At 37.1% G+C, this 288,358-nt stretch overlaps 1 protein-coding gene and 1 long non-coding RNA gene across 4 annotated transcripts; one reads left to right on the forward strand and one right to left on the reverse strand.

The window, feature by feature from the left end:
- Positions 1–57,632: 57,632 nt before the first annotated feature.
- Positions 57,633–181,146, reverse strand: GABRG2 (gamma-aminobutyric acid type A receptor subunit gamma2). 2 transcript variants are annotated; one of them, XM_067732927.1, is made up of 10 exons: positions 180,610–181,146; positions 152,274–152,425; positions 150,514–150,581; positions 147,980–148,200; positions 145,633–145,715; positions 142,827–142,964; positions 69,144–69,296; positions 63,583–63,788; positions 61,516–61,539; positions 57,633–60,083 (listed from the first exon to the last, which is right to left on the reverse strand). In XM_067732927.1, the coding sequence occupies exons 1-10, from the start codon at positions 180,714–180,716 to the stop codon at positions 59,808–59,810; spliced, it is 1,428 nt and encodes a 475-aa protein (XP_067589028.1). In that variant the 5' UTR covers positions 180,717–181,146; the 3' UTR covers positions 57,633–59,807. The 2 variants fall into 2 exon arrangements, with proteins under 2 accessions (XP_067589028.1, XP_067589029.1); XM_067732928.1 differs by lacking the exon at positions 61,516–61,539.
- LOC137222146 (uncharacterized) lies at positions 59,890–81,981 on the forward strand. 2 transcript variants are annotated; one of them, XR_010942348.1, is made up of 4 exons: positions 59,890–60,023; positions 62,056–62,222; positions 63,646–64,078; positions 75,797–81,981. It is a non-coding gene; the product is annotated as an uncharacterized lncRNA (long non-coding RNA). The 2 variants fall into 2 exon arrangements; XR_010942347.1 differs by lacking the exon at positions 75,797–81,981 and having other exon boundaries at positions 63,646–66,710.
- Positions 181,147–288,358: the final 107,212 nt, after the last annotated feature.

Consider the following 288,358-nt stretch of genomic DNA (forward strand, 5'->3'; position numbering starts at 1 on the left):
TGTCCTTAACTTTTTAATGGAGGACAGAAGATGCATCATATTGTATCAGACACAATGCTGTTGGCAAGCTTCCCTTCTGGAGGCTTCTTTCTACTAAGGCGGTGTGATTTTTTTTTTTTTTTTTTTTTTTTTGCTACAATAATGTGCATGTGATTAGGAAGCCTCTGGCAAGAGGCAAGTATTTCAGATGAATCCGTGGCTCAAGGAATACCAGGGATTTAGGAAGGCAGTGGAATTTGCCTTTTTGGGGTAGCAAACAGTCTGGAAATAGCCTCTATAGAACTTTTTGGGAATTACTGCAACTGGGGATCCTTTGAAATATTAAAGACTAAATCTAAAACATCTTTCTGCTTTATTATCATCTGCTCTGACAGGCTGAAAATAATATCAAATGAACTTATTTTGCCCATGCTAATTCTGTTTCTGCTTGGAAGTGCTTTATTTACAACCTGTACTCAATAAATACATGTCTAACACATGAATCTAAGTTTAGCTGCATCTTTTCTAGTAAACTCACATAGGAGATGCCTGATTCATTAACCTTTTCTTGCTAAGAAATTGAAACGTTTCTGGAGAAGACAAACATATATATATATATATACACACACATATATGTATATATGAATAGATATTTTAAATTATTTTCTGCAATGCTCAATGCCTTTTACAGATAACATCTTTAATATAGCTTACATATCCTCATTTACATATTCACACTTAAATAAATTGTTTTTAAAATTTCACATATACATCAGGACATTTCCATAAAACTCTAAACTTCACTTAAAATAAGATTCTATTATAGGGAAAAATTACAAAAGACTGGAAATGGGCCAAAAGATTATTGAGTGTCATGTGTATCATTCCTCTCCAGGTTATCTCTGCTTTTCATTTTTTTTTTTTTGAGCTGTTTTACAGGTTTATAAGTTGTAGAAAACTGATAATTATGCATAGATTCTTATCTATAACAATGTAAATTGTGTCCAGTGGAGATTCAGTTGATTATTGATTATTGCCGTGTGCAGATTGACCAGTTGTGCCTGTTCTGCATCTGTTAAGCACATTCATTTCAGCATTCGTGATAGGCCAATACAGTCGCCTTCCTATCAGATTTTCTTTTCTTTTGAAAATCTAAAGTAACATCCTACTCATTCTCTCCTTAATTAACAAGTGTAAGCTTTGACATGTTCATTTTATATCTATGTGTCTAGACCCTCTTTTGAAAACAGATCTTTGAGCACTAGTACTATAAAAAAAACAAAAATGAAATAAAAATTCCTGGGGAGGAGTTTAGATAAATACAAGGGCGTATCCCATAGTACTCATGCTTAGGTAATGGCTACTTTGATAGAGGTGTGACCTCTCCTTAGGCTCAACTCAGGAGTATTTTCTAGTACTAGATAATGAAGCTTTTTCATTCTTCCAAGGGAAGTCTGTTCCCTCAATAGTTTCTTTTTCTAAATGACTTTCTGGAGCTGAGCCCCTACAGCTTCCTTCCAAGGTGGCAGCAGTTTCTTTGATGCCCCTTGAGTTACTTCCTCCCAACCCTCTGAACAATTTCCAAAATTGCCTTGCATTTAAGAGGATGCAGTCTAGAAAAAGAATACCCTGCCTTGCATTGTCTTGTGCACAACACCCTGATACTTCAGCAGGTAAAGCAAAAATTATGAAATCAGTTCCTCCAGCATATTAGCTTTAGAGACGGAACATCATGGCTTTTGTTTTTCTTTTTTATGTCGTCTTTTAAACTGCTGTTGTATTCCACACAGTTGTGCTGTGAGTGCCTATGACGATCATTAATGCCTTATGAAGTGGTGCACTATTTGTTCAATGAAATTCAAAATGTGTTCCGAACAACTTCAAATGAGAGGTGACTGACTGCCTGGATCCCTGACAAATATCTCTGTCTCTGGCTGGTTAAATGGGCAGTGAACTAGACAGCTATCCCTGGGCAGAATAAACTACATTTCTGTAAAAGAAGATGTACTTTTACCTTAAATAGATTTAAATAATTGAAGGAAATTTAAAACTGAATAGGTTAAGAGGGAGTTGTAACAGTGACTGCTGAAATTATGTCCCAAATAATGCAACATATTTATTATATTCTGGAGGGGAAATAGTGGACTTTGTTTGGCATTGGATAATCTTAGATTTAGTTTATAAGCACTCCACTGACTATCTGTGATAGATGGACATGTTTCTAACTACTTTAAGCATCAGATTATTCATCTGTAAAATTAAAATAACAACATTCCTGAAATTCTATGAGGGTGAATTTATATAAGGCATGAAAATGCTTGCTTAACATAGTGTTGACATATACTAAATGTACAATGAACACTAGCTATTTTATTAATTAAAACTTTAGAGCTTGAATTGAAGTCTCTGATTAGGTGCCTCCATTGATTTCCAATGCCCAGTGTGATGCCTTGAATGTAGTAGACACTTAATATCAATAGTACTTTGCTGAATGAATGACTTATTCCATTCCTGAATATAAGAATGAATTCTATTCCTGAGTATTAAAGGGTTAAGCAATGATGGTGAATGACATTGAAAGAAGAAAGGAGGAAAATGAGACAAAGCACAAGTGTGAAAAGCAAACCAATAGGTTCCTATTGGGTCTGGGGGCCGATTTTCCCCAGTTATCCTTTCAGGGTAATTGCATGTGTCAGAAGGAGTCCTTTTAGAGAGAAGATATAAATGGAAGTAAGAAGTGGGTGAAAGAGAAAGGAAGGAGTGAGATACAAAGCAATTTTATTTTCTGGGTGAAATACTAAAACAAACAAAATGACTAAATTATTACAGGCTGTAATTGGAGCAACCTTTGTGACTTACAAGTTCATTGGGTAAAAGTTCTACACATTAGAGCTGACAGAGTTAACTACCTGCAAATTCTTCTTCTGTCTATTGGGTTTGTTCAGTGATAGTCTCATATTCCAATCCTAATGAGAATACAGGTAGGACTTTAAAAAGAGTGTTATCAAATTAAAAGGCAAAAAAAGCAAATGACTTAAATGTACAGGAATCAGAACCTTGTGTCATGAGTAAAAGTTGACAAAGTAACAGATATTTATTTAGCTTGAAGAAGAAAAGACCCAGGATGGTATAACTCTCTCTAACTACTTGAGGTTCTTAAGGAGTAAAACTTGACTGTACTTATTCAGTGAGACTCCTGGGAGGTAATTGAGAACCATGGATGCAATTTATGAACAGAGGAATTTCTAAGAATGAACGCCACCTAGTATCGTAATAAACCTCCTCGGAGCTTAGTAGATTTCTTCTCATCAGAGATTCAAGCAGAAGCTGGACCATCATATCTTAGGGATATTACAGGGTTGGAGTGGATAAACTTTGAAGGCCCTTCCAACTCCAAGATTTTGTGTTCTGTGATTGCTTAGTTCCAGCGGATGTCAAAATTCCAGACCCCAGGCTGGTTGTGCGTGCATCAGAAAACTCTGAGACATTCAGAGCCCAGAATTTCTTCTGTTTCCATGAAACAACAGAATATGTGGTCCAAACTTACATTCCTCTCACTTCATTCTTCATGACTTAAATGGGGAGAAAGTATCTATTACACTGTCTGGATTCCTCACTGAGAAACTCTCATCTCACTGGGATACTTTCTGAATAGGAAACATTGACTTTTCCTTTCTCAGAATCACCCAGAGATTCACTTAGCATGTTCCCATGCTGGCTTTCCCTTTTCCCCATGTATGACATCAGTCGATTTTTACATTTAGACACATTCCAGGCTACACGATAGGAGTTTCTGAGTTCCGGTAACAATAGGAGGTTACAAGGCATTAACTACTGGTGAGTAATGAGACAAATTGGGGGCACATGGTAAAATGCAGAGTGATAGACGCGAGAGAGAGAGCCCTGACTCTAGATATTGAAGGAAACAGCATCAGACACTTCAATTTTCTAAACTTTAGCTTCTTTTTCTGTACCATGGGATTAATTGCCTTTGCCTTGCTTTTCTTTCTTTCCTTTTTAAATTTTTATTGAGTTATAATTTACATACCATACAATTCACTTGCTTTACTCGTACAATTCAATGATTTTTGGTATATTTACAGAGTTATGTAATTATCACCACAGACATAGAGGTTTTTTTTTTTTTTTTTGGGCCCTACAGTATGTGGGATCTCAGCTCCCCAACCAAGGATTGAACCTGCACCCGCCGCACTAGAAGTGCGGAGTCCTAACCGCTGGACCGCCAAGGAAGTTCCTGCCTTGCTTTTCTTAATGAATAGTTTTGATGCTTAAACAAGCCAGTCTATTTGAAAACTTCCTATAAATTATTGCTAAAATATGAAAATTGTCGAATATAATGATGTTTGGAAAATCAAATCAATGCATTCTGTTGAGCACACATATACTGTACCTTAAAGTCATATATGTTTAATATCCTTGTTATTTTTTTTTGAGTTGGGCTTGTTAAGAGGTTTGCGTCAGAACTTCACTCAAATCTAGGCCTGCTTTTCTATGCTGTTAGGAAAATCCCTTAAACTTTCTGAGCCATAGTCTTTTTAAAATAAATTTATTTATTTATTTGTTTATTTCTTTTTGGCTATGTTGAATTGTTGCTGCACGCAGCCTTTCTTTAGTTGAGGAGAGCCAGGGCTACTCTTCGTTGCAGTGCGCAGGCTTCTCATTGCAGTGGCTTCTCCTTGGGGTGGCTTCTCTTGCTGTGGAGCATGGGCTCTAGGCGCGTGGACTTCAGTAGTTGCAGCACACGGGCTCAGTAGTTGTGGTGCACAGGCTTAGTTGCTCTGCGGCATGTGGGATCTTCCTGGACCAGGGATCAAACCTGTGACCCCTGCACTGGCAGGTGGATTCTTAACCACTGCACCACCAGGGAAATCCCTGAGTCATAGTCTTCTTACCTGTAATAAGGAGAGATTTGCTGTTGCTTTATAACACATTCTTAACAGTTAAGAAAGTCAGTAATGTGAAAGCAGTTAGCACAGTGCCTGGCATATTATAAGCCTTCAGACAATAATTGTTAAACTTGAATCTGAGGTTTTAGCAGCAGTACATGTCATTTGTAGCAGTACTTGGCTTAACTCCTTTAAAAAGGCAGTTTTTTCACATCCTTAGAGGCGAGATAAAGCACATTATTACTTTATTCTTCCTAGTGATCACTAAGGTCCTAAGTTTTCAGCTGCTGGCTTTTGTTTAGCAGGTAAATGGTAAGAAGACTTCCTAGAAGCACAATTAATGCACAAGGTAGCTTGTTGTGTTAGCAGTTTTCAGAAGACAGAGAAACTGTCTCTTCTACCTGGCCCCTTGTAGACACAGTGCCATAATTAGTAAAGTAAATAGGTTTCCTCTGTCCCCTTCCCACTTGTGTCTCTTAATATGCATTGTTTTCAGGGAAGACCCTGGCAAACATCAGGCTTTAGAAAGCAATGATAAAAGGTGACCACAGCAATGAAAATAATGGCAGGAAGTAAAACTGTACTCCATTCTGTTGGTAGAGAGGATGGCTGACCTCTTGTTCCCTCCACTTTGCCTTTTTAAAGAATATTACAGTCTGGCAGGGAGAGAACTTTCACTACTAACAGTAATGGCATTATTGTTACCTTGAGATGTTTTGGTCCTTTGGAATTCTTCTCTTTCTTTCATGGGGCAGGTAGCCAAATAAAGCAGCCTGCTTGGTTCTCCATTATATGTTCATTGCCCATGACCTGGCCCTAGTAAAAATGCAATTTCTATGGAATGAATGAATGAATGAAATGGAAATGATTTATCTCAAAACACATGCTGCAAGAAGCAGAAAACTTGTTCCAGATGGTCTCCAATAGCTACTGTTCACGATAAGTTCAGTGTTACTGAGTGGAACTTCCTGTCAGATTCTACTACAAAAGAAAAATATGGAACCTATGCAAAGTATATATTACAGCCCACACAAAGAAATACCCTGAAGAATCAGAGAAAAAATTTTGTATCTGAGAAAGATTTTGTGTAAAAACAAGAGGGGATTATAAAAGCTGTCTAATCTATGAAATTAAAGCAAGCAGATGTGAAGTGGGGAAAATCTAAAATTAGAAAAATACATTTGATGAACAACACAATTACTAAATTAAAAATAAAGATAGAGAAAAATCAAACAAGTATAGAGGACAAAAATGAGATATTCACTGAGATCCACAGTATAAAAATAAAGTGATATAATAGTTGAAAGACATTAATATATACAGCACTTGCAGTTTCTATGTATGAGGATGACTCAATTTTGGGGGTAGAGTGGGTGGTGTTGGAAAGAATGCACAGAGAAGAAATATTCAATGCAATGTACAGCATACTCAAAATTTTCTTGAGAGGAAGATTTGAACAAACAGATCAATAAAGTTCACAAAGTGTAAAAAATTCGTACCTAGATATGTTATTTTAATTTTATTTAAAATTTAAGAATAAAGAAAATGTAACCTTTAGATATCAAGGGGAAAATGTTGCCTACATGTGAAAGAAAACGGCTGTCTTAGAATTTTCCTCTATAGCATGAAAGACTCAAAGGCAATGCAATGATGTTGAGGGTTTTGACGAAAAAGAATTTTGGCTTAAAAAGTCTATATTGATTTAAGTTGTCATCTGTATGCAAACAGAGAGATAGATGATAGATAGATGATAGAGAACACATATGTGTGTATGTATTTTCAGAAATCTTGGGGATAAATTAAAAATCTATGTCTGTCATAAATCCTTTATAATGGAAATACACACACATGCATACACAGCCTGAAAATTACATTTAAAAATTTAAGATTAGGTAAGCGACGGTGTAAGATAACTAATAATGTTCAATAAAGCAAGTTATTCAAAGTGTAATGTTATAAAACTGAATCTTCTCTGGATACAGTTGTTTTCCATTCAAGAGGGGAATGGAGAAGGAAGCCTCATTTTGACTTCAAGCTTAAGCCACCTTCTCCAATATTCAGAAGCCCTTCGTTTAGTGAGTTAGAGAGTATTGCTCCAGATTAATAAAGTAAAATTCTGTTTCCGATTTGGATATTCATCCTTGATTATATGCTCCCCTAATTTTACAGCCGCAGGGAGCAGAAAGATTGAGTTGTGGCCCCTTTAACCGCTAATACGCAATTGTTATGGGACTGTTCTCTTGAAATCGTTAAGTACAGTGTCATTACTGAGTTAAACCCCGCTTCATTTCACTTCCAGTGTTAAGAATAAATCACCACCATTTTTTTAAAAAGAGTATTTAATTATGCATTTTGAAAAGACAGCCTTCTCAGCCTTGCTGAGACTCTAGGGGTCTTGTCACAGGAGAGTCTCCTTTGAAAGGTAAGAGACATTGAAAATTCTATATTGACCCAGCTCTGGGAGCTTTATGGAAAGATCATTAGTGACAAGAGTGACAAGAGTAAAAGGGCTTTAAGCATTTATTTAAAAGATTGCTGGGAATTCCCTGAAGGTCCACTGGTTACGACTCCGTGCTTCCACTGCTGGGGGCCTGAGTTCCATCCCTGGTCAGGGAACTAAGATCCCACAAACCGAGTGGTGTGGCCTTAAAAGAATAAAAAAGAAAAGGAAAAGATTACTATGAGAAAGAATTTTTCCACTACTGTATATACTCTTTAACTGGGCTATTTTTAAGAGGTTACAAAACAGCCAGGCAACTTTTCCACTTTTTGCATTCATAGCAATACTATGAATGGCTACAGAGTGCGAGGTTTCAATCTTCCTTGGTTGTGTAAAGAAATTTCTAGTTATATTCAAAGAGCTAAATAAATAGGGAGAGATATACAAATTGCAGACTCCTGAGAAAGCAGTTACTTCTGGGCTTTGAAGAGAATTGCTTTTCGGTGAGGAAGAGAGAAAAGGGGAGGGGAGAGGGAAGAGAAAGGTGGTGGGAAAATAATTGCAAGTCCTATTACTAAAGCTATATGACATACCTTTAATTTACTACCAGTCTATCCTTGGCCAAAATCCAAAATAAATGTTTTAAAGCAGGGTTTTATTTAACACTATGACAACCAAAATTTACCAGACAGAATACACTGGAAAAAAAAAATGTGAATGGAGAATAATTATACTTCATTTTATGTAATTTATCCTGTTTTAAAGGGGATCCTGAGACTCTTGTACGTAAGTTTTCTCATAAACTTGAAGATTACAGCTTCCAGTAATTTAATTTAGCGTCTGCTAGATTTAATTACGGTTGAGCAGTGCTGAACTCCCTGGCAAATGATGATAACACCTTTCAGATGCTGAAATCACTGGCAGAATTGCTCAACTCCTTTAATCAGATGCGTGTCCTCGTTGTTCATCCAGCACCTTGTCATCATCACGCTCTTTGGAGTAACCCCATTCTTCCCTTAATGAGATCAAACTATAGCCATTGTTTAAGGTTCATATCAAGTACTTTTCCTCCATGAAACTGTCTCCTACATCTCCATCCCACATGGACTTTCACATTCTCTTATTTCTTTGTTGTAGATATAATTAAATTGACGTGATTAAACCATTAACTGACTCCTATTAACGCAGGAGGGTTATCCTTGTATCCTGACCTTGAACTTAACCAATGCTACTCGAGAACTACTTTATCTTAGTGATCAATTATTTCCTTTTGTATTCTTTATTACCTGTGTTTTTCTTTGAAATATATATATAATATAAATTAAAAATATGTATACATTTATATTTATATATTGAATTTAGCCCACTACTGGCACAGAAGTTTATAGTTCCCATCTCCTTTTTCCATTCTCCTTTTCCTTTCTTTTGCCCTTAATGAACAAAGATGCTAATTCATATATTTCAGTTCTGGGTAAATTGGGTTCTTGACAGGCACTTAAAGTATATTTACAGATTAAAAGCTGAATGAAAAAGAGTAATGGTATTCTCTCTAGAACAGTGGATCTTTTTAAAAAAATTCCCTGGGAAAGAATAATTGTTCTATTTTCACGATAGACTTTATTTAAAGAGAAAAACAGAAGAACAAATGGTCAGCCCGAATTAGTATTATAGCTTGTGTCAAGAAGGTAGAGTCTAGAAGGCTATGGCTTTCTTTCTCACTCTGTCAAGCTAAACCATGTAATAAATGCATTTCTATAGGCTAATTTACATCTGTGGTCAAGGGAAATCAATATAGCTAAGAATACACTTTGGAATGTTAAAGAATTAAAATACTTCTGGAGGTTTTTAGTATTACTTTTCCCTTTAATAAATTGTTATGTTTAGATAAAATCTGGAATAGAGACTGTCCTTAGTAACAGGATTCCCTTGTCTCCCCATTGAGCAACCTGCTTTTATGGAACAAATAATTTGTTAAGCTGCTTGTAGTGAGAACAGAGGCCCTGAGTTTGTTCAAGTAATAATGATGGTGGTCACAAAAGTGCCTTTTTTAAAGGGTAAATGGTTACAGGGCTTTGACTTAGTGGGTAAGTCATCAGGGGCTGGAGCAGAGTTGCTTGAAGAGGGGGTTATTGGTTGCAGAGAAAAGAGCTGGCAAGGAGGAAGGGAGACTGTTGTGGCTGAAAGCAAAAGACAGAATTACAAAGTGAACAAACATATCTACTCTGTATTTTTAGTAAGTGGTCAAAAATATAACATATGCATCTTTTAGATAACCTCCTTAACAAACCTTTTCCCGGCTCTGCCTATAATCAGTCTTGGAGGGATTTGAAACTTACATCCAAAGAAGTCTCTGATACAGGAAAACCATGACTCCTGCAGTCTTCTTTATGTCTGTTTTTCTTTTTTTTTAATTTTTAAATATTTATTTATCAAACAATCCATACATTGTTAGTATAGACATCGTGCAAGGTTAAAACATATTCAAACATCAAGATCCACATTCAGGGCTTCCCTGGTGGTGCAGTGGTTGATAGTCCGTCTGCCGATGCAGGGAACGCGGGTTCGTGCCCCGGTCCAGGAGGGTCCCACGTGCCGCGGAGCGGCTGGGCCCGTGAGCCATGGCCGCTGGGCCTGTGTGTCCGGAGCCTGTGCTCCGCAGCAGGAGAGCCCACGGCAGTGAGAGGCCCGCGTAAGTTCTAGGGGCTGGAAGTCTGGCGTCAAGGTGCCAGCGTGGTTGGGCTCTGGTGAGAGCTCTCTTCTTGGCTTGCAGCTGGTTGCTTTCTTGTTGTGTCCTCACATAGCAGAGAAAGAGAAAGAGAAAGAGGAAGAGGAGTGTGAGGGAGAGGGGGCGGGGGAGGGGGAGGATGTCTGGTTTTCAAGGATGTAAAAAAATGCTACCACTTCAAGGTCAGTGCAGGCAAAAGCAGAAGCTGACAGTGGGAGCACACCCAATGCTAACAATAGTTTGTCAAGGTTCAAGGCAAAAAGTACAACACAGATGAAAATTTTTATAGGGTATCTTCTCATGAGTACCCCCCGCCCCAGGACTTTTACCTACTCTCCTGCCTTCGTTTCCCTTGTGGAAGATAGATATTTTCTTCATGTTATTATACCACAACGTGGGGTGCTGTCGATGATTATTATAATTACTATTATGGTACTATTACTATGTACTGGGTAGTTTTATAAACATTTTCCATGTATTCAAATAGATCCCTACTATTATTTATATCATCTGGAGTATCCATCCATGGGGTTTGGTCTTACAGCAGGACCTATTCCTCACCCCTCCCCTGTCCACCAGAAAATCTGTGGAACACACACATACACATCAGCAGCAACAGCCACCATCCAGAAATACATTTCCCAAAGACAGAGTCAGGTTATTCATTCCAAAATAATACCATGGCAGGATTCACATAGATACTTAAGTGAGCTTTGGCACCTTAGGTCCTGCAGACAGACGTAGCTATTGAGACAGGCAGCAGACTTTCATTAGTACTACCCAGGAAATTCACAACCTGGAAGTTAATACTGCAGATAGAAATATTACACAAGAGGAAATAAGCTATAAAAATGAATCTTTGTTTTATATCTTAACAGCTGCAATATAACTATATTCCTGTGAAGAGCTAAAATGTAAAATGATTAAAAAGTGATAGCAAACATCTCCCTGTTTCAAAATTTTGTCCATAATTTTCCTTCCTTGAGTGCTTTCAGTTATTCATTCATTGAATATTTTCTAAATCTTTGCAATAAACACAAATAAATAAAATAAAACAAAATAATTGAATGTCTTCTAATGGGAGTTCATAGTTAAATGAGGCCTGATCTTATTTAAATCTCCTGAATGATATAGTGGCTTTTCAATAAAGAGAACATCTCTGCCCTAGGATAAGCTTTGCTTACTTTATCATGATAGAAAGGAGATAAGACATGGTAAAGATGTAAGACTACAAGATGAAAAGGATATGAACCTGTTATAACAGTAGATGACATAGAACAAATACAAAGTAAATGTTAATACACTAGGGACAATACATTGAAATCAGCTTATGATCTGGACAGGAACTAAATCCTCAGTGTGGAAAATGGAAAATATTGGCCACCTTCTCTTACAGTAGCTAGAATATCCCTTCAAAGTCAATTCATCTGGTTAATATTTCCTAGAACCAAAGGGGGAGCATCTGACCTGTTCGTTGAAATCTATCATTGACTGTTTAATGTGGGACTGGCAATATGTACCTTGAAACTGGACTAGGAACCAGTGGATGAAAATCAAACTTAGGATCTCAGAGTTATCCAACAGAAAATTACTCCTGGCTCTAGTCCTAGTATTTTCCTTGGCTTCTATTATTCTTCAACCATTGAATATCTCCATTTAAAACTACCTGGCTGTAGTCCTCAAACATAGGTTGTGAATATATAATATCTAGCAATAATATTAGCTGTGCTAGATCAGGTTTATAGGGCTATCAAACATTTCCTGATGGTTAATTTTATTGTTTGGTGAAGTCTATGGTATTGTTGCTCTAACATAATTCTACAGAAGAGGGATTAAAATAGACTCGCCTCATCCAATGATACCTCTGGTGGTGATGAATAGGTCAGCTAAGATGCCTGCAGTGTAGTGTAGAGAATTATAAAGGCATAATAGAACCCGCTTCAACACACACACACACACACACACACACACACACACACACACAGAGAATTCTTTAATTATTGAAATTCCTTCATAAAATTTTTGGTAAAGAATTTTATAAGCAATTCAGTTTGAAAGGTTGGAAAATAATTAAGTGGATGCATGTTAATTTTTTCCCTTTTTGATTCATGAATTACATGATGCTGGATAGCCTTCTATGTCCTCCAGATCATCTTCCCTATTATATAGCCTGCTTCTCTGCCTCCCAAAGGCTAACCTTTATTTATTCCTTGTTCTCTTCCATTGGATTGCAAATGGAAATATAGATAGAGGGCATTCAGGGTATTTATTCACCCAACTCTGTGGTTTCTCCTTGGCCTAGCTGCATCCTTTAACTAAAGGTCAAATCTCCTCTCCAGGTGGCCATCTCCACATGACACTCTTTAAGAATTTCTATAATTACTCTGTCCACTCACACCTTCAGGGGTGCAAACAGCCCTGGTATTGACACGGCCGCACCTTTGGAAATAGCCCTTTATTAAACTCCCTTGAGTAATCCAATTTGAATATGCCATCTGTTTCCTGCTGGCACCCTGACTGATATACACATGACCAGATCTCAAAACTTAGTAACACTAGGTAGCTTCTGATGATTGAATAGCTTTATTTTAATAATTCAGAAACTAATTCCAAGAGGTTCTTTCTATTTCACAAGTCACAACCAATAGAGCAAGATCTGCTAAACTTCATGGATTGCTCTTCCCATCAGATACTATCATCATGTTCCTCTTATTTTGTTTTTACAGGATTTTCCAAAAGTATCTCCCTGTAAAAGAAAAAAGAATTGAATAGCCCACTTCAAGCCTTTTGTAACATCCACAGGCCTCAAATACCAACCTTCACAATTGAATTTCTTTCCCTTCCTTCTTTAGAATTGGTTTCAATGTCTTCACCTTTGAGAAGCCATGCCAGATTGTACAGTGTTGAGATCTGTGCCACTTTTCTGTGTTCCTTTAATATTTTATAGTTACTAGGATATAACATATATTAAAAATGTTGAAATTGCTTATATAATTGGTATCTATATCCATATATATAATATGAGATCCTTGAAGACAGGAACCCTGTCTTGTTCATTTGTGCATCCATTACATCTACCCCAGTACCAGCACATAGTAGGCACTCGATACAGCAGTCCTTTCTTGTCTGTGGGGGATATGTTCCAAGATTCCCTGTGGACTCCTGATACCAGGGATAGTATCAAACTCTATATATACACTATTTTTTTTCCTATACATATTATAAAGTTTGATTTATAAATTAGGCACAGTAAGAGAACATCCAAATTGCCAGAATCAATACTCTTGTGCTTTGTGGCCATTATTAAGTAAAATAAGGGTTACTTGAACACAAGCCTTATGATACTGTGATAGTAGATCTGATAACCAAGAAGGCTACTAAGTGACTAATAAGTAGAATACTCTAGAGAAAGAAAAGGATGATTCTCATCCCAGGCAGGATGGAGTGGGAGGACTTGAAATATCATCATGTTACTCAAAATGGTGTGCAATTTAAAACTGATAAATTGTTTATTTCTGGAATTTTCCATTAATATTTTTGGACCATGGTTGACTGCAGGTAACTGAAACCACAGCAACTGAAACTACAGATAAGTAGGAACTACAGTACTGTGGGATAGAGCTACGACCATAGTAAAGTTGGATTCGGTTCACCTAGCATTATGCCTACAACCCAAACAACTCCCCTAGATTTGAAAAGACACAATGGGGATTATAGAACAGCCCAATTCTCTGTAATCTTTAACTCCCCATGACTTATATAATGATCACATATTAGACAGTGTGATGCCTATGTGTTGAGCGCTCAGCGTTAACATTATGAATACGGTTCATTAAGGTGTTGTTGAAGTAACAAGGAAAATACAAAGATTAATATTTTTTAATACGATGATAATTTTATTGTTACTGTTCCAGAAAGTATATCAATACACCTCGATCTTTTCTACACCAGTATTTCATTAGGGACATATTTTATTTTCAAATCTTCACACAATGTATTAGATGCATTTAATCCTTAATGGGATTTCTTCCTTCAGTAGCTCAACAGTTCATTTTGGCATGCACTTGTAAAATCCGTCTCTATTATTCAATTCACTTTACGAGAAAGCTAAAGAGCATGTGCTCTAAAAAATAATATTTTGCATTTATATAATTTATTTTAAGAAATAGTTTATAGTAATTTGGACCTTGAAATTTTTCATGACATAAGTCCTTATGTACCCAAGGAATGGTTAAAAAATACATAAATATATGTATTTTTTTGCAATGAATAAAATGTAAGTGGAATAAATAAATGAATGAATGAATGAGATTTATAGGTGAAAATTTGAAACAGCCGAATCATAGCAAGTTTACGTCATATAATTTGCCAGGTTATACAGGAACAGAGAGAGACACTGAAATATTCTTCCATGAATGTTTAGACACCTCTTGAGTCTGCTACAGTATAAGCTGTGATAATTCCATACCGTGTAAGTATTTCCAGCTATAAAAATACACTAGAAAAAGCTTAGCATTTTATAGTGTTCTCCAAGACAGTAGATACTATAGTAATGGTATATTCACATTTACAAACATTTAGTAAAGAAAAAATACTGTAGCAGGTACTGTGTGGTACAAAGATAAAATGACACAGTCCTACTGTTAAAGTAGAATAATCATGCCTAACAAATAACAGTGTTTTAATAAATACTTTTTTGAATAAATGAATAAAAATGCAAAGAAATATCATTAATAACTAAAATATATGTCACATCTATGGGCCTAGCATTATACATATATTTGTTTTAATTTTCTTCTTAGAAATTTCTAAAGTAGGTATTATTATTTCAGTTTCACCAATTAGGAGGCTAAAATTGAAGAGGCTATTAATTCTATTCAAGGCATAAAAATTGGAAGCCATAGTACCGTGGTCTGAACTCATGTTAATCTGAGCTCAAAGTCTGTGCTTTTTCCATGAAACAAACCACCTGTCGAGTGCTAGAAAGAAACCATATACAATGAGAGAGGTCCTAATACCTACCAAATAATAGATGCAAGTAATTGTTATCCAAAGGACATGTTACGTGCTATTCAACAGTTTGATGGAATAAGAGCTCAGGACTCTGAGGTATAAAAACAAGAATAATGAAAAACAGCAAATTGCCTCTCACTGTCTTACTATCTCCTGGATGTTAGGCTTTCTGATGCCAATTCAGCTTGATCACAGGTATTAAAAATAGAAATAATGATTGTTTAACCCCTGCTGTTAGCCATATTGCGTATTCTGTTTATCTCTTTATTTGCATTACCTCATTTTATTTTTAGACATCACATAAGTTAGCTTCTACTGTATCTAAACATGTGATAAGACCATCCATATTTAGGAAAATTAAGTACTAGTACATGGTAATAGCACTCATAAATGGCAGATTAGACTGAAAACCAGGTCCATCGAAGTCCACCGACATACATACACTACCAAATGTAAAATAGTTAGCTAGTGGGAAGCAGCAGCATAGCACAGGGAGATCAGCTTCGTGCTTTGCGAAGACCTAGAGGGGTGGGATGGGTGGGTGGGAGGGAGGTGCAAGAGGGAGGGGATATGGGGATATATGTATGCATATGGCTGATTCACTTTGTTGTACAACAGAAACTAACACAGTTATTGTGAAGCAATTATACTCTGATAAAGATCTCTTAAAAATAATAAAAAATAAAATAAATAAAAAGCCAAAAAGAAAAGTCCATCATCATATTTTTATGCTATAATGTTTACTCTCTAGGTTTCTCTGAACAACTCTCTCCTTCACACCATGATAGGCTTGGCTTTGGTTTCTTTCAAACGTCATTTGTTTGTGTACAACTTTCATAATTTTTGTATGTATCATCAATACTGCAACTAGTCAGCACTAACACTTACATAGTGCCTACAATATTCTGGTCACTCTTCTGCACATTTATTTGTATTAACAATTTTAATCCTCCAGTAATCCTATAGGTAAATATTATCATCTGTTTTATACTTAAACAAGTTCATTTCTAAAGAAGTTAAGTGACAGAATTTATATTGTAGTCTGACCTGAGTTTAAGTTCTTAAATGTTATACAATATTACTTCTCAATATTATCAAATTACTAAATAGTTTTCTTAAATAGATTCACTATGCATACGTTTATTTTAAAAAATCTTTATTCATTGTCACTATAAATACTAGTTAAATGTTTTCCTAATACTTTTTTTTAAAATTGAAGTACAGTTGATTTACAATATCATGCTAGTTTCAGGTATTCAGCATAGCAATTCAGTCATATATATATTTATATTTATATTTATTCTTCTTCAGATTCTCTTCCCTTATAGGTTCTTGCAAAATATTGAGTAGAGTTCCCTGTGCTATACAGTAAGTCCTTGCTGGTTATCTGTTTTATATATAGTAGTGTGTTTGTGTTAATCCCAAACTCCTAATTTATCCCTCCCCCACACTCCCCTTTCTCCTTTGGTAACCATAAATTTGTTTTCTTTGTCTGTTAGTCTCTTTCTGTTTTAGAAATAAGTTCATTTATATCATTTATTTTTCGTTCCACATGTAAGTGATATTGTATGATATTTATCTTCCTCTGACTGGCTTACTTCAGTTAGTATGATAATCTCCAGGTCCATCCATGTTGCTGCAAATGGCATTATTTCATTTTTTTATGGATAAGTAATATTCCATTGTATATATGTTACCACATCTTCTTTTACACTCATCTGTTGATAGACATTTAGGTTGCTTCCATGTCTTGGCTATTGTAAATAGTGCTGCAGTGAACACTGGGGTGCATGTATCTTTTCAAATTATACTTTTCTCTGGATATATGCCCCGGAGTGGAATTTCAGGATCATATGGTAGCTCTCTTTTTAGCTCTTAAAGGAACCTCCATACTGTTCTCCGTAGTGGCTATACCAATTTAAATTCCCACCAACAGTGTAGAAGGGTTCCTTTTTCTCCACATCCTTTCCAGCATTTATTATTTGTAGGCTTTTTGATGATAAGCATTCCAACCTGTGTGAAGTGATACCTCATTGTAGTTTTGATTTGCGTTTCTCTAATCATTAGTGACGTTGAACATCTTTTCATGTGCCTCCTGGCCATGCTGTATATCTTCTTTGGATAAATATCTATTTAGGTCTTCTGCCCATATTTTGATTGGGTTGTCTTTTTGTTATTGAGCTGTATGAGCTGTTTGTATATTTTGGGTATTACATCCTTGTCAGTCACATCGTTTGCAAATATTTTCTCACATTTTGTAGGTTGTCTTTTCATTTTATGTTTTCCTTTGCTGTGCAAAAGCTTATAAGTTTAATTAGGTCCCATTTGTTTATTTTTGTTTTTATTTCCTTTATTCTAGGAGATGAATCCAGAAAGATATTGCCGCAATTTGTGTCAAAGAGTGTCCTGCCTATGTTTTCCTCTAGGAGTTTTATAGTATTTGGTCTTACATTTAGGTCTTTAATCCATTTTGAGTTTATTTTTGTATATGGTGTTAGAGAATGTTCTGATTTCATTGTTTTACATGTAGCTGTCTCGTTTTCCTAGCACCACTTATTGAAGAAACTGTCTTTTCTCCATTTTATATTCTTGCCTCCTTTGTCATGGATTAATTGACCATAGATACTTGGGTTTATCTCTGGGCTTTCTATCCTGTTACATTGATCCATGTGTCTTTTTTTGGTGCCATTCCCATACAGTTTTGATTACTGTGGTTTTGTAGTGTAGTCTAAAGTCAGGGAGCCTGATTCCTCCAGCTCTGTTTTTCTTTCTCAAGATTGCTTTGGCTGTTCAGGGTCTTTTGTGTTTCCATACAGATTTAAAAAAAATTTTTTTCTAGTTCTGTAAAAACTGCAATTGGTAATTTGATAGGGATTGCATTGAATCAGTAGATCACCTTGGGTAATATAGTCATTTTGACAATATTGTTTCTTCTAATCCAAGAACATTATATATATTGCCATCTGTTTGTGTCATCTTTGACTTATTTCATCAGCATCTTATATAGTTTTCAGAGTACAGGTCCTTGGCTTCCTTAGGTAAGTTTATTCCTAGGTATTTTATTCTTTGTTGATGCTATGGTAAATGGAATTGTTTCCTTAATTTCTCTTTCTGGTCTTTCCTTGTTAGTGTATAGAAATGCAGCAGATTTCTGGGAATTCCCTGGCAGTCCAGTGGTTGGGACCCCATGCTTTCACTGCTAAGGGCATGAGTTCAATCCCTGATCAGGGAACTAAGTTCCTGCAAGCCATGCAGTATGGCCAAAAAAAAAAAAAGCAGAAAAAATGAAACATTTCTGTGTATTAATTTTGTATCTTTTCCAGTTTTTTTTTTTGCGGTACGCGGGCCTCTCACCACCGCAGCCTCTCTTGCTGCGGAGCACAGGCTCCAGACGCACAGGCTCAGCGGCCATGGCCCGTGGGCCCAGCCGCTCTGCAGCACGTGGGACCGCTCCCGGACTGGGGCATGAACCCATGCCCCCCGCATCGGCAGGCGTACTCTCAACCACTGCGCCACCAGGGAAGCCCCTTCTTTTCCAGTTTTGATCCCTTTTATTTCTTTTCCTTCTCTGGTTTCTGTGACTAGGACTTCCTAAATTATGTTGAATAAAACTGGTGAGGGCTTCACTGGTGGCGCAGTGGTTGAGAGTCCGCCTGCCGTTGCAGGGGACACGGGTTCGTGCCCCAGTCCGGGAAGATCCCACATGACGCGGAGCGGCTCGGCCCGTGAGCCATGGCCGTGGAACCTGCGCGTCCGGAGCCTGTGCTCCGCAGCGGGAGAGGGCACAACAGTGAGAGGCCCGCGTACCGAGGAAAAAAAAAAAAAAAAACTGGTGAGAGTGAACATCCTTGTCTTGTTCCTGATCTTAGAGGAATGCTTTCAGCTTTCCACCATTGAGTATGATATTAGCTGTGGGTTTGTCATATATGGCCTTTATTATGTTGTTAGGTTCCCTCTATGCCTACTTTCTGGAGAGTTTTTATCATAAATGATATGTTGAATTTTATCAAAGCTTTTTCTGTATCTATTGAGATGATATAGGTTTTGTTCCTCAATTTGTTAATATGGTGTATCACACTGATTGATTTGGAAATACTGAAAAATCCTTGCATCTGGGATAAATCCCACTAGGTCATGGTGTATGATCATTTTAATGTAATGTTAGATTCAGTTTGCTAGTATTTTGTTGAGGATTTTTGTGTCTATTTTCATCACTAATATTGGCCTGTAATTTTCTTTTCTTCTAGTAGCTTTGTCTGGTGTTGATATCAGGTGATGGTGGCTTCATAGAATGAGTTTGAAAGTGTTCCTTTCTCTGCAATTTTTGGGGATAGTTTCAGAAGGATACGTGTTAACTCTTGTCTAAATGTTTGGTAGAATTCACCTGTGAAGCCGTGTGGTCCTGGGCTTTTGTTCATTGGGAGTTTTTTAATCATGGACTCAATTGCAGTATTTGTAATTGGTCTGTTTGTATTTTCTGTTTCTTCCTGGTTTAGTCTTGTGAAACTGTACCTTTCTAAGAATTTGTCCATTTCTTCTAGGTTGTCCAATTTATTAGCAAGTTGCTTATAGTAGTCTCTTACTGTGAGTAATTTTTATCATGAGACTCTTGCTTCAACACATATATAATGACAAATATTTAATTTATATCACCTTTAAATTGAAATTTCATAAATAGATTTTTGTTAAACAGCCATAGAAGCATGAATCCATAAAACTCATCCACCTACCCCTAAGTAGGGTGTTAGTCAACAAAACAGTTACTGGTTTTACCTCTGCTGGATCATCTCAACATGTATGCAATATTAGCTTTCGTTTTCTCTCTACCTCACATATTACTCATGACACAAATTAGATGCTAGAATTATAATTCTGATCTATAACAAGCAACATCAATCTTATGGAATATTTTGTGCCATAGATATGAAGATAGAAATATCATATACCAGTAGACATTAATCAATATAACTGCAATAATGACTATTTAGATGACAATTTTCTCCTCAGGATTTCTTTCTTAGTCTCATTTACAGCAAGGATAGCAAATGGGTTTCAACTCTTATTTCAATGCTGATTACTTTGTAGAGGGTAAGCTCATTTCCTCTTGTGCATTGCTCCTAAAACCAGTGTTTCCAACTGTGCCCAGAACATGGTGCTCAAGAAATGCTCAGGAAATGCTTATTGAATGGATGAATGGTGCTAGATAGAGAATTGTCTTGACAAAGATTTTTTTTGCCCATTCTCTAACCTCAGTGTTAAAGAGTGATACTACCTTTTTATACCGGCAGAAATAGTGAAATTTACCTCACACATCTGTCAAGCTTGTAGAGCAATGCTTCTTCAACACATATGTAGAAGCACATTACTTGGGGATCCTATTAAAATGTAGATTCTGAACCAGTAGGCATGGAGCCCCAAATCTGTTGATTTAACAAGTTACCATGGGCTCCCAATGTTGCTGGTTTTCAGGCAACACTTGAGTATCATGGAGCTAGACTGAACAGTAGTCCTTGTTAAAACCCAGATTGTCCCACCCACAGAGATTCTGACTCACTAAATCTTCAGTGGAGCCTGATAATTTGCATTTCTAAGAAGTTAGGAGCAGATGCTGATGCTCCTTTTTCCCTTACTACACTTTGAGAACCACGGATCCAGAATATGTCCATAAGAAGGGGTGCAATCTCCTCCCCCCACCATCCCCCAATAATGATACATGAACCAACAGGTTTTAAGGCATATTAAGTCTCCTAATTTTATGACCCACCTTGGGTTATTTCCAATTGCTGGTGCTTCCTTTCTCAGCATTCCAGAAAGAGCCCTGGACTACCATCCATTTAAAAGATTTCTAAAAAAGCAATAACATTTGCAAAATAACTTCTTGTATATGTGTTGAGGGATGAAGAGAGAAATTATTTTCTCTCTAGCTGACACATTTAGATATTATAGAAATTCTCTGGGGTTTTAAGCTGAACCATCTGTCCCTCTAAAGAGAAAAACAATCTGATATCTATAGATACGTGTCAGTCACAGCTCAAGACTCTTTTCCTCTGCTTAGGGAGCTTTAAATTAAACAAACAGAACAGAGTCATAAGCATGATTCTAACTGGCATTTATCCATAATGAGCTATCTATAGCAGAGTTGAGGAGGTATTGACTTACCTTTTAGAAAGTTTCATTTATCACTCTTGTATGAACTGTGAAATCGTTTTCAGAATTTGGTGCATCTAGCTCTGTGGTTTATCATTTATCATCATGATACTGGGAAAACAAAGACCACATTCTGCCATTTGAGTCCCTAGAGAAAATATTAAAGAGAAAAGAAGAATCTGATGATTTCTGGGAATGTAATTTGCATAGGCCAAGGAGAAAATACTTTAAGTTCAAAGTCCAGGAAGCAAAAGGTTCATCATTATTTACACTTTCATGGCTACATTCTGATATCTTCAAAATTTAAATATTTGTGAATTAAAATGTATTCTTCAACATATCTGTAGGAGAGGAAGGGGAAGAGCCTTTTGCACTTATAATTTGCGGTCTCACAATTAAAATAAGCTGCTGATTAGAATTGCTTGTTAGATGACTGAGAACAATGATAATTTCATGGGTTTTTATCCATGAAATACTTGTTGGTGAAACATTCTCTTGTATTTACAATGCACAGATTTTCATATACTTAATGCCTGTCTTGGGTAACCTTGCCTAGCATCAGAACCAGGGCAAGACCAATTAACAACTTTCCTTTAGAATTCAGTTTTCCTTTCTAGTGCAGAATAACAATTAATTTTTAAACAAATCACACATATTTATTGATCAATTATGTTCATTTGTACCTGCTCTATTTCTTTTACAGTAAGGATGCAGATTCAGGCAGTGTTTCTTATGCTAATGCCTGTGATACAGTCTAGGGCTTTGCTTATATTCTCGGATAGTACAGGAAAAAAAAAAAATCAATGGTGCTAGATTTTAATCCGAGGTTTGGCAAGTGGTAAGTGTGTAACACTGGGCAAGTCACTTAAAATTTCTGTCTTCACCCATAAAATGGGAGCACCAAAACTTATCTCACAATGTTGTTGCGAAGACTAAATCAGGTTGTTTATTAATGCCTATAGCATGGTACTTGACACTTATAAACCCTCACTAAATTATAATTGTTATTGTCGTTGCAACATTATTTTTTCTCATAAAGGCATATACAACTCAACAGATGAATTCTATAAGAAAAGCACTGTAAAGAAAACTTAATAGAAGCTTTTAGAAACTCAGGGTCTTCAAAACATTGCTCTGATTTGAAAAGCAACAGGCACTCTTCCCTCACAGCATGTCACAGTGTATTGTTATATTCCTATGCACAAAACTGCATATTTTTCTAAAATCCATTTTGAAGTATGATACATATAAGAAATCAAATGATCTCTTGCTTTCTCTATAGTTTTATTGTGACTCAAGACAGGTACTAGTAAGGGACATTACTTTAAAAATACAAGTTTAGATGTAGAACTAATGTCATTGTTTTTAATTATTTTTGAAATGAATGTTTTTTGTGTTCTGTGTTTTGTTTTTTAACATCTTTACTGGAGTATAATTGCTTTACAATGGTGTGTTAGTTTCTGCTTTATAACAAAGTGAATCAGTTATAAATATACATATGTCCCCATCTCTCTTCCCTCTTGCATTTCCCTACCTCCCACCCTCCCTATCCCACCCCTCTAGGTGGTCACAAAGCACCAAGCTCATCTCCCTGTGCTATGCGGCTGCTTCCCACTAGCTATCTATTATACGTTTGGTAGTGTATATTTGTCCATGACACTCTCTCACTTTGTCCCAGCTAACCCTTCCCCCTTCCCGTATCCTCAAGTCCATTCTCTAGTAGGTCTGCATCTTTATTCCCATCTTGCCCCTAGGTTCTTCTGATCATATTTTTCTTTTTTTTTATTAGATTCCATATATATGTGTTAGCATATGGTATTTGTTTTTCTCTTTCTGACTTACTTCACTCTGTATGACAGTGTCTAGGTCCATCCACCTCACTACAAATAACTCAGTTTCGTTTCTTTTTATGGCTGAGTAATATTCCATTGTATATATGTGCCACATCTTCTTCTTCTTTTTTTTTTTTGTGGTATGCGGGCCACTCACTGTTGTGGCCTCTCCCGTTGCAGAGCACAGGCTCCGGACACACAGGCCCAGAGGCCATGGCTCACGGGCCTAGCTGCTCCGCAGCATGTGGGATCCTCCTGGACCGGGGCACGAACCCGTGTCCCCTGTATCGGCAGGTGGACTTTCAACCACTGTGCCACCAGGGAAGCCCTGCCACATCTTCTTTATCCGTTCATCTGTTGATGGACACTTAAGTTGCTTCCATGTCCTGGCTATTGTAAATAGAGCTGCAATGAACATTTCGGTACATGACTCTTTTTGATGAATGTTTTTTTATTTCAAGATTTCTATGCTTTATTCCATCTTTTATGTTGGATGATTTTATATCTCCTTTTTAGCTGACATAATTAATGGAACATCCTATAATAATAAAGCATAAAGAAATGACATTTTGGGTGGAGTTTCAGAAATATATCATAAATGTTAGAAGTGAACAACTTATAGAGCACTACTTTGGTCAGTGAAGATATTTGATAACACCTTAGATTTTTTCTTTCTTGAATTCCTTGAGATTATTTTCACTGAAAAAGAGAACTTTGAGGAAAATATACCTGTGGTTTTTGAGAAGTGCTTTTCTGATTTTTTTTTCTCTTTGCTCAGAAAAATTGGGTATGGTCTATAATTAATGGTATATTTTATCGAATCTTTCCAAAAGCCTCTTGGAAATGTTGTAGCTTGGAAATCATGAGAACAGCAATTGAAAATGGTGCCCCACTACTTATATAAAATAAAACTGTCTGCCCCTAATACAGATGGATACAGTTTTGTCTATGTGAATTACTTGTAGAAATTTACAGAAGAGAAAGTTAGAAGAAAGTATGGATAGCTGAGAAATGTATTAAAATTTTAATATGAACTCTTTTAAAATGAGAACTTATATCAAGAAATACCACAATCCTCTTTAAAATCAACTAGTTTTTCTTGTAAATATGGCTCAGGAAAATAATAACTAATAATTTTAATTATTATTTGATAAAAATAATAATTAAAATATAAGCCTAATAGTAAATATTTACTTTCCATTAGGATGTCAAAACATTTTGAGAGACTATCTTCCTCATGCTAACAACCGCAGCAACAAAACTAGAGAAGCTACAAAGTCATCATTAAAAAAAGAAATCAAAGAACTGAGAATTCAAAACAGCAATAGTAAAAAGGTGTATGAACACAAGTTCAGAAAGTGATGAGGGAAGTGATGAGGGAAGAGCCTGCAGTTGCTTTGATTTCTGGTAGAGAGAGAGGAGGATAAGAAATCTTTCAGAGAGAAGCATGTGGAGAAATCTGCATTTAATAAACATTTAATGGCCATTTGTGGGCTGGTTGGATAGATGAGAATACTGAGGAGCTTCAGCCAGTGAGCTACTTGCATCCTTCAGCTAACTTTCTTTCTACAAGCCACCTCCTTAGTCAAAGGCTGAGGCAGGACAAGAGAGTTAAGGGAGGTCCGCCCACTCCCACCCCACCCCGCCAAACCCAGAGGTGCTTTTCCAAGTGTAAGGCAGTGGCTTACTGAAGCTGAGCAGGGCTGGAGAGCTGAGAACAACCCCCTGGGATGCAGTAGGCTATCATCAAATGCCAGGTAGTAGCTGCCAAAGGCTGGGAAGAGGGCAGGAAAGCTGAGATAAATCCAAGGCACTCAAATCTTACCTGAGTGTATTGCTGAAACCCCACTGAACCCCCTGCAATCTTGGTGTTTACTGAGAACGTTGCAGTGGAGCTTTAAAGGGTTACATGTAGGGCAGCCAAGGACGATAGATTCCCAAAGGCAGAAAAACTCCCAGGAATTAACCTGGACATCAAAGAGAATTCCCCTGTGGCCCAAAGAGCTGATAGCCAGACTGAAATCAGGAAGTGATTTTCCACAGTTTGCTGGCATTCAGCTCCCAAGCTTTGATAAGGAAAACATCATTCCTTACTCAGATAGCTGAAGTCACTGGTGAAACAAATAAATCAAACTGCAGCAAAGTCTGGATCGAGATGAAATAAATTTAAACTCAGCTGCATTATTAGAAACCTTACAGAAACAGGGGTGTACCCTTTTCTAGGCTGAATATTACTTTTTTAAATATACTAGGTACTTTTATATCCAATGTCTGATACACAATAAAAGTTACTAGACATGAAGAAACAAGATGTAACCCATGGTGAAGAGAGGAAATAGTAAATTTAAACAGATGCAGAGATGGTCTAGATTTTTGAATTTTCACACAGGGAGTTTTAAAAACTATAATAAATATATTAATGGATTTAATTGAAATTATGTGCAGTGTTTATGAACAAATGGAATATATCATCAAAGAGATGCAAACTATAAAAATAAACCAAATGAAGAAATTGATAGATTTAACAGCACCCCTAGAAGCAATGGGGGAAACAATCAGTGAACTGAGAGGCAAATCTATAGAAATAATCCAACTGAAATACAAGAGGAGTACCAAAAATAAATTTGTGTAATGAAAGAGCTAAAAAACTGGATATTTGATTTTAAAAATGAACCTTAACCCCTTTTCTCTATATATACAAAAAATAATTTGAGTTAGATAATAGACATAAATATAAAACCAGAATAAAATCTCTGAATGAAAATTTGAGAGAATATCTTCACAGTGTTGGAACAAGCATATATTCCTCAGACAGGGCAGAAAAGTATTAACCATACAAGTAAAAGTGATAAATTGTATTCATCAAAATAAAAAAGTCTGCCCATCAAAGGACACCAGTAGGAAAATGAGTAAACAAGCCACACACTGGGAAAAATGTTTGGAATACATACACCTGGCAAAGGACTCACAGTCATATTTTTTAAAAAACTTCAGCATATAAATAATAAAAATGCAAACAATCCAATTATAAATGGACAGAAGTCTTGGATACTTCTAAAGAAAGATAAACAGATAGCCAATAAACTTGTTCAAGGTGCTCAAAATCATTAATCATTTGGAAAACAAAATTAAGACTACAAAAAGATATTTCACAAACCCTGGAATGGCTAATATAAATACTAAAATACCAAATTTTGACTAGAATGTGGAACAAGTGAAATCCCCATTCTTAATCAGGAATCATTGAGCACAAAATAACAGTAATAATAGCATAGTAGTATGATAATACCATTCGAGTGAACAAGTGGTTTATTTGATGAGCACGCTAAGCAACTTTATTGACAGAACAAAAAAATCCAGTCATCACACACAGTGACAGGAATTTCTGCTTCTGAGTCTTGCTATGAGTCTTCCTAATTCTCCATAGTTTACTTGTAAATCAGCTTTTTCTAGCTTTCATGGCTTATCTGAGCTTCTAAAATTGCTGTTTATGCATGGGTTTGTTCTGACAAGGCACAGATTCTGGCCTATACTGTTCATTGTCTTCTAATTTAAGCCCACATCATTTAATTTCCTTGGTCCTCTAGTGTCCAGTCTGAAACAGGAGAGAGAATCTGTTGTGCTCTGCTCAGTTGTGGTCAAAGGGATAGGATTATCTCATATGGTAGATGGTAATTTCAAAGAAGGGATCATGAGCTAAACAAGAAAACTTAAATGTATTTATTGCAAATTTTGACCTTATAAGGTTGCTACATGTACTCAATAGGAAAATGTACCTAAGATGCAAAGCAGAGTACCTAACACATAGTAAGAAAACAATAGCTCTTTTTATTATCATAGTAATTATTTTAAAATGTAAGAGGGCATATAGCATGGTGTGAACTTTTTTAAGTTCACAATATTTACTTATTCTTTTTTTCCTCTTTCACTAAAATAGAAGGATAACTCTACAACGCAAAGAAAATTGAATTTGATAATCACTATGTCCTTATGTCAACTTGACCTCTATTTTTTATAGCATCATTTGAAGGGTGGAATATTTCAAAATAGAGCCATATCATTTAATTTAGATATGTCTTACTAATGTCAAATATGTTGCATATATAATACAACAATTAATCTAGAATAAAAAGAAAGTATACGACTCTCTAGAAATATAGTTCTGATCTGTGTTACCATTGTTAAAAGACAACTGAGGCACATTACAAATTTTCAAGAGTTTATTTGAACACACATCAGTCAGAATCTGCCAGTGGCAAACAGAAGATGGTTAGGAGCGTTCCATCTGACAGGAACTAGGGGAGAGGTTTGAAAGAGAAGATGCAGAAGCAAAGCAAGGAAATTATTGATTGGCTATAGCTTAAGCAGTTACCTTATTCGGGAAAGCCTAGGTAGCCATGATTTTGTGATTGGCTGTTCTTTCATTTTCTTGGATTCTGGTGCATTGACTCTGGCTTAGGTTTTGGTTTGCTTAGTAGGCTACCAAGGTATTAGAGCCACCCCAGTCTAATAGCTTCCTCCTTTAATCACTTTAACACCAGCTTCTCTTTGATTTATATGAAACTCATTCTATGTTAATAGTGCATTCATAGCGATGGAGAAGATGGTATATAGCTGGACTGCAGAAAGTATTTTGTCTCTTAGACAATAATTTTCTTGAGGGATGGCATATTTTGATCCTTACTTTATCTCAGCATTTAGTAAAATGCTGGTAGAGTGTAGGTACACATTAACTATTTGTTGTTATATAAATTGAAGACATTGCATTTTCCTTTGTCCTGCTCCACCTATTCTATATATTGGACATTTGAAGAATACCTCATGATATAGAAAGTGTGATTTTGAGAAACTTATGATGAGTTATCTCACACTTGCCCCTATTAGTTTGTGTGGATAAAAATTATTTAATGTATTTTATTCAATGTTAATGGAATAGTAAATGGGAAAAATGAGATTACAAATAGATCTTTTGACTATATACTGAATGTTCTTTTCAGAGTTATAAAGATGCATGAAAATTAATTAAAATGGTTCCTATTTTCACCAAAAGAAAAGTCTGCCCTGAAATTTTTTTTTTTAATATATTTATTTATTTGACTGTGTTGGATCTTCGTTTCTGTGCGAGGGCTTTCTCTAGTTGCAGCGAGTGGGGGCCACTCTTCATCATGGTGCGCGGGTTTCTCACTGTCGCGGCCTCTCTTGTTGCAGAGCACAGGCTCCAGACGCTCAGGCTCAGTAGTTGTGGCTCATGGGCCCAGTTGCCCCGCGGCATATGGGATCTTCCCAGATCAGGGCTCGAACCCGTGTTCCCTGCATTGGCAGGTAGATTCTCAACCATGGCGCCACCAAGGAAGCCCTGAAATTTTAACTAACTTCCCAAGAGACCCCGTAAAGTGACATTAATTCTAAGAAAACACATGGGAATAGAAATTCTTTATTTTTGTGCATTTTTTTATTGAAGAACAGTTGATTTACAATGTTGTGTTAGTTTCATGTATACAGCAAAGTGATTCAGTTATGTGTACACACACACACAGATATATATATTCTTTTTCAGATTCTTTTCCATTATAGGTTATTACAAGATATTGAATATAGTTCCCTGTGCTATACAGTAGGTCCTTGTTGGAAGTAGAAATTCTTGATTTGAAACTCTTTATTAATATAAAAATATGCTCACTAAAGGACCAACCCACTGCATGCAACATTTTAGAAGAGCTAAATTAAACATTACTGAGCTGTAGGTTTGCTTTGATAAGTACATATTTACTATTTCTGTCATATATTTTCTCTAATTAGTATAACTGTTACGTCATTCTGCAGATAGCAGGGAAAATGTTCTTTGGAACAGTTTTCACTGAATCATTCCTCTTCTCAGAAGTATTCAGTGACACACTGTCTTAAAAAAGAAAAGAAAAAAAAAACTAACAAATCAAATCATCTCGTGTATTAAGCCCAACATTCAAGGTCCTTCTTCACTTACTCTATTTCTCAACCTGTCTCTTCTCACCTCTTATGATATCCTTTATTCCCACAGAGCTTATATACTTTGACCTACATATTTTGTGAATATACTCTTCTTCCTCTACTCTGTTACATGCTCACTCTTTAACACCTGCTGAAATCTTTCCCAATTTGGCATGAATTTCTTGATTAACCTTTGCAGCAGCCTTCATTGTTTCTACAGCTTAGAATTCTACTCCCTTCTTGGAAAACCTATAATCTGATTGCCAGTGTGGAATTGGGCTCTTTCATATTCTGAATCAACTTATTTCTAGTTAATCTGGTAACACTAAATGTGGTGATTGGGAGTGATACTTAGTCTGAGACCTGAATGATTAAAAAGTATCAGTTCCACAGAGAATTGAAAAGATCATTCCATGCAGAGAAAAAGGCCAGGGCAAAGGCTTAGAGGCAGGAATGGACTTTGCATTTTTGAGCAACTGAAAGAAGACATAGTAGGTGAAGTACAGTGAATGATTGGGGAATGGTGGGAGTTGGGGTTGAAGTTTGCAGGTGAGATCCTAATAGAACCTTACATGCATGTTAAATGTTTGAATTTTATGTTATGGGGGAAGCTATTGGAAGATTTTAGGTAGAAAACGTATATGATCAGCTGTATATGAAAAAAATCAATTTGATATTGAGGGGAGAATGTGGTAAAGTGTATTATGGTGTAAGCCTACTCACAGGCCATGAGCAAGCCCTCTCCTGCAATCTTCAGCTGTCAAATGAGGATAACAGCTTCACTAAGTAAGAAATAAATATGGTCTTTTATGAGAAATGTTTAGGCAAGAATGTGATGGAAAAGCAATGATATTAGAAAAGATCTTGGAATTTATAGAAAAAAAATCTAAGGTAATGGAAAGAACCTATCTTGTCTAGTCAAGGTATCAAAAGAGTGAAGATTAACAGGAATAAGTTATTCAGAATAACAGGAATAAAGGAACAAAGGAGCAAAATATTTTCTTCTGAGCAAAATTCCTAACTCATGGGTTTCCCTTGTCCTTGTTAAACATTTATGCCAGTGCCCTGGTGACCTTGTACAACACAGGCCACCTGGGTAAGATTCAATCACAAATGACATTAGGTTTATCAGAATGCCCTGTGAGTCTTACGAAACAGGGAGAGATAAGCAGTGTTGTGAGGGGCTAATTCAAGGCAATTTCTCACTGACTTCCGTGTCTTGAGAGAAGCTTTCCCAGGGCAGTTTCTGTCTGTCTCCCTAATTCTTATAGGACGAGGGGCTTTCTGCCTTGTCCCCTCGTAGGGTATAGCTGCTGTTGATAAAACGACTTTGTTCCTTTGTGGAATTGGTTCCTCAGAAACAGCCTGGTTCCTAACTCGTTTGCGTGTCACCTGGTCCCTTTTGCTTTAATGTCATCTTGTGACATGGGGAGCTGACATCATTGCTGATCTTGTTCTCACTGTCTATGTAAGTCATAAACTATGTGAATCTATCTGGGCTTATATTTTCTTTACTAGTCACATCTGTCGGCCTTCTTGACAAATTTGGCTTCCAGTCTTGGGCTGGTAAGGGCATGATGCTCTTTTGGAAGAATGACAACTGGAGTCCTGTGGACTGGCTGGTTAAGTGTGGTAACCTGGTAGGTCGGAGTGGACATGGTTGCTGAAGTGTTCAGTAACAACAGAGACAACTAGTTTTGGATCATCATCCTTGAGATGACTGATGAATTGCCTTCATGGTTAGAATCAGGTATAAAGCAGCAGGATCATGGGAAGCTAAAGAGAGTGTACAGTGGTTGTCAGTGACCATCTGCACCACTGGCAAATGGAGGTCACTTTCCTCCAACTCGTAGTTGTGTCAAAAGATGAAATATTTGGGAATTCCCTGGCAGTCCAGTGGTTAAGACTGCGCTTCCATTGCAGGGGGCACAGGTTTGATCCCTGGTCTGGGAAGTAAGATCCCGCAAGCCATGTGGCTCGGCCAAAAATTTTTTTTAAAAAAAGATGAAATGCTTGCTGGTGATCAAGGGCAATTGGTTACTCACAGAAGGAGAGAAATTAGAGTTCTATCTGGGTAAAAGCCTAATGAGATAACAGAAATGTGACTTATCTGGTTAGCATGTTAGGGAGCTATACAAGGGTTGCTGGATAAGAAGGAATGGAATTCATTTAGGTGGTTAACAATCAACCCTGTGCTCCAAGCCACCCTGGCCACAGTTGCCTTGCTTGATGACATGGGCCCAGGGGAAAAACATGTAAAGACTGATTAGGACTTACTGCAATGGGTCTTTACATCCATATGAAACAGTGGCCTGGCCAGGATGAGTTTTTAATCTTCTGAAAAGCACCCATGGAAGACTTAGGAGAAGCTCTACCTTCTCTTAGAGTCCCTGTAACCCCAACCTGGATTAGTAACGGAGATAATGAGCACCCAGGTGCGAAATAGTCACCTGGGCCAGACAGATCAGTTTCTGCAATCAGCACCACCATGCTGTTGGGGAAAATGAACTGTCCTATCATGTCCTGGGAATAAGCTCTAGAAAACTGTTCAGCTACTAGGAAATAAGCTACTGGGAAAGCTTGGACAAATGTCAAGAAAAGTGACCTGCAGGCTATGGGAGAGAAAAGGAAATTAATTAAAAGTCCAACCGGTAGGGCCATGTGAATCTGGCTATTACATCAGTCCCTAAGAAGATGAATGATTTGCCCCCAGATGATATCACCCTTCACTTTCAGGCCATGAGAGGGACACACAACTTGAAGATCTGGGCACTAGCAGAGGAGAATCCCTATTTAGTTGTGTCATTTGCTATGGACAAATAAGAGGTGAGCTAGGAGGATCTCAACCCCCTTGCTGAGGTCTCTGCTGTTTGGACTGGTACTGACACAATAACTTTGATGCTACCTCTCTACCTAGATTTTACCCTCTTCAGGAACAAACAGGACTAGGGTAGGGACTAAGGTTACCTAAAGAGGACTGGAGCTCTGATTCACTGGTCAAGATGGATTGAGAATTTTACAGCAACCAAGGTTGCCAAAACTTTTCACCCTCTAGTTCTGGGAAGCACCCATGGGTGTGATTTTTTTTAAAAAATTACTTTAAATGGGTTTGAAAAAATTCTCAAATTTAGCAATATACTGATTAAATATCTGGGTGAATCCTTTTGGGCCAGTGTACAATTAGTAACTGCTAATACTGAGTATATTGTGGGATTTAGATGTGTTAAAGATGTTCTCATGAAAACTGTTCTTATTGGGGAAATACCATGATGAGAACAGTGTTAGTAGGAAGATTGCCTAACTGGGAGCCCATCAGTCTTCCTCTGCCTAGTCATGTCTTACTGTGAAGCAGTGTAGGATACTAGAGGGACAAGGGTAGGAGGACTTCATGGCACTGATCAAGGTGGTAGTGGAGACAGAGTTGCTTAAAGAAATATTATCAGCTTGTAAGAACCTTGTGTGGCCGGTGAAAAAATTCCGTAGTACACGCTGCCTCTCTATGGACTACTGCAAGGTCTATGTGGCAGTAGTCCCTCTTGTCTTTGCAATTCCAGACATAACAGTCTGAGTCCATTGCACTGACTGAAGGTGTTAGTATACATTGGTACACATTGCTAACGCCCTCTTAAGCACCCCAGTACTTACAGATGATCAAAACCAATTTTGTTTTTCATGGCTTGTGTCACAACATAATTTTACTGTGCTGCTTTAAGGCTATCTAAACTCCCCCATGATTTGTCTCTGGTAGTTAGGCAGAGACTTAGAAGAACTAGGATACTACTACTACTACTACTACTGGTACCATCATATCGATGACACTATTCTGATTGGAAAGACAGACTGCCTTAGATAAGATGTGTCAATATCTGAGTAACTAGGGCTGGAAGACTAACCCTGGCAATTTAGAGTCTGGTCACCCTAACAAAGTTCCTAGGAAACATATGGACTAATATTCAGAGGACAATCCCTGAACCAGTTAAAAAAGACCTGTTGACCTTAAAAATTCACAAACAAAAAGAAGGCACAGCATCTAATAGGCCTATTCGGATATTGGAGTTATTTTATACGTCACGTGAAGATGCTGCTCAGCCAGTTACATGAGAACACCGGAATGACAGCCGCTTCCGAGAGAGGCTGTGGCCAACGCCAGGCCCTAGGATCTATCCACCAAGCTGTACAGACTCTATTGAGCCTCTGAGATATAAATGTCTGTGACTGATAATTATGTGGATTGCAGCTTATGGCAAAAAGTTGTTCCCACTAAGGCAACGATGCCCCCTGGGTTTTTGGACACAGTAGTTCCTCTGTGCCTGGTGTACCTCATTGGGTGGCAGTTACTGATTTGTTATTGGGTGTTGTTGGACGCTGAGAGACTAACTAAGCAACAGCAGATTGGTACCTTGATATCCTGTCCTGGGATGGATCCACATGAAAGCACCAGCAAAAAGGGTATTGACCAGTAAGCATATTTTTTAAATGGAAATAGTATATCCAGGAAAGAGGTAAACCAAGGATTAAACAAAGCTACATTAGAAAGTGCCTAGTCACCCCCAGATGGGACCATCTCAAATGTGGGGTCTGTACTGGTCCTTTTATTCTCTGTGCATCCTCCTCCACTTCTGTGCCTCTCCTGTATCCCTCCCTGCCTAGGAATTTGGAGGTATCCTTCCGGGGCTGCCTTTGCTGGCCGCCAGTGCCCACAACCCCCATTGAAGTAAATCTCTCCTCTGTCCTATGATCTCAGGGTCCTATTCTTTGTTAACTGGTGTGTTTGCTTAATTCATGTCAATTTTCATGGTAATGGATGTTAAGAAGTCTAACGTATTACCCCATCTTTCAACTTTGTGCCTCATTAGAGCTTTTAGGACGAAAGTAGTTACTAACATGGTAAATGTTAGACCTAGTGACAAAATAGTAAAGGGAAATTTTTCCCGTCCCACAGAGGGATGGTATCTTTCTCTGTCCCATACATGTTTGCCATGATACAGCTGGGTATGTAGTGATAGAGAGGAAACTGCAGAGAAAGGCAACACCAGCAGAGCCCGGGAAATGCAAATGCATGGTGCTGGGCTCCACCCCACCGCTCCTGAGCCAGAGCACCTGGTACAGAGGCATCTCCCCCCGCCACTCTGTTTTAAAGAACACTTCAGGGGATTCTGGTGCTTTTTCAAGGTTGAGAATCACTGGAATAAATTCATAGACTGATTTGGACAAGGTGTTTCTAACTGTTGATAATTTGTTTTTATTTTGTATTGCTTTTGACTGTAGTCAAGGACTATTTTTCCAGCAAATAGAGGAGAAATTCCAGGAAGAAATGCAAGTTTTAAGGCTCAGAATTTTCCACAGTGCTGTGACTCACCACGCCTAAAAAATCTTCATAGTTTTTTCTTCTTGTTTCAAATAGGAGTGTTGTGTTCACTTTGAGAGTCAGCTGTGTGGCCTCAGAAGCCTGGTTTCTGGCATGGACTCCAGGTACCTGCCGTGGGATAGTAGTTGCTTCTCATCTCCATCTCCCATTCTCCCTCTCTCCCACATCCCCTTTCAACACTAACCTATTCTAAAATATCTTTAAGGTAGCAGTTATATGACTTGAGTTCATACCAAGTGTCTGTGTGTCCCCACTTACATATACAATGGAAGGGTCAATATTTATTTTACCTCTCGCACAGGTTTTTCAGGAAGGTGAAATAAAATCACATATGTAAGGTTATTTATAAACTGTGAAGTGCTTTGCAATCACAAGATAGGAATAGTAATAGTATGATTCTTAGCTAGACTTTTTTTAACTACCAGAAAGCACAATTCTTGCTTGGTCAATTGTGTAAATTTTGTAAGGAGACTTGATTAAAATAATAGTTTCTACTGTGAATGTTTTCATATTGAGAGAGAGAGAAAGAGCGAAGAAAGGAAGGAAAGAGGAAGAGAGCGGGGGGAATAACGTATTGCAAAAAAAAAAAAAGAAAGCATTTATTTTCTTATTTAAATAACCTATTTAGTTTCCCCTCTGACTGTGAGAATAGGAGCTAAAGCCTTCACAAGTATTTAACCTGGAAAGGTGTCTCTGATTTCCATCTCTTCCTACGTACAACATTACTTTCCTCTGGGATAGTCTAACAAACACCAGTTGGGAAAGGCAAGGATGAACAAATAAAGGACTGAAAAACAATCTCATACTTTGGGGGTTGCATGATCATTAGTGAAACCACGCAAGAAAATGGAAACTGGTCTCTGTGAACTCTTAAATTCATCTTAGTGCTCACCAGGGTAGAGCCTTCGTACAGGCATACTTGGCTGTTGGGTCAAATATTTCAACACTATTAACTGAGTCAGAATATAACTGATCCTGGCCCTGGCAAGTGGAAGGGTGAGGGACAGTTAGTTACTGCCAGAGCCAAAACTGTGATCCTGACTCCCCCTCGGCCCCCAGAATTGAGCCCATCTGTGATGATTTCAAAAATATGTCATCAAATTCTTTGATACTCCTCCCTTGAATTGGTCTTGACTTAGTGTTTACTTCTAAAAAATAGAATAAAGTGGAATTAATGGTATAAGCCTCTGAGATAAGCCATAAAAGCACTGGGACTTCAGCTCTCTCTCTTTGGATCACTTTCTCTGGGGGAAGCAAGCAGCCATGTTCTAAGCAGCCCTGTAGAAAAGCCCACATGACAGGGAACTAAAACCTATGGAAAATAGCTGGTGAGAACTGCATGCTTGCCAACAACCAGTTGAGCCATGAGATTTTAAAAATTTGTTATTTTAAACTACTAATTTTGGGAATATTTGTTACACAGCAATAGATAGCTGATACAATATATCTTGATACAACTAAATGATTGTTTAGGTCTTTTGCTTTTAATTGATCCCCAGATGACTGTGGAGGTATTTCATGTAGGGAGTAGGGATGGACACTTGATCATATTCAATTCAAGGGCTTTTTCTACAAAGTGTTTCTACTAAAACATTTGAATCTTCAAAACTAGCTTTTTATTAACCAAGACTTTAAGACGTTATTCTTTTAGAGCAGTTTTAGATTCACAGCCAAATTGAGAGGAAGGTACAGAGATTTCCCATATCCCCCTGCCCCCCACACATGCATAGCCTCCCCCATTATCAGTACCCCCACCAGACTGGTACATTTATTACAATTGATGAACCTGCATTGGCACATATCATAATCACCCAAAGTCCATAGTTTAGGGTTCACTCTTGGTGTTGTACGGTCTATGAGTTTGGACAAATGTATAAAGACATGTGTCTGTTATAACAGTATTATCCTAAGTAGTTTCACTGCCTTAAAAATCCTCTGTGCTCTGCCTTTTTATCCTTCCCACAGACCACCACCCTTTTTTACTAGCTCCACTGATATTTTCACTAACTCTGTAGTTTTGTATTTTCCAGAATATCTTATAGTTGGAATCATGCAGTATAGCACTTTCAAATTAGCTTCTTTTACTTGCTAATAATATGCATTTAAGGTTCCTCCATGTCTTTTCTTGGTTTAATAACTCATTTCTTTTTAGCACTGAATAATACTCCATTATCTGTATATACTGCATTTTATTTATTCATTCATGTACTGAAAGACATTTTGCTTGCTTCCACATTTTGGCAATTATCAATACAAATAAAGCTGCTATAAACATCCATATGCAGGTTTTCATGTGGATATAACTTTTCAATGCCTTTGACTTTTCAGTACTGTAATTTTTCAATACCAAAGAATATGATTACTAGATCATATAGTAAGAGTGTGTTTAGTTTTGTAAGAAACTACCATACTGTCTTCCAGGGTAGCTGTACCATCTTGCATTTCCACCTGTGATGAATGAGAGCTCCTGTTGCTCTACCTCCTGGTCAGCTTTTGGTATTGTCAGGATTCTGGATTTTGGCCACACTAATAAGTATGTAGTGGTATCACATTGTTGTTTTAATTTTCATTTCCCTGATGACATATGATGTGGAGTATCTTTTCATGTGCTTATTTGGCATCTGTGAATCTTCTCTGGTGAGGTGTCTGTTAAGGTTTTTGTCCCATTTTATAATTGATTGTTATTTTCTTATTGTTGAGTTTTAAGTGTTCTTTGTATACTTTGGCTAACAGACTTTTATGATGTGTCTTTTGTCAATATTTTTTCTCAGTCTGTGGTTTGTCTTTCCATTTTCTTGAAAACTAAGACTTTTTTAAAAAAAGAAAGAATCTCTTGACTCATGTGTCGTAGCCAAAACTTGATCCTGGGAGCTCATCCTTACCTTGCTACAGCAAAGATTTTTCTGAGCACTTGTTATGTAGTGGGCATGGTTGTAAGCGCTCAGGATTAGACGGAACAATACAGCTACCCTCCTCCATTCAGCATTGGTCATCAGGTCTGATTTTCCTTTACCTGATCACTGAATTCCTAGAATTTTCAAAACTATCCTGGCATAAAATTTGTATCACATCCCTTCCCAGTTTCCTTTATCCTCCCATTATAGGAAAATAGTCTGCAAGAGAGGAGAGAGGTCATATTTGTGTTAGTTAGGGAATATGGGCATCAGATAATGAGGGAAATTACAAAATTGCTTTCTTGTAAGAATGTTTATTTTTTTCTGGATACAGATGAAATAACACGTGCTTATTTTATTACAAAAGCAATACATATTCCTCTTGAAAAACACAATAAGTACAAAATCAAATATTACGTATAATCACACCAAAGGTGGTAATAATTACAAGTTTTTTTCTAACCACTGTCCCTCTGTGTATCTTTCCTTCTCAATGTGTGTGTCTGTGTCATGTATGTGTATGCATAGGTGTAGATTAAATATTCTGGTGAAACCTTGTATTGATGTAGTGCTTTATGTTTTAAACATTGTTTTAAATCATCTCTAATTGCTCAGTAAATAGTTGTTGGACTGTGAAGGCTTTGGAGGCAAAGAATGCATCTTACACATTTTCTATGTCTATCAGGGCACCTAATGTGTGTATGGATCTAATAATTGTTGCAAGTATTATTCCCATTTTATATAAAGTAAAATGATTCAAGGAGAAAGCAAAGGGCATATTCAAGTCATACTGTTAACTCTCAGTAGATTCTGGAGCAAGAGCTACTATAACTGCAGTAAAGCTTCCTCTTTTCTTTGAAGGCACATGACTGCCTCTGGGAAGGTAAACTGCCCTCTTGGGAAATGGATTAGTGGGGAGAATAACCAGACCTTGGAGACCAGAGTGCAGTTGCCCTTTGAGCCTGGCTTTCCCTTTAGTTTTGAAAACCACACTGTTTTACCCACAGTTGATCAAAGACCAGGTCCTGCCAGAAGTGAAAGATGATGGGAGAAAGACCACACCATCAGAGTCTGCTAAAAGTGTGGCTTCTGTAAAACTATACTGCTTTTCATTTCCAAAGTGCTGTCCGCAGACAGTATGGAGCAGAACAATTTTGAATTTTTAATGTTTCCTTCACACAAAGCTATTTCGGAAATCGTTTCAATGCTGCTTGCTCATTCATTCACACCAGACAGAAATTCTGTCAGAACTTGTCACTTTTATTTAAGGAAGTCCCTGACATAGAGCAGCTTTATTCTAATCATGCTCACATTCAATTTGACAGTTGCACAATATCTTGTGTGTCCACCGTACGTGCTCAGAGAGATCATTTATCACTAAACATTTCTCTTTTGGCAACTCTGATAGATTCACACCTTCTTTTAGCCCAATACCTGGGGAGTAAAAAAGCCTATATTAAAAATATCATAGTTTTCATGTTCTCTGTAGATAGTGTGAGATGACATATTATAGAAACAAACACAATTTATTTGTTGCAGCTGCGGGAGCAGCGGGGGCAGCGGGATGCCAATGGAAACTAGTAGAAAAGACGTAGTGCTCACAAAGAATTGAATCCTGAACTTTCTGATTTTCTCTTTGAATCCTATTTTCCCAAAGGAATAAATTACGTTCCAATGAAACTAGTTGGTTTCATTGGAGTTTATAAAGCATATTAAAATGCAAGTTTAAATGTTATATTAATACATAAACTGAATCTCCTAGTCATATCTAGCCTTAAAAAGACTCAAGGTCAGAGGTGGACATTACTGAATAATCTGCTTCAATTGGTGCTGCATTAAAAACACTGTCACAGTAATTATTAGTATTTCTCATTTCTTGAATGTGTAGTATGGCTCAAGCATTCTATTTGCTTTATATACATTATTTCATTTAATCTTTGCATGCACTCTATAAGGCATTATTATCTCTATCTTGCAGAAAAGGAGAATGAGCCTCAGAGCAGACAAGTGTTTCATTCAAGGTCATTCTAAAAAAAGGTCATTTCAGGGAGATGGTCATCTACGAATTTTCTATATAGACAATTAGGTAATTCCATAATTATATTTTGAGAGCTGGGACACAAATGTGTGCCTCGTTATGGGCTAGAGGAGTGATTGGGGAAAATAATCCAAATGGACTTCCACTAGCAGCCTTTCACAAAGTGTCTGTCAGCAACACACTTCAATAGATAAGGAAACTAAAATGAGTGATTCCCCATATATTGCAGCCCCTACTTTGCACATGGTGGTGCATGTGTGTTACCACTCTCGACATCCAAACCAAATTTTGGGTGGGGGTCCATCCTGTCTCTGAGGGAATAACCAGATTATCTTGTATGTTTTTTATTATAAAATGGGGATAATAACATCTCTTTTGAAAAGTTATCAAGAAAGGAAATAGGAGTCTAATGCATTGTCTGAAAGTTCTACTTCTTACTGCAAAGCGACATGGGCACATGCAAGATCCCTGGGGTGCCAGCTGATACTTTCATAAAAATAAATTATAAAGAAACTGGCAAAGGAAATTGAATACTTAAAAACATTAACATGAGAAAATTAGCAGCACATAGTAGGACTCAACAATTACAGACTATTACTATTTCTATGTTAATGCCATAGAATAGTAAAATAGTAAGAATAATAGGCAAGCTTCCAAATTATGTCTACATATAAATCATTGATAAAGCTTTAACATAAAACTTATTTTCAAACTCTAGTAGTTGATATAGACCTTTCATTAAGTGGAAATGAAATGATTCCAGTGATTAAGAATCTACATGAAGCTTTCTTGATAAGAAAACCACTAGAGTGAACTGAAGGAAGAATAACAGAACCAGAATTCCCACAGCTGGAAAACTCAATTCCTATATCTCTCTTATATCTCTTTCTTCACACTCTTGGGAAAATTGTCACAAGCATCTAAATTAAACAATGTCTTTTAATAGTTATCTCTTTGGAAGTAAGACGTATTAATGGTGCATGATAGTTGAGTGAGGAAATTCACATCAATCCATTTAAAAAGTAGGCACTGTAAATTGTGATTTTACAAGGAGTAGTTTGGTAATGTTTACAGATTTCACCCAATGGATCATCCTGTTGTATAGTTTATAATGCCAGGTGATATATTTTATGCTATATAGCTTTAAAAAGCTAGCAGATAGCCAAGAAAGCAGGTAAACTGTCTTAAGAATTTTAATAACCTTATTTTTATTTCTCTAATTCAGTTAATATGCTCTGGTTTATTTGTGACAGATATATACAAAATCATTGAATATATGGTTAATTAAAAACCAAGAACATTGATTGCACACATCAGAAAGTACCTTGCTTTCCCAAACTGTCCTTCTCTGAAATTGCTTTTCTCAATGGAATTACCTTTAATCAATCAATTTGAGGACTTGAATCTTTGGTGTGGCAGTAGTTGGACTGAATGAATGCAATTGTCTTCAAGAAAAGCTAACCCTTGGTGCCGTATTTGCAAAATTGAGGGATAGGCCTCTGAAATACGTGGTTTCTTGGAGCTGGTATGCAAAATCCCAAAGTAATCAATCTGTATCTTCTGGAAGTGTCAATTCCACTCAAATAGTTTTGGAAATATTAATAAATAAAAGAGCCACAAGGAGATAAACTCACCAGAATGACTAAAATTAAAAGAAATGACACCAATGGATGTTTCAGTGATGTGGAACAACTGAACCATTGTTGATGGACTGGTAAATATTGCAGTATATTTGGAAAATGTTCTGGTGATTTCTTTTAAAATTAAACAAATATCTACCCTATGAACTAGCAAGTTCATTAGTAGATATTTACCCAAGATAAATGAAAGCATATACCCAAAAGTTACTTGAAAAATGACGTTCATGTTAGCTTTATTTGTAAAGCCTTAAACTAGAAAAGAATATTAATTTTCCATCAGAGAAGAATGAATAAAGACATTTTACTATATTTGTAGGAGAGGATAGTACTCAGAAATATAAACAACTCTAATGTATGCAATAACATGGATGAATCTTAAAAACATTATCCACAAGAAAGAAGTCTTACTCAAAAGAATACAGATAGTATGCTTCCATTTCTTTGACATTCTAGAACAAGTGAAAGTCAACTAAGGTGGAAAGATTACAATAGTGATTGCCTCTTCGGAGATGACAGATGGAATTTCCTGGGAAGGGATATGAGGGAACTCTCTGTGGGTAATGATAATGTCATATCCCTTTGCACTACATAGGCATAGTCATTTGTCAACAGTCATATAATGGTACACTTGGATTTGTGTATTTCACTGTATAGAAATTTTACTCTTAAAAAAGAGAATGGGTTAAGAAAGTGGCAGACAGATGGATAATATATGAAAAAACAAATACATCAAAATATATACATATTTACACTCTTACATTAACACAGGAAGATAATTGGTCTTTCTAGCGTTAGTTAAAAAAAAAAAAACAAAAAACCTAGGTCGTATGTAAATGCTTATATACAGTTTGATTTTAATTTTGTAACACTGCAAATACTAGATTTTTATGTCCCTTGTATATGAGAACATACTATTCCTCAGTTGTATAAACCCATTAAATTCTGGTTCTGGCACAGTTCTAGCTACAAACCTCTTAAAATTCTGGATAGCATAAATCACATCATTTTGCAGGCAAGGTTGGACTTACACAAGGAGAGGAAAATCCATAGTGTCAGACATGAAGTGTACACAACACCCAAGTAGCAAGAGGGGAGTAAAGACTATGGTTATCCATCGTTTTCATCTAGGGATTTAGGATTTAACAATGACTCAGGAACAAGAGACAAGTCTTTGGTCTGAATGGGAACTAAGACCCCTGTTTAAAGCCATGTCACATGATGGGTTATTCTTCCTACCTGCTTGGGACCCTGTACAGAAAATGTGTGCATCCCTGAATGATCTTAGATAATCTTCCCCCCTGAGTCTCAGTTTTCTTATTTATAAAATGTGTATTGTAGTTATTAGTTGTTGGGCAGTTTTTATCAAAAGAGGAATCTACTATATTGGAGGACTGAAACACACTAGGTTTGATAGGTAGTCATGGAATAATAAATCAGTACACTCAAGAAAGCTTAGGAAGAGAAACAAAATAAGAGAAGGCTAAGTAATATTTGAACCCTTATAACCATAAGAGTGAGGTACAACAGAGTGCAAGCAAAAAGCTGGTTCTTTTGAGTGGCTGACATTTTATAAGCATCCATATAGCACCTGCCACTGTGAGTTTTTTGTTCTCAGATATTTTAGTCTCCTATTTTGTGCCTCTTGAATTTCCTATCGGTTTCTAAAATTATCTTGTTCGTTTATTTATCATTATTTGTTTTCCCCATCCTATCATGCCTGCTAAAACCTGTCAACGAAAGATGAAGGTCCAAAGTCTTTATGGCCTCAAGACCCTTCCTCATCTAACCAGTGGTTGCCTTCCTTCCTTGCTTACTCCCTCCAGCCACACTGCTCCTAAACTAGCCTCAGTCAGGAATTGTGTTCTTTGTTCCCTCTGCTTAAAATACTCTTTCCATGAATATATTGCAAGACTCCCACTCCTGCTCAATTCAGGTTTCTACTCAAATGTCACTCATCAAACAGGACATTCTGCCCACACCAGCTCATATAATATCTCCCTTACCTTTCAGTACAGTTTTCCAAATTAATACAGCCAATGCATTTGCAAGTGTTCTATTAATCTATGAGAGGAGAAAACTTACCTTTTTTTGTTTTCGCTTGATAAGACCTAATTAACTATGTAGTTCTGGCTCTGGGTATGATGATGGAAACTGATATATGCACATCTAACCATATAGATATTTCCAATTTTTCTGATAATAAAAGACAAATGCTCATTGTCTAATATTAAAACCGTACATACAGGGAGAAAGAATAAAGTGAAAATTCACCTTCTAACTGTTCCTCCTCCCTTCCACTCACCCACCTGCCCTCCCTTCTTCCCCTCTTCCTCTCTCGCACATGCCCTTCCTCTCTTTCTTCCTCATACCCTAAACATGACATGTGCCGAAATCAACAGTCTCAAGAATTTAGTGTAAACCCTTCCATGTTTTTAAAATATGTATTTATGATGCAGTGTATCTGTGTATATATGGGCATATATGTGTACACCTTTTTTACATATGGAATATAAGTGCAAAGTGCAACTTTGTGACTTTTATATGTATCTATAAATAAATAGATAGATATAATTTTACAGTGTGCTTTTCCCACTTAGCAATATATTATGGATTTTTTTATATCAATGAGCTTATATCCACATCTTTATTTTAGCTGCTGCATAGTAACACATTACATGGATGTATGATGCTTATAATAATCAATCTCTTCTTAATGGCTGCTTTCAAGTTTATATTATTAACATAAATGCAGCAATGCATACATTATTTATATATCCTTTATAAATTTGTGTGGACATTATGTTATGCTGTGGTAGACCAATAAATAGACGGATCAGACAGAGATTCTGAAAATATATATGTATTGTGTAGCAGTAATAGCACATATTTTAATGTGGGAAGTAATTGGTTAGTGAATAATTTTTGTTGGATTAAGTAGTTAAGCATATGAATTACATTAAATCCTTTAAATCATATAAAATAAATTCTAATAGGAATAAATAATTTAAAAATAATTAAAAGTACAGAGCTATTACAATAAAATATATAAATATAGTTTTTATCCACTGTTTAGGGAAGGCTTTCTGAAGAAAAAGTACACAAACCTAATTACAATGAATTAAAAACTTCTGTATGCGATAGACAGCATAAAGTTTAAAAAACAGTGGGCAGACTTGAAAGAAGATACTTAGAACATCTACTCATCTACAGCAAAGGCTAAATATGCAGACCACACACACACACAAAAAGCCTACAAATGAATAAGATCAAACAAAGAGAAAAGAAGAATGAAAGGAGAGATAGGAAGAAAAATGTATGATGGATGTGAATAGGTGATTTACAAAAGAGATTTGGATGATCCCAAGCACAAGGAAAGATTTTGAACCTCATGAATATAAGAGAAATGCAATTTAAAACAAAGCACAATTTCACACCCAATAGATTAGAAAAACTATTAAAAATTGTAAAGTAATATGTATCAGCAGGAGTATGAAAACCATTATTCTCTCTTGTTCTTTCTGGTGAAAGTCTAATGATGCAGCTACTTTGGAGAGAAGTGGTAGTAGATAGGACAGCTAGGAACAGGATGAACACAACTACCCAGCATCTCTTTCAAATTATATACACTGAAGGTTCTCCTTTGATTTGTTTGAGTTGAAAAGAAATGCACATAGGGCTTCCCTGGTGGCACAGTGGTTGAGAATCTGCCTGCCAATGCAGGGGACACGGGTTTGAGCCCTGGTCTGGGAAGATCCCACATGCCACGGAGCAACTAAGCCCATGAGCCACAACTACTGAGCCTGCGCGTCTGGAGCCTGTGCTCCGCAACAAGAGAGGCCACGACAGTGAGAGGCCCGTGCACCGCGATGAAGAATGGCCCCCACTTGCCACAACTAGAGAAAGCCCTCGCACAGAAACGAAGACCCAACAGAGCCAAAAATAAAAAATAAATTAATTAATTAAAAGAAGGCTCAACGTTAAAAAAAAATGCACATAAATTTAGAGTATTTACAGAATCCCTGAAATCTATCTATTAATATTCTAAGGTGTTCATTAACTTCTGTGCCAATGACCCCTTGTATGTAATTTCCTTGTTTGAAAACTAACAGCATCCTATAATAATTATCCAATAACTAACAAAGCCCTTATAGGAGACTGAGAACAATTTAAACATCGTGTATATATATGTATATGTATATATATGTGTGTGTGTATGTGTGTATATATATATATATATATATATATATATATATACATACACACACACATATATATATATATAAAATCTTCCAATGAAGATGTATGTGAAGCTAACCATGATGGCACAGGAAAGGCATGTGCCGCATCAGGCATATATGATATCAACCCCCATCTCCAATCCCCTTTTCCTTTCTTAGAGCATACAATGCCATGCTCTTAGGTGATTTTTCATGGACATGAATCCTTATCCAATGACATTTCAATGAATCGTTTTTAACTTGCTAAAATTGGCACATGAGGTATGTAGTGGTTTGAATGGACCCCCTTTCAATAAACTTCCAATAAATGTCCATGTTCTGGAACCTGTGAATATGATCATTTTTGGTAAAATGGTCTTTACAGATGTAAGTAAATTAGGGATCTCAAGATAAGATTATCTTGGGTTTTCCAGGAGGAACCAAAATCCAATGCAAATTGTTCTTATAAGAGACACATAGAGAAGAGAAAGCCATGTGAAGACAAGCAGAGATTGGAGTTATGAAGCCACGAAATCAAGAAAATCCTGGAGCCACCAGAAGCTGGAAGAGACAAGAAAGAATTCTACCCTAGAGCCTTTGGAGGGAGCATGGACTTGCCGACACCTTGATTTTAGACTTCTGGCCTCATGAACTGTGAGAGAACTAATTTCTGTCATTTTAAGCCAGGAATCTAATACAAGGTGAAAACTATTCAACTTCTCAGGGCTGAGTGCTCCCAGGTACTTAGGTTAAGTGATTGGACAGGAAGTCTGTCTCCTAGATGCTGGTTAACTCTGTTTCAGGCCGTAGTAACTAACCCCATCCAGTCAACTAGCCTTGACAAATTTGAGTACAATGCAAAGCATTTACAACTAGAGAAGATTCTAGAATTTCCATATAAATCAGTGAGTTATTTTGGCAAGCACATTTGGTAGTTATGTTTTAGACCATAATTTACCAATGACTAACTTTGTAACTTTTGTCAAGTTACTTAAATCTGTGGGTCTCCATTTCTTCATCTGTAAAATATAGAGGTGATATAAGGGAGAATAAATTATAGCAGAAATCAAGGAAATTAGAACTTTTATGGAGAAAAATTCACTTTTTTTCTCTGGTTCTGTTTATTCTTCTGTACCAACAAATTTGCTTGGTGAGACCAGAATTATCCTTAGTTATGAGAAACCATTCTAAGCAATTATACCTTCCTAAACTATTTAAAAATTAAATTAAAAAATAAAATCATTTGAGAGGTATGACTTTCAGTTATATCACTGTTTACTTCTACTCACTGGTGATGTTCACAGATCTTCCTGTTTCTCCCCATCATTTACTGGAGAATTAAGCATCTGACTGACAGCCTTGCTCCTCATCCTAAATCTTGAAAAAATCCTCAGTTTCTTCAACATCTGTATGGATCACTCATCCAATAACATAACCTGAGTCCTTCAAACATATAAATTCTCAAGACCTTTGACCTTCAGTCAGTGTCAATAACCTGGACTTTGCTATGATCAGCATCTCTTTCCTCTAATCTCCCTGGTGTATTGTTTCATCTCTTTCTTTGACCTATTCTTTAATGCCAAGTAGGTCACTGCTTCCCAAATGCTTCTTCATGAATTGGAAGTACTTCTATTTCATAAAAATTACTTAGGATGTTGTTAAAAGTATAATGTTAGGTCAAATAATTCAGAGATTCTGATTCTATAGATCTGGATTGGTGTCTGTGAATCTGTGTAATGTAGATTTATTTTGTGACTTTTCACCATCTCCATCAATATTTACTGCATTCGCTCTCCTTCCTGGATCTTATGATACATCAGTTGTATAGTATCTTTTTGACAAGCCACGTTCACACCTCATCACATCTGCACCAATTTTTTTGTTGTTATTCTTTCTTTAGTCATGAAATTAATGGTGTTTTCCTTCACCTATGCACCAGATCCCATTGTATTCAGTCTCTTTAAGAGTCTGGGTCATTAGTGATACAATTTATTTTCTTAATCTTCAGCCTTTTCTTTTCTATGACTCCTTCCCAACAGTATTTAAACCTGTAAAATTCTCTCCCATCTTTAAAAGATAAAGCTTTCCCTTCACCTCTTTTAGACTCCCTGGAGCTATTTTCTTCTCTCTCTTCTTCCCTCCAAAACCCAGTGTCTTAAAGAAGTTGTCTCCAATTGCTATCTCTATTTTTATAGCTTCCATTTGTGCTTCAGACAACTACAGTCTGACTTCTGCCACCTCCACTCAGCTGAAATTGTTGTAGACAAAATCACTGTTGACTTCTTTGCTACTAAATTCAATGGAAACTTCTCAATCCTAGGTTTAGCTAACTTTTGTGCAGAATCCGATCTGTTTGTGAACAGATCACATCACACTGAACTTTATAGGGATTGAGGTTCCTGTGACACCGCACCTTTCTTGCTGTGTCCTTCTGGGCCTCCTCACAAGAATTTCCTTTTATTTTCCTCACGGTTACATCTTCTTTTTTTCCCCCTTTTCATTCTAAAACTTTTCCCTCAGTTATCTTCTCCATTTCCTGATCTTCACGTACTGTTTTATATTCTAATAATTTACACTCTATTTTTGGCTCATTTCTTTCTTCTTGGCTCCAATCTAAGTACCTCAGATCCACGTATCTACTACATTATCACCACTCAGATGCTAATACTACTATTAAATGTAAAGGTCATAATAATCGAGAAATAACTACTGAACAGGCTCTCTGCTAAACCCATTTCACAAATTATCTCATTGTAAGATGTTCCCATTTTAAGATGAATAAACTGAGGCTTGGAGATATTTAATAAATTACTCAATGCATACAACTAGAATCCAAATGTGCTCGATTCCTAATTCCATACTGTTAGCCATTTTTAATACTGCTTCTAATGATAAATATGCAAAGGTTTCTCCACAAAAACTCAAACCCAACAGATCCTAAACTGAAATCTTCCATTTGGTTTACTATCGCAATGATTTTCCAATCTCCGTCCATTTACACAAGCAAGAAACAGGACTTTTTACCTTATAGACCATATCTAATAAATCACAAATTTTCTAACTTTTACTTCCTTAATACCTTAAAAATACAGCACATTCTACCTATCCCCATGGTTCAAAACACTATTAACCTTCCCCTGAATCAGCGTAGCGCTTCCTAGCTGGTGTCCCTGCTTCAGGTCATGACCCCTCCAGTCCATTTTTCACAATGCAGTCTGAGTGATTTTCTGAAGTCAAATCCAATCATGTCACTTCCTTGCGTACTTAAAGCCTGTCAATGCCATTCCACTGCCCTCAGGATAAAGTTCACTCTCCTTACTAGGGGTTGCAAGGTCATTTGTGACCTAGTGTCTGTTTAAATCTATTTCTTCTTCTCTATCCAACTACTCACTTTTTTCTAAGCTCCAACCATTGGACACCATTTGTAGATCCCTAAGCAGGCTGCCCTTTCTTTCAGTTCTAAGATTTTAAAAAGATTTTTTTCTCCTGCCTAAAAATTTTATCCTTCCTCCGTTCAGTGGGTTAATTGTAACCCATCCTTCATGCTTCAGTCTAGAGAGAGTTTTCTCTTATAAACCAGCTCTCTCCCACCAAGATCTCCCTATGTGCTTCCAGAGTGCATGGTCATTTTACTGATCACACAGTTCATTACACTGCATTGTCATTACCCATTTTCTTACCTGACTTTGTTACTACATTTTATGTCCCTTCAAGAGTAGGTATCATGGGCTTCCCTGGTGGCACAGTGGTTGAGAGTCCGCCTGCCAATGCAGGGGACACGGGTTCGTGCTCCGGTCCGCCATGGCCGCTGAGCCTGAGCGTCCGGAGCCTGTGCTCCGCAGCGGGAGAGGCCACAACAGTGAGAGGCCCGCGTACTGGAAAAAAAAAAAAAAAAAAGAGTAGGCATCATGACTTTATTTTGGCCAAGCTTTCCCCAGAAGAAGAGCCTGAGACAAGGATTATTCAAGGGCAGATAATTTTGGAGGTGATATCAGGAAACTGGAGGCAGAGTAAGGAAGTGAAACAGGGAAGGGAAGTAGTCAGTGAAGAGCCCAAGTGCATTACCGCTCTGGGTAAGTGGAGTTTAATATGTCGAGGCATTCTGGGAGCCAGTGTAAAATCTGTGCCTCAGAGTTGTTAGGACAGAGTTGGCATATTCACGTACTATCCAGGTTGTGCTGAAAGTTACACTTTTAGCCCTGGGTAGCCCCTTCATCCCAGACTAGTTAGTCACCCTATCACCAGCTCTCATCAGGTAATGGTTGAAGGCAGCTAAGGGGAGGGCAGGGGACTGGAAGAGAATATATTAACTTCCTGACACTTGTAACCTACTGTGTAGACAGCAAAATTAACTCCAATAACCCAAGGCAAAGAAATTTAGGAGCTGGCAGTTGAAGGTTGGGCAAGTATACATTGGATATGGGTCTCTGCACCACTTGCTGCAGGTTTACTGTTCTAGACCTAATGCTTCACAGTGTCTCATACACAGTAGGTACTCAGAAATATTTATTAAATAAGGGAACAATTTTTTTTCTGAAAAAGGAAGAAGCGAGTTTCTGTGACTTTATTGTTCTACCCTCAGCATGGAACATCATTTCTAGCACTTAGTAAATGCTTAACAAATATTTTGAATGAATGAATGAATAATTGAATAAAAGTCTCACTGTATGAAGGAGATGATCTTGAAGGTCCTTGTAAGGTGTGAGATTCTATAATACTAAAAAACAATCAATATGCATATTCTACCATGTCCTGTAAACATGTCACTTAATTATCTCTGTGTGGGTATTGTGGAAAGCAAAGCACACTATTTAATCATTCCTAACCAGTCCACATTAGGGAAGAGGAATGTTGCAGTATTCTTCCATCAGCCTCACAGCACAGTGGCTGTGATGAATTGGAGGAGGGCCACCATGACCCAGTTTGGGGGCCCCATCACTGTAGAAACATTTAAAATCACACTGTGGGGTGGTGGAACACAGGTTAACTATTGCCACATGGGCCCTTCTAATGATGGAAATACAAAGAGAACTCTAATCTCCAGAGCTATTACCTTGGTGCTTCCCTTGAGCACTTTCTGTATTTTTCAAAGAGAAAAGAATGAAAGTGGAGGTGCGGGTGTGGGACGGGCTGTCTTCAAATAGTTTCCTGAAATGCCGTCTGAAACAAGAAGGGCTTGGAGGAGAGGACAGGGAATGTGTTTGAGCAATAGCAGAAAGTAAATGCACTCTACTTCTGGTTTTCAGAACATATAACAGTTAAAAAAAAACTTTTTATCTTGTGTATGTGTAATTTGTTTATGTGTGTATGAATAGTGTACGTACCACGGCAGTCTGCTTTGCCAAGTAGAATTCCTTGTTCTCTAAGAAAGTTCTTTTCTAAGCTGACTACATATAATGTACTTTTAAAATCCAGATTTTTATCATAGCAATTTTTAAATTTAAAAACATCCCTTTTCTGATTGTAGGATTAATTCATGTGAACAACTGAGGATTTTAGAAAACTGAGAATGGGATTAAAAAAAAAAACTCCAATGCTCTAAACATCATTTTTTCTTAAAACTTTCTGTCTGTCATCTATCTATCTTTCTAACAAATTCATAAGTTATCTTTATGATTTTCTCATTTAAAATACACTAGGTGGCCAACTCAAAATTTACTTTGAAGGACCCAGTGTTAGGATCCCAGAGAAGTTGCAGGTCATGATTTGCTTTGAACATGCATGACTTTCATGGCTCATTCTCAGACGGGTGGCAAAAGACTCGATGACTCTCATGGGACAGCTCTCTCTGAAAGCTGACTCTCAAAGTGACTGAGGTTTAGACACAGCTAGAGGGCCATGTGACTCTGGTCAGGGGAGATAAGCCTGCAGGTACTGAGACTGTGAATAGAGAAAACTACTTCAGGTCACGTGTCACAAAGACAGTCAATTTTTATGTGCCTAATTCTTGGTTGGCAAATGTATATAGCACAAATCAGGGTGAATAGCATTAAGGATTTCCTCATTTGCTAAGGGTTCATAATCTCAAACTAAGAGATGAAGGCTACTGTATGGATATGGATATACATATAGGTATATTTTCACAATTGGATTATTTTGTTCATACATCTTATAGCATATTTTTCAACTAAAATATTATTTTAGTTTTTTCTACATGTAGTTGTATAGTTAAAATTTGTGACCAATCTAAGAAATGCATTTTGTAAAGTGAACTAGTATACATCTAAATAAACATAATAACAGGTCTACTGATACTCAAGAAGCTACATCCATTCGCTTCATTCTTTTTCGAAGGAAGTGTTAGTACTCACGATGTTTATGTGAAATTTCATACATAGCTTATATATTCAATAATATAAGATATAAAAGGTAAACCTGGAGTTCATATGGTCCAAATCCCTCATTAGAAAATTCTGAGCCTGCTATTCCGCCCTCCCACCCCAGGTCATAATGCTTGTTAGTTGTAAAAATAGAGCTGGAATAAAATTGATTTGATTTTCTATCAAGGTCCTTTATATTGTGCCCCATGGCAACTTCCCATATATATATATATAGGATCTGGGATGGGGTAAGAATTCTGTAATCAGATCTTTAGTTATACATTAATAATTCTCACCACCTACTGAATTTCAAATTTAATACTTTTTCGGCATTGTATTGTAAACTCTGTAAGGACAAGGCCCGTGCCATGATAGCTCCAAAGCATAGTGCAGTGTTTGGCATATGGTAGGTGCTCAGCATACTTACTGAATTGAATCACATGTTCATTACCTTACAAAGGGATCAAGTCGTTTTGGGGAAAAAAAAACAAAACAAAGTGAAAGAGTGAAAGGGGAGAGACAGAGTCAGTAGAGGCTTAGAACAGGAAAGGGACTAAATTGAAGTACCGAGTAGAATTGCCCTATTCTTCTGTTCAGCAGGGTTCAAATCCGGTCCTAATGAGGACTTACTTCTTCCCGTGACTTTCAAAAGAGTGGGGGCACTTCCCTGGGAGGAAATCATAGTCTTGTACTCTGTTGGACACTGGGTTCAAAGCATCTACTGAATTTATCCGTTTGCCAAATGGTTCAGGTGTAATCACTTTCAGTTAAGTTATGCCAGTTAAGTTTTAATTGTCCTAAAGTCATTTTGTTTACAGAAATAGGACTCTGGCTTTGCTATTTTTAGCGTTGAACCCAGTATAGAATTGTACCCTTGGGTTCCCACTGACTCAGAAGCCTTGTCTCCTTCTAAACTGAGCAATAGTAGATGAGAAATACTGGATCAGAAGGTCCACCCTCTGTTAAAACATCTCCAGGCTGCTTTGGACTGCAAATCACTGCCTGACTTGGCATCCTTGCCATGGGGCTCACCAGAGGGCCATGGCTATTAGCCCACATTAACTCCCAGAAAGCAGTTTTCTGAAGGTGTTTGCTTGACTCTTATAAAGCCAATTGGAAAATTATTTGTGCTGAGTAGAACACATGGTATAAAATATATGGGTCTCTAGAATTCCACTGTGATTCCTTTTAAAGATTACTTTTTTCATAGAATAGGAATCCATTGAAATGACCTAAATTTCACCTTTATCATCAGAGTGTTATGACAGCTAGGATGCAAAGAGGCTGTGCTACATGTGCTAATGTTGGGAGAGATTTGCCGGATAGTTCCCATCCATTTCTCTAGATTCATTCTCCACCATCCTCACTATGTGGTACGCCTACTACATTGACCTCTCTGGCCCGAGCTATCTGGGTGGGTTTCCTTGCCTTCTAATACTATCCATTTGGTTTGACCAATGGGATGCTTTATGAGGAGAAGAGAGAATGCTGGGTAATATCCTCACCCTCCCTCCCTACCTGACCACTATTTGGCAGTGGCTATATCATCTATCTAAATCCACAGCTCCTGTTGGGTGGCTTCTGTTGCACAGTATTGTCTAGGTTCCATTACTGCTCCTCCTTTTTGCACTTTTCAGGACTAGAGGGGTGTAATAGGCAGAATAATTGTCCCCCAAAGATGCTCATGTTCCAATCGTCGGAACCTGTGAATATACCTCACTTAGTAAAAGGGATTTTGCAGGTGTGATTACGTTAAGGATCTGGTGATGAATATCCAGGATTATGTGGGTGGGCCCAGTGTAATCCCAATGGTTCGTGTAAGTGGGAGGCCAGAGATAGAATTGGAGATACAATGAAGGAAACAGAGGTTGGACTGATGTGATTGCTGGCTTTGAAGATGGAGGAGGGTCACTAGCCAAGGAATGCAGAAAGCCTCTAGAAACTTGTAAAAGCAAAGAGCAGATTCTCCCTTAGAGCATCCAGCAGAAAGTCAGCTCAGAAGACACTTCTGTTTCAGACAGTTAGACTTCCAACGTTCAGACGTGATGATGAATTTGTGCTGTTTTAAGTCACTAAGTTCGTGGTAATTTGGTACAGTGGCAATAGGACACTAATTCAGGCAATAATGACTTTCCACTGTTGTTAGACCCATGGTACTACATCATCCTTTTATTGGTGGGTCTTAACCTTGCCCACATCTTTGCAACTAACCCCTTCATTAATTGTTCTTCACTTATCCGTCTGAGTGTACCATCTGGTTTCTGCCAGGACTCTGTTAAATGCTTATACCGTTTTATTCATTAAAGCCACTTTTAGGTATTTATTCTATAGAAATGCTGGGAGATATATACAGTAACTGAGATATATACAGATATTGATTATTTATAACCACAAAAATAAGCAGAATAGGGACTGGCTAAATAAATTATACTATAGCTGTGTGATATAATAGAATGCCAGAAAACATTTTTGTTACATATGTTCACACACATGCATAATTGTGTGAAAAATCAGGCTACAAAACATACCTATGTATTTTACCTGTGCCTATATCTGTATCTACACCTTTATCTATGTATCATTTATCTATATATCATCTGCCTGTTTAAATATATAGAGAAAGAAAACTGAAAAAGGAGAAAAAGATAAATGATGCTTTTAGTGGTTAACTGTTGCTAGTGGATAAAGGATAATATTTCTTCTTTGTGCGTTTTCATATTTTTCAAATTTTCTACAAGGCTTTCATTAGTAGTCAGAAAGACAGTTTTAAAGCAGTAATGGGTCCTCCTCACATATGGTAGAATGCTTTGTATTACAGAGGAAATCTTTTCTGGGTCACCCACAGTTAGAACAATTTCTTTTACATACAACTATTTTGTGCAGCTTCATTATAGTTACTTGTATTCTTGTCTGACTCCTCTGTCATATTGTGGGTATTTTGAAGCAGATAATATCCTAAAATGCATGTCTTCCTGCACACTCACAGTGCCCTATGTGAAACTTGCAATATGTGTTTACTGAAAGCTTTATATTGAATTGAATTTATAGATGCTTAATCAAAACTTCTTTGACGGGGGTCTTATTTACAGACCCGTAAAAAATACAAGTAACAGGAAAGAAACCTAGGAGGCAAATTGGTATAGCAAATTTGTATATACAGAGGATAAAAAACCTGATTTAAGATGCAAATGGATAGTGAATTATTTATATCATATTCTTGTCACAGAATGGTTCATTTAAAATTGGTTTACTAAGAGGATTAGATGAATGTAAGTACTTAGCTGAGGTAAACATTAGGATTAGACTATTCAAAAATCAGATCAAGTACTGGAGGAGGTGAAAGAAAATAGCCTATCGTACTTTAGTCACACTGGAAAGACTTCATGGACCAGGTTGAATCCTTAATTGGTGACTCTTCAGTATGTTGAGCGACAAAGGTATTCTAGGAATATGGCACTATTTTGGAGAAGACTCGAGGAAATAGGACAGATGAGTCAAGACAGCTATGTGGAGATATGGAAGAGTTTAGGAGAGCCTGAATGTTAGATGATAATCAATAACATCATACCATAATAAACAGCAGAGGAGTGATAGAATTAAGATATGTCAGAAGGAGAAGAGACTAAACCCTTTCATTCACATGTGAGAGACTGAGTCTCCCAAGATAGGAATACTTGGAAAATCTTCAGATATGACCTAAAGTCTCTATCCCTGGTCCAGTGACATTTTTTTTCTCTTTATATGGGAAGAGTCCTCAGTAACGATTGAGTCCTCATGTTCATTTCATTAAGGATTTTTAACACTTAGCTACAAAATAATGTATTTGACTTAGTTATATTGCAAAAAAATACTATATTAAGATAGAGCTACATATTTATTGATAATGTTTCACATGTTTATTTAGCAATCATCTTATTGGGGATTTTTAAGGGAAATCATCATGTTTAATTTTCAAAAGATATCTACATGTTTATCTTCATGCATACCACGTATAGTGATTTAAATGATACACTGTTCCATTTGGGAATAGTTATTTATTGATACTTAGCTCTATAATTTTCTTTATGTACATGAACTTCCTAAGTATGGTGTGATGCCAGTAAAGATGTTTATTGTACTGCATTCCTACAGTGGAAAAATGTAGTAATTAACTTCATAAATGATAATCGTTATTCTTAAGCAAAGTAGACTATGAGCCTTGTGCCCTTTGTTTTCTGACATTCCGTATCTGTGCTGAAGAAAATGACTGACAATCCAGTAATTCCTTGGTATTGCTTCAGTCATTCCATATAATAAAACTATGGGTTATAAACCATTATTATCCCCATTTTCCAGATGAAGAAACCGAGGCAGAGAAAAGTTGGATAGTAAGTCTTGGCAGGGCCAGGATTTGAACCTGTGTAATCTGGAGTAAGAGCCTCTGCTTTTCCATTTTGTTATACAAACAATAATAAGGAAAAGCCTTTTTTAAAAAAAATCCTGAATAGAGAGAAAGTCACAACTGGATTTTGTAATTGGCCTATGGTTCCTAACCTCAGACCAAGTAATAATAGAGCGTTCCTACCACTTTTCTGATATAGTTGAAAGAACGAGCCTGTAGAGACTAGCTATAGGAAACTCTGGTTTTCTGTTGCTCCAAGCTCAGAGAGACAAAGGCCAACTCTGGGTCTACAATTTTTCAGATGATTGGAGATCCCTTCTTTGCAACAGAATTCTGAAAGCAGTGGGTAGCACTGAAAAGTGATTGCTCATTACATTAGAGAATAAAATAAATGTAAAATCTATCAACTTATCTCTGTTGCTACATATTTTAAAATTTATCTCATTGCAATTAAAGTGAAGTCAAGATCAGAGAAAGAAGGCGTCTTCAAATTTGGCAGATCCGAAAGAAAAAAGCATTAACAGGAAGATAATAATGTATTCCACAATTTTACTTCCAAATCCTAAAACACTGTGAGGGGCAGTAGAAAGAGTAATACTTGGGTGGCTTCCTGGGTTTGTCATTAACTGGCTGTGTGACCTTTGGCAACTCAATGAGCATTAAAAATATTTAGCAGAGCTATTGGTCTAGGTCATCCTCTCTTTCTTCTACATGTTTAACAAAAATCCATAGTGACAGTCATAGAGAGAACAATTTTTGACATAATCCCCAGTGACCGCATCATTTGGTTAAATTTAATTTGACCTTCATTAGAGACAAAACTTGCTGCTACTAGTCAGAATAATATTGAGACTTTAAAAAAGGATGAAGGCCATCCAATGAATATGTACTTAGCTAAACATAAGGTCAAGGAGTTAGACAGAAGACAAGACCAAAGTGAAAACTAATTTTTTTACGTGTCTGGAAGGTGAGAAATAGATGTTTAAATTGGACGCAGGAAGCCACGAGGGGCCAAGCGAATGACAGCTAGAGGAAGGTTACGGCAGCTGTGTTTGTAAAGGGTTATGCTAACTCTGTTCTTCTGAGAATTTCAAAGGACTTCAAGAAAATAAGATACTGGCTCCCTATATTTTTAATTTTGGGGGCTACAGAGAAGTGTTCTTTGGCTGTGAAAATAATCTGTGAGACTTCTTTCAATAAGAGATTTGTATTTTCAGCCTATAGTTTAAAGGAAGGTTTGCAATTCAAGTACTCTAAAAATGAAACATCATGCTACAGAGCCACATGTAAGACATGTGAAGAGTGCTGGATGCTTTTAGAGAGCTGATCTGATGGGAGTGGGAGGCAGCAGAGTGCTGGTGTTGCCACATGGGGTGGCCTTATTATACCTAATTTACAGCTGGTAAAATGGAGGCTTATAGAGGCTGAATTGACAGTTGTCAAACAACTGGTCAGTGGTAGAGTTGGGATCCCAATGATGTCTGACACCAGTGTCCATATTCTTAACCACGCCGAAGTTTTAGGCACAGAAGTCTTGAGCTTCACCCACTTCATACCTTTTCTGTCTTGCATCTCTACTCCACACCCCAAACACATCTCTTAATTTCTTTGAAGTGAGGAGCATTATCATGCAAAACATGATCACACTGCTCACAGATACAATTCACATAAAGGGAAGGAAGTGTTGGAGAATGAGACAGGGAAGAGGGGGTCACACTCTTTAAGACAAACAAGTCCAACCAGACACTGACCTGACACCATAGATTAGAATGCAGCATTTTTATTGTAAAAGTCCACATATTAAGCAATTCCCTTTGTGAAAAGGTTTTCAAATACATAGACCAGGAGCAGCTGATAATTAAGAATTAGATTATGTATAATATATATTCATGTTGCCAATACTATGCACACATTGGAAAGCTAGCTTTTTTGAGTGTCCCCATTAACGGAATACATTTCAAGTCGACAATAGTAACATGTTTCTCGTCATTGAAAATTTGCCAACAACTCTCCCAAAGAGTCAACATTTAATATGTTAACAATTCAAAACAAGAAAATAATTCTATTTACATGTGTTTGAGGTTATATACTAGAGCACTGATACAGTAAAGGTTTGTAAAATTGGCAGCTAAATGTATTTCAAGATTCATCCAGATGACTTGATCATGACTTTACATGGTTTTCTATTAACAATGCCACTTTCTCTTCTTTTCTACTCTTTTTAGATTATCTATAGCTATGATTGAATTCTGACTTAGAGCAATGATTGCCAAAAGGAAGAACTTGCAAAGGGTGCTGTTTTAGAAAAATAAGGATTCAGGATGAATACATGAACATGGAGCTCAACTCATTATGTTTGAAGTCTGGGACCACCACTTCATGTGAGTACAATATCCTTGAATGAGGACACAGTCATAGGCTCAACCTCCATGTAAGTCTTTCATTTGTTCTTTCATTTTTTTAAATGTAAACTTCAGTACATTTTGGTTTTCACAGAGCGTAGATTACTCCATTCTGAACACCAGTCAGGTATGACTCCTGCTTATGTCTGTCATGTGTCCTCAGTGAAGGGGTGGATGGGTCAGAGCTGACTCCCCTCCAAACCTGGAACAATAATACACAGGTTCTAATTATGCCCTACTAGACTCATTTCTGTACATAAATGGAGGATGTCAATATTGTTCTAAAAGGAGTATGGACTTTGCCTAAAGTAAATGTTTGATAAGGAACAAAAATAGCCAGGATTCTTTGGATCCTTCTGTTTACTTCTACAAGATCAAAGAGCACTGCCTAATGCCTATGTGAGAAGATGAATCACTGGTTCCAGACCAGCTCAGAGAGATTCACCAGAAGCATATAAAGCCAGTTCACTTCCAACCACATTTATTGAGCGCCAGCTATGTGCCAAGCACTATACAAGGTGCTGAGGACCCAAAGAGGAAATGACAAGGATTCTGCCCACAAGGCATTCACAGTCACTAGAAGCAGATCTTGAAATGGAGAGTAAGTTCTGTTATGACCTATCATCCTAAAAGGAAGAAACAAAGTAGCAGCGAGCACACACATTTACTTTATTCTCTATGAAACTGGGCATATTTCGAGGTGGCAGATGTCAATCACCCAGTCTGTATTTTACTTAAGGTGTTTCAATATGTCGTACGAGGAAAACATAAGATGTTTGAATCTTCATGCATGAGGGAGAAGGTAGAGAAAATTCCTCCCTCCAATTCCAAACCCTAAACCCTTATAATTACATTCATGATTCTTTTCTTTTACAGCCCAAAGACACAGAATAAAATACTTTATGATGTTAACTTCAATCCATTTGTTTTGGCTCTAGAGAGATGCATGCATTAAACTTGAAGCATTCTACGTTACTGAAATATTTACATCATTGTACATGTGATGTGGAGGAAATTTTCCTCATATCTTGGGCTGGAGATGAAATCGATTTCTAGTGTAGGCTCCTATATTTAAAGCAGGTTGTGATTTTTCTCAGATAAGGGAGATCTCCTATTGGGATCAAATGTACCACAACTTGACCCCAGATGAACAGAGGATACAGTTTGGGATCTTTTGCATCTAATTGTATTTTGAATTGAGTAAGGATACCACCACTGTAAATAGTCATGGCTTTCACTATTGCAATTCCTGTTGTGGAAAACAAAATCTTGTTTGGTTTCAATGTTCCTGCTCTAATTTCACTTGGCCTTGCAGGTTTGAGACACAGCGAACAGTGTAGCTCAAATTACACTTATTTACCACAGGAGAGTTGGGTGCAAACCATATGACATGAATACAATTTACCAGGTTAGAACACAGAAACAAATTCAGAGTATTATAAACCACTCAGGGGATTATATAAGTGGACTTAGAAAGGACATTCTCTCTCCATGAGATTTAGTGAGTAAGACCCACATCAGTAACACCCATACCTCTTCACAGGTAAAGGTAGGAAACCCAGTAAACCAGATTGAACAAGCAGAAGGCAGTGGGGAAGAAGATCCGCGCATAGGAGTCCATCTTGGCGATACGGATGTGTATCCTCCCATGTCTCCAAGCTCCTGTTCGGCAGTCTTCGAAACAGCAGAAAAAACTGGCACAGTCCTTGCCGTCCAGACACTCATACCCATATTCTTCATCTCTCTCTTGAAGGTGTGTGGCATTATTCATTTGAATGGTTGCTGATCGTGGGCGGATATCAATGGTAGGGGCCTGAGATAAGGGTAGGGAAGGAGAGGGATCAGAGTTAGTTATACTTGCTAAATCCTAGACCATTTCTCCACAGTGTCAACCAATGTGAATGATGAATCTGAAAATGAGTACTCAGGGAATTGCTATGACATCATGATCTACAATGGTAAAATTGAACTTAGAAGGATAGCACATTTGCAGAGTTCAAATTTTGAGCTTAAGCAGTGCAGCTGAAAATAATACCACCAAGCTAATAGCTATAGCAAGAAGATTGAACACCAAAAGAACTCAAAGTTTAAAGATTTAAATCACACAGCTACATGGAATCTTATTCTAGTAAATATTAGATGTGAGGTTGGTTACATGAAGGCATTTAATGGTGTTGCACATGAGTAGAACAGAGAAATAAAAACGCGTCAATTTTGAAATCAAATTTTCTGTCATGCTCATCTATATAGGCAAATACTATAACCCCATTACACTGAGCAAATGTATTGAATGCTTTTAATAGAAAATGTCAAGATATATATAAATGTAGAAGTTTCCTGAGTTTATACCACAATGGTATGACTTACTTATGTTTTAATGGAATATATAAGTACTTTGTCTAACGTTCACCATTTAGAAGCTTCAGAATGTCAGCAATATTAACCTACATGTGAGTGAAAAATTCTTTTAAATGTTACTAGCTATCAAACTCTGTCTGGCATGAGAAGAAACTAGTACCAATTAACTAAATGTTAATCTAATCTTTTCTGCTGCACCAATTACAAAATTGCTAGAAAACTCAAACATTTATTTAATGTTAATTTGGATGAGTTAGTTTTAGGGTAATATAAATCCAAATCGTATTGTCTGTGAATCAGCTATCAGAATCCAGCTGAGAATAGAAATCTCATTAAATATTGCATGGTAGAGCCAAAGGCCCCTGGATCACCCTGGAAGGGAGGGATGGGTGTTTTAACTTAAAGCATTTCAAAAAGACTGTATTATTTTTATAGAACTGACAGGTAGAGTTCAGGTCAGTGGAGATTATTGCATGTACTTATTGAAAAACAACCCTTTGTTGAATTAGGATTTACAGAGTCAAATTTTAGGGCATACATGGTATATATGGGACATGGTAGGTACAACCAGTGAAACTGGATTCCATTTTTATCTGAGAGGAGAGGGTAAGTCTTGGCTTTGACGTTTAAAGAGGCCCACTTTACTAATGACATCTCATAGAGCTTACAGATATTTTTAGCCTCACGTTAGGTCAAAACCTCTGAATTAATGTAGGGTTGCTGAATCAATTCTAGAAATCTATAGAACTTTCTCCATCTTAAATGTGTTACCTCTAGTGGAATGCTAAAATGTCTGCTCATAAAAAATAAATAGAACACCATGTAAGCATTAATAGTCAAATTCAGCAGTTGCATGCAGTGAATTTCCATTCCAAAAAACATTATACCTTGAAGGAAAACATCCGAAGAAGCTTTGGGTTTGTAGACAGAAAAGAGAATCACATTTTTTTAATGAAAAAAGGAAGAAAAAAAAAAAGAGAGACAAAATAAGATAAATTAAAAATACATTTTGAAAGCAGCATAGCAAGGGAAATGAACTGAAATTGTAAACAAAGAAGGACAGTTCTGAGCTTGGAATAAAGCATATGCCTAAAGTTGGACAATGAAATTTGGTGATTGATTGCTAGTGAAATCTCCAGTAAATTAATCCACAGTGATCTAACTGCAAAGGCCAGTATTGTTCATGTGTGAGGAAGCTTTCTATTGCCCGTTTTCCCTGATCAGAAATACTGATTTCATTTTCTAATTATCATCAAGGAGGCCTTACTAGGAGAGCCCTGACACAATGAACCCAAGGGCATGTTAAATGGGAAACTGAAATTTCAGCTTCTCATTCACAGCTTGGGCTCTTGATAGTTCTGATAAATCATCTAATTGGCTTAAAAGGGGGAAATGCATGAAGTTCTCAGGTAATTTCATTTTTGCAGGTTCTTCAATTCCCTTTCTCCTCTGCCTTCTTTTCTTCTGCCATCTCATGACCCTGGCTTAAGGAATCCAAGTGTTTTGTATCTCTGCAACAAAATCCACTCCACAATAGAGAGGACCAGAGGGCTTTGTCCTCAGCCAGTCCTCATATCCCTGTTTCTACTGCCAGGTAATAATGCTGAGTGTCTGTAGAACCATCTTCGGGGGGAAAATGAAATAGCAAGTGAAGGAGGGGAAGAAAACAAAAAACAACACAACAAGGAAAATAAACTAAGGATAGAGAAAATGCAAAGGTAAAGAGAGGCAATACGGACAGAGAAAGAAAGGGCTGCATAAAGTATAGTGAATATTTGGGCAATTAAAGATAACAGTTTCTTTTGCATTAATCATCAAGAATAATGATGCTTCTTCACCTGTTATATAATGTCTTACATTCAAATAAACACGTGCAATTTGTAGAATTTCACCTGGGTTTCTGGAGATGCATCCGGATGCAGTCTAGCATTAGCTAGATTCTGTGGTTATAATTCAGCTCCCCAAAGCCTGTGGGTCAGAAAGCTGGCCACTATCATGACCCTCATAGCCCTTAGAGCAGAAGACCAGGAAAGGCTATAAATTCAGGAGTTCCTTTGCCCCCAGTATTGTAAGGAAATGGACTAATTTTCATGGGGCCTCCTATGAACCAAACACTGTGTTTAAGTGGGCAAACGGGTAGCTACATGCTCTTTTCAACATCCATAATAAAAGACAGTTGCTTTAGGCATTTATATTTATGCTTCATCAACTCTATTTAAAGTTAGGTGGCAAGGTGAAGCCATCCTACCTGTTTCCAAGTCACTGAACTCAATCCAGGTTGGTAACTGCGTAAATCATCAACATCAACCACCATCATCAACTATAATTGCAAAGTACTATGTAATGTTTTTTACATCCATTACCCCATTTATTCCTCACAGCAGCCTCGTAAGATATGTCTTTTTTGTAATACTCATTTTATATATGAGAAAATAAAGGGAGGCTAAAAAAATACATTTTAACTATAAAACCAATAGAAGTCCTCTGGCAATGCACACACATACACACACACACACACACACACACATTATTTGCAGCAGTGTGGTGATCCCTGAAACTTTAAGAACCTTGTGGCTTCCTATTAGAAATCATTGGATGAAAAATTTAAGTTAAAACATCAATAATTTAAAAATATTAGTTAAGAGGCAGAAAGATGAAAATCAATGAAACCTAAAATAACAAGCTACTAGAAGATGAATGCATTGTTCAGCCATGGTTATACTTCCAATGAAATAGAGAGAGCAAGAGTCTGCCTTAGTGAATCAGGTCTCTCCCAAGTAACTGATGACCTTAATGAATCCTTATGGCCTGGCCAAACCCACACAGTCCCTTTTCATCTTGCAGCCCAAAGTGTGGATAGACTGCAGACAGGCTAAGCAAGACCAAACCAAAACAAAACCAGGTGATCTCTGTGCATACAAATGTCAAAGGTCCCAATAAGAAATGATACATACAGGGTTTTTCTTCTTTTTGTCTTTGTCCTTGCTTGGTTTCCGGTTGCTGACAAAATAATGCAGGGTGCCGTACTCCACCAAAGCAGAGAAGACAAAGATGAAGCAAACAGATACGAAGAGATCCATTGCCGTGACATAGGAGACCTTGGGGAGCGACTTCCGGGCAATGGTGCTGAGGGTAGTCATCGTCAAGACAGTGGTAATGCCTGCAGGAAGACACAACAAAACAGATCATGTGACCACACCAGCAAGGGGGATAACTGTCACTAATAAAACCAGACGTGTTTTGTGACTTCTGAGGAGCAACCTCAGTATTGGGAAAGGAGGTGTAACTCAGATTCAGTCACTCAGTTCACAGATGTGTATTGCCCGCCTGCTACATATCATCTACCGTATGTGCTGAGAAACGTGCTGAAAATGTGCTGAGAAATAAAATAGACATGGTCCCTGCCCACATGTTCCTCGTATTTCAGCGAAAGACACCACCATGGATCAAGTAAGCAAAGAAAAGTATAATTACAAATTCTGGTATGTGCCATGCAGAAGAGCAGGGATGATCAGAACTTACTTAGATGGAAGGCCTCTTTGAGGAGGTGATATTTGAGGCGAAGCTTAAAAAATTAGAAGAAACCAACCTTTTGGCTATTAGCACTAAATAAATTAAAGGGAGGTTCTGAGGAAGGGAAACCTTACCTGTTTTTGAATTTTTAAACTACCTGGCTTCTGGGGATGGGTGGGGAAATCATGGTGATGCTGGGGAAATTGAAGTTCAATCATGCAGAGCATGCACAGGAGTTTGCATTTTATTCAGAGTGCAAGGAGAAGTCATTTAAAAGTATTAAATAGAGGAGGTGCGTTGTGTACGACTGACATGTTCTGATGGATAAATTCTTTAGAGGCTATTTGTGATGAAAATAGGTATCTCAGAAGTAATATCATAACTAATATTTACTGAAAACTTCCTCATGCCAGGCACTCTGATAAGCATTTTATGTGCATTCTCCCTTTGAATCTTTACAGCAGATATTTTCATTTTGATTTTATAGTTGAGGAAAAGGAGGCTAAAGGACCAGTGCCATGCGGTAAAGTAGCAGAAGGATTTAAACACAAAAATTAAATGTCTGATTTCAAAACACTTCTTTTCCCCCTTGTGCAACAGTGCCCAAGCAAACAAGTCCTCCCCCATAACTGTTTAATAACAAAGAACAAAATTAAGACAACCTATATGTATCTACAGGGGAAGGGTCAGGGGCTTACCTTCTGTAACAGCTATGTTAATTATAATAAAGGCAACACAGATTCAGTATCTGCATAGGTTATAGCTCCAGTTATAGGAACTTAAGTCACTTCAACAGTCTAAATTTCTGCATCTGTTAGTGATCGTGGAGTCATCCATCTCCCTGTCTAGTCTATATACTTTGTGACAACAGATAAGAAATATATCTTGATGTCCATTGTAATCCCATAGTGAGTATAGTGCTAGGACTCAATAAATATCAAATGAATAAATAAAACAATTGAAGAATAGTGTATATATGAAAGACTAGAGACTCAACCTACATTTGAAAGTAGGAATCCACATTGATGACTTGGGGGAGATAGATACTGTTCTGTGCAATTAAAACTAACACTTAAGAATCTCTTCCTTTGTCCAAGTACTATGTTAAGTACTTGTATAATTAATTATCCCACAAAATCCTCACAATGACGTAAGCACTGTTATCCTTGTTTTGTTTTGTTTTGTTGCAGGTGAAAAAACCTGAGTACAGAAGGAATAAACTAGTTAAGTGATAGAGATGACATACAAGCCTAGCAAGTCTGACTTTAAACGCAATGCTCTGAACCACATTGTTGTATTTCCTCTCTATAAATAGGTCCATAATATGCAGGATGTTTTTGTTCTTAAGGCAGGTGGGTTAAAACTTTCAAGTGCACATACGAGTTATATACATGCTTACTTTCAAACACTTTCCAATTTTGTTAAGGGTTTTCATGGTCTATTTTTGTTCTGGGAGCTATTGTAAATTCCTAATTTGGGATATGATGTAGATATGTGGGTCTTCCATGTTGTCATGACGGAAACGTAAGAATGGGCAAGTTTCTCAATTACAAACTGGGGATGGTACAGACTGGAGATGGTAGTGACTGGGGGAACTCCCTAAGGCTCTTGGGAAGACTCAATTAAATAAGGCACATAGAGTGACAATTCCTAGTAAAGTCTCAATAAATAGAAGGTGTTATTATCATTTATTTTAGAGAAGAAAGATCTGCTTCTCAAACTAAAAAAAAGCTTCACTTAGGTTGTCTATACGTTAATTCATGTAGAAGTTTTTGATTATACCTAATCACAGCTGATGTTTTTGTGGGGGAATTTCAAAACTAAATTGGCACTTTGGTCTTCACATTCAGGCCTCAAACCACATATGACCTATGAGAAGTGAAAATGTCAGTATTCACAGTAGATACCATGGATAAGTTCACTTAAGACAATATGGCCTGTCTCATATTATTAAGTTCACTTAAGACAATGTGGCCTGTCTCATATTATTAGGCTACATGGAAGTTCATCACAGCCATGTAAAAGAAGAATCTTAAAAAAATGCTTCAAGATATTTTCAGGTCTGCCTGGAGCCACAGAGAAGAGAACAATGAAGAATAGACAAATGGTAGTTTTAAGTGATTTGCCAACCAACAACAAGATCGCCTGATGTGGTTTTTTCGTTTGTTTTTAATGTGTTTAAGCCTACTTTTGCTAAGCAAAGAAATTAGAGTTCTCTTACCTGAGATACATGAAAAAGATCCATAGCTTCTTTCCATTCCTCCAGCTTTGGCATGAAGTAAGCTCTTCAGGCATGTTACCTTACCTCATAACTTGGGTGAAAAATACCAATTCGTATTGTCCTTGTTTCATCCATCATCCTTACATCATGGTTAAACCTCACCAGCTACCACCTGTGTACCAAACTATACTCAAGTGTTGTAAGTTCCAAAACGAATATTCCCCATTCTGTGGTGATCTGAGTTTAGAAAGCAGTCAGTCTCTGAGCCACATGGGTATATTTATCTCACTCATCAAATAACTTGGCTCTCTAACTGTTCAATGGCAATAAACTTGAAGTTCACAGGTGTTTAATGTCATCTGGTTCAACTCTTGATTGTAAACACTGGAAAAGGCAATTGGACTCAGTGAAATCTAGGTCAGTGTTCTTAAACCTGATCACACATTAGAATCACCTGGGAAATTTTGTTTTTCTTTTAATCCTGACACCCAGCCCATGCTGTCAACAAATTAAATAAGCGTCTCTTCAGGTTGGACTATGGCAGCTGTACTCTTGAAGGCCCCCTACTGAGTTAAATGTACAGTTAAATCTAAGAAGCACTGATCTAAAGAAGTGAGACAGCAAAGCTAAAACAGAGAAACCAGCTCAGCTCAGCACCCTACCTTTTCCCACGACTGGCCTTCAACAAGGTCTCACCCAGAGCAAATCTAGGTGTCCATCAGCCAAGGTACAGATCTACTATCTACTGGCTGTGTGACCTTGTAAATGTCATTTAACCTTACAGCACCTCTGCTTCCTTAGCTCTAAAAGTGTGATAATAACCTTTATTATCATTACAACTTCTATGTGAGGCTGTTGTGAAGAGTAGAAAAAGCATGGGGACCATGTTGAAGATGCCTGACTTATAGTAAATGATCAACAAATAAGAGGAGCACCTACCTGCTATTTGCTTGGGGACCCGTCCCTTGTTCCTCAGCCCACTCACCTTGATCCCTTCTCCCACCATGGTCTTGTGCCAGTGAGCACTCATTGAATAAGTCGTGGAAATGAGCTACTAGAGTGGTCTTAAGAGGGATTTTGACTAGCAGGAACTAGACTTCAAGAGAATAGATTGATCTAAAATCCTTCCCTTAAAATATTTTTGGAATGGGTAGATTGGAATGCATCAGTGCATTTTTTCCATCCATTCATAAGTGCATGCATTCCTTGAATAATCACTGAGGTACCAGCCATGTGCCAGGCACTATACTGGGAGTGAAAAAGACATTTACATTCTGATGTAACAGACATATAAGCATGTAATGCAGTACACTACTCACAATCACAGGTAATAGTCCTTAAGTAATAGACTCAGCACATTTTGGGTTTGTCTTAGCATGTAGCATTAGACAGGACATTATAATTGTTAAGTACAGCCTGTAACATAAAGTACCTCATATAACAGAAAAACTCAAAATAACTTTATTTTGAAACAGATGGGAGACTAAATTAGGTTTGGAGGAGAACAAAAATGCAAATGATGTCTTTTTTTCCCAGTAATCATTTCTGCCCTCAGTTTTAATAACGTGGTACAGATCACTTTGTCAGAAAAGACTATAAATGCTAACATTTCTGAGGCCCTACTATGCCTTGTGAACTTTGCATGGAACACCTAATTTCACCTAATAAAACCCCACAGTTAGGTACAGGAAATGATATATGTTTCACATGTGAGTAAAATGTGATTTGTAGAGACTAAAGGGTATATCCAAGGCCATACCATATGTGTGGGTTGAAATCCAGATTCTCTGGACTTCAAAATCCAAGCTCTTCACTATTACATGATACTGCCTCTCTAGTCAAAGAGTGAGCAAGAAATATGGTTCTAGTTTTCATACAGATGATAAAAGAGGACAGTGGTTTTATAATTCATTTTTCAGTAATTTAAGTCTTTAGGAAATTTTATGTAGTATGAGAATTTTATTCATGGGCCTAGACTCCAATGTCCCTGTGAGTCTGTGGCTTTGTCGTAATCTACGTGAGTCCTCTTTCCTTGTGTGAGGAAAAAGATGTGAAACTCCAAGACAGATATCACCATATACAAGAGATCGAGCAAACTGCAAATAATATTAAAAGTGGAGAGAGGGGTCCCAGAATTTCACAGGTAATTATGTTTTCCCCCAAATAATCTTTTCAATGGTTCTTCTATAAGGAGCCAATTACTGTGTATGTATGTCTTCAAATGTCACAATAATTATGCACGTTGAAATTAATCAATAGCCAGTGGTGTGCTAGTAAATGTGTAACAATTGATTCCCTAGAGAAAAGGTGCCCCTGATTTTTAGTGTTTGCCTATTTCCATGTTGTTAATATCTTCACCATGGTTGATTTCACTACCAATGTGGCATCACTGAACACAACGTGGGGAAAAGATAAACACAATCAGCTCTCATGAGCTGGTGTGAGCAGCTCTAGTGTACTACTGCCCAGAGATCAAAACAAAAAAATCTACTGAAAAGAAAAGGTTTCTTTTTTCCCCCCCAAGTTAATTTAAATTACTTAAAAACTTACTGAAGAAAGCCTATGGAGGTAATTTAGCAAAACAAAACTAGGAAACTTTATACACTGCTTCTTTTTTTTAAAGAAGTTTTCTTTATGCTAGTTTTCTTTAAAATGAAACAAATGGCATTTCTATGTAATTGATGACTGAATTAAAAGCAAGTCAGTTTTTAAAGGGGAATAAAGATTAGTCATATTTGGTACTTACCTTGGGACAGTACAACACAAAGAACTGTGTCTCACCTAAAGAAGTTCTGGCTGGAACAGCATCCTTATTGATCCAGAAAGACACCCAGGATAGGACAACGATGAGTGTGCAGGGGATGTAGGTCTGGATGGTGAAGTATCCCATTCTTCTGCTCAGGTCAAAATAGACAGTCATGACCACGTAATCCCCTGGAACAGAACAAAGATAGACCATGAAAACCCTTAACAAAATTGTAAAGTGTTTGAAAGTAAGCATGTATATAACTCGTATGTGCACTTGAAAGTTTTAACCCACCTGCCTTAAGAACAGAAACAACAAAAAGCAAACCCCAACCTGTACTGAATTCTGATCCTTTTAGAAGCAATGTGATTACTGACGGAAGGAAACATTTTTGAGCACATTGCTCATATTTTCTTCTTTCGTGTGATTTTTGACATTGCCTTCTCTGCCTACTTAATACACACAATGTGAAATTTTTTGTTTGGTGGAGAGGGAAAGAAACAGTGTTTCTGCTCTGTGCCTTTCTCGCCTGCCTGCGGTGAATCCTAAGGTTTGTAACAATTTCCTCTTGCTCTCAGGACCTTTCTCCATACAAACCAGAGAGAAATATCCTGGTACTTGGTACTAATAAATGACTGTTTTACTCAGTTTATAACCACATTTCTGTGCTGAGTCATTTTCTCATATGTCCGTTGAATCCTGTGATTTTCCTTCATAGCAGTTAACTTCAGTTTGTAATTTCTTATTCATTCGTGTGGTTATTTTTGTAATATCTGTCCCACCTATTAGACTTTATCTTCATGAGTCCACAGACTGTGCCTCCTCTAGCCCATCATTGCCCTATCAGTACTTAGCATCCTGCTTGATTCCAAATAGGCATTCAGTAACATTTGTTGAGTAAATGATTAAATGAATGAATATATTTAAATATAGAGAAAGAAACAAAAATCAAGAACTTGTATTCTGGAACATTTGGGTTACAAAGGAGTTTATGTAAATAATACAGAGAGTAATCAAGGAATCCAAGAACGACCGTATAGCTGTGCATGAGAACAATGTAATGTGACATAATCCCAAGTCTCTGATTTGTTAAAATCATGATGCATGCATTGTTTTTAAAATTCCATGTCTTTCATTTTGTATGATTCCAAGTGAAATTTTACAAAATTTTAATTTTTGAAGTTAGAAAATATACTGTAGAGACATATCCCAGTTACTATATATTTATGCTTCTTTATAGTACTGTTTGAGAACATCAGTTTCAAAGACTATATACACTCTCCCAATGTGAGGCAAAACATGAGACCACTTTTCAAATGTTGCTTCTTTTTTCTTTACTAAATTGTGATTTGTCCTAAAATGCATGGACAATGAAATCCAAATCATGTGTTTTAGTTGAATTACTTGGCTTCATGTCTGTGTTTCTCTACTTACTTAGATGATTTAGATCTGATTCGAAAATAAGGCGCTTTAGAAGCTTCACGGGGAGAAGACTGACTTAGCTGGGTGGATTTTTACTACCTAGTCCACTTCTTCCTTCCCCCTCTCAAGCTTCACTCCACACCCTTCTAAGCTGCTGAGACAGAAAACCCTTCACTGGGTACTCTTCAAGGGAGTAAAGACTCCTCTAACCCTGCAGTGTTTCCTAAGTGGGGTTATGAATACATCCTAATACTGCCCTTCGGTGGACTGATGGCCTGTCACTTGTCTAATTCAGTATCCTGCTTAAGGCAACATTAGTGACCCAGACACTAATTAGGGAATTAGGCTCCCATGGGAATATTGGTTCCCTGTCCAAGAGCAGTGATTAGCCATTATTTAGCAATTATCCCTGAAAAGTTAAAGGTAGGAATTTTCTTATTGAGCATAACTAGATTTTGGTTAGTTCCCTGAGATGATGCTTCTCTGTGTTGATTTATTTGGACTTAAGCTATTTAAAGTCATAGCATTTCATAAATTTGTTTGGTCTTTGTTTTTGTTCTAATTTAGAGTATAACAGACGCAGGCGATGATTGAGGAATAAAGACATTTAACTTGAGATGATCCCTATTAATATCTATCTTTTTCTTTCCTGTTTCTTTGATCACAATACCAGAGGCGAATTCAAGTTTCTTATTCTACATAGGAAACACAAAGAAAGAGATGTTTTCTTTTTAAATACTAATATTCAGGGGCACTTTTTCTCCCTATTTTCCAAGCCCTTGAGAATACTCTGCGTATTTTAAACATGTTTTTAAATGAAACTTTATGAATTATAGTATTTTAGATAAATCTAGACAATTTTAGTAACTCCTTTTTTACTCCTTATCATGTAAGTGAATGAGAATCTACACTTTGGCATTAATGATCTGACTCTTTTTAAAGGTGAACTTTAATTTTGCCTCAAGTGAACAGATAATTATCTCAATTTAATTCTCCACTTCCCTTCAGGTCAGAATCTAAACTTCTACAGCCTATTTATCTATCAATTTCTATTTTAAGGTAATAGCTTCTGAGCATCTTTCATCTTTGCCAGCAAATCCAAAGCTTTTCTGTCACTAGATTATGGATTCAAACTTGGGAACAGGCCATTTAAAAGCAAGGCAGCTTCACAGTGACAGCCTGATGCCTGTCATATCTACGGCTCTATCACTTTTTGTATTTTTAAAAACTCTCTGGCTGAGAACCCTATAAAATCAAATCTCTTGAAAGTGCCACATCAGTGATTTCCCCAAGCCCAAAAGGATTAAAGTCAAAGGTGGTTATTTCAGCCACTTCAAATTTATTCTATTGATTTATTCTAACATATGATATTTAAAGTCATAGCATTTTATAAATTAGTTTGGTTCCTTGTTTTTGTCCTAATTTAGAACACACAGAGGCTATGACTGAGTAGAGAAGACATGTAAGTTGAATAACACCCATTAATGTTCAGTTTTTATTTTTTGTAAGATTCTTATGTCTAGTTTTAGGAAGACAGCAACATTAGTGAATAATGAACTTCAGTTATTATTTTTTTAGTTGTGATGTTAACCATTTGAAAGCTTTAAAATTCAGATTTGTTGGAGTGTTTAGGCTCTTATTTCATACATGAAGCTATCTCCTCTTAAAAACTTAAAGAGTCCATGATAGAGACATCTTCCCCTCCAGTGAATGCCTGAAATAATAACTATTTTCTGTTTACCAGGAAGGAGGACCTACTATGTGCAGACACTGGGCTGTATGGTTTGCAAATATTATCTTTAAACCTCCTAAACGTTTTGTCAGGATGCTGAAAAAACTAAAACTACTTTGTTCCTCTTCCAAGTTTCTTACTCTACTTAAATATAGTTGAATAGAGTATATATTCCCCACCAGGTTAAGTTGAAGGCATAATTAGTGTTAATATTCTCTTCCTTACATTCCTTTCTCTAGTTTCTTTTTTATTTGTCAACAAATATTTTAATCGTTTTTATACAAAGAGCACTATATAAGGTAATGTGGAGATACAGACCGATGGAATCTCACAGACTGATTCTAAATTAAATGGATTAAATGAGAACAAGATTATTTTGTCTCTTACTACAACTCAGAGAGACAGAGAGAGAGATGTATTGAGACAATGCAATAGATCTTCCTTTATCACTCCTCATTGAATCTGAGGCATAATTCCACAGGGCTGGTTTTGACCACAGGCAGGCAGGAGAGTTTGTTGGCTACAACTTCATTTACGAAAAGTGTTTTCTGAAATTAGATCTGTACCTCACCTAACACCCAACAATAAATTTAAGATCTACTGAAGATTCAGATTTAAGCATGAATATAAATACTACTTAAGGAAAAACTATACTAGAACATCTTCACAACCTTAATGTGGAAAAGGCTTTGTCAAGTACACCATAAAACAAACATAAAGGAGAAAAAAAATTACAGGTTTACCATGTAAAACTTAGAACTTCTGTATTATAGGTATTTTTCCTTTAAATCATTTTAGAAGGCAAAATACCACATTTGAATAAAATATTTCCCAAATAAATAAGAAATTAAAGGCTAATATCACTTATACATAAGTAATGCTCTTAATTATTGAGAAAGAGACCCACATTTTTAACTAGGCTGAAAAAAATGAATGGACAATTCATAGATACTAAATACAAGAAAAGATTCTCAACTTCAGTAGTGATCAGTGAAATGCAAAGTAAAATCATAGTATTTCATTCTTAGCCTATCATATCAGGGAAAAAAATAAACTGGTAATTTCTAGTACTGACAAAACATGGACAGAGAACAGAGCTACACACTCTTGGTAGGGGTGTACACTGACGTAAGCTGGAAGGTAACCTGGAAGCACATAATATATTTTACTTCTAGATATTTGGAATAAACACTGCAAAAAAAAGTTTATTAAATATTGCCTTTCAATTGGCACCAAGTTGTTTTCAAGATTTGCTCCGTGCCCAAAAGTATGAGCAGAATACCCAGTCCTTGGGCAGAATCCCAATCCCTGACCTTATGCACCTAGAGCATTGTGGGAGAGGAAAGGCTTTCAAATTCGATCAGCTGCTAACGTCTATGCACGTCACTACTCCCAAGTGTTTCTGCATCTGTCACTCGCCAACCATTCCCAGTCATGGCTTAGGCTCTCAGCTCTTCTGGAATTACATTCAACGTTTTTCTGGCAACTAGGTCCTTGGAGGTCAAGAGAGGGCAAAATAGCTAAACTGTAATCCTTGCCATGAGGGAGTCCTCAGGCTTAGAAAGACATATGAATATAGTGTCACTACTCCAAGGCACAAGGACTCTAATAAAACAGATGCTAATTTATCTTACATACCCTGATTAGATGAAGTTTCTGGCAAGCACATTTTTGAAAGTTCTGCTTAAATGTTAATCTTCCCAAACCTTTAGAGATCCATGCTTCTCTTCACAGAAAGTCCAAACTCCTTAGTGTGGCATGCAAGGCTGTCTGTAATTTGAGTTTAATCTAGGTTTCTCTCCCTCTCATTATTCCCTTCATGTTCTCTAAGCCCTAGACAAAGTAAATATTTTCATTTCATGCTTCTATGATTTTCCTGTCTTTATTCTTCCTGGCATCATATCTCTCCCAGATTCCCAACTTATCTCTTCAATCCTTTTCCTCATTCCAACCTTCCAGGTGCCCCCAACACCAGCACACCCTGCACACATATACCCCGTACTGTGACTAGACCTGTGCTAAGTGGTAGCCATCTTAAGTAAAATTGAAAACTAAAAAAAATTTTAAATTCTATTTCCTCAGTTGATCAAGCCACACTTCAAGTGCTTAACAGCTATTTATATATTTATATATAAAATTATAAAAGTTACTAAATTATAGAAAGCTCAATTGGACAGTGCTGGTCTAAGCTAATCCTTCTAGAATGCATTTATGCTCATGCCATTCCCTTCAAGTTTTTCAGAATAAAATCCATTCTACTCAACACGTGATTCTAGTCCATTTTGCCCTGGTCCACAATGAACCATCCCAGCTGTGTCTCACACCATTTATAATCTCTCCACTTTATGCCCACCCAACCTGATTTACCTTCTGCTCTCCCGAGGGGTCCTGTTCATTCTTTTGTCCTCATTTGCCTATGTTGCCTCCAATTTCTGAAATACTTTCCACACCTCCAATCATGTCATATACATATACCTCCAAACCCTTCCACTATTGTCCACTGATATCAGGACACATTAAAAGTCTTTAACTTGTCCTGTAAGACTTCGTGTCGTCTTTTCCCTGACTATTCTCCAGCTTCATCTTAAATAGTATTTCTTTACACTCCAGCTGGGGTTCTTGGAGTTCCTTAAATGCTCTCTGCTACCTCTCACGTTAGGGTCTTTTCACATGCTGATTCCCTCAGCTCAAAGTCTAATATCCCCATCTCTACTTAACTCCATTCTTTCTTCAGATGCCGATTAATGTATCCCATCATCAGAGAAGCCATTATTCGATCAGATGTTCTCAGTAAGATCTCATAGCACCACATGACTCTCATAGAGCTGATCTTAATTGGAAGTATATGATTGGTATGAATATTGAATTACATTTTAGACTATAATTAACCCATGGGCTCCATGACAGAAGTAGCTATAGCTATTTAGCTCACTATTTCATTCTCAGCATCTAGTACAGTGCCTGGTACACAGAAGGAATTCAACAATTATTTGTTAAATGAATAAATACTGTAGCTCAGATGGCCATGAAAAAAAATTCCGGATGAACTATACACCCAAAGCATTTAAGACCAAGGCAGAGGTCAACATGGGCTTTTAAAATATTAAACGTTACTTTAGAAATTATTGCCTCTGGAAATATTTTTTACTGGATACCTTGCTGAACTTAATCCCCAAAGATGTGGATATAAGGACACAGTGAGCTGTTAGTAGTCTTAGCTGCTTGCCAAGAAGAAAAAAAAGAAGAAAAATCAGCTGCATCAGAGTGGGTACACCATTCTGGCTTATTAAAGAATCGATTGGTGATTTGAGCATCTCAGCTAGATGCAATTAGGGAAGGAAGAGGACAAAGGGCTGAAAAAGCCATCACAGTCTTCCACATTAAGTCTAATACGTGTGCTTTCATTTCAAAACTTCACCATTATTATTTCATCTGTTGTTTGTTCAAGCTCATATGGTAATGAAAAAAGAACAAAATAGCAATTGGGGAGAATACAATGAAAAATAAAAAGTGTAATTTATAATTATTTTCCAGGCTAAATCTATCTTTTCAAGACTCCCTGTGACTGTCTGCACTGAGGAAAGGGAGCACAGATTTGTCTTGAAGAACAGGAGCTGCTTCAAGTTAGAAGCCAAGGTGGAGTCCAGAATTCCTGCAAGGGTGACTTGTTGGGGTTTAGCTGTTAGAAAATGGGGAGTGAGGGAAGCAGGCAAGGGCAGCAGAAAAAAGCTAAGCATGGATTTGCTTCAGCCTGAGGAGGAGAGCTTCCAGGAGGTTCCGGAACAAACTGCACCACAGAGTTAGTCCCACCCTGAGGCCAGAGCAGCAGTCATTTGTACTCCACAGGCTAAGGTGGGGTGGTCTTAATCTCCTAGTTCATATGGCTCTAGGCTGGTCAAAGGCAGTTCTCCAGAGAAGCGGACAGTCATGAGCTGCTAGCAGCCAACCCTTGTAGCACCCGAGCAATGGGCGCACCAGCTCAGAAAAGGTAATGGGAAGGAGGGGATATCAAAAGTGTCCACTGCAAGGACTGTGGTGTCAGGCTGGGTTCTAAAGGTCTAGTCCTGTCACTCACTGGTTGTATGATTTTAGGCAAGTGCCTTAACTCTCTTCCTTATCTGTAAAGTAGGGATGATAAGAGAATATACCTCATAGGGTTATCATGACCATAAAAAGAGTTAAGATATATAACGTGCCTGGTAAATTCCTGGCACACAGTAAAAGGCCTATTAATGTCCGTTATGATTACAAAGTAGCGTAATCTGTGGAATATAATTAACACCATTCTGGCACATACAAGCATAGAAGTGCTACTAAACATTCAAAAGAGAACGTTAGAAAGGGTCCTAGCGTTTATACAATCAAGTCTATCCTCTTCAAGTTTCAACAATTGAGACCCATTGAAAGAGACAGGTGTTTTATCCAAGGACACAGAGTGGCAGACCCAAGACTCCCGCCTCCCAAACCAGTACTCTTTTTGTAGTAAACAGCCTGCCCATTTTGAGCCAGTGGTAAGGATCATGGAGAAAAAGCAAAAAAACAGAGAGTTGAGCAATTACTGAATGGGGTTAATATAGAAAACTGGTATGGATGACTGGGGGCCCCAATCATAACAAGAAAAATTCCTCTCATTTGTTCTTAAACCTTATATAATAGACCTGTTACTTTTAGGAGGATTGAAATTCATTTGTCTAGAATGCCAGCCTAACAACCATTCTAGAATTTTCCTCTTGGAGAACAGCTCTAGATGAAAGGAAATTCAATATTGGCAAAGCCTCCAGATAGTGGTTTTCTCTAGGTTCAAACAGGACCTAGGTATTTGCTAAGATTTCATTTCTCTGCACTCTTTTCTAGAACACTTTTTTTTTTTTTTTTTTTTTTTTTTTTGCGGTACACGGGCCTCTCACTGCTGTGGCCTCTCCCACTGCAGAGCACAGGCTCCAGACGCGCATGCCCAGCGGCCACGGCTCATGGATCCAGCCGCTCCGCGGCATGTGGGATCCTCCTGGACCGGGGCACGAACCCGTGTCCCCTACATCGGCAGGAGGACTCTCAACCACTGCGCCACCAGGGAAACCCTAGAACGCTCTCTGTATTAGTGTAATAGCTTCTATTCCTTACCCTCTGAAAAAGCCACCACTGATTCTTAGCTCAACGAGGCTTTTGTAATTTTGAGCCCATCATCAAATTCCCACACTGTAGCAAATGAATCCACCTTGGGATTTATATAAATAAAACAACTCTGGCTTAGAAATCTAAAGGTGAAGATACAAATGAATGCATTTGTTACTTTGATCCATTCAAAAGAAACGCAAAGTCCCAGTGTATTTAAACTTAACTCTTACAAACATCTGACCAGATACTAAAACGTGTTTTACATAAGGGCAGAGTAGTTCACTGTAGTGGAAAATATACAGGATCCAGTCTGAGAATTCAAGTATTAGTGATGTCATTAACAAGGTGCAGGGATTTGGGTAAATTGTTCAAATTCTCCCAGTAAAATAGGGATAATCACACCTATCACTAGGGCTGTGGTGAAAAACCATATTTTCTAATGGTAGGGAACGTGTTTTGTCACCTTTCAGAGACAGTGTATAGATGAGTGGTACATGCAGCTTCCTGTTCAGTGATTTTTGTTGTTGTTGTTGTTAGCGTCTGTTAAAAGGCTACCTGCAACTGTCAGGAACAATAGTTAAGAAGTCAGCCTTGTTCTTGTTTATATGAACATATCATTTTAATATAGTTCACAAATCTATGTCACAAAAATTGCATTCTTTTCTGTTCAACTTGGACTCTGAAGTACAGACTAATCACATAGCAACATGGCTTGGTATTGAAAGGTAACAAAATATCCTTTTATGTGTGGTTACTCCTTATGTAGCATATTACAGTGATACCACCAGATCTCACAATGTTTCTCTTTGAGAAGTCTCATTTCAGGTAAAATTTTAAAATGTGAATTCATATTCCACTTAGTTCTCCTGGCTTCAAGTTGCTGACTGGAAATATTTTTAATAGCTCAGAAAAGAGATACCAATAAGAAACACACACCATACTAGAGTAATATCTGTCTGTCAACTTTGATAAGAAAATTAGACTGGCTTAATGGAGGTATCAGTGAAAATCTGAGAAATCCTGAGAAAGATAGCAGTCATTTACTTCCAGTCAACCTGAGGTACATGCTAGCTGGGGAAGGACTTTATGCTCCTTGTAATTAGAAATTTCAATTGATTTGTCACAGTGATCGTCCCAGGGCTACAGAAAAGTGACCAATATGTTATATTTTGCCATTCTGGCATAGAAATGATGAGACTGTACTCCTTAGGAGACGAGTAGAAATCCCAGGCATCATCTTTGGAAAGAAGCAAGACTTCCCAGTAGGAAAAGGCATGGTTCATAGTTCAGCCCCCGGAAAATGAAGTCTTTAGGCATAAGCGGCCACAGGTTTTCATCATCTCTCATTTTTTCCTGACATATTAAATAGGAATTTCCACCCTTTCAGAAGTACTGGATAGAAAACATTGCCCGCTGACTTCTTCCCAATTTATTCATTCTGTGTTATCTGATTGATGAAATTGGCACAGTTAGCCAACTTCCTTACTTGTGTTTCCTCATTAGATGGATCTGACAGTCACTTGTGTCTGTTCTCCATTTCGTTAGCTCTCCTGAGTCAAACCATGGACTCATTTTTAGAGGTTAATCTAGAGCTTTATCTCACTTAGTCCCTGCTACAGGGACTCAGTGGGAGCCAGCCAGTTAAGCAAATATGTTGGTCTTGCACACCCAACTCTCCTTTGAGTTGGTTAATACCAAAGATTAGATTTGGATGAGCTACAGTAAGAATCCCAACTCTGACTACAAATTTATCCTCTAAACCAATGCTACCAGCAATGAAGATGATATTTGAACTCTGTTGAATTTATGAATGCATCTCACAAATGGTTTCAAAGTCAGGAGACAAAGAGAAATATTATTAGTAATTGTACCTCAAAACCCAGAAAACTCTTCTGGAGAAATAAGCATATTAGCAAAAATACTTTATTTTCTCATTTTTTTTTTCACTCTTTCAATGGGCCTGGCATAACTTTGCCTTTGAAGGCAGACGTGCTTAGCCTAACCCAGGCACTGACATTTGCTTAAAGAAAAGACACCACAGAGGTTGAGAAACCTAATGTTACCAGAACACCAAGCTTTCTAAAGTGACTTTGAAAGCAGCTGGAAAAAGAACATCTGAATTCAGGCAACTGCAGGCAATCATTGCAAAAGGTCAGATCACAAAATGTTCCCAAAGATGTCAAATCACTCCTAGGGATACTCTGCACAATTGTAGGCTTAAAAACTTGATCTCACTTGCTCTTCGCTCTATGCCCAAGCACTCCATTTTAAAGGTTTGTTTTTTGTTTGTCTTGTTTCATTTTGTTTTCCTTCCTGCTGGAATTCTTTCACCCAGGAAGTTGTGCATTTTGTGATATTCAAGGTAGTTTTTAAGATGTCTGTCAAAAGTCATTACTACCGTAAAATATATCAACTACATCATAAAATATATCTACTACATCATAAATTGTATCTACTACATAGAGTTGGTTCTAGAAAAGCACTGCGACTCACAGTCAGTGTGTGGGTTCTAATTCCTGTCTGGCTATGATCTTGTGTGATCTTGGGTAAACCTCTTTCTCCTCTTTCGTCTTCTTTACAAAATATGACTAATTTAATTAGATAACAGACCTTGTGGAAATCCTATACCAAATGTTAAGTATTATTTTAATATTGAAAAATTATTATTAGTGATGTTATTTAAATCTGCATATTTGAAATATATGTCCAGATTTCACCAATGGGAGTTTTAAAATCTATTAAAAAAAAAAGAAGGAACGAGACATTTAACCAAAAAAAAGAAAAAAACACTAGCTATTTCTTAGTTGGACACTCATTTGCTCCATAACCTTGAGCAGATTATTTAATGTCTGTTGGCTCGGTTTTCTCACATGGAAAAATGCAGATGATAGTCACCCTTACATCACAGAGTTGTGATGAGGATTAAGTAGAATGATTCCTGTAGAGTGTTTATAACATAGACTGAGACACAGTAGGTGCTTAATATGTGTTCCTGAATGTTATGACCATTTTTTTCCTTTTTAAATGTCTTTACATAAGTCAGACATATGTATGACCTTGAGAATTTAGTTGTATATAGAGCTTTTCATATTGATTTATATTTACAATAAATATTTCTGTTTTTCTCCACCTGTCAGAAAATCAAAAGCTTAATCTCATTTTTTCCTCCTCTGGTTTTAAACCTAAAGATTCTATAGCTCTACACCTGACAGGACCTCACCTTTTGCTCTGTAACGGCCACTTGGGGTAAAAGAAAAGAGAGCAGAATAATCCATTCTCTTCCTTCCCCTGAGAAGACTCCATTACAGACAAAAGCATGAGAAGGCCACAGTGCAGCCGTGAGAGCAGAAGCCTCCCTATTTGTGGGCAGCAGGCCTTGTGCTTGAGGTGTGAGTCTTTGCAGACTCAAGAGTCCACCTCAGAGCTGGTGAGACGACATCTGTCCTGCCTCTGCTTCACTGGTAGCACAATCGCTTCCTTCTATCCACCAAAACACCCCTGTAGTGGACTTGCTTGTGTAATCAATGAAAACAATATGAAAACTTGAAAAATGTAGGCAACCACATCCACTTTCAGATTACATTTGGGATTCAGACCTCAGGGCTGTCTTGGTTTTCAATTTATATGTCCAAGAATAAATTCTAGCATCATTGTGTTTGCCACATAGAGTGTTGTGTCTCTTCCATTATGTACAGGACAGTCTAGACCAGGGGGTTGATGCCCAGCATTCTCTGTCCACAGGGAAGATGAGGATTTTGTTTCTGAGCAAAATGGGCCTCTATGAGCAGCTGTTCTGAGAGGACGATCGTGTGAGTTGTAGTGTGCAGCATTTGCTATCTGACTTCTGCTATGGCAGGAGTGATGTAGGAGATTATCAAAAGCCTTCCAAATCCATGTGTTGTTTTTTTTTTTTGAGTTGGCACTTGCTTTATTTTCGCAGATGGTATTCTGTGTCTAATCAGCGTCAAGAACAATGGTGTAATGCTCTGCTCACCAAAACTGGAAGTGTCTTTGGCCTCGTTACATAGGGAGTTTTTAATGCTTTCATTGCTGAATTAGAATTTGGATTTGATCCTACAGTGTCAGAGCTAAAAGAGAGTTTAGAGATCAGGCCAGTTTCTTCATTTTCCAAAAGAGAAAGTGGGGCTCTGGGGAGTACAGGGGCTTCCCAAAGATCAGGGTTCTCACCATGGAACTTGCACCAGGAGCCACGTCCCTCAATTTACCCTGAGAACCTTTTCGTTTTCATTAATACTGTCATTTAAATAACTGTGAGTTGTAAAACTGAACTGTAGTTTTATGCATTAAAGATTTAATTTGATTTTCTCTCTTCTTTCCCTTGCTTGAGTTTCTGAATAAACTTTAGAGTTAACCAATGCTTACTGTGGAGTAACTGCTTTTATGATTTGCAAAGAAACAGAATAAAATAATAATAATCCTTAACTTTAGACAGTTATGTTATTTGCTAAGCACTATTGTTCTCTCAGCATTAAAGAAACAACTTCTCAAGCAGCTGATCAGGAGAGATTTCCCAAGGAGGATTTGGTGTCGGCATTAATGAAATTGTAGCCCACTTGGAATCTGGTGTTTAAATAGTGAGAAAATGGAAGTCCCTTTCTTCCCCTCTACAGCCTTCTCTGTAGGGAGGAAAAATCTCACTGACTCTTTTCAAGCAGTTTCTATAGGATGTGCACTTTGTAGAATTTATTAATGTATAGCTCCTTCACCCCCCCAAAATTCTGTAACAACATACTGATTTTTGTGGCATGGAAGTAGTAATGGGAAACATTTGTAAACTGGTTTGCAAGTATAGGACGTTACAGAATTGAAAATAGCTGCTTTAAGTTAAACGTTAGTATCTTTAACCTTTGCAAAGGTAGGGAAGATACTCTTGGTGATGTTTTAAGACCAAACATTAAAAAGAGAAGATCCCTTCTCTGCAAAAAGAGAAGGTCTCTCTCTTTTCTTCTTTGCCCTGCGTCAGCTTTTTTTTTTTTTAACATCTTTATTGGCGTATAATTGCTTTACAATGTTGTGTTAGTTTCTGCTGTATAACATAGTGAATCAGCTATATGCATACGTATATCCCCATATCTCCTCCCTCTTGCATCTCCCTCCCACCCTCCCTATCCCACCCCTCTAGGTGGTCACAAAGTACCGAGCTGATCTCCCTGTGCTAGGCGGCTGCTTCCCACTAGCTATCTATTTTACATTTGGTAATGTATATATGTCAATGCTACCCTCTCACTTCATCCCAGCTTACCCTTCCCCCTCCCTGTGTCCTCAAGTCCATTCTCTACGTCTGTGTCTTTATTCCTGTCCTGCCCCTAGGTTCATAAGAACCTTTTTTTTTTTTTTTTTAGATTCTATATATGTGTTAGCCTACGGTAATTGTTTTTCTCTTTCTGACTTACTTCACTCTGTATGACAGACTCTAGGTCCATCCACCTCACTACAAATAACTCACTTTCGTTTTTTTTATGGCTAATATTCCACTTTATATATGCGCCACATCTTCTTTATCCATTCATCTGTTGATGGATACTTATGTTGCTTCCATGTCCTGGCTATTGTAAATAGAGCTGCAATGAACATTATGGTACATGATTCTTTTTGAATTATGGTTTTCTCAGGGCATATGCCCAGTAGTGGGATTGCTGGGTCGTATGTTAATTCTATTTTCAGGTTTAAGGAATCTCCATACTGTTCTCCATAGTGGCTGTGTCAATTTACATTCCCACCAACAGTGCAAGAGGGTTCTCTTTTCTCCACACCCTCTCAAGCATTTATTGTTTGTAGTTTTTTTTTGTTTTTTTAGTTTTTTTCGGTACGCGGGCCTCTCACTGTTGTGGAGCACAGGCTCCGGACGCTCAGGCTCAGCGGCCATGACTCACGGGCCCAGCCACTCCGCGGCATGTGGGATCTTCCCAGACCGGGGCACGAACCCGTGTCCCCTGCATCGGCAGACAGACTCTCAACCACTGCGCCACCAGGGAAGCCCTGTTTGTAGATTTTTTGATGATGGCCATTCTGACTGGTGTGAGGTGATACCTCATTGTAGTTTTGATTTGCATTTCTCTAATGATCACTGATGTTGAGCATTCTTTCTTGTGTTTGTTGGCAATCCGTATATCTTCTTTGGAGAAATGACTATTTAGGTCTTCTGCCCATTTTTGGATTGGGTTTTTTTTTGATATTGAGCTGCATGAGCTGCTTGTATATTTGGGGGATTAATCCTTTGTCGGTTGCTTCATTTGCAAATATTTTCTCCCACTCTGAGAGTTTTCTTTGCATCTTGTTTATGGTTTCCTTTGCTATTCAAAAAGCATTTAAGTTTCATTAGGTCCCGTTTTTTTGTTTTTGTTTTATTTCCATTTCTCTAGGAGGTGGCTCAAAAAGGATCTTGCTGTGATTTATGTCATGGAGTGTTCTGCCTATGTTTTCCTCTAAGAGTTTTATACATGTGTCAGCTTTAATGGACAATTCATAATCTATGCGAATGTCAAAGTCACCAAGCTTATGTGTAGTTCATCTTTTGTAGATACCAAAAAAATTGTGGTAACCTAAACATTCCCCATATTTCCTCATAGTTCTCTTATATTGTCTAGCCGTTGTCCTTATTAAGAAAAGACACTGGGCTTCCCTGGTGGTGCAGTGGTTATGAATCCGCCTGCCAGTGCAGGGGACACAGATTCGAGCCCTGGTCCAAGAAGATCCCACATGCCGTGGAGCAGCTAAGCCCGTGTGCCACCCATTACTGAGCCTGTGCTCTAGAGCCCGTGAGCCACAACTACTGAGGCCGTGTGTCACACTACTGAAGCCCATGCGCCTAGAGCCTGTGCTCTGAAACAAAGAGAAGCCACCTCAATGAGAAGCCCATGCACCACAACAAAGAGTAGCCCCCACTCATCACAACTAGAGAAAGCCCGCGCCCAGCAACGAAGACCCAATGCAGCCAAAAAATAAAGTAAATAAATTTATAAAAACAAAGAAAAGACACTGATAAAGAATAGAATATAAATAGACCCCCTTTGTTCCTAGTTGTAAAATCATTCCTTTAAACCACTATCACTTTAAAGTAAGTAAAAAATGTATTAAAAGGAAAAGAGATAGCATATAGCTTAGACTATTTAGAATTAGAAGGAATCTCAAGCATCATCTAGTCCAGCTGAAACTTGGAGACTTAAAATTATACCTCCAGGGACACAAAGGATCAGATCTAAAATACAAAATTTCAGTAGCTTGATTCTCAATTTGAAATTTTCTCATGGTGACTTTCCATTAAAAGCATGACGCCAATTTTGGGGTGCATGATACTGAAATGATAACACAATAAACCCATAGAAATATGCAATTTTAGACATCAACTTGTTCAGTTCTCTTATCTTAGAAATGAGGAACGTAAGAGAGGCCCCTCACTCCCCAACCTTCCTCCTAGAGAACTGGAAGCTCTCAGTTCATCCTCTGTCATAGGTTACCACACGTAATACTGCAGAAGATGGAGAGGAGAGGAGTGGAAGGAGGTTGGCTTTGGGGGAAATTGATTATCTGCCAGCTGAGAGCTGGGCTTGGAGCAAGAGTATTTTTCAAGTGCTGATGTTTCCTTCCTGTATGTTATGAGAAGGGAAGCCAGGGCAGTTTCTAGCATTGTTCCTTGAAGAGCTGTGACATGCTGTTATGTAAAACAAACCCCGAAAAGGGAAGGGATGCCAACAAACAGTCTCACCACACTTAGTCAACTGTCCTCCATGGAGACACTGACAGTGTGTCTCTGCCTGCACGAGTAAAAGCACACCACTTGCTGAACGTAGGTTGAATGACCCAGATGAAAATCTGAGCTGTAATCAATATACCTCCCCACTTAGCCAGGGAAGAAAATTAGGGATAGCTAAGCAGCAGAGATACTTGGCTTGGCAGGTAGCCGTATTTGCTAATCCCCGGGGAAGGAAAAGCATTCAGGAAGTCAGACCAGCAGTTATAAGAAAACAGTTTTCCATTTTTCTGCTTAATTCTGAGGATCTAAACAAAAGCATGATAGAGGCTGAAATTATATCTCACGTTTTCCGTTTCTCTGGCCTTTTCCTCTTGATGCTCTCTGTCCTGTGTGACTGACGATCTCCTTTCCACCCACTGCCCAACTTCACACAGGGCTTCCTGACCTGCTTTCCCTGAACAACACTGTTTCTGAATCATGTTTATGCAATGAAAATAGTGTGGGCTTTGAGATCAAATCTGGATCTGTACCCTGACACGAGTTCTTACTAGGTAGATAACTTTAGATAAGTTACTTAACTCTTTGGACATGTTTCTTCATGTCTACACTTAACTGTGTCACATTCCCTTCCTTCTGGTTGATCTAGGCGAAAGAAGACATGATAGACTAATTGTCTAATGATTGTCTTTCCTAGCAGCATTGCGTTTTACAGGGGAATTCCTGTAGACACAATGCCTTAACTCAATGGACAAGAGTTTTAATGTTGGGATTCCTGGTGTCATAGCACATATGAGTCCAGAATCATATCCAGCTCCATCAAAGCCACACGCTGAGAAGACTGTCTAATCCACCATTAAGTCCAAACCTCGATATTCCTCATGTCTGGAGATTTGTGCTTCCAGGGGTTGGATTACATGATGAATAAGAATATTCCCAACTCTATATAATCTTACAAAAAGCTTAAGTGTAGTCATAAACTCTAAAGCAAATCATATCAGTGTTTAGATAAAGAAGATAGACTAAAACATCCTAATACGAACCTAGAATACTCTCAATTTTTTTAGCATAGTTTTAATTTGGGAGAAAAATCCATTTACCCCAAATATCTAAAGTTTAGGCAATAGTGAAGAGATGAGTCTCATGCCAAAAGAAATGACATTCATATTCAAAACACATAGATTTGTCAGTGTGTGATTTGATGACTTTGCTAAAAACAATCCTTAACATGAATCCAGGAGCTCCAGGCAATTCTGGTCTCTTAATCTCCATTACTTATGTGTCTTAAGATATTTTTACTGTTATCCTTTAAGAGTGCCACTGTTGAATTCTAATGAGGTAGATTTGCAGGGATAATGATGTCTGGGAATTACATCTGGAATTTTGGAATAGTGAAAATAAAAGTTCAGGAAGCTCAATTACTACTGGGAGTTAAATAGCTTTATAGCAACTGATGTCTATTGATCACCTGCTATAAGCAACTCCCAGCTTCCCTGAGCCGGAAGCTGCCTCATGGACACAACCTTGAGAGAGTAGGTGTTGTTGAGACCATCTGGATAGTATATTAGACTGAACCTAGTTAAAGCCTCTATAGAGAAGTTTCTATAAACACTTATAAGATTCTGGCAGGCAGAAAACGGAACTACTTGTCTCGTGGCCACCCAGGACAAGCCTCGTGAGTGCTTGATGCTTCCTGTGTGGGGAGAGTTCTGCTGTCTAACCAGGTGGCTTCCCTGCCAGTCCTCTGAATTGGAGTCAGAAACATATGGATCCTCTTTTTAATACAAGGGGGAAATCAAAGCACACTGGACTTGGGGTCACAAGGCAGGGAATGAATCCCAACTTTGCAGCTAAGTAGCAGTGCTATGACCCTGGGTCTTAGTACTCCGGCCAGGTGTCAGGCATGATATTCTGAGGTGGGAGAGCCGAGCTCAGGACACTGCTCTACCAGAGACCTCCCAACAGCACGTAATATCAAACAGTGAAAGCTCTCCGAGAGATCTCCATCGCAACGCTAAGACCCAGCTCCACTCAATGACCAGCAAGCTACAGTGCTGGACACCCCATGCCAAACAACTAGCAACACAGGAACACAACACAACCTATTAGTAGAGAGGCTGCCTAAAATCATAATAAGTTCAGAGACACCCCAAAACACACCACCAGACATGGTCCTGCCCACCAGACATGGTCCCGCCCACCAGAAAGACAAGATCCAGCCTTATCCACCAGAACACAGGCACCAGTCCCCTCCACCAGGAAGCCTACACAACCCATGGAACCAACCTTAGCCACTGGGGGAAGGAACCAAAAACAACGGGAACTACAAACCTGTAGCCTGCGAAAAGGAGACCACAAACACAGTAAGTTTGGCAAAATGAGAAGACAGAGAAACACACAGCAGATGAAGGAGCAAGGTAAAAACCCACCAGACCAGACAAATGAAGAGGAAATAGGCAATCTACCTGAAAAAGAATTCAGAGTAATGATAGTAAAGATGATGCAAAATCTTGGAAATAGAATGGAGAAAATACAAGAAACATTTAAAAAGGACCTAGAAGAACGAAAGAGCAAACAATGATGAACAACACGATAAATGAAATTAAAAATTCTCTAGAAAGAATCAATAGCAGAATAACTGAGGCAGAAGAATGGATAAGTGACCTGGAAAATAAAGTAGTGGAAATAACTATCACAGAGCAGAATAAAGAAAAAAGAATGAAAAGAATTGAGGACAGTCTCAGAGACCTCTGGGACAACATTAAACACACCAACATTCGAATTATAGGGGTCCCAGAAGAAGAACAGAAAAAGAAAGGGACTGAGAAAATATTTGAAGAGATTACAGTTGAACACTTCCTTAATATAGGAAAGGGAATAGTCAAGTCCAGGAAGGGCAGAGAGCTCCATACAGGATAAATTCAAGGAGAAACACGCCAAGACACACATAACCAAACAATCAAAAATTAAATACAAGGAAAAAATATTAAAAGCAGCAAGGGAAAAGCAACAAATAACGTACAAGAGAATCCCCATAAGGTTAACAGCTGACCTTTCATCAGAAATTCTGCAAGCCAGAAGGCAGTAGAAGGGCATATTTAAAGTGATAAAAGGGAAAAACCTACAACCAACATTACTCTACCCAGCAAGGATCTCATTCAGATTTGACAGAGTAATTAAAACCTTTACAGACAAGCAAAAGCTAAGAGAATTCAGCACCACCAAACCAGCTCTACAACAAATGCTAAAGGAACTTCTCTAGGCAGGAAACACAAGAGAAGGAAAAGACCTACAATAACAAACCCAAATCAATTAAGAAAATAGTAATAGGAACATGCATATTGATAACTAACTTAAATGTAAATGGATTAAATGCTCCAACCAAAAGACATAGGCCAGCTGAATGGATACAAAACCAAGACCCATATGTATGCTGTCTACAAGAGACCCACTTCAGACCTAAGGACACATACAGACTGAAAGTGAAGGGATGGAAAAAGATACCCCATGCAAATGGAAATCACAAGAAAGCTGGAGTAGCAATTCTCATATCAGACAAAACAGACTTTAAAATAAAGACTATTTCAGGAGACAAAGAAGGACACTACATAATGATCAAGGGATCAATCCAAGAAGAAGATACAATAATTGTAAATATTTATGCATTCAAAATAGGAGCACCTCAATACATAAGGTAAATGCTAACAGCCATAAAAGGGGAAATCGACAGTAACACAGTCGTAGTACGGGACTTTAACACCCCACTTTCACCAATGGACAGATCATCCAAAATGAAAATGAATAAGGAAACAGAGTCTTTAAGTGATACATTAAATAAAATGGACTTAATTGGCATTTATAGGACATTCCATCCAAAAACAACAGAATACACTTTCTTCTCAACTGCTCATGGAACATTCTCCAGGATAGATCATATCTTGGGTCACAAATCAAGCCTTGGTAAATTTAAGAAAATTGAAATTGTATCAAGTATCTTTTCCAACAACAACATTGTGAGACTAGATATCAATTACAGGAAAAAAATCTGTGAAAAATACAGACACATGGAGTCTAAACAACACACCACTAAATGACCAAGAGATCACTGAAGAAATCAAAGAGGAAATCAAAAAATACCTAGAAACAAATGACAATGAAAACACAACAACCCAAAACCTATGGGATGCATCAAAGGCAGTTCTAAGAGGGAAGTTTATAGCAATACAATCCTACCTGAAGAAACAAGAAACATCTCAAATAAACAACCTAAACTTACACCTAAAGCCATTAGACAAAAAAGTACAAAAAGCCCCAAAGTTAGCAGAACGAAAGAGCTCATAAAGATCAGATCAGAAAAAAATGAAAAAGAAATGAAGGACAACAGTGAGAGGCCCGCGTACCACAAAAAAAAAAAAAAAAAAAAAAAAGAAATGAATGAAATGGTAGCAAAGATCAATAAAGCTAAAAGCTGGTTCTTTGAGAAGATAAAATTGATAAACCATTAGCTAGACTCGTCAAAAAAAAAAAAGGGAGAAGACTCAAATCAATAGAATTAGAAATGAAAAAGGAGAAGTAACAACTTACATTGTAGAAATACAAAGGATCATGAGAGATTACTACAAGCAACTCTATGCCAATAAAATGGACAACCTGGAAGAAATGGACAAATTCTTCGAAAAGCACAACCTTCCAACAGTGACGGAAGAAATAGAAAATATAAACAGACCAATCACAAGCTCTGAAATTGAGACTGTGATTAAAAATCTTCCAACAAAAGCCCAGGACCAGATGGCCTCACAGGAGAATTCTATCAAACATTTAAAGAAGAGCTAACACCTATCCTTCTCAAACTCTTCCAAAATAGAGCAGAGGGAGGAACACTCCCAAACTCGTTCTATGAGGCCACCATCACCCTGATACCAAAACCAAAGATGTCACAAAGAAAGAAAACTACAGGCCAATATCACTGATGAACATAGATGCAAAAATCCTCAACAAAATACTAGCAAACAGAATCCAACAGCACATTAAAAGGATCATACACCATGAGCAAGTGGGGTTTATCCCAGGAATGCAAGGATTCTTTAATATACTCAAATTAATCAGTGTGATAAAACATATTAATAAATTGAAGGAGGAAAACCATATGATCATCTCAATAGATGCAGAAAAAGCTTTTGACAAAATTCAACACACATTTATGATAAAAACCCTGCAGAAAGTGGGCATAGAGGGAACTTACCTCAACATAAGTTGAGGTAAGGCCATATATTACAAACCCACAGCCAACATCGTTCTGAATGGTGAAAAACTGAAACCATTTCCACTAAGATCAGGAACAAGAAAAGGTTGTCCACTCTCACCACTATTATTCAACATAGTTTTGGAAGTTTTAGGGACAACAGAGAAGAAAAAGGAATACAAGGAATCCAAACTGGAAAAGAAGTAAAGCTGTCACTGTTTGCAGATGACATGATACTATACATAGAGAATCCTAAAGATGCTATGAGAAAACTACTAGAGCTAATCAGTGAATTTGGTAGAATAGCAGGATACACAATTAATGAACTGAAATCTCTTGCATTTCTATACACTAATGATGAAAAATCTGAAAGAGAAATTAAGGAAACACTCCTATTTACCACTGAGACAAAAAGAATAAAGTACCTAGGAATAAGCCTACCTACGGAGACAAGAAACTGTATGCCAAAAACTATAAGACACTGATGAAAGAAACTAAAGATGATACAAACAGATGGAGAGATATAGCAAGTTCTTGGATTGGAAGAATCAACATTGTGAACATGACTATACCACCCAAAGCAATCTACATATTCAGCGCAATCGTTATGAAACTACCAATGGTGTTTGTCACAGAACTAGAACAAAAAATTGCAACATTTGTATGGAAACACAAAAGACCCCAAATAGCCAAAGCAATCTTGAGAAAGAAAAACTGAGCTGGAGGAATCAGGCTCCCTGACTTCAGACTACACTGCAAAGCTACAGTAATCAAGACAATATGGTACTGGCACAAAACCAGAAATATAGATCAATGGAACAGGATAGAAAGCCCAGAGATAAACCCACACACCTGTCTTCAACTTACCTATGACAAACGAGGCAAGGATGTACAATGGAGAAAAGACAGTCTCTTCAGTAAGTGGTGCTGGGAAAACTGAACAGCTACATGTAAAAGTATGAAATTAGAACACCCCCTAACACCATACACAAAAATAAACTCAAAATGGATTAAACACCTAAATGTAAGACCAGACAGCATGAAACTCTTAGAGGAAAACATAGGCAGAACACTCTGTGACATAAATCACAGCAAGATCCTTTTTGACCCACCTCCTAGAGAAATGGAAGTAAAAACAAAAATAAACAAATGGGACCCAATGAAACTTAAAAGCTTTTGCACAGCAAAGGAAACCATAAACAGGATACAAAAAAAACTCTCAGAATGGGAGAAAATATTTGCAAACAAAGCAACTGACAAAGGATTAATCCCCCAAATATACAAGCAGCTCATGCAGCTCAATATCAAAATAGCAAACAACCCAATCCAAAAATGGGCCTAACAGTCATTTCTCCAAAGATTTACAGATTGCCAACAAACACATGAAAGGTTGCTCAACATCACTAATCATTAGAGTAATGCAAATCAAAGCTACAATGAGATATCACCTCACACCGGTCAGAATGGCCATCATCAAAAAATCTATAAACGTTAAATGCTGGAGAGTGTGTGCAGAAAAGAGAACGCTCTTGCACTGTTGGTGGGAATGTAAATTGACACAGCCACTATGGAGAACAGTATGGAGGTTCCTTAAAAAACTACAAATAGAACTACCATATGACCCAGAAACCCACTACTGGGCATATACCCTGAGAAAACCATAATTCAAAAAGAGTCATGTAGCACAATGTTTGCTGCAGCTCTACTTACAATAGCCAGGACATGGAAGCAACGTACGTGTCCATCGACAGATGAATGGATAAAGAAGATGTAGCACATATATACAATGAAGTATTACTCAGCTATAAAAAGAAACGAAAGTGAGTTATTTGTAGTAAGGTGGATGTCTCTCTCACTAGAGTCTGTCATACAGAGTGAAATAAGTCAGAAAGAGAAAAACAATTACCATATGCTAACACATATATAGAATCTAAAAAAAAAAAGGTTCTGATGAACCTAGGGGCAGGACAGGAATAAAGACACAGATGTAGAGAATGGACTTGAGGACACAGGGAGGGGGAAGGGTAAGCTGGGATGAAGTGAGAGGGTAGCATTGACATATATACACTACCAAATGTAAAACAGATAGCTGGTGGGAAGCAGCTGCATAGCACAGGGAGATCAGCTAGGTGCTCTCTGACCACCTAGAGGGGTGGAATAGGGAGGGTGGGAGGGAGATGCAAGAGGGAGGAGATATGGGGATATATGTATACATATAGCTGATTCACTTTGTTATACAGCAGAAACTAACACACCATTTTAAAGCAATTATACTCCAATAAAGATGTTAAAAAATATATTAAAATAAAAAAAGCCACTCCCAGTGGTAAGAACTGCAGATGCAAGGGTAAACAAGAATGTCCCGGCTGAAAAAGGGCCACTCACGTACTTCAGGAAAACTGGCAATTTGTGGTGCCGTTATAAGTGCCCTGAAAGAGGAGAATAAAGGAAGAGAGTTCCAAACATTCTCAGAGGTTGCTTCATGTCAACTCAGTATGAAGGACAAATAGCAGTTGTCAAGTGAAGAATACAAGAAGAACATTCTACAGAGGAAGCAGCAAATGCAAATTCCCTAAGGCCCGTAAGGGCCTGACACGTTTAAAAAGCTATAAACAGTTGTTGTGACTGTGATGTACAGTGTTTGGACTAGGTGAAGGAGAATGTAGAGAAGGAAAGCTTGGAGAAGTAGATATTGAGTTTCATGTATGTCATACTAAGGAAGTTGGAATTAGTCCTAGGGCAATGTGAAGCATGTCCCAGGCCTTCTATCACCATTATCAAGCTGAGTAGGGAAACCCCATGCTAGGATAATATCTGCCTTCCCCAAAAGTGTCAACTTCATTTAAAGGTGTCAAGTGGAATCTCACACTTGGTATAATCCCATCCTCCCCAACATAGGTCAAGAGTGAATCAATGCACTAGTCTAAAACAATGACTCTCTAGGCCTTTCCAGTCATCAGGTGTCAACTACTGTGGTGGGCTGGACCACACACTGGGGAAACCTGTTTCTTCAGAATGTCTTTCCTCATTTATAGGGGAAGATTAAGTTGCAGATAACTCCTCCCCAGGCATATCCTCTACAACCACATCAACACTAGCTACCTTGAATCTACCAAGTCTAATCTTAATATGCCCAGATTTTCTTCCCCTAGTTACTTGAAGATTTTTAACTCCTGGCTCACTGCCACACTCTCTGACATCTCTGATATCAATTCTCAGTTTTCAGTCTACAAAACTCTGTCCCATGAGTTCCCTGAATTCCTCTGGTCTGATGCAGTGATGTTGATCTCAATACTACTTCATTCACCCACTTGTGTGGCATATTCAACACCACGTTTTAAAAAATTAATAATTGCAACTTTTCCATAATCTCTGTTTTACGAATCTTGCCATATGATTAACATCTCATTTGCTTCTAGTTAACTCCCTCAGGTAGTCTGGTCTTCAGAATCTTTTGACCTAACAGGGATCTTTAATCCATTGTTTCTATAACATTTTTACTCTCCCTCACCCCATCAATATTTTCTCTCTCTCCTTACTCTGTGTCAATTCTTTGATCATTACAGACCCTCTTTTATACTGTCTCAACTCTGCTGCCATTCATCAGATTCATCTGGCAAAATCACCACCTTGGTTCAACCCAAATTTTCTTGTGCTTGATGTCTATTCCCAGCCAAAATGACTTTTCTTGCTGTTGCTTAGACAGTGCAGGCATCCTTTTGCCCTAGTGACATTACAGTAATTACCAGTTAGTGTCTAGAAATCTGGGAATCATAACTCTCCAGAAATGTGTCCAGGACCCCAACAAACCTTATATATCAGGACTTAAAGTATAGCTTCTACATACATTTGTACTGAGGACCTGTCAGTGTCCATGTCACCCACAATGTCAGTGGGAAATGGCTTAGTCACTAAAATTTAGACACCACTGATTATTTTATAACTTCATAACAAAATTTTAAATGATTTGTAAAAATAGGCACTAACAACAGAAAGGATACATGAGGAGACAGCAAGGTAACAGCGAATATCCAGAGGATTAAAAAGGACTCCAGTATCCAATATAGTTAGCCAAAAGATTCAACACAAATAAATATAAATTCTAGGAATTAGGAAAAAAAATAGACAATAGATTCCTTTAGTTGTTCCTTTACCAGAAAGTGAAAATCTCTGTCATCTCAGGTTACAGCATATTTATCCCAAAGTCTTAATCATTTCATATTCAATTATTTGAACTACTGAACACAGATGAGGTACAGCTGAAAAGGTAGCATGACCCAAGGTGAGAAACCTTGTCTTCCAAGCACTTTTTCATATGTTTAGGTGAAACTATACACACAAGTCCCTCCATTCCAAAAGGAACAGAGGACAGTGTATCTTATTTCAAGACTGTTCTTATGTTTAGGAGATGCTCTTTTTAGGTCACTTATGAGATCCCTTGAGCCTTTTTGCAGAGGAGTAATTTCAACTCTATTTAATTGCTACAGGAAATATTTAAGAGGAGCAGGAATGAAAGAGTGGATCTCTACCACTGTGTCAGGTAGAAAATTAAGAAAAATAGCCAATTTGGGGGATTTTAGGTATAGATTTTCAATTTGGTCAAGGTGGAGGGATGCTGCATATCTACTCCTGATGTTCCCATCCCTGTGAAGGAGCTCTGCTAGAATAACTGTTAGCCTTTCCACATCCTTTTAGTCCACCCCAGGCGAGATGGAGTTACTGGGATGAGTAGTGAGCTTCAGAAGGATAAACTGGACATTCATTGCCCAACTCCTTCCTGTTCCTCCTCCTTTTTGGGAGTGAGAGCCCTACAGGGCACATGTGTTCTACTCTGCTTTTCCAGCATGGCTAATCTTAATTCTTCCGGGTGGATAATTCTAGTTCTGGGGTTTAATGTTATAAAGTCTGCTATCTCACAGGTGTTTATGAGATTTTCCAGTTATCAGCTTTGCTGGTAATAAAGAGGATACTGTGGTCACTTTCTACTTATTCATTTGTGAGATTTTCCAATTGTTTTTGAACACGAGACAAAAATGAGGTGCTCCTAACTGGACTCCTTAAACACTCAACATTCACAGTTGCTTGAATAAGCGTGGTCCTTCTATATCTGAGCCTTTATTTGTGCTATTATCCTTGCCTAAATGCTTCTCCTCTCTCTTCAGCCTATCAAAATCTCACTTCTAGATGATCTCACTTCTAGCACTCTATTTTCCAGGGGGACCTTCTTTGGTTTACCAAGCATCTCTGTTCCTATACTGGGCATTACTTTAACTCTAGTTAGTCCTAATCTTGATTTGCTGGTTACTACTATATTTTGCTCATGTGGACATAAGAGATTCACTTTTTCCCTAGATTTTTTGATGACTGTAGTTTGAAGACATGGCTTGTATAGTGGGAATTATTTCAAATATTTCACACAAATAAAAGCCTTAGCACAGTTATGAGTACATTCTTTGGAGTGTGGCCCATTTTCAAGTCTTGGCTTTGCCACATTCTAGGTGACCCCAGCCAAGGTTCTTAACCACTCTGTGTCTCAGTTTCTCATCTGTAGAATAATAATCTAATTCTTCATAGTTACTGTAATGATAAAAAGAGCAATGCCATAAGACACTTAGCTTAACTCCTAACACATGGTCAATACCCAATAAATGATAGCTACAGTTAGTCTTTATAAATATCCCTGTGTGCAGAGCACGCACATGCATATATATGTTCCTTTTCATTTTTGATATAACTCACAAGACATACTGAACTAAACCAGAATGTTTTGTATTTGTCTTGAAAATGTGTAATTATTTTTTTAGTGGTTAATGCCCATCAAATTCCATAGGAAAATACTGTTAAATATAAAGTATTCTATGAAAATCCCATAATCATACAAAATAGTTAAAGGATAAACAGAAGTTTCATCGATACATAGAAAATTCTGAAAGATTTCAACAAGTATGACTGTATTCCATCCATCAGTAATCCCAGATAAACATACCCTTGACGTTCAATATATGTTTAAAGCAAGACGGAGCAGAATTTAGAAAGGAAGTAATATTAGAAAGATGATTTTCAGACACTGAATCTGTGCCCCATCTTTTCACAAAGACAGTTGCTAAGTCTTTGTAGAATATCCAAACATTTAATTAGTCATCTTTGAACTAAAAGGACTAAGCACTTTGTTTTCAAATATAAATGATTATCATGTTCAATATGTTCTAAGGTGTTTTAATATTGGTGCTCTCTCGATTGTGCCAGAATCTACCTGCCACACAGGTACTGTGAGATAACATTGGTTTTAAAATACCTTGACTTTAGACAGATTAAAATGTAAAATAAATATGCACCTTAAAATCAATAAAGTAAGGTGATTTTTCTCAGTAATATTTATTGAGAATATATGTCAGATTCTATGCCAGGGTGTAAAACAGATGCCAAAAAAGGCAGTTTTCCTGCCCTAATGAATACCAGGAAAAATTATGTGGGAAATGTATGAAAAATACAGTTAGGGCTTAAAAGCATCAAAGATTTTTATCAAAATTTTTATTCATAGCTAATTTTCACTTAACTGCAATTAAAGAAAAAATTCAAAAATAAAATTTTAATGGATGCTAATAATGGTAAGAGTAAGAAAAATAATCATACTGACTCCTACTTCAAACTATAAAAGGAGGAGCTTATATTTCACCAAACCTCCTGATGAGATAAAACTATAAAAGCTGGATAAAGTTTTTTTTAAAGGAAATGAAAGCATATTGTTTGAAACAGGAAACAGGAAACAAAGGAGGCATCCAGAATCTCTCTCAAAATGTTAATGAGAAGAAAACTGCAGTAACTCATATTTTTTGATTCAGCAGTTTCATGATGCTATGGTAGTAAAAAACAAAGTTCCAGGACAGACCAGAGAGAGGGGTTTTGGAAAACAGTCTATGCCATCAGTTGATTTTCTAATTATTGTTTCTAGTATATAGAAATAATTTTCTATTGACATTTGATTTTGTGACCTTGTTAAATTTTTATTCCAGTAGAAAATCTTCCAATATTTTACAATGTATAATGTTTGCTATAGTTTTTTTTTTTTTTTAAACTATTTATTTATTTATTTATTTATGGCTGCGTCAGGTCTTAGTTGCAGCACGCGGGATCTTTCATTGTGGCACATCGGCTCTTTGTTGCGGCACACGGGCTTCTCTCTAGTTGTGGTGTGTGGGCTTCTCTCTAGTTGTGGCATGCAGGCTCTAGAGCATGTGGGCTCAGTAGTTGCAGCACATGGGCTCTCTAGTTGTGGCACACAGGCTCAGTAGTTGTGGTACGCAGGCTTAGTTGCCCCCTGGCATGTGGGATCTTAGTTCCCTGACCAGGGATCGAACCCACGTACCCTGCATTGGAAGGCAGATTCTTAACCACTGCACCACCAGGGAAGTCCCTATATGTTTTTATTTTGGATACCATTTATCATACTAGAGAAATTTCTTTCTATTCTCATTTTACTAATTGTTTTTTATCATTAATGGGAAGTAGGTTTTCCAAATGAATTTTCTGCATCCACAGAGATGATTGCATGCTTTTCCCTTTTTATTCTCTGACTGTGATGAGTCTGACATATATTGTTTGAGTTTATATATTAAGCCAGCCCTGCATCCCTGGAATAAAACTCTACTTGGTCATGAAATACCATCCTTTTTATATAACATTGGAGTAGATTTGTCAACGCTTGGATTACAGTTTTACTTCTGAGTTCATGAGCAAGACTGGCCTGCATTTTCTTTTTTCTTGTTCCTCTTCTCATTCCTCTTCTTCTTTTATTTGTTGTTGTTCTTGCTTTTGTTCTTCTTGCTTTTGTTCTTCTTGTTCTTCCTCCTCCTCCACCTCCCACCTCCTCCACCCCTTTTTCCTTCTCATTCCCTTCTCCTCCCCCTCCTTCTCCTTCTTCCTCTTGCCTTATTATGCCTTTGTCTATTATTATGTCTAATAAAAAATGTGCAGGACCTATACACAAATGCATGCATGCATAAACACTTGTGGGTGCAGACACAAACTAGAAAGTTTGAGATAAAACTAAAGAAGATCTAAATAAAGGGATGTATGTATATACCTTGTTCATGGAAGGCTCAATATTATAAAGATGTCAGTTATCCATAATCTAATTTGTAGATTCAGTGCAGTGTCAATCATAATTTCAGGTACTTTTAAAATTGATAAGATCTGGGTTTCCCTGGTGGCGCAGTGGTTGAGAGTCCACCTGCCAATGCAGGGGACACGGGATCGTGCCCCGGTCCGGGAAGATCCCACATGCCACGGAGAGGCTAGGCCCATGAGCCATGGCTGCTGAGCCTGCACGTCCAGAACCTGTGCTCTGCAATGGGAGAGGCCACAACAGTGAGAGGCCCACGTACTGCAAAAAAAAAAAATTAGGTCGTTTTGAAATTTATGTAAAAATCAAAAGAACCAGTGATAGCCAAGAAAAAGAATAAAGCTAAGGAACTGTAAGACTAAATATCAAGATATTTATAAACAAGAGTAACTGAAACACTGGCACAAAGAAAATCAGACTAGATTTCATCTCAGAAACATACATGCAGTAACTCAATTTATTACAGAGTTGCCACTGAAATGCATTGTGGAAAGGACTGTCTTCAAAAATTACTGATAGATCTGTTATATATACATTTGGCAAAAGTTGTTTCTTGATTGCTACATTACTCCTTACACAAAAATGATTCCAGATGGATTATGGTCATAAATATTAAAGGTCTAACTGTAAAATGTGAATTCTAGAATACACGTAGGAAAATTTCTTCATGACATTGGGGTAGGCAGATATTTCTTAAACAAGGTGCAAAAAAAAAACCTACTACTAAAATTAAAAAAAAAAAAACTATTGCTTTAAAGTAAGAAATTCTGTTCATTAAAGGATATCATAAGTGAGAATGGAAGTTAAAGAATAGGAAAAGATATGTATCTATTTGTTAAAAGACATGTATCCAGAATATATAAACAAATCCTACAAACCAATAAGAAAAAGATAAAAACGATGGACAAAGTCTTAAGGAGGCACTTCACAAGGAAGAATAGGCAAGTGACCAATAAGCATATGAAAAATTGCTCAACTTCAGTAGTCATCAAGGAAATGTAAGTTAAAACTACAATGAAATACCACCGTTCGGGGCTTCCCTGGTGGCGCAGTGGTTGGGAGTCTGCCTGCCGATGCAGGGGACACAGGTTTGTGCCCCAGTCCGGGAGGATCCCACATGCCGCGGAGCGACTAGGCCCATGAGCAATGGCTGCTGAGCCTGCGCGTCCAGAGCCTGTGGTCCACATTGGGAGAGGCCACAACAGTGAGAGGCCCACGTACCGCAAAAAAAAAAAAGAAATACCACCATTCATCCATCAGAATGGATAAAAATTTTTTTTAATTAAATTTTTAAAAAGACACTGGAAATCCCAGTATTGCCTAGTATGTAGGCATACTTCATGATTCAGAAATTTCACTCATGGGTATATGTCCATAAAAAAATCTATAAATGTGTATTTATGTCAAACCTAATCTCCTAATTCGTCCCACCCTCCCCTTCCCCCCGTGTCCACATGTCCATTCTCTATGTCTACGTCTCTATTCCTGCCTTACAAATAGGTTCATCTATACCATTTTTCTAAATTCCACAAATATACGTTAATATACAGTGTTTGTTTTTCTCTTTCTGGCTTACTTTGTATGACAAATTCTAGGTCCATCCACATCTCTGCAAATGACCCAATTTCGTTCCTTTTTATGACTGAGTAATATTCCATTGTATATATGTACCACATCTTCTTTATCCATTCATCTATCATTGGACATTTAGGTTGTTTCCATGTCCTGCCTTTTGTAAATAGTGCTGCAATGAACATTTACTCCAATAAAAAAAGTAAAAAATTTATATATGCACCAAAAGACATATGCATGAATGTTTACAGCAACATTATTTATAGTAGTAAAAACTAAAACAAGTTCATCATGAATAGAATAAATTGTGGTATATTCATGAAATTGCATATTATGTATCAGTGAAAATAAATGAACTAATGCTGCTCAAAACATAGATGGATGCACTAAATCTAAGATACCAGATGAAAAGGTATACACACTATATAATCACATTTATGTAAACTTTAAAACTCTGCTAAGAAAATAAAAATCCGAATAGTGATGGGGGTAGTGATAAGTGGGTAATAAAGATTTATTAGGGAGGCTTCTGCGGTGTTAGTAATAATATTCTATATTTTTATCTGGTTAGTGACAACATGGGTGTATTCCCTTTGTTAAAAATTCATTGAGCTGGTACAGTAATCAAAACAGCATGCTATTGGCACCAAAACAGAAATATGAATCAATGGAACAGAATAGAGAGCCCAGAAATAAACCCACACCCTACAGTCAATTAATCTTTGACAAAAGAGGCAAAAATATATAATGGAGAAAAGACAGTCTCTTCAGCAAGTGGTGCTGAGAAAGCTGGACAGCCACATGTACATCAATGAAGTTAGAACACGCCTTCACACCATATACAAAAGTAAACTCAAAATGGCTTGAAGACTTAAATATAAGACATGACACCATAAAACTCCTAGAACAGAGGCAAAACCTTCTCTGACATAAATCATAGCAATGTTGTTTTAGGTCAGTCTCCCAAGGCAAAAAAATAAAAGCAAAAATAAACAAATGGGTTTTAATCAACTTATAAGCTTTGGCACAGCAAAGAAAACCATAAACAAAACAGAAAGACAACCTATGGACTGGGAGAAAATATTTGTAAACAAGGCAACCGACAAGGGCTTAATTTCCAAAATATACAAACAGCTCATACAACTCAATAACAAAAAAACAAACAACTCAATCAAAAAATGGGCAAAAGACCTAACAGACATTTCTCCAAAGAATACATACAGATGGTCAATAAGCACATGAAAAGATGCTCAACATCACTAATTATTAGAGAAATGCAAATCAAAACTATAATGAGGGCTTCCCTGGTGGCGGAATGGTTGAGAGTCCGCCTGCCGATGCAGAGGACATGGGTTCATGCTCCAGTCCGGGAGGATCCCACATGCCGCAGAGCGGCTAGGCCCGTGAGCCATGGCCGCTGAGCCTGCGCGTCCGGAGCCTGTGCTCCACAACGGGAGAGGCCACAGCAGTGAGAGGCCCGTGTACCGCAAAAAAAAAAAAAAAAAAAAAAAAAACCAACTATAATGAGTATCACCTCACACCGGTCAGATTGGCCATCATTAAAAAGTCTACAAATAAATTCTGGAGAGAGTGTGGAGAAAAGAGAACCCTCCTACACTGTTGGTGGGAGTGTAAATTGGTGCAGCCACTACAGAGAACAGTATGGCGGTTCCTTAGAAAACTAACAATAGAGTTGCCATATGATCCAGCAGTCCCACTTCTGGGTATATATCTGGAGAAAACTCTAATTCGAAAGGATACATGCACACCAGTGTTCACAGCAGCACCATTTACAATAGCTAAGACATGGAAGTAACCTAAATGTCCATCAACAAATGAGTGGCTAAAGAACATGAGATATATGTATACATATAGTCACGTATCCAATATATATATTGGAATATTACCCACAAAAAGAATGAAATAATGCATTTGCGGCAACATGGATAGACCTAGAGAGTATCATACTAAGTGAAGTCAGAGAAAGACAAATATCATATGATATCACTTATATGTGGAATCTGAAATATGATATAAATAAACTTATTTACAAAACAGAAATAGAGTCACAGACATAGAAAACAAACTTACGGTTACCAAAGGGGAAAGTGGGGAAGGGATAAACTAGGAATTTGGGATTAGAAGAGAGATACTACTATATATATATATATATACGTAAAATAGATGAACAACAAGGTCCTACTGTATAGCACAGGGAACTACATTCAATATCTTGTAATAAACTGTAATGGAAAAGAAAAAAAAAATTTAAGTGACTTCATAAAGCTGAAAAAAACCCCACTGAGCCGAAAACATTGTTTTTGCACTTGGTTATCCTTCAATAAAAATGTTCATTAAACAAAGCAAAATATTGCTGCAGCTAGAAAAGCCATATTAAGCAAAGTTTTAGCCTGTAAGTGGTATCTAGATCTATTTAATTGTTATTTGGCTTTTCTGATTTATACTCCATTCATTTCATGGAACTTCATAGACCCCACAATAAATTGTCAGAATTTTTCCTCAGTTTCATTGGTGGAGCCTGTAATGCCACTAATGTAAATGAGACAAAGTATATGATGAATTATGGACAGAGAAGCAAAGAAGAGACTCATAAAATATTTGAAAAGTCTCTACATGTATGACGAAAGTTTCATCAATGATATGATCCCTATAGTGTGTGGAACACTGGATATCACAGCAATCAAGCCCTGTTGTTTCTAATCTTTGCTCTGCCACTATTAAACCCAGTGTTTCAGAAGTGCTGCCTGGCTTCATAAAGCCTCAACTTCCCCATTTCTACTGAACAGATTGGGCTTCCAGTCGAAGAATTCAAAATATACACTGCAACATGCTTATGGAAGAATGTTAAGACAAAGACACAAATGAGCAACTTTTAGAATTATCTTTGGAATTTCTTTTAAAAGATTCCTATTTTATACTTCTTAGCTCATACTCCTCTATATTTTGCTATACTTGTTGTTGATCTCAGTGGAGTTTACAAATACCCAGCTGGGTGAACAGTTTTATACCTCTTAGCCTATATTTATCTTTGCTTTGCCATTCATGTTGTCACTGACACCCACAGAGGTTACTCAAAACTTACTCAACACACAGTTTCATTTTCTTGGGGCTAGTAACTTCCACTTGTGCTGTGTATGAGGATGCTCACACGTGTATCTTGATTTTCCTGTCTCTCTGCAGCTATTTTGCTAAGAAAATAATTCAATTCTAGAATGACTTGAAGATACTCTTTTGTTACATAAAATACTGAATGCCCATGTGCTATATTTTGCCCCCTATATAATTCATTTATTCCAAGTAAACTCTGAGGTACATATTATTTTCTTCATTTTATAGATGAAGAAACATCCATTTAAAATAAATAATGAGTGACTCACTAAACTGGTCAATTGGGAGTTTGTGGTTTAAAGCTCAATTTTTCCAATTACTTAGCCCATGTTTTCCCCATGCTTGTTTAAAGAGCTGCGGCCAGTTGGAAGTTAATGATTCTAAGGTACAAATTAATGTCTACTTAGGTGTTTCCCTTTGAAATATGTGAAGCTCCATAGTACTGTCTGACCACAGAGACGCCTACATTACCAAACAACTCTTAATATATTTGGTCAGATGTTGTAGTAAGAAAGAAACCATGCCTTTGGTTATACTCCTGCCATTTCTAAAAGGAGAACAAGAGTTTCCTTAGTATTCCTTGCTCTCTCTGGATTAATTTTCTGAAGAAGGTTAATGCACTTTCCTTTTCCAGAAGATGTTCGGACACCTCCACTTAGAAAGCCCAGATGCCAACCACTGGCAATAAGAAAGGTACAATTAAATATGCCAGGGCATATCAAATATAATAGAAGGGACTTCAAATGGTACCCCTGGAAGTAGGAATGCAGAATGCATTATACAGTGTAACATGGGAAGAAATTTGTTGGGGTGAGACGGAATCACTTATGCAAGAGGAAATAAGAAAGCCAGCTTATGCTTAGGATCTGAGGCAGCACTTCTCAAACTTTATTACACCTAAGAATCACCTTGGGACCCTGTTTAAAATGCTGATTCCAAGGCCACACCTCTGGAGATTCTAATTCTGCAGATATGGGGGAGGCAGTCTGGAAATCTATACCTTGATGAAGTAGCTGGAGTGATGCTGGAATATCCATAATGTATTGTGAGAATTCATACTCTAAACAAATCAAAGAGGTAAAGGACTAATTAACAAACATTTGGAATAAAGCAACAGCCGAGTGATTCCAATCCTACCTCTTTTTATTTCAAAGCCCTTTCATTGCCATAAAGGGGAAAAGAGTCAATCGTCTCTCTAAGTCATTTTAATGACTGCCATGAGTGGTAACACAATCATTTGGATCAACTGCAGAGATTTAAGTAAAGACTTCATTCTTTACCCCACACCTCTTTGGGGGTAGATATGCTTTGAAGCAATTTTCTAAAAATATTTTACAAAAGTAACACAAGGCGTATGACACAGTCATGGAACAATTCAGAAGGGTCTGGGGCAGTAGCCATAATCAAACATATTTATGTTTCTGCAGGAAAAGGTATGGACGCTTATACTTTAAATGAGATTAGGTCTATGACAAGCTTCATGTCTTTTCAGGTTAGTTCTTTCTGTCAAATGAGTTGAGATCAAGTCGTTATTTTTATGATAATGGAAAAACTTTAATTTTCAAATTAGTACTGTAGCTTGAGAGCAAATACTGTGGATAAGATACTATGGACTTTAAAAGCTGTAGTTTATTGAATACTTAATATTTGTCTGGCATTGTGGGTAGTATTTTATATATGATTTTTTGTTCTTGCTGTTGTCTTCACAGTATTCCTATGAAAAGAAATGTCTTATTAGTCTTACTGTAAAGAAGAGGAAACTGAGGCCCAGAGAGTTAAAGTGATTTGCTCAAGGCCAGGCTAGTGAGTGGCAGAGCCAGGATGAGAACACAGCTGGTCTGACTTTAATGATAATATTTTTATACCATGGTATACTGCCTTACTCCAAAGTCCTCTCTTCACAGCTAAATTAAGAACTAAAATTTGCTTCAGTGATAATATAAATACAACTTTGAAATCTCTTTCCATTAATTCCTAAAATATTTCATTAAATATATGTTATGCTTTTGTATAGTTCTTTGTGCAGTTCACAAGTGTTCCCATTTTCCTTTCTGCCTGGACCATGGTAGAAAACCACTGAATCATCCCCTATGAAGATAGACACGGCCTTGTGATTGCTTTGGTAGCATCATCTCATTGGATTGTTACAGCATTCATAATCTGCTGGTTACCCAGCTTTCTTGCTTTGCATCTACATTATTGGCTTCAGTTTCCATTCCTAATCTATAAAGTGACCAAAGTAAACATCATTTAATAATGTTGTGTAATAATTTTGCTATTGACAATGCCACTGTTTCCAACTCTGGGCCATTTCTACCAACAAAACATCATTAAAGAAATATAAGAAAGGGGTACCATCAAGATGGTGGAGGAGTAAGACGCGGAGATCACCTTCCTCCCCACAGATACATCAGAAATACATCTACACGTGGAACAGCTCCTACAGAACACCTAATGAACGCTGGCAGAAGACCTCAGACCTCCCAAAAGGCAAGAAACTCCCCATGTACCTGGAAAGGGCAAAGGAAAAAAGGAAAAACAGAGACAAAAGGATAGGGACGGGACCTGCACCTCTGAGAGGGAGCTGTGAAGGAGGAAAAGTTTCCACACACTGGGAAGCCCCTTCACGGGCGGAGACTGCGGGTGGCAGAGGGGGAAAGCTTTGGAGCCACGGAGGAGAGTGCAGCAACAGGGGTGCGGCGGGCAAAGCAGAGAGATTCCCGCACAGAGGATCAGGGTCGAACGGCACTCACCAGCCCGAGAAGCTTGTCTGCTCACCCGCCGGGGCGGGCAGGGCTGGGAGCTGAGGCTCGGGCTTCAGTTGGAGTGCAGGGAGAGGACTGGGTTTGACGGCGTGAACACAGCCTGAAGGGGCTAGTGCGCCACAGCTAGCCGGAAGGGAGTCCAGGAAAAACCCTGGACCTGCCTAAGAGGCAAGAGACCACTGTTTCCGGGTGCCCAAGGAGAGGGGATTCAGAGCACTGCCTAAACGAGCTCCAGAAACGGGCACGAGCTGTGGCTATCAGCACAGACCCCAGAGATGGGCATGAGACGCTAAGGCTGCTGCTGCAGCCACCAAAAAGCCTGTGTGAAAACACAGGTCACTCTCCACACCTCCCCTCCAGGGAGCCTGTGCAGCCTGCCTCTGACAGGGTCCCGTGATCCAGGGACAACTTCCCCGGGAAAACACCCGTGCGCCTCAGGCTGTTGCAACGTCACAGTGGCCTCTGCCGCCACAGGCTCACCCTGCATTCCATAACCCTCCCTCCCCCAGGCCTGAGTGAGCCAGAGCCCCCGAATCAGCTGCTCCTTTAACCCACTCCTGTCTGGGTGGGCAACAGACATGCTCAGGCAACCTACATGCAGAGGCGGGGCCAAATCCAAAGCTGAGCCCCAGGAGCTGTGCGGACAAAGAAGAGAAAGGGAAATCTCTCCCAGCAGCCTCAGGAGCAGCAGATTACATCTCCACAATCAACTTGATGTACCCTGCATCTGTGGAATACCTGAATACACAACAAATCATCGCAAAATTGAGGCAGTGGACTTTGGGAGCAACTGTAGACTTGTGGTTTGCTTTCTGCATCTAATTTGTTTCTGGTTTTATGTTTATTTTCGTTTAGTATTTAGAGTTTATTATCATTGGTAGATTTGTTTATTGATTTGGTTGCTCTCTTCCTTTTTCAATTTATATATATATATATATATTTGTTTTCTTTTTTCTCTTTTAGTGAGTGTGCATGTGTACGCTTCTTTGGGTGATTTTGTCTGTATAGCTTTGTTTTGCCTTTTTTTTTTTTTTTTTTAGCAGTACGCAGGCCTCTCACTACTGTGGCCTCTCCCATTGTGGAGCACAGGCTCCGGACGCGCAGGCTCAGCGGCCATGGCTCACGGGCCTAGCCACTCTGCGGCATGTGGGATCTTCCCGGACTGGGGCACGAACCCGTGTCCCCTGCATCGGCAGGTGGACTCTCAACCACTGCGCCACCAGGGAAGCCCTATTTTGCCTTTTGTTTTAGGGTTCAGACTGTCCGTTTTTTGTTTTGTTTTGTTTTTTTAGTATAGTTTTTAGTGTTAGTTATCATTGGTGGATTTGTGTTTTGGTTTGGTTGCTTTCTTCTTTCTTTCTCCCTTTTTTTAAATTACTTTTAAACTTTTTTATTTTTAATACTTTTTTTCTATTTTAATAACTTTATTTTATTCATTTTTTTCTTTCTTTCTTTTCTTTTTCCTCCATTTTCTTCTGAGCCATATGGCTAACGGTGTCTTGGCACTCTGGCCAGGTGACAGGCCTGAGTCTCTGAGGTGGGACAGCTGAGTGCAGGACAGTGGTCTACCACAGACCGCCCAGCACCACATAATATCAAACGGCGAAATATATCACAGATATCTCCATCTCAATGCTAAGACCCAGCTCCACAAAATGACCAGCAAGCCACAGTGCTGGAACCCTGTGCCAAACAACTAGCAAGACAGGAACACACTCCCACCCATTAGCAGAGAGGCTGCGTAAGATCATAATAAGTTCACAGACACCACAAAACACACAACCAGACGTGGTTCTCCCACCAGAAAAACAAGATCCAGGCTCATCCACCAGAACACAGGCACCAGTCTCCTCCACCAGGAAGCCTGCAAACCCCACTGAACCTCACTTACCCACTGTGGGAAGACACCAAAAACAATGGGAACTACGAGCCTGCAGCCTGCAAAAAGGGGACCCCAAACACAGTAAGTTAAGCAAAATGAGAAGACAGAGAAATACACAGCAGATGAAGGAGCAAGGCAAAAACCCACCAGACCTAACAAATGAAGAGGAAATAGGCAGTCTACCTGAAAAAGAATTCAGAGTAATGATAGTAAAGATGATCCAAAATCTTGGAAACAGAATGGAGAAAATACAAGAAACGTTTAACAAGGACCTAGAAGAACTAAAGAGCAAACAAACAATGATGAACAACACAATAAATGAAAATAAAAATTCTCTAGATGGATTCAATGGCAGAATAACTGAGGCAGAGGAACAGATAAGTGGATTGGAATATAAAATAGTGGAAATAACTACCTCACAGCAGAATAAAGAAAAAAGAATGAAAAGAATTGAGGACAGTCTCAGAAACCTCTGGGACAACATTAAATGCACCATGATTTGAATTATAGGGGTCCGAGCAGAAGAAAGAAAAAAGGGACTGAGAAAATATTTGAAGAGATTATAGTTGAAAACTTCCCTAATATGGGTAAGCAAATAGACAATCAAGTCAAGGAAGTGCAGAGAGTCCCATATAGGATAAATTGAAGAAGAAGCATGCCAAGACACACATTAATCAAACTATCAAAAATTAAATACAAAGAAAAAAGTATTAAAACAGCAAGTGAAAAGCAACAATTAACATACTAGGGAATCCCCATAAGGTTAACAGCTGACCTTTCAGCAGGAACTCTGCAAGCCAGAAGGGAGTGGCAGGACATATTTATAATGATGAAAGGGGAAAACCTACAACCAAGATTACTCTACCCAGCAAGGATCTCATTCATATTCAACAGAGAAATTTAAACCTTTACAGATAAGCAAAAGGTAAGAGAATTCAGCACCACCAAACCAGCTCTACAACAAGTGCTATAGGAACTTCTCTAGGCAGGAAACACAAGAGAAGGAAAAAACCTACAATAACAAACCCAAAACAATTAAGAAAATGGTAATAGGAACATGCATATTGATAAATACCTTAAATGTAAATGGATTAAATGCTCCAACCAAAAGACACAGACAAGCTGAACGGATTAAAAAACAAGACCCGGGGCTTCCCTGGTGGCGCAGTGGTTGAGAGTCCGCCTGCCAACACAGGGGACACGGGTTCATGCCCCAGTCCGGGAAGATCCCACGTGCCACGGAGCGGCTGGGCCCATGAGCCATGGCTGCTGGGCCTGCACGTCCGGAGCCTGTGTTCCACAATGGGAGAGACCACAACAGTGAGAAGCACGCATACCACAAAAAAAAAAAAAAAAAAAAAAAACAAGACCCGTACATATGCTGTCTACAAGACACCTACTTCAGACCTAGGGACACACAAACACCAAAAGTGAGGGGATGGAAAAACATATGCCATGAAAATGGAAATCAAAAGAAAGCTGGAGTAGCAATTCTCTTATCAGACAAAACAGACTTTAATATAAAGACTATTTCAAGACACAAAGAACGACAATACATAATGATCAGGGGATCAATCCAAGAAGAAAATGTAACAATTGTAAATATTTATGCACCCAACATAGGAGCACCTCAATACATAAGGCAAATGTTAACAGCCATAAAAGGGGAAATGGACAGTAACACAATCACAGTAGGGGACTTTAACACCCCACTTTCACCAATGGACAGATCATCCAAAATGAAAATAAATAAGGAGACACAAACTTTAAATGACACATCAAACAAGATGGACTTAATTGATATTTATAGGACATTCCATCCCAAAACAGCAGATTACACTTTCTTCTCAAGTGCTCATGGAACATTACCCAGGATAGATTACATCTTGGGTCACAAATCAAACTTTGGCAAATCTAAGAAAATTGAAATCTATCAAGTATCTTTTCTGACCACAATGCTATGGGAATAGATATCAACTACAGGAAAAAATATCTGTGAAAAATAGAAACACATAGAGGCTAAACAATAAACTACTAAAAAACCAAGAGATCACTGAAGAAATCAAAGAGGAAATTTAAAAATACCTAGAAACAAATTACAATGAAAACCCCATGACCCAACACCTATGGGATGCAGCAAAAGCAGTTCTAAGAGTGAAGTTTATAGCAATACAATCCTAGCGCAAGAAACAAGAAACTTCTCAAATAAGTAACCTGAACTTATACCTAAAGCAATCAGAGAAAGAAGAACAGAATACCCCAAAGTTGGCAAAGGAAAGAGATCATAAATATCAGATCAGAAATAAGTGAAAATGAAATGAAGAAAACAATAGCAAAGATCAATAAAACTAAAGGCTGGTTCTTTGAGAAGATGAACAAAATTGATAAACCACTAGCCAGATGCATCAAGAAAAAAGGGAGAAGACTCAAATCAATAGAATTAGAAATGAAAAAGGAGAAGTAACAACTGACACTGCAGAAATACAAAGGATCATGAGAGATTACTACAAGCAACTCTATGCCAATAAAATGGACAACCTGGAAGAAATGGACAAATTCTTAGAAATGCACAAACTTCTGAGACTGAAACAGGAAGAAATAGAAAATATAAACAGACCAGTAACAAGCACTGAAAGTGAGACTGTGATTAAAAATCTTAAAACAAACAAAAGTCCCAGGACCAGATGACTTCACAGATGAATTCTATCAAACATTTACAGAAGAGCTAACACCTATCCTTCTCAAACTCTTCCAAAATATAGCAGAGGAAGGAACACTCCCAAACTCGTTCTATGAGGCCACCATCACCCTGATACCAAAACCAGACAAAGATGTCACAAAGAAAGAAAACTACAGGCCAATATCACTGATGAACAGAGATGCAAAAGTCCTCAACAAAACACTAGCAAACAGAATCAACAGCACATTAAAAGGATCATAAACCATGATCAAGTGGGGTTTATCCCAGGAATGCAAGGATTCTTCAATATATGCAAATCAATCAATGTGATACACCATATTAACAAATTGAAGGAGAAAAACCATATGATCATCTCAATAGACGCAGAAAAAGCTTTTGACAAAATTCAACACCCATATATGATAAAAACCCTCCAGAAAGCAGGCATAGAGGGAACATACCTCAACATAATAAAGGCCATATATCACAAAGCCAGAGCCAGCATCATTCTTAATGGTGAAAAACTGAAACCATTTCCACTAAGATCAAGAACAAGACATGGTTGCCCACTCTCACCACTCTTATTCAACATAGTTTTGGAAGTTTTAGCCACAGCAATCAGAGAAGATAAAGAAATAAAAGGGATACAAATCGGAAAAGAAGTAAAGCTGTCACTGTTTGCACATGACATGATACTATACATAGAGAATCCTAAAAATGCTACCATAAAACTACTAGAGCTAATCAATGAATTTGATAGAGTATCAGGATACACAATTGATTCACAGGAATCTCTTGCATTCCTATACACTAATGATGAAAAATCTGAAAGAGAAATTAAGGAAACACTCCCATCTACCACTGCAACAAAAAGAATAAAATACCTAGCAGTGAACCCACCTAATGAGACAAAAGACCTGTATGCAGAAAACTATAAGACACTTATGAAAGAAATTAAAGATGATACAAACAGAGAGATATGCCATGTTCTTGGATTGGAAGAATCAACATTGTGAAAATGACTCTACTACCCAAAGCAATCTACAGATTCAATGCAATCCCTATCAAACTTCCAATGGCATTTATCACAGAACTAGAACAAAAAATTGCACCATTTGTATGGAAACACAAAAGACCCCAAATAGCCAAAGCAATATTGAGAAAGAAAAATGAAGTTGGAGGAATCAGGCTCCCTGACTTCAGACAATACTACAAAGCTACAGTAATCAAGAGAGTATGGTACTGGCACAAAAACAGAAAGATAGATCAATGGAACAGGATAGAAAGCCCAGAGATAAACTCACACACCTATGGTCACCTTATCTTTGATAAAGGAGGTAAGAATATAAAATGGAGAAAATACAGCCTCTTCAATAAGTGGTGCTGGGAAAACTGGACAGCTACATGTAAAAGAATAAAATTAGAACACTCCCTAACACCATACACAAAAATAAACTCAAAATGGATTAAAGACCTAAATGTAAGACCAGACACTATAAGCCTCTTAGAGGAAAACAGGCAGAACACTCCATGACATAAATCACAGCAAGATCCTTTTGACCCACCTCCTGGTGAAATGGAAATAAAAACAAAAATAAACAAATGGACCCAATGAAACTTAAAAGCTTTTGCACAGCAAATGAAACCATAAACAAGACCAAAAGACAACCCTCAGAATGGGAGGAAATATTTGCAAATGAAGCAACTGACAAAGGATTAATCTCCAAAATATACAAGCAGCTCATGCAGCTCAATATCAAAAAAACAAACAACCCAATCCAAAAATGGGCAGAAGACCTAAACAGACATTTCTACAAAGAAGATATACAGATTACCAACAAACACATGAAAAGATGCTCAACATCACTAATTATTAGAGAAATGCAAATCAAAACTACAATGAGGTATCACCTCACACAAGTCAGAATGGCCATCATAAAAAAATCTACAAACAATAAATGTTGGAGAGGGTGTGGAGAAAAGGAAACCCTCTTGCACTGTTGGTGGGAATGTAAATTGATACAGCCACTATGGAGAACAGTATGGAGGTTCTTAAAAAAACTAAAAATAGAATTACCATACAACCCAGCAATCTCACTACTGGGCATATACCCTTAGAAAACCATAATTCGACAGGATTCATGTACCACAGTGTTCATTGCAGCTCTATTTACAGTAGCCAGGACATGGAATAAACCTAAGTGTCTATCAACAGATGAATGGGTAAAGAATATGTGGCACATATATACAATGGAATATTACTCAGCCATATAAAGAAATGAAGTTGAGTTATTTGTAGTGAGGTGGATGGACCTAGAGACTGTCATACAGAATGAAGTAAGTCAGAAAGAGAAAAAAAAATACAGTATGCTAACACTTATATATGGAATCTAAAGAAAAAAAATGGTTTTGAAGAACCTAGGGGCAAGACAGGAATAAAGACGCAGATGTAGAAAATGGTCTGAGGACACGGTGGGGGGGTAAACTGGGACAACGTGAGAAAGTGGCATGGACTTATATATACTACCAAATGTAAAATAGCTAGTGGGAAGCAGCCGCATGGCACAGGAAGATCAGCTCAGTGCTTTGTGTCCACCTAGAGGGTTGGAATAGGGAGGGTGGGAGGGAGACACACGAGGGAGGAGATATGAGCATGTATGTGTATGTATAGTTGATTGGCTTTGTTATACAGCAGAAACTAACACACCGTTGTATAGCAATTATACTCCAATAAAGATGTTAAAAAAAAAGAAATGTAAGAAAATATATTCTGCTTATAGTCTGACACCAGAGATTGCTCTTAACCTCTAGGCTTAATATTAAATGAGAAACGGTAAATTTGATGTTAATATATTTTTTAAGTGATATCTCTTTTTATTTATTTTTCTTCCTATTACTGGGATTTCATTCTAATGTTCTGTAGGCTTAAGAAAAACAGAACCAATGTTATGGATCTTTACAAGTCATTTACTCACTAGCCCCTCCCTCCCTTCTTCTTTGACCAAAACACCCTAATTTCCTTTGGAGAATTTCCTGTTCTCCTTCGTCAGTCATTGAATTTGGGTGGTACACACCCGATTCCACATCCTAGGGTGTGGATTTATTTTATTTTATTTTTTTATACAGTAGGTTCTTATTAGTCATCTTTTTTTTTTTTTTTTTTTTTTTTTTGCGGTACGCGGGCCTCTCACTGCCGTGGCCTCTCCCGTTGCGGAGTACAGGCTCAGGACGCACAGGCTCAGCGGCCACGGCTCACAGGCCCAGTCGCTCCGCGGCACGCGGGATCCTCCCGGACCGGGGCACGAACCCACACCCGCTGCATCGGCAGGCGGACCCTCAACCACTGCGCCACCAGGGAAGCCCTAGTCATCCATTTTATACACATCAGTGTATACATGTCAATCCCAACCTCCCAGTACGGTGGGGATTAATGTGAGGGTCCTGTTCTCATGCCTAGAGCAATTGGTTTAGTGATGTGAACCTCACCCAATTTAAAGCTAATAGAAGAGAAATACCAAGCACTCCAAGGAGAGAGTATCTTTGACAATGCGGTGGGATGATATAAGGTCTGGTCTCACTGCAGCCATTTTACTACAACAAAGTGAGAATTTGGACCTCCATGGTGGTTTTGTGTAGAGTCTGAGCATGAAACCAACACCATGGATAAAAGATGGGAGACATGGAGAGAAGCCAGATCTTTGATAAACACTTTTTGACTTCCTGAATCTGATATTCGTGACTTAAATAATCAGTCTGACACATATTTTGATTCTAAAAGTAAATTTTACTTAGACTACATCGAGACAAAAGCAATATAAGGATCTTTCCATAACTTGAAAAATGTTGACTGTGTTTTCTCAAGAAGACCAAGTGACCAACTAGGCTTTTGACATTTCCCCAAGAATGCCCTGAGCTTCCACCAAAAATCCACTCAAAATCATGCCACAAGAGGTGTCATTTAATACATTTGTGTTTTCAGTGTATTTACAACCCATTTGGAGAGGCAAGAAACATAGGTGCCATAATTAAAGAAACACAAAGTTCTTAGCTGCATGGTGGTGAGTTGTCAGTACAATAAAAATGGTAAAGATAGCAATATATGCAGCAACAGTTGGGGAAAAGGTCACATACAATGTCACTAGATCTTGGGTTTGAAGGTTGTGTGTGATTTAGCCATAGAGAAAAGGACTGAGTGTTTCAAGGAGGGGGAATAGAATAGTAGTGGGATGACAGTGGAGAAACAGAGACTGCTCCATCATTTACTCTGTCAGCTATGGGGCAAGGCCCGTTTCCTACAGTGTGTCCTACAGTGTGTCCCTGTGCATCTCATGATAATCCTGTAATGCAGACAATATTAACACTTGGCCAGTTAGTTTAGTCTTGGTTTGGTTCGATTTGGTTCTTACAGGTATAACATTGCAACAGGTCTAACTCTTACAGTTATTAGGACATAGGATCTATGAATTGCACTTAAATATTCAACTTCCTCCTTAATTTTAACCAATACAACTTCCTTTTGACTCTGAACAATTCAAAATTACTTCAAAGTATACAAGTACATATTTTGTTAGATTTTAAAAGAAGCATATGCATCAGTGTGTTTGTATGTGTGTTTCTTTGTGTGTCTCTCTATGTACCTTATACAGTCAGCAAAATATTTCAAGCTCTAGGCTAATGGAATAAGGAAAGATAGATATTAAACTTGTCTCATTCAATTCCACAAATTGTATTATGCTTCTTTATGTAATTTTAATAATTTCTGAATCTGATTTTCGCCTTCAATAACATGAAGACATTGCAGTGTTAGTGATGGCATTAATTTATCCCTGCATGCATGCATGTTTCTGTATGACCCTTTGACATCTAGCTCTTCCACATTATACAGGCATAGACATTCAAGTGCCAAACTAAGCTTTTTCAGTAAGAACAGGAATTAATTTTCCTGATGTCATACTCTCACTCTCTATTGAAGGCCAACAATTGTGAGAAGTAGAAGCCCAGAAGTGTGAATCATTTTTCTGAGATATGCCTACAAATCTTAATTACATCAAACCTTAATCCCTTACTCTCATGAGGACACGCTGATGTTCTTTCTGCTCTGTCCACGTCTCTAATAAAACCTAATATCTCCCTGTTTTCAAGATTCAGTTCAAATGTTTCTATCTCCATGATTCATTTTGCTAGCTATCTTCCATTCTACAACAGACATTTATTGAGCATCTGCTATGTGTCAGGTCCTGTACTAGCTGCCAAGGAGATAATAATGAAGTTGGACTTTATGGCAGTTTATCTATGTTCAGTCCTATAAAGGAGAAGCCCTCTCATCAAACAGAAAGAGCTTGTGGTAGGTTAGTTAATCAGAAGTGATCTTTTATCAGGTTTTAACAATTTATACAATGTTTTAAAAGGATTTTAACCTAAAAACCTACAAAGTGCACACTTTATCCACCATTAAAATAGGCTCAAGGCTCTTTTTCATTGAACAAGAGTCTGCCAGTTGGTTTTCAAAGTGTCACCTTTCACACATAAATAGACCCTAAATTAATGGACCACACATCTAAATTCATCCAGTTAAGATATATCAAGTGCAAAAATTGTTTTAATATTTGTCATTTTTATAATCATTCTTAACCCACACCTAAATGTATGACTTCATGTAATAGTTAATATATCATTAAAATAGTAGTTCAACATTCATGAACGGATTTGGGCAGAAACCCAACTTGTTTTGGGTAAATATTAAATATGACAGAATTATATGGACATGTAATAGAGTAAACCACGAGCCTAGAGTATTCAAATTGCCAAGGACGTCAGTCAACACTTTCTACAGAGGGAATGGAAAGGGTAGCTGTGTAGACTAGTTTAAGTGAATTAAATAAGGAGAGTAAAGAGAGCGTCTACAGTTTTATAATCATTGAATAAATAACTAAAATAAGTAGGCTTTAAGCTTCTTGAAAGTGAGATTCTTACCTCATATAACTTGAAATCTAATACCTCTTGGTACAGATTTTATTTATCATCTATGCCATGGAATACTAAATGAATAATAAAGTAACTAACTGAAGAATACCTTGGTTAATGAAAGCAACGTTGGATTTCAGTACCATGTTTCAATGGAAATTTTTCATCTAACCTGGCTGGTTTCCTTCCTGTACAATGCTGTACAAATGATCCAATAGAGTTCAATGATTATATAATGCAATTATATAATATGGTTTACCAAATAGAATATTTCAATTATTATTTTTATAGGCATGGAAACCACGACTCAGGCTAGAAACATGCCCAAGCCTATGATGCTTGCAGAGATGGCATCAGAGCTCAACTTATCTGACTCCTCATCCAAAATTCTCCCAACTCTACCGCTTAGACTAGAAGGCTGCATTATTCAAGTAAAAGCCACAGTGCTGGGGCTTCCCTGGTGGCGCAGTGGTTGAGAGTCCACCTGCCGATGCATGGGACACGGGTTCGTGCCCCGGTCCGGGAGGATCCTACATGCTGCGGAGCAGCTGGGCCCGTGAGCCATGGCCGCTGAGCCTGCGCGTCCGGAGCCTATGCTCCGCAACGGGAGGGGCCGCAACAGTGAGAGGCCCGCGTACCGCAAAAAAAAAAAAAAAAAAGAAAAAAAAAGCTACAGGCTGGAGTGCTGACTGTAACCTCCTAATATCTCCTTTGTACAGAGAAATCTAGTAGGTATAATTTCATATTTAGACATGAAATTGTACCACTAGAGCAATGGATCTCAAAGAGGTCTCAGTACTGTCCTTGACCATGATCTATTATATTCTCCTAGGCCACAGAAAAGACTCCTGAGGGACGGAGGGTAAATTCAAAGGTTGGATGCAACGTCAAATGATTATCATATCTAGAGCTACAGACACGTTATATTTGTCTAGATGCAAAGCTCATGCTGGTACTTCCATGGACCAAAAATTGAATGTAAAAGACAGGGGAAGACATGCAGAAACCATGCAGCATCTCACTCAACATGAAATTGGCACAGCTATAGAAATGCCACATTGGCTAACGTTTTAGCAAAGGTTTCCCAAGCAATCTCCAGTTCGCTGGGCTGGCAGGTGATCTATACAGACACGTCTCTCCCACCACCTCTGTCTGGGAGGCACCAGGCATTGCATGAATGGGGGTAAGCATCCTAACTGCCAGAAAGAGGGGTGGGTGGAGGTAGGCACCTCTCTAAAATAAGCCCCTGGAGTAGTCACAATTATAAACTACAATAGCCCTTAAACTGGATAATGACTGTACCAATGCTTTCAAATTATATTCCAAACACATACTAAGGTATTTTCAGAATCTGAGATATTTTAAAGGTAATGGCTTCTTTAGTCAGAAAAAGAAAAAAAAGTGAGGATGACATGCTATTGAAGCATATGTGCATTAAGGTGTTCTGGTGTAGTAAAAAGTATGGATTTTTGTGTGTGATGCTTTACCAGGCTTGTCACATAGAGAGTAACGTAAAATACTATTTAAAATTCGGTTAGATCCAGCTCATTGTCATTCCATTGGACTGAGAGCTGCTCAAAGGCAAGGACCACGTCTAATTGCTTGTCTTGAACCCTATTAATGATGCTTGGAACATAGGAGCCCTGAATAAATAACCAAGGAGCTCAGCTTAGCTGACCCTAAAGAAAGGAGCTAACCAGAGCTTGGAGCCACTCCTGGGAGAGTTTGGCAGTGTTGCATAGATGTATACAGGCAGGTTTGCAGTCTGGACTGAGTCCGAATTCTGGCTCTTCCACTCACTGGCCATGTGACCTCGAGCAAGTTATTTATCCTTTCTGAACTTCCATTTTTGTAATTTGTAAAATGGCTGTATTAATATTCTCTGCATGGACTAATCGAGAGAATAAATAACATTGCCACTAGGAATCAATAATCTCAATAGCAAAAAAAAATAGTATTCGGGGATTTTTTAAACGTTTTCCTAAAAGGTACATTTTCTTTAAAGCGATGAAAGTCTTGAGTCAGTTAAAAGAAAAAAGTGTGGCAACCATATTTCTATCCAATATGTTTTGAGTGGGTTTACCCACTAATTTGCATGAATTCCCTAATCTACGTTGAGTTTCTATTCCTAGAGTTGGTGAAATTCAGTGGTAAATAAGCCTCTAAGAAATAAGGAAGCTGACACATTCAGGTGCCCAACAGGTGACCTTTACAAAAGAACAGCGCCCTTGAACCTGCCTTTGGCATAACCTAGTACTATTTTGGCAAGTACCTCCTAGGCAAGCTGGTCTCAACTTACAGTGGTTTTTAAATACATTTTAACTACGGAATTCTTTTTCTTCTTCCTCTTCATCCCCTATCCCTCACCAAAGGCATCCTTGGAAAGAATCTTACAGAACAGAAAGTTTAAGAACCTGGGATTTGTGGCATGTTTGATCTGATTTCAACCCCTACTTATCTCATTGGCTGTGAAGACTCAGATTAATTTCCTTGAGTCACAGTTTTCTAATCTCTGAAAAGAGGGTACTCATCATATTTGCTTTGAGGTACTTATGAGGATACTTGAAAGAGATACTTCATAGAAATTTCCATAGGCCCTTTGTTGCACATAGCATGTTTTCAATAAATAAATCTAATTATTACAATACTGGATAATGGTGATGTCTTAAAATACAAAATACAGCAATTATCTTGCTAGAAATGTTCAAGGAGGCCATCAGTTCTCAAGAAATCAACATTTGTTTCTCTCAGTCCCAAACAGAACAGAGACTAGCACTAATGCAGAGTTTTGTAACTTTCCTTGCATCCCTTCCTAGAGGCAAGAGACTGCCCTGAATGCTTTGAAATGAAAGGATAATCCTCCTAAAATTTGTTTCCAAATCTCTACATGAATTCTCATTCCAAAATGTTTTCCATCCTACACTCCTCATCTAACAGTTTAACTTTTGATTCCCAGGAAAGTTAGAGGACTGAATGTAGCTTGCTCGCAAGCTCGCAAACCCCCCACGGACTTCAAAACTGTCAAAGCTACAGCTCCCTTATTGGCTTTGGGTGAAAATGCATTCATCCCAGGGGCCACCCAAATTCCATCCTTCTCTATATTTCTCTGAGTGTAACTCCCTTCATCCTTTCATTTCCACATTTAGCCTTGATCTTTTAATAGCAGTTTCCCCACCAAGAGTAGCAAGAAAGAAAAAAGAATTTCGCCTTTTATGTTGCTTTAATAATATCCTTGATTGTTATCAGCTTGTCATCCTTATTAAGTTCTGATGACAAAATCTGATCCTAGGAAGCCAGGAGTGAGAAACAGGAAATTGAGTCACATTCCCAGTCCAGCCTTGCTCCTTCTGGAGCTGGGATAAATAATTAATTTTCCTGATGTCTCAGTCGTTACTGGCACAAAGGGGTGTGTGTGTGTGTGTGTGTGTGTGTGTGTGTGTGTGTGTGTGTGTGTGTGTGTGTGTGTGTGTGTGTGTGTGTGTGTGTGTGTGTGTGTGTGTTCAGCTCTGAGGGGTCCTTATGGATAATAATTAAGGCAATGATGATGATGCTTTGCATGTGCCACACTCCCAACTTGTTGTAAAGCATTTTCACATCCATTCTCTCATTTGATTATCTCCATACATTTTTGAGAAAGGACTCCAGCTAATGTCATGTACATCTTACTGATAAGAAACTGATACACAAAGGGATTTGATCAAGGATATAATGTAGCATGTTAGAGGCAGTCCTGGAAGTAGAACCTGGGTTTTAAGACTCTCTACTCCAGCTTTCCTTTCACCACTCCATAATATTTCAACTAATACTGCATGGTATTACACCATCAAAAAAGCTAAGCCAATGTAACTTACTCCTCAGAAAGCAACGATTGCCAACATTTTCTAGCAAACACAGAAAGTAGCAGTACGTCACCTTTTAACTCAGTCATTCTTTCCCTCTTGATTTTTATTTTTCTTCTTTCTATTTTACTTCAATATCTGATGCAAGAGAGAGGAGCTGCCAAAGTAAACTTTTGAGTTATAGAACTTAACAAAGAGGCTTGGATGAGACCTGGAAACCAATTATTAGGTGCTTCATTTCCTATGAAACTAGCTGCGAGACCTTAGGTAAGCCATTTTACTTCTCTGGACTTCATTTCTTTAATCTCGGAAATAAGGTAACTTGACTGGGCAAGTCCAGGGTCTCTTTGACTTGGGTATTTTTGTCTTTGTTACATAACTATGGCATAGAGCAGGGGTCCCCAACCCCCAGGCCATGGACCACTACTGGTCCGGGGCCTGTTAGGAACTGGGTCGCACGGCAGGAGGTGAGCGGTGGACAAGCAAGCGAAGCTTCATCTGCCGCTCCCCACCGCTCTCATTACTGCCTGAACTACTAACCCCCATCTGTGGAAAAATTGTCTTCCACAAAACCGGTCCCTGGTGCCAAAAATGTTGGGGACTGCTGGTACAGAGTATTGTTAGTAATGCAAAGTGAAAAATAATGAACTCCTCTGATGCATCTAGCAAATGTGTGTGTGTGTTAGACACTCCAAATTACTCAGGGTCAGTCAACAAGTCAGCTTAATATCACTTTCCCAAATCCTCAAGCACTTTTCTTCCAAAGCCACTTTATAGGACAGCTATTAAAAGAGCACTCCCACTCACACTTCTGCTTTTTGCACACAATTCAGCTTTCTCCCTTTTCTTTGGTCTAACTGGAAGGTTACAAAGCAAACAGGAGTGGATCATTGCATCAATCACTACCTTCTACAAACTTTCAATAAATTATAAATACTTTTCTCAGAGTCATTAAATATGCCTGGAATTTTCATGCAGAAACTTTTTTTTTTAATTTCAAGAGTTAGAGAGAGGAAAATATAATTATATTATGATCATATTGTCATCTATCTCCGAAACTATTCACAATTTCCTAAGCATTTTCAGATACTTACCTCAGTTAAGTCTCATAGCAACTCTGATAGGACAATTATAACTCTTCCATTTTACAGATAAGCAAAGTAAGGTGCAAGAGGTTATATGATTTGCCCAGATGTGTATACCTATTAATAAGGTCTGCTAGGACTTAAGGCCAGACCTTCTCACTCCTAACCAAATATTTTTTTTCCCTTCAAATTTTACTAAGAGTGATGTTTTACTAATATAATATTGATTTAATTTTATCCAGAGTTTTCCCCTGAGTCGTAGATACTATTTCTAGTATCTAGAAAGTATTTTACCTAGCTTTGTTCAACACACTTCTATTACTTCCTCATTCTTATCTTTGAAAGAAGAAAACTGGACCTATCAGGTTAGAGTCAGTTATCAACACTCTGAATATTGCCATCAACTTGAAAAACAAAACATACCAGGTTGTTACAATACGCAAATCACATAAGGTACCTTGAAAACATGTGTCCTTTATTATGTGTTACACATACACACACAACACACACACATCTATTCATGTGAATAGCCTTCTTCCTTAATGAAAAAGAAATCACTACGTCCTACAAATGAGACCCAACAAAAACTCTATGACCCTCTCTCAGAGCACAGGTTCAAATCCTAGCTCTGCCACTTACCAGCTATGTGATCACAGAAGTAACAATAAGATCTACCTTCTAAAGCTGTTGCAGGTTTACATAAATCTTGAAAAGTACTTAGCATAGTGCCCGTTGCATGTGAACTGCTCAGTGAAAGCTGTCTTTAACGTACACATGATCATATCATTATCAACACTATTTATTTCTGTGTAGATTAGTAGTGGCAGATTTTTTAGAACCAAAATATCTCCTACTATTCACTAATACAGTATAGCCAATGAAATGAAAATTTCTTTTTATATTAGCTTAGTCTTAGGTAGTGGCCAGGGTATAGTAGCTTGGGGACATAGATGCCCATTGATTAGTTCTAGTTCCATTATAACCAGCCATGTGGAAATATTTTAAATTATTGGTAGCACTATATTTCATGTACTTCATCTATAAAACAGAGGAACAGAATTAATTGTAAGAATGTTTCAGAGAGGAAGTAGTTAAAATTGTAGCACACTATTAAGATTAAATAAAAGAAAGCATTTAAGTTTTACTTGAAACCGCTTTGTTTATACTCTTTTCTAACATAGGACTATTAGAAATATTAAGGATTTTTTTCCATGCAGAAAGTTACAGTAATCAAGAAAGCTTGACCTTTTCATTATTTTGTGGCCATTCATTATTAAATCATGTTCAATTATCTCCCCCTCCTGACAAAAGGATGATTCTGGTTTATTGTTTCTTAGAAGTTACCACTGCCTAATATCTGTAAAATTGAATCTAGTATGGGACCAATATTTACAGACTTGTTTTCCATTATAATTAATAAAGCTGTCCCAGCAGTACAGCAAGGGAAATCTTCCCCAGATTTATAAAACTGGACAGTTCCCATCACCTTATGATAATTTTCATGTTAATATTGTGTCTTCTTACCTGCTCCTTCTGAAGCCAATTTTACATAAATCATGGCTCTAGGTCATTGACAAAGTGAAGCAGGCTTGTCAAAAACAAGAGGAGAATTCCTTTTCAAGAGGAGTATTCTCAGAGTAAGAGACATTTTTATGCCTGGGCTCTATTTTCTTTGAGAGTAACTCATTCCTTTCCCTTGCTGGGGGTGACTTATCCTGACGTGTGATCTCAAGCTATAGGTACTTACATGGCCAGGTAGGCTGGCTAGGTATAGCATGAAGAATTATACTAATGGGAAATTTTGGTTACAGTTTTGTAGTTTTAAATATTTGCTGTCTTTTTCTACCAAATCCATCCCTATAGAGGCCTTCACTTGTGGCCCTTTGTCTAAGAGAAGCATGCATCCCACCTTATAGACTTCAGGGTTGCTCATGTGACTTGCTTTGGCAAAAACAAATGATTTATGCCTATCAAGCAACAGTAACTTTTTTTTTTTTCAGTAACTCTACCACTTTATTGACTTTAGCCAACAGCAAAATATCTAATATATTAACAAAAAAGTACTACTGGTTGTTATCAAAACTACTGGTTGTTTACTTTTATTTTGAATTTCATTTTATTTATTTTTTATACAGCAGGTTGTTATTAGTTATCTATTTTATACATATTAGTGTATACATGTCAATCTTAATCTCCCAATTCATCCCACCACCACCACCACCCCACGCCTCTTTCCCCCCTTGGTGTCCATACATTTGTTCCCTACATCTGTGTCTCTATTTCTGCCCTGCTAACCGGTTCATCTGTACCATTTCTCTAGGTTCCACATATATGGGTTAATATACGATATTTGTTTTTCTCTTTCTGACTTACTTCACTCTGTATGACAGTCTCTAGATCCATCCACGTCTCTACAAATGACCCAATTTCATTCCGTTTTATGGCTGAGTAATATTCCATTGTATATATGTGCCACATTTTATTTATCCATCCCTCTGTCAATGGGCATATAGGTTGTTTCCATGACCTGGCTATTGTAAATAGTGCTGCAATGAACATTGTGGTACATGACTCTTTTTGAATTATGGTTTTCTCAGGGTATATGCCCAGTAGTGGGATTGCTGGGTCATATGGTAGTTCTATTTGTAGTTTTTTAAGGAACCTCCATACTGTTCTCCATAGTGGCTGTATCAATTTACATTCCCATCAACAATGCAAGAGGGTTCCCCTTTCTCCACACCCTCTCCACCATTTGTTGATTGTAAATTTTTTGATAATGGCCATTCTGACTGGTGTGAGGTGATACCTCATTGTAGTTTTGATTTGCATTTCTCTAATGATTGGTGACACTGAGCATCCTTTCATGTGTTTGTTGGCAATTTGTATATCTTCTTTGGAAAAATGTCTATTCAGATCTTCTGCCAATTTTTGGACTGGGTTGTTTGTTTTTTTGATATTGAGCTGCATGAGTTGCTTGTATATTTTGGAGATTAATCCTTTGTCAGTTGCTTCATTTGCAAATATTTCCTCCCATTCTGAGGGTTGTCTTTTTGTCTGTTTATGGTTTCCTTTGCTGTGCAAAAGCTTTGAAGTTTCATTAGGTCCCATTGTTTATTTTTGTTTTTATTTCCATTTCTCTAGGAGGTGGGTCAAAAAGGATCTTGCTGTGATTTATGTCATAGAGTGTTCTAACTAAGTTTTCCTCTAAGAGGCTTATAGTATCTGGTCTTACATTTAGGTCTTTAATCCATTTTGAGTTTATTTTTGTGTACAGTGTTAGAAGTGTTCTAATTTGATTCTTTTACATGTAGCTGTCTAGTTTTCCCAGCACCACTTATTGAATAGACTGTCTTTTCTCCATTGTTCATCCTTGCCTCGTTTGTCATAGATTAGTTGACCATTGGTGCGTGGGTGTATCTCTGGGCTTTCTATCCAGTTCCATTGATTTATATTTCTATTTTTATGCCAGTACCATACTGTCTTGATTACTATGGCTTTGTACCATAGTCTGAAATCAGGGAGTCTGATTCCTCCAGCTCTGTTGTTTTCCCTCAAGATTGTTTTGGCTATTCATGGTCTTTTGTGTCTCCATACAAATTGTGAAATTTTTTGTTCTAGTTCTGTAAAAAATGCCACTGGTAATTTCATAGGGATTACATTGAATCTGTAGATTGCTTTGGGTAGTATAGTCATTTTCACAATATTTATTCGTCCAATCCAAGAACATGGTAAACCTCTCCATCTGTTTGTGTCATCTTTGATTTCTTTCATCAGTGTCTTATACTTTTCTCAGTACAGGTCTTTTACCTGCTTAGGTAGGTTTATTCCCAGGTATTTTATCTTTTTTCTTGTTGCAGTAGTGAATGGGATTGTTTCCTTAATTCCTCTTTCTGATCTTTTGTTGTTAGTGTATAGGAATGCAAGAGATTTCTGTGCATTAATTTTGTATCCTGCAATTTTACCAAACTCATTGATTAGCTCTAGTAGTTTTCTGGTGGCAGCTTTAGGATTCTCTATGTGTAGTATCATGTCATCTGCAAACAGTGACAGTTTTACTTCTTCTTTTCCAATTTGTGTTCCTTTTATTTCTTTTTCTTCTCTGATTGTAGTGGCTAGGACTTCCAAACCTATGTTGAATAGTAGTGGTGAGAGTGGACAACCTGGTCTTGTTCCTGATCTTAGAGGAAATGCTTTCAGTTTTTGACCATTGAGAATGATGTTTCCTGTGGGTTTGTCACATATGGCTATTATTATGTTGAGGTAGGTTCCCTCTGAGCCCACTTTCTGGAGAGTTTTTATCATAAATGGGAGTTGAATTTTGTCAAAAGATTTTTCTGCATCTATTGAGATGATCATATGGTTTTTCTCCTTCAATTTGTTAATATGGTGTATCACATTGATTGATTTGTGTATACTGAAGAATCCTTGCATCCCTGGGATAAATCCCACTTGATCATGGTGTATGATCCTTTTCATGTATTCTTGGATTCAGCTTGCTAGTATTTTGTTGAGGATTTTTGTGTCTATTTTCATCACTGATATTGGCCTGTAATTTTCTTTTCTTGTAGTATCTTTGGTTTGGTATCAGGTGATGGTGGCTTCACAGGATGAGTCTGAAAGTGTTCCTTTTCCTGCAATTTTTTGGAATAGTTTCAGAAGGATACGTGTTAACTCTTGTCTAAATGTTTGGTACAATTCACCTGTGAAGCCATCTGGTCCTGGACTTTTGTTTGTTGGAAGATTTTTAATCATAGTTTCAATTTCATTACTTGTGATTGGTCTGTTCATTTTTTCTATTCTTTCCTGGTTCAGTCATGGACTGAAATTCTAAGAATTTGTCCATTTCTTCCAGTTTGTCCATTTTATTAGCATAGAGTGCTTGTAGTAAGCTCTTATGATGCTTTGTATTTCTGCGGTGTCCACTGTAACTTCTTTTTCATTTCTAATTTTATTGATTTGAGTCCTCTCCCCTTTTTCTTGATGAGTCTGGCTAAAGGATTATCAATTTTGTTTATCTTCTCAAAGAACAAGCTTTTAGTTTTATTGATCTTTGCTATTGTTTTCTTTGTTTCTGTTTCATTTATTTCTGCTCTGATCATCATGAGCTCTTTCCTTCTGCTAACTTTGGGGCTTTTTGTTCTTTGTCTGATTGCTTTAGGTGTAAGGTTAGGTTGTTTATTTGAGATTTTTCCTGTTTCTTGAGGTAGGATTGTATTGCTATAAATTTCCCTCTTAGAACTGCTTTTGCTGCATCCCATAGATTTTGTATCGTCGTGTTTTCATTGTAACTTGTCTCTAGGTATTTTCTGATTTCATCTTTGATTTCTTCAGTGATCTCTTGGTTATTTAGTAACGTATTGTTTAGGCTTCATGCGTTTGTGTTTTTTTATATTTTTTTCTCTGTAACTGATTTCTAATCTCATAGCATTGTGGTTGGAAAAAGATGCTTCATATGATTTCAATTTTCTTTATTATTATTATTATTTTTTTTTTTTTTTGCATTATGTGGGCCTCTCACTGTTGTGGCCTCTCCCAGTGTAGAGCACAGGCTCCAGACACGCAGGCTCAGCAGCCATGGCTCACGGGCCTAGCTGCTCCGTGGCATGTGGGATCCTCCCGGACCGGGGCATGAACCCGAGTCCCCTGCATCAGCAGGCGGACTCTCAACCACTGCACCACCAGGGAAGCCTGATTTCAATTTTCTTAAATTTACTGAGGCTTGATTTGTGACCCAAGATGTGACCTATCCTGGAGAATGTTCCATGTGCACTTAAGAACAAAGTGTAATCTGCTCTTTTTGGATGGAATGTCCTATAAATATCAATTTAATCTGTCTGTTCTATTGTGTCATTTATAGTTTGTGTTCTTATTAACTTTCTGTCCATTGTTGTAAGTGAGGTGTTAAAATCCCCCACTATTATTGTGTTACTGTTGATTTCCTCTTTTATAGCTGTTAGCAGTTGCCTTAGGTATTGAGGTGCTCCTATGTTGGGTGCATAAATATTTATAATTGTTATATGCTCTTCTTGGATTGATCCCTTGATCTTATGTAGTGTCCTTCCTTGTCTCTTGAAACATTCTTTATTTTAAAGTCTATTTTACCTGATATGAGTATTGCTACTCCAGCTTTTGATTTCCATTAGCATGGAATTCTTTTTCTCTCCCCTCACTTTCTTTCTGTATGTGTCCCTCGGTCTGAAGTGGGTGTCTTGTAGATAGCATATATATATATGGGTACTGTTTTTGTATCCATTCAGCGAGCCTATGTCTTTTGGTTGGAGCATTTAATCCATTCACGTTTAATGTAACTGTCGATATGTATGTTCCTGTTACCATTTTCTTGATTGTTATGGGTTTGTTTTTGTATGTCCTTTTCTTCTCTTGTGTTTCCCACTTAGAGAAGTTTCTTTAGCATTTGTTGTAGAGCTGGTTTGGTGGTGCTGAATTCTCTTAGCTTTTGCTTGTCAGTAAAGCTTTTGATTTCTCCATCGAATCTGAATGAAATCCTTTCCAGGTAGAGTAATCTTGGATGTAGGTTCTTCCCTTTCATTACTTTAAATATATCATGCCACACCCTTCTGGGAGTTTGCTGAGAAATCCGCTATTAACCTTTTGGGAGTTCCCTTGTATGTTATTTGTCATTTTTCCCTTGCTGCTTTCAATAATTTTTCTTTGTCTTTAATTTTTGTCTATTTATTACTATGTGTCTTGGCATGTTTCTCCTTGGGTTTATCCTGCCTGGGACTCTCTGCACTCCCTGGACTTGATTAACTATTTCCTTTCCCACGTTAGGGAAGTTTTTGACTATAATATCTTCAAGTATTTTCTCAGGTCCTTTCTATCTCTCCTCTCCTTCTGGGGCCCCTATTATACGGTTGTTGTTGTGTTTAATGTTGTCCCAGAGGTCTCATAGGCTGTCTTAATTTCTTTTCATTCTTTTTTCTTTTTTCTGTCCCACGGCAGTGAATTCCACCATTCTGTGTTCCAGGTCACTTATCCGTTCTTCTTCCTCAGTTATTCTGCTATGGATTCTTTCTAGTGTATTTTTCATTTCAGTTATTATATTGTTCACCTGTTTGTTTGTTCTTTTTTTTTTTTTAACATCTTTATTGGAGTATAATTGCTTTACAATGGTGTGTTAGTTTCTGCTTTATAACAAAGTGAATCAGTTATACATATATACGTTCCCATATCTCTTTCCTCTTGCATCTCCCTCCCTTCCACCCTCCCTATCCCACCCCTCTAGGTGGTCACAAAGCACTGAGCTGATCTCCCTGTGCTATGCAGCTGCTTCCCACTAGCTATCTATTTTACATTTGGTAGTGTATATATGTCCATGCCACTCTCTCACTTTCTCACAGCTTACCCTTACCCCTCCCCATATCCTCAAGTCCATTCTCTAGTAGGTCTGTGTCTTTATTCCTGTCTTACCCCTAGGTTCTTCATGACATTTTTTTTTCTTAGATTCCATATATATGTGTTAGCATATTGTATCTGTCTTTCTCTTTCTGACTTACTTCACTCTGTATGACAGACTCTAGGTCCATCCACCTCATTACAAATAGCTCAATTTCATTTCTTTTTATGGCTGAGTAATATTCCATTGTATATATGTGCCACATCTTCTTTATCCATTCATCCGATGATGGACACTTAGGTTGTTTCCATCTCCTGACTATTGTAAATAGAGCTGCAATGAACATTTTGGTACATGACTCTTTTTGAATTATGGTTTTCTCAGGGTATATGCCCAGTAGTGGGATTACTGGGTCATATGGTAGTTCTATTTGTAGTTTTTTAAGGAACCTCCATACTGTTCTCCATAGTGGCTGTACCAATTCACATACCCACCAGCAGTGCAAGAGGGTTCCCTTTTCTCCACACCCTCTCCAGCAGTTATTGTTTCTAGATTTTTTGATGATGGACATTTTGACCGGTGTGAGATGATATCTCATTGTAGTTTTGATTTGCATTTCCCTAATGATTAGTGATGTTGAGCATTCTTTCATGTGTTTGTTGGCAGTCTGTATATCTTCTTTGGAGAAATGTCTATTTAGGTCTTCTGCCCATTTTTGGATTGGGTTGTTTTTTTTGTTATTGAGCTGCATGAGCTGCTTGTAAATTTTGGAGATTAATCCTTTGTCTGTTGCTTCATTTGCAAATATTTTCTCCCATTCTGAGGGTTGTCTTTTGGTCTTGTTTATGGTTTCCATTTGTTCTTTAATTCTTCTAGGTGTTTGTTGTTTAATTATTCTAGGTCTTTGTTAAACATTTCTTGCATCTTCTCCATCTTTGCCTTCATTCTTTTTCCGAGATCCTGGATCATCATCAGTATCATTATTCTGAACTCTTTTTCTGGAAGGTTGACTATCTCCACTTCATTTAGTTGTTTTCCTGGGGTTTTATGTTGTTCCTTCATCTGGTACATAGTCTTCTGCCTTTTTATTTTTTCTCTTTCTGTGAATGTGGTTTTCGTTCCACAGGCTGCAGAATTGTAGTTCTTCTTGCTTCTTCAAGCAGAAACTTTAAGAATCATTTTATTCTTTTGTTATTTCACCTTTGACTCTGAGAATGGCATGCCACAGAATGAAAAAGCACAGCGGAAAGAGCAATACAAGAATATGTATAATATTATGTATAAATTTTAAACCACTGAGATTTGAGGGTTATTTTCTATCATAGCATAGTCTAGCTTGACCTGACAAATACAGTCTGATTCTACCTTACATGTGTGCAGCCAACTTACATAGATAGATAGATAGATAGATGCCATAACAATAAAGAGAAAAGAAATTACACACTAGGCAAAAATATAGCCAAGGACAAGTCTTTCTGCAAACACAAATTCAGAACAGCTCAGTCATCACTGGATTGGAAAACTGGCCTCTCAGCAAACACAGGTATCTGTTTAGTAACTTATTCTATGGTCTTGGAAGAAGTCTCTACCCTTTCTGGATACTTTTCTACAAGATTGCTTGTACATCATGCCACCTGGGTGATGAATATCACCTTATAGAATTACTGTGAAAAGTGAATGAGATGATACATATATATATATATATATATATATATATATATATATATATATATAAAGGTCTTACGAATGCTAGCACATTATATTCTTATTATTATTACAGAGTTGGTAGTATCGGTACTATTTTAATGGACTGCTGATTCATAGCAGCCCAATTTATATAATTAAACACAAAATAATAAATTAAGTTCATACCATGTGCTCTTGATTGCAAGTGTTATTTCTGTTTGAGGAGGCCAGGTGTCTATTCTTTCTCTTCTATGAAAGCCATGTCACAGCCATTGTCCTATCTTCATCCTCTGCAATTTCTCATTCACATGAATTCAATGAAATTCCACCCTCACTATTCACACCCACGGTGGGCCTATTTTTCCCAGGCCAAATTCATTTTTTTCATACCTTATCTAATTTACCAACCATCTCTATGGCAAACCCCTGGGCCTCTTCCCCCACAATAGCTCCCAGAGTTCTCTATACTTGACAGATAAACTAGATCTATTAATTGCTGAGTTTTACAGAATAAGAAAACATGAAGAAATTTCTCTTAGGAACTCATGGGAACATGGAAAACCTAAATACCCACCAGACATTTGCTTTATGACAGAGCTGCTAAATATCAGGAAATACAGAACAGCATTTTAGGGGTGAAAAGGACCTTCACATTTAATCTAGTTAAATTTTTTATTTTGAGATGAAGATATTGAGGGCTGAAAGAGAAGATGACTTGCTCAGGGCCATTCAACTATATGGTAACACAACCACAAAGGAAACGCTTAAAAGGAATCATAGTTTTTTTTGTGCTATATCCAGTTGCCTTATTTTATCAAAGAAGATGAAGGAAAAAGTGTTCATTGGCTATGCAAGGCTGCTAATCAGTAATGTGCAGGAAAACTGCAACACACGTTTTAGTTGCTTAGATGTAAGCTGAAAGAAAAAAATAAAAGGAAAATACAGAGAAGACTAGATGCACAAATGTCCATATATAGAACTTCACAACTCTGTTTAAAATCCATTTTCCATGAAAGCAGGTGGTAGAGATAAACTGAATGAACTTAAAATCAATTTGCATTGCATATGCTAGATATTTATGATAAATAAACCCATTTGTAGAATGTGAAAAGCAAGTGAGACCTAGGTTGGCTAGGTTCTGACACTTCTCTGCAACTCACTGTCTACTCTCAGGCAAACCTTGGTTGATTAATAGTTTTCACATTCATTTCTTACAGAATCATTTTGTGATAGAAATTCTCTCTGCCTTTTAAAAGTAAATGAATATTCTTCATTTCCACAGATACGTATTTGTTCTCATTTGCGAAATGATTATCTTTTATTTCCCCCTATTTCGAGTGAGATATATATAGTTCGAATGAGATGCATATAGCTTTCTAAAATAAGGAAACAGTAGTTCAAGAAGAAAATCATATAGTCCTGAAAATACAACAGGGGGTGTTAGGAATTTTGGTAAAGGAGATTGTGTGCCTCACCCACTAGGACAGGTGAGAATTCAACTCTACCCAATCATTTTCAAATGCAAATGACAACCCAGATATTTAAGATGTAAAGATGTTTAAGATTTGCTTATGAAATTTCTCAATTGTTCAATGTTGATGGAAATAAACAAAATTTAACTCTGTCCATGTCTAATTATCTGTGCTATAGGCCGTAGTTACACAATTGACTACCAATTTACAAACAGTGATTTTTACCTCTTTGGAGTAATTACCCAAAGTAAAATTACAACTGGCCTTAATTTTTGATATTTAGCCCTAAAATTTTATTTTTCTATCAATCTAATTTTACTCTCAGTTACTAATACTGGTAACAAGAAATCACCAACTTAGAAAATGTAATCATTAAGTGGTTACAATGAATGTTCGTGATTGCATTATATGTTTAGCAAGGAGGTATTTCACAGCTCATGCATTACACATTGTCTTTTATATTACAAAGCTCTTCACCACTTAGCAGTGAACAGTAGATATGATGAAAATCAAAGTGGATGGTGCTGTAAGTCATACGAGTAAAGGCAGATTAGAAATCATGTTTGGAAACTATTCCAGTAAACTCAGTTATCTACATTGAAGCTTTCATCTTATTATCAATGTCATTTATTATATTTCAGTATTCACAAATAAAGATACCATCTTATAGAGCTGATAGAGAAATGCTTATGGGCAAAACAATTAGGTTTGTGGAGGGTAGGGGAGAAGAACTAGAGAAAATGCTATTTTTTAGTATTTCTTTGACATTATTCTGAGAGATGATGTATAACAAGGAGTAGTTAATTTTGGGGTGGATCAATTCGGAGACAAATGTGAAAAATTAAACATTTATGATGTGGTTTATATGTTAAACATGAAGCACTGTCAGTTTCTTGAATAACAGAGACACCATATATAAACGTAAACAAGGGGACTTCCCTGGCAGTCGAGTGGTTAAGACTCCATGCTTTCACTGCAGGGGTGCAGGTTTGATCCCTGGTCAGGGAACTAAAATCCCACATGCCGCAAGGCATGGCCAGGAGAAAAAAAAAAAAGAAGAACAAAATAATGCCATTTGCAACAACATGGATGCAACTAGACATTATCATACTAAGTGAAGTCAGAAAGAGAAAGACAAATACCCTATGATATCACTTATATATGGAATCTAAAATATGACACAAATGAACCAATCTATGAAAAAGAAAGAGACTCACAGACATAGAGATCAGACTTGTGGCTGCCAAGGGGGAGGGGAGGAGGGAGAGTGATGCACTGGGAGTTTGGGGTTGGTAGATGCAAACTATTGTATTTAGAATGGATAAACAAGGTCCTACTGTATAACACAGACAGGGAACTATATTCAAAATCCTGTGATAAACCATAATGGAAAAGAATTTAAAAAAACATATATATGCGTATAATTGAGTCACTTTGCTGTACAGCAGAGATTGGCACAGCAGTGGCATAACTATACTTCAATAAAAAAATTTTTTTTAAGTAAGCAAAAAAATAATATACTTAGTCATGCTTAACATATATGTCAATTCTCTAGTCCTTGGGCTTTTCTGATCTCTTTCTGCCCTGGATTAATAAAACTAACTGTTCTTGATTTCCTAAACGAGATAGACTTCAGGAGTGGCAAATGAGAATAGTGAACAGATTCTGCTCAGCCCCAGCATGTATACCCCAGAAATGCTTTTCCGGGCTATTACACCTGCAGTGTGCTGTGACCTTCATAATAACCTCCTTTTGAAGAAAAGAAAGTTAAGTGTAAAACAAAATTAAAAAAACCAAAGCATTATTTTCCTCACTGCTATTTGATGCCCTTTTCAGTCTCTGACATGCTCAAATTTGCATAGCTGCAATGCTGGATAGCATTATTTTCTGAAAATGCAAAAATAAGATGAAGGAATTATTTGACTGCATCAAATAGAGTGAAAGAAACATTCAGTGAGTCTGTGTACAGAGCACAATGTCTATAGAGTCAGTCTCCACCATCTCACATTTTCATGTTTTAAAAAATTATTTAATGGTTTACATTTATTTGGGGACAGCAGCTGAACAGGAGAGCTCTTTTAGTTGGATCAGTCACATTGATGAACATGTCTTCTAAATGTAGCAAAAGAAGAATTTCGATTGAATTAGGAAACACCATATACTTGGATAAAAATTAATGTTGTCTTGACCTGGTTGGTCTTGATAGACAGTCAAAATAAGATATTAGTCCTCAAAATTACTGTAAATAGTAGTCATGCAATCCTTTTATTATGTTTTCTTTCTGATGAGACTTTTCTGCAAGTAACACTATTATACAAATATACTGGATCCAACAGTTTCTTAGTTAAGGCCAGATTTGCCTGGTGATCCATAGGTTCACTTAGAAGTGAATAATAATATCTTATAAGCAATAAATATGTTTCTGAAAAAGTAAAATATTGTTGCTAAATTGTTTCTCACTTGATTTTATTGCCCCAGGTAAATATAATTGCTATTCCTATAAGTTAACATTTTGTTGATATATGTATATAGTTATCATATTAAATGCTATTACTTCATTGCACTGTCTCCATAAAAGTAGCTATTATCAAGTTTAGAAATAACATTTTTATTTTAATTGATTCATCTCTTTACCTCATGTGTTTGTGAAAGGCAGTGGGGTAAAAACTTGGGATCTGGGTAAATAACTCTATTGAATAGCCTTGAACAAATTATGTAGCTCCTCTAAACTTAAGTTGCTTCATCTGTAAAATGAAAAATATTACTTCTCTGAGAAGCTTGTGAGAAATAAAATGATGTCACGCATGTTTCACAGATGCTAGAAAGTCATAAAACCCACTGTCCCTTCCTAGCATACAACTGAGCTACACTTCCCAGACCCATTTTTATCTCCACAGGAACACACAGCTAGTTCTTGCCCACGGAATGTAAGCAGAAATGAAATTTGTCACCTTGAAAACAAACAATCTTCCTTAGACTTCCTATGACTCCTCTGTGCAGCCCCTCTCCACCTCTGAAGCCCCATTTCCTCACTAGGTACTGTCAGAGCAACCTTGGAATTTAAAATTCCAATGTGGGATTATTATTTTTTTTTTTGCTGTATGCGGGTCTCTCACTGCTGCGGCCTCTCCCACTGCGGAGCACAGGCTCCGGACGCGCAGGCTCAGGGGCCATGGATCACAGGCCCAGCCGCTCTGCGGCACGTGGGATCTTCCCGGACCGGGGCACGAACCCATATCCCCTGCATCGGCAGGCAGACCCTCAACCACTGCGCCACCAGGGAAGCCCCAATGTGGGATTATTTTTTTAATAGTTAAACCTTTTTTTTTTATTTCAAGTATAGTTGATTTACAATATTGTGCTAGTTTCTGCTGGACAGCAAAGTGATTTTGTTAGATATATATATTCTTTTTCATATTCTTTTCCATTATAGGTTATTACAAGATATTGAATATAGTTCCCTATGCTATACAGTAGGACCTTGTTGTTTATCTATTTTATATACAGTAATTTGTATCTGCTAATCCCAAACTCCTAGTTTATCCCTCCCCCACCTTTCACCTTGGTAACCATAAATTTGTTTTCTTTGTCTTCAAGTCTGTTTCTGTTTTGTAAATAAGTTCATGTTATCATATTTTAGATTCCACATTTAAGTGATATCATAGGGTATTTGTATTTCTCTTTCTAACTTACTTCACTTAGTATAATTTCTAGGTCCATCCATGTTGCTGCGAATGACATTATTTCATTCTTTTTTTGTGGCTGAGTAATATTCCATTGTATATATGTACCACATCTTCTTTTCCATTCATCTGTTGATAGACATTTAGGTTGCTTCCATGTCTTGGCTACTGTAAATAGTGCTGCAGTGAACACTGCGGTGCATGTATCTTTTCGAATTAGAGTTTTCTCCAGATATATACCCAGAAATGGGATTGCTGGATCATACGGTAACTCTATTTTTAGTTTTTTAAGGAACCTCCATACTGTTTTCCATAATAGTTGCACCAATTTGCATTCCAATGTGGAAGTTTTAAATGTAGTACATGAATATTCCAGTATATATATATACTAATAACAAAACAGATTTTTAAAAAGGAGTGGGAATGTCATCCCTTTTAAGTTAAAAGCCTAAAGGAGTTTATCTTTGCATTTGACTTGCTTTGAAATTGTTGAAAACTTGATGAAGGGAAACATTCTAGGAAATCATTAATTTATAAAGAAAGTTACTCCTACATTGAGACATCTATAGTGTAACCTTGGTTACATCAAAGATTATAAATAAGTCCAAGGACTTTAAAGAAGCATCTAGTCAAATGCATTCTCTTTAGAAATAAGGAATTTTCATCCCAGAAAGGGCAAGTGACTTCTCCATGGCCATTCCTCGCCCAGCTCTTTATGTAATCCATTCATTTTCCTCTCCTGAAACCAAAGTTAATTTTTCTAAATTGAAGTTTAAAAATAAAATAAAAATCTATTACTGTGCAGTCTTTCACACTGATTTCATTTAATATATTAGGTTGCTTCAAGTAGTTTGAAAAGTTTATTATTGACTAAAATGGGCTCACAACTTACTGTGATTCCAAAGTAACCCAAGACTGTAGGACTGGGTTACAGTTGTTTATTTCTCTCCTATCATTTAGGTTTATTAATTTTTTTATTCCAATCTCTTCAATAAAACAATTACCATTAACTTATATATGTTTTCATTTCTCTTTTTATTCCCCCCACAATAGTTTATGTCAATGATGAGTATCTTTACCTGTGTTTGCCAAAGACATATAAGTTAAAACACAGCCTAGAAGGTGGAGCTATTTTTTTCTTTTTAAAAAAATAATTTATTTAATTTATTTATTTTTGGCTGTGTTGGTCTTCATTGCTGCGCATGGGCTTTCTCTAGTTGCGGTGAGCGGAGGCTACTCTTCATTGTGGTGCGCGGGCTTCTCATTGCAGTGGCTTCTCTTGTTGCAGAGCACGGGCTCTAGGTGCACGGGCTTCAGTAGTTGTGGTGCACAGGATTAGTTGCTCTGCGGCATGTGGGATCTTCCTGGACCAGGGCTTGAACCCATGTCCCCTGCATTGACAGGTGGACTCTTAACCACTGTGCCACCAGGGAAGCCCTATTTTTTTTTTTCTATTTGGAGAATTATTTGACCAATATGTATACACTGATATAGGCAGAGAAGGTTGAACTTGAGCTTAGTATTAAGAAAAATGAGCACGAAGACGTGAAATAGGTTCAACTTATCCAAAAAACCTCAAGAAAATAAAGGATATGGTGTGAGAATAATGGGCAATATTTGAAGATATAGGGTAGATTACATATATTTTAGAAATTAAGCAACGAACATGGACTTCATCCACGGAGCTGGTGTTTCTAAAATTGTGGTCTGCATGCCACTGTTGAAAAGTCACATGAACTTAGTGGTACAGAGTTCTTTTTTAAATTTTATTTTAGTATTTATGCATTTCTTGTAATAGAAATCAAGAAAATAAAACTTGCACATGGAATCGAAGCCAAAAAGGTGGGTTAAAGACAAAAAGGAAGTATATAATAGTTAATGTACATGGGAATGCCAAAAAACTATGAAACAATGACGTTTACGTTTCTAAGGACGATATGGAAGATTAAATGGTTTTCTAGACTTATCATGGTGACCATTTTGAAATGTATAGAAATATGTTGTGTACCAGGAACTAACATAGTGTTGGAGGTCAATTAGACTTCAAAAACAAACAAACAAACTCATAGGAAAAAAAGATCAGATTTGTGGTTATTAGAAGCGGGGGTGGTGGAAGGGAGAACTGGATGAATGTAGCCAAAAGGTATAAACTTCCAGTTATAAGATAAATAAATACTAGGCATGTAATGTACAACATGACAAATTAACACTGCTATATGTTATATTTATAAGTTAAGAGAGTAAATCCTAACCATCACAAGGAAAAAATTTTGTTTTCTATTTTTTTAATTTATTATGTATATGAGATTATTGATGTTCACTAAAGTTATGATGGTAATCATTTCATGATCTATTTACATCAAATCATTATGCTGTATACCTTAAACTTATACAGTTCTGTATGTCAATTATATCTCAATAAAACTGGAATAAAAAAGATTTAACGTTTTTCTAGTGTAGGAAGTACATGATATATTTCTTTTTGATTCATAATAATGGCAATGGTGTCCCAAGAAGGTAGGTTCTCCTAAGAAACTCATTTGCCCATTTTTCTAACCCACATCTCAGGATGAGAACATCAGGAACAAAGCTCTGCTTGATACCAAAAATCATGTAGATAATTTGGTGAAATGTCCATGGCAATATGACTAGAAAGAACAGGTCTTCTACTTGAGAGAAAACAATGAGTAATGGAAAAATATATAGAATTCTGCATTTCTTATTTAATTGAGGGAAATTTTATGGTTTTATCAATATAATTGTCACAAGTAATCCATTTTATAATTACCTACTAATCAACAACTCTAAGCAAATCACCAGGCTAATAGCATCATGGATACAAAGATGATTAAAAGAAGGCTTCCACTGGGAAGTCTATGACTAACTGGAATGAGAGGGCAGAAAAGAGGGAATAAAACAACTGATAAAAAAATATAAGGTGGAAATTCTGTTTTCATAAAGTAGGTGAAAATGCCCCGGGGGAGTCTGATGATGATGATGATGGTGCCTTCCATTTACTGAGTCCTTTCTATGTGTTAGGCACAATTTTAAGCATTTTCAGTGGATTATCTTACTTAATCCTGAGAGTAACCCTGTAACATTGGTGATATTGAGCTTAGATATATTCAGTAATGTATACAAATCAGTGTTCAAACCTGAGCTGTCTGGCTCCAAGAGTGCGCATTCTGGCATTAAGGTCTGAAAGGTTTCAATGAAGAGAAGCTGTTTTTTTATGTTTTAAAGTCATAAAGAAGGTAGGGCTGAGTTGATAAGCCATTCAAAAAAGAAAGGAGACTGAAATTCAATGTGTGTATAGGATTAGCTATTTATATTCATAAAAATATTAACAAAGTAGTTCTGTCACAAGCTGAGAAATCATAGAAAACCAAGCTGGAAAGTTCCTGAGATCAGGGGCTTACATATTAGGAACAATAGCTTGTGCTTAATTGAATCTCCTGAATTCTTGGGACATGAGGAAAGCCGTGGTTCAGGAAGACTTACTGGGACACAGTGCGAATAAAAATAGTGCAGTGGTTAAAAGCATGAGTCTGAAAGCAAACCACCTGAATTCATGTCCCAGCTGCCAAATCTGATCCCTGCAAGTAAATGAACCCCTAGAAGTCTGTTTCCTTAACCGCAGTGATACCTTCAGTGTTAATGACATTAAATATGACTATGGTAATGAGAATTAAAGTAGGTCATGTATATAAAGTGTTTGCTATGGTACATGTAGTGCTAGCTTTTATGATTAATGTATAAAGGATAGACTGTAGAAAAGAGAGACTGACAGCAGGGATGTAGTTTAATAGGCTCCCAGCAGAGTCCAGATGAGAACAGACACGATTGTGAACTAGGACAGTGGCAATGGCAACTGAAAAGAGGACAGTTACGCAAGATATTTCAGAGGTATACGTGTCTTCATGATTCATTAGATGTGGGAGGCGGACATGTGACTGAGTGTTCACGCCTGGCTCACTGGGACAATGACGGTGCTATTACCACATACAGAGCAATCAGGAAGAGGTGATGGTTTGAAGAGAAATCATGGATCCAGAATCTATCTTGATGTATTGACCAAGAATTAAAGGTATTCTTCAAGTCTTATCAATCTACCACAGAGGCAATATTTTTCTCAGGAGTGACACACATATAAATGGTGATAAAGATGATTCAGGTGGTGTATACAGAATTATCACATAGCCTCGAATTATGTGTAAGAAAATTCCTTCCTGCTTCTTCTACCCTTCTGTTTAAATCAAGGAAGTGTTTTACTTTGGTGCTAGTTACCCTCTTCCTTTTCTCTACTATCTCTTTCTTTCTTTTTCCACATACTCAGAGCCCAGGGAACACCAATATGTGCACTTAAAATTTAAGAACATTTGTTCACTTTTCATTATATTCTTATATCAATTTCTATTTATGTCAAATGCTTCTCATTTTCCAATTATGGTCCTAATGTGAATTTTCCTTTAAAAAAATCATTTTACTAATAGCAAGGAATCAATTTAAAGAACAAATATACTAAGGAACCCACAGTACAGTCACCACTTAGATATAACAAAATCATGAAAGGTGGACTTGAATGAGTGAAGGTTAGCAATCTCCGCAGTAAACTAGGCCTAATTTTAGGCACTACTCTCTCCTAGTTTTGACAGAGGCTTCTCAAAGGGAGATACATTTACTATAAGTCTAAGAGAAAACCACATTGTTGTAATGGTCAAGATTCAAAAAGGCTATAATTTTGATCTTCTGATAACTTCCCAAGAAAGTTGTTAATATAACTTCCTTGTAGATATTAACTAGTTATGGAGCCATGCTTTGAAGATAAGAATGGCATCAGAAATAAAACAAAGATCACACAGAAACTTCCAATCATTACAAAATCAACTGTCACAATAATCAGGCTGCCTGTCGGCATTGGTGTTAACTTTCAACTCAGCCCTTTCTCTTCCCAGAGGCAACTGGAATGATACCACACACAAAAAACAAACCAGCGAGAGCAGGGAGTGTACAAGAAGACCAAGGTGGAGGCTAACCCCCATATTAAAATTCACAAGGAGTTGATACAATCAATTAAATGATGCTACTCAATATCAAATCTGATATCAATACGGTTTTGCTTTGATTTCTCTAGGAGGAGTGATAGCCTTGTGATACCTTGATAAATTTTCTTGCCATGCTTTAAGTAAATAGAGTATTTTCTTTTGGATGTATCTCTTATTAGACAGTAAATACTCTAGATTATTCTCAGTATGAGACTTTGGGAAGGGGATGATGTCAAACCCTATGATATAAAGCCAACACTTCCCTCACCACTGTTTGGTTTTAACGCCACTCCGGGCTTAAATGACTGAACAAAAGATCTGCTAGTCATAAATTTGTGGGTTCTGTTTTAGGGTGCTGTAATAACTATACAGATATGAATATACAACAGAACTTAATGCCCAATTTCTTATTCTGGAAGCATACAGACTTAGAGGTTATTTTTACATGTGCTGTCTCACAGATGGAAGACCTGTTCTAAGGCAGTCCTGAATCTGTTTTGGGGACCAAAATAAAGACTGTTCTAGTACTTGATGGTCAGTATTTCCAATGAATAAGTGAACATAAGGCCACATTTTAAAAATAAACTAGAGCATTTCTTTGATTTTATTTCAGATTCTTTTTGCAACATAAGAATTTTTTGTTTTGAAGAAATCTGCAAATGCCAAAAACAATTGTTAGTTTTTGATTTAGAGGATGATGCTTATAAAGGTAGAATCTTAAATTTCCATTTCTGTCTAGGTCTGTAATTTGTTTCTCCTTGTACAACAGACCAAGGCCTTTTTCTAAATTAGTCAACACAAAAATATGTCCTATTAATTTCAGGAGGAAGACAATCAGGTATGCATGAATAAATCAATAGAAAACAGCTTAATTCATGGTAACAAATACAAAAAGTATGTCTTAATATGGTAAGCTATGAACACAATGTTTATATTTGAAATTAGGACATTTAAATTCACATAACTTTAAAAAGGAGCAGCTGGAATAATCTATATGGAATATGCACTCAGGGGCTCCCCTGGTGGCACAGTGGTTGAGAATCTGCCTGCCAATGCAGGGGACACGGGTTCGAGCCCTGGTCTGGGAAGATCCCACATGCTGCGAAGCAACTAGGCCTGTGAGCCACAATTACTGAGTCTGCGCATCTGGAGCCTGTGCTCTGCAACAAGAGAGGCCGCGACAGTGAGAGGCCTGCGCGCCGCAATGAGGAGCGGCCCCCGCTTGCCACAACTAGAGAAAGCCCTCGCACAGAAACGAAGACCCAACACAGCCAAAAATAAATAAATTAATTTTTAAAAAAATTTTTAAAAAATACGCACTCAGCATTGCAGAGGGTTTGTATTAACCTATAGCCACCCATGAGACAGATCTGGTCTGGAAATATGTTTGACTTACCCCACATGGTTTTTTAAATCACCTTCAATTAATACCATTAAAAATTATGATATTTGATATAAAAATACTATAGATTTTTAGTTTCTCTTGAAAAAAACTGAAGTCCTGACCACATTAGGTCCCATGCATACTTGATATTTATAACTAATACTATTAGGCACTACTACTTATTGAATGCTAAGTGTTAGGTATCATTCTAAGCATTTTACCTTTTTTTTTTTTTAAATACATACAGTATGACTGTGAGGCAGATCTTTTGTCCACATTGGTTATCTGTGAGAGCTGGTCCCCTGAGAAATTCAGTAATTTCTTAAAATATGTAGCTGGTAAATGATGGAGTTGGGATTTGAACCCAGGCCTGACACCAAAACCCAGTCCCTTATTCACTGATGAAGCCAGTTCAAAATATTTAATTACTGAACATGGAATTAGTCATATCCACTCTGGTCACTTTTCTGCATTTTTGAGAAGTTAATCTTCTCCATGTGATACTTTAAATATGAAATATATTTCTTAAAAGAAACATTATGCCTATTAAGTATTTTCTTCTTTTTAATAACTGTTACTTATTTTTCATAAGGGAATTAAGCAAATAATTTGCTTATCCAATTTGAATCTAATTTGCTTTAAATTGATAAAATCCATTTATATTTATGTATTATACTAGAATACCAGTTATAATTTTCTCTAGTAAATGAAAACACTTCATTTAATTTTCTGAATATCATTTCTAGACAAGTGTTGAAAGCTTCTAAATCATATACACCAGAATTCAAACTCTGGAAGGGTCACTCAAAATTATTTTCAAGTGCATCTTACCAGAAGTTGTCTTCACTACTTCAGTGGTATTTCTCAGTCCAACAAATGAAAATTGATAAAGCCTCCAAGATCTTGTGTCCCCCACTTCAACAGAACTACGCTTCCATTGATAGACAATTTCTTCACGTGGATAGCCATCTGCCATGAGATAAGAAAGCACACATTTTAACTGATTAAAAATGAACATATGTGGCAACCACCTTCTATGAACAAGACACTGAGGGAGATACCAAGAGAGATAGTTTTGACTTCAATGAGGATCTTGGACTAAAGAGCATTACCATACGGAAAATCAATACAATTTCCCATATCCTAATGGGAAATTAGATTTAAAAACCATGAGGTCAAAATTACCCATGAAAAGCACTTAAATTGCATAGAAGGTATACTATACATGGTTTTGTATATACTATACACATACTTTACATTGTCTGGGGTAAGATATAAAAAGTAGCCAGTATATAGTACATATGCAAGATATTGTTTATGGTGAAACCGAGTCAACAGGGCAAGATTTTGAGAGTCATGCAGAAAACAGAAAATAATGGAAGAAGAGCAGACTCAAATCCCTCCCCAGGGCATGTCCTTGGAATAGAAGATGATTGGGAAAAATTACCTCAACTATTTACATTATTCTCTCTCTCAATTTGTTGAGGCTTCATTTTAATATACACAGAAATCTGCAACTAAAAGCAGTAAGTAGAAATGCCGAGGGGAAGATACCAATGAGGACTATGTAGATTCCTTACAGCTCAGTTATGTTCAGCCAAAACAACAGAAAGCATTCATGAAAGAAATATTACACTGATAATATAATGATTATCAGTACCTTTTCCTAGCCATAATATCCCAGAAAGCTTTCTCAATTTTTCTTCTAAATTATTCATTTACTTATGGGGATGATGATCATACTTATTTCATGGAATTGATGGTCAATATATATTTGCTGAATGCATAAACATTATTTTATAAGTAAGCTGCAGAATAAACTCAAGTAAGATAGATAGATAAATGATAAAACTAGAAATCTTCTCAATTGTTTGTCTTCTAATAATGCTGTGGAAAGGTAATTTTGATTATGGAGGCTGATTGACTTCTTGGAATAAAATCCCTTGTTTCCTTTTTTTCCTTTCTTTTGGTCCAAATCTTTGTCCACTATATTTTATTAATAAGAAGAAAGAAAAAAGAAAGCCGAATCCCCAGATTGCTATTGAGTGGTGGTAGCACGCTGGTAGGGCTGGATGTGGTGAAAACTGAGAATACGAATGATAATATTAAGGAACTTCCTATGGAGAACATGTTGGTGATTGAATTGTTTTAATAGCAATAAGTAATATTAAGTTGATGAGAATACGAATGATAATATTAAGGAATTCCTATGGAGAACATGTTGGTGATTGAATTGTTTTAATAGCAATAAGTAATATTAAGTTGATTTTGGGTTCAGAAGACAATTGTCAATCAGGAATCTGATGGCATAGAAATCACTATTTCTTAAGGTTTAGCTGACTCAGTAGAGGAGTAGTCCCAGTTGGAAAATTAAAAGAAAAGAAATCCGATCTCCTAAACCTTAGGTAAGTTTTCACTAAAATATATTCTATTCTTGGATGAAGTAGAACATATGAAATAAGATATATAATGGAAATTTTTCTCAATATATATAATATACAGTGAAGTTTTCCTTCAGTTCTCTCTGGAAATGATGTTTATTGAAAACAGGTGATTGGTTTTCTCATCTTTTTGCTTTCTTTCTTTTTTTTTTTTTTGAAAGTATTGTTATTATGATTTAGTTGGTTCTTAGGAGTCTCCATCACTCCCTGGCTGGGAAATTATACCTATATTAAAAACTTAAAACTCATAGCCAGTTTTTCATTCTACCCAATATGCACAATTGACAGTCCAAAAATAAGGAGGTGAGCAATCTAACACAAATGCAGAACAAATAGTGAGGCAAACGTAGGGGAAACTGAGGCTTCTTTTCGATTCAGACAGAAAATATCTGCGAAGGTTACTAAAGCTTAATTTGTATTAGAATCATCATGCTCTTCTTGCTATAGTCTATTATCTGATGATAATAATTAATAAAATAATAGAGCTTTTGATTAAATCTTATTATGTGTGAGGTAGTGTACCAACCATTTTACATATATCAACAAAACAATATTGAGGTGAGGTAGGTCTTATAATTTCTATTGGGCACCTGTGTCATGAACTCATTGAGAGATTTAGTAATTTGCTCAAGTCTTTAGTGATGGAGTTGGGAGTTGAATTGGACCCACATGACACCAAAAATCAGCCTTTTGCTCACTGGTAGATAACTAGTTTTAGGTATTACTAGAACTCCAGGTGGAAGAGGTAATTTTCAATTTTGTTATCTTTATAGATATATCAAAACTGGAATGAACAAACAACATTGTTGGATCTCTGTGTGTCCTGATATGTAAAGGGAGAAAACAACTAGCAAATGTACTGCTACTCTCTTCTGGACCCGCGGAGGGAGTGGAGATGTATAATGCACATTTACCTCTTTCTACTGAGGCCAGGACAAGCTTTACAATCCTTCTCAACAAAGGGCTCCAGGAAACAACTGCCAGTTTATTAAAAGTTTATGCCTCAATGAAATCTATTCGTAATTCCTGATAAAATAGATCCTTTTTTATGACGAAAGAGATTGTCAAAATCTTCAAAGTCAACAACACTGCTTAATGCAATTTTGCATTGTTTAAGTCTCCCAATTAACTGATACTGCAATCAGAAAGACTAAGTGGTGAGAGGGCATGCAGAATATAGAATGAGTATTACTTACAACTGGAGAATTCCAAGGGGCAGGAGTGTTCATCCATTGGAAAATTGTGCAACTGTAATTGGCACTCAGCATCAATTGTCAACCTAAACAGGAAGATATGAAACATGAATAGAAAGATTTTAGACTGTTTTAAAAAATGTACATTAGCACAATTTCTAGTGATCATTTGTTTTTATTCCTGGAGAGTATGTCACACATTCTTATTGATAACAAAAGGTGATCCTCACTGAAGAAATTCACCAAGTCCAGGAGAAAATTGTTTAAGACTTAATGTAGTCCATTTACTTTCAAAGACTAAACAATAGGATCTCGTTGACCTGCAACTCCATTTACTCAATATTTATCATCCCATAATTTTTTTGGCAAACTAATCGCACACATGAGATTGCTCAGTGAATGCACTTAACTTACTGAATAGAACAAACTGTTTTAAGAACTTAAACTCATTCACTGTTTGCATGTAAATGAATGCAGATAATTCTCAGATCTTAGCTGCTAATTAAAGCAGAACTTTCTCTTTATAAGTACTTGTTAGCTGTTAGCTTTAAATTACTATATGTGAGTTTAAAAATACCTATGTTTCACAATGGAGTATTATGCATTCTTACAAAGGAACACTATAAAGGCATTATATAGGATGTTAAAGAGTAGAAGAATATCTAATAGCAATCAAGAAATGTTAAATACATATACACAGACATATCAGAAAAATGTTTGCCAATGAGTCTCAATTATTTTGCATCTGAGGTGCTTACTAAACATACAGATTTTCTTTCCCAGTAGAGCCTGGGACTCTAGGAGGGAGAAAATTTAGAGGAGTCCTAGATGTTTTGACCACCTTTGGGGAAGTATGAGTATATTGTTAAATTGTAATGGTGATGGGTTGATGATTTTTTAAATTTCATATTTGTTAGCTATATTTCTTACAATTACAGATATCAATCTTAAAGTAATAAAAGTTGTTTTATAAACATTTTATATTAAAAGTTTAGAATAAATTTTAATTGGGGAGATTTTATTTTTCTATGGTATAACAGAGCAATTACTGATCTTAAGATATAATTAATAATCATTGAGCCCGTAACTGTCTGCATGGCACTGAGTAAGGTGAATTTTTCTCTCATTTAATAAGAGTTATTATGGCTTTATTGTACTTGGACTTGTCCAAAGTCACAAATCTAGTGGCATAGTTGAGATTTGAACCCAAGATTATGTCTCCAAAGCTAGAGGTTTTAATCACTGTCACTCAGTAATTATATGCTCTTCCAAAGAAAAGATTAGTTTTATTCATAAGTGAAATTATAATTAAATTAGATATTTTATTAGTATCATTTCTCCAAATTAAACTGGAATTGTTAAAATTGAAGATAATGTAGATTGCAGATAGGTACATAGATATATATCTATGTGTATACACACATATTCATAACTCATTATAGATAAGCAACTCATTATAGATAAACAACATATTCATAACTCATTACAGATAAGATAATGCTTATCATTATAGATAAGCATTATAGATAAGAATAAAATCATCTCTCTATATAGATTGGCAAACTCATTCAAATCTTGAATGAATCTTATGAGAGATATTTTTGAGCTGGAGTCCATAATTTAATATTGTACAGTGACTCTGCAAGTTAATACAAGTGGAAAAACGACTATAGTATTATGAGAACGATAAAGGAACTTGAGATAGTGTGACTTTACTTAATACTTCAAAAGTTAGACTGAGTTCTTATTTAGCAGACAAAATTTGATTTCCACTAGAGTCTAATTCCAGTCATTACCTTACATCTAATTTAATAAAACCCATGATGAAATCAAAATATATGCAATGAATTTCTTTTGTAATTGTGGCTCTTTTTTCTAGTAACTGATATAACTCTGATGATAAAGGCTTTGGATCCAGTTTAAAGTATTATATTTTATATCTTGAATATTACCTACGGCATAAAATATATGTTAGAAAGGCATTTAACATTAACCATTTTGAAGCTACAAGTTCCTGGATAGTAAGACCTAGAAGAATCATACTATTCATAACTATTATTGAAAATATATACAAATAATTTAACTATCTGCTGTGCTTACTTTTTTATTAGGCTCATGTCCCTGTGAGAAAACAGAGTTCTCACATCAGTCAAAGAAAATGTTATACCTATGTCCTTTGAAAAAGTTCATTGATAACAGAAAAAAACCTAATTTTGTATCATCACGTACTATTTTGATCAAGCATGCCAACCCTGATTTAGGCTTGACATCTTTCGTTTTGTTTTAAGAGAACATGATTGATCTTTGCTTTATTCCCAGCAATTACTCCTTTCCTTTTCCAAAAGAATACCTTAAAGTGTAGAGCACTCGACCATCATTCCAAATTCTCAGCATCCTATTGGGGGTGGTTATCCAGTGTGCATCGGCCTTTTTGGAATTTCTGAAGAAAGTGTCTGGAATCCAGATTTTCCCCACCATGTTGCTATTCAATCGGAGGACTTTAATGGTGCTGTTAAATTTCAGACGTCTGTCATACCATGTTTGGGCAAAAAATATATCAATTGTATATTCCTGTTTTAAAGAAAAAGATGAAATGGAACGTCTTTTATATAGTAGGATTGTATTGTAGAGCATTTGTGTGTATTTATCACATATGTTCTCATTGCCAAAACAAAGCAAAGCTACTTTGGCTTTGAATAGTCCAAAAGAAAGCAGAAGCTTGGCTAAGGAGACTCACCCATCTTTTGTAGACAATACATTATGAAAAAATAGACCTAAGTGAATTCTGGTAAAAGATCATAGCCCTGACACAGTTGTTTGCATTAGGTATTTATGGAGCAGTTTCTCATGTTATTTTGGGCCAGCTAATTCTTTGTCACGGGGGCTGTCTTGTGTAGTTTAGGATGTTTACTACCATTCCTAGCGTCTACCTACTAAGGTGCCAGTAGCACCAAAAACAAACCCCACCCCCAAGTTATGACAACTAATAATATCTCCAGACATTGCCAATTGTCTCTTGAGGAGATCAGTTACTCGGGTTCAAAAACCACTGCTACAGAGTAAAAGAAAGTCCAGAACCGTTCTCAAAACAGTTCTAAACCAGAGCTCTGGAAGCTAAGCTGCCTCACCTCACAATTAAGTGAGGATCCTAGAGAATCTATCTTGTTAGGCAGTATGAAGATAGAAAAGGGGAACACACTATACACAAAAAGCACTTTGTGCCCTGTCTGGCAGACAGCAAACATCCAAAGTAAGGTAACTATTCTTAGTTTTTACTATTACAGTTGTTGTCTTCTTTTTATAAACAAGAGGAAATGCACCAATTAAAAGACAATCTTTACTACTGTACTAATCTCTATCACAGAACATATTTAAAAAGTGCTATGATGACAAGTGACTCTGTAATAATTATACCCTCATGTACGTATATATCACTAAAGTGGCAACTTTAATCAAAGAAAAGAAAGTGTGACGTGAATTAGTCCTGGAATCATTAACACCCAAGATCTAATTTGCCTATCATATTTAGATATTATTTAGCATGATTTTATAATTCTATTTTAACCATGTCTGTAAATGAGAAAATTAAAGAACAAACCCTTGGTGTTCTTAGAACATGACCTCCAGTGTTCTTAGAATATGAGAGTTGGGGGATGGGAGTCATTCACATTTCCTAGTCTAATCCCCTCAACCCACCACCATGTACGATGAAGAATACAAAAAATCAGGATGAGACTATAATCTTCTTCCTTTGACGAATTTGCATTGTTCTGGATTATATCCTTGCACTCCTGCCCCTGTATCTCACTGTAATTCACTACATTGTCACTGGAGTAAGTCATACCACTTTGTTTACTGGTTAATTGCATATTTGCAGTCCACAAGTAATGAGAGGGGAACTTCTTCTATGAAATTCTTTATCAACTAATCAGTGATGTGGCAATAGGTAGAGTAACTCAATAATTTCTGATCCACATTTTGGCAAACACACACACACAAACAAAAGGTTTAAAATTCTTTAAACCAGCATTTCATAAACTGTGATCTTGGGACAGTAGTTCTGGGCACTAGTATTCCTGAAACTGTAAGTTCTGTGTTTAAATAAACTACATATATAGCTGATTCTTCTTAGATAATTACAACTTGCATCAGAATTTTAGTTGTAAAGAAGTAACATGTTAGCATTTGTTTAACAGTTAAACAAGCAAACTTACTTGCATGGAGTATGCAGGTGGTGGTATACTTTTTTTTAATCAGCCCAGTTGAAAGCAATAAATGCTTTTCATCTCTCTGACTCAGCAGAGCGTCCTTATTGCTTGCTTGGCAAACACTATTTTAAATTTACAGTATCACTATATTATGTTATGTTATGTTATGTTATGTTATGTTATGTTATGTTATGTTATATTATGTTATGTTCTACTCTATTCTATATAGGCTCCAATCTAATTTCTTATTTCAGATTTGGATAGAAAGCTTTATAAAAGAACAAAGTTACATTTATTGTTAAATCTAATGCACTATTTCTTCTGAGAAACAATTCTGATTTGAAGCAACCTATGACCTCTTCACACCTTGAATATTCTAAAAAGTAGTAGAGCACTATATTTTATTTTGTAGTAAGCAGGACCTACCAAATAAGCAGTGAGTGTTGAATTTTAAGATTATAGCATTTACCCAAGGTAATTTTATACATATGATCACATTTAATTTTTGTAACAAATAATTTAAAATAATTATCTTTATATTACAAGGGATAAAAAAGGATCTGAAAGATTCTCTCTCCCTTCCAAATTTTTTTTGTTGGTATAGCCCTTACTATTTCCTTGTTACCACATTTCCTCCCTATATGTTAATAAAATAGGCAAACAATTAGAAACTTACCATATTGATAGCATTCACTGGACCAATGCTATTCACATACATGTCTGTGTGAATTAATGTTGGTTTCACTGTAAAGAGAACCATAGAAATATGTGCATATGGAGAAGTATAATATTTTAATGCTTAGTCCTTGTTATTCTAGATTTATTTATTTTCCTACATTAGAAGTGATTTATTCACAGCTAACTTGTTGCTAATGACTAATTTGCTACATTTAGCTGTTTATTTTCAAAGAAGTATCTTAAGCACATAAATACAATAACAAAGCATAGCAGAGTTTTGAAACTGATTATCTTTTTAAGACTATATAAAAATGAATAAATAAGAAAACACTGCTCAGATTTTCTTCATCCATCTCTCAGATATCCTGAATTTTATTATTTTTCCTTTAAGTTCTAGAATTGATTTGGGCATTCTAACTTGACTGAGCCCATAGAGAAAAAAATAGCTACTTAGTGATCTAGAAATTAATATGCATTAGAAACACGGAGGCATAAAAAGCAACAAGTATTATGAATTGTTTTTGAAACATTCCTCCCTGTTGATTCCTTTTATGACCACTTTATCCTCATTCACCTCTAGCCAATACAAAATCAATCTTCCTCAATGATTTAATGAATTCTGTGACTCATCAAATAATATGAGGAAACCATATGGAAACCGAATACACACCTATTCGTCAAAGAGGACTGATATTAAACATCATGTAGTATGACATCCATGGCCTAATGAATATGCTCCATTTTCATTTAACATTTAATGAACAAGGATTCGTAATACCATTCATTCTGGGCTTCAATTCAACAAGCACATTTCTCTCATCTTTATCCATTTTCCTTGAAGTGCCATGCTGTAAGTCTCTGTGATGGATTGGATTCTTCGCTCCTCCCTGCATCTGTACCCTTGCCTTCACATCAGTGAGGCTACTTCTCTGCCTCTGAACTTTGAGCCTGACCATCTGACTTGCACTGGCCAATAATATATGGACGAAAGCATTAAGCCTTATGAGTTTCTATTTTCTCTCTTGTTCTTTGCTATTGTCATGAGAAGGATACTTCTAGCTAGTCTGCTGGTCCCAGGAGTGGAATGAGAGTACAGCTTTCTTAAATGAGCAGCTCCAACCTGGCTGAGCTTAGATTAGACCACCCCCAGCAAAGTGCTAAATAAATGCTTATTACTGTATACCACTGAAATTCTGTGGTTGTCTGTTACACAGCTATAGATAAGCAGTATGTCCTTTCTTTCTTTTTTTTAAATTAGTTTTTATTGGAGTATAGTTGATTTACAATGTTGTGTTAGTTTCAGGTGTACAGCAAAGTGAATCAGTTACACATATACATATATCCACTCGTTTTTAGATTCTATTCCCATGTAGTTCATTACAGATTACTGAGTTCCCTATGCTATATAGTAGGTTCTTATTAGTTATCTATTTTATATATAGTAGTATGTGCTTGTTTGTTTTTGATGTTTCTTCAAAAAGAAGTTGTCACTTTTCTTCTATAGTCTTTGTCTGAGATGTCTAGGAAAATTTAAATTTCTATCTCTCAAGCTAACTTGAAAATCATCTTTCTTCATTTTGAACTTATCAGTGCCCTGTCTACCCCCAGATCTGAATGCTGTTTATACATTCTTTATTTTTACAGTATTTAGTAAAAGTATCATTTATATCCTTCTGGTTATTGAAATGGGCTGATGCTTTCTCCTCATGTAGTAGACTTGCTTTTATCTAACACACATCACAAAAGGTTTTAACATACCTCCTATATCAGGTCGAAGTTTATTATCATATCCTTCCAGGAGGTTGTTTAAGATGACAGTGACATCACCCTCCGGAACCTTTGGAGTCAAGACCCATGTTTTGTTAGAAGCATAATCTTCATAGTCATCATCAGATTTTTGGCTAGTGAGGCTAAGAAAACAAAATATTGGTCAAGAAACATACAGACTCCATCCAAGTTGACTTTTACTCACAGACCACTGGTAGGAAAGGAGAAATGAAACAGGATGACAGGAATGCGTTACACTGGATTACAGTGAAGATTCTCAGCTGAGGGTTAGTCTAGCTAATTAAATTTCAAAGATGTAGATTAAAACCTATTAAAGTATACTCTTCAGTTTTCCAGAATGCTCTGTCCTCCCATCTATAAGTATACCATGTTTTACCAGTTACTTTTGCCTTTCCCATAGTTGATGTTCTTCCTGTCCACCTGCCCAACTTTACAAAGGACTTATAAAAAAACAAACAAACACGGGCTTCCCTGGTGGCGCAGTGGTTGGGAATCTGCCTACTAATGCAGGGGACACGGGTTCGAGCCCTGGTCTGGGAAGATCCCACATGCCGCGGAGCAACTAGGCCCGTGAGCCACATCTACTGAGCCTGCGCGTCTGGAGCCTGTGCTCCGCAACAAGAGAGGCCCGTCCACTGCGATGAAGAGTGGCCCCCGCTTGCCACAACTAGAGAAAGCACTCGCACAGAAACGAAGACCCAACACAGCCAAAAATAAAAATAAATAAATTAAAAGAAGGCTCAACATTAAAAAAAAACAACAACTCTGGCCTGAATCATGAAAAAAAAAAAAAAAGACCACAACTATTTTTGTGAAAGCAATGCTTAAATGATCATAATGTAGTCTAGGAGTTCAGGCATAATGTCTACTTCTTCCTCCTTTGAGAAGTTAACTTGCTCCAACCTATTAATGAAAGTAAGAGACTGGTAATTAGATTCACTCCCACAAACTGCCAGACAAGTCTCTCCTCCCTCAACTGAACTACTAAGGAGAGGCTCAGTCTTGCTGCCTTTCCTTCCTCCAGGGTGTGTGTACGTGTTTTTTTTTTTTTTTTTCCCCCTCACTTGCACTGAAAGCAAGGGCGGTTCATTTATCTTTGATTGTTAAGAACCTGGTACTATGAAGAAAGATGTAACTGTAGACTTTAAACCACTCTTTATTACAGCAAAAGCTCCTGAGCTAGAAACTCACACTAATGGTTAATGTAGTACAATCATAGAAGTGAAATGACCTATTTTGAATAATCAAAAAGTGACATAATAATCTATGATTCAGTTTTCTATGCCAAAACCTGTCAGAAAAGCCACAATGGGACCAGAAACGAAGGCTGATTTTGGAAGGATACTGGAATTCCTATAGTTTGCTTCTCCCCTGCCCCAAACTCCATCCTCCTCCCCTCCACAAACAAAATGATTTTATTTGCCAGATCTAGGGGCAATGTAAAACCTTGCAAAAGCTGCCATTTTAATTTTTATCAATATTCAGTAAATACTGGTTACTTTTGTTGCTTATGGTGAAATAAAAAAATACAAAATAAAGTTTCTCATCCCATTTCTCATCTTCAGTTTATTTTCTTGAAGATATGGTAAGAAAGAATCTTGTCAGAAATCAAATCACTGCCACAGTACCCCAAACATGTATCATATTCTCAAACCATATATTACACTCAATTATACTCATTTGTCAAGATAGATAAATATATACATATATAACATATGTATATGTATAGATAAATAGATAGATGACTAAATATGGTAGGAGAAAGCTGATTATGTGATTAATCTGGTTTGAGAATGAGGATGGGAGATGAAATTTTAAAAGTAATCACTGGCATGAATCAACTTAGTAAGCAAGTAATCTTTTTATTCCTTTAAAGCTTTATGAATAGGAAACATAAAAACTGAATCACACATTTGCATAAAACCTGACATAGCCAGTCTTATATCTTGCACTTCAGTTAACATAAGAACTTTAAACAAAATTTGAATTTCATAGAGCACCCCTAGAGGGTATGTATGATGGGCTGGACAAAGCTTCAACCACCTCTCAAAGAGAATTACTTCAATGCAGGCAGAGAGCAGTTGTCTGATACGAAAATTCCTCTTAAGCCTCAATTCATTATTTCTCTAGAGCACTGATGAACTCTGTGTAATAGAGTTCTAATCCTATGACCTAAATCTTACTGCTTCTTCCTCCTTTGAGAAGTTAGCTTGCTCCAACCTATTAATGAAAGTAAGAGACTGATAATTAGATTCACTCCCACAAACTGCCAGACTGGCATGAATCAACTTAGTAAGCAAGTAATCAATTCATCATTTCTCTGGAGCACTGATGAACTCTGTGTAATAGAGTTCTAATCCTATGACCTAAATCTTACTAGTTTAAGAAGAAAAAAAAAGTTATCTGACAAAGGAATTTTCAAATCCCCCTGACAACTCATTGAGAAAAGAACGTAGTTGGCCCACTGGATGTTGGATGTCATCATTATGAAATTTTATCGCTATTTAATTTGTTCAGGCAAAAGTGCCTTTTCAAAAAAATCTCAACTTCTTCCTTCCTTTCTCTCCGTCTCTGTCCTTCCCCTTCCCCCTTCCCTCGATAAAAGCATCCTGTTAAAGTTTCTTCAAGGAAAGGGAATATATATTAAACAGTTTGGTATGCTTGTTCATTGCACTTCCTCATACTAACAAATAAATAATCCAGGTGTGATGGTGCCATGTTACCATTATTACTATTTTCTGGCAGACCAGGAGGGAAAATACATTAAGTGAAAAGAAAAGGGATACTTCTGGGACTTCCCTGTTGGTGCAGTGAATAAGACTCCATGCTCCCAGTGCAGGGGACCCGGGTTTGATCCCTGGTCAGGGAACTAGATCCCACATGCTTGCTGCAACTAAGAGTTTGCATGTCACAACTAAGGAGCCCACATGCCACAACTAAGGCGCTGGCAAGCTGCAACTAATTTCCTACTTTAGTTCTTCTGACTCTGAATCTCTCTGTTGTAAATTAGATTTTTAATTTTCATCTTTACATTTTTATGCATGATTTGAATTTATGCATGATTACAAACATGTAATGAGTTCATGTTTATAATCAGAAACAAAAATCAATTTTATTTAAGAATAAAGAAGCTTTTAAAAACAAACAAATACTGAAGAGATGTACAGTGAGAGGTTGCTCACAATTAGATTTTACTTGAATTTTGGTACATATTTTGGATATTTGTCACTGTGAAGATTAATCATGCAGTTTATACAATTTTAATCCAGGTATTTCATATTTTCACGGATTCAATAAGCTATGAGTTTTGTAGGAAGAAAAATCTAGTCACTGTACTCTCCTAGGGTAGTAAAACAACAAACATCTGGGTGAGAAACAAAAACATTTGTCTTTTCATTTGGGTATCTTCAAATCCATTGGTGTTTGGTATCATAAACACAGAATATATATTTTTCTTTCTCTGCCTACCATCTTTTCTTCTCTCCAACTCCTAAACCAATATTGGGCATGGCTTATTCCTTCTAAGTTTTCAATTTTCAACACAAGAATCACCTTCTGAATAGGAGTAGAGGTCATTCCTGTTCTATCTACCTTTGTCACCCACCTGACCCTTTATATGTTCTAGCCAGTCCTTTGACTGATTCATAGCATTTGTTACAATGTATGTTTACTGACTTGCTTATTGTTTGTTTCCATTACTAAACTATAAATTCCATGAATGCATGGAATTTACAATTAAAATTTGTGAAAAGAATCTTTTTTTTTTTTGCTAACTACTTTTCCTAAGATAAATAATATTACCAACAACGGCTATTGTTAAATATTTACCATGTTCTACAGATAACTTTAAGGACTTCACATACATTCTCCCACTTAATCTTTAAAACACTGATATTCCTACAATTATTTCCACTTCGCAAATGAAGAAAAACGATGATATTTACCAATAGTCATTTTAGTTTGCCAAAACCAAAATGTTTAACCATTATGCTGCTAGGCTTTGAAAAAAGAAATGGGACAAAAGAATCTGTGACTGTACATTCATCAAAAAAATAAGATCATCTAAACCAAATGGCTGCTCAAGCTCATTTTCCCTTAGGACAATAAATTAGTTTATGCCTGAGTTCAATAAAAGTAAGGCACCTTCAGCACAAAGTTAATAACATTCAAATTTCATAAACTTGCCACTGCAGATACCAATGATTTGATCTCCCCACACTGAGGAATAGAAGCAGAGCTTGTAATTTAACTTAATGGATGTGTTCAGCTGCCTCACTTAAACTCTTTCAAGACTTGGAAAGCAATGCACACTGCAAGGGTAAGGCATAAGCTAGTTCATTTCAAAGAATGTCTTCCAGGCACAGCAAAAGGTGGACTTTGGTATAAAGTATAGGAACAGCTATGCTAGGTGAGTATATATCCTCGGAGGGCACAGGGGACTTACAATCTGATCATGGGAGGAGGAGACTTCCTCTGTACTGTCCTGGAGGACCAGGGATTCCTGAGAAACACTGTGGTTCAGTGAGTAGGAGCACTGGGGCACAAGTTACTCTTTCATACACAGCCTTTAGTGGCCTATGGGATTCTATTATCCCCTATTAAGGACATGTAAGAACCTGTGCAGAACTTGTTGGGAAGGGTGCTCTACACACAGGTGAGTATGTCAGTGTGTACATGCACAGAGGGTAGAGGGCAGGGGGGGTAAATTCTAACTATCGATTCTGGGTGAATTATTCTGCCTACAATGATCCCCTTAGCTCACACCTCGTTCAATTTTTTTTTTTTTTTTTTTTTTTTTTTTTTTTTGCGTTACGCGGGCCTCTCACTGTTCCAGCCTCTCCCATTGCGGAGCACAGGCTCCAGACGCGCAGGCCCAGTGGCCACGGCCCACAGGCCCAGCCGCCCCGCGGCACGAGGGATCCTCCCAGACTGGGGCACGAACCCGTGTCCCCTACATCGGCAGGCGGACTCCCAACCACTGCGCCACCAGGGAAGCCCCCTCGTTCAATTTTTTGATAATTAGGTCAACAGCTGTTGGTAAGTGTGTTTATTTGACTGAGTCAATTATCAGATTATATATTCCTATGTATGAAATGCAAACAGTTTATTAGCAATCGCCAATGACCCGTATCAAATCAATTTCTCTGGGGGTTTATTAGCTAAGATGAATTTTTTTTCAAGTATCAAAACATTCAAACTAAATTGGGAGGGATATATAACTTTAAAGCTTAATGTAGGATAAGCCTCATGGTGCTTTGATTCAGCTTCTCAACTATGTATTTAAAAACTCAGACTCTTGGGCTTCCCTGGTGGCGCAGTGGTTGAGAGTCCGCCTGCCGATGCAGGGGACGCGGGTTCGTGCCCTGTTCCGCGAGGATCCCACATGCCGCGGAGCGGCTGGGCCTGTGAGCCATGGCCGTTGGGCCTGCCAGTCCGGAGCCTGTGCTCCGCAGCGGGAGAGACCACAACAGTGAGAGGCCCACGTACAGCAAAAAAAAAAAAAAAAAAAAAAAAAAAAAAACCTCAGACTCTTTCTGTCTCACCCTTCTGTCCACCATGCTATCACCCTCAACCCAAAGATGGCTTGAATGTACAGTCACAAGATGCTAGCAACGACTCCTTACCTCTATGCTTCCTTGTTTATATCCATGAAAACAGAGATAAACTCTTCCAATTTACTTTTCTAAAAGTCCCCAGAGGGTCTCATTTTGTGAATCACTGGCCTGAATACATATGAATTCATACATATGAAGCCATGTCTATAGCTAGAGGGTGGGACTCTGTTCGTTATTTTAGTATAATTATATATCCTACCACTAGTGTCAAAGATGAAATCGACATCCCCAAAAGCATGTGGACTTCACAGAGAGCAAATGAAAACTGGGATATTCACAGGAGGGAAAATGTGGAGAAGAGAACCACAGCAGTCACTAGGAACAGAGGGTGTAAATAGGAAAAAAAATATCAGGTCATGTTCTAGGCATATCATTGAAGTCCATTTTCCTACAGTTAGTGCCCTCACTGCATTTGCTGTTGCTGTTGTTGTGTATTTGTTTTAACTCACTCATAAATAAAAGTGGGAGAATGTGGAGTGGCTAGCATTCATACACTGCTGGAAGGAAAACATTTTGGCATTATATTCTAATGATGAACACCTGTGTATCCTGTTAACCAGCAAGTGCATCCCTAGATTTATTCCGAAAAGAAATGCACGCACACATCTACCCCAAGACGTGTACAAGAATGTTCACAGTTGCATTATTGGTAATACAAATCTATATAACCTAAATCAATAGTAGAATGAATAAATAAATTATGGCATATTTACATAATGAAACACTATACAACAATACCAACTAGTGAACTACCACTACGTGCAGCAACATAAATCTGAAAAATAAGCATTTGAGCAAAAGATGCAACACATACACCCAAGACACACACACATACGCTGTGTTTCTGTTTGTATAAAATTTAGTATCAGGTAAAATTCAACTATGGAGGTCAAAGTCAGAACAGTGATTACTTTGAGGGAGAAGAAAGTAGATAGAAATCAGCAGGGAGTTGAGGATGTCTTCTGGGGTGTTGGCAATATTTATTTCCAGAAAGGGTGGGTGGTAACATGGGTTTTTATTTCAATTAATGACGATGCACTGGTCCGTATTTATGTACTTACGTACTTTGTATACATTTTATTTCACAATAACAACAAAAAGAGTGTTTAAAATTTTGGTTTAGACTTGAATGTTAATAGCAAAATAATAGGCAAGAAATATCTGTCTTCAACAAGAAATATCTGTCTTCAACAGTGTTGTTTCCCAAAACTTTGCAAGTGTCTGGTGCTTGACAAAACACCCAATGAATACTTTTTCAAAATACTGAATGAATCAGTGAGAGTATAGATTATTTTTAAAGGTTCAATATTTGTGAAAATTAACTTGGTAAAACTCACTCTTTACAAATGTGCGTATGTCACAGTTATAGGTAATATTAAAATGAACTGCCTATATAAAATGCCATCCAGCAATTGTCATCACTCTCGTCATTAAATGCTATTGATTCCTTGCATATGAAAACTCAAATAACATATATTGAAAATATTGATATTTAGGGAGGTTAAAAAGGAAATAAGGCCAAGGTTAACCCAAGAAAGCAATTCTAAAGTCATGTTAACTGTCTATGGCTGTCAGAATAAAAATAAAAGTGTTGTTGCTAAATTGTGGTAAGAAAGACATATCAATGGATACAGGAATTCTTATGTCATAAATAATAATACATTTTGGTAATGACAATAATGATTGTTAAACTGACACATTCTTAATTTATTCCTTTACTTATAAAGCACTTTTATGTGATAATTTACAAAATGATAAAAAATAATAATCTCAGAGAGCGGCCAAGATGGCAGAGTAGAAATACCCTGGGCTCACCTCCTCTCACGAGCACACCAAAATCATAACTATCTGCAGAACAACCATCGATGAAAAAGACTGGAACCTACCAGAAAAGACCTTCTCCAACTAAAGACATAAAGAAGGAACCACAATGAGACAGGTCGGGGGGAGGACTCGCAATACAATCAAATCATATATCCCCTAGTTGGAGAAAAATTATATTGCAGAGGTTCTTCCACAGAAGTGAGAGTTCTGAGCCCCACGTCAGGCTCCCCAGCCCAGGGGTCTGGTAGCTGGAAGATGAGCCCCTGGAGCATTTGGCTTTGAAAGCCAGCAGGGCTTTGCAGGAGCCCCACAAGACTGGAGGAAACAGAGACTTTACTCTTAAAGGTGCACGCTAAACCTGATGCACACTGAGACCCAGGACAAAAGCAGTAATTTGAGAGCACTGTGGGCCAGACCTAACCTGCTGGTCTTGGAAAGTCTCCTGGGGGGAAGGGGGTGCTGTGGCTCACCCTGGGGACATAGACACTGACATCAGATGTATTGGGGAACACAGCAGCTGCCACAGCTCGTTGGCACCAAGACCTGGCCCTACCCAGGAACCTATAAGTGCCAGTGCTGTAACGCCTCAGGCCAAACAACTAACTGGGTGGGAACACAGCCCCACCAGTGGCAGACAGGCTACCTAAAGACTAAAGAGCCCACATCCACCTCTAGACACGCCCGCTAGACATGGGCACAGGTCACTAGAGGGCCAAGACCCAGCTCTACCCACCAGTGGGCAGGCACTGGCACCTCCTGCCAGGAAGCCTGCACAAGCCTCTAGATCAACCTTACCTGCCAGGGGGCAGACACCAGAAGTACGAAAATTATGATCCTACAATACAGTTCAGACCCTACCCTGGGACCAGCTGGGCCCTGGCTCTGCCCACTAGCAGGCCAACGCAACCTTCAGGACACCCCAGCGGTGTGTGTCAGAAACCGCACCTACTACCAAAGATCTGAAATGAGCTCTGGGACCCCTGGGCCCTGCAGCCAGATTCCAGGAACCAGCTCTGCCTGCCAGAAGTCCAGCACTAACCCCAGGACCTGGCTTCACCTGCCAGTGGGTAGGCAATGGCCCCAGAATCTCTGACACCCTGACTCTGCCTACCAGTGAGCCAGCACTAGCCCTGTGGCCCCCTAGGGTTCCTCAATCAGCCACCACATGACCAGGCCCCACTAAACAGCAGCCGGCAGCATCCACGCAAGGCAGGGCCTGGCAACCAACCAGACTAGGGACCAACCAAGCCTACAAGACAGCCCACATAGTCAGCCTGCCACAGGAGAAGGACCCAAGCAGCCCTCTTAGGGGGAACCACCAGAGCGTATAGTTTGGGTGCTGAGAGGGGAGTGTACTGCTAGGACTCATAGGACGCCTCCTACAGAAACATAACTAATCTACCACAGACATAAAAATGCAAATAGCAGCTTAGACAAAATGAGACATCAGAGGAACATATTCCAGATGAAGGAATAAGACAAAACCCCAGAAGAAGAAGCGAAGTGGAGATAGGCAGTCTACCTGAGAAAGTGTTCAGAGTAATGATCTAAAGATGATCAAAGACAGGTTCCAAAAAATTACACACATTCAAGTTACCAATTCTCAACCTGTCTAAAAACCAAATACCCCTTCAAATAGATACAGTCCACCCTATTCTATTTAAATATTTTTGTTTTATTTTATAGAAATTATTTTGCTGAATTCACAAACAGAATTTGATTTAAGAAGAACTTTTTGTCCTGTGGTGTGTTTTGGTTACTTTTTTTTTTCTCCTTTTAAGGACTACATATTAAAGTTAATTCTGTGCATAGCATGCCTAGATACTGAATTCAGGAGTTCAGTCACATTGAGTTTTTGTGCACAGAGAGATTTGACCTTTGGCCCTTTACTAAAGATTTAGGGAAAAACAGGATTGTTAACACTGTAAAAGTTTCCTAACATAATCAATCTTGTACTTTTTGTATGTTTTTTATATACATGTATATTTAATAAGCACAAGCTTGGTTGTATTTTTTACAGTTCAGTTAATAGGAAAATGTTTTGTTAAAAAGGCTACAGTTGGAATTGAACAAAGCAGAAACGAAACTGAGAACTGTGTTATTTTGTGATTAAAAGGAGCAGGTATCTAAAGAAAAAAAAAAAAAGATGATCAAAGAACTCAGGAAGAGAATGGATGCATAGAGCGGGAAGTTAGCTTTTAACAAAGAGTTAGAAAATATGCAGAACAGACAGAGATGAAGACTACAATAACTGAAATGAAAAATACACTAGAAGGAAAAATAATATTCTCAATTTTTTGCTTGTGTACACTCTGCCACAGGTAGGAAGTGGTAAAGTGTACATGGCTTCAAAATCTGAATTATCCTGGGGAAACTGAGACAACTTATCTTGTACACTGTACACCCAAGTAGAATTTTTAGAAGGCAGTTACCTGAATTGGGGCCCCAAGTATGTTGGTCTCATGCAGTAATTTTTTTTTCTACAAGATAACAGAACTTAGATACTGTACTTGCATTGTTGTTGAACTATTACAACACGGTGACAAACTAGCCAGCACAGCTTTTGGGGCTGCTCTCTCTCACTCTAGAAACACAAATGAAGTTTGCATATCTTACTATCTATCTATCTATCTACTTATTTATTTATGGCTGTGTTGGGTCTTCGGTGCTGAGTGCTGGCTTTCTCTAGTTGCGGCGAGCAGGGCTACACTTTGTTGCAATGCGCAGGCCTCTCATTATGGTGGCTTTTTTTGTTGCCTTCATGGGCTCTAGGTGCACGGGCTTCAGTAGTTGTGGCACATGGGCTCAGTAGTTCTGGCTCGTGGGCTCTAGAGCGCAGGCTCTGTAGCTGTGGCGCACGGGCTTAGCTGCTCCGCGGCATGTGGGATCTTTCCGGACCAGGACTCAAACCTGTGTCTCCTGCATTGGCAGATGGATTCTTAACCACTAAGCCATCAGGGAAGCCCTCTTGCTACTTTCTGACTATTGACATCCAAGACCAATTTTAACCACAGAAGATATGCAAAACATAAAGCTACTGTCAGAGAAGAATATAATTATTTACCATCGAGAAATAGTTCAAAAAGGAAATACTTTGAATTTCTTCATTTATATGATTACTATCATTCACTAAGAATGTACAATGTCCAGCACACACTGAATGTCTGATGCTGGATACAGACCAGTTGTTCTTACCCTGGCTGCATGTTAAAATTACCTAGAGGGCTTTTAAAAAATAATAATAATAATACCAGGGCTTCCCTGGCGGCGCAGTGATCGAGAGTCCGCCTGCCGATGCAGGGGACACGGGTTCGTGCCCCGGTCCGGGAGGATCCCACGTGAGAGGCCCGCGTACCACAAAAAAAAAAAAAAAAAAAAAAAAAAATTCCAGTGCTGAAGGCTTACCTCTTAAGTTACTAATTTAATTAGACTAGGATTAGACCAAGCCATTGATATTCAGCTAAATCTAAGGTGTAGCCAGGATGAAGAGTTACTGCAAGAAAACATGACTCAGTTGCTTGAACTTTCTTTTCTGAATAAATAGCACGTTGGTAACTGCTCTCAAGTGAGTCAAATAAATGTCACTTACTATAGTGTTTCAAGGTATACTGGAAATTCAAATTAGCATCATTTGCAATTAAGAGCCTATGTCCTATTAAGATAACTTCATATCAGTGCTTCCCAAAGTCTGGGACACCTGATGCTAGTACCCAAGACAATTTTAAGTGTCACATATGCATAGCATTAAAACACATTGAAATTCATAATTAGAAAGTTTTTCTCTTTTAAATTTTCTTTCCGCTCATCCAATCATATTAAAGACAAAGTCTTAGTTACAACCATGTTCTCCAATTCGCTAACCTACTTTCTAAAGAAGAACAACAACAAACTTAGCACCTCTGGTAGACAATAATGTATAACTGAAACTTGATAACATTGTTCTGGCTTCACTGTATTTACTTTGCAGTTTTCTTCTGTTATGAAAAATGAAACTGATTTTCTGGGCTTAATTACTTTTAAGTTTATTAAATAAAATAATTAGATTTAAAAGACATTGGCTGGGACTTCCCTGGCAGTCCAGTGGTGAAGACTACTCCATGCTTCCACTGCAGGGGTCATGGGTTCGATCCCTGGCCAGGGAGCTAAGATCCCTAAGATCCCAGCCCACACATGCTGCATGGCACGGCCAAAAAAACTAATTAATTTTAAAAAAAAGACATTGGTTTATGAAAAATATTAAGTAAAAAAATAACCAAGTGTCACTTAGATGTGGCAAAAATCATGAAGGTGGTTGAATCTGGGGAACAATGCCTTGTGAATCTAGATTCCTCATTCCTTCAGTTAATCAGCCTGTATATGAGACTCTTGTTCAAGTACAGTTGCAGATGGAAAGATGTGCAAAGTACAATGCTGATATCAAAACACCTCTCATCTATTTGGAGAGACAAACAAATATCTGAATAGCTAGAAAAAAATGCAACACTTATTAACAGCACAAGGCAATAAGAAAAACATTGTCACACGGTAGAACGTGACTAATCTGTTTGCCAGCACCTCCAACTTGATATGAATGAAGGTTATTTCTATCAGCATGCCTCTGTAATCAGTTCCAAAACTCAACTTCTATGGTAAGACTAATATTTTTCTCTAGAGCATAAAATGTTTTGGGGAAATTATAAAACTTTTCATTCCTCTTCGAGCAAAATAGAAGGTAATATATATAAACATGCAAAATTGTCCACTTATTTACAAGGGAGCAACAGGTAGGTAAGAGAACAAATGTGTATTTTCTCATAGTCCATGAACAAGAGGTCGAACTGTTCCAAATTTAGTATAAAGGTCGTCGAGAGCCAGTTTATAAAAATGAAGCCTGATTATATTGCATGCAATATCAACATTTATTCAGATGTATATTCAAGTGTATCAAACTCAAGTGAACTTTAGATGTATTGAAAATTCATATCACTATAGTCTGTTCTATCATAGCAAGAAATGAAATATCCTGATTTTGCTAAAATATAGATGTTTGAAACTATGGAACAAATTTGGTCAGGTGGCTGACTGTATTTTCATTTTCATGTAGGAATTTTATCAATATGTGTCCATCTGAGTGACCATGATTCTGGGAATTTTTCTTTCTCTACATTTTTTCTTTTCTTTTCCCTTGTTTCTTTTCTAGAAGATCATGCTGTAGTCTTTAAGTTCAAGTCATACAAATTTGACATTTGTTCCTGTGGTGTGGCCACTTTTAGAAGATTATTCTTAAGTTTTCATTATTTGACTCTTCCTGGATAAAACATTTTCTGTAAGTCAGTGTGTTATCAATCACTTGAAAAAGTAAATCAAGTCTTCTGTTTCAGTTTTGTTGCTCTCATTTTTCTTCCTCCTCATTCCCTCTACCTTCATTATATCAATAGTCCATCTTTATCTCTACATAAATTTACATAACTAAGAATTATGAATACTCCAGATCATAGAAGTTGTGTATTTATTCACTCACTTGTGATTATTCACAGATATCTCCTATGAGCTAAACACCATTCTCAGCACTTGGAATTATTACTTTTTTTTCCTATGAAAATATGGTAGATGTTTTTTAAAAAGTTCTGTGCTGGCAGTGAGCATAAGTAAGTATTCTATGGATGTATTTTAGAAAGTCCAAAATTACTTTTGTTCTTAGAATTCTGGAACAATGTAAAAAAAAAAATCCCAATGGATTTGAAATTATCTTAACTTCACCCGAAGTTTAAGGGTGTTTTAAATCAGCATGCTGGTTTCATAAAAAAACTAAAAGTTTGTATAATAGAAAAAAGGTCAGTTTGTGTCATTCATATTTTTGCAAATTTAGATCCCTGTCACACGATAGCTTAAATGCTTTAAATGATAAAGAATTCATATTACAAAGAAAATACCTTAAGGGAATAACAACTTACTGTCTTTTCTCAGTAGTATATTTTTACCTTTTTCAAGAGACTGCAAACCTATTGCACAAATTAAAAAAGGAGCTCCCACAGAATCCATGCTTCTCCCTGCATCTTCCCTATCATTATTCTTTCCACTCTTTCCAATATCCTCAGGTACATGATCACAAGTAATATCAAAGCAGATCTCATAACCATTAAGAAACTTCTGATTGGGCTTCCCTGGTGGCGCAGTGGTTGAGAGTCCACCTGCCGATGCAAGGGACATGGGTTCGTGCCCCGGTCTGGGAAGATCCCACATGCCGTGGAGCGGCTGGGCCCGTGAGCCATGGCCGCTGGGCTTGCACGTCCGGAGCCTGTGCTCCGCAACGGGAGAGGCCACAACAGTGAGAGGCCCGCGTACCGCAAAAAAAAAAAAAAAAGAATAAAACTGATGGTATTATATGAAGTATTTCCCAGAATTCAAAATATTCACTATGGCCTCAAAGTTGTACCACAGGAAGCAGCTTTCTGACTCCCAAATCCTATATCCTGACTTTTTCATCCATGATCACTGTCCTCCAGCCATGTGGGCTAATTTTAGTTCCTAAACCACACCAAGTTTTTTCTCCATTCAGGGCCCTTGCAATCTGCTGTTACCTATAATGAGAGAGGTCTTCCCTTCAATCTTTTCATGGCTGAATTTTTTTAATACTCTTATAATCTCAACTTCTTATCCATTACTCAGAGTGGCCTTTCCTGAGTATTCTATCTAAAACAATTTTTTCTTTTCTCCATCATAGCACACCTTTTAGTTATTCAACATTTACCACAATTTGAAATTTGTTTGTTTACTATCTGCCTGTCCCTAGACTGCAATGTCTAAGAGGATTAAGATGTCTGTATTTCTTCCTGTTTTATCTCCAGTCCCTAGTACAGTGCCAAACAAGTATTAGGAATGCAATACCTATTTATTTATGGCAGAAAGGCAGGAAGCCTTCATAGGAAATGTGTCTTCCTTCATAGGAAGGAGGAAATTTGTCTACTTTACATTTATTTTCATTCTGCATTTAACATAGTGCTTGAAAGCTCAACAAGAGTCAAATAATATCCCATGTTAGCCAGTTTCAAGGGGAAAATGGACAGAATCACATGGATATGTGGATTTAAAAAATGATTGAGTGTAAAATATCTATCTGGTTACACAAATTTACTTAGATCAGAGGCAATAAGTGAAACAAATCAATATATATGTAGGATATTGTCTATAAGAATATATATAAAAGTATGGTTATAATATATGATATATATAATGTAGTATTATGTTTTTAAAAGCATGTCTTTATTCTAAAATATACATTCCACAAGTACAAGGACTGTGTTTGCCTTGTTCAATGCTATAGCTTCTGCATGTTGCATAGTGCCAGGAACACAGTCACTGGGGATTAAACAAAATGTGATTCACAAGATAGCAATTCAGAAGGACACTACTGAGGTCACCTGAGTCAGAGTGTATAACTGTTATCTTGAAACTTCTGCTTTATGTACATCTTCATTTTTCTGAAATATTTCATTGATACTTAAACATCTATTAAGAATGTGCTTGGGAGATTACTTATAGTCTGAAGTCAAGGAGAAGGCAGGTGCCTAGAAGGGTGATTAATTGGAAAGGGCAGAAGAAAACCTCCAAGTGTGATGGAAACAAATATATATTGGAAACTAATATATGTATGTATATATACATATGGGTGGTGGTGATACTGGTGTACACATTTGGAAAAGATTTTATCTAACTCTACACTTAAACACTCAACAGTTATTGAATCTAAATTATGTCCTTATTTAGGAAAATATTTGTTAGGAAAAAAGTCTCTCTGCTATGTGGTGAATAAATCAGAAGGTAGCAAAGCTGGCATCAGAAAGGTACTTTAGGTGGCTGATGCAGTAACCTAGGTGACAGAGGATGTTGGATTTCACTCTATTATCAGATCCATAAGGCACACACAAAAAATGAAGACTCAGTTATGACCTTGAATAGAAAAATATCAGTTCTCTCTTTTTTGCATATAGTTAAAGAAGCTGTCTTCAGAAAGAAGTCCCATGTGTCACCACATATTTTATTGTTATTGGGACCTAATCCACACGTGTTAGGAATTTTATCAAGTTTTTAGTATTAATCTAAAATGAATGAACAGTATAGTCATTCCAGAAACTTATGGACCTTTATCCAATTTTCTCATCTTATACAAATTAAGACAGGGGACTAGAGAATTACTGAATTTTTATTAAGAAACCCCTCTCCTGTACTTTACCCAAATTTAGCGTTTAACAGGGGTGGAGAGACTATTTGTGTCTCTAGGAATATCCCCAGGAAATAAATAATGACCCTGAGGTAGTAACAAAAACAACATGTAAGAGAAGTTTACTATGTGCCATGTACTATGTATTATGTCAAGTGCTACTCAAAAGTAGCTTTTGAAGAGTTATTATCTTCCTTTTTTTATATGAAGATACTAAGGATGAATGCAGTTAATAAATTTACTGAGGGCCATCAAGTAGTAAATGTCAAGGGCAGAAATATGAATCCTGGTCAAGTATGGCTCCATAGCTTATGCTCTTAAGGACTACACGATTCTGTAGGATTTGTTTGTTTTTTTTTGTTTTGGTCACCAGCCATATATGCTGAACTTAGAGTGAGGTACTATGGAAAAGATTCTTTTTTCCCTTTTTTTAACATTTATTTATTTATTTATATTTTTTGGGCTGTGTTGGATCTTCATTGCTGAGCATGGGCTTTCTCTAGTTGCGGCGAGCGGGGGCTACTCTTCATTGCGGTGTGCAGGCTTCTCATTGTGGTGGCTTGTCTTTGTTGCATAGCACAGGCTCTAGGCCCATGTGCTTCAGTAGTTGCAGCACGTGGGCTCAATAGTTGTAGCTCGCGGGCTCTAGAGCACAGGCTCAGTAGTTGTGGCACATGGGCTTAGTTGCTCCGCGGCATGTGGGATATTCTCGGACCAGGGCTCGAACCCGTGTCCCCTGCATTGGCAGGCGGATTCTTAACCACTGTGCCACCAGGGAAGTACCTTTTTTTCCTTTTTTAAGAGAAGATAAATTTCAGGGAAAAGGAGATGCAGTTTTTATTATTTAATTAAACAGTAATTATTGAACATTTATTAGGAGCAAGACACTTCTCTAAAAGCCTGGAGTATAACAGTGGAAGAAACAGCATCTCTGCTCTCATTAATCCTGGATTCTAGCTGAACAAGACCGAAAATAATAAATCAGTAAGCTACATAATAAAAAATTTTCTACTTAATTACTGAACACTAAGGAAAAGTAAAACACAGAAGAGAATAAGTGGAATTGTGAGTATAGGGTTGAGGGACATTTGCAGTATTACATTGAGTAATCAGTGTAGGCACTGAGAAGGCAATATTTGAGCAAAGATTTGAAGAAGGTGAATTAACTAGTGGATATCAGGAAGAAATGAATTGCACGGGTAACGTAATATTAAATATACTTTCCCCACTGTTATCATAACTGATGTCCCAGCACTGAGAAAAATAAGTGAGAAGTGTTATATTCTCATTTAACACAAATGTGGTAGGCGGCCAAGAAGAGGCAGAACTTGCTAGAGAAGGCAAGAAACCAGTCCTGGGTTCTTTTTCCTTCACCCACTTTGGGGCTGTAAAATAGGAGTCTAAGGATTCAATAAGAAAGCAGTTCTTATGGAAAAAGTTTATTGGCCTAAGTGTAGAAAGAACGGTGCAGTTTCATATCCCCTCCTCACAGTGATACATGTTCCACCTCTACCTCAAGGCAACTAGAAAACAAAGTCAAGAAACCCACTCATTGATGTCTACCATTTAGGGGAGACTAACAGGGGTAATTGCTATCTCTACCCAAAACAGAAAACTTACATATCTGCTTCTTAATGCTGTTTGAACACAGGGTAGATAGAGAATTCTTAGCAAAATTTGGCCTGTGGTCTCTAATTTAAGCAGTCCAAATGACTAATGTAGCCTGATTTTTTCCTGGAAAAGTCTAAAGGTGATAGGCTAGCTTGAACAATCCCAATAGTGAATCTGAGTGAGAAAAGGACCTTCACTTTCTGAAGGCGACAAGCAATTTTCCTGAGTTTGTTTTTCATTCATTCATTCATCCTGAGCTAAATGGATGCCAGAAAAACAGTCTATTTGGCAAGAAAATGCTAGTAGAAGGTCAGGGTAGACGTGTCTTTAGAGTGGAGCTGAGGGCCTGTCATAAAACATCAAGCCCTCATACAGCATGACCCATGTCAGGGAACAGTGCAATTCTAAAGGTCCCCAGGAGGAGGAAGGAGGAAGAGGGTTAGCTCCACAGAATCCATCCAACCCCCCATGAAAGAATGACTAAACATTTAGGCGTTTTTCACCCAGAGAACAATAAGATCTTTCCGCAAAGGTAACTACCCTTCCTCCCTCCACTCTAATCTTGAAAAAGCCAAAAGCAGCATAATAAAAAGAGAAGAGGAGCCTAACAAAAAAATGAAGAAATAGTGTCAGGCAGGCAGCAGAAATCTTAGGTCAGGGCTGATCAGAGAACAGAAAAAAATTTAAAGTGAGTGAGAGTTTGAAGGATCAATTTAGATGAGACTTTAATACCTGAAAATGAGATCATTATAAACTGTAAAATGAATGGAAAATTCATTGCTTTTACGTTAGGTATTGTCCAGGTGTGGGGAAGAGAGATTCAATAGATGACATTTAAAGAGAATCATAATTTCTAGACCATAGCTATCTATATCCAGCATTTTCAATAAATCAGTTACTGGAAAATTCAGGCATATTTTAAGTATCATTTCATAATAGAAGGCATAAAATTAAAGATTTTTAAATTAATAACATTTAAACATGGCTGTATTTCTGTTATTCACTCTCCACATTTTTAGGGGTGAACATTACATACTACAATATACCAATATCAATTAAATGTCTTACAGATATAAAACAAATGGTGCTTATAGGGTTAAGGGACTTCCCAAAGATAATTTAGTTAAAAATTATACCATACACAAAAATAAACTCCAAATGGATTAAAGACCTAAATGTAAGACCAGATACTATAAAACTCTTAGAGGAAAACATAGGCAGAGCACTCTGACATAAGTTGCAGCAATATCTTTTTCGATCCATCTCCTAGAGTAATGAAAATAAAAACAAAAATAAACAAATGGGACCTAATGAAACTCAAAAACTTTTGCACAACAAAGGAAACCACAAACAAAATGAAAAGACAACCTACAGAATGGGAGAAAATATTTGCTAATGATGCGAACGACAAGGGATTAATCTCTAAAATATACAAACAGCTCATGCCGCTCAAAATCAAAAAAACAAACAACGCAATAAAAAAAGCGGACAGAAGACCTAAATAGACATTTTTCCAAAGAAGTCATACAGATGGCCAAGAGGCACATGAAAAATTCTCAACATCGCCAATTATTAGAGAAATGCAAATCAAAACCATCAATACAATGAGATATCACCTCACACCGGTCAGAATGGCCATCATCAAAAAATCAACAAACAATAAATGATCTAGAGGGTGTGGAGAAAAGGGAACCTTCCCACACTGTTGGTGGGAATGTAAATTGGTGCGGCCACTATGGAGAACAGTATGGAGGTTCCTAAAAACTAAAAACAGAACTACCTTATGATCTAGCAATCCTACTCCTGGGCATGTATCTGGAAAAAACATGGTTTGAAAGGATATGTGCACCCCCGTGTTCACTGCAGCACTGTTTACAATAGCCAAGACACAGAAGCAACTTAAATGTCCATTGACAGATGAATGGATAAAGAAGATGTGGTACATACATACAACGGAATATTACTCAGCCATTAAAAAAATGAAATAATGGTATTTATAGCAACATATATGGACTTGGAGATTATCATACTAAGCAAAGTAAATCAGACAAAGACAAATATCATATGCTATTACTTATATGCAGAATCTAAAAACAAATGATACAAATGAACTTATTTACAAAAAACAGACTTAGAGAACAAAGTTATGGCTACTAGGGGGGAAGGGTGGGGGGAGGGATAGATAGGGAGTTTGGGATTGACACACACACACTGCTATATTTAAAATAGATAACCAACAAGGACCTACTGCATGGCACAGGGAACTCTGCTCAATATTCTATAATAACCTAAATGGGAAAAGAATTTGAAGAAGAATAGATACTTACATATGTATAACTAAATCACTTTGCTGTACACCTAAAACTAACATAACATTGTTAATCAATGATACTCCAATATAAAACAAAATAAAAAGTAAAAAATAAAATAAAATAATGAAAAATTTACCTGGATGTAGAATAAACTAAAAGTGTCTAAATTTTTATAATTTCTAATAATTTGATTAATAAAGTATGGGTTTATGAAGGTTATGAAGTAATTATTTAAATAATTTAAGTAATTAATTAAATAATTTGTTGTGGAATTTAATGAAGAATAATCAATTTCAAATGTACACTTTTTTAAAATTCAACAATTTTTTTCTGAAAATTGTTGAATTTTAAAATTTAAGAATTAATTTTAAAATTAAGAATTAATTTTAAAATAAAGAATGCCTATTTTTATTAATAAAGTTAAGTTAAAAGAAGGTAATTTAGTTAAATGATAATTTTTACCTGGAATCACTGAGATGTTGTTATTGACTTTAAAAATTATCACTTTAAATTTTCCCTCTAAGAAATACTAAGGAAAATTACTTTTCTATTAAAAACAGGAAATATCTGAATACTACCTCAGATTTAAAATAACTTGTTTGTTCTTTCTTTTGGAATAATTTAAGAAGAATATATATTTACTCAATCTCTTTAATATAATGGGAAAAGTATTCTTTTCTGAGATTAAAAAGGGCATTACCCAAAGCTGCAGATTTGTGTGCATGTGTATGAGTATAGGACACTTTGCTTTTAGAATGATGATTACTTGAAAGGAACTAAATACACACTTGCTAATTCTAAGAATAAGATGAAGGGGGATACTGGAAGACAATAGGTAAAATAGATTTAAAAAAAAAACAGTTGATAATTTATTAGCATATAATTACTAGCATCTATTCTCTTGCTGAAAGATTATAATTTATCAATATTGAAAAGTCACTGCGGGAGTTCCCTGGTAGCCTAACAGTTAGGATTCCAAGCTTTCACTGCAGTGACCCGGGTTCAATCCCTGGTCGGGGAACTGAGATCCCACAAGGTGTCGGGTCTCCTTCTGTACACATTTTTATAGGTCATACACGGTGCATTTTGCATGTAATTCTAAAATCCCCAAAATATTCACTGTATTTTTCTTATCGTATTATATCCAAGTCTGAAATTAACTGACGTTCACAACTGGTATTTATATTTAAGATGGTCATGTTTTTTTTCCCCGTTTGATTGTAGTTGACTATTTATATTGGATTGACAAAGAATCAGACATGTCTCAGTTGGAGGTGGTGGTAGGAAAACAGATCTACTTTTATGCATATATAACTTGAAGACGTACTGGATGGGGGTGAGTGGAGCAAAAGCCCATCAACTGGCCATTGGTTAGTAAATTTAGTTTGTGTTAAAATAATGTCATAAATGATGTGTTACTTTATTTAATTATCCTTAATATAGTTCTTGTCTATTACATAATTTTTTAAATAGTAAAGAAAAATAGTTTTCAGAACATTAAAAAAATTTTCACCACCTTTCTTCCCCGAAAATACCATTCACTTTTCAAGTGACAACCTCTTCAACCGAGGGCAAAAAATCCAGCAAAGACTATTATAACCAAGAAAAGAATGTTGAAATATTAAAACTGATCAATTAGATGACTGTAGATCAGTTTCAGCTAGTTTGTGGATCTCACTCAGTTTCTCTAGCCTATGCTTTCATCAAGTTAGAAAGCTGATATATTCTCTCATAGCACCGTATGACTTTCCTGTGTAGCATTTACCTGAGTTAAAACTTAATAATTATTCGTATATTGGTTTGATCATTGCCTGCCACCCCATGAGATTGCAAACTCCATGATGGCGGACATCAAGACTTTTGCCCCATAAGTATATACCCAGTTCCTAGAACAGACCTGGCTGCAATACTATTCCTTTAATGAATTAAGAATTAATTCATTTCTATAGTTTATATCTAGAGTTTTTTCCCTCACTTATGGTATTTCAAATGTGTTTTCAAAAGCAGTTTATATAAAGGGACTGTTAACCTGCACAAAAGATCATAAATAAGAGTAAGTCATTTATTTCTTCCTACCAAGATAACACTGAAAAGTTATATTCAGTTTGTTTTGGCCATTTTATTTAAATATGCCTAAATAAATTACAGAACTTGATATTTATCTGTCTCACCACATAAACTTTGGTTCTACTACTATACTTGAGTTCATGGCAGGGTTTCAATTATTACAAAGGACCTTTGCTTAAAAAGCATTCTTTATTTTCCTCACTATGTTATTTGGTATTCAGATGGTTTTCTTTATGAATTGGTGGAGAATGTAATATCAGCACTATTTACTTAGCATTTACATGGTACTTTATAGAGTTCCATAATGATTTTTATAAAAATATAGAATTATTACCAGATTTTGCCCTCTTATTTCATAATACAGTGGGGATTAATATGATTTTGAGTTAAATTTTATCTAAGCTACGAATGTATAACTTAAAAGGAGGTTTTTATTTCCTTTTAAAAGATGTGTATTCTCTAGAATATGGAAGAAATGAATAGCAAATAACTTTCCCAGTAAAGCCTTTTACACCTCAAAACAATCCAAGTATTTTCTTACTTTTACGAAGAAAAAGGGTGACTATTGTTGAGTGGTGTGGGGTATTGCACTAGGAATATGGCTGGGGAAGTCTCAACCCTTGCTCTACAACCAACATTCAAGAAGACTTGGACAAGGGGCTTCCCTGGTGGCGCAGTGGTTGGGAGTCCGCCTGTCGATGCAGGGGACACGGGTTCATGCCCCAGTCCGGGAGGATCCCACATGCCGCGGAGCGGCTGGGCCCGTGAGCCATGGCCGCTGAGCCTGCGCTTCCGGAGCCTGTGCTCCGCAACAGGAGAGGCCACAACAGTGAGAGGCCCACGTACCACACACACACACACAAAAAAGAATATTTGGACAATCTAAAATGTTATCTTCCTTATCTAACTTACAAAGCTATAGAGAGAATAAAAGTGTGCACGAAAACATTCTCAGAAAAAAAAATAAAGCCTTAATTTGTAGAAAGTGTAACTTTTTATTCCTCTAGAAATTAAAACTTAAGCACTTTGATATTAAGTTTTCACGTGCCACAGTTAATCGAGCTGTTGCTCGTTTGACTGAGGTGATTAAAAAGGTCAACTTTAAATATCTATATATTGAAGATAGAGCTATCCAGATATTGAAACAGTAACATTATTTCTACTTTAATATTCAGAATGGTTGCCTCAATATAGAATTTCTGTAGGAAAACTATGGGACAACATTAAGCAAATTATCCTATAAATTTTCTCAGTGGAGGACAAATTCTCTTCTTTGAAAATGGGATGACAAGCAGTAGTTAAATTTCTGGGTCATGACTGAATTGCAGATTAAACTATGCTTTATTTATACATAACCATTAAGAAAATATACTTTCTTAATGTATTTTTCCCCAGGGACTAAATAATATCATTTAACATGTTATTAAACTCATGAAACAACTGAAGAGTGGTTTATTTCTAAGCATATCTGTTTAGAGCTTTCAATCAAAATTGTGAGGTAAATTTAGAAATGGAGTGACTGATGGGACTGAGGACCTCAAACCACACTACTATATGGATTCAACATTTTAATTTATTCAGTGGGCTGATTGGATGCAAGGTATCTATTCTAACTTCTATTATATGAAGGTGAAATCAGATAATTATAAAAACTAAAATTGACTGGTAACTTAATAATCTAGTCTAGTTACTACACTTATGAGCAAACAGTACTGATGAAATGAAACTGATCAAAAAATTCAGAAGGAATAAAACAAAACAGAAAACACAAAATTCAGAAGTCATTAGTGACAGATCTAAAATATAATCAGTTATCATTATCTTGTATGTATACATTTTACAATATTTTTTCAGAGAACAACTCCAAATCATTTTTTATTTATACAGAAAAAGTGTACTTAGCAAAAGATACACTGAGATCAGAGTGGCTATGGCCCAAGAGACAAGGGAGGGAGGTGAAAGGCCTTCTGAGATCCTGCTATGGGAGAAGGGGTCTGGAGCAAAGTGGTGAAAAGTACTGGGTTAAGTGCTGAGTTGCGGGGGAGGGGCACTACAGAAGGCAGAGAGCTCCAGCTGCATCAACACTGTTGGCAGGTCATGCGTGGAACTCACAGTGACTCGCTGCAAACTATGGGGGGGCGGGAGGGGGGCGGGTCGATTAGTGCTGCTGACTGGAGTGAGAAACATGTCCTGGTTCCTGGAAAGCACCCACTAAGGGACCCAGAAAGGAACCCCAGGATGGTGGGAAGTATATATAAATGTATACACCTATCATTATAGGACTCTATTTCTATCCACATACATAATTATCATTATTTGATGTTACTTCTAATTATCTGTTGCCTTTAAACAAGTCATTTAATCTCTCTATAATCTTGGTTTCCAAGTCTGTCGAATGTGGTTGACAACAACTATGTCGCAGATTTTAGTAAATATTGTGTGTGTATATATGTTATGTATAATATAATTATATTTTATGCATTTAAAATATATAACTTTTGTATATGTTAATTAAAATCTATTATATGTTAATATTTATATATTTAAAAAATTTGATTCAGTGTATGTATATACATGACACAAGTAGATTGGAAAATCTGAAAATATTGTATTGTGACTATCTGGTTTCTGACTTTGAAGATGTCACATGGATCTCTTCTAACCCAGTAGCAGAGGATGAATTCTTTCTTTCACATTTACCTGAATAGGTAATGTGCCCATCCCAAATGAAATCCTGAATTTTTAAATTGTTCTGATACCTGGGTGGTCAAACAATTCCTGAACTGCACTAATTTTAACTTTTTACCAATCTTCTGTGATCACTGAATTCAGCAGAAGTACTTTGGATGACCATGTAGGGGAGGAAAAATAATTTTCCTTCTACTCTTCTAGGTTCTCGGTTGAGACATCCTTGTAATAAAAAGATTCACAAGAGGAAAAGAAAAAAAAAAACAGAAAAGTAACAACATGTATATTTCCTGTATACATGGGAGATACCCAGAAAGCTGAGTAAGTCCTTCAAATGGCCCAAGCCATCATCTTAAATACCATCTCCAGCTAAAGACAAAAGATGTTGGGAGGAGGGGAAGCCAGTTATGGGAGGTTATTAAGTAAAGCACAGTCAACAAGGGGACGGTTGTTAGGCAGATTTAAGCCCCTGCCTTCACCATTGGTAAGTTTCTAGGTATTTAGGCAAACTCTTCTTTCTGGTACAGGGAGGGAGACACCCTTAAACATGGAGATTTCCATTATAAATGTGAATGCCTCTTACAAAAGGGTAACTTCCACTCAGTTTTAAGCTTCACCTGTATCTGCTGTTTCTTAAAAATAATCAGCCTTAAATAATCCTTATGCCAAAGAGGCATATTTTGTGTTGGCAAATTCTGCTCCCCTTCAACAAGTATATGTCATTCCAATAAAGCCTACTTGTACTTAAGCTGTGGAAAGTCTGCCTTGGAATGACTACGAAGTTATGATGGTGAGAAGCAGCCACAGCCCTAGTAAAATAATATTTACAACAAAGATAAAGTCTCTAAAGTCAGTCTTAACATTCTTCCAGTTTGAGCACAAATCCTTGATATGAAGCAAATTTTAAAATACGGAGAACAGAGACCTCTACCACTAAATATTCTGTAATTCAATCATTTTGAGATTAGGTATTCTAAACTGAGTCTAGGATATCAGAGACACTTACGTAACGAATTTAAATTAAAAGCTAATTTTTAAATTCCTGCCTACAATCCAGATATTTTGTCTAGAGGGTAGTGGGCAGCTGGATCCTGGGAAATACTGGGTGATAAATATTTTTCTTTTTTTTTCCAGATAGATGTTTGCCTCAGCGTAGACTATTTGAAATGTTATGTCTATAAGCAATTAAATATGCTGAGGAAGTGATTTCATTTTTCTTTTTCTAATAAAACCAAGTGGAGAATTTGGAAGGATAGTAAATAACAAGCTTGTATGGTTCAAGAATCATACAAGTTTAGCAAGTTTCCCAGACCATTTCTATGATAGCATTGTATATAAGATATGTGACAGTTTAGATAGTTTTGAGTTTAAGAAATTAACTATCCCACATATAAGAAGAGATATTAGCTATTAACATCCTCACTTCAATGCTTCATATTCCTCTTTGTTTTACTTTTGTAGAGATACAAACTAATGAATTTAGTCATTTTAATGAGAGTGAAAAATATTCTTTGGAGTTATGTAAATGAAAAGTCATTTAAATGTTTCTTTTTTTAAAAAAAATTCCCTTCAAGTTTCTAGGTAGTTCTACTACCACTGTTTACCCAAAAAGCCTTTTTCAAACTGCTCCCAGAATCCCACATTTTTCTAGTCACTTATCTTTCTTCAAGATCAGCTTCAGAGATCAAAGCTCCTATTTTCATCCAGCTCTATTCAGCCATTCAAATGGCTTTTTTTTTTAAATGAGATTGCAGCAAACTGAAACTCTGATCACATTCTCTGCACCAAACTGCAATGACTCCATTCTGTTATTACTGAGAAAATGTGAATATCCTCCTATTGGAGAGTTTATATGACACATAACTCCCATTATTTAGAGCTGTTTAAAAAGCTCATCTAAGCTACTATGATAAGTGAAAATTAAAATGTATCACTAAGTATTACTTTTTATATGATAATTGGAAAAGAAAAGGTGGGACTGTTGCAATAAGAAGACATCTTAATATGATAGTATTAGGAAAAATAATAAAATTGCACATTTTAGGTTAAAATAAGACCATTGGAGTAAAATATATAAAAATATTCTCATCTATTCAGTTATAAAGTTGTTTACTAAGATGGATGTAAGTGTGTAAGAAGGAAAGACATATTTCCCTATGTCTTGACTAGATTTTAATCCACAGGTTTCATAAATGGTAAGAACATGAGAATGATATTTCCTATCAACAAGTAACTATAAATTCTCTAATGTCTGAAACAAATTAAGAGTTACATACAACATTAAATAGTAAAATATGTGTGCAAATTTTAATTAAAAGAACTTTTTCCAGTATTCCACTAAAATGTATTACACATAAACCATTTCCAGTAAAAAGCCTTCTTCTAAGAAAACTACTTAATCTTACACTCTTAAAGAAAATATATTCTATTTTTATAGTAAAGCAGGGAGGTATGAAAAGTGCTGGTAGAATTAAGCAGGCCCCTCTCTCTGCTTGGAAACTCCAAAGACTCCAAAGAGAGACTTTCACTCCTTTTTTGCTTGGGTCTCTTTTTTACTGAAATCTGTACCTCCTCATTACCTACCCTAGAGAATGGAGGACCAGTGAAGTTAACTAGAAATTTTCAATAAAATAAAATAATCTTTTAACCCCCATCCCTTTTATCTCCCGTTGTTACAACTACTACATAAGAGTGTCAACTCCCAGGAAAACCTTAGGGCAATGGCTTGATTTCTTCTATAGCTAGTTTTTCTTTCTTTCTTTCTTTTTGAGCAGATTTGGGGTAATATTTTTACAGCTTTATTTCAAAGTGACAGTATAGAAGAGTGCAAGTAATATAAGTACAATGGACCTCTGGAAATCCTGATGGTATGTGTTGGGCAGGGGGGTTGTTTTGGTGGGTGGATAAATGATGAACTATATGTGAAGGGATAGTTCTTTGATACCTTTGGTGCAGGGAAGTTCAAAAAAATTTAGGTGCAAAACACTTCGCAACACACACCTGCTCAGGATTTTGGGAAATCCACCACCCCCTTTTCCCATCTTTTCTATTCAGTGCAACAAGGCTCTAAGACATTAATGCATAACTTCACAATTTTGGCATCACATTCACCTGGCTCAGCATATTTTTCAACACTGCAGCAAAGCCAACTCTTTTCCAGACATATATCCCTCCATGCACTGATTAACTACATTCTCTACCCCATGCCCAGCAATGCCCCTCCTATCTCAAGGAGGGGTTAGGGATAATCAGAGCAGGGTCCCCAGATGTCACTAGTGCTCTTCGGCTCCATCGGCCTTCTGTCTATACTATAACGATGTCCTGTGTAGATGTAAAGTTGTCCCGTGGGGTTAGACAAGCCTCGTTCCATTTGGCCCTGACAGGACTGCTGTCCCTGGTGCTGAACCCTGTTAGCCCACCAGGGAGTCTGCTGCCAAGTCAATGGGGCTGGATAGAAAACCTGGCTGGCTGATCTTAAGAATGCCCAGGTGCAGGAGCAAGCAATACTTTGGATACAGGAACAGAACCCATCCACACACACACACACACACACACACACACACACACACACAAACACACACACGTCTCCCGGGTGTGCGCCAGGACCCCATTTGCAGTTTTCTCCTCCAGACCCGCACCCAAACGCCTCCAACATGGCCTCAAATGCCGGCATGTATCAGCACAGCCCACCTAGACATCACACTGCAGTACTATCAAAATGCTACTCCCCAAACACAAAGTCTTTATGACGTTAGCATTTCCATTCTAAAACAAATGAAGAAAATCCAATAAATTAATAAATAAATGAAAGTGACCTTTCTCTTTCCTCCCTCCTTTTTCCCGCCCCAAATATTCACATTCCCCTAAATTACAAAGCCCCAAATCCTATAAGAGTCTTTTAAATCTGGGTGGTCTCCCGAGTTCCTCTGTCCCCACCCCTTCCCCCAACCTCTCTGAAACAAAACGACGCCGGAAAGGGCATATCTTACCCCGGGTAGAGCGATAGCAGGAGCAGAATCCACACCGTCATTTTCTGTGAAAACACAGGAGTCGAGTAGACTGAGCTTCCTGTGCTCCATGTATTTGTCGAACTCATCGCTTTTTTTTTTTTTTCTCCCCTGCCTCTAGCCTCTAGGTTGCAGAAGAATCCCTCCCCTTTGTATTATTATTATGCTTATGAACTGATGGTGGCTCCCCCCACCTGCCTCTAGTAGGTCCCGTCACTGGGGAGCTGTATTGCTAGCAGCTTCGGGAATTAATATTCAGGGGGCAGAAATAAGATCAGCACAAACGCTTGCAGATACCATCAAAGCGTCAGCTCAGGGAGCATCTTCCAAGTCCCGGGGAATAATATAATTGAGGCAGGGGGAGGGTACAGGGAGAGACGCACAGGAGACAAATAAGGGAAAGGGAAACGCATGCACACTCGTACACATACTCATGCCCCCCACGCTCACACATACTCCTCCAGGTCCATCAATTGAGGTTTGTTTATTTGATTTGTTTTGATTTTTCTTTTAGAGGGCAGCAGGGTGTGTGTGTGTGTGTGTGTGTGTGTGTGTGTGTGTGTGTGTGTGTGTGTGTGTGTGTGTGTGTGTGTGTGTGTGTGTGTGTGTGTGTGTGTGTTTAAAAGAAATGCACGAGTCTCTGCGTGAGTTAACTATCACGCAGATTAACTATGAGGTCAAAGTGGAAGCAATGCGCGCTGCTGCAGCAGGAATTAACACATGCGTGGTGTCTTTCCAGCGCCTTTTAACCCTTTATTGCCCACAAAAGTATGCAAGGACGGGCTTTCACGGGGACAAGAGGTGCTTAGGAAGACCATATACTATATCACCAACGACAGAAGGTTTCTCTCTTCAGATCTGCCAAGAATCCTTATTTAAAATCATGCAATATTAGAAATCACGGTTACATTGTAGAGGGAGGGGGAGCAGACGGTGGGGGAGGATTGGCTGTTTCTCTGTAAACCATCCCGTAAGAAAACAGATTTGGGGAATTTTCAATTTTAATGAAGGGAGAAAACATTGATAGAATTACAAAACAAGAAGAATCTATGATCCCCAGTATTCACTCCTTTTTCTGCTCTCCATCTTTAGTGAAAATGTACAAATACAAACTTCTTGAAGGTTGAAGAAAATAAATGCATGAAAATAGCTGCCTGAGTAAAGTCTACAGACCACAAAATAGGAGGCTGCTCTTTGAAAGGAGGTTGGACAAAGGGGAAGGTCAAGAGGACATTAACAATATAAAGGGATTTCTGTTTGCTCTATGGGATTTGACTTTTGTTATTGTTGCTCTGCTTGGTGACAATTCTGAAAATTTCTGGGGTGGATGAGTGGTGTTAGCATGCTGCCTTCTGGCCTAGAATGTTACCATGGATACTGATACATGGGAGATATCCCTTTATGCCAACCTAGCTCATCCATCGCAGAGGAAATCCCATTCACTCATCATGGAGAAGAAAGTGGAGGAGTGTTTCAAGGTTCCTGCAAAATTGAGACCACAGCAAAGGTGTTCATGTAGAAGTACAAGTGAAGAGGACGGATCAGATCCCTTCCTGGAACATAGCAGGGAGTCATTTCAAAACCAGTGCCTTTTCTACAAGAAAGTCTTCCAGGTGGGGAACTTGAGTAAGGAGTCCAGGAGGCATAGAAATAGAACATGGGATGAGTAGGTGCACACTTCATCTACAATCCTAAAATATACTTAAGGAAAGCAGAGAGAAGTACTGGTGGCTTCCTTGAGGCTGAGGAGACACATTCTGAAGCAAAAAAGCCCTAACAGACACGCCTGGAAACCTGCATGCCTTTAGAACTTAGGCAGTTATTTTACGGCGTTTGAACAAAATCCAGTTAAAACAACAGCATTCACATGCAGTAGCCAATTGACTTCTTTTTTGGTGATTAAATTAGAGGCAGAACAAATGCAAATCCGTTTTTTTGCAATTTTCTTATTCCTTACTGCACTGTGAGGAATTTTGGCCTTCCTTATATTTATAATTTTCTTTTCTTTTTTTTTTTTTTTTTACAGAAAGAGCCTAGGTTGTTAATAGGTGTATACTGTTGTGTTTTCAGTAAAGACATTCTCTCATATTTTGGTAGGCCAACGCTTACATGTTCCCATGCCTACAAAAACCAAGCAAGTGAGATAAGTAAAAGAAAAGGGCTAGTTGTGAAACAGTGAAGTGGTGGAAACCATGCACACCGGGGTGGCCATACCCCATCTGAATGGAGTTGCCACTGCTCTGTTCCAGGCAGTTGCCGGAGGAAATGGGAATATAACTGTGAGAAATGTCCTAATCTTTAAAATACAAAGGAGGCCAAACCCAACATATATGCAAGGCCACTAGGTTGTAAATAAAAACTGATGTGACAATTCTGCCTTCTACCAAATACAACATTTCCAATTTTCCAATGTAAGTTTTTCCCCCCCTTGAGTTTAGTGATAAGCATACTGAAGCTGTGAGAATGAATGCTATCACGTTCACAAAGTAGTAATTCAAATTCTGATTCCTTATTGGTATCATAATGATCCCTGTAAATTATAATCTATTTCAATAATGGAATACCTCTCAGCATATTAAGAGAATCCACAGAGGAAATTTTACTGTTTATAGTATCTGAGTACAATTTTAACTGTGCTATTCCTGGCTAGTAAGCTTCAGTTTTCCTCTGTGGAGCTTTCCTATCTGGCGGCTGCTCTCTGAAAAAAAAAAGTATTTTAATAAATTTTCTAAGATTTTGCCACACATATATTCACTGGTATTTATAAGATACTTCATCTAGTAATTTCTTTTGTAATCACATTTTAGCTATTATTTAATCTTGCCCATTTTTAAGAAGATATGTTGTGATACATATTTAAATTCCCATTATTTGATAAATGTGATGTTCATATTTTCATTGCAAACAATATATGTGTATATATGCCTACATGTTATACTAATATTTTTACGTTATTAAAACGTAGAAAGATAAAAACTACCACCTGCAACCTCTTATTCAAACAAGCCCTTGTCAATATATTGGAGAATTGTTTGGCAGGTTAATTTTCTCTGAATGAAGTTTACTTTTACTTTGATATTATTATTATTACTATTACTATTATTATAATTACTACACACAGAAGTGAATTATAAGGTCAAAATTTGGATCAATTTGGTTGTTGACACCAAATCTCTTATCACTTGCAGAATTAAAATACTTAGGTTAATGATGAAGTAGACTAACCATCCTGCAGATAACATTTATAACTGGGCGACAAAACATTAAATAAACAACTATGTAAAGTACTAGAAAGTCACCAAAAGCAGGCTGAAAGTGGTGAAGGTTTGACCATAAAAAGAGGAAACTGAATTGGATGAGATCTAGGATTATGAGGATTTTCCCTGAGGATGCTTAAAAAATGATCAAGTTCTCCCTATTTGCCTGGAACTTCCCTGGTTTTAGCTTGGAAAGTCCCCTATCCCTGGAAAACCCTGAATTGCAGAGGTAAAGGTTGGTTAAAATTATTAGAAGGCAACAATCTTACTGATTTGAGGTTTCAGAGGAGAGTTGGAGCTGCCAGAGCAGCTCAAATTAAGGGCGGGGGGTGGGGTGGGGTGGGAATCATAGAAACAAAGTAACAACAGAAAGGTAAGACTCCAGATCTACATGCAAACTTTGTTTAGATATTTGTTTTTGAATGGAAAGAGCAGAAGGGCACCAAGAAGACTGCAAGAAAGCAAAAACTGAAAGACTAAAAAAAAAAAGAAAAAAAAAAAAAAACTGAAAGACTGAAAAAGTTGAGCCAGTGTTTCGGCTGCCATTCCCTGTACGAGATACTGAGTTTGGAGTTTGAAGGATTTGCTCTAAGCCTAAGGACAAAACTGAAACTAACCTGAAAACAGTAGAAAACTAATCTTACACAACATTAAAGTGATTTGTCAATAATTTAACTCCGGGAATTCCCTGGTGGAGCATGGTTAAGAATCTGCCTGCCAATGCAGGGGACACGGGTTCGAGCCCTGGTCCGGGAAGATCCCACATGCCACGGAGCAACTAAGCCCATGCGCCACAACTACTGAGCCTGCACTCTAGAGCCCGCAAGCCACAACTACTGAGCCCATGTGCCACAACTACTGAAGCCTGGGCACCTAGAGCCCATGCTCCGAAACAAGAGAAGCCACTACAATGAGAAGCCTGCCCACCACAATGAAGACCCAATGCAGCGAAAAATAAAAACAAATAAATTTAAAAAAATTTTAACTCCTAATAGAACAAAAATCAATATTCTTCAGAGGAGTATTATAATCTGAATGTTGGTAATATATAAAACATCTGAGAACATGGTAAAAAAAAAAGTCGTAAGACATACAAAGTACAAAACAATAAGACATATTGTTTTAAAAATTGCATTTAGTACAAACCAACCAAACCTGAGATGCAATGAGCAAATAAGGACATTCAATCAACTGTTTTAAATAGTTCAAGGACTTAAAACAAAACATGGCCATGATGCTTATATGATCAATGAGTGTACCGTAGGGACTCTCAGAAGAGAAATGGAAACTATTTTTTGAAATAAAGCAAAATAGAAAGTTCTAGAACTGAAATTTATAATGCCTGAAAGAAAAAAAATCATGCATGTTTTAATATCAGATTGGCAATTGAAGAATAACAGTAGAAGAAATGATTGGTAAACTTGAAAACATGTCAACAGAAATTATCCAATATGAAAACCAAAGAGAAAAATATTGAAAAAAATTGAACTACTGGAAACTGTGAGACAATATCTAGCCTCCTGATAAAGTAGTGTAGAAGGAGAAGAAAGAGAGAATAAACATAAACATATTTAAAGTAATATTGGCCAAAAACTTTCCCAAAGTTTGTGAAAATATTCCATATAGATCCAAGAAGCTTAGTAGACCCCAAGCAGGGTAAACACAATGAAAACTATACCTGGGAACTTCATAGTCACACACCTAAAATCTAAAGATTAAATGAAAATTTGGAAAGTAGCCAGAGAAAAATGAAACATTACAATTGCTAGAGGTTAATATTACAATGATGGCTGACTGATCAAAACAACAGGTCAGGAAACAGTGGATGATACCTTTAAAGTGCTGAAAATAAATTATACATAGAATTGTATATCCAGTAAATAGGTCCATCAGACGTGAAAGGAAAAAAAAAGACATTTTCAAATAAAGGAAGGCTGAGAGAATCTGTCACCAGCAGAGATGAGATGAAAATAATGCTAAGGTAAATTCTTCAGGCTGAGGAAAGTGATGGCAGATGGGAACCCAGATCAATGGCAAGCGCCCTGAAAATGGGTAACGTGAGGAAACTATATAGTTTTATATATATTTCTTTTAGGTGACACCTGACTTTTTAATGCAAAACTTATAACACTGCATTTTGGAGTTTATAACACATATATGTATAAAATACATGTCAACAACTGCACAAAGTAGCCTAGAGTTGGGGTCAAATAAAATTATACTTTTGTAATTTCTTGTCTATTTCATGAAATGATATAGCAACTGTACACGGGGTTTGGTAAGTTAAAGGTGAATATGATAATCTTTAAAGCACCACTAAAGGTAATATAAAAAGTTGTACCTAAAAATCATTAGAAAATTTAAAATAAAATACCAAAAATTATTTTGTAAATGCAAAAGAAGGTAGAAAGTACCAGAGGGGAAAATAATGGGACAAGCCGAATGCGAATAGCAAAATGGTGGTAGAAAATAAGCATGAACACAAGGAGTATTACAAGAGATAAAGAGGTATTCTTTATGATGACGAAAAGATCAACTCATCAAGAAGACATAAATATAATATTTTACACACCCAGTAACAGAGCTTCAAAATAAATAGAAGCAGAAACGGACAGAACAGGGCTTCCCTGGTGGCGCAGTGGTTGAGAGTCCGCCTGCCGATGCAGGGGACGCTGGTTCGTGCCCCGGTCTGGGAGGATCCCATGTGCCGCGGAGCGGCTGGGCCCGTGAGCCATGGCCGCTGAGCATGCGCATCCGGAGCCTGTGCAACGCGAGAGGCCACAACAGTGAGAGGCCCACATACAGCAAAAAAAAAAAAAAAAACGAACAAAAAACGGACAGAACAGGAAAAATAGACAAATTCCACAATCATAGTTGGATACATTAAAAGTCCTCTGACTTAACATTTGTAGAATAATATACCCAATAATTGCAGAGTAAAGTAAAAAAGGTACATCTTTTTCAACTGTTCATAAAATAAGCCTCAATAAATTTCAAATTTTTGAAAGCTTGTATATTTTCTAACTACAACAGATTTCAATTAGAAATCAAAAATGTAAAATATGTAGGAATGTTTCAAAAAGCTTGAAAATTGAAAAAATAATACTTCTAAATAATATGTGAATCAAAGAAGAAACCACAAGAGAAGTTGGAAATGCTTCAAAATAAATGAAAATGCAACATAACATTTGTTTTGTGAAGCTAAAGCAAGTCTTAGAGGAAAATTTATGCCTGTAAATACACTGAATAAAGAAAACAGTGATCTAAACTTCTGACTTTAGAAGCTAGAAAAAAGAATAAAGAGCTCTATACATATATTCATTTGATTTTCAATAAAGGTGAGGCATTTTGAAGGGGAAAGATGAATGTTTTAAAGTAATGATGTTGGAATAAAGGATTAAATTATTTTAAAGAATAACATGTGCCCTTTATTTTATGTCACATGCAAAAGCTAAAATTATTAATTTTAAGAAAACAGAATATCTTTATCACTTTGGGGTAGGCAAAAATTTCTTAGAGAAGGTATAATGTATTAAATATAAAATATGACTGATAAATTGGTCTTCATAAAAACAAAAAATATCTGTTCATCAAAAGACTACTAAAAGATGAAAAGGCAAGTCACATACAGGGAGAAAATATTCACAATATAAGTGTCTTACAAAGGACTTGTATCCAGAATAAAGAACATAAAGAAATCTTACATCTTAATAGTGAAAATGCAAACAACCCAATAGAAAAAGGTCAAAGTACTTGAACAGACTCTATGAAAAAGTTATAAGTGTATCTAATAAGCACATGAAAAGTTTCTCACCATCAGAATTCATTAAGAAAATTCAAATTGAAACCACAATGATATCTTTCACATGCACTGTAATGGCTAAAATCAGCAAAAGTGACAATGACAAATTTTTTGAGGCTACAGAAAAATCCTCATGCATTTCCTAGAAAGAATATTAAATGGTACAACTATTTGAAAAAGATTATGGCATTTTCTTTCAGTGTTAAACATTCACTTTCCATATGACCAAGACATTCTACTTCAAGATGTATATCAAAGAAAAATAAAAGTATGTTTACCTCAAAAAGCCCTGTGTAAGAATTGTATAGACAAATTTGAAGCAATCCAAATATCAATAGAAGAATGGATAATCAGATTCCAGGGTATATTTAGAAAATGGAAAAACATATTATTCAGGAATAATCTAATGAATAATTTATTCACATATATTAATATATAATATACATATATATACACATACACACACACATATATACATTCAACAACATGGTTGAATCTCAAAAGTACTATGTTAAAAGAAGCCAGGCAAACACCAGTATATATTATATGATGCCATTTATATGACCTTCAAGGGAAGCAAAAGAAATCTATGTGATTAAAATCAGAACAAGGTTGCTTATCATGGTGAGGCACAGGAGAAATTTCTGGGTACAGGAAGTATTCTTGATTAGGAAAGTTATTACGCAGGCTTATACACTGATAAAACTCATAAAATTATGTACTTAAGATCAAATCATTTCACTGTCTATTAATTTCACCTTAATAAAGTTTCTATTGATAAAATAAACATTATCCTTATCAACAGCATAATCTGTGACAGGCAAAGTGCTGTGTGACAGGCCTTATTTGATCCTCATAAAAAAGCCAGAAGGCAGGTAATATTATTGTCAAGTTTTTACACATGGGAAGATTAGTTTAGAGAGGCTAAATTACTTGTCCAAGATAACCCACAGTACCCAGTTTATAGTCTATGGCAGAGCAGATTGTAAACCCAGACAGTCTGATCTAAGAAACTGATCTCTTAAGCATGGTTGTATACAGTTTTCCAATAACATAACTGTGGCAATAAATAACATAGTTACTAATTCACTTCCTTAATCATGAGCTATAATAAAACTTCAGAGGAAACATGATTTAATACAAAGATCATAGAGTCTGGAGTCAGAAATCTTAGTTCTGTCATTAACTCTATGACTTGGGAAATTACTTCATTTCTCTAACGCTTATTTTCTCATCAATAAAGTGATGGATGATACAGGTGATATATAAGGATCTTTTCAGTTCTAAGCATTCAGTGACCTATAATTTGACTAGGATTTCCTTGGGAGTGAGGTGGGAGGAGATATCTACAGCTCCTTCAAGGAAGTTAGCTTAACAGCATGACATTAATAGGGTCAATGTCCTTGTTATTGCACACTAAAATAAACTGGAAAAAAAAAAGTTTGACTCGGTCATCTCAATCTTAGTCTTCTTAAATCTTATGGGAGAGTTAAAGTACCTCATTGCTCAGGATATTAGATGAGTCTGTCAGAGTCTATTTCTCCCGCTCTGAATTTGAGCTGACCTCAAATTCCCTTTGTCCACCGGAATGTACAAATATGTCAGTTCTAAGTCTGGGCCTCAAAGAGCCTCTTTATTTCATTCTTCATCCTCTTATAATGCTCCTGTCATCATGTAAGTACATCAGTTCTTCACGACAACATTGTATTTGTATACTTGTCAGATCCAATCCTCTCTCCCCAGCATCTAGAAGAGGGCCTGGTACATACTATAGGCTTATTGACTATTTGTTCAAATCTAAAAGTTGAGTCTTAGAAAGTATCCTCTGGAAGCATTGTGTCAGTTTATATTTGCAACAAAAATGTATGAATGCCAATTTGGCCATTCTTTTTGAAGCCATTCTTTTGAAGATATATATATCTCCACACACACACATATATATACACACAGGTTTTGTTTCGTTTTGTTTTTTTTTGTCAAAAGTAAGGCCTGAAAAACTAAGGCATTCTCAACATTGACTCAGAATCGCACATGATATAAGAACTTGATCAATGCTGTGGATTATCTTGTGATGATTTTCAGATGTTCTAGGCAATCATGACACAGTAAAAGACTTTTCTCAGGCTAACGTCTCTCACTGCTAATGATATGCCTTCTAGGGACTTTCTTTTAGACTTTGGAGTCACAGGGGCATCATTCAGTGTGACCATTAGTGGATGGCACTCTTGGGACAGAGAGGCCTGGAACCACAGTATGAATTTCCCCCTCCTGGCTTCAGAATCTCTTCAAGTACCCAATAAAAGAGGATTTTAAACTGCAGGGGAATAAAAAGGACAAACGAAAATGACAGCAAATGATTATAGTGATAATTTATGGCATTCTTGGAATTCTTTTAATTAATTTCCCTTTTTGGGGGTTCAGTTAAAAGGTGAATCAGTTCTTAAATGACTGATTTCATCTCTTAAAAAATTTAATTATAAAACACAAATATAAATAAAATCATTATTGTAGCCATCACAATTTATTTGGCACAGTTTACAGCAGAAGAAAAAAACATAGAAACTCAGGAAATACAATATGGGCCTACCAAACTATAGTTTAAAACCATCAGACTACTTTATTGAGGAAAAATATTTCAGCACTTCAAATTAATACTTCATAGAAAATATGCTTTCTTTAAACTTACAGAAAATATGTAATAATTTCTATTGCCTTTGTCAAAAAATAAGAGGTTTCAGCAGGAAAAATTAATCCATGTTTTTTTTTTGTTTTATTTTTTTTGCGGTACGCGGGCCTCTCACTGCTGTGGCCTCTCCCGCTGCGGAGCACAGGCTCCGGACGCGCAGGCTCAGCAGCCATGGCTCACGGGCCCAGCTGCTCCGTGGCATGTGGGATCTTCCCGGACTGGGGCACGAACCCGTGTCCCCTGCATCGGCAGGCGGACTCTCAACCACTGCACCACCAGGGAAGCCCTATCCATGTTTTAAGTTTTATTAGAAATTTTATCAGTCACAACTGATAAAGATTTTTTACATTTGTCTCATCTGCATATGAGCAAATAATACTAAGCTCATAGAGCTGTGTGGGTTAAATGAATTAATACATGTAAACAATTTATACAATTTCTGATCCGTATTAAATATTCAATATTATTATTATGTGTTTTTCTATTATCGGACAACATTCACCAAAATTTATTAGTACCTAATAATTACAGGCCTCAATCTAGACATCATTTAAACAAAGTTGCATTAAATACATATTTCCTGCCCTTGAGGAGCTTACAGTTTAGTGACTTAACTTTCTGCCATTCTCACTCTCACTGAAACACAATGTAATAAGTCCTTTCCCAATGCTCTTCTATGTTTCACAAATACATATCCAACTGCCTTGTAGACCCCTTCACTTCAGAGTCTCCTGGAACAACAAGTTCTGTATATCTGAGACATAAGTTTGTAAAAGGTCTTTCTCACAAAACCTCATTTAAAGTCTCTCTGTGGACTCCTCATTTCTTCCACATGAAATCCCAGGCATAGCTTCACAGCTTTCCCTGGCCCTGTAGCTAATAAATTAAGAGGTATTTAACAGGGCTTAACATGTACTGACACAATTCAACTTAAAACTCTAAACACTTTGCAATTTAAAACATTCCTGCTGCACTGAAAAGATTTACTTCAAGATAAGAAATCTGAAAAGAAAAGGGGAAGACTAAATGACATTTCTTATTTTTCTTGGTATACCTTCCCTCACTCTTTCCCTAACACAAACACTCCCACACACCCATATGTACACGTGTAAACACAAACAGCTACATGCCATATAGCTGCTTTTTAACAAGGAGTGGGGTGAAGGGTAGATATCACTTGACTGGTACATTAAAATCTGGTGTCAGAACCGCAGATACACAATTACTCTCTCTCTTTTATGAGGCATTTTTGAGAGTTCTTAAGAGATACCCACTAAGCTAAGGGCTACCAAGAAGTTTCCTGGTGTAGAAAATGTATTTGAGTGGTGGTGATGATCTCCCTCAGTTGTTGCATCTCTAGGAGATCCCTGTCATTTTGAACAGAAGTCCTTTATGTGAAATATTTCAAGATGGCGAACAGCCAACCCCCTTTCCTGGGAGCCACATATGACTCATGGAAAACACACAATTTTGTTGCCAAGCTCTGAAAGGGCAGAATGTTTCCAATGTACCCAGTCTCTTCCTCTGTTACCAGAAAGCTCTAGCCATAGTCTCTTGCCTTTAGACTGTTACAATTGAGTCATGTACAGATCCCTGTGTCCTCCAGATTCTTCAAGGAACACATGTCATTCCCTTAAGTAGTTTTCTTGAACTCCAAACCTGTGGCTCAAAATGAGGGGTAAATTCACGATAGCTAAAAAGTGGAAGCAAGCCCAGTGTGCATCAAGAGATAAATGGATAAGAAAATTGTGCTACATATGTATGTATGATGGAATATTATTCAGCCTTAGAAAGGAAATTCTCACACATGCACAGAATGTGCATAATGAGGACATTATGTTAAGTGAAATAAGCCAGCCACAACAAACATTGCATGATTCCACTTATATGAGATATTTAGAGTTTTCAAAATCCTAGAGGCAGGAAATAGAATGGTTGCCACCATTAGTGGTGAGAGAGGAATGGGAAGTTATGATTAAATGGGTATAGAGTTTCAGTTTTACAAGATGAAATGAGTTTCTGGAGATGGACGGTAGTCATGGTTATACAATATTATGATAATAATTAGGAGAGAGAATTCCTTTGACATTATCTCCTCAATTCACATGAGTAAAGCAGCTATTTACTTATAAAGTTTATTCCTACTTGTTGAAATCCTATTTTGAGGAAAAAAAAATTGAACTTAATTATCCAGAAACCTAGCCAAACCAGTATGCTTTCAAGTCAGTTTATCAAATCATTCATTCATTCACTTAACTAATATTGTTAATTGTCAACTAAGGTGTCAGACACTGTGCCAGGTGCTGGGGCTATAAAGGTGAGTAAGCCATGATTTTTGTCCTCAAGACCCACACAAATTCATGAGAAAGCCACTGTGCATACACTTTGGAAAAATGATTGAAGATGGTGAAATAAATGTTGACATTCTGAGAACTTACACATGGCTGGTTGTGGGGACTTAATACTGAATGGAGTATCAACTAAAACTTTGTGAAATTACTGTAGTTCATTGATGTTATGTTTGTGAAATTAGATAGTTTAACACTTTTATTACTTCAGACATTTCCATTAATCAGTATAAAGTTAATTACTCAGTGAAAAATTATTGAATGTAATGTAAGGCCTGAAATTGACTTTAGAAAATATGCAACCAAAGCTCCTCTTTGTAATAAAAAGGCAAATTAGGCCCAGAGAAATTTAATGACTGATCCAAAGTTACCGAGCTGATTAATAACAGAGCCAGGATGGGCAATGCAGATTTCCTGACTACTAGGCCTCATCTGCAAGAAAACTACTGACTACTATGACCCCCACCCCCAAGAAGAAAACTTCATTTTGTAGATTAAAACAAAGGTGAAGATTATCACTATAAAGTATTTTTCTTTCAGTTCTTCTTATGGAATACGCTGCAATATGTGAGATTGTTTTCTATTTATTTAATCCAATCTTCAAAGGATGATTTACTTTTTGAGTCCTGATATTTAACTCTTCTATATAGCAGAACACCATTTGTCATTTATGATACTGGGGATACAGAAGAAAAGTGTCCTAGGGCATGGAGGGGATTCAGTTAGGTAGTTTTCGCTGGCTGAGAGTTTAGTTTAATGATAGAACTTGGTTTGAGCCATTGAGTTGGTGACAGTCTCAACCTCCTATTCTTCCCTTCAGATTGTTTTCCTTTATTTCTTTCTTGGAATCTCAATTCTACCCAGGTACTTACCCAACTGACAACCAACTATTTTATTTTGGTTACTTTCTAAAAAGTACTTATACCTTAGGTCTACAGCAATGTAAGCAGTGATTATACGTTTTATTTCTATTTGAGAAAAATTTGCGTTTTATTTCTATTTGAGAAAACTTTGTTCATTTTAACTACACTAGCATAAGGCTTTTAGTATGAGCAAAGAAAAATGAAAAAAAATGTTCCTTTCTAACATAAGAACTCAGACTTTCAAACATTTTTCATTTTCCTTTAGACCATATTAACCTTGTCATCTCCAGCTGCCTGGGGAAAACCTATTTAGTCATTTATCATTTTATTTCAGACTCTGGGCTTCTGTCTTTAAACAAATGAAAAACTTTTGGAAAATTCAAACTCCAATGTGATATGTAGCTACTTAGAGGGACTATTCTTTTTTTTTTTTAAACATACTTAATAAATACATAAGGAATTAGTGAATGCTTTTACCTTAGAAAGTACTGACTGTGCCAATGTTATTTCTGAGAAATGTAAGTCTTTATATTTTTATAATATTCACATGTGGCTAGTTGTAGAAGGAATCCATACTCTAGGTACAATGTTTGGAAAAATACTGAATAAAAATATTTGAAATTCCCCTTTAATGCTATTCCATTGGTCATAACATTCTTTGAAACCCTAATTGTGATGACTAGATAATATTTCATCATTTTTATGTTCCAGTTTTTTAACAAGTCCTCTTTTATTGGGCATCTACACTGTTACCAAATATCCACCATTACAAATAACATAGTAAGGATATTCTTGTATGTAAAGCTTTGATTGTCTCTCTATTTAGTTTCCTGGAATCATTTCTAGACATCAAGTTGCTGAGTCAAAGGACAAGTATTTTTATAGTTCTTGATTTTTTTTTTTATCAATATTGCCAACTTGTTGGAATGTGGCAGCAACCAATTCTTAGAAATGGTCTCTCCAGGGTAATAGCTCCTTTCTTCCACTTGCTCAACTACTGAAGTTTCAATGTTCTCATGTTCTCTTTCCTCATGAGATACCTTCCTACTTCACCCTGTGTTAATTACTTCATTTAACATACGGTATGGAAAACTTATCATGTGCCAAACAATATGCTCTAGATGTCCTGATGGTACACCAGTGAATAAAGCAGGAGGGGGTTTGTCCCTTCTTTGGGTTTGTTTTCTAGTTGGGGAGATAGATATTAAACAGAAAACACATACTAATAAATATGAACTAACAAGTTGTCATAAGCACCACGGAAAAATTAAATAAGTTGCAATGAGACATAGTAACAGGGTGGAGGATGTGACTATATTGAGATGGGACTCAAGGAAGGCCACATGTAGTCCTTAACAAATCCTGCTTTCTAATGTGTCATTTGTTCTAATTAATATGTGCCTAATAGCAACTCTCTCCCCGTTTATCATAATACTTCACATCAAAAGATATCAAAGCCAGTAAGTAAATGCATTAGATTTTACTTCCATAGTCACAGGAAAATATTTTTGTAGCGTATAGCTTCAGACAAAAATCCAGAATCCATAAAGGTGGGTGAGGTGAAGAGAAATCTTCATAACAAAAGTGAACTGTAAAAGTAATCAAAGCCAAACTATAGACTATGAATTTTTTAAAAAAATATTTGACTCTAAAGTTAATATATTATTCTGCAAAGAGCTCCTATAGTTGGTAAGTAATTTTATCCCAACAGAGTAATGAGAAAAGGATCAGACTGGTGCAGCCTCTCCCCCCCAAGATGGAAAATATCCGTGGCAGACATTGATGGTTGCTTAACCACAACCAATTACCACTTTATTTCAAAAAACAATTAATTTTGTCCTCTACCCTTCTCAGCACACACACTCACTGCAGAGTATGCTGGCCCTCGTTCCAATTCCAGGGTTGAATCCTGGTGAGTCATTTGGTTTCCAGTGATTGGCTTAATCGTGAATTTCTGACACAACTCAGGCCAATAAGAGGAGAAATCTGCTGCTAAAATTCTGCAAAAGACTTGCCCACTATTTAAAAAATAGATCAAAAGATCCATTTCTGCCTCTGGATGGTGTCAGGTCTAAAACGGACACCTGGAAGAGATGCAGCTCCTTGTAAGCACCTTGGAGAGCTAGGTGGGGATGGGATAGCGGGGGGCGGGGGGGGAGACCTGAAGACGACTCTCCTCATCCCCCAAATTAGGGTTACACAAGACAATGACTTTTCTTATTTAAATAAACTAAAATTGACACTCTGTTAGTTGCAACTCAAAGTAGACTGATAATATGTCAAACACTGTCAATGGTAACATAAATCATGGTAATATTTTTGGATACTCATCAGCAAACAACTGTAAATAAATTAAGATGTTCACCTCCTATTGTCCTAGCTAGCAATACTAGAAAATCTTAGGCATATGTCCAATTTAAATATAGTATATACCTTGTAACCTTACTTTTAAAAGCAAAATAATAAAAGCCTAAATAAACTTGGTACATTATGGAATATCATAGAGTTCTATGGAGCACTATAAAGCTTTAAAATGTAAAAGGTGGATCTATAATACTTAGGTTGGAAAGTGTTAATGTCAATACAAGTTAATCTATCTATGTACTTATCTATCCATTCATTTATTTATTGTATGGTCCCACTTTACAAAAGAATCATATATGAAACAAGTTTTAACATCATACTCTTAGGCAGAAAGGGAAAATTGTGATGGAATTCTGAACAGCGTTCAATCATCTTAAAGATCATCTACTCCAGCCTTCCCATTATATGAAATGGGAAACAGTTCTGAAAGGGGATGTGACTTGCCTCAGTTCTCACAGACAGAAAACAATCCCAGAATCCTGAATTTTACACTGTATATGGATAAATTTGTCCCTGATGATGAGATAAATGTGAGAGTGATGCCAAACTGGCCTTATGTAGAGGGGAGATCACAATAATATTATTTCAGGGTTTCAGAAAAGTTCTCTTCTACTGATACATTAAGTGACGCTTCTAATTTCTTTAGGGACAGCATGCCATAGTGCTTAAGACATCGAGGGCTAGCTAGAGTCAGAAACATTTAAATTGGAATTCTGAATTTGTCATTTCCAGGTTTTCAATCTCGGTTAGTTGTCTTAATCTGAGAAATGGCTTCTTGTTTTATATAATGGAAATAATCATCAGAGCAATGTGTAAGAACTGTTTCAAAGGCTTAAGAAACACATTAACATCTGAAAAATATTAGAATTTACCATCCTACAGTTTTGTACTGCCAAAGTCCCCCTAATCTTTTTAAGAGGTACACTTTATACCAAAGATTTGCTGAGAACTGAGATTTCCAGTTCTCTGTCAGCAGAGCAGTGCTTCAGCACAAGATAAAGAATGGAGAGGTATCATTCCCCTATATTTTTCTACACATTGGCTGATGCTTCAATTGCAACACCTGATTATCCCATGCTCATGTGTACAAACAATTCATGTGGAAGTTGCAAGAGTCATTAATAAATATAATTGCCAGTTGAAGTTTAGCCAACAGCTGACATTACCACCACAGTTCATTTTCTGAAGGCTTCACAGCATAAGCTTGGACTGATGCTGAATAGTCCACAGACTATTCTGTGGACTGAATAGAATACAGAGGGATCATGTTGAGTGATAGTTTTCCAGTTTGACAAAACTATAAACATCATCCAGTCAATAGACCAGGAACTATGGAATCAAGCAGTCCGTTATCTGCCTTATTTTTTTATTTGTTTAATTTATTTAATCTATCCAGCTTCTGCATGCCATATTATTTTTGTTTATGTCCTAGCAGACAGGATTCCTCCATCCTCTATTATAGATCAAGGGGCTGTAATATCCCTCTCCCCATGCCTAGCCAAGTGGGAAACAAGCAGTGGACTCCCAGTCAGTCAGCACATGCTTCCACATTAGACTCAAAGATGAATGGCTGATTTAGAAATTGATCAAGGTGGTAAATGTGGTTAGTATCAAATATCAAAACTATTCCTGACATACAGCCTTGGTTGTATTCCCCGTTGCCATATTTCCCTGATGTTACTGGAAGAAAATTGTGACTAGAAAGAACATTATCATAGGATAGAATTCAACAGAGTTAAATCTGGAATCAACCCTTAATGCCCATTTAATCCAACCCTCTCATTTTATGACAGCAACACTATACTCTGTGACTATATAGGTTACCTAAATTTGCTGTGTCTTGCACATTACTAATCATCACATAAAAACAAAAATAATCATCCTATATATACACAACCTTGAAAAAGTTGTGAAGGAAATTGGTATGTGCAAAGTTACTTTGAAAATTCTGAAAACCATAAGGCATTAATAACAGCACGATAGGTTATTTTTCCCCCAGTTTCACACTTAAATAAAACATAGCTCCCTCTGGAGGGTTAAATAATTTTATTCCATTTCATTCAGAACATTCACCTGACTTCTCTCACCTTTTGGCCTTATCCTTTTATGAGGACTAAGAATCTAAAAACAACCAAGTAGGATGTAGGTCGCATGATATTTGTAGAGAAACTTGATTGAGACATACTTCTATATTTAAAGTGAAAATTCTTTGGCCTGATTAAAGAGAAGATGAATCTACCCAAAGACTCCTTTTTTTTCTTCTTCTTTTGTTTAACTCTAGAGATCAGATTAATATTATAGGGTCTAGATCAGGGGGAAAGAAAGGTACAGCAGGATGAAAAGGAAATATTAAGGACAAAGGGAACTTTTAATAACACTTTGAGAGATCAAAAGATAAAAAGTATGCTTTTAAAAAATACCTTTTTTCCTAATATTTTTATAGAGTGTATATATACATATATATACTCAATTTCACTTCAGTTTGCTTCTTTGCCCATTCTGCCACCCCATAATATATTCTAACAATCTATTTATATAGCCTAAATTCTCTAATTACTATACCTTTTTTAGAAAGGGTAGAGCATAGAATAGAATAAATTTTAGCAACATTTCTCAAAGTCTATTATACAAATCACTAATCCCATGAGATGATCCTCCAAAGGAAAAAAAGCATCATAATCAAATGAATTTGAGGAACAATGTGTGCAATGTCTCCGATTTAGAGGAGAACCAAAAAAGAGTTTAGAGGTTTTACATCCTCTAAAATGTTCTTCCGTAAAGAAACCTATTACCTTTGGCAATATACTTCCCAAACATATTTGCCAGTGAAAACATATTTTGCAGAACTTATGTTAGGTGGAATCAACGTTATGGTGGTTAAACATCTGAGCATTGGTGAAACCTGCAGCTGTGGCTAGACATGGGTGTTGAAGGACTGACGTGGACCTTGGGCATCTGACGTGTAACACAGGAAGATGAAATCTGTGTGAGTTGACTTTAATACTTTCTAATTCCCGCAACTCTTTTTTGAAGCCTGATAGCTTGACTTCCCTTGTGATGGACAATTCACAATGGAATAATAGTGATATATCATCTTACAACCAGATTCAATTCATCAGACATACGTCATAGCTCTTGAAAAAGGGTGTCAAATGCATGAAGTATTGACCTGGATTTAGTGCCTGGCTGTGCACGCACGCACACAAACACGTACACACACATGAAAACATACCTCCAAGAAAATGCATACTAAAAACTTGGCTAAGAACCTGGCTTCTGTGAGAGTCAAAATGATACAGTTCTTATCAGTATTTTTTTAAATATAGTATATGCCAAAATTAAGATAGTATATGCCAAAATTAAGATGCAAAGCCTAAGGCCTCACATTAATTACACCACAGATGACAAATAGATAATGACAGTGGCTAATGTCAGGAATTTAAAGTAATACTGTGTGTTTTGTTCCATCTCTTTTTAAATTTTGTTTGGAGTTTTGTTATTTAATCAAAACAATACCTATTTTAAACACATATTAAACAATTTTGTCTCATTCTCATTAAATGATTTTTAAATTAAATATTTAATAGTTGTAAAAGATTACTTATAAAATATATATAAAGTGTAAAGAATAAAGATACGGTGATCGCCTGTGGGCACAACACTCAGTTTAATAAAAAGATTATTATCATTATCCTGAGGTCCTCTGTGTTCTCAATCCTTTCCCCATCTTCTTTACATCCTCCGAATGGCCACTGTATTGAGTTTCTTTGCTTTTCTTTAGCTGTATATGTTTATATCCCTAAAAATACCCTGTTTCATTTGGAATATATGTTAATAAAATTATATTATATATTCTTCAATTATTCTTTTTACTCAGCTCAAATCTTGTGATTCATCCATGTTGTTTAATGTAGCTATAATATAATGATTTTGGCTCTGCTATGGGACAGTTTGTTGAATTAATATATCACAAGTTATTTACCTCTTCTAATGTTGATAGTTATTTGGATTATTCACTGTGTTTTCAGTTACAAACTATTCTTTTATAAACTTTCTTGAATATTTCTTCTCGTGCACATATAGAAGGATAGAGAATAGACGAAGCATATACTTAGAAATGGAATTGGTGGGCCTCGGGTATGTGCAATTTTATAGGGCACTGCTAAATTATTTTTCAAAGTCATAATAACAATTTACTCTCCCACCAGCAATATATTCCAATAGCTTAACACTGTCACTAACATTTAATATTATCTATTCATTTTTTTAAAAATTTTTAAATTTTATTTATTTTTATACAGCAGGTCCTTATTAGTCATCAATTTTATACACATCACTGTATACATGTCAATCCCAATCTCCCAATTCATCACACCACCACCCCAACCCTCCTGCCGCTTACCCCCTTTGGTGTCCATATGTTTGTTTTCTACATCTGTGTCTCAATTTCTGCCCTGCAAACTGGTTCATCTGTATGATTTTTCTAGGTTCCACATATATGCGTTAATATACGATATTTGTTTCTCTCTTTCTGACTTACTTCACTCTGTATGACAGTCTCTAGATCCATCCTCGTCTCTAAAAATAAACCAGTTTCATTCCTTTTTATGGCTGAGTAATATTCCATTGTATATATGTACCACATCTTCTTTATCTGTTCTTCTGTCGATGGGCATTCAGGTTGTTTCCATGTCCTGGCTACTGTAAATAGTGCTGCAATGAACACTGAGGTGCATGCGTATTTTTGAGTTATGGTTTTCTCTGGGTGTATGCCCAGTAGTGGGATTGCTGGGTCATATCGTAATTCTATTTTTAGTTTTTTAAAGAACCTCCATACTGTTCTCCATAGTGGCTATATCAATTTACATTCCCACCAACAGTGCAAGAGGGTTCCCTTTTCTCCACACCCTCTCCAGAATTTGTTGTTTGTAGATTTTCTGATGATTTCCATTTTAACTGGTGTGAGATAATACCTCATTGTAGTTTTGATTTGCATTTCTCTAATAATTAGTGATGTTGAGCAGCTTTTCACGTGCCTCTTGGCCATCTGTATGTCTTCTTTGGCGAAATGACTATTTAGGTCTTCTGCCCATTTTTGGATTGGGTTGATTGTTTTTTTAATATTGAGCTTCATGAGCTGTTTATATATTTTGGAGATTAATCCTCTGCCCGTTGATTCATTTGCAAATAATTTCTCCCATTCTGAGGGTTGTCTTTTCATATTGTTTACAATTTCCTTCGCTGTGCAGAAGCTTTGAAGTTTCATTAGGTCCTATTTGTTTATTTTTGTTTTTATTTCCACTACTCTAAGAGGTGGATCAAAAAAGATCTTGCTGTGATTTATGTCAAAGAGTGTTCTTCCAATGTTTTCCTCTAAGAGTCTTATAGTGTCCGGTCTTACATTTAGGTCTCTAATCCATTTTGAGTTTATTTTTCTGTATGGTGTTAGGGACTGTTCTAATTTCATTCTTTTATATGTAGCTGTCCAGTTTTCCCAGCACCACTTATTGAAGAGACTGTCTTTTATCCATTGTATATCCTTGCCTCCTTTGTCATAGATTAGTTGACCATAGGTGCGTGGGTTTATCTCTGGGCTTTCTATCCTGATCCAGTGATCCATGTTTCTGTTTTTGTGCCAGCACCATATTGTCTTGATTACTGTAGCTTTAGAGTATAGTCTGAAGTCAGGGAGTCTGATTCCTACAGCTCCGTTTGTTTCCCTCAAGACTGCTTTGGTTATTTGGGGTCTTTTGTGTCTCCATACAAATGTTAAATTTTTTTTTATTTTAGTTCCATAAAAAATGCCATTGGTAATTTGATAGGGATTGCACTGAATCTGTAGATTGCTTTGGGTAGTATAGTCATTTTCACAATATTGATTCTTCCAATCCAAGGACATGGTATATCTCTCCGCCTGTTGGTATCATCTTTAATTTCTTTCATCAATGTCTTATAGTTTTCTGCATACAGGTCTTTTGTCTCCCTAGGTAGGTTTATTCCTAGGTATTTTATTCTTTTTGTTGCAATGGTGTTTCCTTAATTTCTCTTTCAGATTTTTCATCATTAGTGTATAGGAATGCAAGAGATTTCTGTGTATTAATTTTGCACCCTGCAACTTTACCAAATGCATTGATTAGCTCTAGTAGTTTTCTGGTAGCATCTTTAGGATTCTCTATGCATAGTATCATGTCATATGCAAACAGTGACAGTTTTACTTCTCCTTTTCCAATCTGTATTCCTTTTATTTCTTTTTCTTCTTTGATTGCCATGTCTAGGACTTCCAAAACTATGTTGAATAATAGTGGTGAGAATTCACATCCTTGTCTTGTTCCTGATCTTAGAGGAATGCTTTCAGTTTTTCAACATTGAGAATGATGTTTGCTGTGGGTTTGTCGTATATGGCCTTTATTATGTTGAGGTAGGTTCCCTCTATGCCCACTTTCTGGAGAGTTTTTATCATAAATGGGTGTTGAGTTTTGTCAAAAGCTTTTTCTGCATCTATTGAGATGATCATATGGTTTTTATTCTTCAATTTGTTAATATGGTTTATCACATTGATTTATGTATATTGAACAATCCTTGCATCCCTGGGATAAATCCCACTTGATCATGGTGTATGACCCTTTTATTGTGTTGTTGCATTCTGTTTGCTAGTATTTTGTTGAGGATTTTTGCATCTATATTCATGAGTAATATTGGTCTGTAATTTTTTTTTTTTGGAGTATCTTTGTCTGGTTTTGGTATCAGGGTGATGGTGGCCTCATCAAATGAGTTTGGGAGTGTTCCTTCCTCCAAAATTTTTTGGAAGAGTTTGAGAAGGATGGGTGTTAGCTCTTCTCTAAACGTTTGCTAGAATTCACCTGTGAAGCCATCTGGTCCTGGACTTTTGTTTGTTGGAAGATTTTTAATCACAGTTTCAATTTCATTACTTGTGATCGGTCTGTTCCTATTTTCTATTTCTTCCTGGTTCAGTTTTGGAAGGTTATACCTTTCTAAGAATTTGTCCATTTCTTCCAGGTTGTCCATTTTATTGGCATAGAGTTGCTTGTAGTACTCTCTTAGGATCCTTTGTATTTCTGTGGTGTCTGTTGTAACTTCTTTTTCATTTCTAATTTTACTGATTTGAGTCCTCTCCCTCTTTTACTTTTCTTTTCTTTTTTTTTTTTTTTTGGCAGTACACGGGCCTCTCACTGTTGTGGCCTCTCCCATTGTGGAGCACAGGCTCCGGATGCTCAGGCTCAACGGCCATGGCTCACGGGCCTTAGCCGCTCCGCGGCATGTGGTATCTTCCCGGACCAGGGCACGAACATGTGTCCCCTGCATCAGCAGGCAGACTCTCAACCACTGCGCCACCAGGGAAGCCCTCTCCCTCTTTTTCTTGATGAGTCTGGCTAATGGTTTATCAATTTTGTTTATCTACTCAAAGAACCAGCTTTTAGTTTTATTGATCTTTGCTATTGTTTTCTTTGTTTCTATTTCATTTATTTCTGCTCTAATCTTTATGATTTCTTTCCTTCTGCTAACTTTGGGTTTTGTTTGTTCTTCTTTCTCTAGTTCCTTTAGGTGTAAGGTTAGATTGTTTATTTGAGATTTTTCTTGTTTCTTGAGGTAAGCTTGTATAGCTATAAACTTTGCTCTTAGAACTGCTTTTGCCGCATACCATAAGTTTTGGATTGTCGTGTTTTCATTGTCATTTTTCTCTAGATATTTTTTGATTTCCTCTTTGATTTAATCAGTGATCTCTTGGTTATTTAGTAATGTACTGTTTAGCCTCAATGTGTTTGTGTTTTTTACGTTGTTTTTCCCTGTAATGCATTTCTAATCTCATAGTGTTGTGGTCAGAAAAGATGCTTGGTATGATTTCAATCTTCTTAAATTTACTGAGGCTTGATATATGACCCAAGATGTGATCTATCCTGGAGAATGTTCCATGCACAATAGAGAAGGAGGTGTAATCTGCTGTTTTTGGATGGAATATCCTATAAATATCAATGAAATCTATCTAGTCTATTGTGTCATTTAAAGCTTCTGCTTCCTTATTTATTTTCATTTTGGATGGTCTGTCCATTGGAGTGAAAGTCCCCCACTATCATTGTGTTACTGTCAATTTCCTCTTTTATAGCTGTTAGCAGTTGCCTTATGTATTGAGGTGCTCCTATGTTGGGTGCATATATATTTATAATTGTTATATCTTCTTGGATTGATCTCTTGATCATTATGTAGTGTGCTTTCTTGTCTCTTTTAACATTCTTTATTTTAAAGTCTATTTTATCTGATATAAGTATTGCTACTCCAGCTTTCTTTTGATTTCCATTTACATGGAATATCTTTTTCCATCCCCTCATTTTCAGTCTGTATATGTCCCTATGTCCAAAGTGGGTCTCTTGTAGAGAGAATTTAGATGGGCCTTGTTTTTGTATCCATTTAGCAAGACTGTGTCTTTTGGTTGGGGCATTGAATCCATTCACGTTTAAGGTAATTATCGATATGTATGTTCGTATGACCATTTTCTTAATTGTTTTGGATTTGTTTCTATAGGTCTTTTTCTTCTCTTGTGTTTCCCACTTAGAGAAGTTCCTTTAGCATTTGTTGTAGAGCTGGTTTGGTGGTGCTGCATTCTCTTAGCTTTTGCTTGTCTGTAAAGCTTTTGATTTCTCCATCGAATCTGAATGAGATCCTTACAGGGTAGAGTAATCCTGGTTGTAGGTTCTTCCCTTTCATCACTTTAAGTATATCATGCCACTCCCTTCTGGCTTGTAGAGTTTCTGCTGAGAAATCAGTTGTTAACCTTATGGGAGTTCCCTTGTATGTTATTTGTCATTTTTCTCTTTCTTCTTTCAATAATTTTTCTTTGTCTTTAATTTTTGCCAGTTTGATTACTATGTGTCTCGGTGTGTTTCTCCTTGGGTCTATCCTGTATGCGACTCTCTGCCCTTCCTGTACTTGGGTGGCTATTTCCTTTCCCATGTTAGGGTAGTTGTTGACAGTAATGTCTTCAAATATTTTCTCTGGTCCTTTCTCTCTCTCTTCTCCTTCTGGGACCCCTTAATGCGAATGTTGTTGCATTTAATGTTGTTCCAGAGGTCTCTTAGGCTGTCTTCAGTTCTTTTCATTCTTTTTTCTTTTTTCTGTTCCACAGCAGTGAATTCCACCATTCTGTCTTCCAGGTCACTTATCCATGCTTCTGCCTCAGTTATTCTGCTACTGATTCCTTCTAGTGTAGTTTTCATTTCAGTTATTATGTTGTTCGTTGCTGTTTGTTTGCTCTCTAATTCTTCTAGGTCTTTGTTAAACATTTCTTGCATCTTTTTGATCTTTGCCTCCATTCTTTCTCTGAGGTCCTGGATCATCTTCACTATCACTATTCTGAATTCTTTTTCTGGAAGGTTGCCTATCTCCACTTCATTTAGTTATTTTTCTAGGGTTTTATCTTGTTCCTTCATCTGGTACCTAGCCCTCTGCCTTTTTATCTTGTCCATCTTTCTGTGAATGTGTTTTTTGTTCCACAGGCTGCAGGATTATAGTTCTTCTTGCTTCTGCTGTATGCCCTCTGGTAGATGTGTCTATCTAAAAGGCTTGTGTAAGTTTCTTGATGGGAGGGACTGGTGGTGGGTAGAGCTGACTGTTGTTCTGGTGGGCAGAGCTCAGTAAAATTTAATCCCATTGACTGCTGATGGGTGGTGCTGGGTCCCCTCCCTGTTGGTTGTTTGGCCTGAGGCAACCCAACACTGGAGCCTACCTGGGCTCTTTGGTGGGGCTAATGGCAGACTCTGGGAGGTCTCACACCAAGGAGTACTTCCCAGAACTTCTGTTGCCAGTGTCCTTGTCCCCATGGTGAGCCACAGCCACCATCCGCCTCTGCAGGAGACCCTCTAACAGTAGCAGGTAGGTCTGGTTCAGTTTCCCCCGTGGTCACTACTCCTTCCCCTGGGTCCTGATGCGCACACTACTTTGTGTGTGCCCTCCAAGAGTGGAGTCTCTGTTTCCCCCAGTCCTGTTGAAGTCATGCAATCAAATCCCACTAGCCTTCAAAGTCTGATTCTCTAGGAATTCCTCCTCCCATTGCCGGACACCCAGGTTGGGAACCTGACGTGGGGCTCAGAACCTTCACTCCAGTGGGTGGACTTCTGTGGTATAAGTGTTCTCCAGTCTATGAGTCACCCACCCAGCAGTTATAGGATTTGATTTTACTGTGATTGTGCCTCTCCTACCGTCTCATTGAGGCTTCTCCTTTGTCTTTGGATGTGGGGTATATTTTTTGGTGAGTTCCAGTGTCTTCTAGTCGAAGACTGTCCAGCAGCTAGTTGTGATTCTGGTGCTCTCGCAAGAGGGAGTGAGAGAATGTCCTTCTACTCTGCCATCTTGGTTCCTAATTATTCATGATTTTTTAAAGAGGTATTAAGATTACCATTTCATAGTCTCTAATCAGTGACTAAGAATATAAACCTCATAGTTCCTAATCAGTGATGAAATTCATAGTCCTTATCCTCTCAACTAGAAAATATTTACATTCATCAATACACATTCCTCACAAAAGATTCATATATACATAGTTGAGAATGCAATGAAGCTAACTTCCTATGACATGGTTCAACCTTTGTGTAATTTAATTAATGAATATATTATGTCTAAGGATTGGGATGCTGTCAATTACTTTTCACTAACAATGCCCTAGAATAAAAAGCCAAAATGAAAAATGTAAGTGCAAAGTTAACTAGCATGTATACCTAACACATTGGAAAAAAATCACATAATCTTTCCTTGTTGAAGGAAGGTCCCATCTTGTTAATATAAAACATAATATTTATTCATAATGAATGTACATTTTAAGTTTAGAACTTTCAACTCACGTATAAAATTGAGACCAAAGAAATGTAATGTTTTCTGTCCAATGACAGTTGAAAGACCTTGAGTGATGGGAGGTGCGCAAATGGGTATTTATACAACCACCCTTGTGACTCGTTTATTCAAAAGCATAAATAAATAGATAGATAGATAGATAAAACCTGCCATTTAAAAGTTAAGCTACAATGAATATATATATGAATGCATATATACAATGAATATATATTTCACCTATATTTTGGAAATATTTTAAAGCTTTCTTCTGCATGAATATACCTCAGGCAAATATAGCAATGAATGGCCACCATCAAAAAATCTATGAACAATAAATGCGGGAGAGGGCGTGGAGAAAAGGAACACTCTTGCACTGTTGGTGGGAATGTAAATTGATACAGCCACTATGGAGAACAGTATGGAGGTTCCTTAAAAAACTACAAATAGGGCTTCCCTGGTGGCGCAGTGGTTGAGAGTCCGCCTGCCGATGCAGGGGACATGGGTTCGTGCCCCGGTCCGGGAAGATCCCACATGCCGCGGAGCGGCTGGGCCCGTGAGCCATGGCTGCTGAGCCTGCGCGTCCGGAGCCTGTGCTCCGCAGCGGGAGAGGCCACAACAGTGAGAGGCCCACGTACCGCAAAAAAAAAAAAAAAAAAAAAAAAAAACTACAAATAGAACTACCATATGACCCAGCAATCCCACTACTGGGCATATACCCTGAGAAAACCATAATTCAAAAAGAATCATGTACCAAAATGTTCATTGCAGCTCTATTTACAATAGCCCAGAGATGGAAACAACCTAAGTGCCCATCATCGGATGAATGGATAAAGAAGATGTGACACATATATACAATGGAATATTACTCAGCCATAAAAAGAAACGAAATTGAGCTATTTGTAATGAAGTGGATAGACCTAGAGTCTGTCATACAGAGTGAAGTAAGTCAGAAAGAGAAAGTCAAATACCGTATGCTAACACATATATATGGAATTTAAGGGGAAAAAAATGTCATGAAGAACCTAGGGGTAAGACAGGAATAAAGATACAGACCTACTAGAGAACGGACTTGAGGATATGGGGAGGGGGAAGGGTGAGCTGTGACAAAGCGAGAGAGCTGTATGGACATATATACACTACTAAACGTGAGGTAGATAGCTAGTGGGAAGCAGCCGCATAGCACAGGGAGATCAGTTCGGTGCTTTGTGACTGCCTGGAGGGGTGGGATAGGGAAGGTGGGAGGGAGGGAGACACAAGAGGGAAGAGATATGGGAACATATGTATATATATAACTGATTCACTTTGTTATAAAGCAGAAACTAACACATCATTGTAAAGCAATTATACCCCAATAAAGATGTTAAAAAAAAAAAAAGAGGCATGTACCACAATGTTCATTGCAGCTCTATTTACAATAGCCAGGACAAGGAAGCAACCTAAGAGTCCATCAACAGATGAATGGACAAAGAAGATGTGGCACATATATAAAATGGAATATTACTCAGCCATAGAAAGAAACGAAACTGAGTTATTTGTAGTGAGGTGGATGGACCTAGAGTCTGTCATACAGAGTGAAGTCAGTCAGAAAGAGAAAAACAAATACCATATGCTAACACATATATATGGAATCAAAAAAAAAATGGTTATGAAGAACCTAGGGGCAAGACAGGAATAAAAAAGCAGACCTACTAGAGAATGGACTTGAGGATATGGGGAGGGGGAAGGGTAAGCTGGGACCAAGTGAGAGAGTGGCATGGACATATATACACTACCAAATGGAAAACAGATAGCTAGTGGGAAGCAGCCGCATAGCACAGGGAGATCAGCTCGGTGCTTTGTGACCACCTAGAGGGGTGGGATAGGGAGGGTGGGAGGGAGGGGGACGCAAGAGGGAAGAGATATGGGGACATATGTATATGTATAATGGATTCACCTTGTTATAAAGCAGAAACTAACACACCATTGTAAAGCAATTTTACTCCAATAAAAATGCTAAAAATATATGCAATGAATGTCTCTCTGTGCCAATTTAGTATTTATTGTAACTTAACTTGAAAGCTATAATTATATATATATTCATATATATGCATATATATATATATTCATATATATGCATATATATATATAAATATATATATGACTTTATTTCCATAAAATGGACCTTTGGTATTGGTAGTTAGGTCACAGGAGGTGTACCTTTTAAAGTATTTAAAATTACTTGCTTACAATTATCTGGAAAATGTTGCAATGTTTTACATCACCACTAATAGTGTTTGAGATATAGTATGAGGGTACTTGGGGTTGCAAGTTGACAGTGTTGACATCACTTAACTTAAAGAAAATTTATAATTTCTCATAACTGGAAGTCACAGAAAAATACAGGTGCTTTCCCCACAATAATAAAATTATTTAAATTATATTTAAATAAATACCTCAGTTTCCAACTATATTTACAGGATTGAGAGTCACAGTGTCTTTGCTTCAATACCATTTGTGAATGTGTGCACAACTTTGTTGCTTTTTTCATGCAAGGTGGAGGGATGTAAGGTCAGGAAAGTAGACAGCGATTCCAGGTCCGCTGTGAGGCTGCACACGCACTGAGCTCTCAGCTCTGCCTGTGCCCCACCACAAACACTCCAGTGTCCTCACGTGTTGTGCAGGTAAGCGGGGGTGTTTCATGTGAGTTATGATAAAATACTGAATAATTCCTGGGATTTAACATAACGGAATAAGTTAACAGGAGTTACCTGGTAGGCAAATGAGGTCACACTTGATTCTCAGAAGATTCGTGGAAAAGAAAGCATCGTTATTTAACACCATCACAAAGAGAGAGCAAGTGGGAGAAAACAGGAAACATTTATGTTTCAAATAACCACCCCTGATGGACCTTATAAAGAAGGTGCTAGAGAAACAGAGGACGGAACATCTATGGAACAAAAATCCAGGAAGGCATAATGACTGTTTACACAAGCTATAAAGGAGTTAACAAAAAAGGAATTTTGGTTCAAATCTTGCCTTCAGCAAAGGTTCATTGTATATGGCACCTGTCACATCTTGTGTCTTTTACACATTTTGAGATTTGTTTTGCAAATACAGCTATTTCAAAACCATGTACACAAGTCAGAGAATTCAGGTTTGCCCATGCTTACACAGTAAGGCTGAAGCTCCAGTGAAGTGAAATTCTTTGCAATAAATCTTCAATAGCACCTTGTCAAAGCTAACACAAAATAACTAAAGGAGGCAAAGAGAGTAGATGGCTCTATTCTTGCCTTTAGAGATTATAACGCTTCAATTAACAGGAGGCAAAAAAACACATTGGACCTTTTTGGCAATAAGAATATATATATTCTTTTAATCATAGTTTGGCCATAGTAAAACAATATGGAAGTACACTTTACCAAGCTATTTCAGAGTTTAATAGTTGCATCAAGCTATCTGTTTGCCTTCATTTGTCCTCCAAATGAAGAATATCCTTAAAGTCAGTGGTACGTTTTCCTCTGTGTAAGGCAAGTTTCTAACTGCCTCTACTTACAGAGCTTTTATTTGATGCTATCAGGAAACATTACAAATGAAAATTTAACTCAGAGGTTACCCTAGTAAAGTTAACGGTCAATAAACATAGCAGTGTATTATCACGGTGGTAAGAATTTTGTGGCTATTGATTTATTAAAAAAATTTTTTTTTGTTCTTCTTTGTCTAATTGCTGTAGGTGCAAGGTTAGGTTGTTTGTTTAAGATGTTTCCTGTTTCTTAACGTAGGATTGTATTGCTATAAAATTCTCTCTTAGAACTGCTTTTGCTGCATCCCATAGGTTTTGGGCCATCATGTCTCCATTGTCATTTGTTTTATTATTTTTATTTATTTATTTTTTTTGCGGTACATGGGCCTCTCACTGTTGTGGCCTCTCTCGTTGCAGAGCACAGGCTCCGGAGGCTCAGGCTTAGCGGCCATGGCTCACGAGCCCAGCTGCTCCGCAGCATGTGGGATCTTCCTGGACCGGGGCACAAACCCGTGTCCCCTGCATTGGCAGGCAGACTCTCAACCACTGCGCCACCAGGGAAGCCCTTTTTTAAGTATTTTTTGATTTCCTCTTTGATTTCTTCAGTGATCACTTCGTTATTAAGTAGTGTATTGTTTGGCCTCCCTGTGTTTGTATTTTTTACAGATCTTTTCCTGTAATTGATATCTCGTCTCATAGCGTTGGAAAGAAATCATAAAGATCAGATCAGAAATAAATGAAAAAGAAATGAAGGAAACAACAGCAAAAAATCAATAAAACTAAAAGCTGGTTCTTTGAGAAGATGAACAAAATTGATAAACCATTAGCCAGACTCATCAAGAAAAAAAGGGGGAAGACTCAATTCAATAGAATTAGAAACGAAAAAGAAGAAGTAACAACTGACACTGCAGAAATACAAAGGATTATGAGAGATTACTACAAGCAAGTCTATGCCAATAAAATGGACAACCTGGAAAAAATGGACAAATTCTTACAAGTGCACAACCTGCCGAGACTGAACCAGGAAGAAATAGAAAATGTGAACAGACCAATCACAAGCACTGAAATTGTAACTGTGATTAAAAAATCTTCCATTAAACAAAAGCCCAGGACCAGATGGCTTCACAGGCGAATTCTACCAAACATTTAGAGAAGAGCTAACACCTATCCTTCTCAAACTCTTCCAAAATATAGCAGAGGGAGGAACACTCCCAAACTCATTCTACGAGGCCACCATCACCCTGATACCAAAACCAGACAAGGATGTCACAAAGAAAGAGAACTACAGGCCAGTATCACTGATGAACACAGATGCAAAAATCCTCAACAAAATACTAGCAAACAGAATCCAACAGCACATTAAAAGGATTATACACCATGATCAAGTGGGGTTTATTCCAGGAATGCAAGGATTCTTCAGTATATACAAATCAATCAACATGATACACCATATTAACAAATAGAAGGAGAAAAACCATATGATCATCTCAATAGATGCAGAGAAAGCTTTCGACAAAATTCAACACCCATTTATGATAAAAACACTGCAGAAAGTAGGCATAGAGGGAACTTTCCTCAACATAATAAAGGCCATATATGAAAAGCCCACAGCCAACATCGTCTTCAATGGTGAAAAACTGATACCATTTCCACTAAGATCTGGAACAAGACAAGGTTGCCCACTCTCACCACTATTATTCAACATAGTTTTGGAAGTTTTAGCCACAGAAATCAGAGAAGAAAAAGAAGTAAAAGGAATCCAAATTGGAAAAGAATAAAGCTGTCACTGTTTGCAGATGACACGATACTATACATAGAGAATCCTAAAGATGCCACCAGAAAACTACTAGAGCTAATCAATGAATTTGGTAAAGTAGCAGGATACAAAATTAATGCACAGAAATCTCTGGCATTCCTATACACTAATGATGAAGAATCTGAAAGAGAAATTAAGGAAACACTCCCATTTACCACTGCAAGAAAAAGAAAACTGGACAGGTACATGTAAAAGTATGAAATTAGAACACTCCCTATCACCATACACAAAAATAAGCTCAAAATGGATTAAGGGCCTAAATATAAGGCCAGAAACTATCAAACTCTTAGAGGAAAACATGGGCAGAACTCTCTATGACATAAACCACAGCAAAATCCTTTTTGACCCACTTCCTAGATAAATGGAAATAAAAACAAAATAAACAAATGTGACCTAATGAAACTTCAAAGCTTTTGCACAGCAAAGGAAACCATAAACAAGACCAAAAGACAACCCTCAGAATGGGAGAAAATATTTGCAAATGAAGCAACTGACAATTAATCTCCAAAATTTACAAGCAGCTCATGCAGCTCAATAACAAAAAAACAAACAACCCAATCCCAAAATGGGCAGAAGACCTGAATAGACACTTCTCCAAAGAAGATATACAGATTGCCAACAAACACATGAAAGAATGCTCAACATCATTAATCATTAGAGAAATGCAAATCAAAACTACAAAGAGATATCATCTCACACCGGTCAGAATGGCCATCATAAAATAATCTAGAAACAATAAATGCTGGAGAGGATGTGGAGAAAAGAAACACTCTTGCACTGTTGGTGGGAATGTAAATTGATAGAGCCACTATGGAGAATAGTATGGAAGTTCCTTAAAAAACTAAAAAGAGAACTACCATACGACCCAGCAATCCCAGTACTGGGCATATACCCTGAGAAAACCATTGTTCAAAAAGAGTCATGTACCACAATGTTCATTGCAGCTCTATTTACAATAGCCAGGACATGGAAGCAATCTAAGTGTCCATCGACAGATGAATGGATAAAGAAGATGTGGCACGTATATAAAATGGAATATTACTCAGCTGTAAAAAGAAACGAAATTGAGTTATTTGTAGTGAGGTGGATGGACCTAGAGTCTGTCATACAGATTGAAGTGAGTCAGAAAGAGAAAAACACATCCCATATGCTAAACCTAGGGGTAAGATGGCAATAAAGACACAGACCTACTAGAGAATGGACTTGAGGATATGGGGAGGGGGAAGTGTAAGCTGTGACAAAGCGAGAGAGTAGCATGGACATATATCTACTACCAAATGGAAAATAGATAGCTAGTGGGAAGCAGCCGCATAGCACAGGGAGATCAGCTCGGAGATTTGTGACCACCTAGAGGGGTGGGATAGGGAGGGTGGGAGGGAGGGAGATGCAAGAGGGATGAGATATGGCAACATATGTATATGTATAACCGATTCACTTTGTTATAAAGCAGAAACTAACACACCATTGTAAAGCAATTATACTCCAATAAAGATGTTAAAAAAAATTAAGCCTGAATTGTTTTTTGTTTCATTATAAAGTAAACATCAAGGAAGTGTTTGGTTCATACAAGCTGCAAACAGTTATTTGGTTCAGGAAAACCAACTACACTGCAGTGCCCAAAAGACTACTGCGTATTCTGACTACATTTCTCCCATTCCCCTGGTTGATGACTGCCATTCCTAACATATTAGGGAAGAAAGAAAGTGACTACCAGCTCATGGATTGACACTCCCCTTCCACTAAGGCAGATCACCCTCCTCTCACTATTTGAACCATGCACAACAAGACTAACAATGGCAAAAGAGGCCCTTTGAAATGGTAAGGAACAAGTATTAGAAAAAAATCACTTTTTCTTTGAACTTATACTACTGCAGGAACCAATTATTCTTTAAAGAAAATAAATGTCCTTACTATAAAGTGATATCTGTGATTAAAAAGAACATTAGCAATAGAAGGATTCATCTACATCTGAGGAGCTCAATGACTCTTCCTCTGAAGCAATATTAAAGACATGGAGAACAAATCTGAATTTGAATTAACCAAACTCAAGGCTTGACAGGTATGAAATTCAGGCTTCAAGATGTTGAAGCTGAGTTTTATTAAATTATTATTATTTTATTAAATCCAGTGTTACTTCCACAAAGAAGGGCTCCCCTGACCATGTTAAGTTTCATTCCATTTCTATCATATTTCATAATTTTCATAGAACTTATCACTATGAGAAATTATTTTGTTTTTCTTATTATGCTTACTGTCACTCTTCCTTACTAGAATGTAATTTCCATAAGGCAGGAATTTTGTCTGAGTTGTTTAAATTTCTACTGCTTGGGGGTTGGGGGTGGGGGAAGGCATTTAATAAATATTTGTTAAATGAGTTAACAAATGAGTGAATAATGAAAATGAATACCCCATAGAGGTGGAGGTAGAAGTGGTCTCACTCTCTCTGAACTTGTAATTTAGTTGTCTAGTCAAAAACTTAACTTATTGAGTTAAATTTGCATAACTGTCATATTAGCTCAAAGACAAAATGGCAAAGTCATTGAGATCCCTAGTTCTGGGTCCAGGAAGACATGGGGTAAACTTGGCTTTGACACTGACTAGCTCTCAGAATTGTGACAAATCACCTAACTATCTGGGGTCACAGTTTCATTTGCTACACAATGGGGATAATACTTTATAAAATATTGGGAGAGTTACTACAGATAACCTATGTAAAGTGTTTGACAGTGTATTAGGTACTCAGTAGGTGGTAGTTCTCAGGATTTTTTATTAGCAATCTGTAGGGCTCCTGCATAAAGCAAGTTCATTTGTTCACAGGTCATCAAGTACAACAAAGGTCAGATAAAATTCTCCTCAGTGTCCTTTAATCTTTAATTCTAGATGTCAGAGTTTATATTTAGAATGGCAATATCTATTATATGACAAGTAATGAGTTGACACTAAGGGAGATTTTCAACACTTTCTTCTTAGAGGCAATTTAACCACCTATATTTGGGAAATATTTCAAAGCATGAATATACCTCAGGCAGTTACAGCAAGGAATGTCTCTGTGGCAGTTTAGTTTTCTTTATTTCAAATTGGGTTGAGCTCACTGGAGGTAAATGATAAATCAAGGACATTTACTTGCAATAGGTTTGTAATTTTACAAATGCAATTCTGGTAAATACAAATGACTTGGCTTTATTTTTTAACATCCACAAACATCACTTCAGAGTGGAGAGAAGGATGTGAGTTGAATTAAGTTAGAATTTGAACGTCTGCATGACCTTGAGACACAAGCACTGCCTCTAATTAAGCTTTGCGGGGTTTTTTTTTTCCCTTTCTTTCTGCTTAGGAAAAATATCACTTAGTTTTTCTTTGGGTTTCGAAAACACATTCTTGAAGGAAAATAATTTCTACCTTAAGATATTTAAGCTTTAAATTGAAAATTCTGTTAAGTAACTTTTCTTGTCAAGTAACATTATTATTTAAGCCCTAAAACACTGCACTCCCAGAAGACATCACTTTGTGCATCTTAAATACAGATAATAACAGCAGCTACCGATTGAGTACCTCTTAATTACACATGTTAATGGAAATGGGGAATAGTTCCAAAAATTTCAAACTTCAAGCAGGCTTCAAATTATGTATATGTCCCTGATCAGAGTATATCTAAGATTTAGGGAAGAAAGAGAAATGAGAAATGACTCACCAAATTAAAAGCAAAAACACTTGCGATTCAGTTAAATGTTCACTTTTTGAGACAGAGACAATGTAATTTGGTTTTATATATACATATATATATATATGTGTGTATATATATATACACACACACATATATATGTGTATATATATATATACACACACATATACATATATTTTATATATATGTGTATATATATATATATATATATGTTGAAGCAAAGCAACATATAAAGATTCCCCCCACCCCTTTTTTATTTGCCTTCATTCCAAGTCCCCTACCCCCTCACTCTCTAAACTTTATACCTCCCATCTGCCTTTGAGGTCAGCAGAGGAAATTTAGCATTACAATATAAGTGATACTTTCTTTTTTATAATTGAACTATAAACTTCATGTGGAAGTAAGAATAGGAAGAGATGGCTACATATTCTGATAAAGATGGAGTAGCTGTCATTAGACCATCTCACTGTTTAAAAAAAAGGAGAGAGAGAGACTATAAAAGGTGTATAGGATATTTTAAAAAAATCAGTTGTTTGCTGTTTTGTGTATTCTCAAGGGCAGGTAAAATTATTGAGAGAAGGGATGCATAGGAGTTGGACTCCACCTTTACTTTGGCTTTTACCTTGAGAGCATGTTGTAAACATGGGTCAGTAAACTATAGCCACCACCCCCATTAAAATTTTTGTCAATCCCTGTTCTAAAATGTGGTGCAGGGAAATAGGTTTCAAGTAGAGAGCAGTGGTCAGTCAGGCAGAGAACATAGAGTTGGACTCGAGGACTGCCCACACAGCTGAGATTTGGAAAACCTGGCCAGAGAGAAAAGAAAGCAGAGGGGATCTTCAAAAGTCTGTATAAATCACCACATTTCTTCCATGATGCCCAATGCACATTAAATAAAAGTATGTGAGAAAGAAAGAAAAAGAAACAGGTAATCAAGAGAGGAAAAAGGTTCAGCCATAGCATAACTAGATATGACCCAGATACTGACTGTAGACAAAGTCGTCAGCATAACTATATGTTAAAGACCACTGAGAAAAAACATGGAAAAATGAAGAAAAATAGAGAATTTCAACAGATAAAAGAAATTTATTTAAAAACAATGAACATTCTAGGACTACAAAACTTAATATTTGAACTTAAGAACTGTTTGGGTGATTTTTAAGAGCAGACTGGAGACAGAAGAAAGCAGGATTTGTGAATTAAAAGACAAATTAACAGAAAAGATCCAAACTGGAGTACAAAGAGATTGAAGAAAGTCTAAGAAACGTGTAAAGCACAGTCAAAATTTATAACATACAATTAGAGTTTCTTAGAAAAGAGAAGAGTAACACTAGAGCATAAATAATATTGCTTAAAGAAATATTATCCAATCATTTTCCTAGTATGATGAAAAAATCAATTCATAGCTTCAAGAAACTCAGCAAATCCTATACAGAATTAATACAATGAAACCACACCTAAGCATATGATAACCAAAAAGTGGACATCTTAAATAAACATAGCTAGATGAAAAATACAAAAACAAAAGGGAGGAAAAATATGACTGATGGCAAACTTTTAACAAAACTTGTGAAAGTACAAAGTGGATCTTTACAGGACTAAAAGAGAAGAAAAATACTGACAACTCAGAATTCTACACAAGTAAAATATTTCCCAGTAATACGGTGAAAGACAAAGTTTTGTTTTGTTTTTTTTAAGATAAAAAACTGTGATATGTATGAATAGTTTATTGCCAGCAGGGCTAATCCACAGAAACTAGCAAAAAGATGTCTTTAGATTAAAGGAAAATGATCCCAAATGGAAGCATAGAATTTTAAGAAATAAATAAAAAACACTAGAAAGGCAAACATGATAGTAAATACAAATGAATATTAGGTATTTAATAAAAGAAAAACATTATCTTGTGAAATTTGAAATTTATAATGTATTAAAATCATATTTAGCACAAAGAATAGGAGGTAGTAAATAATGATAAAATGTTTCTTTTATTCTTTGGGAAATGGTAATGAACCAATTCTAATTCAATCAATAGTGCAATAAATCTAGGATGCATATTTTAATCTATAGAGTAACCACTAAAAGAATAAAATGAACAAAAGTGTTAGTAAAAAGCTAATAAAGACATAAAATGGAATAGTTAAAATACTAAGTTAATCCAAAGATATGTGACAAAAAATAGAGGAAAACACAACTTATGGGAAACAAAAAAAAATAGTAGACTTAAGTACAACTATATCAGTTATCATGTTAAATGTATATGACAGGGGAGTTCCAGTTTCAGCTCAATTATATACTGTAAATTATAGGGCATCATTTTTTAAGTATAATTGATATGCTAAGAGAGGAGATAATTGGAACCATATGAAATTTTTAATTAAAAACAGAGAAGGCACAAAAATTTTAAAAAAGCAACAAAGAACAATTATAAGAAACAGAGGACAGTTTCAAACATGGTAGATGTTAATCTAACTAGAACAATAATCACTTTAAATGCAAATGGTATAAAAACAAGAGATGTTAGAGAAGAAGAAAGATCCAATTATACATGGTCTAATAGAAACTCATTTTTAATATAAAGATTTAGCTAGGTTAAAAGTAAAAAGATGGAGGAAGATATACCATGCTGATCATAATCAAAGAGAGCTGAAGTATGTCAGTTTCAGACAAAAACAAAAATGAAATCTACTACACAACTAAAAAAAATTTTTTTGATTAGCCAAAGCTTCAAACAGGTGCTTCTCAAGGTTATCAACTGAACAGCAAACAAAAAATGAACAATGTCATTAATCATCAGAGAATTACAAATCATTAACACAATGTAATACAACTATGCACCCAAGAAAAATTACTAATAATAAAAAGATGGACAACACCAGTGTTGCCAATGTGCTGCATGTTACATTGCTAGGTTGCTAGGAAACTGGTATTGCCACTTGGAAAACTATTTGGCAGTTTCTAAAAAAGTGAAACATATGTATACTCTATGATCCTGGAGTAGTACAACTGAGTATAAATTATAAATTCAACAAAAGTAGTTCTTAGGTCCACTGAAAGACATATACAACATGTTCCAGCAGGTTTATTTTTCCCTTTAACAGTCTAAATTAAAAATAGCTCATATGTCTATCAACAGTAGAGTGGATACATACTGTGTATATATGACTTGTATATACATACATCTGGGAGTGAAAACATCAAAATGCTAAAAATTATTCTCTGTGAGTGGTGAATTATGAATGATTGTTTAAAAATTAAATTTCTCTTTTCTGTTTCCTAAGCTTTCTGCAATGAGTGTGTATTACTCTTTAAAATTTGAAACACACATACAAACCAAAAGCAAACAAAAAGAAACAGTGAGGTGAAGCTTTCTTCAGAAAACACTTCACGATCAATTTCACAAGAAAACTTCAGTAAACAAGAAATGACACTCAGACATTGAGAGCATTACCTTTACAAATTAGCATATACACTTCCGTTTAGTTTGGGGCAAAATAAAAGACCCTGGAAGGATTTTTACACAAATTCTTTCAGCCCTTGAGAAGTCTCAAGCCCACTGAACCTTGAGGCATTGATGTCAGGGTGTAGTCATCCCATGTTAATTTAGACCCATACTGATAGATAACTACTAAAATTAGGATCTTTCCTTTGAAGATGACACAATGACAGCCTAAGTGAATTTTGCTCCCTCTTGAGTTAAAGCTAGGAACAAGGTACCATCTGGTAGGTGTATGTACTCATGTCAGTATGTAAGAATTCATCATGTCCTTCTGAGAACAGTAAAGTGGCTGCAAAATCAAAAGTTCACATTTTGAACAGTGTTATTTCACAGGTCTGTTTACTTTATACCTAATGTTCTTCCTAATATTTTCAGGAATAAAGAACAATGGATTACAGAATATATTTCATAACACTGTAATCATGATGATAAATCTGAGCAAAAATCATACACATCTTGAAATATGAAATGGAGTTTCAATATGGGTGACCACACATATTCCCAAATATATTTGACATTTTGTTACAGTAAGATGATGAAGGATGGCATATGACTTTTTAAATGATTTTCTATAGAAAAATAATTATTTTACATAGAAATAATTTAGATAGCATTTGACCATTTATATTTTTCTCTATATATGTTCATCTCTTATCTACTCCAAGCTTCTTTATGAATGTTAGAAATATCCTAACAAAATAATAGCAAACTAAAACCAACAACTTAAAATGAATAATAACGTTACAGGCACCACAGAAGGGGAAGGAGGTAGTTTAACTTTAGAAAATTAATGTATTAATTAAGAGATTAAAATAGAAAATCCCTTTACGTTGCTTCCAGGGATTTTCTATTTTAATCTCTTAATAAATGTCCATTGACAGATGAATGGATAAAGAAGATGTGGTATATATATACAATGGAATATTACTCAGCCATAAGAAGGAATGAAATTGTGCCATTTGCAGAGACAGGGATGGAGCTAGAGACTGTCATACAGAGTGAAATAAGTCAGAAAGAGAAAAATATCATATATTAATGCATGTGGAATCTAGAAAATGGTAGAGATGAACCTATTTGCAAAGCAGAAATAGAGACAAAGACGTAGAGAACAAATGTATGGACCCCAAGGCGGGAAACGGGGGAGCAGGGGTGGGATGAATTGGGAGATTGGGATTGACATATATACACTACTATGTATAAAATAGATAATTAATGAGAACCTACTGTATAGCACAGGGAACTCTACTCAATGCTTTATGGTGACGTAATTGGGAAGGAAATCAAAAAGGAAGGGATATATGTACACGTACAGCTGATTCACTTTGCTGTACAGCAGAAACTAATACAACATTGTAAAGCAACTATATTCCAATAAAAAAGAACAGAAAATCCCCTGATGTTGATAGATTTTTTTAAAAAGTTTGATAAAATTCGGTATATTTGTTTTTAATTTTTAAGTAGCAAACTAGGAAAGTCCTGATGAAATTTGTTTACAAAATTTCTATCAAGATTTCTACTAAATAGAATACATAGTTGCTACAGGCCAAAGCTCTGACTGTATCAACAAGATAAAGCCAAATGTACTACAAATATTGTGTATTTAAGCCACCAGAGGACAAATGCAGTGCAATAAAGATGGGGAAACAATGAGTACAAATAACATTTCAGAGAGGGGAGAATCTTTCTGAGGTGAGTGGATAACTGCCAGCTGGCCAACTGTTTTTCTTGCTGTCACTGTTGTTTTTCCCTTGGGAGATTTTGTTAATTCTGGGCTTAGGTTGAGGCTCTCATTTATCCCAGGAAGATGGCTTATATTGGTAACTGTAAAAGTTTCAGTGAGAGTACGCAGCTATGATAACAAACTGGAAAACTGTAGACTCTGAAATTCATGGCTGGTTTTCCCCAGGGGACATTTCCTGCATTTGGAGACTGCATGGGAGCCTGAGGATCTAGGACAAAAGCAGGGTGAAACCCCTGGAGTTCTCACTTTGCTTAGGAGACAAAGAACTAATGGAGGCCTGCCTCAGCTCCAGTATGTCTCCCTCTAAAGACATTGGCCAAATGTTGAAGCTTTCTAGGGCAAGAAGCTAAAAAGCTAAGTTCAAAACCCTGGAAGGGCTAAGTGGAGTCTCCTGGATTCTTTTAGTGCCAAAGAGACACAGATGGGCAAGCTCCCAATAAAAAGCCAGTGGGAATAGGAGTGAGTGACACTTGCTCAGAATAAGAATGATTATCACAGAATTCAGTATGGTGATTACCTCCAGGGATAGAAGGATGGTTTGAGTGAAGAAGGGAATCAGGGAATCTTCTAAGAAATTTTCAATATTATATTTTTGACAGTGGTTTAATGAGTTTTCACTCTTTAATTAAATATGAATTATGTAATTACATATTGACACATTTTTATGTGGTCAAAATGTCACAATAAAAAGTAAAGTTTAGGGCTTCCCTGGTGGCACAGTGGTTGAGAGTCCACCTGCCGAGGCAGGGGACACGGGTTCTTGCCCCGGTCCGGGAAGATCCCACATGCCGCGGAGCGGCTGGGCCCATGAGCCATGGCCGCTGAGCCTGTGCGTCCGGAGCCTGTGCTCCGCAACGGGAGAGGCCACAACAGTGAGAGGCCCATGTACCGCAAAAAAAAAAAAAAAAAAATCCCAAAAAACAAACAAACAAAAAAAAGTAAAGTTTAAACAAATACCATAGGTTACAATAAAAATCAGAAATAGCAATATAATCAACCTCAGGTCACCTATATAACAATCTTAGATAATTTGTAGGTAACATAAAATGATGCTAGAAATTCATGGGAATTCTTTCAATTTCACAGATAAAAATTTGAAATATTCACTTGGTTTGTGGTTTTGCAGTATTCTGGGGGTTTTTCCCCCAAATATGACTTTCAATGAAAAAGACAAATCAAGAACAATATTGTAAGATCACTTAATCATAAACTAGCAAAATAAATATAGAATAATCATTCAGAAGAACAGCTTCTCATTGTTATCAACCTGACCTTAACTTTTAAAAGTAGCCTAAGGTTACTTAGTATTGGCAAGTCTATTCATCTGCTTGAGCTGGCATTACAAAACACCATAAGCTGGGTGTATTTTTTCACAGTTCTGGAGGCTAGAAGGCCCAGATCAAAGTCCAGCAGGGTCAGTTTCTAGGGAGAACTCTCTTTCTTGCTTACAGAGTTCCACTTTGTCCTCACATGGCCTTTCTTTATAAGTGAGCTAGAAGAAAGTGAGCTTTCCTGTCTCTTCTAAGGACATTAATCCTATCATATCTGGGCTCCACCCTTATGACCTCATTTAACCTTAACTACTTTCTTGGAGGTCCCATGTACAAATATGGCCACACTATAGGTTAGGCCTTTTTTTTTTTTTTTTTTTCCGCGGTACGCAGGCCTCTCACTGTTGTGGCCTCTCCCGTTGCGGAGCACAGGCTCCAGACGTGCAGACTCGGCGGCCATGGCTCACGGGCCCAGCCGCTCCACAGCACATGGGATCCTCCCGGACCGGGGCACGAACCCGTGTCCCCTGCATCGGCAGGCAGACTCTCAACCACTGAGCCACCAGGGAAGCCCTAGGTTAAGCTTTTAACATATGAATTTGGAAGGTACACAAGCATTCAGTCTGTAACAGCAAGACATATATATATATATTTTTCTTTTTACAAAAAATGAATATATTGATAAAGATAAAGCATCTGTTTACATTTTATGATGATTGGTTGCATGTCTGTCCTGAGGGAAGACGGGTGATATTCATACTTCTTCTGGTTAAAGTTCACTATTGATTACGCATATTCCTCTCTTGCTTTTTGATAATGTATCTCCGTAAATATATTAGGCAGAAACTTGGTTCACAGGAATTAAAAGTACTATAAAAAAGAAGTTGAAATTGGATCTCGTTATAGACCCATAGCTTAAACAATGGAATTGCAGGGTAATAGCGCCTGCCAGAGTCTCGGTTGTGAGGATTTGACAATCATTACTCCCTTCCCACAAGCAAATGCGCTGGTAGCTGTGAGGTCCTTGAACTTCCAGAAAATTGAAGATATCTACTTCCAAGTAGAGATTTAAAAACTGGAAGAGTAATATGTAGAAGTAAAGTGGGCAATTGTAGCTGATTAGGTATAGGGGTCGTGTGAAACTTTTTGTCCACTCTGTAGTATAGAGTCCTGAAATTGCTTCCTCACTATAATTACAGTGAATCCAAGCAAAGTCTAACAGAGCATGGAGGCCTCTTCCCTGTCCAAAAACCTCAATATGAAGGTAGATTCTGAAGGAATCTAAAATTTTAGAGTTAATCTTTTCTTTTATTTTTCAATTTCCGTCCTTCTTTTTATTGTTCAAGATTAATGGCAAGCAAGATTATCAATTTCACGCTGCAGTACTGTGCTTTTATTTCATATCTTGTGGTTTTGCTCAAAGTGAAGGGGGGAAAGAGAGGAAGGTGACTGTGACTTTACCATATGAATGAAAAGTCAACACATTTTTTCCAATCCTCTTTTCCCTTAAGCTTTCAATCATTTTGCAATTTCCAATTCAATCTTTAAACTATGAAAAATGCTTTAGGTAATTTGGGTAGCCCACCAAAACACTGACATTTTCAAATGATGTTTAAAAGGCTCTCTAACTTGAAACTTTAAAAATGAACCATCAATTTTCGTCTCACTGTTGTTTCAGAACTGCAATTAAACCTGCCATATGTTAGCTAATCTGCAAATAATACATCTGTGATCATTTGTGGAATTTCCCTCCTCCACACTTCTATTCCAAGCTCCACATAAGCAAAGTGCCTTGTGAGTTACAGTTACCACGCTTTCCTTCCAGGGGCTGAAGATTTTGAAGGCCTCCACGTAGCCATGCATTATCTGAATTTAGCATAAGAGGATTAGGTTCATGGAGGGGAAGGGAGACAGAGGGATGATAGAATTTTTATCACCTTCTCATCAACAGTCAAAACAGTAGCCTTTATTAAGTATCTGCAATTCACTAAACAGCTCAGTTAGGAACCGTAAGTGTAATACGTGGTTTTAACCTCAAGAAATGTATCATACGATTGAAAAGACAATGTACAGACAAGCACACACAACCACAGATTGCATCAAGTAATATATTCACAGGAGAAAACTATGGATTCAAAGAGTTAGGAGAAAGGAAAAAGAATCACATCTTTGCAGCTCATCTTCTCTCCTTCTGGAAACTTCATTTTTCAAGATTCCACTTACCGTCACTTCATCTATACATACTTTTCTGCCCCCCACCCTTGGTCCTACCTGCACCCATAGACAGATAGAAATCATCCTTCTCTGTGTTCTCACAGCACTTAGCACAGATTGCCAAAACTTTCACTTTCTGAGCCCTTCCCTAAACCTTGTACGTGAAGAGGATTACAACTTCACCAAAGATGTTTTGTTGTGTTTCTCTTCCACAGTGTGTAGGAAAGTGTTGTCCCCTTTTTTTAGGTAAATGATTTTGGTCTTGAAGAATCTAGAGCAAAGGAGGATGGGAGAAGGATGAGAGGTCTTTGGACCAAGTTCAGGAGGGAATGCTTATCTCTGCACTTAGAGATTAAAAGGATATATTCACAAACTTTCTAGGCACTTATGAATCAGGCCATCTATAATGGCCTCCAGAACATGTCAGTTGTAAATCATGCTGCAAAACGGCAACAGTCATTAAAGACTAAATCATATGGGTTATGGCTCCATAACCACAGATCCACGGCTTCATGGACATGCAACACAACTATTTCACTTGTCGCAATACATTGAAATAATCTATTTCAATTTATTGTGCAGCAATATTTTGATATACAATAACTACTAGAGATGTCTTTCCCTATCAACTATCCTCCCTGCCCACGCTGCCCCTCTTTTTACATAGCTAGTCACATTAAAATAGATCAGAGTGATGAATCAAAGGTACAGGAAAAAGAAGTAAAAAAACAACAACAAAAACCCTCAAAACAAAAATCAACCTCTTGAAACTTTCTGGAGAGAATTTAACCTTGAAAACAAAAGATTTAGTTTTTTGGGTTTTTTTTTTGTTTTTTTGCGGTACGTGGGCCTCTCACTGTTGTGGCCTTTCCCGTTGCGGAGCACAGGCTCCAGACACGCACGCTCAGCGGCCACGGCTCACGGGCCCAGCCGCTCCGCGCGACATGTGGGATCTTCCCAGACTGGGGCACGAACCCGTGTCCCCTGCATTGGCAGGCGGACTCTCAACCACTGCACCACCAGGGAAGCCCCAAAAGATTTAGTTTTTATGAGCTTGCTAATTTAGAAATCAAAAGGGTAAGCTTTGAAAGGAGTTTATACTATAAAAAATATATTTGAAAGAAAATATAGACAATCAAATCTGCTCTCACCCTTAAAGCCTAGGAATCACATTCAATAAGGTTAGAGGGTTTTGTGGGACTCTATAAAAAGGTAACACACAGTGTGAAGGGACATGTAATGACTGCTTGCCCCAGGAGCCAATGGGTATCTGTGGCACACCCACAGACTCATCGTGAGCACCATCTAATGCCTATATGCAGGTTATAGTCCATTCAGAGCTGCTAGCCCAGGTTAACACATTCAGCAGAAAGGATGTGCAGTCTGCCATTCTCTGTCCAAATTATTCCTTGTAAACAAGGTCCTTCCTTTAGTCAATAGTGCAGAATGCTAAAAACATCAATGCAAACAAAGAAGCAGGCAAAAAAAATAGTTATGAAAAACAAGGAGCAGAACTCTGGATACTTAGAACAGGTGGTAGTTTGAGAGTAGAAACGCTCAGAGTGTACACATATGTTGGACTATAAGGGACTGACTGAAATCTTTTCCTATATTCGTGGTTCTCAACCAGGATGACTTTGTCCTTTCCTTCTGGAGACACTAGACCATGTCTAGAGATATTATGGGTTGGCACACCTTTGCAAGGGGGATGTATTATGGGCACCTAGTGGGTAGACGCCACAGCAATGCTGCTAAATATTCTACAATGCACAGAACAGCCTTTCTACAAGAATCAGTTATTCAATTATTTGGTCAAAAATGTCAATAGTGCTGAGGTTAAGAAATCATGCCCTAGAGCATGACTTGTAGTAAAACCAAAGTTTGTTATGCTTACCCTGAGTTAGACTATAACCTACTGGAGGGTGCCTAAGAAATCTTACCTTTGTCTAGATATTAAGGACAAGTGGAAGAGAGGAATATTCTCTGTAAGTGGGAGAGAAAACTCCCAAGATGTTTTCTTTAAATTCTTCATAATAAAAACCACCATCATACTGTTTTCTTTTTATCAACATATAAAATACCTATGAAGAGGTCTCCCTATATATTACAGTAAAATTATTTTTTCTGTGTAACAATTGATACCAAAACTTAATGGCTGAAAACAATAAAGATGTATTTTCTCACAGTTTCTGTGAGTCAGGAATCTGGGGGTAGTTTAGCTGTGCTCCTCGGACTTAAGGTCTCTCATGAGGTTGCAAAGAAGCTGTCAGACAGGTCTGCAAACTTAACTGGGGCTAAAGAATCCATTTCCAAAGTCATTCAAATGATTTCCAGGCTTTAGTTTCTTACCGGATGTTGAACTGACAGCCTCAGTTCCTAGTCATACAAAATGAGTCTGTCTGTACTTAGCTCACAACATGGAAGTTGGCTTTCTCAGCAGAAGTGAGCCAAGGAGCAGAGAGGGAGGGGAAAAAAGGAAAGGGGGGGGGGAAGAGATAGAGAGAGAGAGAAAACACAAGATAGAAACCACAGTCTTCTATAACCTAATATCAGAAGGGACATTATATCACTTCTGCACTGTGCTATTCATTAGAAGAGAAGAATTTCAGCTCACACTCAATGGGAGAAATACCCAAGGGTAAAAAGACCAGAAGGTAGAGATCACTGGGGAAACAGCACACCCTCTTTTATTGATTAGGATGCTGAAGATTAAATGAGGTTCAGTGATTTCATATCACTATGAAAGGTGGATCTGGTAGTTGAACCCAGGACTCCCAGGACTATAAGTAGATCTTTCTCTTTAAAAATAATTTATTGAAATCATTTGAGTATATTTATGAGGTCATACATTTTATTACTTTAAATTTTTAACAATACTGTGATATATTTTCTACCTCCCTCCTTTAGTTAAGTTTAAATTCTGCCAAATAAAAAAATCATATTGATATCTGTCTCATGGAGTTTTGGGAAGAAATAAATTAAAACCACACATAAAGTTTGTAGCATAGATCACCAGACTGGCATGTTGTATATGCCTGACCAGTATTACCTGGTAGCTATTATAGGGCAAATTAACCACCTTATTTTTATTATATGTGAATCATACATTTTTCTAAGTCCTAAAAAATAAAGTATGCAAAGTCTGCTCTATAAACTAGAAACTAAAGCATAGTATGGTAAAGCAAAATTCCCATGGCAAAATAGCTAGTAGGGGGGAAAATTGAGATTCAAACTCAGATCTGTCCAACTTCAAATTAATTGCTCATTTCAGTATGAAACTACATCTCATATATAGACCGACTTCTAAACTTCTCTATTATTAGCAGTAACTCCTAATCTAGCTATAATTGTAAATTCTTTAAGTAATTGCTTAATATGGCAAGAAAAAATACTAGTTATATAATACTTTATTATTTTCATGTCTGTTATAGGCAAAATAACAGATTTGTTCAGGTTAATAAGTATTTATTAAGTACCTAATATGTCTTAGGTTCTGCACTAGTTTAGAAAATAAGTGAAAATTAAGATAAAATTTACAAATTTCCTAAATCTCCCAAATTTAAAAAGTATGATGAATTCAAATATTGGTAGTTACAGCAAAAAATGGTAACCCGTTGCTGGGATTATAAATTAGCAAATTAACTTTGGACAGTAATTGGGTGTTATCTACTATAATGGAAAATATTGAATATCTGATTCTACTTTAGGTTCATAAGCCAGATATTCATTTGCACATGTGAAAGGAGACATATGGAAAGATATTTACTGCAATATTATTTGCAGCAGAAAAAAAGGTAACACCCTAAAGTTCAATAAGAAGGTGAATGGTAATTATGGTATATCTATGCTCTGGAATTGTATAAAGTTGTTACAGAGATGAGGGAGATTCATATCTATTTTTCCAGAAAGAATTATAAGACACTGTGGAGAGAAAAATGTCTCAGAAAAAGCATGCTAATATTCAAACACACAGAGAAATTTATTTGTATTTCCCCCATTTTGCTAAAGAGGAAGCTATCTGCATAGAGAGAATAAAAAGCTTTCCAAGGCTCATGAAGATCCTTGAATACAAACCTAGAATCTATCTGGTACCTACAGACCATACTATAGACCATACTCTTGCCAGGAGATATTTTCCATTCACCTGATAAGGCTGCTTGGAACCCAAGAGTCTCCAATTTCTGGAGGGACCAGGCAGAGAGAAAAGAAAAAGCTTTCAATTCTACCCACAAGTACAGTTTACCAAATTGCTGTAAGTCATAATTAACTTGAGAGGAAGGGCTTCCCTATATCTGGAAAACACAGATCAAAACCAGTAATATTCCAGACAAAAACCATAAAAATTACAACCATATTCACCCATTCACTAGGTAACCAATCCTTCTGTTAACTTTTTATGAAGCCATCAAGTTTTCCCATAGGATTCTTTAATTTCTTACCCAGTTCAGTGGTATGATCTGAAATTTATCACAGACCTGTACTTATCAAAAGGCCCTTCCTATGAACCTTTTTAAAGATGAAGCACTTTTACGAAAGCATCAGAGCGCAACAACAGTCTATAAATGACAAAAGAACTAAAAAGGCAGTTAAACACCTGATTACAACGTAATCGATAAAGCAACTTGGTTGCAATAACTAGAATTCTGACTGATTATAATCAGAACCCTTAAAAACTTTAATATCTGGTAAAAACCAAGAAGCAAGTAACTGTGAATGTTTGTCATATCAGCATTTCCTGAGCGGAAATCTTATGCTTTAGTCTTTCTCTCCTAAGAAGGCAAAGGTAGGCAAACAGACCCACGCAGCAATTAACGTTACAAGATTTTATCCCATTTGAAATGACCCGGATAGTCAATGAATTCTCTTCATTTAACTTACTTTCACGTAACCAAAATCTGGAGAGGCTACTTTAGATAGACATTCCCAAGACATAATTATTCCTATAGAGTTTACCTACAAGCTCTTACCTCATTTACATTTACTTATAGTTTTATCATATCAAGTTACTTTCCTTTCTGACAAATTTGCAACAGACATAATAAGGTCTTATTTGACTTTTAGTAAACCTAGGTACAACAGAAGTATCATACTTAATACTGATGACTCTAAATTAATCAGACCAACAAGCTTATGTACCTTCAATACCAGCCATCAATTCAGTACTGCTATTTCCCAGATCACATGAACCTGAAATTCATTTGGGACAGAGCCCACACGATCATTTACATCTCAAAGTCACAAGAAGAAGAGAAGTACCAATTCCTTCTAGAAAGTTAACTTCCTCTAAGGGCATATGCAAAAAAAACCCAATTTTGTAATGTCAAAAGAGCCCCATCTTGGACATTTTCAGGGATTTTTTTTTTTTCAGTTTCTAAATAGCCAATTCAGTTTCAACAGCTAACAGTAATAGACAATAATACAAATCATTCACTCACATTCACATGCCTCACTTTCAGAGGAACCAGAAGCAGCATTCAAGCAAAGCTTCGCCTCGCTGTCAGCTCTGCCTCTGTGGCCTTTCTTAATGCAAAAAGCAACAGGCAGCCCACAGCTGCGGCCACTTCTTTCTTCCCCTACTGGAAAGACGGCCAATATCTCCCCAACAGCCATAGGGGCGTCTGTGAGTTCTGCCTACTCCCTTGGCGGACCCTGTCCATCAAGGACAGCCACCACAGGGCCCACATTAGTGGACAGCCACCCAGGGTTTCCTCCGCAATTTGGGGGCTCACCCCTGGAACTTTCAGGACATTCATGGACGGCCCCCCTGGGGTTACCACCTGGAACTTTCAGGCCCCACAACTTTCCATCCCTGCCCATCCCAGTCCTTACATCTCGGCGCTTACAGGAGTCTCCTCGGCCTCCTGGCCTGCTCCGCCAATTGCTGGGCTGCACCCCGCAGGCCTACAAAGCCTGTACTTGCCCAGCTTCAAGACCCAGGAAAGAGCCCGGAGTCAGCAACAGAGACATCAGTGGTTTAACGGAAGGGGGAGCTTACCTGTCCGAAGCAAGGTCCTGGAGCGACACCCCAATGTGTGCAGAGACGCAGGCAGGATGTGGCCGCAGTCTTCACTCCTGGGAGGAGAGGGAGGTTACCAGTTATAGGGGGAATTGATGTCAGGTGGGCTCATCCGTTACCCGGGAAACTAGCAGAGGGGCACGCCCCTCACCACCACTTTGATAAGCTATCAGGTGGAGATGTTCTAATCTGAAGGTTAGGGCAATCACCAGCTGGGGCAGGGGCAAGTATGTAGGGAGGTCAGTCATGTGAGTAGGGTGTAGGTGAAGCAGGCACTGGCTGAGCAGGGGATGTACCGAGAGCAAGAGAACATCCATCTTGGGTGGCCTGTTTATATAATACTCCTGGAACAGGAAGAATTAGTTACTAGACATGAAGAGAAGCACAGAGATTGTCACATATATACCTAAGGGCCTGAGAGGGACTGTGAAGGTAGTAAGAGGGACTCCCCTTGGCTTTTCCTCTTCCCCGCCACTACTGCCCCTTTCTACTTTAACAGAGCAGCTGTAAATTGTTGTGGGTTTTCATGTGAGAGTTTGATGGGAAAAATTTTTTAAGTGTTTTATGGAAACACCCATGTGAATCCAAATACCTCAGATTAAAAATAAGGAAACTGGGCTTCCCTGGTGGCGCGGTGGTTGAGAGTCCGCCTGCCGATGCAGGGGACATGGGTTCGTGCCCCGGTCCGGGAGGATCCCACACGCCGCAGAGCGGCTGGGCCCGTGAGCCATGGCCACTGAGCCTGCGCGTCCGGAGCCTGTGCTCCGCAACGGGGGAGGCCACAACAGTGAGAGGCCCGCGTACCGCAAAAAATAAAAAATAAAAAATATAAGGAAACTGAAACCCCGAGAGGCAACCTAGGTTGCCTAGAGTCAGAAAGCAAAGAACCGTAAATCAGAGCTCCGTCCTCCAAGTCCAGAGTGCCCTCTAGGTCACCACGCTGCCTCTATGTATTCTTAGATCTTAACCTGGGTGCCTCTGAACTATGAGAAAAAGTTCCTACTGGAAAAGGCCGCATGCAGGAAATTATCTTAGGGAGGCACCAAAGACCAAACAAATGGCAGTTGGGCCAAAAGAGGGAAACTAAAGCTGCAGATGGATAAGAAAGCGTGAGGAGAATTGCTTCAAAGCATTTTTGCTTTCAACATACGTTTTCAGAGGTTCTGCTTTTCTCCTGGAGCTGGAATAAATTTTCAAAGGGGACTAATTGCACTTTCTTAGGGGAAAAAAAGAGTAATTGCTTCGCAGTTTAATTGAATGAGGATAGATTAGTTTCCGCCGATGGTTTGTTTCCTTTTAGTAGTGGAGACTCGCTGAAAAAGAACAGCGGATGAGCAGAGGAAACCAGCTCTTAGGGCCCAGACTGATGGGCACCCAGAATATAAACACTGGTCTCATTTTCTCTGTTGAAATTCTGGGGCATATTTGTCTTCTTTCATTCACCCTTCATCATTAGTTCCTGTAGCCTTCACAAGTCACCAAATAGCTCCTAACCCGGAAATACTTTTTCATGATGTTGTATGAAAATATTGGACTAGAAAACAGGACACCTGCCTTAAATAAGCTGGGGAAAATCCCTTTTAACCTCACAGTGTCTCCTTTTTGCCATCTATAATGATAACTAAAGAAAATGAATTCATTCCAAGAGTATGTGTTGATTAGTATTTAGGGAGTAACAAATCTCTGACGCTGCATATTTCCTTCCATATGAAAGGAGATCACTTCATGTACCTATTGGCTTCTCTTTGCCTCTGTACATACTGATCTTCTGGGAAGACAGTGGCCTTATCTGATTAGCTCCTTCCTTTTTTCATTGTAAGCTAGGAATCTGATCTGATTTTCCAGGGGTATATTTTTTTGCATCAGGCCAGTCTGGTATTGCCTGAGATACAGAAGGAGAGTCAACTAATTCTCCAGTTAGTTGACCCATTTGGTTCTCATCCTAGCTTACAGCCAGTAATGTAGATAATGCTTTCACCCTCATCTACCACTCTGGTTCCTTCTCTCTCTCTGTCTTCCTGGAACACATATGGAAAAGATGTGGCCTCTCAGAGAATGTGACACCTTCAATGTGTCAGCTACTCAGCTAGATCTGGGTTGCGGTGGTGACATGGACAGAGAAAGACTCTTCAAATGGAGCTTGCAGTCTAGTGGAAGAGACATAACATAAAAAGGAATAAACACATCTCTAAGATAATCATTTTATAATAATCTTATGAGACAGAGTAATTACCTGAGGGGGGTTACTTCAATTGGGTAGTAGTTACTTCGATGTATGAACTGGGTCTGAATAGAGAGAAATAGGCAGGTATGTGAAAATTTGGGAAAAGAACATTTCAGGCAATAGGAAGAGCAAGTGAAGAAGATCTTAGCATGTGCAAGGAACAGGAAAAAAAATGCTAATATAACTGGAGAAAGTGATAGATGGGGAAAATGTAGGGATATTAGAACAAAGTGATAGGTAGAAACGTATCTGTTCAAGTTAAAGTAATGCAAGTAACACTATTGGATAAAATATCACAGGCATGCTACATTTTTTTTTAGGTGAGTGTAGGGAATAGATATTCAGATCTTAAAGTGAAGTTTGAAAGTTTAGAAGAACAAGGAGTTTGATTACTGAAAGATTTAAATGGATATTTTCTTTGTTTTTGTTGTTTTACTTATTTTTTTCATGCCCAACCCTCATTCTCCATTCTCCATTTTCATTTTCAGATCTTCCTATGAACAAGCACAGAAATGAGGCTGTCTGTGACAATTTTGTTATCTCACTCTGTAACATGCACACACAGACATACAGAAACACACACACACAGTCTGAGAGAGAAAAAAGAACCTATTGGAAGTTTTCAAGAGATAAGTGACTGACAGCTGGAAGTTACAACATCTGGGTTGTTTTAAGTCTATCTCTGCCCTTAATTGTGGATTGACACAAGCCCCCTTGATCTGTTTCTTCACTTAGTAACAGAAGAATCTCGACAATTCCTTTCTCTCAGCTACCCAAAGGACTTAAATCCTTTCACTTCTATCTCTGAAACATTTTTTAAATTATCTCTCTCTTTCATCCCCATGTTAACTAGACAGAATCATTCTGATCTTCCTCTTATTTTTTTCTATACCATTTGCCTCTTCTTCAACTTTCACAATTTATAGAAGTTGAATAATAATGCAACAAAGAAAGCAGAAGGCAAAGAGAAACGATGAAAAGCAAGATTAAAGTACGCAGCTCATTTATCTAACGAATAGCACAAAGCTCCTTTGAATTTATTCATTCTAGTAAAAGCAGGTTGAGAAAGGTGGAGTAAACACACTTAATTCTGCAGTGTTGACATTGAGTAGGAGCCAGGGCATTGAGCTATTTAAAAAAGCAGACCATACATGGATGGCATAAGAAATATTTTGTGTGGCCCACACAGTTTTTTTTTTTAATAGATTAGATGCTCAGATTTAAATTAGAGGAAATTTCACACAACATTCAAATATTCAGCCTCTCTTTAATATTTGGAAGGTCTGGCATATATGGCCTACATTTTTGTACCACAGCAATTATCTGACACTAGTAGAAGCTGTTCCCTCTGGAGACGATATGAATACTTGTGACTTTGTTCATCTCTACCTTGCTTACTTCATGAATTTATATTGCCTGCCTCGCTTCTATAGGCAGTGGAATTTATGTCTCATGACTTAAGCCAAGGGAATGCAGGCTGATGTCCCTAAAACAGCAAGGGACTTAGATTAGGCAGACATGGCTCTGTGTACTTGGTCTTTACTTGTCCTGTGGTCATGCACAAATCCCAGATCAGCTTCAGTTTCCTCATTTGCAATATGAAAATGATAATATTTACCTCACAAGGCTGATATGCAAATGAAGTGTTTCAAATTATTTGAAAGCACAGTGAAAAACAATTTAGAGCTTTCTCATCAAATAGTTATTGCTGAAGAAGATTCGACAGGAATTGTAGAAGCAGTGCCGTAGTAAGAACTAGTGTAAGAACAGCAGTGTATGGGCATCTATTTTGGAACGTTCCAGGCATCCATACAATCTTCTATTAATAGCATGTTGATTTTTTTAAACATCTTTATTGGAGTATAATTGCTTTACAATGGTGTGTTAGTTTCTGCTGTATAACAAAGTGAATCAGCCATACATATACATATGTTCCCATATCTCTTCCCTCTTGTGTCTCCCTCCCATCCTCCCTATCCCACCCCTCTAGGTGGTCACAAAGCACCGAGCTGATCTCCCTGTGCTATGCGGCTGCTTCCCACTAGCTATCTGTTTTACATTTGGTAGTGTATGTATGTCCATGCCACTCTCTCACTTCGTCCCAGCCTAACCTTCCCCCTTCCTTGTTCCTTGTGTCCTCAAGTCCATTCTCTACATCTGTGTCTTTATTCCTGTCCTGCCCCTAGATTCATTAGAACCTTTTTTCTTTTTTTAGATTCCATATGTATGTGTTAGAATACGGTACTTGTTTTTCTCTTTCTGACTTACTTCACTCTGTATGACAGTCTCTAGGTCCATCCACCTCACTACAAATAACTCAATTTCATTTCTTTTATGGCTGAGTAATATTCCATTGTATATATGTGCCACATCTTCTTTATCCATTCCTCTGTTGATGGACACTTAGGTTGCTTCCATGTCCTGGCTATTGTACATAGAGCTGCAATGAACATTGTGGTACACAGCATGTTGATTATTTTTCCACTGGAGAACCAACCCTTCCATAATAACAATCCATTTGATTTGGTTCTGGTGGTATTGAATTCACCTCTGGCTTTAGGAGTAGTTGTGTGACTCAGACGGGACTAATTTAAAGCATTGCAACTGTCTCCCTCTGTCCTCCCTCATACATGGATAGTGATTAGTTCAGGTGTGGGCATTAGCCAAGCCAGAACTAGTGATATAGTTGGGCTAGTCATGGGCTTTTACTGAGATAATTAAAGGAGTATTTTTCTCATGACTTTGGACTGTCAGGAGCCACCTAGTGGACAGAGTTTGAAAGAAAGCATATCTAACAGTCAAGGAAAACTGGCTGAAAAAAAAAAGGATAGATAAGAAGCAAAAAGAGAAAAAAGACTTCATGATATTGTTTGAAGAAGGATTAAGTTGTTTCTGAATCTAGCCCTTCACTTTCCAGTAAAATTCTTCTCCCCCAATGCCTGCTTGGTTTGATGAATATATTCAAACTTTGTTTCTGCTAATTGTAAATAACACACCGTTATTAATCTTTATTGATATCTGTTTATCAATCAACTACCTATCGCCTCCAGAAATAGTCATTTCAACATCATTTTTTTGTTTTTTTTTTAAGAAGATGTTGGGGGTAGGAGTTTATTAATTAATTTATTTATTTTTGCTGTGTTAGGTCTTCGTTTCTGTGCAAGGGCTTTCTCTAGTTGTGGCAAGCGGGAGCCACTCCTCATTGCGGTGTGCGGGCCTCTCACTATCGCGGCCTCTCTTGTTGCGGAGCACAGGCTCCAGACACGCAGGCTCAGTAGTTGTGGCTCACGGGCCTAGTTGCTCCGTGGCATGTGGGATCCTCCCAGACCAGGGCTCGAACCTGTGTTCCCTGCATTAGCAGGCAGATTCTCAACCACTGCACCACCAGGGAAGCCCAACATCATTGTTTATTAAATGGGATCACTTGGAAAGAACCCACATTTCATTTATTTCTCAATGTTTTGTATCTCCTTTTTCCCAAGTTAAGAAATAGGAATTTTCACTTTAGTATTCAATTTCATTTTAGACAAGATCGGGCGCATTCAGGGTGGTATGGCCATAGATTGGGATGAAGTGAGAGAGTAGCATTGACATATATACACTACCAAATGTAAAATGGATGGCTAGTGGGAAGCTGCTGCATAGCCCATGGAGATCAGCTCAATGCTTTGTGATGACCTAGAGGGGTGGGATAGGGAGGGTGGGAGGGAGACTCAAGAGAGCGGGAATATGGGGATATATGTATGCATATAGCTGATTCACTTTGTTGTACAACAGAAACTAACACAACATTGTAAAGAAATTATACTCCAATAAAGATAGTTTTAAAAAGCTGAAAAAAAATTAATTTTAGCATTTATCTAAACTATTGGGGGAGGGAGGGAGCAAATAATAGATATTAAATAGTCTAGGTCCTTCTAGGAACTTTCAGTGTCTTTGAGTCAGAGAACAACATATAAGGTCAAGAATCTTTGAGGACACAGTCTTCGCCACCTCAATGTCAGTGAATTGCGTTACCAGTCAGCCCAGTTTTTGAACAGCTGGGAAAATTTCAATATGAGCTCTACATTTGATGGTATGGAATTATTAATACTATGAGATATAGTAACAGTATGTTCATTAATAGACAAGAATCTTAATTCTTAGGTGGTGCACGTTGGAGTATTTAAAGATGAAGTGTCATAAAGTGTGCAAATTCTTTAATTTTTAAAAAAATATATAGATATGCACTGATAATAGCATCTTTTGTTTTGGGAAATTACTTCTCCATCATGGTCAATTCTTATGTTCAGTTTTCCAGATCCAGAAGCGCTAGACTCCGACCTGACTGTATATCCTCATCCCCTTGTCCACAGTGATCGGTTCAGGATGGGCCTGAGACTAGAGATCAGTGAGACACATTCTCTGTACTTTGGCTTGCTAAACTTTGAGTCTATGAGTCAGGAGATGTCAACAACAATTTCACCAGTTTATAGTGAGGGCCTCTATGAAAATGAAGCCAACACAGAAAAAAATAATAAAGAAATAGAAACTGATGACTGATAAAACTATTTGATTCCTTGGATCCAGCCATGCCCAGTATCTGCCTTGAATCTTTCATTTATACAAGCTAATAAATTCATGTTTTTATTTCATCTAATTTGAGTTGTATATTTCCATTTGTAGGTGGAGTACTTCCTACCAATAGACTACAACATCAACACTTTATATAGCCTTTAGTTTTATAGTCCATTATATTATTCATGAATGACTCACACCAATTAGTCTTCTCTAATTCATCCCAAAATGCAAGTTCTTTAACAGCAGAGGCGATCCATGCCTTATACCCCTAAAATATCTCCCACTGGACCTTTACATATTATTATATAGTAGATACTAAATGTATGATGGCTGCTAATACTTATTTGTTGATTGATGAGGAATAATTGTGAATGGTTGCTCTTTGTTAAACACATTTGATCATGAACTAGTGACACAAGAGGAGAAAGCTGCCCCCAGGTTGGGGGGGCAGGGGGAGTTAAATACTTTCTATCTTCACCAGTATTATTCAGAAGTCCAATTTGGCTTATTTTATATTTTTTTGTAGTCAAAAAGCACTAACATTCATAATAATTGCCTAAGAATAATAGTGAAACTGATAATACCTAGCTAATGTTAACTGAATACTTTCTATATGCCGGATACTCTGCAGGCTACTTCAAGTGTATCATCATCTAATTTTATCATATAACAACCCTAGGAGGTATTTAATTTAGTATTGTTCTCATTTTACAGAAGAGGAACTTGGAGATGCTCATGATTAAAGGTTTTTCCTAGTGTCTCATAACGGTGGTGCTAGGACTCAAACCCACGTAGATTCCAAAGACTATGCTTTGAAGTAAGTCCATAAATATTTTCACAAGAGAACAGGAGTTAAATCACCAAAGATTTATATTTTATCAGGTAAGGAAGATGTACCTTTAAGTCAAATCATTCCAAATGCTCTTTCCTTTCTGATAAAAATCTAACCAGCACTTTTTGCATAGTCTAGTAATAGAGGAATACTTGAACCCATTTTTTATCTGTACAGATTTACTAGGAAAAACTCTAAATAAAACAAGATCTCTCTGGCTTTATATGAGAAGACATAGTTTTTCAGAAAAGAGTGTCTTGGTAAAATTATCCAGACAGCAACTGTTCTTCATGTCTTGAGAGCACCACATTGGCCTCATGTCCTTTACAGGACATGAACTTATACAGAGTGAGAGTTCATTAGTTTTCTGATGAATTAGAAACATCTGTGAGTCTGACAGATTGCTCATTTAGAAAGGACAAAGTAAAATACTATTAATTCTTTATTAAGGAAAAAGAAATAACAACATTTCCAGGAAAACTGATATATTTATCCAGCTAACTGAAGGTTTATATTCACTAAATGTATTGGAAGCTATTCTTTATGTGAGATTTAATTTATGCCACTGTGATTGGCTTTTTAGAAATAAGTAAACATTTTGTTTCACTTATTAACATCTAAGTATACATTCTCTTTTAGGGGAATTTAGTTCAGTTTTCTACTACAATACATATCAGTTACTTAACCTTGAAGAATGAATATATGATATAATGACTATATAAAAATCAACAATGTTTTAAAATTAAAAAGAATGAAAATAAAGAGATTTCTAAACCCAGGAAAGTTTACTCTGAAATATTTTAAGAATTAAATCTTATTTTCCTTCAACTTCTTTAAAGAACAGTTGGTTCTTGAAACAGAAAAGTAACAAGATGGCCTAAAACCTTTTTGAACTTTAAAAGGTCAATCTTGATTATATGGAGTTATTTTTAGCTGTGTTTTGTAATATCTTTAGCGATCAAGAAGAGAGAAGATTTATGCTTTTACTCTTTCCTTAGATGATATAAAGATCAAGACCTGGTATTAGATTTTTATTATTCATTATGGTATAATATATATTTATAAAGTTTCTTTTCTAACAATTATTCGTAATGAAAATAATTTCCAGAGCCCATATAAAAGAGTCAAAAATGAAAAATATTAGAAGAGAAGGATCTATAATCTGTTTAACTTGTTACCATAAATTGACTTTGGTGGTAATACCAAAGCAAATAATTTCTTAATAAAGCTTACACAGATTATGGATTCTTTAAGTATGTAATTAAACCTATTTCATAGTCTAAGGTCTGAGTGACAAAGCTATACTCTGGTACAATGTAAGACAGTCAACATTTTATTAAGGATAAAGGCCATAGCAAATCTGATTAAAGGAGGCTTTTAAAACATTGATTTTAAAACTTTATAGGGCATGAAACAAATGCCAAAAGAAGATGAGTCCTGTTCCTGTAAGCCTTGGATAAAAGGATTATGACTTATGTGCCACCTGTATTTCTTTTTTGTTTTATAATTGGAGTATGGTTGCTTTGACACCTGTATTTCTGATTTGGTAGGTATTTATGAATATGAAGAACAATATTATTTCTTTACAAAGAATATGCATTAAAAAGAGATCTGTGCTCTTTCAAAAAAGTTTGTGGATATCTTCATGAGATGACTATGCTCCAGATTCATTATCTCCATTGTGAATATGAGAAAACCTAACTGGAGGACTAATGGGAAAGGGTGTGGGTCAGATATCCAGGCTAATAATATGTATACGAGAGCAGGCCTGGGAATTGTCCAGAAGCAAACCAGACAAAACATTGAATCCAATCAGTGGAAAATGATTTTATTTGAATCTTGCAGGGTTTAAATTATTTCAGTCTCTAGGTACACATTTTCTTTTAGTTAAAATGAAACCTAATAGAGCTGGAATCAAAATAGCGAAAGAAATTGATTAAAGTACTTATTTTATAGAATTATTTACCTTTATATTAATAGCTGAATCCTTTAATATCATAATATTAAACTCATAAATAAACTAAATTTACACACAAAAAAAGTATACACAAATTTTCAGAACCAAGTCTATCACCTAATTAATAGCTGCTAGTAGTGAGCAATGCATATGAGGAAGTCTCTGTTTCAGCACATAACAGGCATTAAATTATACAGTTATCACCGAGTAAAGTGGATACTATTATTTCTCCAACTTATTAAACTAGGCACAGTGAGATTGAGAAACTTAACCAGCTATTCCCCTCATAAGTGGCAGGAGTGAGTCTAGCACCCAGACTTGTTCCAGAGCCTATGTTCTTAACCATGACACTTCACTGTCTCTCTCAAAAATGGAAACAGTCATTTTTTTTTTTTTTTTAACATTTAAGAGAGTTGCTTCTACCTAGCTGGTATTTGCTAGGAACAAAAATGTGTCATAGTGACCCTTGTAGAATACAAAAAAATTTCATCTTCTCAGGATGACTGTGAAAGTCCAAATTATCTAGATATTTACCATTCCATTCTCTAAATCTCTAATACTTTATGTCCAAAACATCATCATATCTCACCTGGAGAACCTCTTGCAAAATACCTCCAACTGACATTTCCTTTCAATTTTGCTTTCAGATAATCTATTATCCACACAGCAGTAAGAAGGAGGTCTTTTAAAATGTAATTTATATTATGTCATCCCAAGTTTAAAGTTGTCAATGGCTTTTCACCGCACCTTTTACAAGATCTGAGTCAGTTCCCTTTTCCAACACCACCCCATGCCATGTTATTCCTCATTCAACATTGTCCTGGAATACTGGCCTTCTTTCTTTTCCTCAAAGATTCCAAGGCCTCCTCATCCTCCAACTTACTGCTATCCTTTCTGCCTGAAACATTGTTACATTCAAACTAACCCACTTGTCCAACGCATAATCATATTCAAATCCACAAATGACTAGCTCTTTTTCATCTTTCCAATCTAAACTTAGATACTGTCTCCTCAAAGAGGGCTTCATTGTTTTTCACTATCACAGTCTATGCACAGTTCATCAAATCAGCAGGTGTTTTCACAAAGTGGGGGTCCACGAGCATCTAACATATGGGCCACATAGAGTGGATAGCCAACTCAGTATTTCCCTCGAGGTAGCCTCTTTCCCAAGACTCATTTCTCCAGTCTCCTGGATGGCTTGCCATTCGTTGGTTTGCAATGTTGGTAATTGCTGGGTATAATCGAAAACTATACACGGAGGGCAAGGAGAGACTGAGACAACTCCAGATTGGTAGGTAGCTGTTTGAATAGGCAAATGAGGCAACCACAAGCTGAGTGCATCTCCACACCCTTCTGCCAGAATCGTAAAAGTCTGTATATTGGGTGGCCAAAAGCTTCGTTTGTTTTTTCCATAAGATGGCTCTAGTAGCACTTAGTTGTCTTTAACTTCATTCAAAACAATTTTGTTAGATTGTATGTGACAGCTGTCATATCAGCGTGCATTTAAGAAAAGACTTATCAAAATTGGTGAATTTTTGTGTAGTCATTTTAATACTGAAAACGGAAGAAAAAAAGCAACATTTTCAGCATATTATGCTTTATTATTTCAAGAAAGGTAAAAACACAACTGAAACGCAAAAATAGTTTTGTGCAGTGTGTGGAGAAGGTGCTGTGACCAATCAAACATGTCAAAAGTGATTTGAGAAGTTTCGTGCTGGTAATTCCTCACTGGACAATGTTCCACGGTCGGGTAGACCGGTTGAAGTTGATAGCGATCAAATGGAAACAATAATTGAGAACAACCAACGTTATACCACACTGGAGATAGCCGACATACTCAAAGTATCCAAATCAAGTGCTGAAATCATTTGCACCAGCTTGGTTATGTGAATCATTTTGATGTTTGGGTTCCACATAAGTTAAGCGAAAAAAACCTTCTTGACCATATTTCCGCATGCAATTCTCTACTGAAACGTAATGAAAACGTTCTGTTTTTAAAAGAAATTGTGACGGATGATGAAAAGTGGATACTGTACAAAAAGTGGAATGGAAGAGATCGTGGGGCAAGCGAAATGAACCACCACCAACCACACCAAAGGCTGGTCTTCATCCAACGAATGTGATGTTGTGTAGGATTGGAAGGGAGTCCTAGTATGAGCTCCTTCAGGAAAACCAAACAATTAATTCCAACAAGTACTGCTCCCAATTAGACCACCTGAAAGCAGCACTTGATGAAAAGCATCTAGAATTAGTCAACAGAAAACACATAATCTTCCGTCAGGATAACACAAGACCATATGTTTCTTTGATGACCAGGCAAAAACTGTTACAGCTTGGCTGGAAGTTCTGATTCATCCACCATATTCGCCAGACATTGCAACTTCGGATTTCCATTTATTTCAGTCTTTACAAAATTCTCTTAATGGGAAAAATTTCAATTCCCTGGAAGACTGTAAAAGGCACCTGGAACAGTTCTTTGCTCAAAAAGATAAAATGTTTGGGGAAGATGGAATTACGAAGTTGCCTGAGAAATGGCAGAAGGTAGTGGAACAAAGGGTGAATATGTTGTTCAATAAAGTTCTTGGCGAAAATGAAAAATGCATCTTTTACTTTTACTTAAAAAACCAAAGGCACTTTTTGGCCCACCCAATAGAAAATTTAACAGAGTTCAGTCATGTACACAGTTCAGATGGCCTCAACAAGACCTTACTCTCTCCAGGCTATGTCCTTGAAACAGCTCCTAGTGTGGGAATGGTGTACAGAACGTACATTCTGAGGACAGGGAAGGGGATGAGGGGCCTTCAACTGCTCGGGTCCAGCTCATGGATCAACTGGCAGTCACATCCTCTGGATGATCTCCTCCAACACAGTAGCACTCCCAGACATTTTTATCAGAAAAGTGAAAACTTCTGTCCACTCAAAAACCTATATAAGATTGTCATAGCAACTTTATGGAATAGTAAAAACATGGAAATGACCAAAATGCCTTCAGCAGGTGAGTATTTAAACAAACTGCACTACATCCATTACTTGGAATACTATTCAGCAAGAAAAGGAACAAATTATTTCACTCATGATGACTGAAAAAAAGATAAAATACTCTACGATTTCATTTATATAATGTTTTCCATATTCTGAAATTATATAGAGGAAAATAGATTAGTGGTTACTATAGTTTAGGGATAGTTAAGTGGAGGAGTTGGGTGTGACCATAAAATGGTACTACCAGGGAGATCTCTGTGGTGCTCAAAGAGTTCCATATCTTAATTCTGGTGGCAGTTACACAAGATACACATGTGATAAAATGATATAGAATTGTATACACACATTGTACATGTAAAATAAATTCCTTGTTTTAATATTGTACTATGATGTGTCCATTAGGGAAAACCAGGTGATAGGGGCACAGCACCTCTCTGTGCTATTTTTCAACTTTCTATGAATCTATACTTATTTCAAAATAAAAAGTTAAAGAATTAGAGTACATGTAGTAGAGGAAAAATGCTGAAAAACTTAAAAGGCAAAATGACAATGTTTTGGGGTACAGGGCATGTAATCCTTATAACTAAGAAGGCTTATGATGTTTTCTAACAAAAACTTCCCAGCGAAAGCAATAAAGAAATGCTTTTTCCAAGATTGTGGTCATGGTGGTATATTTTCTCCTAGGAGGAGAGGTATTGAGGTTTGAACACAGTTATCTTTTTATGTGTATTACTTTTTAATAAATTCAAAAGGCCTACATTTTTCTACCTGATGTTTGATTTTCTAATACATGTCCATTCAACCTCTAAAGTGACTAATATTTAATAAAGATATTCAGTTACACAGCCCTGTTAAATTCAAAGTTAGCATCACAAGGCACACTTAAAGTTACTGACAACTGCGTTATGGTTACTATGCAGCAGGAAATTTTGGTGAAAAAAAAAGATGATAAAAAAGGACGAACTAAGTTATATCAGACAAGAAAAAAGTCTAATTAAAATCCAGTGTACCAGAAAGTAGTTCAATTAATACCAACTTATCTACTGGGGTTTTTAGCTCCAAGTAAATTTCCAATGACATGGAGTAAAGTTTTTACTACACCATTTTTCTAGCTCAGCAACTCTTCCATCTACACTTAAATTTATTATATACGTTTGACCATACATCCTCTGGACACTTGAAACTTGGGTTTTTCAGTACGTGACATTTGATACTCACTCAATCTTTAAACTTATATGCATTTACTCATTCAGAATTTCAAATAAGATTTAATGTTCCTACTGAGCATGAAAAGCAGAAGAGTAAATAAAAAAGACTCGGCCCTGCCCTCAAGGGGCTCACAATCTAGTTGGGAAAGACAGAGAGATAAAAAGGTGATGACAATGCAGTGTGATAAGGACTATGATAGAGAAATACAGGGCACCACAGAGGCACATGGAAGGTCACTTGAAAAATGTTGGCAGTAGGGGAAAACAGGAAGTAATACCTGGACTGACACTGAATGATCAATAAATCTTTCCCTATGGAGACAACTGGAAATCGTATTTCAGGCTTAGAGAAGAGCATGCATGATGGTCCAGGGCCAAAAGCCTTACCATCAATGGGGACTTACTGGAGTGTTCTAACTGTTCTTCCTTTGGAGTTAAGAAACAACAGTTTCTATGGAGTTTTGCCTTTCTAATCCAGGCTAGAAAGGATAATAGCAGTGGGAATGGAAAAAAGTGCATGGTCTTGTGAGACAGTTAGGGAAGAATCAGCAGGACATTATGAATGTTTAGATATGACTGAAGAGACTTAAAAGATTTCAAGGATGATGTTCAGGTTTTTGTTACAGCATCTGCTCTGCCCATTGGCTTGAAGGTCAAACCAAGATTATTCATGCAGGATGGAGAGGTAACATTAACCATTTTTGGAAACAAGCAAGCAATTTTGTATGCGTGTATATACACACATATACAGTGGGGAATAAGCAAAATACAGAGATAGAGACAGAGATAAAGACAGAGATACCCGATAGCAAATAGTTGGAACATATGAGGTGCAAATGAGGGCTGTGGGAAGGTCTACAGAAGAACAGCTTTACTGTTTCTAAATGCACTTTTCTTCTCAATAAGCCTAAGTTCTTTTGTCTGAAAATGTTCACTGACTACAAGAATTTGAAGAGTCTGGACACAGAGCAAGCTGGAATTGCTAGGAAGTTAATGCCCCAGGAGTTACCCTCAACTAATGAGGGACAGAGTTGATGGAAAAATAAACCAGCTCCCAACTTCTCTGGTGGTATTAGGACACCTATGTGTATGCCAAATGCCCGGCACAGACCAAAGATAAATACATAAACATTTATACTATCCAAAAGGAAGCATTAGCTTCTCTTTCCACTTTAAAAATACAGCAGGTATGCCCATGATGGGATTAGTAGAAGTATATGAGTTCTATGTTCCAGGGGCCAGTAACCTAACTTCATACACTCACAGGAACTGAACTCTTTGTGGAGGGTTGCACTTCACTTTTGTTCTGTAGGAATTTTATTTTCCACCACCTGTTTCTTTCATTCTCTTTACCCCGAGGCTTCTAAGATCTGTCTGGTCCTCCTGCAGGAGCAGTACTCTTTCGAGATGGTCATTTCTTGTTCTGACCAGTTTCAAGTCCCTTGCTGTTGATTTCCCTGTAGCCAGTGTTCTGACGCCCCAGGGTCTTGGATCTATTATTATTTCCTCCCTCAGGTGGGACTTCCTCTTTTAGGGAGTGCTTTCACCTGTTTCCCACCATCACTGGGCCCTCACTCAGTGTAGGCTCTAGAGCAAGCTGTGCCAAGCCTGGGCATTTAACTTCCTACTTACGTGTAAATCGAGAGTAGTAGTACCCCATGTTTCTTCATTTTACTGTATGCATAAGTTAATAGGTTTTTTGTTTTTGTTTGGAATCTCTTCTTATGGATCTGCTTGTATGGTTATTGAAAAACATATTTTAATTTAATTAGCTGCCATTATCCTATGAATCTGAAAACCCACTATTAGGAATTCTGAAGTACTTAGCTTTAAGGAACCTAAAAATCTGCTCATGGCCAATCTCAGATATCAAAGAATAAGACAATAGTCACTGGAAAAAATAGAAACAGACACCTCTTAGTACCAAAAATGAGAGCAAGAGTAACAGGTTCTTTTTTTCCCTAAGTTCTCTTTATGTTTTCTCATTTGATTATTAGAGTGGGGGAAAAACGACATTGGGAGAGGTCTGGGAAACAAATCTGTTAACATTTTTGAATAATAATTATTGCTATTTGATGAAAGCCAGATTTCTCCCTTTACTATGTAAGCTGGGCAGGTTACATAACTTTCCATTTTAGTTACATCTCAATTATTTAGAAATAAATTAGATAAGTTCTAGCAAATTCATAGAACAGTCCCTGTACATGGTAAGAGTTCAAAATATAGTAGTCATAACTGTATGATAAGAGAATCAGAAATAAATTATTCAATTACATTTGAGTAAGTTGTTTCCTGCTTAACTGGCTTCCAAGTTTCTACAATTTCTTTTGCCTAGCTGTGATTCTGCCAGCACTGTCTCGAAGTGCTCCAGCACCATCTCTAAGTGCTCCAGCAAAACAGACTTGGTTCTTTGTTGTGCCAATATGTTTGAAGAGGCCCTCTTTGCATGTATCAACAGAACTGAAGCAGCGTGTAGATTCTGAGATGCATATATTTAAGAAAAAAAGAGAGAGAGAGAGACACTGTGCTGTTACATAGAGAGGAAAAGGACAGACAATGCACGTGTTCTGGTTTTTAAAGTTCAGTGTGTTTGGAGCACTGTGAAAATGACTGGCTTCTGGGTGTGCCAAGTTAAAGCCAGCTGGGCCAGGTATTGCTAGAGCCCCTCCTAAGGGAGGTAACTGATGAAGGTGGGAGGCTGGTTAGCATGTTCTCCTCATGCCTGTGTGTGTGAGTAACTAGTAAAAACTCAACACTCTTCCAATTTGCAGTTGGTGGAATGGTTTAGAGCAAGACAAATGTTCCTCTTGTAATACTAGGAAAAACGCTTCTAGTTCCAACAATGAGGAAAATGGTCCAGTTATTTCTGTGGATATGGAAACACAACTGCTTTTAACACAAAGAGAGCTGATTGAGTGTCATCTTAAGATAACCATGGACATTTTTCTCAACTAAGTCATTCCATAGCAATTCATGCACAGAATATTCCTTGAAAACTAAAAAAATAAAAAATCTGTATTCAGAAAGCATACACATTCAACTTAAACCATTAAAGACTGCCCTGTTAAATTTAATGTGGGGCTCACAATAAAATTTCAGAATTTCCTGTCCTACTTCAGGGCTAATGCTTGTCACCACTTGTTGCTTCAGTAAGAGGCAAACACAGTCTTAATTTAAGTTGATAAGCTATTTCTTTTTATATATAAATTTATTTTGTTTATTTTTGGCTGCATTGGGTCTTCGTTGCTGCACACGGGCTTTCTCTAGTTGCGGTGAGTGGGGGCTATTCTTCTTTGTGGTGCGCGGGCTTCAGTAGTTGTGGTGCACAGGTTCAGTAGTTGTGGCTCACGGGCTCTAGAGCGCAGGATCAGTAGTTGTGGCTCATGGGCTTAGTTGCTCCGTGGCATATGGGATCTTCCCAGAGCAGGGATTGAACCCGTGTCCCCTGCATTGACAGGCGGATTCTTAACCACTGCGCCACCAGGGAAGCCAGATAAACTATTTCTTTTCCAGACAAATATTAAGGGTATTATTTTCAATTAATGAAATGATATATCTAGATTTCCATCTTTGTAGATAAGTATTATTTATCCATCTAATTAATTCAGATGCCTTTATGGTTTTCTTTTTCTTTGAAAAGGAGTCATCTTAAAATACTTTCAAAACAAATTGCTTTAAGGAAATAAATTGCTTTAAGAAAATTTTAAAAAGGGCTTATTATAATCCTATGAAATATTCTTAAATGGCTATTCCTGTCAGATAAGTACAAAAGAACATCAAACAAATAAAAGGTGTTTTATTACATTATATATGATGAATAAATAAGCATTTTATCCAAAATATTATACTAATTACTTGTTTCTTTTTTCTTTACAAGGGAAAAAATGTTGGCATCAGTGAAGAAATCAGAAAGGATATAATTTAGGAGAAAGGACTTTGAGAAACTATTGAGAAGTGTGTAATGCTAATGTATGCATTTAGTTATATGTAGCCTTAGAAAAGATTTATCTGATTGGTTCTAACTGAGAATGATGTTTTCTTCTCAAGAATAAAACACCTATCCATACAAAACTGGAGACAATCAATCCACTTCACCTTTAACCAAGAATTATATCAATAGTAGATAATGTTTATTGATTCTGGATCAATCCTTTCTGGAGAAAGGCCAAACTACTGATACCACGTTTTTAAATGTCTACTTGTTAACTTGAGAGATACTCTCCATGAAAAAAGGTCAATGGATGTATCTTAATATGCTCCTCTTTCCTTTTAGGGGGGACAAATAATAATTAGAAACTAACTGATAGCAATCAGTAAATAATTTGACTGATTGAATAAACATTGATGCTAAATATTAGGTTAAGTGATAATTTGAATTTTAGAATTATAAAATAACAGAAATATAACTGTTCCTTCAGGGAAGGGACTATTTCTTATTAGCCTGTGTATTGTTGATATCTAACACGTACCTAACACATAGCATATGTTCTATAAAGATTTACTGAATGAGTGGATAGAGGGAAAAATAGATTCAAGTTAGACTGGGCTCCATTCTATGCTTTTAAATTTTGGGAGGCTAGTGACAAAGGCTATCATCATATTCTTCTCCCATTATTAAAAAACATGGTCTTTTTTTATTCTACTTATTGATTTATTTTTCTTGTTTCTTCATAAAATAGACTGAGAGTACATATTTTGTCCATTATATATGACATTCAAACTCACTGTCAGGCACTTGGTAAGTCAATATTGATGATATTTTATAAAATATAATTGGGTTTGAAATATACTTGGCCTGATAGTCTAAGAGATTTAAGTGATACTTAATATAATAAAGTACATTTCTTTGTAGTGTCATCTAGTGACCTTGCTAAATATTTCCTCTAGCATCTCCCAAATTTAAAAGGGAATCCAAGTTCTGCCTGCTTTCTGAATTAAACTTTAGAAGAAACATGCAGAGTCAATAAATCCATAGATCTTTGAATATTTAAGTAACATTGTGGTATACTCTGTTCAGTAGACTTTTTTTAAATGCCTCACATGCCGTAGACACTCAAAAAATTATTTTGAATGAATACAAAATGTGTGAAAGACAAGTTGATGAGGTTATGGGTTGGCTTAGAGAATAAATTACATCTGTCACAATGGTGATGCAAAATTCAGCCAAGTTTAATATTTCATTTTCACTGTAAGTAATTCATCTTATTTTTTTCCATTAAATTTCAGCCTGCTTTTCTGTTGTATTTAATTCTTTAAGGAGTCTTAAAATAAAGAGAAAAGAAAACTAACAACAAAATCAGTTGTAGACATCTTATTGTTGAAATCAACAAATGGTTCACTCACCTGACAGATTATAGTGTTCTAACTGAGGATACTGGCTTCTTCTTGAAAAGAAAGCCACTTCTCTAAAAGGCTCAGCAACAGACACAAGGAATCTCTTTAATTTTCCCATTAGCTAAAACTAATATCTGAATGTCCTAAATCTAACATTCTAATAACAAGAACAACAAAACATATTTTAAAGTTTTAAATTTAAGATTTTAAATTTAAGATTAAAATGATTAATATTCCAGTCAGGTTCTAGAAAACCACAAGATCAGTTTGCTCGTTTAATCTGGTCAGGTGTGGTTTTATAAAACAAATAGAAAGTCATTTTCTTTGAACACACCTCTGTGAAACTCTACTGGATCATGATGAGTTATTTCAGAGTCTGTTGTTATTAGGAAGCAGTGTAAAGCAACATAATAATACATGATTTTTATTATCAATCATGCTCACTCCTAAAGTATTTCAGAAGAAGTAATTCCTAGCTACAACTAGCTAGTTGGAATGACTAGCTAGGAATACTAGCTAGTAATTCCTAGCTAGTATTCCTAGCAACAACCCTACACAGCAAGCATTTTACTATTGAATTTTTATAGATGAAGAAACTGATGCATAGGAAGGCTAAGAAACTGTTCCAGAGTGACACAGTTAATAAATAGTAGTTAATAGGCAGTAGAGTTGAAATATGAACACTGACAGTCTGGCTTCAGAATGCCCAGAGCTACTCTCCTGTAGTTGTACAACACAGAAGCTAGAGTATGGTAGACAAAGTTCTGGTCCTAGTAGTCTTGGACCAGCTTTTTGACTGAGTTCCTCAATTTCAAAATAGAGACATTATGTATTTCCTATGGTATAATGCAGTATTTGAGAGCATAGATTCTGGAGCTAGACTGGGTTTGAAGACAAGTTCTGCTACTCACCAGCTATATCACTTGAGCAAGTTGTGTAGCCTATTTGTGCCTCGGCTTCCCCATAAATACTAAGGAAATAATAATATGCATACCTCATAGATGTTCTGAGAATTAAATTAATTCCCCTCTCTCTCTCTTTCACTTTCTCATTCTCTTTCTCTTTCTGTTTGACTTAGAAGAGATTCTGGTAAATGTAAGCACTTTACAGTGCTTGTTAAATATAATTAAAAAATGTAAGGATGAAATTAATTTGAATAAATAATGTGACTGTAAAGCACCAAGTAGAAACCAAATAGAAACCAGGCATTGTTGTCTTCAATAGAGAATAGAGGATATTCAGTAAAGAATATCTCTATTTTATTTTCATGTCCCATCAATCTTATCCTTAGATTCTGTGCTTTATTCTAAACTAATTTTAGTTATCGTAAAATTCCAGTTTTTGTTCTTAATGCCTGGCCTCAGTACTTCTTCCTAATATCTGGACAACCTTTCCTCTCTGTATCTTTTCCCTCCTTCCATACTGCTCTCTATTATCATCATAATCATAGCATCATTAGCACCATGAGGTAGCTTTTAACTTAGCCCTCAGTTTCCCCGGGAAGCCTTCTCTGGCTTGTTCAAGATCAGTATGGGAGCCCTCACGCTATGTTCCCACAGCTCCCTAGGCTGATCCTGTCATAACACTCACCACCAGTCTATATGACAATTAATTTTCTACTTGCCTGTCTATTATTTATCCTCAACTAAGCATAGCTTATGAAATTCTCTATCCCTCTAGCACCTACCACACTTCCTGACATGAAGCATTTTTTTGTATGTGTACTGAGCAACTGGAATCTTTCTTTTTCAATTGATGAACAATAAGGTCTAGATCAGTGGTTCCCAAAAGATGGTATGTGGAAATATTTTCTCAGCCAGTGAAAACAAACAAATAAATGTATGTATGTGGTCACTTTTCATAAAGGTAAATTTAGTTACTTTTTTTTTAAGTTCTGATATTATGCCCATGATTTTGATAAAAAATATTCTTCATTAAGTGAAAGTAATAATACTTATTTGTAGTCTTTTAGAAAATTAAAAAGCTGGCAACTTATTACTCCTGGATCTCTATTTTTTAAAATTTAACTAATCCATGAGATCTAAAATTCTGGTGTAAAGAAATTGAGGCATAGAATATGGACCTAAATGGGTGATGCAGAAAAGTATGATGGTGAAGAGGTTCTAAAAAGGATGTGTGGTATCTTTTTTTTCCATAATATTGCTTAGAATTAGTGAAAAATTTATTGAGATAGTCATGAATTTTAAACTAGTTATTATAATCTAAGTGAATATTCTATTTATTGTACCTGTTCCAATACCTAGATTTCATAGACTGAAGTGATAGAACTTCTTCATTTCAGTTAGGCATTTGATAGAGTTCCAAGAAATATTACTATTGGACTAGTTGTAGAAATAGTTCATAGCTAATAATGGAGAGAGGTGAAATCATAGCCTATAAGCCATGGATATATGTCACTGTCAGCTTGGGATGTTATGGCATTTTCTTTGGATCAGACACATTCAAAAATTTATTATTGACTTGGATGAGGACACTGAGAGCTTGCCTATTTAATTTTTTTTTTTTTTTTTTTTTTTTTTTTTTTTTTTGCGGTACGCGGGCCTCTCACCGCTGTGGCCTCTCCCGCCGTGGAGCACAGGCTCCGGACGCGCAGGCCCAGTGGCCATGGCTCACGTACCCAGCCGCTCCGCGGCATGTGGGATCCTCCGGGACCGGGCACGAACCCGCATCCCCCGCATCGGCAGGCGGACTCCCAACCACTGCGCCACCAGGGAAGCCCGCCTATTTAATTTTGACATGACAGGTATAAGAAACAAACATGATTGATTACAGAATCAGATACAAAAAAGTCCTTGAGAGGTTAAAGTAATTGATCATTTTAAGTAGAAAAAATATTAAGTGACAATACAAATGTATGCTTGTTGCCAGAAGGAAATTCACGGGAATTTACTCATCAAAATAAAGGTAGAAGAGATGTAGGAATTTTAATTCGATATGAGCTAATAGTAGAAAGTGCCTAAAAATAGTTGTGATTTCCTTTTGTATTAATAAATTAAAGGATGGAATCTGTATAAGGGAGAAAATTCTTTGCTTTTGAGTAGTGGATAGATACCACATTGCAAGATGGTTTGATAAAGCTACCAAATGTTGAAAAGGATTGACCTGAAAGAAGAGAAGATTTAGAAAAATTTTGTCTGTATCTTCAAATATTTATTTGAGTTAACTTTTTCATTCTGGGGTATGTGTGTATAATGTAAGTGTGAGTGTATGTCTGTGTGTTTATATGTTGTCCAAACTTACAGATTATAGAAAGGTATCCATGAAGAAAAATGTTTTTTCATTTATTTATAAAAATATTTCAGATTATGTCATGTCAAAGTAAATGACTGTAGAGACTGTCTATTATAGAGGAAGTAATAATGAAGTCATTCTCCTGCAGGTAAAGGTAAAAAATAATAGTATTTTACATCCTCCCAAGCAACTGTTGAGAAATGCAATTACTGTTCAAACTTATTTAAATATTGTGAGCTGTAAAATATAGATCCACTGTAATAATCTTGCATTTGATTTTTGAAGATAAGGTCATAAGTGAAGGTGTAAGCCGTGTTAAGAGGACGATAAGTCAGATTTAAATATCTTTTATACATTTCTTCCTCTGAAAATGCATTTTATTCATGATAACTAAAGAGAACAAATAATAGAAAGCTGAGAAAATGGCTTTATAAAATATGTTTGGTTAGTGTGGACCAAATATTCTGTCTGGGTACTGAAGAAGAAGGAATGGAGTCAAATATGTCACTCTAGATGGTTTCTTTCCCCAAATATTGCACTTCCATCTTGTTCCCACTTACTCTAATAGGCCTGTGGGGTGAAATAAGCATGCTGGCAAATTTGGAGTTACTGTAGTAGAGGAATACTCTGTAACTTGAATAAACGGACTTTCTCTCTTCTTCACTACTTTTCTTTTACTATGGGTGTCACACTTCATTGGTCCAGCCTACGGGTAATGTATCATCATGATGAATGCCACCCAAGTCTATGAGACAATAGTCTAGTGAAATGGGGATTCCATTATGAGCTGTAGTTCATTTCTGATTATAACACAAATTGGTTGAGTCACCTTGAGTAAATTGGGCCATAGGAGCATATTGGATCTTTCGGCTGCATCTTCGCTTGCCTCATGTATAATGAATGTATTGCATATGGTAACCTTTCAATATGAATAATCAAAGTTATTAAAAAGATAGTAACAATACTGTAGTATTTTGTAACTAATATTGTTGATTTACTAAATTCATCTCAATAGCTAGTTTCTTTATCGAGACTATGGAATGTTTTTCTATCTGTACATTGTATATTTTTCTTTAAAATATTGAAAAATTATTTTTCTTCATTAAGGTATAATTGACAAATAAAAGTATAAAATGTTTAAAGTATATACTGTGATAATTTGATGTATGTACACATTGTGAAAGGATTCCCCCCATTGAGTTAATTAACATATCCATCATCTCGCATATTTATGATAACAGTAGAAAGAGGAAATCTTTGATAAGACAATGTGCCATTCTTCTTCAGAAACTCTAACTAAACTAAATAAACTGTAAAAGGGAAACATTGATAATTTCCAAAGAAGAAAAGAGAATAATGTGAGAGATGTTAGAAACTTACAGAAAGCCTAAAACTTAGAGTTGGATTTAGTTGCAAGGCAGTGATGCACAGTACTGTATGATATCACTTATATGTGCAATCTAAAAAACCCAATTTGTAGAAATACAGAGTAGAATGGTGATTACTGTGGGATGGGGAGTGGGAGAAATGGGGAGATGTTGGTTAAAGAATAAAAACTTCCAGTTAGAAGATGAATAAATTCTGGGGATCTAGTGCACAGCATTGTAATTACAGTTAACAATACTGTATGATATACTTGAAACCTCCTAAGAGTAAATCGTAAATGTTCTCTCCACAGAAAAGAAAAGGTGTTATATGACATGATGAAAGTACTAGCTAACACTACAGTGGTAATCATATTGCAACATACAAAGGTATCAAATCAATATACTGTACACCTTAAGCTTATACCATGTTGTATATCTATTATATCTCAATAAAGCAGGATGGGGGGCAACAAGAAAAAAAAAAACCTTCTGATTTTCAAAGTTTCACAGAATAAAAAATAAATGCTTTCAATGAAATGGGTTTACAACAGATCATAGATGACATACAAAAAGCACCAAGCACAACACATGATAAATGGCCCTCATTAAATGGTACTGATCATTAACCCTAGATATAACACTAAAGGTAAGAACTTACATAATTACAAACTCTGTGGTACAGTCTGTAAAAGGCTGGTAATTTAATTATGCCAATATATCCTGTAAACAAATGTATATTCTGAATATATTTCAGAATATATTCTGAATATATTCTGAAATATATTCTGAATATATTCTGAAATATATTCAGAATATTCTGAAATATATTCTGAAAACAAATGTAAGTGTTAGATGATTACATATGAGCCTTTGTATACTGGATATTTATTGTTTTTGTCATGCACATTCATTCTCCCTTCTTTTGGCAGGGGGTGTTTAGGTGGGTCTGAGCCCACCTTTGTCTTCAAGGTATCATATAATTCAGTCCAGGGCAATCAAAGCATCACATTCTCTGTCCATAGTTATTACTCTCAAGATAGACACATGGCCCAATCAAAGCTTATTCTTGTCTATATGTACAAGGGTTTTTCAAGAGAGAGACATTCTTTTTCCTACAGTCTTAAACTTCTAAATGTAGATACTGTCCGGCAGGCAACTATCTCACTTTCATGGGGAGGCAGAGAACAAAGCCAACATGTCTGAGTACCTGAATTCAATATGTGAATAATAAATCCTTCTCCTTTTTATTTGCTTAAGCTAACCATCCTCTCTGCTTTCCTAAATCTTTTTTTTTCTTTCTCAATGTCTAGTTCAGATTTGAACAACTCTCTTTACCCAACCTCTTTAAAAAAATTTTTAAACATCTTTTTTGGAATATAATTGCTTTACAATGCTGTGTTAGTAGTTTCTGCTTTATAACAAAGTGAATCACCTTTACAAATAAATATATCCCCATATCTCCTCCTTCTTGCATCTTGTAGAATATATTAACATTAATATATAGCTCCTTCACCCCCCCCCCCAAAATTCTGTAAAAACATATTGATTTTTGTGGCATGGAAGTAGTAATGGGAAACATTTGTAAACTGATTTGCAAGTATAGGACATTACAGAATTTAAAGTAGGTGCTTTAAGTTAAAAATTAATGTCTTTAACGTTTGCAAAGGTAGGGAAGATACTCTTGGTGATGTTTTAAGACCAAACATTAAAAAAGAGAAGATCCCGGACTTCCCTGGTGGCGCAGTGGTTGAGAATCCACCTGCCAATGCAGGGGACACGGGTTTAGGCCCTGGTGTAGGAAGATCCCACATGCCACGGAACAAGCAAGCCCATGTGCCACAACTACTGAGCCTCCGCTCTAGAGCCTGTGAGCCACAACTACCCAGCCCACACACCTAGAGCCTGTGCTCCGCCACAAGAGAAGCCACCGCAATGAGAAGCCCTCGCACCACAAAGTGCAGCCCCCACTCGCCGCGAGAGAGAGCCCGTGTGTAGCAATGAAGACCAACACAGCCAAATATAAATAAATAAATAAAACTAAAAAAACAAAAAAGAGAAGATCCCTTCTCTGCAAAAAGAGAATATCTCTCTCTTTTCTGCCATGTGTCAGTTTTTTTTTTTTTTTTTTTTTTTTTGCGGTACGCGGGCCTCTCACTTTTGCGGCCCCTCCCGCCGTGGATCACAGGCTCCGGACGCGCAGGCCCAGCGTCCACGGCCCACGGGCCCAGCTGCTCCGCGGCATGCGGGACCCTACAGGACCAGGGCACGAACCCATGTCCCCTGCATCGGCAGGCGGACTCCCAACCACTGCACCACCAGGGAAGCCCAGCTTTTTCTTTTTTTAACATCTTTATTGGAGTATAATTGCTTTACAGTGTTGTGTTAGTTTCTGCTATATAACAAAGTGAATCAGCTATATGCATATGTATATCCCCATATCCGCTCCCTCTTGCGTCTCCCTCCCACCCTCCCTATTCCACCACTCTAGGTGGTCACAAAGCACCAAGCTGATCTTGCTGTGCTGTGCTGCTACTTCCCACTAGCTAGCTATTTTACATTTGGTAGTGTATATATGTCAGTGCTACTCTCTCAATTCAGCCCAGCTTACCCTCCTCCCTTCCCGAGTCCTCAAGTCCATTCTCTACATCTGTGCCTTTATTCCTGTCCTGCCCTTGGTTCTTCAGAACCATTTTTGCTTTTTAGATTCCATACTGTGTTAGCATACGGTATTTGTTTTTCTCGTTCTGACTTACTTCACTCTGTATGACAGTCTCTAGGTCCATCCACCTCACTACAAATAACTCAATTTCATTCCTTTTTATGGCTGAGTAATAGTCCATTGTATATATGTGACATATCTTCTTTATCGATTCATCTGTTGATGGACACTTAGGTTGCTTCCATGTCCAGGCTACTGTAAAGAGAGCTGCAATGAACATTGTGGTACATGCCTCTTTTTCAACTATGGTTTTCTCAGGGTATATGCCCAGTACTGGGATTGCTGGGTTGTATGGTAGTTGTATTTTTAGTTCTTCAAGGAACCTCCATACTGTTCTCCATAGTGGCTGTATCAACTCACATTCCCACCAACAGTGTAAGGGGGGTTCCCTTTTCTCCACACCCTCTCCAGGATTCATTGTTTGTAGACTTTTTGATGATGGCCATTCTGACCAGTGTGAAGTGACACCACATTGTAGCTTTGATTTGCATTTCTCTAATGATTAGTGATGTTGAGCATCCTTTCATGTGTTTTTTGGCAATCTTTATGTCTTCTTTGGAGAAAGGTCTATTTAGGTCTTCTGCCCGTTTTTGGATTGGGATGTTTGTTTTTTAGATATTGAGCTGCATGACCTACTTGTATATTTTAGAGATTAATCCTTTGTCTGTTACTTCGTTTGCAAATATTTTCTCCCATTATGAAGGTTTTCTTTTCGTCTTGTTTACGGTTTCCTTTGCTGTGCAAAAGCTTTTAAGTTTCATAAGGTCCCATTGGCTTCTTTTTGTTTTTATTTGAATTTCTCTAGGAGGTGGGTCAAAAAGGATCTTGCTATGAATTATATCATAGAGTGTTCTGCCTATATTTTCCTCCAAGAGTTTTATAGTGTCTGACCTTACATTTAGGTCTCTAATCCATTTTGAGTTTATTTTTGTGTATGGTGTTAGGGAATGTTCTAATTTCATTCTTTCACATGTAGCTGTCCAGTTTTCCCAGCACCACTTATTGAAGAGGCTGTCTTTTCTGCATTGTGTATTCTTGCCTCGTTTATCAAAGATTAGGTAACCATAAGTGCATGGGTTTATCTCTGGACTATCTATCCTGGTCCATTGATCTATATTTCTGTTTTTGTGCCAGTACCATACACTCTTGATGACTGTAACTTTGTAGTATAGGCTGAAGTCAGGGAGCCTGATTCCTCCAGATCTATTTTTCTTTCTCAAGATTGCTTTGGCTATTCGGGCTCTTTTGTGTTTCCATAGAAATTGTGAAATTTTTTGTTCTAGTTCTGTGAAAAATGCCATTGATACTTTGATAGGGACTGCATTGAATCTGTAGATTGCTTTGGGTAGTATAATCATTTTCACAATGTTGATTCTTCCAATCCAAGAATATGATATACCTCTCCATCTGTTTGTATCATCTTTCTTTCATCAGTGTCTTATAGTTTTCTGCATACAGGTCTTTTTGCCCCCTTAGGTAGATTTTTTCCTAGGTTTTTTTCTTCTTTTTGTTGCATTGGTAAATGGCAGTGTTTCCTTGATTTCTCTTTCAGATTTTTCATCGTTAGTATTAGGAATGCAAGAGATTTCTGTGCATTAATTTTGTATCCTTCTACTTTACCAAATTCACTGATTAGCTGTAGTAGATTCCTGGTAGCATCTTTAGGATTCTCTATGTATAGTATCATGACATCTGCAAACAATGACAGTTTTACTTCTTCTTTTCCATTTTGGATACCTTTTATTTATTTTTCTTCTCTGATTGCTGTGGCTAAAACTTACAAAACTATGTTGAATAATAGTGGTGAGAGTGGGCAACCTTGCCTTATTCTGTGTCTTACTGGAAATGGTTTCTGTTTTTCACCATGCAGAATGATGTTGGCTGTGGGTTTGTCATATATGGCCTTTATTATGTTGAGGTAAGTTCCCTCTACGTCTACATTCTGGAGGGTTTTTATCATAAATAGTGTTGAATTTTGTCAAAAGCTTTTTCTGCATCTATTGAGATGATCATATGGCTTTTATTCTTCAATTTTTTAGTATGGTGTATCACATTGATTGATTTGCATATATTGAAGAATCCTTGAATTCCGGGGATAAATCCCACTTGATCATGGTGTATGATCAAGTGAGTTGTTGGATTAATGTGTTTAATGTGTTGTTGGATTCTGTTTGCAAGTATTTTGTTGAGGAGTTTTGCATCTGTATTCATCAGTGATACTGGTCTCTAATTTTCTTTTTTTTTGTAGTATCTTTGGTTTTGGTATCAGGGTGATGGTGGCCTTGTAGAATGATTTGGGGGTGTTCCTTCCTCTGCAGTTTTTTGGAAGAGTTTGAGAAGGACAGGTGTTAGTTCTTTTTGAGATGTTTGACAGAATCCACCTGTGAGGCCATTTGGTCCTGGACTTTTGTTTGTGGAAGATTTTTAATCACAGTTTCAATTTCATTACTTGTGATTGATCTGTTCATATTTTCTATTTCTTCCTTGTTCAGTCTTGGAAGATTAGACCTTTCTAAGAATTTGTCCATTTCTTCCAGCTTGTCCATTTTATTGGCATAGAGTTTCTTGTAGTAATCTCACATGATCCTTTGTATTTCTGCACTGTCAGTTGTTACTTCTTTTTCATTTCTAATTCTATTGAGTTTTCTCCCTTTTTTTCTTGATTAGTCTGGCTAATGGTTTATCAATTTTGTTTACCTTCTCAAAGAACCAGCTTTTAGTTTTATTGATCTTTGCTATTGTTTCCTTCATTTCTTTTTCATTTATTTCTGATCTGATCTTTATCATTTCTTTCCTTCTGCTAACTTTGGGATTTTTTGTTCATCTTTCTCTAATTGCTTTAGGTGTAAGGTTCAGTTGTTTATTTGGGATGGTTCTTGTTTCCTGAGGTTGGATTGTATTGCTATAAACTTCCCTCTTAGAACTGATTTTGCTACATCCCATAGGTTTTGGGTCATCATGTTTTCATCGTCATTTGTTTCTAGGTATTTTTTGATTTCCTCTTTGACTTCTTCAGTGATATCTTGGTTATTTAATACTGTACTCTTTATCCTCCTTGTGTTTGTATTTTTTACAGATTTTTTTCCTGTAATTGATATCTAGTCTCATAGTATTCTGGTTGGAAAAGATAGTTGATACAATTTCAATTTTCTTAAATTTACCAACACTTGATTTGTGACTCAAGATATGATCTATCCTGGAGAATGCTCCATAAGCATTTGAGAAAAAAGTGTATTCTGTTGTTTTTGGATGCATTGTCCTAGAAATATCAATTAAGTCCATCTTGTTTAGTGTATCACTTAAAGCTTGTGTTTCCTTATTTATTTTCATTTTGGATGATCCGTCCATTGGTGAAAGTGGGGTGTTAAAGTCCCCTACTATGATTGTGTTACTGTCAATTTCCCCTTTTATGGCTGTTAGCATTTGCCTTATGTACTGAGGTGCTCCTATATTGGGTGCATAAATATTTACAATTGTTATATCTCCTTCTTGGATTGATCCCTTGATCATTATGTAATGTCCTTCTTTGTCTCTGTAATAGTCTTTATTTTAAATTCTATTTTGTCTGATATGAGAATGGCTACTCCAGCTTTCTTTTGATTTCCATTTGCATGGAGTATCTTTTTCTCCATCCCCTCACTTTCAGTCTGTATGTGTCCCTAGGTCTGAAGTAGGCCTCTTGTAGACAGCATATATACAGGTCTTATTTTTGTATCCATTCAACCAGTCTGTCTTTTGGTTGGAGCATTTAGTCCATTTACAGTTAAGGTAATCACCAATATATATGTTCCTGTTACCATTTTCTTAAGTGTTTTGGGTTTGTTATTGTACGTCTTTTCCTTCTCTTGTGTTTCCTGCCTAGAGAAGTTCCTTTAGCATTTGTTGTAAAGCTGATTTGGTGGTGCTGAATTCTCTTAGCTTTTGCTTGTCTGTAAAGGTTTTAATTTCTCCATCGAATCTGAATGAGATCCTTGCTGGGTAGAGTAATCTTGGTTGTAGTTTTTTTCCCTTTCATCACTTTAAATATGTCCTGCCACTCCCTTCTGGCTTGCAGAGTTTCTGCTGAAAGATCAGCTGTTAACCTTGGGGATATTCCCTTGTATGTTATTTGTTGCTTTTCCCTTCCTGCGTTTAATATTTTTCCTTGTATTTAATTTTTCATAGTTTGATTATATGTGTCTTGGCATGTTTCACCTTGGATTTATCCTGTATGGGAAACTCTATGCTTCCCAGACTTGATTGACTATTTCCTTTCCCATATTAGGGAAGTTTTAAACTATAATCTCTTGAAATATTTTCTCAGTCCCTTTCTTTGCCTCTTCTTTTTCTGGGAACCCTATAATTCGAATGTTGGTGCATTTAATGTTGTCCCAAAGGTCTCTGAGACTGTGCTCAATTCTTTTCATTCTTTTTTCTACTACTCTGCAGTAGTTATTTCCACTATTTTATCTTCCAGGTCACTTATCTGTTCTTCTGCCTCAGTTATTCTGCTATTGGTCCCTTCTAGAGTATTTTTAATTTCATTTATTGTGTTATCACTGTTTGTTTGCTCTTTAGTTCTTCTAGGTCCTTGTTAAACGTTTCTTGTATTTTCTCCATTCTATTTCCAAGATTTTGGATCATCTTTACTATCATTACTCTGAATTCTTTTTCAGGTGGACTGCCTATTTCCTCTTCAGTTGTTTGGTCTGGTGGGTTTTTACCTTGCTCCTTCATCTGCTGTGTATTTTTCTGTCTTCGTGTTTTGCTTAACTTACTGTATTTGGGGCCTCCTTTGCACAGGCTTCAGGTTCATAGTTCCCGTTGTTTTTGCTGTCTGCCCCCAGAGGGTAAGGTTGGTTCAATGGGTTGTGTAGGCTTCCTGGTGGAGGGGACTAGTGCCTGTGTTGTGGTGGATGAGGCTGGATCTTGTCTTTCTGTTGGGCAGGACCACGTCCGGTGGTGTGTTTTGGGGTGTCTGTGATCTTATTATGATTTTAGGCAGCATCTCTGCTAATGGGTGGGGTTGTGTTCCTGTCTTGCTAGTTGTTTGGCATGGCGTGTCCAGCACTGTAGCTTGCTGGTCGTTGAGTGTAGCTGGGTCTTAGCCTTCAGATGGCGATCTCTGGGAGATCTTTCGCTGTATGATATTATGTAGGTCCAGGAGGTGTCTGCTGGACCAATGTCCTGAACTCAGCTCTCCCACCTAAGAGGCTCAGGACTGTCAGCTGGCCAGAGCACCAAGACTCTGTCAGCCATATGGCTCAGAAGAAAAGGTAGAAAGAAAAGAAAGAAAGAAAGAAATAATAAAATAAAATATAATAAAGTTATTAATATAAAAAATAAGAAAAAAATAAAAAGGTATTAAAAAAAAAGAAAGAAGAGAGCAACCAAACCAATAAACAAATCCACCAATGATAACAAGTACTGAAAACTATACTAATAAAAAAAGAAAAAAGAGAGACTGAACCCTAGGATAAATGGTAAAAGCAAAGCTATACAGACAAAATCACACAAAGAAGCATACACATACACACTCACAAAAAGAGAAAAAGGAAAATAATAGATACATAAAAATAAAAGGGAAGAGAGCAACCAAATCAGTAAACAAATCTACCAAATGATAATAAGCTCTAAATACTAAACTCAGATAAACATAAAACCAGAAACAAATTAGATGCACAAAGAAACCCGAAGTCTACACCTGCTCCCAAAGTCCACTGACTCAGTTTTGGGATGATTCATTGTCTATACAGGTATTCCACAGATGCAGGGTACATCAAGGTGATTGTGGAGATTTAATCCGCTGCTCCTGAGGCTGCTGGCAGAAATTTCCCTTTCTCTTCTTTTTCCGCACAGCTCCTGGGGTTCAGCTTTGGATTTGGTCCCGCCTCCTAATGTAGGTCACCTGAGGGCATCTGTTCCCCGCTCAGACAGGACGAGATTAAAGTAGCAGTTGATTAGGGGACTCTGGCTCACTCAGGCCGGGGGGAGGGAGGGGTACGAACGCGGGGCGAGCCTGTGGTGGCAGAGGCCAGCATGATGTTGCAACAGCCTGGGGCACGCCATGTGTTCTCAGGGGGAAGCTGCCCCTGGATCATGGAATCCTGGCAGCGGCGGGCTGCACAGGCTTCCGGGGAGGAGGTGTGGATAGTGACCTGTGCTTGCACACAGGCTTTTTGGTGGATGCAGCAGCAGCCTTAGAGTCTCATGCCCATCTCTCATGCCCACACTGATAGCCGTGGCTCGCGCCCATCTCTGGAGCTCGTTTAGGCGGTGCTCTGAATCACCTCTCCTCACGCAACCCAAAACAATGGTCTGTTGCCTCTTAGGCAGTTCCAGACTTTTTCCTCCCGGGAAAGCTTCCCTCCCGGCTAGCTGTGGTGCACTAGCCCCCTTCAGGCTGTGTTCACACAGCCAACCCCAGTCCTCTCCCTGGGCTCTGCCCTCCTAAGCCTGAGCCTTAGCTCCCAGCCCCTTCCTGCCCCAGTGGGTGAGCAGACAAGCCTTTCAGGCTGGTGAGTGCTGGTCAGCACTGATCCTCTGTGCGGAATCTCTCTGTTTTGCCCTCTGCACCCCTGTTGTTGTGCTCTCCTCAGTGGCTCTGAAGCTTCTACCCTACCCACACCCTGTCTCCACCAGTGAAGGGAATTCCTAGTGTGTGGAAACTTTTCCTCCATCACAGCTCCCTCCCAGAGGTGCAGGTCCCATCCCTATTCTTTTGTCTCTTTTTTCTTTTGCCCTACCCAGGTATGTGGGAGAGTTTCTTGCCTTTTGGCAAGTCTGAGGTCTTCTGCCAGTGTTCAGTAGGAGTTGTTCCACATGTAGATATATTTTTGATGTATTTGTAGGGAGGAAGGTGATCTCCACATTTTACTCCTCTGCCATCTTTAAGGTCCTCCTTACCCACCTTCTTAGTTGAATTCCCAGAGCACATATGGCCAAGATAACACACATTTTGGGCATTTCCTTCTAGTCTACCTTGGATTGCTGCAGCTTAATTTTTCTCATGCCCATATTTTACCATTACCCTCGATGCTCCCCATAACATACAAATGTACATACACATACACACAGTACACTCACACACAAACACACATCTTGGTTAAGAACCCAATCAGTATGGGGAATGTACTTGTACACATTGTATTCCCTACAAGGCTAACACATGTTACTTTTTCCTGACCAGATGCTTAGAAAACACTAATTGATTTACATGTATTTCTCAAAATTTCTTCAAAGTACAAAAAAATAGCCAAAGTGATGAGTTTGATCCCATGGTGACCTTTGAGATATTCAAAAGTCTACATGGTTTTATAAAAGGGAATATGTTCTGATATTATGACTAACTTGACTTGAAGGAATGAGAGTATGTCATTAAATATTATGCCAAATATGGTATCCATACATAGAGAGAGATCCCTTGGGCAAAGGCATATGTACAGGCACCAGAGATAATTAGGAAATATTCTTTGAAATGTGTCTGGAGCCAGGGAGATAATTTAGAGCCTGAGAACTTCTTTGGAATTATGCTTCAACTGCAAATATCAAAACAACTATATTACTTTTATAACTATATTTAATACTTTGAAACGTTAAGTGATTTCTAGATTGAGACTTTTGGAATCAATAAACATGCAAAATGAAGAGGTTGCAAATGGTATATAAACATTTATGTCAGCCAATATATGCAATGTCATTCCATGAAAATCAACTTAAAGATAACAATATTTCAATATTAAATATATTTAGGCTTAAATGTACTATATCTACCAGCTATTTGAAAAGACATTAGCTAGAAAAAAAGTTTCTGTTACTTTTTTTCCCTGTTTCATTGACATTCTACCCAGTAAGAGATAAGCATTGATCGGTAGCACTGATTAGAGCTGTACCTTTATATGAGAGATGTTTTTTATTAGACCTGTATATATGATTGATATCTCTTATAGCTACCCAATTTTAGAGGTTGCATTTGAAGATAACCCTGAAAATTGAATATCATTTTTTAGATGATTCCCTGCTACTTTTTCCTTCAAACAATCCTAAAGACAAACCAATTAGAAGTTAAATACCAATTTCTAGTTCATAAAATTTTCATAATAAATACATGTGATTTATCATAAATTGCTGATAAAATACATTTTAACATTATGTCTTTGCATGGGAAGTCCAAATACCACAGAAAATAAGATTTTCTTGGTATATTCGTTTAAAATTTTGTATTCTGCCACCTTTTTTCCACTTGATTTTAATCATAGTTTATTTTAGATTATGTAATAATAATTCCTGAATAATTTACCTATTCTGCATTTGGAAACCTTTAAAATGTTATTTTTCAATGTTCCTAATCTAAACTTGAAAATATGTGTCATTCTTTTTTGATTAAAGTTATTCTTTAGTGTGAATCTGAGTAAACATAAGCATGATTAAATTTAATTAGATTTAGTTACCATGGAGAATGTATAACAACAAACAAGTAAATAAACAGGAATATCCTTAGCAGTCCAAATATAGGATGGGTATTCTGAGCACACATCTTGATAGTATATTGCTTATTCTTCATACATATGGGTCATAGTACTCACATGCATAAATCTTTTCCCATCAATTGTCTTACAGTGGTATAGAGAATGATATATCAGCATATTGGAGGTTGTATTTTATTCCATTATCACTATCATCTTTTAGAAGACATTTTTCTGTACTGTCTTAAATGGAGCTAACTTTTTTTTTTTTTTTGGTGGTACACGGGCCTCTCACTGTTGTGGCCTCTCCCATTGCGGAGCACAGGCTCCGGACGCACAGGCTCAGTGGCCATGGCTCAAGGGCCCAGCTGCTCTGTGGCATGTGGGATCTTCCCGGACCGGGGCACGAATCCATGCCCCTGGAATCGGCAGGCGGGCTCTCAACCACTGCGCCACCAGGGAAGCCCCAAATGGAGCTAACTTTTTATTAATACATTTTGAAAAAGCTACAAATTATATTACAAATATTATTGTACCTTTATACAAATAACTCATTATTTGCATGGCCATTTTAGTGCCTTTTATAAAATGTGACTTTAAGTTTTATATTTTATCCTAACCCCTCAGCTGCTTTACTCTTAAGTTTCTAGTTGAAAGCCATTTCAAAGGGAGGGTATTGTATGGATTTAGTAACTAATCTTAATTTTATTAAGGACAACAACAATAGTAATAATGCTACATTTATTACATTATGTACCATATACCAAATATAGTGCTAAGTAGTTTTATGAATAATCTCCTTGGTTCATACAGCAGCAGAAAGGACATGGTAAGATTATTCCCCCAATTTAAATTGAGGAAAGTTTGAACTATAAGGATTTAGGAATTTAAAAAAGATCCTGCCTAGCTAGTGGGAAGCAGCCACATAGCACAGGGAGATCAGCTCAGTGCTTTGTGACCACCTAGAGGGGTGGGATAGGGAGGGTGGGAGGGAGGGAGACGCAAGAGGTAAGAGATATGGGGACATATGTGTATGTATAACTGATTCACTTTGTTATAAAGCAGAAACTAACACACCATTGTAAAGCAATTATACTCCAATAAAGATGTTAAAAATAAATAAATAAATAAAAATTAAAAAGACTCTGCCACTAATAAATGGCAGAGCTAGGCTTGAGCTCAGGTGTGTCTGGAGATTTGAATGGTTATAAATGGAAGAAATGTATCAGGAGTATGATGCAGCTTTTGTTTGTAACAAGTGATGAGAATGTGAGAGGATAAAGGACACATAGAAGTTCAATAACATTTCTTTCTTAAGCCATAAAGGGTTCTTATTTTTTTAAGATAAAACCTATAACAGTATTTTAAATAAAAATCTCCCAGGCTAGAATAAGTAAGATTAGAAGTGAAATATATTAGCTGTATAATTGTATTTATTTTAAAGTATTTATAATTTTTAATGAATATTGGCGACCAAAGGAAATGTATAGCATGATGTTTTTAATCCAGTGTGAGTGGGAAACAAATAGCACATGGAATTATGACCCCACCATTTTGTTCCTGCTCTTTTGAGCCAGACCTTTTAACTCTCAGTTTATTAGGGAATATTTTAACCCAATTATACCAACATTGATGGATTTTTATCAAAAGTTTTTTTCTGATACTATCCCAGAGAAGCAAATATAATTCTTTGATTTAATATTATGAACAGGACAGTTTAAACATGATTGTAAAGAAGAACAGTTATTTTCTGACACATTTTACAATGAAGATTTGCTTAATTTACTGAATTTTTGTTTATTTTGAATCTTGTTGATTATAGTTTCTGTGGTGTTATTTCTTTTCATTTCATTGTATTATATTTTCCAAAAATGAAATTGATAAGGCAGCAGTCTCATAAGGAAACAAACCACAGAAAAACAATTTTTTTCAGACATAAGTTTTGTCAGTAAGAATTGATTCTCGTGACAATTTTAGGCAATAAAAAATTTACAAAGCAGTTTTAGAAACTGTAAGTTTTACTCCCTGTTGATTGTGTCTACAAAGTCATTTTTTACTGGGTCAATCAGTGTAACTTTTAAATGGTATTTACATTAATTTTTAAATTTCTGTCAAAGTTCACTGCCTGCAGTGCTAGCTGCTCTCTATTTTATTTTAGGTTGATGTTCTTATGTAGTGATATGGCCTATGAACTGAATAAAAGATTTATGATTTGTATTTTATTACTCAGCTAATTTATAAAAATTTACAGCAGATTATCTCATATATTTCAATAGTGAACTATGATTCAAGATGGGTAGATATTATCATTGTAATAGTTTTTCTGTATATTTCTCAGCAGTTTAAATCTGTACTTGAAACATCCATGTTATTTTCAAAACAAAAAGAAAATGAGTGATAAGATCAAAATGTTTTCTTAGTAAACAGGTTCTTATGACCAAATTAATGTAGATAGGCAAATTCAAGACTTGGCTTTACTGGAAAAGTGCATGCCAAAGTGCTCAAAGTGATTCACCTTGATCTGAGTGGTGCTAGTATGGGTAATTTTATTTTCTTCTTTTCGATAATCTGTCTTTCTATATTTTCTGTAATAAACGTGTATTACTTTTGAAATAAGGAAAAGAAATGAAGCCAGAAAGCAAGCAAACAAGCAGAGACAAATGATATACAGACTTAGAAAGGCCTTCTGGGTGTTTTGTAAATGGCAGTCAATACATCACAATTGCAGAGGCAGATTCAGGTTTTGAAAAAGGTAGTAGCTATGTGTGCAAAGTCCCCAAAAATGGACCATTCTGGAGGCTGGGAGCCCAGTTAAGGAGGCTGTCATTGCATTGCGGGTGAGGAATGATGGCTCCTTGAACTGAACAGGGCATAGAGATGGTGCAAAGTTAGCAGATAACAAAGAGCTATAGCAGGAGAAAGATATCACCCAGTAGAAATAAGAAATAATAAATGTCCAAAGGGAATGGGTTTCAGCCTGAGGCTCTCAATTGGCTCTCAATGTCAAGAAATAAAACACACACACACACACAAAAGAAGAAGAAGAAAAAGAAATATATGGTTATGTGTTAAGAATCCTATAGAAAAATATTCTTAGTGTTTCTGGATATTTTCATTCAAAAACATGGATTTCTCTAGAGAAAAGTTATCCCATCCGCCTGGAGTTGGCTGGAAGTGAAGGTTGAGGCTGCCACCCCATGCCAGGATGCCAGCCTTCTGGGAAATGAGCAGAAGAAAGAGGTTGGGGATGTCCCATGGTACAGTACTTTTACTTTATGTAATTTACTATGTTGGTTCATAGGTTTCCCTAGAAAGAGGGTGAGTTTTCCATCTTCTCTCCCCAACTCTCAGTAATTCCATTATCTGATTCGGAAGCATATCAGAGGAAACTGACTATGCTCAGCACCACCCCTTCTTCTCTGTCATTTTGGGAGCCAGCATGCAACCACAAGCAACCTCACGTTCTCTGTGCTCTAAACGTTATGGTGAAGATGCCTACAGGGAAAACCTAAAGCTTCAGAGTTCTGATTTTGATAGAGTATGTAAGTCAATATAATTCTTCAGAGAAAAATCAGGAAGTCTAATTTTGTTTCAGATCTAAAGGCATAGACTACCAAGTGGTCTCTGCTCATCATAAATCTTATATTTTGATTTCCACCTATCAAAAATATGTCTATATCTCAGATGATTCTAAACTCAGACATGAAAGAAGGTTGTTACTTATTAGGACTTCTCAAATCCCCAACCCGCTGTGGTTGGGATGTTGTCACACCTGCTTCTTGGTGCCCTCGTGTGGAGCTCACCAGATTCAATTCATCCAGAGAATGAATCTGCTGTCTGCCATCAGGTTGGAGAGGTGGCTTGTAGCTGCACGCAGATGTAAGTGAGTGGGGGAGAGGCAGGATGTGGGTAAGGAGATCTGGGGTGGAGGGGAGGTCTAAAACTTCTTAAATAGCTTTCCAAGTCGTTCAAGTTTTCAGGTCCCTTCCTCAAGTCCTACGGTCATAACTATCTGGTATTTCCAATGGTGAACCTTTTTTTTTTAATTGAAGTATAGTTGATTTACCATATTTGTTTCAGGTGTACAATATACTGACTCAATACTTTTATAGATTATAGTCCATTTAAAGTTACAAAAGAATGGCTATACTTCCCTGTGCTGTACAATATATCCTTGTTGCTTATTTATTTTATACACAGTAGTTTGTGTGTCTTAATCCCATACCTCTATCTCTCTCCTCCCCACTTCCCTCTCCCTATTATTAACTACAGGTTTGTTCCCTATACCCGTGAGTCTTTCTGTTTTGTTACATACATTTGTTTGTTTTATTTTTTAGATTGCACATATAGGTGATAACATAGAGTCTTTCTCTATGTGACATTTAACTTAGCATTATACTCTCTAGCTCCATCCACATTGTTGCAAATGGAAGAATTTCATTGTTTTCTTGGCTGAGTAGTATTCCTGTGTGTGTGTGTGTGTGTGTGTGTGTGTGTGTGTGTGTGTGTATGCCACATCTTCTTTATCCATTCATGTATTGAAGGGCACTTAGGTTGCTTCTATATCTTGACTATTGTAAATAATGTGGCTATGAACCTTGGGGTGCATGTATCTTTTTAAATTACTGTTTTCATTTTCTTTGGATATATATCCAGCAGTGGAATTGCTGGATCATATGGTAGTTCTATTTTTAGTTTTTTGAGGGAACTCATATTATTTTCCATAGTGGCTGCACCAATTTAGGTTCCCACCAACAGGGTAAAAGAGTTCCCTTTTCTCCACATCCTCAAGAGCAGCCAAGATGGCAGAGAAAGACACTGAGCTCACCTCCTCTCACAAACACATCAAAATAACATCTGCAGAACACCATCAATGAAAAAGACTGGAACCTACCAGAAAAGACCTTCTCCAACATAAAGAAGGAACCACAATGAGAAGGTAGGAGGAGCAGACGCGCAAAGTAATCAAATCCCATCCCCCGCCCCTCAGGTGGGCGACACACGCGCTGGAGAATAATTATTTTGCAGAAGTTCTCCCACAGCAGTGAGAGTTCTGAGCCCCATGTCATGCTCCCCAGCCCGGGGGTCCTGCACCGGGAAGGCGAGCTCCCAGAGCATTTGGCTTTGAAGGCCAGCGGGGCTTCATTGCAGGAGCCCACAGGACTGAGGGAAACACACTTCACTCTTAAAGGCACACATAAAATCCCAGGGCAAAAGCAGTAATTTCATAGGAGCCTGGGCCAGGCCTACCTGCTGGTCTTGGAGAGTCCCCTGGAGAGGCAGGGTGGCTGTCCCTCACCCTGAGGCCGTTCATCCACATGAACATGGCGGCTGCGTGTCTGCCTCGTTAGCACCGATTCGGCACCTGCTCCCACCCAACAGCCTACGCGTGCTGGAGCTGGGAAGCCTCGGGGCCAAACAAGTAACGCGGGAACAGAGCCCTCCCCATGAGCAGGCAGGCTGCTTAAAGACTGAAGAGCCCTCCTATGTCTCTACAGTCGCCCCTAGACACGGCCCAGCCCACGTGACGCCAGGGCCCGGCTCCACCCACCAGGGGGCAGACTCCGGCTCCTCCCACCCGGAAGCCCACGCAAACGTCTAAAGCAGCCTCACCCACCAGGCGGCAGACACCAGAAGCAAGAAAACTAGGATCAGCAACCCGGGTCAGACCCTACCCTGGGACCGGCTGGCTGGGCGTTGGCCCTGCCCACTAGCAGGCCAAGCCAGCCTTCGGGACAGCCCACACCCCATACGCAACTGTGTCAGGAGCCGTCTCCCCACCCCCAGCCCAACCACACCCCTACTCCGGCCTGAGGAAGAATGTGAAAAGAGCTCTGGGCTTCTGGGGCCTTGCCGCCGGACCCCAGAACCTGGTTCTGCCTGCCAGTGGTCCGGTGCTAACCCCAGGGTCTGGCTTCACCTGCCAGTGGGTGTACAACAGCCCCAGAGAATTCAGAACCCTGACTCTGCCCACCAGTGAGCCAGCACTGGCCCCGGGGCCCCCCTAGGGTTCCACAACCAGCCATCCACATCCTCGCCAACTTTTGTTATTTGTAGACTCTTTGAAGACAGCCGTTCTGACAGGTGTGAGGTGATACTGCGGTTTTCTTTTTGTTTGTTTCTCTGTTTGTTTTTTTTTTTGCGGTACGCGGGCCTCTCACTGTTGTGGCCTCTCCCGTTGCGGAGCACAGGCTCCGGGCGCGCAGGCTCAGCGGCCATGACTCACAGGCCTAGCTGCTCTGCGGCATGTGGGATCCTCCCAGACCGGGGCACGAACCCGTGTCCGTTGCATCGGCAGGCGGACTCTCAACAACTGCACCACCAGGGAGGCCCCAATACTAAGGTTTTGATTTGCGTTTCCCTGATGGTTAGTGATGTTGAGTGTCTTTTATTGTGCCTGTATGTCATTTTGGGGGAAATGCCTATTCAGGTGCTCAGCCCATTTTTTGATCAGGTTTTTTTTTTTCTTTTGATACTGAGCCATATGACTTCTTTGTATATTTTGGATATTAACCTCTTATTGGTCATATTATTTGCAAATATTTTCTCCCATTCAGCAGGTTGTCTTTTCCTTTTGTCGATGGTTTTCTTTGCTGTGCAAAAGCTTTTTAGTTTAATTAGGTCCTATTTGTTTATTTTTGCTTTTATTTCCTTTGCCTTAAGAGACAGATCCAAACAAATACTGCTGTGGTTTAGGTCAAAGACTGTTCTGCCTATGTTCTCTTCTAGGAGTTTTATGGTTTCAGGTCTTGTATTTAGGTCTTTAACCATCTTGAGTTTATTTTTGTATATGGTATGAGGAAATGTTCTAATCTCATTCATTTACATGTAGCTGTCCAGTAACCATATGGCCTTGTGTGCGGGGCATTGCTTCTTGCTGAGAAAAGTCATGGGCATACATGTTCAGCTTTCTCTGCTTTGTCATGTCAATTACCACTTGACCATCTGATTTCTGTCTCCCAATATTCTGTTGACAACTCTATGCAATAGTTGTTTTTCCTCCATGCATTTCATCATTTTAGATATGTGCCTGTATTATTGGCTTATGGACATTTTAATGGGGGTGTACAGAGGAAGCGGTGTTTATAGCCCAGTGTTGAATTGGCCATATTTTACCGGCAGTCCTCAAGTGTCATTACCAAGTGGTTAACTAGCCAGAACTGAAGGTATCAAATTCTTCTACAAAGAATCATTAATTAATAACAAATCTTAGCAATCATTTTAAGTACTTTATAGAAATGGTGGTCAGATGAATTGTTATTTCTTATTTATCACTCAACTTACATTCTGAGATGAGTGTTATGACTTATGATGCATTAAAAAAAAGTTATTTAAGATAAATAGGAGAAATTTTGTGGAAAGAGTGCTGACCCTGGAGTAAGAAACCCCTGATTCTATCCTGGTGCTATTCACTGACTACTTGTGTAGCTGTGAAATGTTGAACCATAACTGTGCTGTAAATTGTAAAATGAAGGTGGGAATGTGGTTATAATAGACTGGCTTTGGGCTGACATTTAGTTTTAAATTTCTGTGTTTCCTTCCCTTTTAACATTTTAGTAAACATGCCTAAATCAAAAGTTTGAGTGCAAATTACATGCTCATTAATAAACAAAAGGCGAAATAATATAAAGTAACATTTAGTGCCTACTTATTATGTACTAATTTTCTGTGTGTCTTAGTCTGCTTGGGCTGCAATAATAAAATACCATAGACAACAGATGGTTTAGACAACAGACATTTGTTTCTCAGAGTTCTGGAGTCTTGGATAGTCCAAGATCAGGGTGCCAGCATGGTAGGGTTCTTGATGAAGGCCTTCTTTCTGGCTTGCAGGTGGGTGCCTTCTCCTTGTGTCCTCACATGCTGGAGAGAGAGCAAGCTCTGCTCTCTTCGTCTCTTTGTAAGAATGCTAATCACATTCAGGTGGCTTCGCCGTCATGAAGTCATCTAAACCTAGCTACCACCCAAAAGCCCCACCACCAAATACTATCACATTGCGGGTTGGGGCTTCAACATAAAAATGTTGGGAGGACACATACATTGGGTCCATAACATTATGTGTTCTACATGTATTAATTTGTTAATTCTCTTACCAAAACTATGGGACTAAGAACTTTTAATATCCCCCTTTAGAAGCTGAGGAAATTAAGACACAGAGAAGTATAGTAATTCACCCTAGATCACATAGCTAGAAAAGCTTATACCAAAACTGCAAATTACAAAACATGTTCTTAACCACGGTGCTGTACAGTTGTGATGGATTTTATGTTGCAGCTACTCAGTGAAATAAGTTATATCTATATCTTTCTCATTAGGTTTTTGCTTTTTTTCAATGTAATATACCATTTTATTCACTCTAACAGTTAGTTTCAGGGACGGGACTGAAATGATCCTAGGTGTTGAGTATGACATGACAATAAATTCTAATTCTTATTCTAATCTTTGTGCTTTTCTGAAATGTCCAGATAAATTTTTAACAATAAAATTTCCCAAAGTAATATATTTTGTTAGAATATAAACCTCAAAAATGATAAATACAATACCACTAATGCCCCACATATAAAAAATATTCTGTAATTGTGCATGAAAAAATACTTAAAAACAAATAAACTCCTAGTAGCTAAAAAGCATTTAATCTGAGTTCATATTTTAGCAAATAGTAACAAACATACTTTTATTTTAAATTTGGCAACAAATATTTGTTCCAGTTTTTTTTGCTGCTTCTGTTTTAGTGATGCCTTTAAACTCTCTAAACCTCAGTTTTATGAAAGAGTCAGCACTAGAAGAGGCTGCACTAGGAAAAACTTTTTTTAAAAACTAATATTTTATTAGTTTCATTCTATTCTGTCTCTGCCTCCCCCTCCCTCTCCATCCCCGCTCCCCCTTTCTCAAAGAACAATTTTCAATTTTGTTCTATTAATTCCCAGATCATTCAGTCTGACTACTCAATTTACCTTTAAGGAAAATGTTGAAGTTACATGATTCTGTGCATTGATTTTTGGAAAATGCTTCAGAAATGATTTACGATATAATGATAAAATGCGTTTTCAAAACATAACCAATGATGGAATCTGGGGCACTAGGATAGGAATGAAAAGAAGTGGTCAGTTGATGATACAATGAATAATTGGCAAAATCAACATTTAAATTCATATAAAAGAAGTAATTGATCTCCAGATGCTTGAGTGTAGGCGCTCCATTATTAAACCTGACTAAAATAGAAAGGAATTAAGCAAAACAAGTAAGTTTACAAGAAAAGAAGGCAAAATTTTAGTAAAAGAAATTGATGTTAAATACGATTAAAGAACTAAATATTTTATATTAATATTTAAGTAATGCAAATTCAGTTTTAGTATTCATATCTGATAAAACTACAAGGATATGCTATACATGTATGTAAAGTGAGTCTGTAAGTGTGAAATGTTCTTGAAATCTATGCTGAAAATGTCTCATTAATTTAGAGGAGGGACTATAAACATAACTGCTACTGGGGCCAGCAGATAAGATGAGGATTAGTTGTTGTGTAAGAAAAACTAGAAAGTTTTATTTGAAGATAAAACTCCAATGTAGGTCTTCCCTGGTAGTGCAGTGGTTGAGAGTCCGCCTGCCGATGCAGGGGACACGGGTTCGTGCCCCGGTCCGGGAGGATCCCACACGCTCTGCGGCTGGGCCCGTGAGCATTGGCCGCTGAGCCTGCGCGTCCGGAGCCTGTGCTCCGCAACAGGAGAGGCCACAACAGTGAGAGGCCCGCGTACCACAAAACAAACAGACAAACAAACAAAACTCCAATATAGTAAACCATTTAAATAACTACACGTGACTCAGCACATGCTTTACAAAATTTAACATGGTCAATTTGCTTTAAATAATTTTCAAAGAAAAAATAAATAAATGTTGAAAGAATTGAAATTCCCTGGGTAACCATCCCAAATCAAACCAGGCATTGTTCTAAGACTTTACATATACTACATATATTAACTGACCAAATGCTCATAACATTTTTATGAAGTAGCTTTAATCATTGTCCTTTTTACAAATAAGGGAATCAAATCAAGACTTTATGATAGTTAGAGGAGAAGGATTTGAACCCCAGCTAGCTAACTGCATGTGACATTGTACACATAGCTTATTGGGGCAAGCACATTCAAAATCTACCAGATGTTGTCCAAAATTGTTGTATTAATTAACACCCCCAAAAGTCAGGTTTGAGAGGTTATGATTTTCCACATTCTTGTCCATAGTTGGTATTCTCAGACATTTTAATTTTTGTCAATTTGATTATGGTGTACATTGCATTTCCCTAAATCTGAGTAAAGTTGAGTATCTTTTCATATGCTTATTAGCTATATAATGTTTTTCTAGATTTTTCCTTATTACATTTTAATTAACTAAATTAAGGTGTAATTTAAAAATAACAAAAGTCTATAAATTCAACAAATTATGACAAATTATTCAACTGTTTAACCTCAGTGAAGCTCATTTTCTATCATTACCGCACATGCTTGGATCCAGACAAACCTTGACTTGCTTTCTGTCGCTATCAGATTTTTCTTTTCTAGAATCTCATGTAAATAAAAATCATACAGTAGCTAGTCTATTTGGTTTGGCTTCTTTCACTCAACATATTTTTGACTTTCATGTATGATGTTATGTGTATTAGTACTTTCTTCCATTTATTTATAAATAGTGTTCTATTAAATAAATGTATTACAAACTGTTTATCCATTCACTTGTTGAAGGACATTTGGATTGCTTCTCACTTTTTTGTTTGTTTGTTTTTGTTATGTTTTTTGCTCTTATGAATAAAGCTTCTATGAGCATCAGGTACAAGTCTTCACGTGGACATATGTTTTCATTTCCCTTGGGCAAATACCTAAGAGGGCAATTGCTAGATCATATGATGAGTCCACATCCTTCAATACTTTTCATTTTAGCCACTTCAATGGGTGATTAGAGCCATTCATTGTGGTTGTAATATGCATTTCCCTGATTAATGATTCTTCTCAGGGAGATTACAATGATCCATGTAGGATCACCCTCTCTGGACTGTTAGGAAGTTGAATCTAGACAGAAATCTGGGGTGATCACAGGGCTCATCTTATTTGTTTCCCTTTTCTTGGTGATCCCAGTCCTTGCTGTCTTTCCTACGGTGTCTAAAAGCTGCAGACTTTTGTGCTTTTCCAGTTTTCTAGCCGTTTACTATGAGAAGGGAAATTAGATCCCAGTTACTCCATTATGACCAGAAGCTGAAGACTCTTTATTGTTCCTTTTCAAAATAAATACTAATATTTAGTATTAACTACAATTAGTAGTTAATTGAACTTAGTATTGCTAGTGAAATTTGGTTTAATTATAAAGAGTTTAGAAGTTTCTGTTTTTTTCATTATTTATATTCCATATTTCTGGATTCTACATTACTTAATTAGGACTTACTTTTGTAAACTTAATTTGGTGATAAACTCTCACATTCTTTATAAGTCTGAAAATGTCTTTAGTTTTCATCTCACTTTTGAATGATAATTTATGTGCACATTAAATTTTAGTTTATCAGTATTTTTTTTTTTTTTAGTATTTTGAAGATAATAGTTCTCTACCTTCTTGTATTTTTTCTGATGATACCTTCTTATCTGTCTTATCTTTTTCTTGGGTTTTAAGATTATGTTGTTAACCTTAATATTCAGTAGATTGACTATGAACAGAGAGCAGAATAGAATGTTGGTTACCAGGGGCCAAGAGGTGGGGAAATTGGGGAGATGTTGGCCAAAGGGTACAAACTTGCAACTAGAAAATGAGTTAAGTTCTAGTGATCTAGTGTACAGCATAGTGATTATAGTCAATAACATTGAATTATATACTTCAAAGTTGCTAAGAGACTAGATCTTAAGTGTTCTCACCACACAAAAGAAATGCTAAGGGACTTTATAGAGATATTAATTAACACTATGGCGGTAATCATATTACAATATATAAATGTATCAAATCAGCCATTGTGTGCTTTAAACTTATACTATGTTACATGTTAACTATATCTCAATAATAAGAAAACAGAGACAGAGAGGGGAGGAGAGACAAAGAGAGGAAGAAAAGGAGAGGTTTACTGGAAGATTGATAGATGATATTCTTTCAAATTTGAAGAGTTCATTTAAATTGCAACAGTATGTCAAAACTGCCCTTACAATCAGATTTCCTCAATCAAGAGTAAGCTTCAGTTGTAAAAATAGCTCATTTTTTCCCCCTTTGAGGTCAGCTTGTTAAAGATGGAACAGCACAGCACAATGTTTATGCCGAAATGGGTTTTTGAGCTGTGCAGGAGCAGAGGTGGTAATACATGGCATGATTACATTTAATTTACATTTCAATTCTATGTCTCTTGAGCCTGGGATCTGCTTTCTCATTTTCCTTTTTTGTGACAGTGGTGCATAGTGTGATAACTATAGATTCCCATGAGTAGCCCCCAAATCCCTCCTCTCATTGGTATGCTACAGCAACCTTCTCTCTAGAATGTTTCTTTTTCTTCTGTTTTGGAAATTTGGTGATTTTCTTTTTACCTTGTTCATCCCTCTCTGTTCCCAAAACACAAAATTATCTGAAATTTGGGCTGCCGTTATACTAACTTAACATATAAATTTATTGAATTAATTTAAATCAGATTATATCAAAATCTGTTAACATCCATGTCTTCCAGTTAATTGCTGTCAAATTCCATGTGCAGAGGAAATTATTTCTATGTTCTCAGAAATGGGTAAAGAGCACTGATGTGTTTGTTATAGTTGGGGAAGAGAGAGAAGCTGAAATCTAAGCTTTGTAAAACTGCTATCGGTACCAAACCTAAATTTTTAGGACATTTATGACAATTACTCTTACATGTCCACTTACCAAGGTTTGTTTGTTTTTTTTTTTTTTTTTTCGGTACGCGGGCCTGTCACTGTTGTGGCCTCTCCCGTTGCGGAGCACAGGTTCTGGACGCGCAGGCCCAGTGGCCATGGCTCACGGGCCCAGCCGCTCTGTGGCATGTGGGATCTTCCCAGACCGGGGCACGAACCCACGTTCCCTGCATTGGCAGGTGGACTCTCAACCACTGCGCCACCAGGGAAGCCCTTACCAAGGTTTTATACCTTCTTAAATTTTAAGCAACACCTGCAAGTTTGGAAACTTTTTTTTTTTTCTACATGTTCCCTTTTCTTCTCAGATGGAGATTGTCTTTGAAATGAAATAATTTCATTCTCCCTATGAACCACTGTGTACTACTTACAATTAGGCAGCGAAACTATAAAATTGTGGAATTGAGTCATACAATAAATGATGTGAAAAAGGAAGAACAAGTTGAAAAAATTCAGATATTGTGATGCACAGAATATATACAAATGTCAAAATGTACTAAGCACCTTCTAAGCCAGATTTCTGCATTTAAGTCTTGTCAATAGATATTTGCTGAGCTCCTGCTTTGTTCATGGAAATACACTGGCTACTGTGATACATATAGTATTCCCTTACCCTTTTCATTCTACAGGACTCATATCTCTTAAACCAATTTTCTTTTCTCTGTCCCTTCTACGACCTCCTTTGTACAAATTTCCATCCATCATCTCACACCTGTATGTCTGCAGGCCTCCAGGAAGGTCCACCCCTTAGCCATCCTTCCTTGTACTTTTCCTTAAATACAGACCTGCTCAGAGCATTCTTCCATTCAGTGCCAATCCATTGCCCTCAGTTTAGCATTCAAATGTTTTATCATGACATAGGAGGCATTTCTTGAGTTTGTTGTACTTTATTGCTTACAGCTCCTTTGGCCAACATAGCACCCTCCTGTGCATATGTGTTTTGGCGTACACTGCCCCTCCCATTTCATAGTGTTCTATTAGAACCACCACCAACTGTGTCTCTCCAAGGAGTAAGTACCTGACCCAAACTAGACCGATCAAAATCTTCTAAGAATTGAGCCCAGAGTAGAGTGCCAAAAAAGAACTAAGGTGGTTGTAGTTGAACCAATGCAATGACTGTGCCTTAAAGAAAATACCATAAATTCCTGCTACTGAGTTCCCTGGGAATATTATAGTTCTTATATTTCTTGTGTACTGGCTATATAGCTTTTCCATCAGTTTTGTGATTTAACCATTTCAATAAGTTCTTTCATTTTCTAAAAAGTTATCCATAGTTGATTTTGATTGCTTTCAAGGACATTTATTAGTAGACGCCTTCATAGACCTTCAACCTTATCTCTTAAAATGCCCCACCTTGCATCTTGGACTTACTGAATTCAGTGTTCTTCATTAATTTACCAGCCTTTTTGTCTTATTCTCACAATATACCATGGTTGTTTCTCATCTGGTTCTAGATATTTGCCCCTTATGCCCCCTTTCCATGGAAACCCCCTTCCTCATATCTATACTTCTCTAATTTCTACATACCCTCTAGAACTCAACATTATTTTCTGTATGAAAACTTCCTTCATGTCCCAGATGCTGCTACTGCTACTATGTGTGCCTATATCTTGTTTAACATCTTTTTCAGTTGTTGCTTATCTGCTGTGAAATAGGAAGTTTCATAAGTGTAGTCTATGTCTATCTTATTTATATTTTATTCATAGTACCTAGCTCAGCACCTAGTATGTAAAAACAAATTTGCAAATATTTGTTGAATAATGAGTAAATGAATGAACATAAGAAAAACTTATTTAATTTTATAAAACATTGTATAATCATGCTCCAAATTAAATATAATCCAAGTTGAGGCAGTAAGGCTTCTGGCAAGATAGAAAGCAAGAAAGGAAGGAAGGAAAGGAGGGAAGGAGGAAGGAAGGACGGTAGGAAGGAAGGAAAGAAAGAAAGAAAGAAAGAAAGAAAGAAAGAAAGAAAGAAAGAAAGAAAGAAAGAAAAAGAAAGAAAGAAGGGAGATTGGTTCAAAATGGTGGAATAGAAGGACGTGTGCTCATTCCCTCTTGCAAGAGCACAGGAATCACAACTAACTGCTGAACAATCATCTACAGGAAGACACTGGAACTCACCCAAAAAGATACCCCACATCCAAAGACAAAGGAGAAGCTACAGTAAGATGGTAGGAGGGGTACAATCACAATAAAATCAAATCCCATAACCACTGGGTGGGTGACTCACAAAATGGAGAACAGTTATACCATAGAAGTCCACCCACTGAAGTGAAGGTTCTGAGGCCCACGTCAGGCCTCCCAACCTGGGGGTCTGGCAATGGGAGGAATACACAGATGTAGAGAACCAACTTATGGACACCAAGTGGGTAAAGCAAGGGGGGGCGGGTGGTGGGATGAATTGGGAGATTGGGATTGACATATATACACTAATATGTATAAAATAGATAACTAATAAGAACCTGCTGTATAAAATAAATAATAAAATAAAATTCAAAAAAAGAAAGAAAGAAAAAGAAAGGAAAGAAAGAAAGAGAAAGAAAGAAAGTAAGAAAAGAAAGAAAGAAAAAGAAAGAAAGAAGGAAAAGGTAACAGATGGAAGCAAGGAAGGAAGGAAGGCGAGGAAGGAATGAATTAGTGCTGGTGAGGTTACTAAGGAAGGATGCAGGAAAAACATGGGGCTTGATATGGTCCATGAAGACAGATAGCATCCAAGGAATTGAAAAAAATGAGAACAGTTTGTCCCCAGCATTGCAGACTTGGTACTTCAAAATGGTGTTTGTGAAACCTGCAGCACTTTTCTAGGGTAGCCTTTCATCACTGTGTAGATGTGTTGACAAATAAGTTTTATTTCACATGTCAATTCTGATTTTTAGTGGGATAATGTGGCCAGTGTTGGCATGAATGAGTATGGTGATTGAATAGCAATAGCTCTCTTGGAAGAGGAATGAGGGAGTTTGAACAGGAGTGACAGGTGTTTTCCATTCATGTGCTGGTATAATACATTATCCTCTAGTTACCTTTTTGAATTAAAATTTCCCATAAATTTCCCACGGAGATGTAGAAAATGCTCATCTGAGAAATGTATTGAGGGCTCATATAAAATCATAGAAACATAGAATTGTTAAGATGTCTCAAACCTATCTATTCATTTTACAAATTTGGAAGTCAAGATTTGGAGAGGATAAGAGGGCTTGCCCAAGAATGCCCTTCCGTTGATCAGCAAGAAATTATTTTTTCTATTTCTTGGTTTGGAGTTTTCAGGTTACATAATCAAATTTAAGTTTTCTTTTAAATTCAAAGACTCTGAATTAACAAAGTTCACTTATTAGTTGTGATGACCTGCCCAATTTATTTTCACTCCTCCATGTTTAAGTAAGTAACAATTTGTCAACAGTTGGATCACACCATATCACATGTAAAGTTATTAGCCCGTACCTGGCACAGAGTAAGAAATTAAGTGCTAGCTGATACTTTCATTGTGATATTTCAGTTCAAACATAATATTTAAGTGACTCAACTTCCAAATTTCTTGAAAGAACTTGGTATCAATTTTCAAGTCTTGGTAAAATCAGCTGTGTTTAAGGGAGTAGGGCCCCATGTTATATATGTTTAAGGGAGTAGGGCTACCCATTCCACTATGACTTCGTTATGAAACCTTTTCCCCTACTTCTTAGAGCACAGTAATGAAGACAGTCTAGGAAAGTGTAGCTAGGACTTAGGTCACGAATGCAAGTGGTGAAGACAACTGGAGGATAGCAAGTCTGGAGAAAGAGGAAATGTGAAAGAGAAACCAGAGTTATGATATTTTAAGCCAGGTTTTCTCTAATTCCATCTCTTTTGTAACCTGGAGTTCCACCTTCAAGGTTAAGTTTTCCTTTTCTCACTACTAATTTTATGGATTATTATACTTTTATTTGTACAAGCAGAGGTGGTGACAGCAGCAGGCATGGCTTTGGAACTCTGTCTAACATTCTGAAGCCAAAGTTATTATCATTAATAAAATAGTCAGTGATAAGCAAAGCTAGCCAATACGGAGTCCTGGTTATAGGCCAGGCACTGAACTAATTGCTTATTTACATTATCATTGTTAATCACCATAGTAACTCTATGAGAAATACTGTCTCCATTTTACGGATAAGGAAAATGAGATTTGCAGCAGTTAACTTGCCCAGAGTCACAAAGGTGACAGCCAAGTATAAAGATACAGAACCGCCGTGTCTCCAAAGTCCATGCTTTGAACCCTCACAGCAGATTGTATGAAGCACATTACCTCCCTCCTCGTTCCTTGTGATTTGTACACAGAAGGTAACATCTGAGCCTGCACCATCCCCACAGCAATCAGGGTGGAACAAAAGGCAGATCCTTGGGAAACCCTCCAGTCCCAGCTCCTGTCCTGCCTGGGTGTGCTCCAGGTGCGTCATTTGGCTGGGCCGTTATGAACCATGTGAAGCCTTGGCACCTGCTGTTCCTTCTGCCGGGAAGATCCCTCCTCCATCTTAACAGCTTGTTATTTCTGTATCTTGGAAATCTTACCTGACCTCCCAGGTATGAATCAGGTAAACTCTTCAACCCCTCAGCCCCAGGGGCTGCTTACTCCACCTCAGCAGATCCAGGGCCTTTGTACTTACTTTAATCACACTATGCATGATATGGTACTGAATTTGTTAGCTAACTTCCCACTTTCTTCCATAGATAGTGAAATTAGAACAGGAACTCAATTTTATTATACCTTTTTTAAATTGAAATATGGTTGATTTACAATGTTGTGTTAGTTTCAGGTGTACAGCAAACTAATTCAGTTATTTATTTATATTTTCATTCTTTTCCCTTATAGGTTATTATAAAATATTGAGTATAGTTGTCTGTTCTATACAGTAGGTCCTTATTGGTTATCTATTTCATATATAGTAGTGTGTATATGTTAATTCCAAACTCCTAATTTATCCCTCCCCCCACCTTTTCCCCTTTGGTAACCATAAGTTTGTTTTCTATGTCTGTGGGTCTATTTCTGTTTTGAATGTAAGTTCATTTGTATCAGTTTTTTAGATTCCACATATAAGCAATAGAATATATTTGTCTTTCTCTGACTTACTTCACTTAGTATGATAATCTCTGGGTCCTCCCATGTCCCTGCAAATGGCATTATTTCATTTTTTATGGCTGAGTAATATTCCATTATGTATATTATATATAAATATATATATATTTTATATATATATATAGTATGGTGGTGTGTAGATAGGTAGATAGATAGATAGATAGATACCACATCTTCTTTTTTCATTCATCTTTTGATGGACATTTAGTTTGCTTCCATGTCTTGGCTATTGTAAATAGTGCTGCAATGAACACTGGGGTGCATGTATCTTTCCGAATTATGGTTTTCTTCAGCTATATATTCAGGAGTGGGATTGCAGGATCATATGGTAATCCTACTTTTAGGTTTTTAAGGAACCTCAATACTATTCTCCAGAGTGGCTGCACCAATTTACATTCCCACCAGCAGTGCAGGAAGGTTCCTTTCTCTCCACACCCTCTCCAGCATTTATTATTAGTAGACATTTTGATGATGGCCATTCTGACTGGTGTGAGGTGATACCTCATTGTAGTTTTGATTTGCATTTTTCTAATAATTAGTGATGTTGAGCATCTTTTCATGTGCCTTTTGGCCATTTTTATGTCTTCTTTAGAGAAATGTCTATTTAGATCTTCTGCCTATTTTTTGATTGGGTTGTTTGTTTTTTTGATATCGAGCTGCATGAACTGTTTGTATATTTTGGAGATTAATCCCTTGTCAGTCACATCATTTGCAAACATTTTTTTTTCCATTCTGTAGGTTGTCTTTTCATTCTATCCCTAGTGCCCAACACAACAAAGAGAACCTAATAGATTCTCAAAAAAAAGTATCGCATGATTGAAAAATTAATAATAATCATATAATTCCTGAATAATTCTGTGTGCTAAGCAATGTACTAAGTTCTTGCATGCATTAACTCATTCAATTTTTTCAGTCAATCTGGAAGCTAAATAATATTTCCACCCTAAATCAGAAAACGTAAGCCTAGGTAGGATATGGGGTTTACCTTTGTTCACACAGACAGAGGAAATTTGGATTTTGTTTTCTCTAAAGTAGAATCCATACTCATAAGCACTGCACTTTATTAGATCCCTTCATGAATGGAAATAACGCAAGCATCAAGACACATGACTTTAGAACATGGTCTTACAATGTAGGCTTCCACTCTTGCTTTCCCATTTTTCTCATCGTTCTCACAGTATGCCCAGGCTGTTTCTAACTTGGCACCTTTGTCCTTGTGCAGTCCTCTTCGTGATGCTCACAACTTCTGGTCTGCTTATTCACACCTAATCTAGCCACTTGGGAAGAAGGAGCATTCTTCCCTGATGTTCTGAGCTCGCATGGGTATACTCACCTCTGAACTCATAGTGCATTTTGTCTCTTCTATTTACTCTTTTTCTTGTGGTTTTAGTGAAATTCTGTTGAGGTTAAGAGGAGAGTCTTTGCAGTCAATCGAAGCTGAGTTTGTAGGTGACTCAAAGCAGACTAGCTTTGCCGTTGGGTTAATACTGATTTTACATGTCGGATCCCTCCATGGTCGGTCTCTGGGCCAGTAAGAGTCTCAGGATCCAGGGACAAGTGGAGGAGTGAGCGGCTAGTGAGGCTGTGGATGCCTGGCAAGGCAAATGAAGGTTGCATTGCTGGTGAAGAGAATAAGGAGAATAACAAAAGGCAGACCTGCAATTAAATGGGAGGAAATAAGAATTAGAAATTGATCTGAAACAAAATTCCTGCCATAGAGGTTAGAGAAGACTTTGGGGTGGTGGAGGTGTAACCCATAATGCACATATTTACAGGGAAGTTAGGTTTAGCCCAGGGACCTAACCAAGCCCATGCAGGAGGCAATCCTCTCCAGGGGAGGTAGAGGTGAAAACCACACATTCTATCTGTAATATCTGTAGAAATCTTTGGCTTTGTGGCTCTCTGCCCTTGTCTGCTTCTGACAAACAGGATCTTTTTTTTTTTTTTAATTTTTCCCCTTAGGTTTTTATTTATTTTTTTATTCTTACAAATAGAAAAAAATGATATTGGACCTGTCCTTAAAAGCAGGTCCCTTTTGCTCCCAAGGACATTTGTACTGAATGAAGAGAAGCCAAATGGAACAGGTGGAAAGGGAGTATTCACTTATTTCTCCCACGTCATACTAGGATGCCCCAATCTCCATGCCACCTGCCTTGTTTAGCAGTCCTCATTAAAGAGAACAGGGCCTGGCAGTCTGTGAAGGCTGCTACCTGGCACTGCCTGGACTGCTGTGGGCTGGTAGCAGCCTTATGGTCTCCAGACAATCTGTCATTTCTGCTTTGTCCCAATAACCTTTGGCAAAACAAAAGCAAACAAGTACCTGAAAGCCAAGGATGCCAATACAGAGAATTTGCCCTTTCTTTATTTTAAAAAGTGCAGGTGTCATTGACCCCACAAGAAGGCATTAGCTCTTCAGAAATTTCATTTAGAATCTAGATCACCTATGTGCTTGTTATATTTCTAGACCAAAAAAATCCCCACATTTGGTTACCATCTTTGTTATACTTTTTACCCTCTCTTCACCAGATTCTGCAAATAGGAGGAAATATGTGGGGAGATAATAACTACATATGTATGTGTGTGTATGTATCTGCGTGTGCCTATGTTTTTATCTGTCTACTTCTGTATTTTTCTCTCTACGTATGGAAAGAGAGAGAGAAAGAGAGGGAAAGATATAAATAGACACATACTGCATGACACATATATGTACACATACATAGTTATTATTTTCCCAAATATAAGAAAGAGAGAGAACGTTATAAACTAAAATATATGGAGAAGGCACTGCATCAAAAAGTCTAACAGCTCTGTTTCCACTGAGATGTGCAGTGTTGTAGACTAGGTAGGGGCCTCCAAATGCCTACAAAACTGAAAAAAGATAATGTAAATGAATGAAGCTGAGTCTCAATTTCCTACAACCCTCTGATAAGCCCCACTGGTTTTCACACCAGCCACTCCTCACCCCTTAGGCAGGATTCTTTAGCCTGTGATATCCCGCCTCCTCTTTTGGGTCACCCACCAGGGGTGTGGGTCTAGACTAGACTGTGTCTCCTTCCCTCCTACCAGACTCTCTGTGGTTGTTTCTTTATAACCTTGGTTATAGAAGAGCTGTCGTAGTTCTCAGAGAAAGTGGCTCCATACATGGTGGTAGTTGTTTTTTGGTTTTTTTTTTTTTAGGGGGAAATGAGCTTTATTTGCTCCTTACAACAATGAAAAGTAGATAGGAAAATGTTAGGAATTACCTTTGTTTGATGGCAATATTTCTAATAGTTTTGATGTGTTTGTGGGGCGAGGTGAGCGCAGCATCTTTCTAGTCCAATATCTTGATCTCACCTCCACAACTGGCCCTTCCTAATTTACTGGTGGCAGTCTTCTTTACTAAAAAAGACAAAGCTTATAACAAATTCCAATCTGTACTTACAATTTTCCATATTTCCATTCCCCTCCCCACCACTTATACCACCCCCTGGCATTAGACAATCAATAGGAAATGAATAAAATTCACATGTTAAAACATACCTAAGCAGAAGACACACTGTTTAAATTATTGTTCCAGGAAAATTAGATTTCAATGGCAGACCCAATAATCTCATTGTTGGGTTTTTTCAACTATTTTTCCACTTGGAAAAATAGGTTTTTTTCTCATATTTTTTTATTGGCATTCAAAAAATGTGCACTATAATCTTGAATCTACCTTTAACAGGGAGTTTATCCATGATGGCTTTCATTATTTTTTATTTATAAAGTAAAGGAATTAATTTAGAGAAAATTTAAGCCCATTTAAACTCATAAAAAGTGACCTCATTCCAATCCTGTTTCAAATTGTGCTTTGGCATTTTATAGCTACACAGCAGTGGGTTAGTTCATTTATCTTTTTAAACTTCAGTTTTCTCATCTGTAAAATGGGATTGTCATCACAACATCACAGGGATATGAGAATTAAATAATATATGAAAATGATACAGTGTAATCCCTGTCACTAAGAAAGCAGTACATTATTGGGAGCTATAGATTAGTGATGATTATCCCTGTTATATCATACAGTGGTTTATTTTCCTATGGAAAGTTTTGTTTAGGATCCGTAGAATACACAGACACTTTTCAAGGGTGCCCTGGCCAAACTTTGTTGGGGAGAAAAAGTCCCATTGCTTTGGGCCACATAGCACTTTAATCTTACCTTTGAATAATCCTTTGCTCAAGAAAAAGTTTTTGAATCACAAATGTTCCTGAGAATACTACCTAAGGCTTGAATTTAAAAAGTTTTGATATTTCTGTTTCTTTCTATTTTTTGCAGTGGCCATGAAGGAAAAAAGCTGAATTTATGTGGACAACTGACCTACCTATGTGTGTATTCAGTTTCCACATGTTAATTCACCAACTCCCAGTGGTGGTCTGTGCAGAAATAGGGCTGCTGAGGAACAGAGGCTCACCAAGATTAATAAAAACAATTTTAAATGTTTACCTTTTAATAGTTGAATAACTTTGTTAAAGAAAAATACTCAACAACATTTTGAAGAGACCTTATTGCACCCTTCACCTTGAGATAATTGTGATGCCAGAAATCCAAATTATATTCAACAATGTCGTTTTGTAACCATGAATGTTATAAACATCTAGGCAGTGTTTCATTATTTCATGCCAAGCTCTAAAACTAGATCATTCTGAGCATAAACTATACTTCATCTTTCAAGATTATAAAAATTTGTAATAGTATCTACAGACTTCTCCCTGCTCTTATATTAGTTGAAAATTAGAGCTAGTGGGCAAAATAAAGATAGCTACAAACAGCAGGAACAAATGTTTCTGCTTGACCTACAAATAGCTGTGCTATAATGTAGAGGGGAGAGTATAGTCTTATTTATGATGTCTGAAATTGAATTTCCTCTTTAAAGGACAAAACAATTTAATTTTCAAAAAATATTTGTGTTTTATTATGAAAGAAAAAACCCTCTGATTTAACAGTTCCGTCGAATTTTA

Source organism: Pseudorca crassidens, chromosome 3 (assembly GCF_039906515.1).
Source record: "Pseudorca crassidens isolate mPseCra1 chromosome 3, mPseCra1.hap1, whole genome shotgun sequence".
NCBI lineage: Eukaryota > Metazoa > Chordata > Mammalia > Artiodactyla > Delphinidae > Pseudorca > Pseudorca crassidens.

Bases quoted from the DNA above. Each gene is read 5' to 3' on its own strand.
- GABRG2 (XM_067732927.1), bottom strand. From the start codon at position 180,716: ATGAGTTCGACAAATACATGGAGCACAGGAAGCTCAGTCTACTCGACT. The intron at 150,582-152,273 runs GTATGTTAAAAC...TTCTCTTTACAG, and splicing joins ACTTCGACCTGATATAGGAG to TGAAACCAACATTAATTCAC. The intron at 69,297-142,826 runs GTAAGATGCACT...GTTCTGTTCCAG, and splicing joins AGTAGTGAAGACAACTTCTG to GGGATTACGTGGTCATGACT.